General features: G+C 53.0%; 6 protein-coding genes across 19 annotated transcripts; 4 read left to right on the forward strand and 2 right to left on the reverse strand.

The window, feature by feature from the left end:
- The first annotated feature begins 23,248 nt into the window (after positions 1 to 23,248).
- KCNG2 (potassium voltage-gated channel modifier subfamily G member 2) lies at positions 23,249 to 90,464 on the forward strand. The gene is made up of 4 exons (XM_057698224.1): positions 23,249 to 23,296; positions 56,562 to 56,836; positions 59,911 to 60,507; positions 89,493 to 90,464. Exons 3-4 carry the CDS (start codon positions 59,947 to 59,949, stop codon positions 90,462 to 90,464), a joined length of 1,533 nt encoding a protein of 510 aa, XP_057554207.1. The 5' UTR covers positions 23,249 to 23,296; positions 56,562 to 56,836; positions 59,911 to 59,946.
- Positions 90,465 to 93,438: 2,974 nt separating this feature from the next.
- Positions 93,439 to 141,759, reverse strand: SLC66A2 (solute carrier family 66 member 2). Of its 3 annotated transcripts, XM_057698675.1 has the most exons (6): positions 141,620 to 141,759; positions 140,591 to 140,919; positions 135,332 to 135,465; positions 128,349 to 128,399; positions 107,210 to 107,426; positions 93,439 to 95,098 (listed from the first exon to the last, which is right to left on the reverse strand). In XM_057698675.1, exons 2-6 carry the CDS (start codon positions 140,791 to 140,793, stop codon positions 94,891 to 94,893), a joined length of 813 nt encoding a protein of 270 aa, XP_057554658.1. In that variant the 5' UTR covers positions 140,794 to 140,919; positions 141,620 to 141,759; the 3' UTR covers positions 93,439 to 94,890. The 3 variants fall into 3 exon arrangements, with proteins under 3 accessions (XP_057554658.1, XP_057554656.1, XP_057554657.1); XM_057698673.1 differs by lacking the exon at positions 128,349 to 128,399 and having other exon boundaries at positions 141,620 to 141,758; XM_057698674.1 differs by lacking the exons at positions 107,210 to 107,426; positions 128,349 to 128,399 and having other exon boundaries at positions 94,885 to 95,098.
- Positions 141,760 to 156,315: 14,556 nt separating this feature from the next.
- Positions 156,316 to 169,953, forward strand: HSBP1L1 (heat shock factor binding protein 1 like 1). 2 transcript variants are annotated; one of them, XM_057698652.1, is made up of 4 exons: positions 156,316 to 156,685; positions 158,270 to 158,336; positions 159,335 to 159,429; positions 168,405 to 169,953. In XM_057698652.1, the coding sequence occupies exons 1-4, from the start codon at positions 156,635 to 156,637 to the stop codon at positions 168,612 to 168,614; spliced, it is 423 nt and encodes a 140-aa protein (XP_057554635.1). In that variant the 5' UTR covers positions 156,316 to 156,634; the 3' UTR covers positions 168,615 to 169,953. The 2 variants fall into 2 exon arrangements, with proteins under 2 accessions (XP_057554635.1, XP_057554636.1); XM_057698653.1 differs by lacking the exon at positions 168,405 to 169,953 and adding an exon at positions 161,834 to 162,188 and having other exon boundaries at positions 156,323 to 156,685; positions 159,335 to 159,445.
- Positions 169,954 to 170,800: 847 nt separating this feature from the next.
- On the reverse strand, positions 170,801 to 184,280 carry TXNL4A (thioredoxin like 4A). Of its 6 annotated transcripts, none has more exons than XM_057698647.1 (5): positions 184,180 to 184,280; positions 182,966 to 183,212; positions 180,832 to 180,900; positions 175,135 to 175,238; positions 170,801 to 171,215 (listed from the first exon to the last, which is right to left on the reverse strand). In XM_057698647.1, exons 2-5 carry the CDS (start codon positions 183,194 to 183,196, stop codon positions 171,044 to 171,046), a joined length of 576 nt encoding a protein of 191 aa, XP_057554630.1. In that variant the 5' UTR covers positions 183,197 to 183,212; positions 184,180 to 184,280; the 3' UTR covers positions 170,801 to 171,043. The 6 variants fall into 6 exon arrangements, with proteins under 6 accessions (XP_057554630.1, XP_057554632.1, XP_057554633.1 ...); XM_057698649.1 differs by having other exon boundaries at positions 184,142 to 184,213; XM_057698650.1 differs by lacking the exon at positions 184,180 to 184,280 and adding an exon at positions 183,996 to 184,134.
- Positions 184,281 to 184,321: 41 nt separating this feature from the next.
- LOC130831984 (probable 2-ketogluconate reductase) lies at positions 184,322 to 204,912 on the forward strand. Of its 6 annotated transcripts, XM_057700509.1 has the most exons (7): positions 184,322 to 184,595; positions 188,450 to 188,590; positions 196,094 to 196,478; positions 197,272 to 197,443; positions 198,833 to 199,011; positions 200,442 to 200,538; positions 204,363 to 204,574. In XM_057700509.1, exons 3-7 carry the CDS (start codon positions 196,097 to 196,099, stop codon positions 204,517 to 204,519), a joined length of 987 nt encoding a protein of 328 aa, XP_057556492.1. In that variant the 5' UTR covers positions 184,322 to 184,595; positions 188,450 to 188,590; positions 196,094 to 196,096; the 3' UTR covers positions 204,520 to 204,574. The 6 variants fall into 6 exon arrangements, with proteins under 6 accessions (XP_057556492.1, XP_057556490.1, XP_057556495.1 ...); XM_057700507.1 differs by lacking the exon at positions 188,450 to 188,590 and having other exon boundaries at positions 204,363 to 204,912; XM_057700512.1 differs by lacking the exon at positions 188,450 to 188,590 and having other exon boundaries at positions 198,836 to 199,011.
- A 1,091-nt stretch (positions 204,913 to 206,003) lies between these two features.
- Positions 206,004 to 221,762, forward strand: RBFA (ribosome binding factor A). Its single transcript, XM_057699818.1, has 7 exons — positions 206,004 to 206,195; positions 208,694 to 208,736; positions 209,733 to 209,909; positions 210,496 to 210,608; positions 212,927 to 213,011; positions 219,824 to 219,897; positions 220,700 to 221,762. Exons 1-7 carry the CDS (start codon positions 206,068 to 206,070, stop codon positions 221,085 to 221,087), a joined length of 1,008 nt encoding a protein of 335 aa, XP_057555801.1. The 5' UTR covers positions 206,004 to 206,067; the 3' UTR covers positions 221,088 to 221,762.
- The last annotated feature ends 6,669 nt before the right edge of the window (positions 221,763 to 228,431 follow it).

Below are 228,431 nucleotides of genomic sequence, written 5' to 3' on the forward strand. Positions count from 1 at the left end.
CACGCAAAGACCGGCGTTATTTCTAACCATTAGGTTTATGGAAATTAGATCTAAGACACCCAAGGAAATCAAAGGCAATTCTGATCCTAGGAACTCTGTGCTGACAAGGCGTGAAGCTCGTCATCTACGGCGTTTCAGCCAGACCACATGCACACACGTGGCGCTGTCCCTGGGGTGGCGGGTCTCACCACAGGCCCCGTGTGCTCAGGTGGCTCCAGTAGGACCAGCCCGCTACCGTGACCTGAGACCCCGGGCGCTCACCTTAGGCCGAGGCACAGGGGCAGTGACGGTGCTGAGTTCCACGTCTTGCCTCCTCTGAGCCTCCTAGTCCTTCGTGTGCAGTCCCTCCAGGTGAGCTGCAGGTGGAGCAGCCCGAGCCAAGGACGTGCCTGTGACACCATGGTCCTGTCGTGGGGAGGAGGAGCCCTGGGCCTGGGCTGGCTGGGGTGTTAGCTAAACAACCGTTTGAAGCCTCGATTAGAGACTTCATTGTTGAATCACCAAGACGTAGCAGGTGTGCCTTCTTCAACTCTTATCTAGATCCGCAACACAGCAAACCTTTTTCTTTCCGTTTTCTGGGCTAGTTACTGGATTAAAAGTGAGTGTTAGGCTAAGGCTGTGCCCTCTTTACACTCTTCAGTTGCCAGTAACAGTCACAGCTTCAGTGGGCTTGTCTTCCCACATTGACTCACTTGTCTGAGACGTGAGGTGGAGCTTCAGGTACGGCTGGATCCAGGTGTTCACCAGACGCTCAGGTGTCATTGAGAACCTGAATCCTCTCCCTGGGGTTCGTCCTCTCTTTGATGGGCAGGTGCCGCCCACCCTCCTGATTTGGGGTGGGAGCTGGGGAGGCGGGAACCACAGTGCATACCGGATGGGTGCGGGCTGGCAGACGTCAAGTGTCCAGGCAGAGCCCCTGCCTGGTGTCCTCACTAAGGTAAGTGTACATCTGTGTACTTGGCCATCTCCACACAGCAGTGGTGAGGCCCCAGGACTTCCAGTCAGAACCAGTCCTGTGGAACAGAAGGGGAGACCCCTCTGATGGGTCTGTATCAGGACAGAAACAGTGAACCTGAATAACCGCAAGGTGTCCTGGCACAGCACAGCCTCTGGGGCGGATGCTCCTAAGAGGGTCTGGTGTTGGCTAGATGTCTCTTTGCAGCCTTGTTCTCAGTGGAGAGCGCTCGGGGGGCTGAGCCGTCCCGGGGTCGGGATCTTCACTCCGCAGCGGAGGAGCCGGCTCCCGGGAGAGCGGCAGGTGGCGCCCAAGGTCTCCAGGGCCCCTTCCGCCTCCTGTGGAGGTCGCTGGGGGACCTGTGCCCTGACTGCCAAGCAGAGAGAGATGCACTTAGGTCAGGGAAATGCTGGCTGATTTGTGCAACCCCTCCAGATGACATCTTTTCTGGAAATTTTAATGGGAAACTTGAACTTGCTTCCCTGAACATAAACCTCAGGCTTTATGCTTAAAACGGCTCTCTGGAAATTTGTGACCAGAAATTGGGAGAGAGAATCCCTTAGGTCCATGAGAAATCTTGTTTGCACAAGCAGATCATAAATTTAAGCCACTTACAAACACTCAAAAATCTGTAATACTGGAAATGTGATGAAATTTTCCCCTCTTCCTTGAGAAATGGAATGTTGAAATTTTGTGTAAACGTCGGTGGATCTTATGTCCCGTCTGAGTTTCTCACGTTAAGTCTTTAAAACAACCGTGACGCTGTGTGGCATGGGGGCACCTGCTGTGCGGGTCTGACCCGTCTGCAGGCCCACCCTGCTGGGAACCGGGTGTGCGGGTCCGGGGCCCCGGTGCTCCCTGTGGGACCCAGGCCGCCCCACACCAGCGGGAGCACGTGGAGGACGACCGGACTTGCCCACCTGTGTTCCAGGAGGGCCGGCTGCACAGTACCGGCGCTGTATTCTCAGTCAGAATCAGTTCAGCGTGGACTGCCAAGCGTGTGCGTGTGTGTGTGCGTGTGTACACACGGGTACGTGCGCACACACACGTTCAGAGCTGCAGAGCTGGCCTCTAAGTGAAGCTTTTCCGTTCTGAATATGCTGTCCAGGTAGACTTTCAGGTTCAAAAACGGAAACAAAAGACGCCCAGAGGTGTCAGTCACGTCCAGCGTTTACGGTCCTTTCCTGTGGTCATGTGCCTGACTTTTTAAAATTAATCTAATTGTGTCAACTTTTAACATAGACCATCAAAGATAAAGAAGAAAAATGGCTGTAGCCCTGCCACCACATTCGCATTTCAATGTGTTTTTTTTCTTATGCATATTGTTTTCATAGAATTTAGTCTTTAGAGCAGCTTAAGGCGAGAGCACGACTTAAGGGGAAGGTACGGAGGTTCCCTGTGCACCCCTGCCCCCACGTGGACGGCCTCCCCCGCCACCAACACCCACCAGACGGACGTTGTCACACCTGGTGGACCTGCACCCATACGTCATCACCCGCAGTCCACAGTTTGTGTTAAGATTCACTCTGGGTGTTGTACTGTCTGTGGGCTCGGACACGTGTAAAGAACGTATCCACCACTGTGGGGTCTCACAGAGTGTTTGCAAAGCCCTAAACGTCCTCTGTTCTCCCCCCGTCCCTCCCTCCCTCCCGCAGCCCCTGGCACCACTGATCTGCTCACTGTGTCCGGAGTTTTGTCTTTTCCAGGACGTCCTGTGATTGGACACACAGTGCCCAGCCTTTTCAGATTGACTTCTCCCACTCAGTAACACACGTCCACATCTCCTCCGTGTCTTTTCATCGTTGAAACCAACGTGCAAGGCAGGCTGCTGGAAGCTCCATGAGACAACCTGCTTCCTTCAAGAGATGATTTGCAAGAAAAGCACTAGAGATGGAGGGGAACCTATTGATGAAAGATGGAAGCATGTCCGCCAATCCCAACACGTGGGCGTGTTTGGATCCAAATTCACACAAACTGAGAGGACACACACACACACAGCGCAACAACAGGAACTTTAAACACGAACAGATACGTGAGATTAATGAATATCATGCACTTATTTTAGGTGAAGTGCAGCTCTTTTAGGAACCCCCTTTTTAAGAGAACATACCGAAATATTTATGATGAAATGACTCGTCTGGGGTTTGCTCCGGCACATACGAGGCACAGCGGGCAGGCTGAGGCTTGGAGGGGAGCAAGGTCCGCGTGATTTTCACCAGAAAAGCGCGCGTTCTGCCTACTTTGTGTGTCTAATAAAAGGTGACGACACCATGAATAAAGCCGGTCAGTCTGAGTTTTAAAGACGCGCAGAACAAGGCCAGCTGCTGCGTGAAGGGACGGTTCCGCTGGTCCCCACACCCCAGGCTGCAGACCCAGGCCCCAGGCGTCCCAGGGACCCCGGGTGGGCAGGCGGGCTGGCCCCCCTTGTCTGCTCTCCTCCCGTGGGGCCCCTGGGGCCCGAGGTCAGCAATGTCTGTGACCCACGCCGGACACGCTGTGGTGCTCGCTGAGTCCTGTAGCTCCTGTGAAGCCCCTGGACACACGCACACGTACGTGTGGGAGCACACGCGTGCACACATGCGTGTACGCACACGGCCCCGCCCCGGGCTGGCTGGTGCCTCGTCCACACAAGACAGTCTCCCGCGGGCTCGGCCCTCGGACAGCCGCGCCCACGCGTCCTGTCGCCGGCCAGGAGCCCTCCGTGTGGAGATGACGGCCCCTGAGGGTCTGGCCTTCAAGGCTGAGCTCTGAGCAGCAAGACAGGCTGACGAGGGCATCCTGTGACGTGTCGCCGGGGAGGCTGGACCGAGGTCCAGGGCACGTCCTGCGCAGCAGCTTCCTGCCTGCCGTCTCCCCGGAGACGGTGGTGCTCCGGAAAAGTCGGCCGGGATTGGAGGGTGGGGACGACCTGGCTTCCTGCCTGTGCTGCGGGGAGGGGAGCCTGGGGTCACGGTCAGGGCGGACCGGGGTCAGGACCCCCCCGGCGCGCACCACATGGGACAAGCGGCCCCCGATGGGCCGGGTCAGCCCTGCAGAGAGGGCCCCCCCATGAGGTCCAGGGGCCCCGACCGGCTCGTCCTGCGAGGGGCCACCCCACAGCCGGTCAGGGTCTCGGCCTCTCCCCCTCCCTCTGCAGACAGTCCTGGTCGCCCGGGAGACGCCGCGAGGCAGGTCCCGCCCAGCTTCATCTCTGGGGGTGGAGCCGCGTGGCCGGGCAGGCCTGGGGCGGCGGGGTGGGGGTCAGGACAGGAGAGGAGGGCACAGCCCGCACCCTCAGGACCAGGCCCTCCAGGGGCCACCCCGGCTGCTGGGGGCAGCTCGGCCTCCGACCCCCTGGAGGGTCCCGGGCTGCAGAGCCGGCAGCACCCCCTCCCCGCGGTGGAGCCCCCACGCCGGCCGGGGTTTCCGCGTGGACCCTGGGCGTGGCGCAGGCTCCTGACTCTGGGCTGAGGTTGGCACGTGGCCTCGGTTCCTCTCTGTCCCCACAGCAAAGAGCCACCAGCCTGGACCAGCACGGTGGGCACCGAACCCTGCTGTTCCCAGAGTCTCGCTCCGAGAGCGCGGATGTCCTGAGTTGTGTTCCCGGTCGGTGACGCCGGACGAGGGGGAGCCAGACCACAGCTGCTTTATCGTTCGAAACAGAGTGGAGCCTGGCCGAGGGGGGCGTTTGAAGCCGTGGGCCCCCAGGGGCGGAAGGACCCCAGCTCCCAGAAGCGACTCCACTTGGGCCCCGGGATGAGATGACGCGGGAGCCTCTGTCTGAGCCCCGAGTGCCGGGGGTGCCGGCCGGACCCCGGGCAGCGCCCAGTGACCTGTTCCAAATCCAACAGGTTCCCTGGAAGCAAACAGCATCCGTTACTCGCCCCTCCCCCCCCCCCCCCCCCGGTCTCCCAGCCCCTCCCCTCCCCCCGGGACTCTGTGCTGCCGCCGCGGGGACGTCTCGAGGACCCCGCAGGCGCAGTGGGTGCTACTGTCTGTCGAGTGAGTGATGGCAGCGACAGCAAGAATGGAGCCTCTGGCTTCGGGGAGGGTGTCGGCTGCGCCAGTGGGCCCCGGATGGCGCCTGTCGGGACCCTGGTGGCGGCCGAGCTCGTGCCCTTCCGACGGCGCACGTGAGGGTCTGCACACAGGACCCAGTGTGGGGAAAGGGTTTCCTGCTAAATAATCAGTGGCGGGACGGCAGGAACGGCAACGCTTGAAACGTCGCCGGCTTCGTGCCCTGACAGGCGCCTTCAGCACCGAGGAAATGATGTGTGACGTCATCTTTTCCTTTGCTGAGAAAGTCACTTGATGAAAATGCAGAGCCCGGGGAGACCAGCGCTCACCACGGCAGGTGTTTATCTTGACAAGCACTTCTGGCGAACGCGGTGTCACGGGCGGCTCACCCGTCCAGGTGTTACAACCTGCGCTTAGCGACTGGAGAGGAGACAGTCCCCCCCAGCTCCGCTGTCAGCACCCACACCCGGAGCGGCTACAGGGAGCGTCTCGGAGAGAGAGCAGACTCCCACCTGGGCCCCCAGAGCCGACGGCCCCGGGCAGTGCCAGGGCGCAACCTGCGGGGCTGAGAGCCTGGGAGGCCGGGCTGTGTTGGGCCCCACCCCCGACCTGAGCCCGTCGGGCAGGGGGCTGGGTCCCCAGGACCACCACCTGCCCCTGCTGTGCCCGCGCGACCCTGGGCTAACGCGACCCGTGGCCGTTTGTCACCGGGGTCGGCGGGTGGGAAGCTTGTGCCAGGAGCCCGGCCGCCTGAGCCCCTGGAGACACAGTCGTCCCCCAGGGTCCCCTCTCTGACCGAGTCTGGCCCAGCTCTGGCGTCTCCTCGGTCGTCAGGCCCCCTCGTGCCCTCCGGGTCCTCGGTCTTTGTCTGTCGCCACCCAGACCTTTCCACAGCGCGGCCAAGGGTTCCCAGGCGGCCCTTCAAGGTGGGCTTTCTTCGGGTCCCCGGGGCCATGGTGGGGGCCGGTCACCCTGTGTCAGGACTGCGGTCAGAGCAGCGGCCGCCGGCTTTCTGCTCCATTTCAAACTTGTTGGCGGGCGGGGGAGGTTTCTGAGACCTGTGGCGACTCTGCCCGTCATCAAGCTTCTGCACTGATGTCAGCCGCCGTGGGTGGCCTTGCAACCGTTGCTGCTGTGGTTTTTGCCAAATAGTGGAGCCCTTGAAGCACAGCCCGCTGTCCGGGGGCCTCTGGCAGCCGCGGGTCCTGAGGTCCCTGCCCACCCGAGGTCTGGGCGCACTCGGGGGATGCGGGGGAGACTCGGCTGCAGCCAGGCCGGTGGCAGTTACCCCCGCACCACACGGGCTGGAAAAAGACAGTGCTGGTCTCCGGCACCCAGGACATCCTCATAAATACTATCCAGGTGAATGAACGCGTGGTCATATTTGCTTTGAAAGGGGAAAACTAGAATGACACCTCCTAATATCTCAGCTACATAGAGGAGGTTTTAGATTCTTATTTGTTTTGGTTTTTTGTTAGTTTTTGTTAGTTTTGTTAGTTGTACCTTGGAGAGCAGCCTGGATGAAGAAGCTAGAGATACATCCCAAGGTTCCCTCAATGTCGGCCAGGCCCTCCGTCCCCACGGCGGGGTCCAGCTGTCAGGGCGGTGGGTGCCCGAGGGCCTCTAGAACCATCCACACCCGCTCTAGGCAGAAGGCAGGCTTGGCAGCTGCGAGGACCCCTCCCAGGTGATCAAACCAAAGACACCGTGATGCAAAAGTGCAGAGACATGTCCCACACGCCACCCCCCAAAGAAAGAAACCCCCCGTGATGTGACGCGTGGAGTCCTGAGAGATGCACCTTTGAGAATTCCAGGACATGCTCAGAAAGGAGAGGGCTCAGCGGTGAGGAAGATCTCCCCAGGGACAATGGCTAGAGTCGGGGGCCCCGGAACACCCAGAAAAGGAGGGATGCCAGCTTCGCGTTCACCTCCCAGTGGAGGAATCGGCACTGCGCGCCCTCGCTGCTGGGGGGTGGCCGGGGTCTGGCTTCTCCCCCACATCCCTTGAGGGCGAGACTAAAGTGGGTGGAAGGTGCTGAATGAGATTACAGTGGGATCAAAATCGGGGCCTACGAGGCCAAGGCACCTGAGGGCCTGACAACCAGCATGCCCAGTGGACGCCCCTCCACAAGGACAGACGCGGCGAGCTTGGAGTCTGGTCCCTGCACGGCCAGCTCTGAAAACGGGACCATCGAAGGAGTCACGAGAGGGACCCCAGAACTTCCAGAAGGCCCAGTGCCTGGTGACCAACACGACACCGCGTTGTCAAGCTTCTGACGCCTTCAGGCTGTGTGTCCTGAGGACGCACACATGTTCAGCTATGACAGAAAGAAAACCCAGGGAAGCCTGCATCCCAGAGGTCAGACCGCACGCTGACTGCTTCTCTGTCCTGACGGCCTGCTGCAGCGCCTCCCTTCCCCCGCCTGGTCCCTCCCCTCTCGCCCGACCTCTCCTCGGCACGGCCCACAGCAAACCTGCCGGGTGTGGTCCCCACCCCGCGAGACTCTCGTCACAGGCAGGGCCACGCCTCTGGAGGGACGCGTGATACCTGTGTGGGATCCAGGTGGGCCTGGAGCCCCCGTTTCTCCTAGAGTGATCTGGGGCCTCCGAGCCTCGTCTGGCCCCCTCTGCCTGCGCCCGGCGTCTGGGAGACCCGTTTGCTCATTTCACGAACCTGTTTCTGCTTCGCTTCCCCTGACAGTCACGCGGCTGCTCGCGGGGACGTCTTCCTCGTCAGCGTGACGCGGAGCCTGCGTTTTCTGGTTGAAGAGGCAGCTTTTATTGACCTCTGCCTTCTCTGCTCTGTGCGCCACAGGCGGGGTGGGACAGCCTGAGGGCCCGTGGACGCTGCGCGACCTGAGAGCAGCCTGTGCTCCGGAAACAGGGCCTCGGCCACCCAGCGATGCTCAGGGGAGAGCTTTACACAGAGCACACAAGGAGGGAGGAAAACCCGACACCTGGCCCTAGAAGCACCACCGCGACCTGATCTGAAGTAAAGTGAAGAGATAAAATATACAAAATACACTGGAGACAACACAATCAGTGTATCTATGATGTATTTATACATATGTAGGTATAACGCATTTAGCAGTAGTTTCATTTCTGCAACAGAAAACGTGTAAACATGAAACTCACGCGTGTATGAACTTCACTTTTGTTTGCATTTATTCCACCGTAAACACACACGTGCGTCTAGAGGAGAAGGGCGCCTGGCCCGGCCACACGCCGAGGCTGGGGAGGGGCTCTTGCTCCTCCTTCCAAGTCCACGAACCTTGTGAAGCGGCTCCTGGCCAGATCCTCTCGGCCGCGGAGTCACCCCACCGGCCCCGAGGGATGGGCAGGGGGCAACTGGGCCCTGAAAACGGGCACGAGTCTTGGCGCTGAGCTCTCTCTGATGCCTGTTTGCGGCAGCAGCCCTCACCGCATCCGTGAACGCCCGCAGCTCACGCCAACAGCATTCCCTTCGATACGCGTGTTGGGAGGTGCGTGCGAGCCCGCGAGGCCGAGCCGGTGACAGGACGGAGCAGCCCCTTCCTGCAGGGCTGCGCTCTTATTCATTTGTACGTTTAACACACACTTATCTGGGGCTGGTCAGTGTGCTCGGCACCGGACATACAGCCACAAAGCGAGGCAGGCTGTCTCCACGGGGGAAGTGGTCTAGCGGTCGTCCCTCAGCAGGCCGGGCCGGGCCGGGCGGAGGGTGAGGTGCGGCCCGTGGGGAGGGGCCCCGCCTGCCCGGGGGCGACGCGGGCCGTCTGCCAGCTCTGGTCGCCAGGGCCCTGCGGCCGCTGCTGGACAGGGCCAGCCCTCTGCGTCTTCTGGCGAAGCATCTCCTCCTAATCACGTCCAAGGAAAAGGTGCCCATGCGGAGCCCCCGGGCTGCTCCTGGTGACCAGGTCCGAGAGTCGCCACATCTCCCCGGAAGCAGGGTTCTCCACCCAGAGCGAGACCGTGGACAGACAGACGCCCCGTGCTGGGAATGCGTCAGGAGCCTCTGGGGCTGGTCGGTAGCGTCTGCCGCCTCCGTGCTGTAAACACAGCGCAGCAGTCAGGAACGGATGCGTTTTGCTCTGCGGTACATCATTCCGTGGTCAGTTCACGAGCGTTAGTTTTAATACGAGCACGGCTGCCCAGGCCGCCTGCCCTGGCCCTGCGCAAACGTTAAACAGCACAGGTTCTGCATCAGCCGTGTGCTGCTGCCTGCCTGGTGAGAGCGTCTCTGCTCTGCTGGTCCCTTTATGACCTCTCAAGAGTCTTCCTTCTTGTCATAGAATCAAATAAATGCAGAGCTGGGCAGACTTCAGAGACAGGGAGGCCCAGCCTCTGGACCTTGGTTGCACGCAGGCGACCGGCCTGGGACCTGGTGAATGGAGAGTCTAATCCACGGTGGGGGTGCGGCCTACGCCCCAAGCTCCAGCAGGCTCCGGGGTGCCCGTCCGCGGCCTCACAGCCAGGGCGATCCCCACCGCGTGCGGCCGGTCGCTGAGGCGCGCTAACTGCCTGCTTTCCTCTAACGTATCACAGATTTTCAGCTGTTTTCAGCACACTCACCTGCACACGCGCGCACACACACACTAAACCTCAAGAATGATGAGAAACCGCTCTGTCCGCAGAGCCCCGGGGAAACCTGGCCACGCAGTCACACACTGCGGGAGAGGCGGCCCCCCGCCTGCACACGCCCTCCAGGGTTTCACCCCCCAGAATGACCTGGGGAAACGCGGGGCTGCCGTCCTGCAGTCACACGCGGGCCTGAGTCGTGCTGGCCTGTCTGGACCCCCTGCTCCCAGGCGCCACGAGGCAAGAACCCGGCCGGCGGTTGACCAAACGGCAAGGGTCGCCCGGGCCGAGCACAGCACGGCGCGGCTTCAGGCGGGGCCTGCAGGCGTGTCCTCGGCCCCGGCCCCGCCGCGGCCGCCGACCCCTCCGGCCCAGGGGCCCTGAGCCCGGGGCCTCCCCGCTGAGCTCTCCTGCCTGCGTGTCCCCGAGCGCCGCGCCCGGGTCCGAGCTGAAGATTCCCGGGTGGCTGAGCTGCCCAACCGGGCTCTGCGGCCACTCCCGATGCAGCCCTGCGGCCGCACACTGTCCAGGACAAAGCGGGCTCCGTCCGCCGGCGAAGCCAAGACCACGCGCGCCCCCGACCCCGTCGCCTCCTTGGGGCACGCGGGCAGGACCGGCCGCGGACGGCCTCTGTCTCAGCATCTCGCTGGGGTCGGGAGCGACGCGTCCTCCTCCAGGAAAGCCTGCGCAGGCCCCTGGGCACGGGGACGCCCCCACCAGGCTCTAGCCGCGTAGGGGCGTGGACTGCTGGGCGCGTCTGCCGTTGCGATGGGCTGGTTGTATTTGGAAAGCGTAGAGGGTACAAGCCATCATGAGGCTCTTTCTCTGTGTATGTTCTGTGACATTCATCTCCTGCAAGACCTGCGATCGCTCTTGAACCGGTGGGCTGCTGCGTTTCCTCCTAAAATCTAAATGTTCAGCTTTATAACGTGGCCAGAGTCCAATCTGCCAAAAGAGAAGGATGTAAAGCTAACAGCATTTGGTGCTTTTTCTCCCAGAAGCACGTGTTTCTCTAATTGCTTGGCTGTCTTGCAGCCCGACGGGGCCGTTGGAGGAGGGCTGGGGGAGCCTCTTTGAGAAGCTGTGGGTATCTTTTTATTTCTGGTGCTGATCATCTCTGGCTCGTAGGTGTTGAGGGATGGGGAATTTTCCAGTCACTCCACGACAGACACAGGAAAATAAGGGCACGGGCTAACCATTCAGATACAAGGCCTCTGCCTTTCGAGCCTCTGCAGGGCCGTGATTGTCCCCGAATTGTGTTTCCAAAACTGTGGACCAGCCAAGGGTGGGATCCAGCACGGACGCCCCCGGTGCCGTGGACCCTGCAGGGGGGGGTCTGCCATTGAGCTGCTGCCTCAGTCCCAGCCCACAGCCCGGTGGGTCCTGGAAACGGCCTTTGAGAGAATAAACAAGGGGACAGATAAGTGTCCACGCCAATCTGAACAAAGCGACACTTTCCTAGCAGAGCCCGTGTCACAACGCCGTCCGCGCTGGACCGCCAGGTTCCGCGTCACTGGGGCCGCGTGGCTGTGGCGGGACGGGTGGCTGCTCCCTTCTCTTGGCCCCTTGGCGGTCGCTCCACCTGAGGGCGTGGTGGGAGCCTCGCCGCACCGCACTCAGGCCGGCGGGGGGGCCCGGGGCTCCGTCTCCGGTACCCGGGAGCTGCCGGCTGAGCCCAGGGCTGAGCCCGCCGCGAACGCCCTTGGCGGGAAGCGTCACTCGCCTGGCGCTTAGTGCCCGTCCACTCCGCCCGGAGCTGGAGGGGGTCGGGGCCCAGCTGAGAGCTGCTGGAAGCGCTGAGGGGGCTCCAAAGAGGTCTTTCCAAAAAGCGACGTCCTGCCAACACGTGTCATCTTGCTGTCAAACAAGTAAAACGTTCTACGCACAGCACACCTGCAACCAGCTCCCTGGCCTGTTACCCATTTCTCACGTCTGAGGATACGCGGGAACGTCTACCCCACTGGGGAGGAAGGGGGCGCGTGGGAGGAGCAATGTGAAGGGCAGTGAAAACAGCCCCCAACCAGCCGGAGGATGACGCCCCGCCAGCAGCAGAGCCCACGCACCGCGCGCCTGTTCCACGTGTGACATCACCTGGCTGATGACGTCACACTTGATGTCCCACAACAGCTGGCCCATCACCTGTCCCTTAGACCACCGGTCCAGCGGTCCCCAGAGCCACAGGGGGAGAGGTGACCTAGGTGCCTGAGTCACCCAGCCCCTCCTTTCCACGGGGGTCCCAGAGCCACCCCCACCGCTCTGTCCTGCAGACACGGCCTCCCCGATGGACACCACACTGCAGACGCCCAGGGCCCACTGGGCTGTCCTGTCATGTCAGAAGATGACCCTCTGGCCCTTCATCCAGACAGAGAGCCTGGCACTGGGTGTGCCCCGCAGGTTCCCTGGGGAGGAGCTGGGGGGAGGAAGCGGGCCGGGGCCAGCGGCCAGGGGGAGACCACCCTCAGGCTGGACGCGAGCGCACAGAAAGCTGTCGCCCGCGGGGCTGTGCTTTGTCCCGGAGGAGAGACACAGACACGGCAGCCGGGAAGCCTGTGGCAGAACCGGGGGTGGGGTGGGGCGCCCAGGCTTCGGGCTCCGCGCTCCGGCCCCCGGGAGGGGCAGCGTCACTGGCTGGAGTCTGCACGGCGACGGCACCCACACCTACACCTGGCTGGGCGGGGCGGCCCTCCCGGGCTGAGCTCTCCCCTGCAGACGCAGGAACGGCTCGCCACCAAGGAGCCCAGCCCAGAGAGGGTCGGGGCCTCGCGCTCTGCGCCCCAGCACCGTGACCGTGGGCGTCACACCCCCGCGACGTCCCCGCCGGCCGCCCAGCACCAGTGGGCCTGGGGTCGAGCCTGTGTCTCCTGCCCGCTGAGAACATTCTAGCAACTCTGCTTCCTGGGGCCGCCTGTAAAGAAAACGATAGTTTTTGTTTTGTGTTGTGTCCCGTGGGCTGTGCTTTCTCGGACTGAGAGCAGAGGTGGGGCGCGACCCCGGCCCCGCGGGCACCTGAGTTTCTGCGCAGCCTGGGCTGCTGAGCCGCGGAGGGACACACCCGCCCCGAGAGGGCGTCAAAACGCACCTTGTCGCCGTCTTCACTGTGCTTACACTTGCAGAGCCGGGTCCCAACTCACCAGGGCTTCTCCCTGCACGCTTTAGGGAAAAGGCCCCTCAGCCCTGGGACTGCAGGGCCCGGGCGACGCCTGTCGGGCGGCCAAGGGGCCCTGGCGTGGGGACCCTGTGCAGCAGCCGGAACACAGAGGCCGCGCGCCCGTCCACACCCTCATAGAGACCCTAAAAATGCCTGGTGCAGGGGAGCAAGGCCAGGCGGCCCAGTCCCACCCGAGGCCAAACGGCGTCCGAGGAGCATCTTCACGACAGGGACGCGTCTGACCCCGAAAGTGCCTGTCTCCTTGGACACCAGGAGGACACGGACGCAGGAGGAGCCCCGCTCGCGGCTTTCACTCCCCAGCGAGCTGTCGCCTCGTAACTGGGGCAGAGCCTGGGAGCGGCGCCACCGTGCTCCGTGTGGCTCAGACCCTCCTGAGCGTGTGAAGCAAGGGACACCGGACCGTCAGGAAGCATCAGGGAGCCTCGGGAAGATGTGGACGTGCAGGGCAAGGAGCATGCAGAAAATAGGCCAGCGCAGAGTCAGCAAAGTGGACGTGAGGGAGCGGGGGAGCCCGTGGCGGCTCCCGCCGCGTCACCTCCCCTCCCACCACGGCTCCCCAGAACGAGGCGGGCGCCAGCACTATGTCGCTGCCTGGGGACTCGAAGGCCCTCCGTGCGCTCCTCAGGGAACTTCCTGCCTGACCAGGGTCGGGGCAGCAGATGCCTTTCCCCAGCCTGGAGGAGAGACACTGAACCAGGACCTGAGTGTGACAAAGGGGAGGGTGTCCCGACGGCCTCAGTGCCTGCAGTCACACCTGTCTACCTGCCGTGTCACACCTGTCTACCTGCACCACAACACCTGACCACTGTCTGCAGGTCTGTCTCCCTCACAAGAGCACAAGCTCCTTGGTCACAGGAACCCTTTGCATCACCAGCGTCTGGCACAGACCCAGCACGGAGAGAGAAATTAAGGAACGTTCATAAATGACTGAGAAAAGATTATTTTACAAGAATAGAAAATTCAGCTAAGGGCGGTGTCCACACACACACCAACAGGCATGTCTACTGCGGGTCCCATGGTCAATGCCACAGGAAACGGCAGCCTCCCAGGGAAGGGATTCGCTGTTGGTCAAGGGCGTCCCCCCACACTGCGGGGCACGTTCACCCCGAGAAGCTCAGCGGCAGCTCCCGGAGGTTCCATGATCGCAGCTTCCCCGGCCTCGAGCTGACTGGACCCCGCAGCTTGGGAGCCAGAGGGAGGACTCGGGTGCTCTCACCCAGGGCCGCACAGGTGCGCAAGGAGCTGGCGGGTGCAGCTGGTGAAACACGGCAACAGAGATGGAATTGCTCAGCTTGAAGAAGGGAGAACACAGGCTGCACTTGTCACCCGGAGGATACCGACTCTTAGCTCCTGTAACTGAGGTCTGGGGCGCGGGAGGACGGCGGGGGGCCGTGAGCAGCCGGGCGGGCGCGGGGCCGTCCCTGACGTGGCCGCGCACCCTGCCCTGTGCGCCCCTGTGTTGATTTTATTCACTGCAACGAGCCGTCAGCCCAGAAACAATGAAAATAAGCCAGGGTTTGCCTTTCCTAGTCCTCTAAGTTGTATCTGAGACAACCGTAACCTTTCCTCACCTGTACACGAGAGCAGGCCCCGACGACCTCCGAGGTTAAGGCCAAGTGACGCGTCACCGATTCCCGCTCTGAAACAGCGATTCCTTTCTTGTTTCTACCAGAGAACCGGCGTGCGGACCCGGCACGCCACGAAGGCCCTCCCTGGGGACTCTTGGCGACAGCTGGCGCGCTTTGGTTAGACAAGGGGGCGGGCCCAGGCGTCGGGGGGTGGGGCGGCGGGCACGTGCAGAGGGAGCCAGGCCCCCGCCTGAAATGCCGGGAGTTGGGCCTCGGGACCCAGGCCCCGCGCCTCACCAGCCAGAGCCTCCTGGGGGTGCTGCCCGAGCCGTCCCTCCGCGGGCGGCCGCCAGGGGCCTCGGCTCGGGGCAGCCCCGCCGAGACGGACAGGGGGACCGTCCGCGGGCCCCAGGACGTCGCGCGGAGCCTCGGCTCAGGCCCGCGGCTGTGAGCAAGTGAGGTGCGGGGCTCGTGCCAGCCCGCTTACTTCCGCAGCAGACGTGCCCCGCGGAGGGGCCTCTGCGTGAATGAGCTGAAATCCGCCCCCATCGCAGCGCCCCAGGGGCGGGGAGCGTGCGGGCCGAGCCCACAGGTCTCTGACCCGAGGTCGGAGGCATGGTTCTCCACCAGAATTCGCTTCGCCTCCTCTTCCCTTTGCCATGTGAGGCGGTCGGAAACATGAGGTTTTCTCTGTGGAACTTTTCTTTGCTCAGTGGGTCTGTGGTTAGAAATAGCGCTTTTGATCCTCAGTTTTTACCACATTGTAAAAGAACGTGCCCTCAGCGCAGGGCTAGGCCTTCCCCGAGTAAACCCTCTCGGTGAATCTGCAGGTTTTCCAGGTTAAAGCACAGGCTTCTCGTGCTGAGGGAGGACCCGAGGCCGGGAGGACCCCCTGTGCTGTCCATTTCCCGGCCGTTTATGGCTATGAAAGTTACCCAGATTCTTGCTAGGAAATAAGGAAAATGCAGGAACGTCACACCAACCCACAAACTGGGACGCGGCCCCCGGCGCCTGTGCTTCCTTCCTCTCTTCTCTGCAGCCTTTGAACCAGCCCGGCCCGCCGCTGAAGCCACACGCCGCACCGCGTCGCACCCTGTCCCGACAGCGGGTGCCCTCAACCGCGAGCCGGGCTCCTCAGAACAACCTGAGCGTGACACGGAGTAAATTCCCACTTTCCAATGTTGTGACTGTGTCTCCTGTGGATGCTCTCAGAGCCGGCTTTCCCACCTCCGGGCTGTTTCCTTCAGAGGGGTTTTCAGAACAGGAAGGCTGGGCTGTTGGAAGATACCATCTCATCTCATAACGAAAAGCAGCGTCTTTTCGATTTGCATTCTTTATTTGTAAGTGAACTTAAACAGTTTTTCCAAATGTTTGTTGATAATTTTATTTTTTGTCACGTTCATTTTAGTCACTTGGGAAGGAGCCACTATTCTCAAAAAGCAAGCGAACGGAGCTAAAACATCCCCTGAGCCCTGAGCTGGCGGCGGGCCCAGCAGGGGAGGCAGCGCCTGGAGGTGTGGCGAGGCTGCGGGGACCTTGGTCACAGTCTCTACGTGACAGGGCTGCGCTGCGTCCCTCTGGCCCCCACCCCCACCCCTCCCGCACCTGCACAGAGGACCCAGCACGGGGAAGAGCCTCTGGAAGGGCTCTCTCTTCCCCGAAACCAGATGTGGCTTGAGGTCACCATCAAGCCGGTCTCAGGACTTTAGGGTCGGGACCTGCTACTTCTAGAAACTCGCACGAAAGATCTGTCTGTAAGTAACGTAGCCCCTCTGATGAACAGAGGGCTGGTTTACTGCTTTTCAGTGGGAAACTGGAGGTGAAGCGCCCCCACCTCGATCTCGGAGAAGCTGGGAGCCAAGGCTGCCAGCATCAGGGCCACGGCCGGTCCAGCCCGAGGCGGCGAGCAGCCCGGCCAGTCCATCAGATCAGTGCGGGGAAACCTCTCCAGACGGCTGGGGCTGTCCCTCGGGGCCACCTCCACCCAGCAACATCCGCCTGCCACGGAGGGAGGACAGACTGAGTTCTCCCCGAAGGCTGACCCCAACCTCGCTGGCCCTACAGCCCACAGCCCTGGTAGCCTCCACCCGTGTCCCCGATCCATCCTCCACGAGGCCACCGGGGGACCCAAAGCCAGCGGGGCAGAAGCAGCCTTTCCCCAGAAGCAGGGGAGCTCTGTCACCATCGGTCTGGCCCGTCTCTTCTCCTTACTGGGCTCACCTGGACCCGTCCTTCCAGAGGGCTCCTCCCATCTCAGCCGGGCCCAGACAGGAGGTCCACAGGGTGCGGGCGCCCAGGGGCCCGCCCACACCCGCCACTGGGGCAGCATCTCTGAGTCCCCGGCGGCTTCCTGCCCCGGGACAGGGACGCAGTGAGGAGGTGCGGGCGAGGGAGGGGTGCCGACACCAGGATGGAAGGAACCCCCGCACTTCCCATGGGTAGCACTGTCTGTTCCGTGAACACACCCACGCCTCACATGCCTCACACGTGCACACACACAGGGGCCGTCTGCCCAGGGCCCTCATCTTGTCTGACATTCCAAAGAGAGAGCGCGTGACCGGGCTCCTGGTCCCATAGGAAGGCAAAGAACCCCAGACGACTCCGCGCCGTTCGAAACCAGGGCAGGAGCTCCGCCCCGGCCCTGCAGCCGCTGTGGGCGTTTGTTCTCTTGCAGCAGATGCCGCAGATGGAAGTGTTGTCAGCACCGTGGGAACGCCTCGTAATGAGTATCAGGCCTCGTTATTCCGCAGCCAAGAACACCCCAGAGCCAGCCTGGGGGCACGGAACCTCCACCCTGCAGGGCCACGGCGCGCGAACAGTATTTAAGGCCAGACAGGCTGAGGCGCCCACCCTGGACGTCACGAGGATGCATGTGTCCACAGGAACTGTCACAAGGGTGAGAAGCTGGAAATTTATCCAGGAAACAAGCCCAACCAGCAGGCATTTCTGCCTGAAATACATCACGTTCTCACGAGCAAGGGTCTTGTCGTGCGTTGGGGGAGACAGAGCTGGGTTTTTTAAAGGCAGGTACAGGAAGACAGCGCAAGAGCACGTGAACGGCAGCCAGGCATCCGTAGGGGGCCGTGAGCTTCGTGGGCGAGGTCCCCGGCAGGTCTGACCTCGGCAGAGATGGCACCTGGACGCCTGGGCACCTGGACGCCTGGGTGGGCTCACGCTTCCAGGCAGGCGAGGGCCGCAGCCCTGAAGAAGGCTGGAATTTATGTGTTTACTTGCCTGGTTTTCAGTGAGGAAGCTCTAACCGCCCTCCCGGCAAGAAGGGGCAGCTAACTGGCCAGGGCGCGCGTGGGGGGCAGGGATGCGGCTCTGCTCCAGGCCGGGGCCTGACGGTGACGGTCACCCTCCTCTGAGGGCCGGAGGAGAGTGCGGTCCAGGGCGGCTGGGCTGTCCCTGCTCTGGCATCGGGGTTTGTTTTTGTCTTATCCATTCTGCTGACCCTTTTCCGCGTGTCTCCTGCACCACTCTTACGGCTGCTTGCAGGAAACCTTGGTCTTTCGTGCAATTCCTCGGATTCATTCACTGTTATTCGAGGAAGGCGCCTACCTCCCATTCAGGCCGCGGAGCGCCTGCTGTTTGTCACAGATTCATCCAGGATGGGTCTTTGTTCGACGGGGTTCTGTGTGAGTGCTGGGGCCGGGGGTCGACGGCGGCGTCTCCCCGTGCCTCTCTGTCTCTTCCTCGCAGCGGTCCCGGCCTCTGTGATCTGAGCCAACAGTGCTCTGCAGAGATGGGGGTGGGGGCGGCACAGCCGGCCTGTGTTTGGGGAGGAAGAATTTAAAGCTCATTTAAAGGCTGAGCCAAGACGGGAAAGCCCTGCGTGTCCGTGTTCAGGCTCTTCCCGTCCTGGTTTTGCTCTCTGAGACCCGCCTCGTAGCTTCGCACGGCAGTTTCTCGGCCGGGTTCCACGTGCCTCCCAGGCGCCCGGCACGCCCGGCTCCACGCAGCTGTGAACAAGGGTTTGCTGAACTGGATGGGGGGGGGGCAGGGGCCGGTGTGCGGCCTGTCCTGTGACACCTGAGTAGCGAAGGGCTCTGCCCGATTCTCAAAGGCAAGAGAAGTATTTCTCTTCGGAAAGTCACTGATGCCACAGAACTCAGGAGAAGGGCAGGTCCCAGGCAGCCTCACCCTCGCCCGGTGCTCTGTGCAGGCTCAGCAGTTCAAATAACTGAAAATGTCATTGCCTCAAATGTGAGGCCGCTTCCGAGAAGCGTGACACACGTGCACCTGAATGTTAAATCATAAACACAAAATCGGTAGCAGCAGCAAGACCCCTGCATCCCACTGCAGGTCTGGATCACACGACGGGTGACTCCTGGGGAGACCCTGCGGCTTCTGGGGTCCCATCCTCTCACAGCAGCAGGAGCCGTGCTGGGAAGGGTCACACGAAGCGCCCGATGGGGCGCAGACTCTGAACTGTACAGATAAAAAGCGGCACAGACAGGCCCGTGGCCTGGACGACACGTGCGTCTGCCCGTCAGGACCAGGGGAGGACCTGGTCCCGGGCGGGGCCTCGCTCCCCGGGTGCCGTGGGGTGACGAGAACTCACATGGGTGCGCCCCTGCCACCCCCGAAACCCCTGAGACAAGCTGGGCGCGTACGCGCGGCAAGAACCCACTGCAGGGTCCTGTCCTCAGAGTCCGCCCTAAAGGGGACACGTTTCAGAAGGACACCTGTTTCTTGAGGGAAACGCCGTCCTGTTCTCGAACCACAGGCGCGGGGAGAAGGCCAGGGCCTCCTGGATGACGCCCTGAAGGAGCTGCCTGCGTTTCAGCAGCAGCGGCCCTGCACGGAGCTCCAAGGAAGACGAGGACGTGGAGGAAGGGAAATGCAGGCAGGGGCGCGGGGACGGAGGACGAGAGGGGTGAACAAAGGAGGAGACCTGGGGACGCCCAGAGGCCGGGCCTCCGGTGAGGCACGCGATGCCTCAAAGCGGGAGGCCGGGTTGGATGCAGGAGCGTGACAGCCCCCGCGGCCTGGGGGTGGGAGCACAGATCCTGGGCGTCTGCGGGAGCTGCGACGCGATCGGAACACGAGAAACGCTGCAAACACCCCAGAGAAAGAAAAGTCAGAGAACAAGAAGGCAGGAGGAGAAATGCTTTCAAGTAGCAGCTGAGGTTACCGGGGAAAGGTGATTCAGAGCGGGAGAAGCACCGACAGGGAGAGGGTTGGTTCCCTCAGCGCTCAGAGGAGGAGGGCGACGCGTGTCAGAAAGAGACATGAACTAGGAGAGACAGCAGGAAAGAAAGGCAAGAACAGGCAGGTGAACAAGCGAAAGAATGCAAGTGTCTAAAAGGCCAACAGACTCCAGGAGCTCTGCTGAACGGAGATCTGAGCTCCTTGAACGCAGGAGGGACAGATGGACAGGCAGACAGAAAGCGGGTTCGGGGTGTCACCAGGGTCCGAGGTTCCTTATGAGGAGGTGAAAGTGCTCTGTCACTGAGGGTGATGGTTGTACAACCCTGTGGGCCTCCTAAGTCCACTAAGTCGCACGCTTTCAAGGGATGCCTTGTGTGGTATCTGAATTCTTTCTTAATAAAGCTGTTACCAAAAAAAGAGGAGGGAATGTATCAACTTATTTCAAAAAGGAGCCAATAAATGAAAATTCATGAAAATTATAGCTAAATATCTAGAAGAAAATTACTAATTTGGAAAATATTGGTAAATAACGTAATTGGACATGTACATTTGTAACAGTATCCACGTTCCTTCCTCACTTATACACTCACAGGAAACACTTTCCAAACACGCCCATGAGTGCCAAGTCCCATCTATGCTAAGGACAAGGAAGCAGAAATAAAACGCCCCTGCACAAGGGGCTTACTGCCTGCTAAGGGAGAGAGGTAAGTAAATGCATACACAAACTTTCTATTTCTTCAAAGAAATAATTTCAGTTACATTCACAGCAAGGATTTTCTGCTAATAACATACCAGTCAGTATTTACTAATATGCTATGATAGTCAAGAAAGTGGGTTAAGATATACCTATAAAGCTGCTTTGGCAGGAGTATTACATAATACTGGAAAACTGGAGAAAACATAGGTGTAAAACATTAGAGTTTCAGTTACAGTATGATAGCAGCCACAAGATGGAATCCTGTGTAATCTTTAAAATGATGTTGGAGCTAGGAAAACATTGAAGATGCTCACTTCCTATTAAACCCAGTGAAAATCCAGGCGCTATTATGATGTTATTTTTGTATAGAAACAAACAAAAATATATTCTTACATTAAATAAGTCCAAAATGTTTTGGTACCAAAATAAGTCCCAAATAGCAACAGCGATAAAGTTTGAATGATGGATATGGGAGGTACAGGGGTTTCTTATTTTCTCCTTTGTATTTTTCACAGAAGGATTTACTAATTTTCTACAATGAGGATGTATCACATTCAAGAAAACATTTTGTAAATGTTTGCTCCTTTCCTAAAACAGAAGCTACACACACACACAAAAATGCAAATGCATCAACCAGCAATGAATGTAATATTATTTAGAAAAAGCAACAATGAGTCTCCTGGGGCTGACAGTGCCATCTTCTGCAAACCTGCCCCTGGTTCCCCGTCCTGTGGACCGGCAGCGAATTTATAAAACACCAGCAGTGCCGGAGCCCTGGACACGTGGCCGCCAGAGGGTCAAACACCCACAACGTTAGTTCTTTACTCATGCTGCCTAACTGTGATTTCAACACGATTAGAAATACAGAGCGAAACATTCAGAAGTCCAGAAACAAAGCAATAAAAATAATAACAGGGGATGAGACACACATGAGGAAGGAAGTTAAGGGGCTTAGAGAGAAGAGAAGTTAAAAGGGAAGTCTGAGAATGGTCTGTTGCTCTCCGACACACTGAACTATCCGCTTGGTTGTAGGGAGAGGAGTTGGCGCACGTGGAGGGATGGCCACAGGGCACGTCTCATCTGCGGTGCCAGGCAGCCCTCGGGCAGAGGCGGGACGGCATGGCCTCTCCAAGGGCCCCTGGGCCTGGAGTTCAAAGTTCCTCAGTTTGCAGACGTGTTCAGCCCTCGGTTCCAACATTCCTGCCACGCTCTGTTGTTGCTGCTCTCGAAGCACCTGAAATAATGACGATAATGGGTTTGTTTGCTACTGCCCAGATGTGTCCTAGTATTACCTTGTTTAATCATCAAAACAGTAAAGGAGGTTCTACTGTTATTTCCATTTTATAGACAAGGAAACTGACGCACAGATAAGTGACTTGGCCAAAGATGCACTGACCGCTACTAAGTGATGGACCAGGATTTGCACCCTCTGCCAACAGGTTCACACTGCACTGTTCCTAAAACAAAGTGCTGATGGGTGTCCTTTTTTTTTTTTTTTTTCATTTTTGTAAAATTGGTAGACTTACCAATTCAGATGCCCGATGAGTTTTGTTTCTATTTCAGAAAGGCATTTGATTAAGTCTCCCAAAGAAAACAGAAAATGTGCGTTTCTAAAACAGTCTCGATGGGGGTAGAGCGTCCCTGGCACCACGAGCAGGTAAGTCGATTGTCGTCGGCACCAAACAGGCAGAGCTCAGTGGAGTCCCGGCCCCTGGGCGTTCTCCTCTCTGGAGAACGTTGAGTTACCACTTCTCCACCAGCTCTAGGTAAGGACAGAGCTAACATTCTGTATGATAAGATCGAGCTTCTGAAACACCTGACAGGCTCAGCAAAGAGGTTAGTAAAAGCTAGGAAACAAAATGGAATAAAAGATATACACTGCACCTAAATTTTAAAGAACCAAATAACTGAAAACCATAGATCAGGAGAAACTGAGAACAACTGCACCAGGTGAGGCTGGGGAGACGGAGAGATTTTCATGGACTAAAAACCCAGAGTTGAGTGAGAATGTGACATGGTGTCAGGAAAGGCTAGCAAGGGCTTCGTCTGGATGCACAGAGGTGCGGCGTCTGGAGAGGAGGGGATGGATGCACAGAGGTGCGGCGTCTGGAGAGGAGGGGATGGGCTCGTTCCACTCCGCACATCATGGCCACAATACAGGGTCTGAAGGGGCAGCCAAGGTGAAGCTGGGGCTGGAAATTTCCTCCCGTGAAGGGTAAGGGGCTGGCGAATATTTAGCCTGAGAAATCACACGTGCACACCCACACTCATACCTCTGTAACCCAGAGGCGGGGCACTGGCTGTGGAGCAGACAGTGAAGGGATTTCCCTGAGCTGGCCTTGTTCGCTCATGTGCTGTTTGGTGTCTCTCGGGGCTGGAGGGCTTCTGTGTTAAAGGGATGCTCCACCTAGCTCTGCCTCAGCAGTTACAATACCCACTCCCCAGGGGACAAATCTGCGCCCCCCCCCCCCCCATGCCGCTCAGCCTGCGAACAGATGGAGCTGCGGAGAACAGGGGACTGCCCGAGCCCAGAAGCCATCACTGCCTGTGGGAGAGGTGGCCTTTCGGGGACAGAGACGTGGCCGGGCCTCCCCAGCTTTGATAGTCAATGAGTGTTTCTATGAAGAAAAAACCTTCTTTCCAAGGTTTCGCAGTCCAGGCTCAAGCTGGAGAGAAACGGCTGCTTCACCAAATGCTCCTTCCCCAAAAGCAGCCCCTCACGGAGGCCCCGGGGGGCGGGCCCTGCAGGTGACCGGCCGACTCTCCAGACCCCACAGGGGCGGCGCGCACGTGGAGAGCCCTTCTTCTGCCCTGAGGGCCGCCTGCGCGCGCGGTGATGGGGGTGGGGGGCTCCGCCCGCTGCAGCCGCCGCCGCACGTGCGGGTGAGCGCGCGCCTGCCGCGTCCACGGGCCGGTGCGCAGAGCAGGGTCCGGCCCCGGGCGCCCCGAGAGCGCGCTCTGAGCGGACAGGTCCCGGGGCGCCCGGGGGTCCGCGCGCCCTGGGACCCGCGGCCGGGCGCGAGAGGGCGCCGCGCCACCGCGGCCGTGCGCATGGCCGGGGCCGGGCCGGGCCGGGCCGGGGGCGGCGCGCGGGGCGGCGCCGGACTCCGCGGGCTGCGGGCCCCAGAGCCGCCGCGCCCCGCCCCGAGGAGGCCGCCGGCCGGCGAGCGCAGCCGCCGCCCGCGGAGCCGGGCCCCGAGGTGAAGGGCGGCCGGGTGCGGCCGGGGGCGCGGGGGTGCCCACGGGAGGGTCCCCCCGCAGCAGCGGGGGCGGCAGGGCGCGGGGCTGCCCCGCGGAGGGCTCCGGGCAGGGGCGCGGGCCGCAGGCGCAGCAGGGTCTGCCCCGGGGTGGGGTCCCGAGGCCAGAGGGGCGACGGGGCGGGGGCGGCGAGGGGGAGGTCGACACTGGAGCGTCTACACCGTGCGATCCCCACGCAGGAGCGGGGGCGAGAGGGACGCGGGGGGCTCCCCCCGCGCGTCCGGTCGGGAGCAGGGCAAGGGGGGGCGCAGGCACCTGCCCCGGAGCGGCGGCGGCCCGGCGCGCGCAGTCGCCCCTCGGCGGGGGCCCAGGCGGCTCCAGCAGGCGCGCGGAAGCGCCCTCCCCCCACGCCCGGCCGCCGGAGCCCAGGGCGGGGCGGGGCCGGGTGCCGCCGCCAGCCCCCTGCCCGGCTCCGAGTCCCCGGGCGCGCCCGCGCCCCGCCGGGCAGCTGCGTGCGCTTTGCTGGAGGTCCGGGCGGCCGTGGCCGGAGCCTGCTTCCGTCGGATCTGCAGGAGCCCAGGTGAGAGGACGGAGGCGTGGGACAAAGCGGCATCCGCGGCCGGCGTGGGGGGGCGAGTGACCTAAGGGGGAGGTCAGGGCGGGGGCGCCCGAGTGGGATGACCGGGGACCCTCCCTGGCTGTTTGCGGGCGCCGCCGGCTCCGCGAAGAGGGCGCGGGACGTGGGCGAGCGCTCCGCGCGCGGGTGCTGTTTCCTTTCCCCCTCCCGCCGCCCCAGCCATGCAGAGGGGAACGTGGCCTTGTGTACACGGAGGTGCGCGCAGACGTAGCCTTACACACACACACACACACACACACACACACACGCACACGGACGCACGGCCGCCCTCCCAGCCCTGCCTTCTCCGGCCCGGGCGCGAGCCGGGGCGTGGACCTAAATCCAGGAGAGGGCACCCCGCTCGGGCAGCCTGGAATTCTCCTCACGAGGAGCCCAAGCGTTCCCTGCGCCCTCCCCTTCCGAGCGGAGCCCGGGGGCTCCCACACTCGCCCGCTGAGCCTAGATCGGACGCTGGGGCTGGGGGCGCAGAGAGCAGCCCGGGATGCGGACAGTGGCTCCGGAAATGAGGGCGGCCGGTGCTCGGGGGTCCCGGGCTTCGGCAGGGGTGACAAGGGCGTCCAGAAGGGCGAGCCCGGGCCTCTGCGCTCCCGAGTCCCCCGGGGGACCTGCCGCGTCCCTGCGCCACCACGTGTTTGCACTCCGGGGGTTTCAGGTGACGGGTGGAGCCCCTTCTTCCAGCGGACTCGTTTTCTGGTTTCTAGCTCTCCGGGCAGGGCTCTGATCGTGGGTTGTGACTCCTTTTGTCACCTTTGTCACCTTGTCCCAAACTCCAGCCCAGAGCTGGGCTTGGGCTGGGATGGATGCTACTTGGCCTTTGGAATTCCCTGCCTCCTCCCTCTCCTTGGAATGCAAAGACAGGGGTTTCCTGAGTCCTGTGCTCAAGGCCAAGGTGTGGAGCCACTGCTGTTCTAAGTGGATTTTGACTCGGTGCACGTGGCAGTGACTCTGCTGCGAGGTGGCCTCCGAGGAGGCGGCAGCGGCAGCTGGTGAGGGGTCAGTTAGGAGAACCCCCAGGGTCTTCCTGTCCACAGGAAGGGGTGGGAGCACAGAGGCTCTCCGTCTCTGCTGCGACATCCAGGGTGGGTCCCACAAACCCCGACAGACAGGTTTGCGAGGGCGCCCTCCTTCCCCCGCCCCTGCCGTCTAGGGTGGTGCAGGCCGCAGCCGGGCCCCCCGGCTTCACTGCAGCTGCGCCTCCCGTTTAGCTGATGGAGGCACTCGTTCTGGCTTCTCTTGACCCGAACTGAGGGGAGCATCGTGGCGCAGCTGGAGGCTGGATGCCCCTTGCTGTGGATCCCTGTTGTTTACCAGCCACACACACCCCGAGGATTACACAGTGTTGCCAGCGAGAGACTAGTGTATCTGCACCTTCATTGGGTTCAGGCTAGGAGCAAACTCTCAGATCCCTTCCAAGGCCAGTGCCAAAGTCTTCTGATCCTTTTTGTCTTACAATGTGTGTATTTCCTCTTTGCAAAAGTTTTTTTTTTAATACCTTGAGATTTCCATAATTTAAGGAAAAAATTGGGTGTTTTTGTAGGCATGGGAGAAAAGGAGGGACGCGCGTTCTTGGCTGGCACCAAGGCCTGTGCGCGCCAGATGCTCAGAAAATATGTGCTGGTTGATTCATTGTTTGAGTTTCATTAAGAGTTTCTACCCGGGTGTAGCTGGGAGCTGCATTGTTATAATTACAGGTGTGTGTGCTGTGGTTCATAGGTGGTGTGGAACACATGGGTTGGTAGGAAATGATAAAATGTGGGGTTTTGCCCTGGCAAAAGCGGGTGGGGTCTGCATCCCTGGAGGATTGGGCCGCCCGGGGTGCGGGCAGCACCACCCCTGCCCCCAGCTCTTCCACCCAGGCAGCAGGAGGGCAGGGCGGGCTGAGGGGCGCTTGGAGTCGGGGGGCCTCTCGGCTTCTGCAGCAGCTGGATGTGAGGGGCTGGGAGCGAAGGGGAGCAGGTGCGGCGGCACCAGACGTGTGGGCGCTGTGGGGGGGCTGAACGATGAGGATGGTGGGCTCTTCAGGCGCCCAGGGGCCCAGGGGGTCCGGGAGGAGCAGCCACGTGTATCTGAATATCTGAGCACCGTGTCTTGATGGGCCGCTTCACGAGGAATAGGGACATTTTAGGACGGAGACACGCAGCCCCCACTGCCTGCAAGGTCACTCAGGGTCAGATTGAATAGGGTGTCACTGCGCAACTCCAGGCCGAGGTGGAGGAGGGGGCAGGGCCGGAAGGGCGAGGTGAGAGCCACTCCCCTCCCCGCACCCTGGCGCCCCTCCCCCGCGGCACCACGATGGCTGGACCCTGCTGGTCAGGGCTCCGGCTCCAGCTCCACCGGCCTCTGGGTGGGTAATTAGTACGTACTTCACAGCTGAAAGGGGGTCCGCTTGGGCGTTGAAGAAACAGCCGTGTCTCTAGACTCTCCCAGCACCTCTCCGGAGAGCTTTGGCACGTCTCCGACGAGAAGAAGCAGACCAGACAGAGGCCAGCGCCCCGCTCCGCATCACGCCTGTGGGCACCTGCCAGGTACAAAGGGTTCCTCCGGGCCTCGTGCCATCCACGCACCCAAGGAAGAACGATGCGCGTTGCCCGGAGGGCAGACACGCGTCCGGGGCCTCCTCGGCGGACCGGCGGGGGGCAGATATTTCATCTGCTCTTTTATGTTTTCTGGTTCCTCCGGGTCGGAGGAGAGGCTGTGCTGAACCAAGCCAGCTCTCTGACTTCAGAGGAGAGACGTGTTCCGTAAAAGGGAGTCAGGGACACATTCACTCAGAGTGAAGCTCCCAGTATTTCAATTTGATTGTTTAGAAAAAAGACGAAATGAAATGTCACGTATAAGTAGGGCGGGAAGACCTTCACGTTGCTTTTCAAGTTAGTGAAGCTAAGAAGCAAGAGCAGACGGTGCACACACCAAGGGGCAGACGGGCCCCGGGCCCGGACCCCCGGCGCTGCGGCGGAGGGGCCCGGCTGGGCCACCGTGCTCCGCCCCCACCCCGGCCCCGCCCTGGACGGGCCCCTCGGTCCGGCGGTCCCCTCCCTTCCCTCCCCAGGCACCTGCCCAGCGAGCACCCGCCCTCCCGGCCACGCCGGCTCGTCCCCGTCCTCCGGTCCGCTTGGCCTTATTTTTGCAAAGGATTAGCCTCTTCTGGGGGGGAAGGCTGTGATCTCCGTGCTCCCGGCTCAGTTCTCACCGGCCTGCAGCCGCCCAGCCCCCGCAGGACTCGGGGAGGGTGCGCGCGCACGGAGGGTCTGCGTCCGGCTGGCGTGGCTTCCAGGGGCCTCTGCACCCGCAGCTGGGGGTCTCCGCGTGCATCCTCACCCCTCCCGTCAGCAGCGGGGGGGTTCGGCCTGGGGGTTGGGGTGGCCTGGGATTCGGAGTCTCAGCCGAAGTGCAGGTGATTCCCACCACGGGGATGGTGGGACACCGGCGTGTGGGTTGTGCCTGGCGTTTCTGCAGCAGGAGGAGAACAGAGAGTACCGGCATGTCACGCATTGTGGGTGCCGTTCTCTGTGTTCTGCATCACGACATTACGCGGGTTCAACACAATGGAAAGGCCCTGCCCGGACTGTGTGTCCAGAAGGTGGATGTCCCTTCTGAGCTGCGCGCAGCCGGACGTCCAAGCGGCCAGGCTCACAGCGGAGCCAGGGCAGCCTGGCCAGGGTGGAGGGGGCCCAGCCTGGGGCGGGGGGGGGGGGGGGGGGGGCTGTGCTGGCTCAGGCCCCGTCCCTTGCTAAGCAGGCACCTGCCGGGCTCCCTCGTCCCAGAGCCCCCCACCCACCCACCAACCCTCCCCCCAGCTCAGGTCCAAGCTCAAGGGTGCCTCTGCAGGCCCCTCGCGGCAGAGTCCCCGAGCGCTGTCTGAGCCACGACCTTGGGGCCAAGCAGATTTCGGATCATCTCCCTGAACAAACAGCAGCCAAACCCGGGTCTGGTGACAGCCAGGAAGAGGGTTCCCTTCCTTTCTGGGAGGTCGAGGAGCCGTGCAGATTAACATGGGAAAAACCGCATGACAAGTTTTAAATCCAAATGTTTTATTTAACCTCCTAGCAATTTATGCAATGGAGTGAAATGCTTCAGTGACATAAAATGCATTAAAAATGAATGCCTGTGGCTTCCTAGCGGGCGCAGTGGTTAAAAATCCACCTGCCAATGCAAGGGACACAGGTTCGATCCCTAGTCCAGGAAGATCCCACATGCCACGGAGCAACTAAGCTATTGAGCCTGCGCTTTAGAGCCTGTGAGCCACAGCTGTTGAGCCCGTGTGCCGTAACTACTGAGGCCCATGTGCCTAGAGCCTGTGCTCCGCAACAAGAGAAGCCACGGCAATGAGCAGCCCGCGCGCCACCACGAAGAGCAGCCCCCACTCACCACAACTAGAGAGAGCCCGCGCACAGCAAAAAAAGACCCAACACAGCCAATGAAATAAATAAATAAATTTGTTTTAAAAAAAAAAAGGAATGCCCGTTATGTAGATTAGCCGTTTAGCCACCGGAAGGGAAGAGTCTTCCTTCTCAGCCTCTGATGTTTGATTGTGACGCCCTAATGCGGGAGGCCCCTTTCTGGAGTATTTAGCTCGTTCGCAGTTACTTCAAGAAAACGACCATTTCTGACTGTGAACAAATTTCCTTGATATTTTTTTCCACCAAAAGAAAAAATAAAAGTCTTGTAGATGAGGATGGATAGGGAAAATATGTCACTGGCTTCTTTAACACTCACCAAATAGAGATAGAAAATTCTAGAGTCTCAAGAAAACACAGAGGTGAGGGCCACGCGCCCGATGAGCAAGGAGGGTTTATCTCCAGGAATCAGGACGCGATCGTCGCTTTTAACAGGAAACCTGCAACCGGGGGGTGCGGGTGCTTGGAGAACAAGAGCCTTCCGAGGGGCTGCCACCTGCGCACCGCGACGCCCCTGAGTCCGCGCCTTGTTCCCCGGGGGCGCCAGGTGCGTCCACCTGAGCAGAGCTGCAGCCAGACAGGCTGTTGGCAGGGAGGGGGTCACATCTGGTCTGACGCCCTTTGACGTGAACGTGAACAAAAAGAAGCCCGCGCTGAGCCCGAAGAACAAGGGGAAGGGATGTTTCCAGATACAACAAATGCAGTTAAAAATACCTGCCGTTGCTTTTCCTTCTCTACAAAAGAGGCACATTTTTGTCGTAGAAGAACTGGAAACAGAGAGGAGAGAGACGCGTAAGTAGGAAAAATCTTGCGTGATTCCACTACTGGAGGGAACGGCTACTGATTTATTAGGACATGCCCTTCTTCCATGGTTTATACACGAATCACCACCCACATTTGCACACACACACTCTCACATGAGCAGTTGGGATCATTTTATGTCTTCATATTTTCACTTGTTATATTGAATATTTTGGGGTGGATTTGTCAAAATCTGTCTTTCTTTCTGTTATTGGCCATGTGGGTTGTTCCTAATTTCTTAATATTCTATAATAGATAACTTTATAGATAAATCTTCAAAAAAACCCCTCTTCGTTTGGTTAAAATGCATGAGCTCTCAGGCTTCCGATACTCCGTGCCAGGTCGTCTCTCGGGAAAGTTATAAGCCCCCTCCGCATCCCCTTTACCCCACCATGTCTCCGGCTGGCGCCTTAATCTCTGCATTTCCAAAGCCAAGGTCTTCCTGTCAGAAGGTACCACGGGGTTGTTACAAAACACTCAGGCGGGACAACGTGTGACTTAGCACGTGTGCTGCCGGCAGGCTGGCCGCGCTCCTGGGCTCTTTGGCACACGTGTCCCCGCACGTCCTGCACCGGGACATGCCTGGTTTCCTGTGTGTGTTTTCGAGGTCACTGCGGCTGCAGTTGTCCTGCTTGTCCCCAGGAAAGTTGAACTTTTTCACCCGTCGCCCTTTCCTTCTGTCCTCTGTTTCTCTGTGGCAGCCTCGTTACTCCCCCGTTTGGCGCGTGCTTCTTCCCAGACCCCCGTTTGCCTCCACCACACGGCCGGGATTTGCCGCCAGCCCCGCAGTGGGGCAGCCGGCCGCGTGAGCACCGGCGCTGGGCCACTGTCCTCTGGCCGCAGGGCCCGGTGCTCGTTAGGTAAGCAGACGTCTCCGAGTGTTGACAGTGAGCTGGGCTCTGTGCTAAGCGTCATAAAGTAGATCCCCAGCCTCTAAACTCCGAGTCTCGTTGTGGAGGAGGAGGTGCATACAGGTATAGAAGGATGACGCACCTACACACGCGTGCACATCCACACACAGCCATGCACACGTGTGCACACACGCATGCACAAGCCTGGCAGACAGGGGCCACCCTCAGAGACGTCGCTGAGCCACGCCCCGTGAGCCACGGGGCCCGGAGACCCGGCGTGGAGCCCGTGGGTGAGGGGTCCCAGCTGGGTGATCTGTGTGTGGTTTTCTTGCTCACGACACATTCCTGATGTTGGTACGTGAGGTGGGGGTCAACGTAAGTGACTTTGAGCCCTGTCCCCACGGAGCAGCGTGAGGCTGTCTTCAGGACGCCCACCTGCCCTGGGGCTCACTCCTGTCCCCCCAGTACCCGTCCCCCATGTGCAAGGAGGCTGCCCAGTGAGGCCCTTCGTCCACGCTCAGTACGCGGCCTCTCGCTGCACCTGCCCTGCAGCCTGTGCGGTCCTGGGCCACGTGGGGCCTGCCCTCGGGCCTGGCTCGTCCTCTCTCATCACCAGGGCCCAGGGGAATGGGAATTATTCTGCCCTCCCCCCAACCCAACGTGCTGCCTAACTCAGCCTGGAGAGGAAGGACCCCGGAGTCGGCCATCTGTCCCCACGAAGGTTTGCGCCGTTCACGGCTGCAGGGAGGAGGCCTCGGCCCGCCGCTCTCCCACCACCCACCCTGTGATGGAACCCTACTGCCCCTTTGGGGGTGAGACCAGAATAAGGGCTTAAAAGCGTCATTTCAAGCAGATGAAGGCAAAGTTCATGGAGGACAAACAGGACCCTTGTCTCTTGTGGTGCAAGGGCATCCGTTTTCAGAACTGCTGTTGGCTCAGGGCCAGGGCTAGGAGTGACGGACTTGGAGTTCCGTGGTGTTTTCTCTCCGCACTGTCTCCGTGGGTCCAGGCTCCATGTACAGTCTCAGGGCCGAACTCCCTCAACTTTTTTCATGCTTAAATATTAGAATCGGCCCCAAACCTGGGCCACCTGAGACTCCCAGGTGTTTTGAGCTGGAAAGAGCTCCGGGAGACTCACCCTAAGGGTGAGAAAGCTGACCTGCTGCGGTCAGTCGCGGTCCTGGGCTCGGAACTTGACCTCTGGTCGGTGCCTGGGGTCTGCAGCCGGCAGGGCCTTGGAGGGTGTGTTTTGTGAGGTCTGTGCCCCCCGGGCCTTTTCGTCCTCACCGTCCACGTGACTCCTGTGTCTCGGGGCTCCGTCTGCCTGGCGGTGTCGTCCCCCAGATGTCCTCTCGATGGGACAGGGCCTGCCACGCACAGGGCCTCGCAGGCCCCGGGCTCACCACACAGAGGTCCTGGGGCGGGGCGTCCGCTCTGTTGGACGACGAGAAACGTCTGAGTGATAAGGTCAAGGCCACACGGCTCCTGCGTGAGGGACCGAGACTCAGGTTTTCTGACTCACAGTCCTTTCTGGCCTCCGCGGTGCGGAGGCCCCAGATCCGGGCTGGAGCCCACACTCGAGATCCTGGCGCCACCCCCAGCCCCACGCAGACGCCCCGGCACACAGGCAGCGGGTGGGACATCCCTGCCACCCCCCACTCACAGCAAGGCAGGCCCACTGACGACCCCTCCAGGCGGCACCACTCGGCGTCCCAGCCTAGAACAGAAGTGCCTTCACTTCTCCTAGGCAATGCCGACGGGAGTCTCGCCGGATGCCTTCTGACTTGGGGTCCCCCCAGGCTGTGGGATTTTACAGACGCTTCCTCCCTGCCTCCATTAGTCACTGCTGTGGTTTCCAGCTCCTCCTCCCGCATCACGGGTGCCAGCCTCCAGGGGCTGTGGAGCCACTGAGCTGGTAGCCAGTGTCCACGGCCACTCAGGCGCCTGCAGCTGGGTCCGCTCTGGTCCCACGCTGCTCACACGGCTGCCGTCCCTGTCCGTGGGGTGCAAACACCCCCCCATGGCCTTGCGGGGAGGAGAGCGTGTGGGGAGCACCGTCGGCACCCAGTGTGGAGCTTCTCAGGTGGAAAGGCCTTTCTTAGAGCAGAAGCTGATATTTCAAAAAGAGGAGGAACTTGGAAATAGTCTAAAAGAAAAAAATCAAAGTGAAGAAGGACAAAAGAGAGAAACTTAGACAGGAAGTGTTGGGAAAGAGACAAAAGAAGCTGGAAAAAGATGCCCCCATCAGGAAGGTGGCATTCGTGATGGGGCCAGGCTCTGCTGGGCACTAGGAGCGGCAGGGCGCCGAGCAGGGCGCATCCTGGAATTCTGGGGCAGCGCAGGCTGGCCAGGGCCCTGGGGCCGTGGCTCAACCAGCAAGGGGAGACTGACTGTGATCTCATCCAATACCAGGTGCTAAGTAGAGCATACATATTGAAACCAAACATTTTAAAACAAGCTAGAAAAATCCAGAAGTTACTATGTATGGTCTCTGGAGGGACAGGACTTTCCAATCTCAGAAGCCGTGGGTGATATCAGTCAGCAATGACTGTGTAACAAAAACAGACCACAACCTAAACAGTACTCAGAAGTTGGTTGTGTTTCTATACACTAGCAGTGAACAATCTGAAAAGGAAATCAAGAAAACAATTCCATTTATTTACAACAGCATCCAAAAGAATAAGATACTTAGGAATACGTTTAACCAAGGAAGTACAAGTCTCATACACTGAAAAATACAAAGCATTACTGAAAGAAATTAAAGACCGAAATAAATGAACAAAATGAACACATCTTGTGTTCATGGATTGGAAGGCTTAATATTATCAAAGTGTCAGTACTGCCCAAATTGCCCTACAGATTCAATTAAAACACAAGACCATTACATCACTTCAAAGAAAATTACTTAGGTATGAAAGATACAGAACACTTGCAGGGTCCATACACTGCAGATTATAAAATGCAGATGGAAGATGTCAGAGGAGTCCTGAATAGGGGAACGTCACACCTTGGTCACGAGGTGGAAGGCTCTGCCCGAGACAGTCGTCTGTTCTCCTCAGACTGATCTGTGGGGTTAGTACGATTTCTATCGAAATCCCAGCTAGAATGCTTGCAGACGTACAGCTTATTCTAAAATTCATACGGAAAGGCCTGGGGTCTCACATAGCTAAAAAAATCTTGAAAAAAAAGGGTAAAGTGGACAACTGCTCTAGCCAATATCAGCGCTCGCTCTGCAGCTGCAGCGATACGACAACGTGATGCACACGTCACACACACGGCAGAGGGTAGATGCGCAGAGCGCAGAGCGCGACAGTGGACCCGCGCAGGTTCACCTGATTTTCAACAAAGCTGCAAAGCCAGCTCAGTGGGGGAAGCTCAGCTGGTCATTTGTAGGACGAAAAAAGAACTCATCCATAACCGCACACCTTAGATAAAAATCAGCTCAAACACAGCATGGGACATCAGCCGTACTTCAATAAAATACACATTTTAAAAGTTAACTCAAAAATGGATCACAGACTTTATTTTTTTAAGAACTTTTATTGAGATATAATTGATATACAATAAACCGCATACATTTAAAGTGTACAATTTGATATTTTTTCTTATTAGTAATGTATATATGGCAATCCCACTCTCCCAATTCATCCCGCCCCAACCTCACCCCCGCTTTCCCCCCTTGGTGTCCCTATGTTTGTTCTCTACATCTGTGTCTCTATTTCTGCCTTGCAAACCGGTTGATACCATTTTTCTAGATTTCTTATATATGCGTTAATAAGACAATATTTGTTTTTCTCTTTCTGAGTTGCTTCACTCTGTCTGACAGTCTCTAGGTCCATCCAAAAATGGATCACAGACTTTGATGTAAAATGTAAGACTTTTAGAAAAAAACAGAAGAGAATCGTCTGGATTTAGGGTTAGGCAAAGAATCCTTAGACTAGACACCAAAGCGTGATCCGTAGAAGCAGACTTGACACGTCGGACCTCGTCGGCAGTAAACACTGCTTTTCCAAACACCCTTTGAAGAGCATGAAAGGAAAAGCTACAGAGTGGGAGACAACATATGCAAACCACACGTCCACTAAAGGACCCAAGTTTGTAATATATAAAGAATTCTCAAAACTCAATAGCCGACAACAACAAAAAACCCCAAAAATATCCAATTAAAAATGAGCACAGTCTATGAATAGCTATTTCACTGAAGAGGATATACAGATGGTAATAATCACATGAAAAGATGTTCAGCATCATTAGCTGTGAGAGAACTGTAAAGTAAAGCCACAGAGAGATATCACTACACACTTATCAAAATGACTAAAATAAGAAACATACACCAAATGCTGACAAGGATGTAGAGAAATGATCTCTCATGCATCGCTGGTGGGCATGTAAAGTGGCAAAATAGCTATGGAAATTCGTTTGGCAGTTTCTTATAAAATTGATTATGTAACTACAGTGTGACCCAGCAGTCGTACTCCTGGGCACTTATCCCAGAGAAATAACAACTTATGTCCACATGAATCCTGTACACGACTGTTTATAGCAGTTCTGTTTGTACGAGTCAAAAAGTGGACACAACCCAGATTCTTTCTATGGGTGAATGGTTAACTGTGGTCCGTCTGCACCGTGAAATACTACTTGTGATAAAACGGGTGAGCTGTTGATACACGCGGTAGTTTGGGTGAATCTACAGGGAATTTGCTGAGTAAAAACACTTTTACAATAAAAATCTATTTATGTGTTAGTAATATACTTTAAAATATATTTATATTGGAGGTAGGGAAAGCTTCTCAGAGAAAGTGACCCTAATATGCAAAAGGGTGTTCCCTGCAGCATTCGTGCGAGTGTCCAGCCGTAAGGTAGCATTAAAACAGTGTCCGGTGGCAGGGCAGCGCTGAGGGAGGTGGCAGCCCGTCCTCGGCGTGAGATCTCCGCAGTGTCCATCCACGTGCTCACAGGCAGTTAGAGGAGCTTAGGTAGGACTTTGAGTGGCGTCAAAGGACGGCCACCGTCATGTTTCCATGGGGCTCCCAGTGCCGACGTGGACATTTCCTTAGAGGCCACGGTGCCCACCGACGCTGCCTGTGCAGCCAGACCTCTGTGTGTAAGACTTGCTCAGCCTTCCTGTTTGCCTGTCGAGTTCACACGGGGAAGGAGAAAAGAGGAGAACTATGGCGTCTGAGGACACTTGAACTGGAGTGCTGCCCTGGGGGCTTTCTTGCCTCCCCTGCTGTGGATGTTTGTCCTGCAGGCGTCCATCCGTCCATCTCCCTCCCCGCCGTGCACCACACCCTCCTCACTGCTCACCGCAGCTGCCAGAAGCCAGCATGTGAACTCAGCCCACCGTGTACGAATACGCAAAGGAAGGGGTGGAAGACCCCCCGGTCCATGATGGTTGTCAGTGGTGATGGGATTAAAGGTACTTCTTCCTTCTATTTTATTGTACTGTCCAATTTTCTACTTTTCCCATGGCTTAGTTTTGTAATTGGAACATTACTTTTTATGAAGATGAATGTCTAAGATTCATGTATGCAGATTAATGTAGAGAAGAATAAGAAGCATCAGAACACATCCTTCTTGTGGTTGCAAAGAAAAGTGCTGCATCTGTGGTGCGAAGGCTCATCCCACGTCTTTCCGGCAAAACTCCTGCACCCAGCAGCTGACCAGTGACACCAGGGGCTTGTGCAGGATGGGTGCGGCACAGATGCCTCCCTCTTGGCTGGGAGCTGGGTCTCCGTGGGATAGTAGTGATCTGTTTGGGCTCAGTTAGCCCACTCGTCCCCTCGAAGCAGCTTGGCCGCGTGAGGGGTGCTGGGCCGGGGCTCCGGGGCCGGTGTGTTGTCTTGGGGACCCAGGAGGCTGGGAACCACGTACGTTCACATCCTCCCGTGTAAAGCTCGGAACCTCCTTAGGGTCCCGTGACGCTCGGGATGTCGCGTACCTGAGACGGGGCCTGACAGCCACGTGTGTCCCCCAGGAAGTGGCCGGCAGAAGGCCCAGTCCCAGGAGGGCTGCCAGGAAGCCGCTGGGATCAGGCCGTGGGCTCTTCCCTGACCGGAGGTTGGGGCGGGAGAGGGCCCCCCGGCCGCCTCCTGCCTGGGGCGGCCTACCCCGCCCCCGGGAAGACGCGGCCGCCGCTTGGCCGGGGTCCCCGTCAGGAGCGTGGGTGGCCGTGGACCCCCTTGTTCTCCCGCCCCAGGTCCATCGCGGCCCCCGTGGAGGCGCGGGTGGGGGGTCCTCCCCGGCGGGTGGCGTCTCAGGCCGCTGGCTTGCGTGGCTTTCTCCGCTGGGCTCCTCTGTTATTCACCCTGAATGCTTTCAAAAGAACAGGTGCTTGTGACCCGATCTCTGGTTAGTTATTTGAGCTGCAGGGGCCACGGAGCAGGGGCTGACGTGTGCACCTGTGGGTGACCCAACGTGAAAGCTCAGGCGCTGGACGGGAGCCCCAGCCGCGCAGCTCCCCGGGGGCCCGCGCGCGGCCTCGGCGGGAGCAGGAGTGTGGCGTGGGGAGGGGACACAGCTGGGAGAGGAAGCGGGGACCTCGGGGGGTGGGTGCCAGGAGGGGAGCCCAGCGGACCGGAGCGGGAGGCCCCGAGGCCCCCAGAACTGCCTCTCTTACCTCTGAATCAGGATCTCCCCCTGGGAGAAGCGGCACAGCCGCCCGCTGCGGTCCCGTGGGACGCCCTCGCCCCACAGACGCCCCCAGGGAGCAGACGGCGCCCCTAGGGAGGGGGGAGCCGTCAGTTTCTGGACAGCGGGCGTTTCCTGCGAATCTCGTGCGTCTCCCTGCGAACGTGAGCTGTGCACGGTCTTCTCCGGACGTCCTGAGCCAGTCTTCTGAGAGGGACGTGTTCACTGAGAAAAAGACTGGAAATAGGAACCTTGAGGAACCACCGCGTGTACCAAGAGGAAAGGACGAGATGCCACAGCCAGGGTTCCCTTAGGGACCGAGGTTCCATGGACAAATACACAGTGCTTTCTTCACAATCCCCATAATCTGAAAAACTAATCAGTGATAAAATCTAAGCAACTACAGGGCTTTGGAGAGTTTTTTTAATTGCAGTAAACTATACATAACATAAAATTTACCATTTTAACCATTTTTAAGTGTAGAGTTTAGTGGCATTCGATGCATTTGAATTCTTGTGCAACCAGCCCCATCCTCCATTTCCAGAACTTCCTCCCTTCCCCGTTGGAACCCTGTCCCTGTTCGGCACTCACCGCTCGCCTCCCCAGCCCCTGGCCCCATCCTGCTTCTGCCTGTGCGCGTGGCCCCTCCAGGGGCCTCACGGGGTATCTGCCCTCTTGCGGCGGCTCCTTGCACCCAGCACCGTGTTCTCAGGGTGGATCCACACGGTGGAAGAGTTCCTTTCCTTTGCGGCACGTACCACTGTAACGTCCCCGTGCCTGTGGCCACGCGCTGCTGAGGTGGGCCCTTGGGCTGCTTCCACTGCAGGCTGTTGTGAATCGTGTCGCTGTGAACACGGATGTTCCAGGGTCTGTTCCATCTGTGCTTTCAGTTCTTCTGGGTAGATACACAGACGTGCAATTACTGGACCATATGATGATTCTATTTTTAATTTTTTGAGGGACCACTACCGTTTTCCACAGTGCTTGTGCCATGTTATATTCCTGCCTCCAGTGCCCAAGGGTTCAAATGTCTCCACATCCTCCCCAACACGCCTTTTCTGTTTCTTTTTTTCTTATGATAGCCACCCTAATGGATGTGAAGGGGCACCTCATTGTGGTGTTGATTTTCATTTCTCTAATGATTAGTGTTGTTAGAGCATCTTTTCATGTGCTTATTGGCCACTTATATTTTTTCTTTAGAGAAATATCTATGCAAGTCCTTCGTCCATATTTGAAGTAGGTTTTTTCAGTTGTTGTGGAGTTGTAGGTGTTCTCCATATATTCTAGATACCAGTCCTTTATCAGGTATAAGGCTTGAAAGTCTTTTCTTCTTATCATCTGATCTGTGGGCTGTCTTCCCACTGTTGATAGCATTCTTTGGTGAACAAAATTAATGTTGTTGAAATCCAGTTAATCTACTTTTCCTTTTTTTACTTGTGCTTTTGGTGTCCCATCCAAGAAATCATTACCAAATCCAATGTCATGAGCTTGGTTCTATGTTTTCTTCTTCTTTTTTTTTTAAAATACATTTATTTATTTATTTATTTATTTTGGGCTGCATTGGGTCTTTGTTGCTATGCTTGGGCTTTCTCTAGTTGAGGCGAGTGGGGGCTACTCTTCATTGTGGTGCGAAGGCTTCTCATTGCAATGGCTTCTCTTGTTGTGGAGCATGGGCTCTAGGCACTCGGGCTTCAGTAGTTGTAGCACGGGGGCTCAGTAGTTATGGCTTGTGGGCTCTAGAGCGCAGGCTCAATAGTTGTGGCGCACGGGCTTAGTTGCTCTGCAGCATGTGGGAATCTTCTCAGACCAGGGCTCAAATCCATGTCCCCTTCATTGGCAGGTGGATTCTTAACCACTGTGCCACCAGGAAGCCACTTAACATTTTCTTCTAAGTTTTAGCTCTTATGTTTAGCTTTTTAATCCATTTTGAGCTAATTTTTTAATATGATGTATAAGGGTCCAACTTACTTTTTTTTTTTTTTTTTTGCATGTAGATATCCAGTTTTCCCAACACCATTTGTTGAAAAGACAGTCTTCCACGTTGAATGGTCTTGGCACTATTTAACCATGTATTCGAGGGTTTATTTCTGGGCTCTCCACTCCATTCTGTTGGTCATAAATCTGTCTTTATGCCAGTGACACACTGTTTTGTCTGCTACAGTTTTGTAGTAAGTTTTGAAGTCAGGAAGTGTGAGGCCTCCACCTTTGTTCTTTTTCAAGATTATTCTGTCTATTCCGGGGCCCTGACGTGCACGTGAGCTTCAGCATGGACTTTCCTGTCTCTGCAAAAACCTCACTGGGATGTTGACAGGAGTTGCACTGAATATGCAGATCGCTCTGGGTGGTGTGGACGTCCATCATAGTAAGTCTTTCAGTCCATGGACGTGGGATAGATTTCCAATTTTTTGTGTCTTTTTTCATTTCTTTTAACAACCTTTTGTAGTTCTCAGGGAACGGGCTTTCCCTCCTTGCTCAGGTGTGTCCCTAAGTATCTCGTACACGGGATTGCCTTATTTACAGCAGCCGGGCCTCGGCGCAGCCTAGCCTGTAAAGCGGGGGCCTCCCCCGCAGCCCTTTCGGGCGCTGTCGCCCGCCCCCGTCCCTGGCCGCCCCCCGCGTGGCCCCGCTGCCCAGCCTCCCTCCCGCTGCTTCTGCCTGGCGGTCCCCCGGGCTTTAACTGTGGGTGGAGTCCCCGCCCCCACGCCCGCACCCCCGCCTCTGGCCCAGCGTGTCCCCTGTGAACCCTGTCCAGTGAGGCGGGACCGTGACTGGGCACGTCCTTACCACTAATGCCTCTTGCCTCCGAGGGACTGACTTCCTGGAGGAGAAAATGTAACCCACGCACATTTCCCGGGAAGGGATCTCCCGTCCCTGACGAATGCCCGGTCCCTGCAGGAGCCTCATGGCTGGAACCCCGCTGAGGGGTGGGGAGGTGCACGGGGACTCCACGTGGCAGGGGACCCTCGTGACTCTGCAGGAACAGAGTGTCAGTCTTTACTTATTTTGACCCGTTTTTATCTGTAGCAGCTGTGGATAAAGGAGGAGGAGGAAAGGCTTCCCATTGCTGGCAGGAAGCAGCACGTCTTCTAAAAATGTTGTTTTCCGAAGCCTGAAGTCACAGCAGGCACCGCCCCCCCCAATCACTTAAGGGCTGCGAAGGCGTCTCCTCAGGGGTCCTAATTACGGAGAATGTGGAGCTGCTGTCAGAGCAGCGAAGGCATCGCCTCCGGAGACGTGAGATGCTGCACCAGCCCGGACCTGCAGAATCTCCGTGTCCCCAGAGAGAACCTCGCCCTGGAGACTCCGGAGGGCTGGGTGGGGGGCTCTGGGTGCCGCTTTCAGGGTGAGCTGCTCCCAGGTGGCAGAGCCAGGCGCCCGGCAGCCGGAGGTCTGGCCAGGCTGCTGGGATCACCCGTGACTCTGGGTCCTGCCTCTCGGAGCCCAGGGCCCAGCCCCGTGCCTGGCAGGCGAGCAGCTCAGGGAGCAAGTGTCGAATAAGAAACTGAGGCATCTGCAGATACTCAAGAGATGACAGACGCAAAATAAGAAGAGCAGAGAGGTCACAGCCACGGCAGAGGAGGGGGTGGGTGGGACCCCCTTGACTCGAGGCCAGTGAGGGGCGGCGGACACTCAGGGAGGCCAGCGGACAAGGCCACATGCCCACAGGACACCGGCCACGGGAGAAGCCCACAGAGGGACGCTGGGTGGGGTGATGCCCAGGACCCTGGGGACGACGGACAAGTGGGGCAGCTCTTCCGCCAGCACCACCTGGCTGTCCTGGGCACCTGCCCTGGGGCAGGACACTCGGCCTCACTGTCCCGGGAAGCTGGTGGCCGACTGGGTGCAGCTGGGGCTCAGGTCACAGCGTTGCTAGAGGATGGGGAGGGGCTCCTCCACACCCCACCCCCCACCCCATCACTCACGGATGTGGGTCCACACCCGGCACCACGCTGAGTGCACGGTCTGCACAGGCAAGGTGCAGCTGGCGACGGGTGTCGGCTCTGGCTGGGCTGCACTGGGGCCACGTCACCGGTCAGAGTTACGCGTCAGCTCAGGACTCGGTCAGGCCCACACGGCAGGCAGGCTAGACTGGAGGCTGCCCACCATGTGACCACTTTAAATTGCACCATTGCGGCCTTAACGACACTCACTGTGTTGTGTGACCGTCCCCACTATTTCCAGAATTTTTTCACCACCCCGAACAGACCCTGTGCCCATTGAGCAGTAACTCCCGATTTCCCCATCCTCTGGCCCCTGGTAACTTCTAATCTACTTTCTCTGTATACAGACTTACATCTTCTAGATATTCCATACCATACTGGTCCTTTTGTGTCTGGCTTATGTCACTGAAGACAGCAATTCCAGGACTCATCCTTGTTGCAGGTGGTGTCGGCCCCTCACGTCTCTGTGTGGCTTCAGCATCCCCTTGCGTGGATGGACCACGTTGTTCATTTGTTCCTCCGTGGAGGGTTGCCCCCCGCCTTTGCCTGTTGGGAACAAGGCCGCCGCGGACGCTGGCTGACCTGTAACTGTCGGATCCCCGCTTTCCGTTGTTTTGGTGTGTGCTTGGGGGTGGAATTGCCGGGTGGTATGGTGATTCCGTGTTTACTTTCTTGAGGAACCGTTGAACTGTTTTGCACCGTTTTACGTTCCCACCAGCGCTGTGTGGGGCCCCGCTTCTCCACATCCCAGCCAGCGCTTGCTGTTGTCTGTCTGACCAGAGTCACCCGTAGAATCTCACTGTGGGTTTGGCTTGTGTCTCCCCGGGGACTGATGATGTGTGGCATCTTTCCGTGTGCTTGTTGGCTGTTTGCCTTCTTTGGAGAAATTATTCAAGTCGTTTGCCCATTTTAAAATGGGTTGTTTCTCTTTTTGTTATTTAGTTGTAGGAGCTTTTTATATATTCTCAATATTAACCCCTGATCAGGTATGTGATTTGCAAATATTCTCTCCTGTTCTGTGGGTTGTCTTTTCACTCTGTTCACAGGGTCTTTCAATGCACAGAAGTCTAATTTTAATCAAGTCCAATTGATCTAGTTTAAAATTTTGTTCTGTATGTTTTTCTGTATCATATTCAAGCATTGCCAAATCCAAGGTCATGAAGATTTGACCCCACTCTTATTTAATTTTTATTGTTTTAGCACTTAAACTTAGATCACTACCCATTTTGAGTGAAGGGTTACATGTGGTGTGAGGTAGGGGTTCAAGTTCATCCTCTTGCACGGTCAGTGTTCCCCGCGCCATTTGTTGACAAGACTGTCCTTCCCACGCTGAGTGGACTTGGCACTCATGTCTCAATCGACTGACCGTGATCATGAGGCTTTGTTTCCGGGCCCTCAGTTATATCCACGTGCCAGGACCACACTCTTAGTTACTGCAGTTTTGTGCTGTGTTCTGAAATTGGAGACTGTGAGACTTCCAACTTCGCTCTTCTTTTGTAAGATCTGTTGGCTGTTCAGACTCTCTGGCATTCCGTGTGAATTTTAGGACAGCTTTTTCACTTCTGCAGAAAGCATTGTTAGGATTTCATAGGCCATCCTAGACGTGGGCTGAGTGTGCGTGGAGGTTTTGCCTTTGAGGAAATCCCAGCACTGTTATTTGGGGAGGGGGTGTGAAGGCTTCAGTGAAACTTGTCAAATTCAGACTCGAGGTGCTTTTCATTCCAGTGCCTCAGGGTTTAAACAGGAAAAGATTTCTTTTTTAAAAACTTTTTATTTGAACTATTTTAAACTTCTAGAAAAGCTGCAAAATTAGCACAGAGTTTTCCCCACCTAGCTTCCCCTCATGTTAAAATCTTCTGCAAAAACACAGTGAAACCAGGGAGTCACCTCTGGTCCTGCAGGGCGACCCGTTGTTCAGGCATCGCCAGTCCTCGCTTGTGCCCCGGGGCTCTCGGCTCCCACCCGAGTCTGCGAGTTTCTCCAGTTTTTCTTTGCCTCTCAGGTCGCTGACACCTCAGAAGGATGTCCTCAGCCTGTAAGAATTTACCAGCTTGACACGGCTTTTCACGCTCAGCTCTTCTGTCTCCTCACAGCCGGCTAGGACTGTTTCCCACGGCTTCTCAGGCAGTTCTGGTCCTCTTCCCGCCCCTCCTGTGAGGCTCCTACTGTTTTCTGTCCCACCTGGGTTTTGGTCTTTTGTGGCAGGTGAAGGGCAGTGGAGCGTGTGTTCCTCCCGCCTTCCTCTGCGCTGCCCAGCAGGGGACCAGTCCCTGTGGTGTCTGCTCATCCTTCCTCAGCGTCTCTGCACGGGCAGCAGAGCCCTGTGCGTTTCACATGCCTCTGTCTCACCCGGACTGTGCGTCTCCAGATGTGCCTTTTAACATTCACCCTGGACGGCATCACGCCGGCCGCAGACACCTTCGTCCTTCTTTTCGCAGCTGCTGGTCCCCCACCGCGTGGACCACCGTAGTTACTCGGTCACTCTGCTCTGTGTGGGCAGTTGGGTTGTTTCTGATATTTTGCAGAAACACTGAGGCCGAACTGGAGAGAGAATTTCTGGTGCAAGAGGTCTTCACGGGGAGGCAGTCGCTTCAGACGTGGGTTGAAGGCTTATTTCTGCAGAAAGTCAGCAGCGCGTCCTCTCCTGAGGGGTGCTGCTCCCTCTGGGAGAGGTCAGGGTGCACAGGCGCCCACTGCTGTCGCGGCTCCCTGGAGGAGGTGACAGCACCGTGGTGCCCGCAGCCCTGCGGCGGCTCACACGGAGGTCAGGTTACATACCACATTCTGTTGCAGAAGGTGTGGGAATGATTAATCTTGTTTAATAAAACTGACTTCAAAAAGAAGTTGCCAATTAGAATCGTCCTGACTGAAGAGTAAAAATTCAATTATCTGGAACCTGCTTTGTTGACTTCCTGCTCAGGTAGCTGAGACCTGCTGTTTGGGGCCTGCTAGGAGGCCGCCTGCCTTTATAGGGGTCACTGGGGGACTGCTGGTCTTTTACAGGCCTCCTCCTGGGGACCAGCCTGGGGACCCTCACTTAAGGCCCCAGAGAGTCCTGGGGCCCCAGAGCTGGAGTGGGGAGGGTCTGGGGGCCGGTCTGGGCCAGCCCTGTACCCTCCGACTGCAGCACCTCCTCTCAGGTGCCAGGGATACTGGTCCACACAGGGATGGGCAGGGGGGGCGGGGAGCGGCCGTGACCCACGAAAACTTCAAACCCCCTCCTCTCCGTCCACTGCAGTTTCAGTAGCCCGAGCTCTGGGGCCGGCGTCCAGGGCCAAGCCGAACCGGAGCCTCAGCCTCTTAGCTCGGGGAGCCCCCGGGGGCCCGGAGAAAGCTCAGGCCCCCAACAGCGGGATGGGGCCAGGGGGCTTGCTAGCCCAGGACGGCAGCTTTCAAACTTCTCAGTCTCGTTTAGGCCATCCGAGAGTTTCTATTACGCGGGTTGAGAAACTGACGGAGGGGAGAGGGGGAACAAGCCCGCGGTGCGCCCCAGGCCTGGAGGCCCGTGTCCGGAGAGACGGTCAGGATGGATTTGGGAAATGGCGGAGAGACAGAAATCCAGCGTGAAGCCCTCCCCCGGGGTGACGTTTCCTCCAAGCCGCAGGCCGGACGCCAGCTGTACGGGATGGGGCGACTCCCTTACCCCGGGCAGCTGCGAAGCCTCTAATGGCGTGGGCTGGATGGAAGCCTCTCTCCTCTGGGCTCCAGAAGAAGAAGCACCCACGTGAATAGCTATTTCAGAGAAAAAATGGATAGAAGACATTTGCATACAGATGTACTAATTATAATCCTCTCACCTACTTGTTGAAACAGAGTTAGCAGTTATGATTGTACCGGGACGTGATATGTTTCTTCAGACCCGTAGGCGCGTGGGCGCAGGGAGACGTACTTAAATCTCTGAGGAGTTCCCGTGAGGACCCAGAGACCCTGGCCTGGCTGTGGGGGACGGGCCCGGGCCGGCTCAGGAACGATTGTTCGCCCTGAGAATCGTGTAACAAAGGCCAGGGCCTGAGCGAGCCCAGAGGCTTGGGTCCCTTGGAGGGACCGTGGGGCACACACGGGTCAGCTGGGCCCCGGGCACCTGGGGTTGGTGGGCAGGTGGCCCGAGCCCCAGTGACCCCCGGGCTTCTGCCCCAGCGGCTCCTTGACCCGGGGGCAGCTCGCTTACAACGGGCGAGAGCACAGCTCAGAGGCGTCCAGGAGGACGTCGGGGCTGCAGGGGCAGCAGAGGAGCCCCAGGTGGGCGCAGAGAGGGGAGGGCTCCGGTGGGACGCCTTGACCGTCCCCCAAGTGCCCTGTGGGGCGGGGCCCAGGGCTGCGGGCGGCGTCCAGGAGGGAGGGCCAGAGGCGGGCTGTGCCGGGCGTCCTAGGGCCGGGGTGGGGGGCGGGGGTGCTTCCAGCTGTGAGCTGCTCCTCTGCTGATTGGAAGAGTCCGGGGGGCTTGGGAGAGGGGGTCATCGGGGAGGCGGGAGGAGGACACAGAACACGGACTGGCCTCTCTCTGAAGCAGGGGAGACCCGGTCAGGGCCCCGCGTTTGCACCTGGAGGGGACCGTTCTCACACTGACAGAGCGAAACCCCGAGGGTCCGTCTAGTTGGCTGATGGGAGACGGAGAGGAGACAGGAAAGGAACAAGTTCTGAGAAGCTATTATGCTTCCATGTGTCTCCTCAAAGCCCTGACCTCAGAGGTCTGCACACCTTGTAGGCGGGAGTGAGGAGCTGACGGGGGGTGTCAGTGAGCCGGTACCTGGAATAGACCCGAACGTTCCCCCCACCCCGGGGCCGTGGGGCCCTGGGACCACGGCAGATTTCAGGCCCACTGCGTATTTTATGAGGCAATGAACCGCGGTTCCCGGATTCTCTGAGAAGTCCGTGACCGACCGAGGTGCGGACGCGGCCCCTAGAGGAGGGCCGACCTGTCATTTCCAGGGTGGGAGAAGCACGGGTAGGCAGCCTGGGAGGCGGCGGCACTGAATGAGGGGCCCCTGGGACGAGCCCCGACTCGGGGAAGCCGGCCAAGGGTAAGCGGGTCCCGACGGGGCCCCACCGCCCACGGGGAGGACAGGGGCGTCGAATTAAACCGTTACCCAAAGCGTCTCAAGTGTGGATGCCTGAAAAAAACAGCGCGTTTCTCAGAGGTTACAGCACCACAGGGAGGAGGATAGAGCTTTGGGGAAGGAACCGGCAGGATGGACCGGCCGCTCGGACGCCTGGCCCCACAGGACAGCTCCCCAGAGCCTGAGGCCGCCCCGGGGAGGAGGGAGAGAGACAGAGGCAGAGCTGGGGTGAGAGACAGAGAGAGGTGGCCGTGAGGAGCTCTGAGCAGAGAGGCGTGGGCTGCTGGCAGAATGAAGAACTCGGGGCCCCCACAGCCTTTGTCCGCCGTCCCCTCCCGTCCTCGTCCCCTGGGCGCCCCAGGCTCCAGCCGACCTGCGTCTCCTAGGGCTGTCCCGCCCCAGAAGCATCAGGGAGGTGTCTGTTCTTAGAGGTTTCGTCCTGGGACCCGGACTGAACGTTGGGCCGGTGGTCGAGGGAGCTAAACCTCCAGGGTGGAGCTGCGTCCACCGCCCCCAGGTGTCCCTCAGCTGCCGGGTCTCTCTTCTCCTCTGGCTTCGCTGGCCGCTTTCCTCCTGCATCTTCCCGCTCCCTTTTACTTTTTCCCCCAAGAGCCAAGCTTTCCTTCTTTTCCACTCTTATCTGCTATTGATGGACCTTGTGTCTGGAAGAGGCCTGGGGTCATCTCATCACATCCCTTGAGACCCCGAGAGATTTTTAGGTAACTGGCCTGGGGCACCCACCGTGAGGCCTGGGTCCTCGGCTTCTGGCTCCGTCCCGGGTTTTCCCACCCACGTGCGGGAATCTCGCCACGCGCAGCGCCCGGCAGGTTACAGGATGTTCACACGTGTACGGGTGCTGTTTTCAAAGAAACATTGTCTTGGCATTGTCGCCTCATCGCCGCTCTGACGCCGACGTCTGAAGGCAGACGGCACGCCCCGGCCGCCGAGAGCTGGGACGGTCCCCTCCCCTGCTCCCCTGCCAGCCAGCACCTCCCCATCGGCGGGGAAGGTGGAAGCCTGGGAAGGATGTTGTGCCACTTTTCTCAGTGTTCCCCAAGCTCGTGAGGAATCGAGGCTCTCGGACCACCTGACCTCAGTCTCTCCTGCTGCCGCTGTCGTGGCCGTTGCGGTCGCTGGGAATTGCTGTTGTGATTCGCGTTTTCCTTTCAGCGCCCACGGTGTGAGTGGTGTTTGCAAAGTGAGAAATCAGTAACTCTGTTTATAGAACAGAACGCACACCTGTGGCCACAGTACTTTACAAGAAACAAACTTTCGCAGAACTCCCCAGGGCTGCACGAAGTGTGCGGCACAACTGAGTGAACGGTGGACACAGCAGCGTGTGGCGCACGTGGTCGAGACCAGGGTGGTCGGCTCTGTTTGACCAGGACTTCCCTGGTGGCGCAGTGGTTAAGAACCCGCCTGCCAATGCAGGGGACACGGGTTTGGTCCCTGCTCGGGAAGATCCCACATGCCTCGGAGCAAATAAACCCGTGCACCACAAGTACTGAGCCAGCATACCGCAACTACTGATCCTGTGCTTTAGAGCCCTCGAGCCGCAGCTACTGAAGCCCACGCGCCCAGAGCCCATGCTTTGCAGTGAGAGAAGCCACTGCAATGAGGAGCCCGCGCACCACAACGCAGACCCAACACAGCCAATAAATGAATAAATAAATTTATTAAAAACAAAGTTTGACCGAGTATCTGGGCAGCCACGGCCCAGCCGGATGGGCACAGCGTGGTCGTCAGTACCATTCCCGTGAGTGAGAGCGGAGGCTGCGCGCTGCTCGGCACCTGTTCTGTGAGGAGGAAACACGCACCATCAGGATCATGTTCTGTTGCTTCTAGTTGCGTTTTTTTTGTTTTTGTTTTTTCGCTTTTTAAGTGAAAATTTCAAACATACAGAAAAAATCTAAAGAGTAGTACAGTGAACACCTAGCCATCTGTATGGAAGTGTCTATGTACACATATGAAATGTATGAGCCATTCGGAAGGAGTTTACAGAAACCAAGACAATTATCCTTGAATAGTTAAGCATGCACCTCCTAAAACTAAGGTCATCCTCTTCCATAACCAAGCTGCATTTTAACACCTAAGAAAATGAACAATAATGAATATATCAGATCCAAATTCAGATTTCCCCAATTGTCCCCAAACTGTGCTTTGTAGGCCTTTTGGATAAAACCTTGTCAAGGTCTGTGCACTTCATTTGGGTATATCTCTTGATCTCCTTTACTCTCTCCTACCTTTTATTTTCCCTGGTCACTGATTCTAAAGACTCCAGGCCAGTTGTCTCCCCCGCCCCGCGTGTCCCCCTGGATGTGGAGACTCGGGTCTGGACGCCGACTGGAACTCGTCCTTGCCCAGGGCAGAGCTGGATGGCTGCCGGTGACCCCACCCGCTGCACCTTCATCCCAGCCTGGGCCCACGGCGCCCAGCTCAGCTGCGGGACTAGGGGTGGATGTAGGTCACACCCGTCGTGACGCTCGCCCCCTCTCGATGACCTGGAAGCCAGGACTGTGCAGATGGCGTTTTCCAACAGTAATGAGTGTTTTTTCTCTCTTTCTCTCTTTGGCACCATGTAGACTGTGTGTACCGTACACTCAAGGGCTTTACTTACCCATGTTTTAAGTCGCTATGAATTTGCACTTTCAAAGTCTACCCGAAGGAGCCCTTCTGTGCCGCCCGCAACCTTTCATACTGGAGCTTTGCTTGGCCTTCTGGCACAAGGTGTCTGGTCTCACTTTGGACCGGGCATCCCATCAGAAATGAGCTGCTTCTGGTGAGAAATTGTTCTTCAGTGGGAAGAAGTGGTCCTGGGTAGTGAAGTGCGATTGGAGTAGAAAGAGAAAGCATTCAGCTGTACGAACTGAGCGTCTCTGGGTGTGTTCGTGTCCACACTGTGAGCAGATCAGGTATTTCTTTCCTATTTATTCAGGAGAACTATCTGAGCTTAATAAGCACTTAGAGGTAAATTAACCCAGTCTAGGCTTGTTGATTTCAAATCCCCAAAAGGCAGAAGTTGAACAGAGGGTTTGAGCGAGACCTAGCACATTACTGCCACCGGGTACCGACCGGTACGAGGTAGGCAGCGGGTCTCACAGGCTGCTGGAACCGAGGCCGGACGCTCCCTCAGAACTGGCAGGAATGTAGGTGAAGATTGCTATTAAAATTCTGAGTCATCCTGGGGAGACTAGAGCCACGTTTAATGACTGCTATGCTAAGAATAATTTTAGAAAAAACATTTGTTTAGAAATCAGAGTCGATGGACACGCAGACGTCTGACTGTTCACATATTTATATTTAAACACAGGTTCCAAAAAATTTGGAAGATACTGAGTGGCCAGAACATGAAGACATTAGATGTCTTTTGTCATTTAAGTAAATTGGGTAAAATTTTTAGAGGAAAAAATTACATTGGTTTTGTTTCATTATAGCTTGTTTCCAGAGCAGGTAGAATTTCTTTAAAATGAGTCTATTATAAATCACAAGATTAGCAAACTTTTTATAGCTTGCTTTCAAAATCTTTGGGGGCATCCACGTCTGGGAAGACGGTGTAGACACTTTCCCTGCTGAGAACCTAAATCCCACTCCTCACACAAAAACTAAGTCAAAGTGGATCACGGACTGAAATGTACAACGTAAAACTATTAAGGTTAGAGAAATAAGGGTAGAAACTCTTTGTGATGGTGGATCAGGCACAACATTCTTGATACCAAAAAGCAGAGTCAGGGAGAAAAAGAAATGCAAGTTAGACTTTATCCAAAGTAAAAACTTTGCTCCGCTGGGTGTTTAACCCAGAGGGGGGAAAGCCTTCATGGAAATGTTTATAGCAGCTTTGCGCATAATAGCCAGATCCTAGAAGTAACCCAGCCGTCCTGCACCTTTGCGAGCAGTTGGACAGCTGAGGGCATCCACACTGTGACAGCTCGTGGGCTGAACTGTGGACACAGCAACAGCCCCGTGAATCTTCAGAGAGCTATGCTGAGCTAAATGAGCCGTCCTCAGAGATTACATAACAGTGTGGGTCCTTTTACATACCATTCTTGGGATGACAGGAGAACAGGGACAGAGAACAGAACCGTGGTGGCCGGGTTAGGTTGGGGGCGGGGCTGGGAGGGACGGAGGTGGGCCGGGGGGGCCCTGGTGGGGGTGGATGTTGTGTGTCTGGACCGTGTCAGTGTCAGCACCCTGCAGTTTTGCGAGATGCTACCACTGGACAAATTGGGTAAAGAAATCTCTACAATCTCAATGTTGAAAGTTTAATTTTAAAAGCTCTTCAAGGCAATTACATGCAGCTCGGCTGCATACGTCATGCTTTCTGCATGAGAGTTGTGTTTCCAAATGTCTATGTGTCTTACAGACTTGGAGATTATATGCAGTTCCCATAAATCATAACTGAAAAATAATCATCCGTCTTTCTGTCAACACAGCTAAGAATAGATCTAATCAGCACGTTTCAGTTCTGCTCATATATACACTTTAGAAGGCTTTTGTAATTTGTGTAACTTTGACATATAGAAAACAAACACATTTCAAAACAACATAGTTGAACACATTGGAATTTAACACTTGGAAAGAAACTAGAGGAATGATCCTAATAGTACATATCTTTACGAATGAAATTTCCTAAGAATCGTGTTTTATTTATAATTAGTTCTTTACCTTTGGCTCTTTGTTTTTAACCCATAGATGATTTTTTATTTTAATTTGTATGACGTTTGTCTTCGTAGGGCAATAAGAATTGAAAAACAAAAACGCAGTGGCTCACCAAGTATTCACTTGCGTCCTCTTTGCTGTCGGGAGGTTAGATGCATTTATTTTAAACTTGCTCGGCCACAGTCATGTGCTAGTTGCCTGGTTGGAGAAAAGCAATTCTCATTTCGATCGCTCGTTCCATGCTGTCACGTGGCCCACTTTACGTGTTCCTTCTTGTGCACCTGTGTCAACTCAGAGGTTAAGCGTTTCAGCTGTAGAGCAAAGTGAGCGCCTGGAAGAAAAGACCAGCGAGAGGCTGAAATGGTGTTTGAGGCAGGACCCAGTCACGGCCCCCTTTTCCCACAAACCATGGGGCGGCTGTGGTGAGAAGAGCAGAGAGTAGAGGTGGCATGTGAACCAAATTTATGAAGACTCAGAACCAGCGCGGAGGCAGGAAGCAATTTATCAAAGCCTTCAATCACTGGGTTAATCATCTGGCAACATTTACGTGTGAAATAGTTTTAGATCCTAGAGCCACTGCCTTTTAAGCTGAGATCAAATGCCCACCATCTGGCGGCAGCCCCCCAGCCCCCTGTGCCCTCGGGGCGCCTGTCCCCCGACCCCACGCCCCGGCCCCGCCAGCATCTGAGTCCTTCCTCTCCTTGCACGGCTGCTTTCACGAGCTCTCTTCTCAGGAAGTCCGGTGGGCCTGGGTCAGGGCGGCGTCTCTGCCCCCGGGCACCGCGACCTGGGCTGCAGACTCTCGGTGTCCGTCCTGCGCCCTGGAGGGTGCCGTCTGCTGACAGCCCACGTCCCGTGGTCAAGAGCCCTGGTCTGGTCTGGAGAGGCCCTGAGCGCTCTCACCTACGGCCGGGGCCGCGCTTCCTGGGCCTTTTGTGTGATGTCCTGGTGGCGGCGTGTACGTTAATCCCCCCAAAGCACGGAGCGCCTCATCGGGAAGGCGCCCCCAAAGTAGCGCACAGACACCCCGAGCGGGTGCGGCTCAGAGCTGCCGACGGGGTTAGGCCCCAGCCAGTGCACTTCACCGCGTTTACCAGAAGCCTTGGAGATCCCAGGCCAGGGGTCAGGGCAGAGGGGTTGGGAGAAAGGTGGGTCCCCTCTGGGGTCCAGATGCGGGCGTCCTCCCCATGGGGCGCACCCTCAAGGGGAGGGTGCCTCAGCTTCACTGGGCCACGTGCCAGCCGGGGTGCACCCAGGGCTCGTCATCCTGGGTCTGGCCTTGCTTGTAAAACACTCCAGGAAGGGGCGGGGTTACGTGCTCCGGAATCTACTGAGCTGGACCGGGGAGGGAGTGAAGGGCCAGCCCAGCTCGGAGGCCCAGTTTGGAGGTCAGGGTCCTCAGAACGCCCCGTGTGTGTGTGTGTGAGCGTGCGCGCGCACGAGCGTGTGTCCGGCTGACGTCGGCTGACGGCGGAGGGACGCCAGGGGTTCACGCCTGTGACGAGCCCTCCCACGGTGCTGTGACAGGACCTGGGTCCAGGCGCCTCCCCGTGGCCCCCGGAGCCCCGCCTCCAGCCCCCTCCCTGCACCAGCCGTGCTCTCCCGTCATCTCCCCAGAACCTCCAGTCCTTCTCCCCAGATGAGCGTGGATTTCAAGTGAGGAAATAAAGACCTTCGTCGCGTCCACAACGAGGCACCCTGGTTCCTGGGGGGCGCGCTGGAAACACGCTCGGGGCTTCTCTGGGGGCTGTCTTGTCTCCCACCACAAGCTCCCCCCGCAAGCCTTTCCCCCGGGCCTCCGTGGGCCCCTCCACTCGGCAGGGAGCGTCCCGAGTCCTGCTGTCATCGCGAAGAGCATGCGTCCCGCCTGGGAGATAAGCTGGGCAGCTGAGTTGCACAGAGGGTGGGAACTGGGCTTCGCAGGGCACACAGATGTCGAATCGAGAAGCAGCAGGGATTCCTGCGGAAGCCCCAGTCACGCGGCGAGGCTGTGCCATGAGATCCCCTTTCTCGCCGCGACGAGGAAAGAAGGTTCCATTCTTGAACGGCAGACCTGGTCCACGGGAGGCATTAAGTAATTGTCAGCTGAGTGGATGAAAGAGGGAATGAAAGTGTTGTTCACATTCTCTTAGACATTTTCCCGTGTCCATAAAGTTCCAGGAACCCCGGGCTCCAGACAGAGCTGGCCTCACACCCCCCGGGGCCCGAGCTCAGATTCCTCCAGAGCAGACTGTGAGACGGGACTCAGGAGCAAGCAGCCCACTTGGGAAGTGATCCCCGGAAAACCAGGCCAGGCATCGGGCGCGAGCAGGGAAGGGAACGCGGAGCGAGTCCGCGCTGAGGCCCCTGGCAGGGCCGGGGCAGCTGCCCCGAGGGGCGCGACGGCTCAGGCATCCCTGGCCTGCGCTGGGCAGGCAGGTGGACCCGGGGCCCGAGAAAGTCCCCGGCAAAGGGACGCAGGTGCTGACAGCTGGGGGTCCGCCGGCCTGTGCACAGGCCGGAGGGAGGCAGGGGCCACGGGGGGCGTGGGGCAGGGGGGTGCCGGGTGCCCAAGAGCACTGTTCCCTCGGCCCAGTTACAACCGGGGTCTCGCTTCAGGGCCCCCTTCTCCGGGTGTGTCTGTCACCTTCTTTGTGTGTGTGCAAGGAAAGAAATCTAGAGAAGAGCACGTCACTTCTCTCGGGGAGACCCAAAACTGCGTCTCTACGAAAGAGGTTTCAGTCCGTTCCAGTTCATGTTTTCAAGCCTAAATACAAATTGGTAAATTCAGTTACAGAATAAATATTTCCCCAATGGTGGGCTGGCCTTCTGATATTTGAGACCTCCTTCCTAATCTTGCGTGTTTCTTCCTCCTTGTCGTTTTCATTCACACACGCCCCTCTGGCCCCCCCGGAGATGCATCCCTAGCCCACGGTCCCCCTCCCACCTGCAGCTCCAGGGACCCGGGGACAAGGTGGGGGGAGGGGTGCCGGCCAGGGCAGAACCCAGCGGGCCCGCCTGCGACGGGCCGAGGCCTCCCTCTCCTCTGGCTGTGGCTGCCTCGGAGGCAGTGGACCAGGCCGCTGGCCCCTTCTGTGGGGACTGCTGAGTGTGTCCAGCCCCAGTTACAGGGGTCTGAGCTGAAAACAGCGCAGCCCAGGGACAGGGAGGGAAGCTGTGCCGGACGGCATCTTCCCCCAAAGCACCTACGAAGCCAGGTCCCACTGCACACGTGCCCTTTGGGGACGGACACCTCAGGTCTCCCCATAAAGCCCCAAACGTGGACTTGCCCAGTCCTGCTTGTCACTCTGAGCCTTTGCAGCCAGACGTCTTCCATCTTCACCACATTTTCTTCATTTGGTTTATTTTCACCTCTTCTTCTGCAATTCCTAGTACACAATCGATCATTTTGTTTTCTCCTCTGTATGTCGTTTTCTGTGATGTCTGTCTTCTGTTGACCCCTTTTGGAGGGTTCCTGGGAGAGAACTCCTGGACCTGACTGAACCTGACCTCAACCTGACCCCAACCTGACCTGACCTTAATCTGACCCCAACCTGGCCTCACCCTGACCATCTCTACTTTCAGTTTCATCCGTTCACCTCTGGAAACTGTTTCTTATTCAGACCCGCTTGGTCTTTGTGATAATGTCTTTCTTCCTCTGGGGTTTTTCATCCCTTCTGTGATGTCTTTAATAATATTTGATAATCCTGTCGTCTCAGGTTCTCAGGAGCCTGATCCTGTTATTCCTGAGTCTGCTGGTATTTGCTCAGGTGGGATTTTGCCTTGCGTGTTTTATAATCTCGGTTTGTAAATTCATCTTGGTTGCGGTTTCATCAGCGGGAAGCTATGGGGCTGGAGGGGCGGGCTCGGCCCTCCAGACCCGTGGTGCTGATGGCGTTGGGCTGGGTGTGCCCTTGTGCAGGGGCGTCCTGCACGTGCACTGTAGGGTTTCGTGGTGTCTCAGGCACCTTCCCACTGGTGCCAGTCGCACCCAGCCACGACCGCCAGACTGTCCCGGGCCTCACCAGGAGTGCCCCAGAGGATTGTGTGTTTCCGCGATACTGCCCACCTGAGACCACCATTCACAGGGGATAATGTCTTAGCTTTGAGTTTCAGAGACGAGACGTTTCAACCTCAAACCCCTTGTGCAGGTAGGCTTTTAGACACATATTCTCATTTTTAACCTATAGCCAGGCAGAGAAATCTTATCCTCCTATCCTGTAAGCAGATTTTTTCCTAGTTTACCCTTTCACTAGGGTGTAGGGACAAACGTCCCTGCTTCCTGTAGGATCAGTTCAAACCCTCCACCTCCTGCCATGATGGTGTACCAGTTCACTGTCAGAAATGAACCCATCCAAGACCCACATCTTTGCCAATAAAGTGTGTCATCAGACTGTCCACCTTACAGTGTGATACCTTGTGATAATTTGAGATGTTTATTTTTGCTATTTGGAATGAACTGGGGCATCTTTTCATATATTTAAAGGCCGTGTTTTCCCTTTACTGTAAACTGTGACATTTGCCCGTTTTTTTCTATTGAGCTCTCGGTCTTCTTAAAATCCACGGCACTTAAGTGCCTCTGTGCCCCATACGGTGGATGGGGATGTACTTCAGGGCTCTCGGCAGTGACTGTGAGTCTCGTAAGAGAAAACTTTACTTCACACTTAGCAACACGGAAGCTATGTTTGTGTTCATGCGTGTATGTTCCGTAAGAAGAAAATCCTTTACAGTGAGAGCTGCAGGGTCTGGCTGCTCACCCAGCTATTATGACAATCGGTCCTCCCTACCCGCAAAGACTCCGGGGCACACATTCGGTGTGGCTGCAACAGGAGTCAATTAACCTGTTCCACAGATTTATCACGTGGCTCCACGGGGACAGGAAGACATGGAGGAGCCCAGCTGAGCGCAGGCAAGGTGGGCGCTCTGGCTCAGGGTGCGTCTCTGCCGCTCGGGGTATTCCAGGCGGAGGCTGCTGTCCGTGCTGCTTCCGGAAGTGAAGGGAAGAGGACGTGAGGACACGTGGCACTTTCCCTCGGGCTCACCTCGGCCTCGGCCCAGAAACTTGCGGGTGGCACCTCCATTCCCTGAGTCTTCCCTGGACCCACAAGAGGCTCTGCCCATCCCTCCCAGAGGCCTCGCGTGGCTCCAGAGAGCCGCGCGCCTCCCGTGAGGCCCACGCAGGCCTGCCAGCTGCCTGGGCAGAGGCCGCGTCCCCCTCCGGGCTGCCTGGGAGGGCGGTCGGCTGGGAGCCCCCACGCATCCCTGGCGTGGAACTTGGAGCCTCGCGCCCCCGGGTCCTCGATGAGAGGCAGCAGCTCAGAAAACCTCTGCCACAAGTCTCCGCGACCTAAGCAACTGACGGCGCTTAAGGAAAGGAAGATCTTCCTCTGTCAGCACAGCCTCCCCAGACTCCCCCCAACCTCCTGCCCGGCCAGCGTGTCTGCGCAGACCCCGGGGCAGCCTCTCCTTCTCTGCACGGGGCTGGCCTTGTCCGCCTCCCCCCGCCGTGAGCTCCAGCATCACGTGTCCGGCCCCAGCAGGTGTCACGGACAGCTGCTGCATGAACATGCAGATCCCAGGGCATCAGCAACACGCCTGCGCCCTGACCGCCTGTCCCCTCCAATCCTGCAGTGGCCGGGCTGGGGCCAGGCAGCCCCGTGTCCACTGGTGCTTGACGACGTCCTCCCTCCCAGCCTTCGCTCTGGTTCCGACACCAAAGGCGGCTCTTCTTGTGGTCAGAAGAAACCCAGCTCCTCCTGGGCACGCGCTGAGAAGGGCCCGAGTGTGCTCTGGATGATACGTTTCGTTGGGGCTCTCTGCCCACCGCCCCTTCTACTGGATTTTCTCCCCCCCCCACAAATCTCAGGGCCAGGTGGGCATCAGGCTGCAGGCTGAACACCCCTTGGGTGACCCCGCTTCACGGTTCGTGAGTCGCCCTGGGGGTAGGTGTGCCTGGCAGTGGTCAGAGCATCAAACCCTCACAGCAATGAAAAGCCTGGATGGTGGCGGCTGAGACGGTGGTCCTCGCGCTTCTGGGCACTAAACGCGCTCACTGACGTGCAGAGAACTGGATGTCACCCAGGCCCACTCAGAAGGGTTTTCATTTTTTAAAAATTGAGATGAAATTCAGCTGACATAACGTTTACATTTCAACCCTTATGTGTACAACTCAGTAGGGCTAGTATTTTAACCCTCACCACCACCTGATTCCAGAGCACCCTCACGACCACGAAAAGAAACCCCGTAATGGTTCATCGGTCGCTCCCCAGCCCCTCCCCCAGCCCCTGGCAACAGCTAACCTCCCTTCTCTCTCTGCAGACGTGCTGCTCCGGACACCTTTCTGTCCGGCCTCTTCCACTTACGCCGTGCTTTCCAGGCCCATCCGTGCCGTGTGTTGTGTCAGTGCTTCGTTCCTTTTTGTGGCTGACTGTCCCAGTACGTAGAGGGGGCACAGTTGCTGGTCTGTCGGTCAGCTGATGGACAGTTGGGCTGTTCCCACGTGTCGGCTGCTGTAAATCGTGCTGCTGTGAATGTTCCTGTACACGCGTGAACCTACACTTGCATTCCTCGTGGAGTAACTGCTGGATCACGTGGTAAGTCTTTAACTTCTTGAGAACGGCCCCACTGTGGCCACCGCGGCTGCCAGCAGGGTACGGGGGTCCTGACCCCCTGCGCCCTCGCCAGCGCTCCCTTTCCCATCTGTCTGATCGTAGCCAAGCGTGCAGATGTAAAGCCACAACGCGTCGCTATGATTAGCGTTTTCCTGATGACCAGTGGCACTGAGCATCTTTTCAAGTGTTTATTAGCCATTTTTGTATCTTTTTTGGAGACGTCCTTCAAATCCTCTGCCCATGTTTTAACCGCTGTGAGTCGGGGCACCTGCAAGCCCAGCATGCCTGCCCCTCGCCGCCCCTCACCTCCTGCCTGTGCAGAGCCCGCAGGTCCCCGGGGTGGGGGCGGGGAGGGGGTGGGGCCCCAGGCACGCGAGCGGGAGTTTGCTGGAGCTTTTCCGACGTGCCTTCCCCCAGGCTTTCCGGGTGGTCTGCAGCTGCCTCGACAGTCATGAGAACCCATTGCCTGGGCGACCACTTCTGTGATTTCCACACCCTGCCCGGTGGCCGCGTCAGCCCTGGGGGAGCCCGCGTCAGGGGAGGCACAGGCCAGCCTTCTGACGGCCTTCAGGGGAGCCCCCAGAAGGGTCCAAATAGTTATGGTTCCTCCTGAATCGGGCCCACTCTCCTTTTCCAGTACCAGTCTTGGTATCAGGAACGCGGGCTGCCATCTTCAAGGCCAACACTGAGCTGGGAAGCAGGTTAAAATGCTAAGAGCTCACTGTTTTTTTTTTTTTTAGAGAACTTTCTTTATTTGGCTGTGTTGGGTCTTCACTGCTGTGGGCGGGCGTCCTGTAGTCACAGCGAGTGGGGGCTACTCTTCGTTGTGCTGTGGCTGGTGGGCTCTAGAGCACAGGCTCAGTAGTTGGGGCGCACGGGCTTCGTTGCTCTGTGGCATGTGGGATCTTCCTGCACCAGGGATCGAACCCGTGTCCCCTGCATTGGCAGGCGGATTCTTAACCACGGCGCCACCTAGAGCTCACTGTTGTCACCGAGACTCAGCTGTTTTTTCTCAAGTGTCCCCTGGTCGCTTCTACCCTTTGGTTAGTGCCCAGAGTTTCAAAAAAGTCGATTCTCATGGTTTTTACCAGTTTTCTCATTGCTGTAATAGAGGGCTATTTGGAGGTCCTTACTATGCAGTTTTCCAGTCAGTCAGAATTCTACGTGTACAGCCGGGAATACACTTGTTTTGCAGCGTCTCTTGAATTTTGGTGCCGTTGGCCCTCAGTCTACACTTTGGGAACAAAACGGGAACTGCGTCCCTCCCTTCCAGATGACTGCCCAGCTGATGCCCAAGACATACTCCCTGGTAAACGGGGCCTTTTGAGTTTATGCCCCTGGATTGGTCATTTGCCTGTTTGCTCTGCTCTGTCACTGTTGCAGAGAAGTGCCTGGTGCCATAGCGCTGACCCCACCGTGCTAACCAAGTCAAGCGGGGAGTGTCCTGGGCAGGATTTGGAGGCGGGACAGAACCCCCCTCCTGCGGTGTGGGAAAGAGCCCACAGGAGTCTGTGCGAAGGACACAGCCATCAGCGTTACTTCTGACTCTTTTCTGATGTGGTTCCTGAGTCAGGGACCCTGTTTCCAAACAGATACATAGATGTTAAGGGGTGACCCAGCACTGGGCAAAGGAAGGAATGTCACATGCAGTTGTGGGTAAATACACCACAAAACGTCCACATTCAGGCAAAGATGATTTTGTCTCAATAACATATTTTGTGACATGTCCTTTTAAGAAGTGCTGAGTAAGCCAACACATTTAGGAATTTTGGTTGCTGGTCTATGCACAAGCTGTGACGAGATACTCACGGAGAAGAAGAATATGGTTTCTTCTGCGAGTCCCTGGAACCCTGGTCATAGAAGAAGACAAGTAATCATTCACATAGGAAACTCACCTGCAGTCTTACCTCTGCCCAAGCATTCTTACGACGGCATCCACAATGGATGCCGAAGACCACATGCCCGCCCACTAGCGTGGGTGACCCACGTCCGTCGTATCTTAAAGGGGATCTGGGCTAGCGAGTCCCACACCACGAAAGATATTTCCCTCCCTTATGTGTTTGGAGCAGGGAACGTCATTAAGCTTTGGGGCCCCTTTGAGAATCGGAGAATCCTCTGTTAGAAAAATGTGCACACGCACACACATTTGCATCTAATTTTAGAAGGCTCACAGATCCCTGAAGAATTTCCATGGACAGCAAACAAAGAATCCCTGGTTTAGAGAACCAGGGTAGACAGAAGCACCATGAGTTTCTCTCCATCAGTGCCTCTCAACCCCAGCTGTGCAGCGGAATCATGTGGAAGATTTTAAAAAGCCAAACAAAATGGCTTTTATTAGGGACATTTTTAAACGTGCATAAAAGTAGAGAGAAAGCCTAAGGGAGCCCAGTGCTCCCACAGCCCGACTCTAGCAGCTGTGAAATGCAGGTGAGGTGTCCTGTCTGCACGCCACCTCCAGAAAGAGTTGCTGGATTAAGATCCAGACCTCTTTTCACACGAATACCTCACCGAAGACCTCTAAGGGACCGAAACCCCCCGTTCCCCACGCGTGCAATACTGGTCTCATGCCTTTAAAAAGGCCTTGAAATCATAGACAGTGCTGGGATTTTCTTACTTACTCTTAAATGCCTTTCATCGTTGGCTCCCTCTAACCCGGGTGCACACGGCGTGCACAGGCTGTTCTGGCCGCTTGGCGAACGCCTCTGGCGGGTCTGCGCCTCCGCAGCCCCCCGCCCCGGCCCCTCCGTGTTGGCGAGCGGGCAGCGCCGAGCTCTGGCCCGGCCGCCGTGCCCTGCGGCAGCATCTCCCGGGCGGCCTGCCCTCCCGCCTCGCTCCGCGCGCGTGCGGGCCGCGTCCCTAGGCGCGCGGGGTGCGCGGGGAAGCAGCGGGGGGGCGGGCTCCCGGGACCGCTGCCGGCGTCGGGGACGCAGGAGGCACGAAGCGGGCGGCCGGGCCGACGGAGCCCTGGGCTCGGCTCGGGTGGGCCCCCGGCTGGGTCCCCGGGTGGGCGGGGGCGCCCGGGGCCCCGGCCTGACGCGCGCCCCGTTCCTCCGCAGGCGCAGCCTCCCGACGCCGGCGCGGCGCCCGCGGCCATGGCGCGCGCGCGGCACGTCATCATCAACGTAGGCGGCTGCCGCGTGCGCCTGGCCTGGGCCGCGCTGGCCCGCTGTCCGCTCGCGCGCCTCGCACGCCTGCGCGCCTGCCGCGGCCGCGACGAGCTGCTGCGCGTGTGCGACGACTACGACGTGGGCCGCGACGAGTTCTTCTTCGACCGCAGCCCCGGCGCCTTCCGCGCCATCGTGGCGCTGCTGCGCGCCCGGAAGCTGCGGCTGCTGCGCGGCGCCTGCGCGCTGGCCTTCCGCGAGGAACTGGCCTACTGGGGCCTCGACGAGGCGCGCCTGGAGCGCTGCTGCCTGCGCCGCCTGCGCCGCCGCGAGGAGGAGGCGGCCGAGGCGCGCGCCGGGCCGCCCGGGAGCCCCGCCGGCGCCCCGGGGCCCGGCGGCGGGCGGCGGCGCCTGCGCGACGTGGTGGACGACCCGCGCTCGGGCCCGGCCGGCAAGCTCTTCGCCTGCGTGTCCGTGGCCTTCGTGGCCGTGACGGCGGTCGGCCTCTGCCTCAGCACCATGCCGGACATCCGCGCCGAGGAGGAGCGGGTGAGCGCGCGCCGGGAACGGGGCCGGAGCGGGCGGCCGGGCGGGGCGGGGCTTGGGGGCGGCTGGGACGGAGCCGGGCCGGGGCCCAGGAGTGGACTCGAGCGGGGCCTGCAGGCAGCCGGGCCGGGGGGGTGGGCGCCCCTTCCCCGCTGGCGGTGGCGACTGCAGGCCCCGGGGCCCCCTGCGCCCGCTCTGGGCGGGCTCCCCCCGAGCGATGCCCTGGCTCGGCTGACCCGCGCGGAGGCTCCAAATTCCAGCCAGTGTCAAGGACTCAGCAAGGCTGCGGGTCAGCGGCCGCCTCTCCCACCGCCAGGCCCTGAAGCTTGGGCGGTGTGGAGCGGAGATGCCCCGACGAGAGAGTGTTGTGCTGGAGCTCAGGTCGCGTCCTCCTGGACCAGAGGCACGGCACTGCTGAATTCTTCCAGGTGCCCGGCTCGGGCACACCCAGGCCCGGCTCTGTGGAGGCGCTGGGGCTCGTTTCTGAGCCAGCGGTAGACTCCCTGCCCTCTCTGTTGTCCTGTGAGGATGCGGGCAGAAGTGCCATCCTCGGTTAGGGGGTCGCCCAAAACTTAGAGGTGTCTGCGCGACACGCACACCGCGGGTGTCTCGGACGTGTCTGGGGAGGCCGAGTGTGTGTGGTCTGTGTTGCGGTTGGAGAGGAGGTGCTGCCGCAGTTGAAGGGTGTGGCCGCGTGCTGCCCTCGAAGCGTCCCCTGCGTTTTCTCACAGCGCGGCAGGGGTGTTCTGCCTGCCCCTCCCCAGCTCCAGCTCCCAGGGGTGGGCAGGGGCTCAGACCCGAGGCCCCCCGGCCCACCGGCAGAGCAGGGCAGAGCTCACGCTGGCCCCTCGGTGAGAGCCCCTCCCCGGTCGGGGGCTGTGCCCGGCTCTCCCGGTGCGGTCGGCTCGTTGTTCAGAGACACAGAGCTCCGTGCTCCGCGAACGTTAGCTGTGAGCAGGCTTGACCCGGAGCCTGGTGACCCTGACTGCAGATGAAAGTCAAACGTAAATTTTAGGAAATTGCTTTGGCTTCCTTTATTGTTTGGGTGTCTGAGTCCTTAGCTGTCATTTCCAGTTGTCTTAACTAGGCTCCAGTTTGGGATTCCACTTCTAAAGACACTGGACGTGTTTGGACTTTCTAAGGAGCAATAACTCCATACAGTCTGAGGAGGGGAGTCATTTACACAAGAATCAGGGAACAGAAGTGAGGGCTGCATCAACCAATGACAGCATCCCTGGAGGGCAAGCCGGCCCTGAGAACCCTCTAGGTCCCCATGTCACCCACCACTCACATCTGTCACCCACCTCGTCCCCGTCTCCAGAAACATCACTTCGCACCACCCACACGCTGTCTCACCAAACCCGTCACCAGGTTGGGAAGTAAGGGCCCCAGTGTTGGTGAGCACGTGGTGGGTGTGTCCACGTGCGTGTGAGGGGCACTTACAAAGCCCCTGGCCCACGGCACACAGTAGGTGCCAAATAACAGTAGGTGTGGTCACTGCCACAGGAAGGAAAAGGTTTTACGTTTCATCAGCTCTTTGTGGGGTAAAGTAGACATAAGATTCACCATCTTGTCCGTCTTTACGTGCAGCTCAGTGGCATTGAGTACGCTCACAGTGTTGCGCAACCATCACTACCCTAGAAATCTTTCATCTTCCCAAACTTGCACACTAGCTCCCCAGCCCCTGGAACCTACCCTGTACCTTCTGCCTCTCTGAATTCAACTACTTTAGGGACTCATTTAAGTGGAATCACAGAGGCAGTGTCTTTTTGTGACTGTCCCGTTTTCCTGAGCACAGCGTGCTCCAGGTTCATCCGTGCTGTAGCAGGTGTCGGGCGACTTCCTTTTTGGGGCTGAACAGCATCCCTTGTAGGTACCGCCTCACCGTGCCACGCATCATCTGTCCTTGCACACTTGGGTTCACTTCCTCCTTTTGCTGTTGTGCAAAGCGCTGCTGTGGGCACGTGTGCAAACGCCTGGCGCGTCCCTGCCCTCGGTTCTTTGGGGCTTATCCCAGGGCTGGACGAGCCGGATTCTGTGGGGATTCTGTGTTTACCTTTTCAAGGAGCCTCCCTGCTGCCTCCCCCGCAACTGTGCCCTTGACGCTCTTACCACGGAAGTTTCCTGGCACGAGGCATCAGGGGTGGAGGGCAGAGAAGGGAAAACCTTGGAATCTTTCATCATCTTCTTCTTTGTTGGGGTTTTTCCAGTAGAATTTCACTTGAAAGTCACAGGGCTAAGGTATTATCTGTATGTGATCTCTGATTTTAATTAAGTGGCTAAATAATTTCTTTGTAAGATTTCAAGTCTCTTGAAGGCTCCAGAACGTGTCCCCTGAGAGGCGCAGCTCTGACAGTCCTGTGGGCCTGAGGACCTCGTCCTCCAGCAGCGACAAGCAGAGATGCTTCCCCAGCACACCCACGTTCTGGTGGACACTTCAGTTAAACATACCCCGTTTCTTCCCGAAAACAGTCTTGGGGAGCAGGGAGTGTCCCGAAGAACCAGGGCTGAGCTGGGGCGGCTCCCTGTCAGTCTGTCTGGTGACTGTCTCGTCATCTCCGGCAGCATTTGCATCGGTGGTTATCTTTGTGTGCTGGTGCAGAGAAGCACAGAGGCAGATAAAGGATTATTATCCTCCATCGTTCAGGGAATCAGAGGAGAGTGGCTGCGTGGTTCCTGCTGCTGAGTCACAAAACGCCCCCTGGAGCGAGCAGAGCCCCTGCTGGGCTGGGAGGAGGCCCCACCGCACCGAGATCCCGGCCACCCTAGAGCCAGCACAGGGACCATCTCCCCCCGCCTCGGTCTCGGCCCCGGGACAGGCCCCGCAGCCGCACACCCAGGTCCCATCCGGCTGGTGACTTGGCCTCAGCCCCACGGTGGCTGTAGGAGCGGGGCAGGGTCCCTGGCGCTCCCTGAGACCGTGCAGGTGCCCGTGTGCTTGTGGGCGGACTTCCTTGCCGTCTGCCCTCCCCCAGAATCCAGGCTCTCTCTGTCCAGGGCTACCCCTGTGTCCCCTCAGTGCCCGGCAGGTCCCTGTGCCTGGTGGTGGCTCCGTCCAGAATTTGCTGCCACACATGGTCACCGAGGGAGAGCCGGTCTCTGCTTGTCACTGTTTACAGGAAGAGCGCTGGTAAAAGCACACCTGCGGGACAGACCTCCAGGGGGTCATGCTGAGTGAGACAAGCCACCGGACAGGACAGTCGGACAAATCCTGTCTGCTTCCACGCGTGGGAGGCCCTCAGAGCCCCCAGGGCCACGGAGCCAGAGCTGGTCGGGCTGGGCTGGGGCTGCAGGGCCCGCAGGGCCCACAGGGCGCAGACGTCCCGGGTCAAAGCAGCCAGGGCTCCGATGCGTCCGCCCGCCTCACGAGGTCCCGAGGACCCTCGGCCAGGAGTGTCCAGGTCCCCTCCCCACACCGAGCGGGAGCCGGGGGCCCACGCTGAGCAGAGCCAGGGGTGGCAGCCGCAGGAAGGCCGTGGGGCCTGCAGCGCCCCCCCCCCCCCCCCCCCCGCCCCGCCGCCTCCTGACCCTCCCGCCAAGATGCAGGGGGTGGGGGGCCCGGGCAGAGCCATCTCCCCGACTCTGTGTTCCCTCCTTGTCCAGGTCGGCAAGGTGGGGGCCGTGACCCCAGCGGCTGCGCGTCCCCAGGCGGGTCTGCGGGGTGGCGAGGGCTGGGCTCGGCCTTGGCGTGGACCCCACACGACCCCCAGGGCCCCTCCTCTGGCTCCTGCTGTTGCAAAGGCGACAGGGCGAGTGGTTAGGCCTGGTTTCGGGGGAGCCGTTCACGGGGGGGCCTTCGTGAGCCCGGCTCCCACGCGGACCTGCACGAGTCCCCTGCTGCTGTGAGGGAGACTGCCACCAGCTGCCTCTGGAAGCAGCACGTTTCTGCCCTCGTGGTCCTGGTGGGACCCGGGCGGCGTGTCCAGGGCTGCTTCCTGCGGAGGCTCCGGGGACCGCTCCCTTGTCCCACGGCCCCTCCCCCACTACCCTGGTTCTCCCCTCCCACCACCGTCCCCCCTTGTGACGGGCTGTAAGGACCCTGTGATGACACCGCCCGTGACCAGGACGCTCCCGGCTCCAGCCTCCCACCTCCCGTCCTCCCACCCCGCAGCCCCATCTGCCATCGGAGGCAATACAGCCGTGGGTCCCAGGACCAAGACGTGGACGTCTTCCAGGCGTTACGTGGCCGACCCCGTGTCCCCAGGTCCCCATCCAGGTCGGGGCTGTGCCAGCGCTGCCCGTGGAGCTGCCTCCCTCCGGCACGCAGCTCTCAGCCAGGACCCCGTCCAGCCCTCGGCCGTGCCGTGTGGACACCTGTCTGCACCCTTCCGTGCCGTGTTCACCACCTCCAGCGCGGCAGATGTAAGACGTCTGTCTTCTCAGTCAGGCTGCCCCCTCTTCTAGAGGGTGTGAAGCCCTGGGTGACATCAGCGTTGTCCATGGCAGTCTCCAGACCCAGATGCTGGTTTCACTTCGGAGATGAAGACGGGTGTTTGCAGGCGGGGAGCTGGCTGGCGGGAGGGAGGGAGAGCCGCCGCTCGCAAGACCTGCGGCGCACACGCCCACCCTGAGCTCTCAGCCCAGCACCCGCCACGTGCCGCCTGCAGCGCTTCAGAGCGTTGCTGTGGCCTCTCAGGCATTTCACGGGTCAAGAGCACGAGGGAAAGGACCAGGGGCCGCCCCAGGGCCCCGACCCGCTGCACCCGGCGTCCCCCCGGCTGAGCGAGGTCCTGGGGGCTGTGGCTGCTCCTGCCTCCGCCTGCAGGATCTGGGGGGACGGGAGGGTGTGCACGCAGGACCCACTCCCCCTTGTCCCGGGAGGTCCCCACCGGGAGTGGGCTCAGTGCCCAGTGTCTGGTCCACGGGGGGACCGTCCACCCAGGAAAGAAAGGCTCCCCGGCGTCCAGCGGGTCTCGTGACCGGCCCAGGGCTGCGCGCTCTGCAGTCCCGGCGTGTCTGCAGAGACGAGGACGAGTGACACCGGCCCCCTCAACGCCACGGGGCGTCACCCTGACCCTGGAGGTGCACGCGGAAGCAACGTGCTGCCTGGTTCCTGGGAGAGGCGGTCGTGGCGGTAGCCACCCCACGTGCCCACCCGCTCATCACCGGGTGGGACAGTCTCCCCTTGGCACACGAGCAGATATGTTAACGCCAGGTGCAGAGAGGGAGCGGGAGGGGTCTGTGCCCCGCACCAGGCGAGGCGGAGGCCGGGTGGCCCGCGCTGAAGGGACACAGCCCGGCTGCTGCGGCCGGGGAGGCGGCTCCTGCTCCAGGGCTGACCCGGCCGCCCGCCCGCCCGCCGCGGTGGGCGCCCCCAGCCCCGCCCCGTCCCGCTGCCTCGGGGTCTCCAGGGCCTCTGGCCTCACTCCTAGGGCGTCGCAGGCTCTGTGAAGGCGACAGAGCATTTTTCTAGCCTCCCCACCCCAGCCCTGCCCGCCGTCGGGCAGCACCAGGCACAGCCAGAGCACACGATTCCTGTAGGATGGGCGATGACCCTGGAAGGTGTGTCCAGCGTGGTTAGGTGACCGAGGGGCCCTCCTGGTGCTGGACGTTGCCCCACGGAACCTGCCCAGCGATCAGATGCTGAGGACAGGCCTTTGGAACCGCTGGGAGGATGGGACAGAAGCGTTTGTTCCAGCAAACAACTCCCAGATTGCTTCGTGCGGTGGCGGCCGGGCGTTGCCTGGAGACGGTGCTGAGCCCCGCGGGCGGCGAGCGGCGGGACAGGCGGTACACTCCGGCCGGGGGGGCGCAGCCCGTCCTCACGGAGGCTGTGCTCAGAGCTCGCGCTTCCTTTCCGTGGAGGCTGGTGTTTGGCTTGCGAGTCGATTTTTTCCTTTGAGCTCATATGATTAAATCAAACCCCACATAATGAGTTATGGATTTCATGACTGGGGCGTCAAGTGTTGAATTCCCTGAGACACTTGGCAGCAGCCTCGGAAGCGGGTGGCAGAGCTCCTGCGGCGTGTGGGCAGACACACGTCGAGGTTGCCAGCGTGGGGCTGGGGCGAGAGCTTGGCTGCTCCCGAGCTGTCAGTCAGGCTTCCCCGGAGAAGCCACCAGAAGCAACCCAGGGGGCTGTCTCTCCTCGATTCTGCTTCGTGGGACGCTTGGCCCACCGCGGCCTGGGGGGCGGGGTCACAGGCTCGCACTTGGGAGGCTCTGCCTCCGATGACTCCATCTGCCGTCTTCCCCGCCCCGCCCCCCGGCCTGGCTCGGATGAGGTCAGGACTTAGACTCTGGAGTTGATGCTGCAGTGACGTAGACGTTGGCGGCTGTTGGGTGGAACGCATGGGAGAAGGACGTGAACTTGGAGGGGACAGGATGCTTCCGTGGGAACGTCGTGTCCCCAGCATTCACACGCTGAATCCTAACCCCAGTGTGTCGGGGGCCTCTGGGGTGACAGGGTCATGAGGGTGGAGCCCTGTGGTGAGACCAGCGTCCCTGCAACAGCGACCGCAGAGCTCCCCCACCCCTGTGTCCACACGAGGCACAGTGCATCCCTGAACCGGGGGCGGGTCCTCTCCGGATGCCGCGTCCGCCTGGACCCCAGGCGTCTGGCTCCAGAGCGTGAGGGATGAACGTCCGTTGTTTCAGCCCCGACGGCAGCTCAGAGGAACTGAGCCGGTGGCAGGGGGCAAGGGGGTCCCCTCACAGGAACCTGGCCCCTGTCCAACTCTGACAGAGCACCTCCTGCCCATGAGGGCGGGAGAAAGCTGCACGCAGGCCGCGGCCGCTGGGCCAGACTGCGGGTTCTCCCACCAGCATCTGCTGGGCCCCGGGGCCGGCACGTGACCTCCACTTCGTCCCAGGAGGCGCTGGTCCCCACCCAGCAGGGGCAGGCAGCTTCCCTGTGGCTCTCTGCGTTGCGTTGTCACGTGCACGTGAACAGGCTGGCGGTGCTGTCCTGACCCGGTGCCCACAGGGCCCTGTGCAGTGAAAGGAGGAAGGAAGGACAGAACCAGCCAGCAGCCTCTGCTAGCACAGCCCCCCCGAGGCTGCAGGGAGGGCTCCCGTGGCCCCAGCACCCTCAGGGACTGAGCCGGGAACAGAGGCTCCAGGACCCCTAAAAATGGATGACGGGTTTGGCTGGTTTCTTTTCTTGTTTGCAGAGAAACTTGGTGGCAGATACTCCACTGCGGCAGAGCCTCGGCTGGGAGCCAGACCCTCCTGGTTCAGGGCCTCACCCTGGTCATCGTTCTTGTCTGTTCGATGAGGGCGACGCCTCCAGGGCTGCTGAGAATGGCGCGGTGTCGGCCCCTGCCCCCGACGCGTCCCTCCTCCAAGTCCCCCCCCTCACTGTGCCCCCACCACACCCCCCGGAAGTGTAGCCCCAGGCCCCTAGCCGTCACTGGCTGCCACGCTGGAGGGATCGCTGCCTGTTTGAGACAGAGCCGCTGTGCCAGGGATAAGCACGGCACTCAGGACACTTTCCTCTACTCTCCACGAAATTTGGCAGGAAAAATAGGGGAGTTTTGGTTTGGATTTGTGCTGTAGTCTGAGGGAAGAAAAACGTGTGCTCAAATGCTTAGAACAGAAGATACAAGATTTTTTTTTTAGACAATTTTGTAGAGCAGTTTAAAGTGCACAGCGACGTTGAGAGGAACGTACAGAGGTTTCCCGTAGGCCCCGACAGCCCCCGGCCGCGTGCACAGCCTCCGTCAGCAGCGTCCCCAGAGCGTGGACGTTTGTTACAAGTGATGAACCTACATCACACATCACAGTCGCCCAGAGCCCAGAGTTTACGTCAGGGCTCACTCTGGGTGCTGCACCTTCTGTGGGTCCGGACAGGTGTAAATCAACACGGGTCCACGTAGGAGCATCACGCAGAAGAGCGTCACTGCCCTGAGGATCCTCTGTGCGCCCCCCATTCGTCCCTCCCTCGCCTTCCCCGGGCCCTGGCACCACTGATCTTTTTACTTTCTCCATAGTTTTGCCTTTTCCAGAGTGTCCTGTCGTTGAAATCCTCTTCAGATCAGCTTCTTTGACTTAGTAATACACAATGAAGGTTTCTCCATGGTTTTTTCACAGCCCCATAGCTCATTTCTTTTCGGTCTTGGGTAATAGTCCATTGTCTGAATGTACCATCGTTTATTTATCCATCACTGAAGGACCGAAGGACATCTTTGGTTGCTTCCAGGTAGCAGTTATGACTTAAGCTGCGATAAGCATCTCTGTGCTGGTTTTTGTGTGAACGTAAGTTTTCATTTCCTTTCGATAAATACCAAGGAGTGTGATTGCTGGATCGTCTGGTAAAAGTGTGTTTAGTTTTTTAAGAAAGCACCAAACCGTCTTGCAAAGGGGCTGCACCATCTACGTCCCCATCGGCGCGTGAGCGTCCCTGTTGCTCCACAGTCTCCCCAGCGCCTCGTGTTGCCGGCGTCCTGGAGTCTGGCCGTCCTCAGAGCTGTGCTGCTGTGTCTCAGTGTTGCTTCTCCTCACGTTTCCCTGGTGACCTACGTGGAGCATCTTTTCATTGCTTGTTTGCCATCTCTATGTCGTCTTTTCTGCCACACTTACTGTGAGAACTTCATCGAGCTCCTGGCAGTACATCTCACCGTATTGAGGGCCTCCCGTGACAGGGTCCCCTGGAGCTTGTAACTCTCAGACTCGGTCACACTGTGCCTCCAGCAAGTGAAAATCACAGCTCGGGTTTTCCTACCCGACACGGTTCCCACGGGGCTTTGAGCCTCTGCCCAGGACGCCTCACTCCCTGCGTTCACCCATCTGTCTCTCCAATCTTGGGGCTGTGGTTTGCCCTGCAAACTCACATCTCTTATGGACCCAAGAAGAGTCGTTGACTTTTCAGTCTGTTCAGAGTTTTAGCTGTTGTTCAGAGGGCGTGGTGACTGCAGAGCTCCTGACGTGCAGAGCTGGAAACTGGCCCCAAGATTCTCCTTGTCATAATCTAGCCAAGGTCTTTGGTTCACCTTCTCTGTCACCAGAAGAGGCAAAACTGGGTGTTGGTTAAGTTCTCAGACTTAAATGTAGACCAGACCAGGGCTCCCACCCCAGCTCTTGTACCGACTGCTGAGGACCAGACAACACTTCTGTCTCCTTTCTGAGCCAGAGCGTCCTTGCCTGTAACATGCAGATACTTCAGAGCTGCTGAGGTTAAATTGAATAATGCTTGGAAACGGCTTTGGACGGTGCTTTGCACACAGAATTAGGTGACAGCTTTTACTCTTTTGCATACGAGATGCTAAAGCACACGCGGGCCGCAGGGTGGGCGGTGGCGAGCAGGCTGCCTCCAGGCGCTGGCTCTCCTCCTCCAGGCGCTGGGTTCTGTGAGCACCCTGGGAGTTGCTGGGCCGCAGGGGAGTGGAGGGGAAGCCTGTCCGGAGGGGCCGCTGGGGAGTCAGGCGGCCGGCCCCGGCGTGGCCGTCGGCAGGTGCCTCGTCGCACCCGGGACGTGACCCAGCCGTGGTGGAAGCCTCCGCAGAGGCGGGCCAGGTGGCCGGGAAGCCGCTGTGAGCAGCCCTCCTGTTGCTTCCCCGCCCCCCCCTCGGTGCCACCAGGGGTCCCTGCGCCCCGAGTTCGCGCTGACCCCCTCTAGCCTCCAGGGGAGAGACTGGCCACTGCCCTCGGCTTCAGGAACCTTCCCGGGCTCAGCTGCCTCTCTGGGGAGGCCTGAGTCCTGCTCTCCTGACCCAGCCACCTTGATCAGGCCCTCGGACGGTCACTCACGCCGGGACAGCGGGGAGGGGTGGCCAGGTGGCAGCAGCCAGAGGAGAAAGTGCTGGAGCCCAGCAGGCCTCCCTGAGCCCGACCCCCCAGGCCCTCCCCTCCCCGGGCCCCACGTCCTGGGCAGCCCTGATGCGGGCGGTGACGAGCGTATGCTGGGCTGCGAAGGCTTGAAGGGGGAGGACGGGCGTGGCCTGTGTTCCTGCTGCTGCGGGAGGACCCGCGCCCACCTCCTCCGCGGCGGGCGGCGCTGGGGCAGCTGTGAGAACGCTGAGCACTGAGTGGGGACTGGGGGCCTTTCCATGTGCACATGAGGCCGTGGCCTCAGCACTTCCCTCACGGTGTTGAAGTGTTTTGCTTTATAAGCTGCACGGTTTTCAGCGGGGGGTTGGGAGGTTTTTTTCAGGGCTTTCTCTAGTTGTGGCTAGCAGAGGCTACTCTTCACTGCGGAGCACAGGCTCTAGGTGTGCGGGCTCAGTAGTTGCGGCTCGTGGGCTTCAGTAGTTGTGGCACACGGGCTTAGTTGCTCCATGGCATGTGGGATCTTCCCAGACCAGGGATCAGACCCGTGTCCCCTGCACTGGCAGGCAGGTTCTTAACTACTGTGCCCCCAGGGAGGTCCCCATAAGCTGCGTGTTTAAGGCAGCAAAGCTCATCTGGCATCAGCCAGTTAAGGGAACAGACCTGAGCATTCAGGTGATTTGCGGTCACTTACGCCAGAAATATTAAGCCACTTGGTTTCCGTAGCAGTAGCATCTAAGCAGTCCTGTTATTTTGTAATTTGAAGCGTTGTTTCCAGCCCTCCCTGTCACGAGCCCTACTGGGATGAACACTTGCTCACAGATCTTCCGCAGCTCGACCAGTAGGTCCTTGGCTGTACCCGTCCGGGGGGCTGCAGCCCACACCCCGATGCTGCTCCCAAGGAGGCCTGGGGATTCCTTCGTGGGCTCCAGTCCCTGGACCCTGGGCCCGACCAGTGCTGGGGGACCTGATAACAATTTGTCTGGCTCTTTAAAAAAGCCATTTCGTGGCTTTTTAAATTTGCATTCAGTCACTACGAGGCTAATGTCTTTTCACGTCTTCACCTCCTTTGTTCTAAGACGTTTTCCTTCTTCGTCCACCTGCCTTGGGTTGTTTGTTCTTGATCCTGTGTGTGCGTTGTGGACGTTTCCCCAGTGCGGTCACACACGCATCTACTGCTCCCCTCCGGCCGGGGTCCCCCCAGCCTCCTCCCTCCAGCCGTCCCTGCCCGCCTGCCTCTCCGTCCTTTGCCCCAAGGATGTCCGTTCGGCGCTGGCCACGGCCCTGGGTCCCACAGAAAACCTGCACTGGTCCTGCGGGTCCGCAGCGCGCTGGCTGGGGGCGTGGCCCTGGTGCGCAAGGCCCCCGCCCCAGGCCCCCTGCGTCTGTGCGCTCGGCTGCCGGGTGACTGCTGACGCAGTCCGCGGGGAGGGCCGTTTTCCTGGAAAGGTCAGCCCCTGCTGAACCCAGTCAGAAAGCGGCACAGAAGCCGGGCCGCCGGGGCCCTTCCGGGTCAGCACCAGGAGCCGCCTCCCGCCGGGTCCCGGGAGCCAGAAGCGCTGCAGGACCCGCAGCCCTGCTCGCGACATCTCTGCCCTCTCGGAGGGACCACGACGGAAACCGAGCAGCCAGGAAGGTGCAGTTAGGTAGCTGCTGCCAGAGGTTCTAAGGCGAAGGCACACACCCGTGCGTCGGTGCGTCACGTGGACAGGTGGGACCAAGCCCGGCGCAGGACAGGGAGGAGAAAGCACGCCCTTTTCCCCTGGGAAAAGCACACCCACTGCCGCAGGAGGGCTTCCCTAGGAGCAAGGACTGAAAGTGGTGGACAGATGAAGAGCAGTGGCTGCAAACTTTGTACCATTGTCTGTGACTCAGAATTCAGGTTTGTGTTGGGGACTGTTCTCTCCTGAGGTGGACGCCCTCTTCTCTAGTCCGTGGGGGCGTCTCCATCTGTCTCATCTTGTTCGTCTGTGTCTGTCTGTGGCTCACGAGGGTTGCTCCCCCAAAGACAGCAGGGCCCTGGGGGCAGGACACCCAGGGCTCATACTCAGCGAGCTGGCTGAGAGGATGCGTGAAGTCCTGCAGCTCAGAGATGCTCGCAGCTGTGAGTACCAAGGGGTCCCACTGCTCGGGGCACTGCAGTGTGAGATGCTGGCGGCCGCGGTTCTGTCTGCTTCTTGAACCCCTTCACGTTCAGGCCAGCGCAGTGCTCCCAGGAGGGACCCGCGGACGTCAGGTGGGCCCCGCTGGACGGCAGGCTCATTCCAGCCAGGCAGAGAGTGGAGTACTTCATAGCCGAGGTGTCTTCATTTCTTTCCATGTGACCCCACAGAACGAGTTCACGGGGTGTTGACAGGAAAGTGGATTGACTGAGTACATTCAGTATTTCTAGTAAATGACTGTTTGATCTTTTTAAACAATTTGTTCTCTTAAGTGGATTTAATATTCCTTCTCCTGATTATCTATTTGCACTGCAAGAACCTTTTACCATAGATAACTGGAAAAAATAAACCTCAAATCAGTTCAAAGTCCAACTATTACAAATTTGTAGTTAGTGAAATGAGTTAATAAATATTTTCCTTTAGGTACTTATGCAAGGCAGAGAGAAAATCTGCACACAGAGTTGTTCACGAATGACTAGATAACTCCGTGAGGACACAGCGCTCACCCTCCGCCACGTCTGGTCTGTGGCAAGGGGCCCCCGCTGCGGACGACGGCTCAGCTCGGCCGTCTTGCCGGACACGAGGTCCACGGTGGGTTGATGGAGGGGTGAGAATTAGCGTCCGGAACACACATGTGAGCACTGTGGGTCTAGCTACCCCCTAGATAAACACAGGGGGCCTGCCCGCCGCGGGGTCTTTGGTGAAACCCTCCCTGGGGTCGGATCCCGCAGGCCAGGCTGAGCTCAGTGCTGCGCTTGTGGTTACGCGTCCACGGCCCCCGCCCCCGGCTCCTCTCCTCGTCCTCACACTTGAGTTTATCTACAAAGAATAACGGCGCGCCGTCTAAGAGGGTCCACAGGCTCCTTGGCAGCACGAATGCCTCTGACATGTTGATGCTCTGAAGTGAGAACCGAGCGGGGGTGGAAGTGCAGCCGGGCCAGGCCTCTCCTGACCCCCCACCCCTACCCCGCCAGGCCACTGGCTGCCCCTCAGCCTCTGTTGCTGACGAAACCCGGCCCAGGGCAGCTGTTTATTTTCACTAGAAAATCAGAGCGGGGTTGGTGTGGAGAACGGTTCCGAAACCACTGTGTTTCAGAAGCCCCTGGTGTGGAGCCAGCCTGACCTTCCCCTGTGCCCGTGCCACCCCGATGGTGCCACCTCCAGCCCCCTGCCCACCAGGAGCCCTGAGCCTGGGAGCGGGTTTGGGGTGCAGCCCGTGGAGGGTGCGGGAGAACCTGCCGTGGACCGGCCGTCCCCAGCCCCCTTCCCGGGGTGCCCTCAGCCACCCCTCCCCACCCGCCGTCGCCCGGAAGGTCCTTCGCTGGAGGAGCTTCCTCCTGACAGGGAGAGTCCCACCTGCCAGCATCGGGGCCCTGACGAGGCCGCCGCCCACCTCCTTACCTGCGAAGACCGGTGGCTGACGGCCCGCAGTGCGGGCAGCTTCCAGACGGCACCTCGGCCCTTGGAGGAGGAGAGGCCTGTCCAGAAAGGAAGCCCGCAGCCCGGAAAGACAAAGCTGGAGCTTGGAGGAAACAGAAAAGCCCAGGGAGCCTCACTGGTACCCACGGAGGCCCGAGGGGAAGGGCCACGTCCAAAGAGCGGCCCTGAGATGGGATCGCAGCGCCTGGTTGGAAGGGTTGGCACTCGTCTGGGGGGCAGTTGGAGACGGGTGGAGAGGTGGGCGGAGGCAAGGAGTTGGGAGGTTGAGGCGGCAGGGAAACGCTCGCCAGGAGGAGTTGAGGCTGAGCGGACGGAGAGGAGGACTCGAGGACCCTCAGTGTCTGAGACAGGAGGGCCCGGGGCCCGGGCTGACCAGCCCCAAGAAAACACCAGAAAACTTACGTGAGAGAGGGAGTTGTGGCGGGTGGACGGTCCCCATGGCGCTGGACTGAGGAGGGGGGACCTTGGGGCGGACCTCTGGGTGGCCCTCGGGATGGAAGGCCTGGGAGGCTCTGCTGGCCATGTTCGGGTTCCAACCTCTGCCGACCACACGGGTTCCTTCGGTTTGGAAACGTACTGACTTAGATTTAAGCACTTTCCACGTCAGTGTTAACCTTCACCAGCAACACCGAAAGCCTGGACATGACGGGGCAGCCCTCAGACTTCCGAGTGGGCGTGGACTTTCTGCCTATCACCCACATCAGGCCGCGGCGGTCAGTCACGGAGGCAGAGTGAGGGCTCGCTAGACATGCAGAGGCTCAGAAATGTACCTGCGTGCACCTCCTTGTAGGAGACTACCAGGGGATACACTCTAGCAGAATAATGGAGTAAACCGAAAAGGAGACACCGTGTATCAGACGTGAGGAGCCCCAGCCAGAGAGAGCCGAGAGCCGCCCCGCACCACAGCCTGCAGCCAGGGGGCCAAGGCACCAGGCAGGGGACAGGTCTTGGGAGGGAAACAGAACCATCTGACAGGTTTTATTTATTTATTATTTATAATAAATTTACTTATTTTTTATTTATTGGCTGTGTTGGGTCTTCGTTGCTGTGCGTGGGCTTTCTCTAGTTGTGGAGAGCGGGGGCTGCTCTTCATTGCAATGTGTGGGCTTCTTATTGTGGTGGCTTCTCTTGTGGATCACGGGCTCTAGGCACACAGGCTTCAGTTGCAGCATGTGGGCTCAGTAGTTGTGGCACACGGGCTTAGTTGCTCCGCGGCATGTGGGATCTTCCCGAACCAGGGATTGAACCCGTGTCCCCTGCATTGGCAGGTGGATTCTTAACCACTGTGCCACCAGGGAAGCCCTGATGTGTTTTAAATTTGGAAAAATGACACCATGATTTATAGCAAGCTAAGCAACTTTAGAACAGGGCCATAAAACTTGAGGGAAAAACAGAACATTTTATGAGGGAAAAAAAAATGCAATGCAGTGTGTAACCCACAGCCTGGCTTGGCAGTGAAGCACTTCCATGTTATCTTTTTTTTTAAAGGACTTTTATTGAGATATAATTGACATACAATAAACTGCATATATTTAAAGTGTACAATTTGATGTCTTTTTTCTTATTAGTAATGTATATATGGCAATCCCAATCTCCCAATTCACCCGCCCCCACTTCCCCCCCCTTGGTGTCCATATGTTTGTTCTACATCTGTGTCTCTAGTTCTGCCTTGCAAACTGGTTGATCTATATCATTTTTCTAGATTCCGCATATATGTGTTAATATACAATATTTGTTTTTCTCTTTCTGTATGACAGTCTCTAGGTTCATCCATGTCTCTACAAATGTCCCAATTTCATTCCTTTTTATGGCTGAGTAATATTCCATTGTATATATGCACCACATCTTCTTTATCCATTCATCTGTTGTTGGGCATTTAGGTTGCTTCCATGTCCTGGCTATTGTAAATAGTGCTGCAGTGAACATTGGAGTGCATGTGTCTTTTTGAATTATGGTGTTCTCTGGGTATATGCCCAGGAGTGGGATTGCTGGGTCATATGGTAGTTCCATTTTTAGTTTTTTAAGGAACCTCCATACTGTTCTCCATAGTGGCTGTATCAGCTTACATTCCCACCAACAGTGCAAGAGGCTTCCCTTTTCTCCACACCCTTTCCAGCATTTATTGTTTGTAGATTTTCTGATGATGCCCATTCTAACCACTGTGAGGTGATACCTCATTGTAGTTTTTATTTGCATTTCTCTAATAATTAGTGACGTTGAGCAGCTTTTCACGTGCCTCTTGGCCATCTGTATGTCTTCTTTGGAGAAATGTCTATTTAGGTCTTCTGCCCGTTTTTTGATTGGGTTGTTTGTTTGTTTTTTGATATTGAGCTGGATGAACTGTTTATATATTTTGGAGATTAATCCTTTGTCTGTTGATTCATTTGCAAAGATTTTCTCCCACTCTGAGGGTTGTCTTTTCGTCTTGTTTATAGTTTCCTTTGCTGTGCAGAAGCTTTGAAGTTTCACTAGGTCCCACTTATTTATTTTTGTTTTTATCTTCATTACTCTAGGAGGTGGGTCCAAAAAGATCTTGCTGTGATTTATGTAAAAGAGTGTTCTTCCTGTGTTTTCATCTAAGAGTTTTATACTGTCTGGCCTTACATTTAGGTCTTTAATCCATTTTGAGTTTATTTTTGTGTATGGTGTTAAAGAGTGTTCTAATTTCATTCTTTTACATGTAGCTGTCCAGTTTTCCCAGTACCACTTATTGAAGAGGCTGCCTTTTCTCCATTGTATATCCTTGCCTCCTTTGTCCTAGATTAGTTGACCATAGTTTATCTCTGGGCTTTCTGTCCTATTCCATTGATCTATATTTCTGTTTTTGTGCCAGTACCATACTGTCTTGATTACTGTAGCTTTGTAGTATAGTCTGAAGTCAGGGAGTCTGATTCCTCCAGCTCCTTTTTTTTTTTTTTTTTTTTCCCCTCAAGATTGTTTTGGTTATTCAGGGTCTTTTGTGTCTCCATACAAATTTTAGGATTTTTTTTTGTTCTAGTTCTGTAAAAAATGCCACTGGTAATTTGATAGGGATTGCATTGAATCTGTAGATTGCTTTGGGTAGTATAGATATTTTCACAATGTTGATTCTTCCAGTCCAAGAACATGGTATATCTCTCCATCTGTTTGTGTCATCTTTGATTTCTTTCATTAGTGTCTTATAGTTTTCTGAGTAAAGGTCTTTTACCTCCTTAGTTAGGTTTATTCCTAGGTATTTTATTCTTTTTGTTGCAATGGTGAATGGGATTGTTTCCTTAATTTCTCTTTCTGATCTTTTGTTATTAGTGTATAGGAATGCAAGAGATTTCTGTGTGTTAATTTTGTATCCTGCAACTTTACCAAATTCATTGATTAGCTCAAGTAGTTTTCTGGTGGCATCTTTAGGATTTTCTGTGTATAGTATCATGTCATCTGCAAACAGTGACAGTTTTAATTCTTTTCCAATTTGGATTCCTTTTATTGCTTTTTCTTCTCTGATTGCTGTAGCAAGGACTTCCAAAACTATGTTGAATAGTAGTGGTGAGAGTGGACATCCTTGTCTTTTTCCTGATCTTAGAGGGAATGCTTCCAGTTTTTCACCATTGAGAATGATGTTTGCAAATTAAAAAATAAAAACAAAGTAGCCTATAAAACAGTAGTGTTAGACATCAAAAAAGAAAGAAAGAAAGAAAAGAAAGAGAGAGAGAAAGAAAGAAAGAAAGAAAGAAAGAAAGAAAGAAGAGAAAAGAAAAGAAAGAAAGGAAGAAAGAAAGGAAGGAAGGGAAGGAAGGAAGGAAGGGAGGAAGGAAGAAAGAAAGAAAGATGTTTGTGGTGGGTTTGTTGTATATGGCCTTTATTATGTTGAAGTAGGTTCCTTCTGTGCCCACTTTCTGGAGAGTTTTTATCATAAATGGGTATTGAATTTTGTCAAAAGCTTTTTCTGCAACTATTGAGAAGATCATATGGTTTTTATTCTTCAATTTGTCAGTATGGTGTGTCACATTGATTGATTTGCATATATTGAAGAATCCTTGCATCCCTGGGAGAAACTGTACTTGATCATGGTGTGTGATCCTTTTAATGTGCTGTTGAATTCTTTTTGTTAGAATTTTTTTGAGGATTTTTGCATCTAAATTCATCTGTGATATTGGTCTGTAATTTTCTTTTTTTGTAGTATCTTTGTCTGGTTTTGGTATCAGGATGATGATGGCCTCATAGAATGAGTTTGCGAGTGTTCCTTCCTCTGCAATTTTTTGGAAGAGTTTGAGAAGGATGGATGTTAGCTCTTCTCTAAATGTTTGATAGAATTCACCTGTGAAACCATCTGGTCCTGGACTTTTGTTTGTTGGAAGATTTTTAATCACAGTTTCAGTTTCAGTGCTTGTGATTGGTCTGTTCGTATTTTCTATTTCTTCCTGGTTGTCTTGGAAGGTTATACCTTTCTAAGAATCTGTCCATTTCATCCAGGTTGTCCATTTTATTGGCATATAGTTGCTTGTAGTAATCTCTTAGGATGCTTTTTAATTCTGCGGTGTCCGTTGTAACCTCTCCTGTTTCATTTCTAATTTTATTGATTTGACTTCTCTCCCTCTTTGTCTTGATGAGTCTGGCTAAAGGTTTATCAATTTTGTTTATCTTCTCAAAGAACCAGCTTTTAGTTTTATTGGTTTTTGCTATTGTTTTCTTTGTTTCTATTTATTTATTTCTGCTCAGATTTTTATGATTTCTTTCCTTCTACTAACTTTAGGTTTTGTTTGTTCTTCTTTCTCTAGTTTCTTTAGGTGTAAGGTTAGATTGTTTATTTGGGATTTTTCTTGTTTCTTGAGGTAGGATTGTATTGCTATAAATTTTCCTCTTAGAACTGCTTTTGCTGCATCCCACAGGTTTTGGATCATTGTGTTTTCATTGTCATTTGTCTCTAGGTATTTTTTGGTTTCCTCTTTGATTTCTCCAGTGACCTCTTGGTTATTTAGTAGCATATTGTTTAGCCTCCCTGTGTTTGTGTTTTTTATAGTTTTTTTCCTGTAATTGATTTCTGATCTCATAGCATTATGGTCAGAAAAGATGCTTGATACAATTTCAATTTTCTTAAATTTACCAAGGCTTGATTTATGACCCAAAATGTGATCTATCCTGGAGAATGTCCCACGTACACTTGAGAAGAAAGTGTAATCTTCTATTTTCGGATGGAATGCCCTGTAAGTATCGATTAAATCTATCTGGTCTATTGTGTCATTTAAAGCTTGTGTTTCCTTACTAATTTTCTGTCTGGATGATCTGTCCATTGGTATAAGTGGGGTGTTAAAATCCCCCACTATTATTGTGTTACTGTCGATTTCCTCTTTTGTAGTTGTGAGCATTTGCCTTATGTATTGAAGTGCTCATATATTGGGTGCATATATATTTATAATTGTTATATCTTCTTGGTTGATCCCTTGATCATTATGTTGTCCTTTCTTGTCTCTTGCAACATTCTTTATTTTAAAGTCTATTTTATCTGATATGAGTATTGTTACTCCAGCTTTCTTTGATTTCCATTTGCATGGAGTGACTTTTCCATCCCCTCACTTTCAGTCTGTATGTGTCCCTAGGTCTGAAATGGGTCTCCATGTTATCTTAATAACTACAGATTTTACCTCAAAACGTGATATGACTATTTCTGGAGGAGAGAGATCATGGATGTAGTGGGCATGGTGTAAGAAAACCAAATCCTCAGCTACACAAAGTCATAGAAATGTATAAAGTTAATACATCAGTAAATAGCCAGGTAAGCACATTATTTAAAAGTATGGAAGTAACTATCAAAAGGAATAGTTGAAAATTGTTGCCCCTGGGAGATAAGAGTTGGGGTAGGAATACTGTTTTTTTCCTTTATAACTCCAGCTAGTTTTTTAAAAATTACATGCATTTATTTCTTTTGTAAAACAAAAATTAAATTACAAACATGTTCAATCACCAAAACTCACTCAAGAAGGACTAGATAACCTGAAAAACCTATGCTTGTTACAGAAATTTAATTCATAGTTTAAAGCCTTCCAAAAAGAAAACCCAGTCCAAGATGGTTTCACTGGTGAATTCTACCAAAAGTTTAAGGAAGAATTGTTACCAATTCTAGAGAATCTCTTCCAGAAAATAGAAGAGAACACTCCCAATATTATCCTGGCACCAAACAAGACAGACACTAGGAAAGAAGAAAAGACACAGACCAGTGTCTCACATGCACATAGATGCAAAACTCCAACAAAATGTTAATAAAGTATGGAATGTGTAAAAAAGGTAACACATCATGACTAAGTGGAGTTTTCCAGGAAAGCAAGCCTGGTTCAACTTTTGAAAATCAACGTGATTCATAATATTAACATAGCAAAGAAGAAAAGCCATCTGGTCATCTCAGTAGACGTCGAGAAAGCATTTGACAAGATTCAATATCCATTCACATTTCAAACAAAAACATTCAGCAGTCTAGAAATAGAAGGGAATGTCTTTAATCTGATGGAGAACACCTATTTAAAAAGCCTACAGCTGATGACATATGTAATGATGAAAGATCAATGACAATGCTGTCTCCCTGCCATTGGGAATAAATCCTACTCAGCATCGTTCTAGAAGTCCTACCCTGTGCAAGGAAGCAAAAAAACAAGTGTATGATGGGAAAGGAAGCATTAAAACTAGGAACACCAAAAAAATCCCAACAAGTCCACAAAAAAAGCTTGTAGAATGAATGAGTGCACTTACAGGGGGGCAGCACCCACTTAGGTATTTACCCAAGAGAAATGAAAGTGTGTCTCCACACACGGATCTGTGCACGAACGTCACACCAGCTGCTTGCAACAGCCCCAGACAGGAAAGCACCACCATGCACACCCACGGAGGAAGGGGGAACTGGCGCATCCACGCAACAAGCCAGTCAGCAATGGAGAGCAGAGCTGCACGGGTCTCGGCATACAGTGTGGAAAAAGCAGGCTCGAAAGGCTACACACAGCGTGCGTTCATTTATGAGGCGTTCTGGAAGAGGCGGAGGGATCCGTGGTTCCAGGTTGGGCAGGGACTGTCTGGCTGTAAAGAGGCAGCACGGGGGCCTTGGGGATGGTGGCGGTGACTACATGGCTCTACCCCAGCCCCGTAGGACTGTGTATCCTTCCACATAAGCCTGTGGGCACGTGTCTGACAGTCCCTGAGAACCCACTCCCCAAACTGGATTTCCAGGTCCAAGGGTACACACCCTGTGAAGGCTTTTAAAATGTATTTGTGAGGCATTTGTACCAATTTATACCGTGCCCAGTGTTCTGGGCCCCACCCGGAACCAGCCTGGGCCTCCGGATGCTTGGCCTGGGGCAGTGGCCTGGCGGCCCTGGCCGGGGGGCGGGGGGTAAAATTGTGGCGCTTCTGAGGGGAGCAGCTCAGCAGTTTCTGAGAAACAGGACGGTGTTCTCGTCTGACAGCCGGAGGCCGTCACGGCCCTAGAGAAACGCTAGCAGTCTCGTCTGGTTGGCTTTTTGGTGACAGTGGCTGATGGCATTTACGTAAGGTTCGCAGGCAGACACGAATTCTTTTATTTATTTATTTATTTATTTTTATTTGCTGTGTTGGGTCTTTTTTTGCTGTGTGTGGGCTTTCTTTTAGTTGTGGTGAGTGGGGGCTCCTCATTGCTGTGGCTTCTCTTGTTGCGGAGCACGGACTCTAGGCGTGTGGGCTTCAGTCGTTGCAGCACATGGGCTCAGTAGTTGTGGCTCATGGGCTCTAAAGCGCAGGCTCAGTAGTTGTGGCGCACGGGCTTCGTTGCTCCGCGGCATGTGGGATCTTCCCGGACCAGGGCTCAAACCCGTGTCCCCTGCACTGGCAGGCGGATTCTTAACCACTGCGCCACCTAGGAAGCCCCAGGCACGGATTCTGATGCGTAGCTTCGAGATGCCTGGATGTGTGGGGACGTGGATGGTGTGGCCGCACAGCCCACGGCCCCAGGCCCATGTCTGCAGTCAGCTCAGACTTGACACTGCGGTGACGGAGCTGCTTCCTTGGGGGCAGCTGGCCTTTGGTTCTTGAGCCACAGATAACTGAAGGCTGCCCAGTTACTATTCTAGAAGGACAGCAAACTGAAGGAGAGGGAAGGGACCCCGCGCCCCGGGGACGCCTGCTGGCACATCTCGCACAGGCTCCCAGGCTGCCGCCGAGATCCCGGCCGGCTCAGGGATGGGGGGTGGCGTCCTGCAGCCTTTCCCCAGGAAGGGAAGTCTCCCGCGGGACCAGACAGGACGCCGTTCCCCCGGGGGAGGTGACGGAGCCTCGTGGGGGCCCTGGGGGAGCCCATGAAGGGCGCCGGTGCAGGTCTGTGGGGTGGGAGGTGCAGCCTGGGCCGAATTCCCTGCCCCAGTCCTGCTGCCACCCCGGCCCCACAGCCGTGCTTCTGGCCTCCTGCCCTAGAGGACGACCAGGCCACCCCAGGATTCTGCAGCTGTCAAGGCCAGGCCCGGGCCACCCTCACCTCCCTGTCTCTTCTCCCCACTCCTCAGGAACCCCCCTTGCCCGTGGGGGCCTTTTCCAGAGGCTTCCCTCCCACAGCCACAGCCCGGCTCTTGCATCCTGGTGAGAGCCCACCGCGCCTGGTTCCAGTGAGTGGAGAGCCTGTGACTGTCCTGCTCGGTGCAGCGCGCGGAGCCCAGGGGTCCCTCACGGCAGACGCGCCCGCCCTCAGCTCCCTGCACCCACAGGCGGCTGGAGGTGGAGGGGCCCGGAGGGGGTCGGGGCTCCAGCATGATGGCTGGAGAAAGGGGGCTCTGGGTGCTGAGGTCCCCTCGTCGCTACTGTGTTTCCTCCACGGAGCCGTGCTTGTGATTCTGAAGGGGGGGCCCTCGTCTGGGCCCTGGGCTCCTCCGTCCATCTGAGTGGCTGCGGCACGTTCCAGGCCGTCCTCCTGGGGTCCGAGGTGTCCCTGCAGTTCTCACGGGAACACCCTGGGGAACACGACGTGCGGCGTGGGGGCGAGCGAGACAGCCGCCACCCGCTGGGAAACTGACGCGGGGGTCCCCCACTGCCCCCGAGCACCTCAGGCTTTGGGGTCCTCTCCCCCTCCCTCCAGAAGTGACCGCCCTGCAGTCTCCATGTCCTGCCCAAGCCCCCGAGACCAGAGCCCCCTCCCCGCCGACAGCAGGCGGGCGGCAGCCGTCCGCGGACGCCCCGTCCAGCCCCGATGGTCGGTCCTCTGGGGGGAGCAGAGTGGCAGGAGACGCAGACGAAGGGGCCCCCCCCTCGAGTGGGGCAGGCAGAGCGGGGAAGGCCCACCTGGCTCGGGCGGGGGCGGTGTCGCTCCGAGGCCCGCGCACAGCCGCCCTGGCCGCGCCTCCATCTCTGTGGCCTGATTACCGGTGTCGGTGAAAACGCGGGCGGGGGGGCCTTCCGAACTGGGTGAGCCAGCAGAACACGGGTTTACCGCTGAGCCGGTGTCAGCCCGATGGGCCAGCTGTGTCAGATCGTGATAAATCAGGGTCGTTTTCTGGGCTGAAAGTTCCGGAGATGGCGCCCTCCAGGTAACCTCCTGGCTGGTCCTGAAGGGTGCAGGGGGAGGCTTCGAAGTCGCGCCTCTTCCCGGGCTCACCAGGCGGACCTGCCTCCAGGCAGGGGCACTGGGGTCCCTCCTTGAGCCCGGGGCGAGGGGCTGCCTCCCCGACCCCCACCCAGAGGTGCCCGGGGTCTTTCTCCCTCCTCCGTGCCCCCCGCACACGCGACCGCAGCGCACCTGAAGGGGGCTTTCGGCGGCACTTGGTGGACAGCTGCGGGGGGGCCCAGAGGAGGGGGCGCCGTGTGGGGTGTCCCTGGGGCTGTGGGTCGCGGGCCCCCCAAGCACCCCTTGGGCTGAGGTCCCCAGACTCCTTCTAAACACGTGAGGGAGGCCGGGCCTGGTGCTGTGCCCGGCTCCACCCTCCCCTCCCCCTTCCTCCTGCCCAGGGTTTCTAACCCCGTCATCCCCCACGGCCCCAGCTGCTTCTTTCCACCTAAATCCAGTCTTCCTGGCGCTGCTGTGTCCTAAGGCCCCAGGCCCGGCAGGGTGCCCCACGGGCTCCTGTCCAGGGCCCGTGCCCGGTGGTCAGAGGCCTGGGGCATCAGCACGGCGCAGGGGGTCCTTTGACCTCTCAGAGCCTGACGCGGGCGTCCCCCAGACTCCCCCCTGCCCCCCACTGCTCAGGAACGGACTCAGCGCGTCCACCCTCGCGCCCCACGCGCGGATCCGAAACCAAGACGGGGTGGGAGCCGCCATCGTCTCTGTTCGAGGATGGACCTGCCCAGGGGTGTTCAGGAGTTGATCCTAAAGCTGTGAGCTGCCCGGGGCCCCCCCTCACGTCCGGGGCCCCTTCCAGCCCGAGGGAGGAACCCAGATAGCAGCCCAGGTCCCCGGCGCGAGGACGACGCCTCCTTGTGTACGACAGTGGGACCGGGCCACGGGGCAGGGTGAGTCGTGCACGTACGCAGCTCTCTAAGACGCGGTGGAGAAGTGTTCCGGGTGTTATTGCAGGAAAGAAGCAAGGAGTAGGTACGCCACAGCACCTCAGCATCGTGACACGTGTGTGCACATGCGGAGAGAAAAGCCTGCTCTCGTGGCTGCCCTGGCCTCCGGGAAGCCCACAGCTGTGCCTCAGTTTCTTCATCTAGAGGACAGAGGCTAGAAAGGGCTTCCTGGGCACGTGGGGGAGGAAGCCCGTGGTCGGTTTTTCCGGGTGCAGGACCGGCGGGGTGACGGAGGTGGAGGCCGAGGCGCTGGGCTCTGACAGCTCGTGGCCGCAGACGCCAGGCTCTGCTCACACACGTCAGTCGCCCGGGACGCTGGGCGGCTGGCTCAGGAGGTGCTGGCGGGAGAGCTCCGCGGGAGCCCGGGCGCCCAGCTTCCCTGGGCCGGGGACAGGCTGGCGTCTGGCTCGGGGAGCAGCCCTGCGGGGGCCGCCCCGCTCTGCCCTCCGGGCGCCGGGGCCCGCAGACGTCTCCCGAGCCACGACCCGGGCCCTGCCGCGTGGGGAGGGAAGGTCACCACCTCTTGCCGGGCAGGGCTTCAGAGGGACACGGGCCAGGCGGGGGGACGGTGCGAGGCCCCGGGTCCCCCCACCGCCGGCGGGAGCCGGGCCGAGGCTGAGAGCAGAGCGCGTGAGGGGCGTCTGCGGAGTCCGGTGTGTCCTTCCGCGCGTTCCTCCTGTTCCTCCACAGTGACGGGGGCGACCTGGGGAGGGGACGTGGGCTGGCCGGGGGCTCGGCGGCAGCTGGGGGGTGTGCACGCCCCCCGGCTCCTGCTCCAGCAGCAGATGCCTCTGGACAGCCCTGCGCACGGAGCCCCGACGGCGCGGTCCCCGCTCAGCCTCCGCACCCAGCCAGGCACACGCTCTGCGATGAGCTAATACGTCTTTTTTATAAATAGCTTTGCTGGTATATAATGCACACGCTGTACAGTGTGCCCAGTTCGGGTGTCCGGTTCAGCGGGTTTCCGTGTACGCGCGGGTTGCACGGCCATCACCACCGTCTGATGTTGGAGCATTTCTGTCTCTCGGGAGACCCGGCGCCTCGCGGGCCCGCCCGCCTGGGGGAGCTGCAGGGCCGCGGGGGAGCGTCTGAGGGAGAGCCGGCCCTGCTCCGCAGGGATGCCGCGTGTGGCCGGCGGCCGCGAGGCCCGTGCCTCCAGCGCGTCGGCGGCCCTTTCCTTCTGGCCGCCTGGTGGGTGTGAAGGGGGACCTTCGAGTGGGTCTGACCTGCGTTTCCCTGAGGACTAACGGGGTTGCGCTGCTTCTTTCGAGAAAGGTCTGTTCAGATCCCGCGTCCACTTCTTACACTGGGCTGTCTTTTGACTGTTGAGTGGTGGGGACTCCGTGCTCTCCGTACCGGTGCCTCACCATACCCGACATGCGTGTGTAGTCACCCGTCCCGCGGCCCGTCTCCTGCTCTCCAGACGCGCTGTACCGGGCTGCCGGGGCTGCCGGGCAAAGTGCCACGGGTTGTGTGACGTCACAGAAATTCTTCTCACAGTCCCAGGGGCGGAAGTCTGAGATCCAGGTGTTGACAGGTTGGTTTCTCCTGAGATCTCTCCCCTTGGTCTGTAGACAACTGTCTCCTCCCTGTGTCCTCACGTGGCCCTACCTCTGTGTGGGGGGGGGTGTGTCCTAACCCCCTTTTTTTTTTGTGTGTGTGTGTTTACAAGCATAGTATTTTATTATATTTTTTATTTTTTTATTTTTTATTTTTTTAAGCTCTTTATTGGAATATAATTGCTTTCCACTCTTGTACCAGCTTTTGAGGCACACCAACGTGAACCAGCTGTATTTATACACATATCCCCATATCCCCTCCCTCCCGTGACTCCCCCCCACCCTCCCTGTCCCGGTCCTCTAAGGCATCCCCCATCATCGCGTGGATCTCCCTTTGTGACACAGCAACGTCCCACGAGCTATCTGTTTTATAGTTGGTCGTGTATCTATGTCTATGCTCCTCTCTCACGTCGTCCCAGCTTCCCCTTCGCCCCCCGCCCCCCAACCCTGTGTCCCCCAATCCATTCTCTGCATCTGCATCCTTGTTCTTAACCTGTCACTGCGAACCCCCTCTTCTTATAAGGACACCAGTCCTATTGGAGTAGGGCCCACCCCACAGGACCTCATTGTGCCTTCGTTAGCTCTTTAAAGACCCCGTCTCCCAAAAGCCACCTCAGAGGGACTGGGAGTCAGGGCTTGAACCGATGGATTTTGAAGAGCGACTCAGGCCGTAACAGTGTCCTCTGAAGCACTTATGTTTTAAATTTAAGGTTTTTTTTTTAATGTATTTATTTATCTCATTGGCTGTGTTGGGTCTTTTTTGCTGTGCGCAGGCTTTCTTTAGTTGCAGTGAGTGGGGGCTCCTCTTCATTGTGGTGCGCGGGCTCCTCGTTGCTGTGGCTTCTCTTGTTGCGGAGCATGGGCTCTAGGCGTGTGGGCTTCCGTCGTTGCAGCACATGGGCTCAATCGTTGTGGCTCACGGGCCCTAAAGCGCAGGCTCAGTAGGTGTGGCACACGGGCTTCGTTTCTCTGCGGCATGTGGGATTTTCCTGGAGCAGGGATCGAACCTGTGTCCCCTGCATTGGCAGGCGAATTCTTCACTGCTGCGCCACCTAGGAAGCTCCTAAATTTAAGTTTAATGTATCTCTTTTATCTTGTTTGCTCCTGCTTTTGGTATGACATCTAAGAAGATTCTGGGATCACTGGTGTTCAGCCTGAAGACCTTGCTTTAGAGTTCTTTATCTGGGCAAGTTTTTACTTCACCTCCATTTTTCAGCATTGCTGGCTGTAGGACACGCCGGGAGGCAGGTGTTTTCTGAGCACTTTGAGCACGTTGCCCGCTGCTTTCTGCTGAGATGTTGGCCTGTTCATCTCCCGGGAGTGACCTCTCAGGTGACCCGTCGCTGTCTCTGCTGCTCCCAAGGTGTCCTCTTTGTCTTTGGCACTCAGTATTTTTCCTGGGATGGCTCTTCCCTGCTGGAGCTCAGTGAGCTTCCTGGGTGTGTAGGTCACTGTTTTTCAATAGACTTGGGAAGTTTTCAGCCCGGGTTTCTCAAACACTCTTCTCCTCCTCTCTTCTCCCCCTCCTGCTGGCATTTGGATTCCACAGTGCCAGCACAATCTGTCTGTCCCTCTGTTCTCAGCCCGTGTAATCGCCACTGATCTGTCTTCAAGTTCACCCAACCCTTTCTTCTGAGAGTTCAAATCCACTGCTGAGCTCCTGTGGTGAACTTTTGTTCCTGTACTTTTCAACTTCAAAATTTCCACTTGGTTCTTTTCCAGTTTTTCCTTATTGATGTTCTCCACCTGATACATAGGATTGTCATCATAACTTCCATTACTTCTTTTATTTTTATTTTTTTAAATTTATTTATTTATTTTTGGCAGTGTTGGGTCTTCATTGCTGCGCACAGCCTTTCTCCAGCTGCAGGCAGCGGGGGCTACTCTTCATTGTGGTGTGCAGGCTTCTCATTGTGGTGGCTTCTCTTGTTGCGGAGCACAGGTTCTAGGCTCAGTAGTTGTGGCTCGTGGGCTCTAGGCATGCAGGCTCAGTAGTTGTGGCGCATGGGCTTCATTGCTCTGCAGCATGTGGAATCTTCCCAGACCAGGGCTCAAATCCGTGTCCGCTGCATTGGCAGGTGGATTCTTAACCACTGTGCCACCAGGGAAGTCCCCCATTACTTCTTTAATCACGTTTTCCATAGTGCTGTGAACATATTTATAATGGCAGTTTTGAAACTTTTTGTTGAATCTGACATTTGATCACTCTCATAGGATGTTTTTGTTGACTGATTTTTTTTTTCTGATGTATGGGTCATACTTTACTGTTTCTTTGCCTGTCCTATGATTTTTTTATTAAAAAGTGGACATTTTAGATGATACAATTTAGGAACCCTGGCTATTGCCCTCCCTGGCCCCCCAATTCAGGGCATGTTACTATTATTGCTTGTTTGTTCCGTGATGGTTGAATTGTTTTAGTGAAGTCTGTTCTTGCCCTGCCCCTACCACACACACACACACACCCCTACACACCAACGCACACTCCACACACACACAGAGTTCAGCCCTTGCCTCCTGGCACCCAGTCACTCTGGGAAGACGCTGGTTTTGGTAGGACTTGGGTCTCTTTGACCCAAACTTTGAAACTCCTGTAATTGCCGGCTGATTGCTCTGTTGTCTTCAACTGCCCTTGGGCATAAATTCCTCTAGAAGCCAGTCCAACCACGTGTGGCTCTTCGGATGGAACAGCTTCTGAGGTCAGTGCTGGCGTTTGTTCTGAGCCCGGGAGGGCTCCTCTGGTTCTGTACCCCAGTTCTCCCCTGCACACTGGCCACCCACAGCCTCAGCTGTGTCTTCGTGAGATCCGGGAACGTCCTCCTGTTCCCTTCACTACAACCTCCGCGGCTCGAGAGCCCCCTGGGGTTTGAACGTCACCACTTGCTGTTGCAAACGAAGTCCGTTCCTCTGGGAAGTGATGGGGGCGTCTCTCTTACAGCCGGCCTCTCCCCCCACACAACACCTCTGTGCCGGGGCAGGCTCCTTCCTTGGTGACCCCCATTCTCGGAGTGCTCTGAGAGAGAGGAGGAGCCAGCAGGCTGGGGTCCTCCCCGCCGCCTCTGCTGGCCGGAACCACCCTCACAAGCCAGGGCCAGGGCGACGGGGGTCCCAGAGTTCTCCAGGTAGAGCCTCCATTCCACTGCACGAGCTGGGGCTGGGCCGGAGCAGGTGCCCCTCTCCTCAGCCGCACTCCCCGGGGACTTAGCCCGCCGCGAACAAGGAGCCCCGAGTTGGTGGTGGCAGCCTCTGGAGCGGAGCCCCTCCTCGCTGAGCTGGGATGCTGGGGAAAGAGTTCAGATGCCAAAGACTCTCCTTTTTAAACCAATATCCATAGATTTTCTTGCATAGGTGTTTCACTCGCTGTTGTCCTCAGGACTGTTTCCAGAGGCTTTACGTGGTTGTTGTTGTTTTTAACGATTTTCTCCAGTTTTACTGGGAAGCTGGTCAGCTGAGCTCCGCTTGCTCTCCTGCGGGAAGCCAACCTCCTAGTAAATTATTTTTTTAACAGGCATTGGGCCCTTTTTGTTCACAACCCTTGCCCCTGCAGTGGCACGGGTGCACGGGGGGCATCTGGAGGAAGGGCAGCCTGGGAGGGACAGGCTTCCCTGCCCCCAACACGTGTCCCTTTCTCCCCCCCCCCCCCAAGGGCGAGTGCTCCCCCAAGTGCCGAAACCTGTTTGTGCTGGAGACCGTGTGCGTGGCCTGGTTCTCCTTCGAGCTCCTGCTGCGCTCGCTGCAGGCCGAGAGCAAGTGCGCCTTCCTGCGGACGCCGCTCAACATCATCGACATCCTGGCCATCCTGCCCTTCTACGTGTCGCTGCTCGTGGGCCTGGCCGCGCGGCGCGGCGCGGCCGGCAGCAAGCTGCTGGAGCGCGCGGGGCGGCTGCTGCGCCTGCTGCGCGCGCTGCGCGTGCTCTACCTGGTGCGCCTGGCGCGCCACTCGCTGGGGCTGCGCTCGCTCGGCCTGACCGTGCGCCGCTGCGCGCGCGAGTTCGGGCTGCTGCTGCTCTTCCTCTGCGTGGCCATGGCCCTCTTCGCGCCGCTGGTGCACCTGGCCGAGCGCGAGCTGGGCGCGCGCCGCGACTTCTCCAGCGTGCCGGCCAGCTACTGGTGGGCGGTCATCTCCATGACCACCGTGGGCTACGGCGACATGGTGCCGCGCAGCCTCCCCGGGCAGGTGGTGGCGCTCAGCAGCATCCTCAGCGGCATCCTGCTCATGGCCTTCCCGGCCACCTCCATCTTCCACACCTTCTCGCGCTCCTACTCGGAGCTCAAGGAGCAGCAGCGGCGCGCCGCCCGCCGCGAGCCCGCCCTGCGCGAGGACAGCACGCGCTCCGCTTCCGCCTCCGCCTCCGCCACGGAGGACGGCGGCTCGCGGGGCCCTGACGGCGCCGGCCCGGCCGGAGACGCCGCGGACGGGCCGTGGGTGCAGGGGGGGCCGCCCCGAGCCGGCGGGGACGCAGCGCCCGGCACAGGGGCTGCTTCTCCGGAGCTCCAGGGCCAGAGCGGCGTCCTCGCCTCCCGCCGCGCACGCAGGGGACGGGCCCCGCTGCCTTCGCCGTGCATGTCGCTCCACCCGCACAGCCCAGAGCTGGGCCCGGGGCTGACCCTGGCCTGACTCGGGGGGTCAGAGTCGTCTTGTGCTTTGAGTAAAGAGCTGACTCCTAGGAGCACCACTAGCCTGAGCTCTGCTTTCTTTTTATGTCTCTGGAGGTTGAGGCGATGGCCGGCTGAAAATACACTCAACAGTCCCAGGAGTTCCAAGCCTGTAGCAGATACCAGAAGGCCACCCTTGTCCCCAGGCCTCACCCTGACCTTCCCCTCCTCTTCACTAGTGGGGTCCAGTGGGGGTGGGGTACGGGGGGGGCAGCCCCAGGGGAGCAGTGGGGCAGAGGGGGCCGTCCCTTCCTGCTCCTGCCTTGTCACCCGCAGTGGGCCACGCCCCATCGGAGGGCGTCTTCCCATCACACCTGCACAGCCCCCATCCTTGCCAAGTCACAGGGACAGACGTGTGCCACTGACACCTACAGCCCACCCAGCTCCTTTGGGGGGGGTCCCATGCCTGACTTCCGACGTCCCTTCCCTGGCACTAGCCCCGTGGGGGGATCTTCCTCACCTGTTCTCCCCCATGTCAGCCGGCCCCACAGCCTCCCCTGGGGCACCTCACCACCCCCTCCCCCGCCGCGGGTGTGCAGCTGCTGGAAGCCGGTGGTGACTGAGCTGCTGCTTCTCTGGAGATCAGAGGCATCGCACTGACACCACGCTCCCCGTCCAGCACGGCTGGTCCTCCGGGGGGAAACTGCTTCCTCCTGTGCAGCGGCTCACCGGTCATCCCTCCAAGGGTTCAGTCCGCGGTGGAGTGAGCCCGGGAAGCTGTCCGCCGTCCTCGCCCCGCCACCCTCGCTGCAGTGGCTCTGAGGGCACCCAGGACCCCTGCAAGACCAGAGGCCACCTCAGGTCACAGGAAGGGGTGCCCGTCGGCCATCCTGCTGAGAGCCGCGGGTGTGCAGGGAGGGGGCAGGTGGGCCACCAGCCCCTGGCTCTCCTGTTCCTTCTCCCCCGCTCCCACCCTGACTGCCCACACGGTCCCTCGGGCTGGGCTCTAGCAGGCTCCGCTGGCTGTGGCCTCAGCTGCCCATCGGGGTCAGGGAGCCAGGAATTGGCCAGGTCTCCGCCAGCCTGCTCCCTCACACACACCAAGGAAACGCAGACTGGAGATACTCCCTGTGGGACAGGTGTGTGTGATTCCTGGAAGACATGGTGCTGCCATCACTGCTTCCTTGGCCACCTGCTGAAAACGCTGCAAAGCACTGGAGGAGGAGGAGCGTGAGCGTGAGTGTGGAAATGCAGTCGTTCTAACCCCCCCCCAAATGCTGTGCAGAGAGCGACCGTCAGTTCCCACCCACTCACGACGCGCTGACCGGGGGCCCTGGGTTGTGGCCGCTCCGGCCCCCAAACCAGGGGGCCGAGCGGGCCGGGCACACGCCTCTGGGCCTCAGCTTCCCCACCGGTGAAACCACTGGTCCCAAAGAAGCGTCTGGCTCCACAGCCCCAAGACGCAGGATCCTGGTCCCCACCAGAGCCCTCTGGTTCACCCGAAAATGTCTGTACAGCGTGTAAGAGGGTGACATTCCAGGAACCAGCCAACAGCCCCCGTACCCGCGGGGCTGCTTTCTGCACATGCCGTATGTTCTCCCACGGGCCCCGACTGGCCCTGCCCCCACCCCCAGCTGACCCGTGTGCGCTCCTGGGGGGCCCGGGGGCCCCTCGGACTGAACAGGGCAGCTCCAGAGCTGCGTGTGCTCCACGGTCAATCCTGAGGCTCTGAAAACCCCACATCTGCTGCCCAAATGGGCCCCATTCCTGTAGCCCGTGTCTCGGGAGAAGTGTGCCCCACCCCCACGCCCCACATGCTACTTCCTGGCCAGCTGGATCCCCGGGGGGGGGGGGGGGCCGTGGGGGCAAGAGCAGCTCGAGAGCTGTGGGCCGGCGAGAGCCCTGTCTGCAGGCCTTCGTCTGCTGGGGTGACCTCTGTCGCTCCCCCGGAGGCTGGGGCGGCAGCACCGTTTTGCTCCCATTTCCAAAGGGCTACCCTGGTCGAGAGGAGGCGCTGTAAAAATAAACAGCACATTTGGGGTTCGGGGGAAAAGCGACCTTCACGTGTCGTTTTGACACGAAGCCCCACTTCTGTCCAGAGCATGGGGGGGGGGCCACAGCCACCTTGGCCAGGGGAGCAGCTGCATCTGCGGAACAGCTTCCTCTGCGGTCTCTGACGGTGGCACCCGGGCGTGCTCCTCGGAGGAACACAGCAGCCTTTCTGTGCCACTGCTCTGCTCAGCAGTGACGTCCCCGCAAAGCCACCTTCGTGTATTTTTGTTCTTTTTACTGTTTAAACGTGTACTGCATTATGTTTTAATTAAAAGTTATTTTCAGTTAACACGTATCAGAAGGAAAATGAAAATCCACCCCCGGAGCAGGACCCTGTCCTGCGTGACTCAGGACGTGGGCTCCAGGGGCCACGCTGGGGCTCCCCGCTGCCGCGCGGCCACGCAGCATCACTGCCATGGTCGGCTCTGGGGCCACGCTCACACCCGGACGCTCCAGAGCCGGCGCTCCAGGCCGGGCTGACTCGTGGGACAATCTAAAATATATCACTTTCGTGTATTTTGAATGCGTTGGTTTTTCTGGTTTCGCCCCCAGCATAAATACTGTCCATGAAAAAGAAAAAAAAAAGCTCAGTACAAACGGTTGCAACCCTACTTGCTATACAGAATTATCGGTTTTCCTTGAAACACTTCTTTGGCCTTTAAAGGGACAGTCCCCAACCTTCTGAGACATTCTGTTGTCAAGGGAACTGTGTGAATGGTGGGGACCAAGGTGCTGCCTCCTCTGGCCCGGCCCTGCTGGCACAGGGTGGCCGGTCACTGTCCTGGGGGGCCTGAGGGAGCAGCCCCGGCCTCACAGGGGCCAGACCCACACCCCAGCCCTGGACGTGGGGCTGGCCTTCCCTGGGGACCCCTGAGGGGGATGAGGACGGACCCGCGCCTTTGCTCTGCCCTGGGCCCTGCTCCACCCCCACTCACAAGGCCACACTGGATCCACGAGCCGTTTATTGAATGAAAGTCACCCTGACAGAACTGCCAGTGCTCCCCCACAGGTCACCGCTGCAACCGCGATGTTTCAATTTGGAGGCAATGACTGCTACAGACATTTCCCTTCGTTTTTTAAAAATAAACATTTCCAAAGCATCTTGCAAGCCAGAGGACTAGGCAGGATCCTCAAACATTCAGGAGTTTTTGAGGAAAACCCAGGAGCAGGAAACAGCTTCACGTGCCTTCCACCAGCCACGGCAGACGCCGGCGCTTTGGCCCAGCCCCAGGGAGTGTGGAGAGTGCAGAGCCGCCCCTCCTCCCCGCGGAAGGGCACGGCCTGTAGGAGCGCTGCGGTGGCCACCAAAACACCCTGTGGGGCCTGGAGCTGACGCGGGGCTGCTGGGCACAGCTGAGGTGCTCGTGTAAACTGCAGGAGACCGACGGCAGAGCAGTGGCCCCACCGCTGCCAGGCGCAGCAGACGCGGAGGGCCGCCCGGAAGGGGGACGCTGCCTCGCTGACCCCTGCCCTGACCCGCAGGCGCCTCCAGGCCTGGAAGACGGACACCTAAGGCCACGTCTGCGAGCACACGATTCCCAGAGGGAAGGGACGCCTGTGGGGATGGCCCTCTGCGGAGATGGCCAGCGGGTCTGCCCAGCCCTGGAGCCTGGCTCTCGGCCTTCCTGGGTGCCCCCGGGGGCTGTTGCACCGGCCAGGCCCCGCTCCCTACACCCCAGGGCTCACGCTGGCCAGACCCCAGCCGCACGCCATGGCTCCACAGCAGCCTTGCCCAGGAGGGGCCGTGAAGCAGCAAGGCCACTGGTGCCCTGGAAAGGTCCCCTCCGAGGGTGAGGCAACCACAGCCCCATGGTGCCTCAGCACCTTGTCCCCACGTACCCCAGGCCCGACCCTGCCATGCGTCACCCCAGCCAGTCTGAGACGGCAGGATCCGAGGACCGGGGGGTCAGGCTCTCCGGGTGCCGCTTCTCACTACTGCCCTCCGCGCCCCCGTCTCCGGGCTCCCCGGCCCAGCTGCAGGCCCCCTGGGCCCACCAGCCACGTCAGGGCCACAGGGGCTGAGAAGGGGAGGTTTCCTGAGGTCCTCAGTCCTGCGGGGCCCAGGGCCGCCTCCTCCTGGGCTGTGAACGTGACCCTACCTCCATCCAGCGGTGTTTCGAGCCGAAGTGGGAGAGGAGACCTGCTTTCTGTCCCCTGGAGAACAATGGCAGCCCAGCCCAGGGGGGGAAAACCTGCTCGCATGAGTCCTGGGTGACAGAACACAGCATCACGGCACCTGGGCCCCCGCAACCCCGAGAGCCACGGAGGCTGAAAGAGACCCCAGTGGCAGGGACCCTGTCTTGGGGCCACAATGCCCATTGCCCCACATGGGGAAGACAAGCGGCCAGGCCAGAGCCCACAGCCAGAGGCCCTGCGTCCCCACCCTCCTGGCTGCCTCAGAGGGCCTTGGTGCTGGCAGGGTGCACTGTGTGGGGGGCTGGCTTCAGGGGGCGGTGGGTGAACAAGTAGGCCTGCCCCAGGATGGCCAGGTCCACCAGCACCTGCAGCAGCCCACACACTGAGAACTGCAGGGGCGCGCCGTTCAGCAGGAAGTAGGCTGTCTTGAAGGTGTCGCCGCTTGTCCACATGAGGACCATCTTGATGCTGCAGAGACACAAATGGCAGTGAGGGGTCACAGATCAGGAGTCGGGGTCACTAACCAGGGGTCAGGGACGATAATCCAGGGGTCAGGGTCATAATCCAGGGGTCGGGGCCATAAACCAGGGGCTCAGGGGCCATACCAGCCCTGGCCCACCCTCCCATCCCTCCTGTCCTGGCCACGAAGCCACCATGTGCATGACCACAGGGACAGGAAGGCCCTTTGGCAGAAGCAGCCTCAGCTCCCCAGGGCAGGGGAGGGGCTGGCACAGGGGCCGAGCCCACACGGCCTCACAAATGTCCCATCCTTCCCAGCTGCAGGCACTGCAGGTGCACGGCCCTCGGGAGACACACGGTGGCCTCAGGTGGGAGAGGGAAGACTGCCACCTCCTCACGGTTGGGTTGGGGTTAGGGTTAGGGTTAGGCTGACCCCGAAGCACGAGAAGTGGCCTGGAAGGGGTGGCCCTCTCCCCGCAGCCTGCATCCAGGGGTGCTGAGCGAGAAACCAAAGGCTGCTAGGCGACGTGGGTGATACAGGCTGTGCCAGGGAATGCCCTCTGGGCCAGGCCCTTGCTCAGAATACAGTCTGAGGGTGACTCCATTTCTGGGCATCGGTGCCACCCCCACGTCTCAGATTGGTCCGTGTGGCACAGAGGGACCCGTGTCATCTATCGATCACATCTGCACACCTCTCCGCATGCAGCCTCTAATGCCGGGCCTGCCAGGTAATGAGCACCAGCACCAGCATGTTTTCCTGCATAAAATGTTTAAATCAGACCCATTTCCACAGCAGGCAAACCTTCTATGGCTCAATGAACCACAGTTTGTGGGGGGAGCTGCCTGTCGCAGGGAGGAGGCGAGAACCTCAGGGACAGGATGTAGCTCTGAGCTGCAGACACCAGGCGGGGCGCCGACGGTGGCCTGGGCAGGGAGGGCACTCTGCACTCCTGAGGTGGCCCCTCCACCCTGGGGCTGGGAGGCCTCTGACCCCAGGTCGGCTCTTATCAGTAAGACCAGGCAAGGAGCCCATGGCCTGCGCTCAGTGCAGGGATGTCCACGTCCCTGCTTTGCCCACTAGAGCATCAAACGAACCACGCAGAACCAGGACAGGAAGTGGACAGCCCCCTTGACCTTCACCCACGACCCCTGGAGGCGTCCATGATCCTTACTCAGGAGAAGGACTCGGCCTTCAGAGGCACAGAGGCCGGGCCTTGGTGTCTGAACAGCCCAGCGCATCTCACCTGGCGTGTCATGTTGGCTCACACAGTGTTTAGAGACTTCTGTTTTTAATTAGCTGATAACTAACTATGCATTTAAAATCCAGATGATTATATATAATCAGTCCTTTTTCTCTGGCTGCTTTTGACTTTTACTTGACGTTGGTGTTTAGCGGTTTGACTGTGACAGGACACGTGTGTGCGACTCACTGCATACCTTCCATCTACACGTCAACCTTGCATCAAATCTGCAACGTCTGCAGCCATTATTTCTTCAACATTCTTTTCTGCACCACTCTTTCTCCTCTCCTGTGGTGCTGCCCCTGAGTCTATTCTCTTTTTTTCCCTCCGATTTTTTTTTCTATTGTTCAGAATGGATGATTTTTATTGATTTTCTAGTTCATGGATTCAACCTCTGTCATTTCCATTCTACTACTGAACTAATGAAGTATATTTTTTATTTAGCTACTGTATTTTTCAATTCAAAATTTTCTAATTGGTTTTTTTTATAGCTTTTATTTCTCTCCTGAGATGGTCTATCTCTGCATTGATTTAAAGAGTGTCTGCTACTGCTCCTTAGAGCGTAGTTATACTAGTGCCTTTAAAATCTGATAATTCCAGTATCTGCGTCACTTTGGTTGACTGTCTTCCGATTCTTTGTTGTCTGCTGATTGTCTTTCCTTTTGAGAGCTGTTGAGATTTTCCTACTCTTCGTGGTGAGTAATTTTGGTTCATATCCTGGATGTTTTTAACATTATGTAAGGAGACTTTGTCTTGCTTCGATCCTGTGGAGAATGTTGTTTCTTATGTTCTACCAGGGAACTGACATGGTTAAGTTCAAGCTGCAAGCTCTGCCTAGTTTTCAGGGGCTGCAGCTCAATTCAGTTCGGTTTTCAAAACCACTGGGGTGCTACTAGGGTCTGCGCTGTGCAGGCAGCCCTCGGTGGCCCGGCTGGGACCTGGGACGTGGGTGGTGGTCTGCCCCACAGGTCCTGGAGGGGACCCCTTCCCACTCCTCAGACCAGGAGGAGCAGCTTCTCTCAGACCTTTCCACCGAGTGCACCGTTCTGGACCTGGGGCTGTGCTGGAGTCCAGGCTGGCAGGTGTTGAGAAACAAAGCACCTCATGTCATCCACACTTCCTTCCCGCAACCCGCCGGCTCCAGCACAGAGCTGCGCCGTCCGTCCTGTCCGGCTTTGTAGCTGCACCCAGCGGAAGAGAGAGGCCCAATGTGAAAAAGACCCGAGATTGGTAGCATTCCATCACTGGCCCCCCCATGCCCTGCTCCAAGTTTTTCTGGCCTTTGCTGACTGGTCCCTGTGACCTCTGACCTCGTGAGCCCTGGAGGACAGCTGAGGAGGCAGGGAGAGTACCGCTGCTGTCAGCTCTCCTACGCAGCACCTGTCGCCTCCAAGCTGTGCCTCTCTCTCCATCTGAATCCTGTGCTGTGGTGCACCACCTCGGAATTCTAGCGTGAAGCAGTGGTGTGATAAATGGCCTGCAGGTGACTCTGTGTCGCAGCCCAGGACACAGGGGACTGGACAGGGGCCATCCTCAGCGGTGCCTGGAAAGAGCTGCAGGCGGCCGCACCAGCGCTGCCCAGGAGCCGCTCGGGGCAACCAGCACACGACACAACGGGGAAACGCACCAGAGTGACAGAAGGTGTGATCACGTCCGCAGCGGCGGCAGGAGCGGTGTGCGCGGGGCACTGGGCACCCGTGGGCCTGCGGCACCAGGAGGCTGCAGGCATCTGGGCAGACCAGAGCCAGGACGCACCCATCTGAGCCGCCGAGATGCCCGGCCTGCCAGCGAGGCTGCTCACAGCTCTCCACAGCTCGGAGCACTTCCATGGCAAAGGGAAACCCACACCCACAGAGAAAGCATCTCAAGGAGAGGCTCCAACAAGCAGCTGTGATTTCTGCAAAAGGCCACGAAGACAGGAAGAGAACCACCGAGTCATAAAAGAGTCTAGTTCCATTTTACAGAATTATGAGCTAAGACAGTCTCCCCCAGAGATACCTGAACTTAATAGGAGACCCAGAGACCCTCCCGCCAAAAACAAACCACACACGGCGGCCTGCGCAGGGCCCCTTTTATGGAGGAGAGGCTGAGGCACAGAGAGGTTGGGTGACTCACCCAAGGGCACAGAGCAAGTGCCTTGCGTGGTGGGGAGGGCTGGGGAGGGGGCGGCAGAAGGCATCGCGGGAGCCTGTCCCGGCCTGTGTCCCTCTGGGCCCTGAAGGCACAGGTGCCCGGGCGATGATGACCTGGCGAGCGGAGACATGAGGTCATCGGGGAGCGCTGGGCTCTGCCTGACGCACAGGAACATTTTTAGCTGCCCAGAGGCCTCCGCCGGCCTCAGCCCTCATCGACTCTCGCCCCGGGGCAGGAGTCTGGCAGCCCTCCAAGGCCCCACGACCAGCCTCGTGCGTCGAGGGCTCAGAGCAGATATTAACCAAGCTGCTCCCGCCCAGTCCCCGCAGCAGCCAGCAGCCTGAGCGACGTGAGCCCTCGCGCGGGCGTGGGGCGCTCTGGACACACACGCTCATGTCTGGCACCCTCTGGTCACCCAGACCCCGCGGTGCCCTGTGGACACGTGCCGGAGCCCAGGCCCAGTCTCCCCACACGGGTGTTCCGTCCTCCTTCACCCTCGGCAGCAGTCGGGCGGGGCAAGCCCCGAGGCCTGGCCACCACGGGCCGGCAGGCAGGGACACCCCTGTGGACACCAAGTCCGGAAGGCGCCGGCTGCACGCAGCTGGGTCTCCAGGAAGACCCCTCCCGGACAGAGGACTCAGCCAGCCCAGGGCTCCCGCAATGCTGGCGACACGGGGCGCGGGGCACAGAGAAGCTTGCAGAAGCCGGTCTGGGCGGCAGGGAGACTGTCCCCAGGCTGCACTCTTCCAGCTCAGAGGGGGCCCGAGAGCTGGGTCCCTTTTCCTAGGTCCCTCCGCAGCCCCAGCTGCTGCCTCCCGTGCCTGGCCCTCTCCACCCCCCGGGCTCCCGTCACCTCACTCTTGGCTCCAGGACCTTCCCTCCCAACCGGAGCAGACAGAGCACTAGTCCTAAAATACCTCTCACCTCATCGCCACCCTGCCCAGCGTCCGGAAAGCCTGCCCCCGGCCCGTGCCGCTGAGGTGAGAGCCTCACTCCCGCGCCTCCCCGCCTGCCCACCTACCCAAAGCTCCCAGAATTCAAGACCTACCAGAACACATCCCCCAGGAGCAGGTCTTTGTGACCATGGATCCCAAGAAACAATCGTTTCTTGGGTGTGACATCAAAAGCATAGCAATTTTTTAAGATACAATGGACTTCATCAAAATTCAAATCTTTTGTGCTGCAATGTGAAAAGACAGCATACAACGGGAGAAGACATTTGCAAATCATGTATCTGATAAGAATATTTAAAGACCTCTACAACTCAATAATAAAAGACAAACCACCAAATCTTTAAATGGGCAGAGAATCTGAACAGACCTTTCTCTAAAGAAGATACACAAATGGCTAATAATCACAGGAAAAGGTGTTGGATGTCATTAGTCACCAGGGAAATGCAAATCAAAGCCACAGGAGACCCACTTCAAACCCACGAGGACGGCTACCATCAAAAGGTCAGGTGGTAACAAGTCTTAGTGAAGAAGTGTGGAAAGGCCAGAACCCCCGAACACCCCTGGCAGGAACATAAAATGATGCAGCCACCAAGTCAGCAATTCCCCTCTTAAGTGTATTCCAAGATGAAGGACGCAGAAGCTGGTACACAAATGTTCACAGCAGTGCCGTTCGCAACAGCCAAAAAGATGCTGAACGATGCAGATGTCCACCAACCGAAGAGATAAAGAAAACCTGATCTATCCGTACAGTGAAATATCATCCATCCTTAGAAAAGACAGACACGGACAGATCGTATGCGGGCAGACCTGGGGAACATTATGCAGGGCGAAGACAGCAAAGAGTTGCGTATCGTACGATTCCATTTACGGGACGTGTCCAGAGCAGACAGAGCTGCAGAGACAGAAAGCAGACCAGTGGTTGCCTGGGCCTGGCGGTGGCGAGGTGGGGCACATGGGGAGTGATTACTAAGGGTGAGGCTGCTTTTCAGGTGACGCGCGTCCTAAAATTAGTTTGTGATGATGGCTGCACAACCCTGTGAATGTACTAAAATCCAGTGAATTGAGTACTTTAAATGGCACTGGTGTGATGTTACATCTCAAGAAGTTATTTTTTAAAAAGTCCCAGGGCTTTAGTGGAGTTCTAATTCCAGCCCTCCTCAGCTACTGACTGGACCTTGGGTGCGGCGTGTGCACGTGTGCACCGTGGCAGAGGGGTGCGTGCGCAGGCCCGCACGTGCGCTTCACCACACGCATCACGCGCGGCATCCTCCACTCACACGCTGACGGGCTGGTTAGGTGTCAAGGACGGCAGAGAGGAAGAGGCGTGGGGGGCCGAGAAGCGATGTACACGCGGCCCCCACAAGAGACGCCCCCGACTGCCGAGCAGGTGAGGCTCCAGGCGCCAGGGCAACTGCAGAGCCAGCCCAGGCGGACGCTTCCCGCTGCTGCCATCAAGGCAGGACGTGTCCCCGCGGGGACGCGGCAGCAGCCCGGCAGTTTCAGGCTCTGCCCACCTCTGCCGCTGCACCTCAGCGTGCTCCCCGCACGAGGGCGGCCACGGGTGCCCCCCACACCCTCCCCCCGCGGCCCCTGCACACCCCGCGCGTCCCGCCTGGCCCTCCCCCGCCCGGATGGTAACCGCGTCCACTGCTGGTTTTCCCGCACAGTTGACCCCCTCTTCCCGTCCCACCTGCCCCCAGGCTCTCCAGGAATTATTCGCTGGGAGACATCTTCCAATCCAGCAAACTGTGGAGGAAGGAGGAGGGCACTGTGCTCACAGTCTGCCTTGCAGGGCTGCCGTGCCAACGAGTGACGTTAGTTCCGAAGCTGCGGCACCTCCTATTACTGGTTCGGATGCAGCAATCACCTAACGTCTCGTGCAGGGAAATCATTCAAAAGCCTCTCTCGCATTTCCTCCAGGAAGCGCACCCGCGCGAACAAGAGTGTGAGTATACGTGTGAGTGTGTGTACGTGTCCGTGTGCGCACGTGTGTGCACATTTGTGAGTGTGTGCATCTGTGCACGTGTGTACACGTGTGCGTGTGAGCTGCGTATACACCTGTGTGTGTACATTTCCACGGGCAGGACCTTCCACGGAGGTCCACCGGGACACGGATTAAGTTGGTCCTTCCCTTCTTACACCTCCTGACGGTCTTCTGTCTAAAGCAAGCTGAGGCTGAGTGTCCAGCAGCGGGTCTGAGGTGGCCTTGACAGCAGGGCTTCGCGAATCCCAAATCCCAGCAGGTCCGGGGCTGCTCCACTGTGAGGGGGAAGCAGCCACAGAAACCTCCCCGTGGGCTCCCTGGACGGCTGCCCCAGGGTGCGACGGGTCAGGCCTCATGGAGCAGCTGCTGGGCAGTGGGGACGGAGGGGCAGGGGCAGCCCTGAAACCGAGTCCCGAGTCCAGGCCGGGGCACAGGAAAGGGAGGGATGCCTCTGGTCCTCTGCTCGGGATGGGAGGAGCCAACCTCAGGAGGCTCCTGCGTCCAGGGCGCGTGGGGCCGACCACGCAGCTGGCTGGGCCTCCCTGTGTCGGGGCACGTTCTGGTCCGAACCTGGGCTGAGCCGGCACACAGGGAGCCCCGCTGTCCCTCTTCCAGGTGGGAGGTGGCAGGCGCCAGGGGTGCTGCCTTCACAGCGCCACCCTCCTCACTCTTGCCCAGGAGCCCGCGATCCGCCCCACCCTGCAGGAATCAGGCGAACGCGCGACAGGCTGAACGCGGGGTTGGGGGGACCACGCTCGCCACAGCTCAGGCTCCAGTGGGTACCTTGGCTCCCTGGACACACGCCCGCATCACACCGGCCCCGGCGGCTCAGGGAAGAGTCGGACACAGGTCAGACCCGCCCGGCCTGCACGGGGACACTTGGAGTCTCAGTTTCAGGATCGTGGAGTTGGATCTCCTGACCTCTGTCAGCCAAGCTGTTCTGGGTGGTGAGAACACTGCACGGAGCAAGGAGAGAAGGTCCCGGCCTGGGGACAAAGTAACAGTCGAGACAGACAGGCTCTGGCAGGACTGGAGCGGAGACCGCGGTGGGGAGGAGGGAAGACCCAGCAGAGGGACACGCAGAGGCCCAGGGGCCCGTGAGCAGCGCTGGGAGACGCCAACGCCGGGGGCGCGTCGTTCATGCATCTGGTTCAGATCGAATCCATCACTGCGTGAAAATTCCTTCACACAGTTTCTTACACAGGATTCATTAAAGAAGAACAACTTACACAGGAAACAAAACTGTACCCAGGCTCCACCCTGCACTCACTCTCTCTCCGAGCACCCAGTCTGTGCTCACCTGCTAAGAAAAAGGGTGTTTGTTGGTCCTTTAAATGCACACAGAGCAAAGTCACCTCCCCACTAACTCCAGCTCCATCCCCAGGAGCACGACACCCTCCCTGAGCCACCCACCCTGAGCCGAGAGCCCGTGGCCCTCCCATGACCTCCGTCACCCGCACGGCCCGCCGGCAGCAGGGTGCAGGCAGCGGCAGCGCAGGGTGGCCCCCCAGGCACCACCCATGCAGAGGGCAGGACCTCGGGCTCAGGGCCCCGGTGGCCCTCAGGGGCCCGGCCCTGCAGACCCACCCACGGAGCCCTGCCCAGGCGTCCTGTGGCCCACTGAAGACGACGACAATGCTGAGCAAGCACCTAACCTAACGTCGCCTCCACCCAGAGCCCGGTCTCTGTGCCGGCGTAACAGTTATTAGGTTCGTCTTAGCAAGGATGAGCGAGCTCTTGAGAGGACCCTGCACGCGAAGCTGACTGAATTAGTGGCGTGTGTCCGTGACAGAGGCCAGCCCCTGCCTGCTGGCTCCAGGCCACGCGTGGGGCCTGCTGGTTGGCAAGGTGGGGGTCTTCATCCCCCCATGGCCAGGGCCCTCCTGCACCTGCCAGGCCTTCTTGCCAAACGCGCTCACAGCACTGACTGCAGTCCCCTTCTCCATCTGCCTCCCCGGAGGGAAACTCCTCCTTGGCCTTCTGCCTCCTTTACCAGCGCCCACCGAGGAAGCAGGTGGATGGTGGCAGGGGAAGGGGGCACTGGGGCACAGGGGCCTGCAGCCACCGAGGGCTGACGACCACGTGCATCCTTCACGCCCTTCAGTCACGATCTCAGTAGCATGTGCACCTCCCAACCCTCACACAGTTCCCTGGGCTGCTTCTTTTCAAGTCAAATGCTCCAGATGCCACAGCCTTCTGCACATCCTGTCACTCCTGTGGTCACCCCCCTGAGATAGGAAGCAGGATGGCCACGCCCACGGCTGCGCTTCTGCAGAGCACACAGACCTCCGTGGTCCGGTCAGGCATCTTTCCAACACCGCCTTTGCTGGATGAGTCACTGCAGCCCTGCCAGGGACGCAATACCCATTGGGCCTTTTGCGACTTTTGCTGTTACGCACAAATTCTCCAAGAATTAGCCCAATCAGCTAGGTATCCACACTGGTACATTTTCAACATTCATACATGCTTCCCCAAGTGTTCTCCTATTTTCGGAAAGTGATTTAGAGAATCGACTATTTTAGTCCTTCATGAGTTCATTCAATAAATATTTACTGAAGTGAACTGCTGTAATTTTCCAAACACGTTGTCAGATGTTGGGGACAGAAATGAATAGCATACAGTCCTTGCCTCCAAGGCTGTCATTCAAGCAGATGAGCCGGGCAAGATAAGGCATCAGCGCACCACTGTTAATGGCAAGGATCTTTCTGGAGAAACATGGAGACTGTGGTCAAAGAAAAGGAGGATGAGAAGGTCAGGCTGAAATCTGCAGTCATGTGTTCTGTACTCAAGATAAGAGTATCACACACAAAAACAAAGGGTTAGTTAAAACCAGGTGCAACACAAACTTCAACTTCTTGGAAGACAGAACCATTTCCTGTTCCTCCACTAAAGGCCCTGGACATTACAACATAAACACACACGAGACTCTCAAAGGTGAGAGAAGGCCACGTGAATCCCAGACGTTGAGCTGAAGAAGCAGGAAATGCCAAAAGGCCCCCCAAACAGGCTGCTCTCTGCACAAAAGACCAGGAAGGGCACAGCCTGGCAAAACAGGCAACTTATAGACAATAACTGCTCTACTCCAAACAAACAAAAGAGAAAAAACAATAGCCGCCCCCCACCAACTGTGACAGCAGAGGAGGGTGGAAACCCTAGACTTTTACTCTTGCCAGGTGCTCCAAGCCCACCACCAGCATAGTGTCAGGAAAGCTAGCTAAAACCAAAGGTCCAAGTAAGACTCAGAGTCTTATAACATGAAATATCCAGGTTTAAACTGAAAATCATCTGTCATATCAAGAACCAAAAAGATCTCAAATGGAATGAAAAAAGTTTAGATGCCAAAACTGTGAGAAAAACCAAAGATTTTAAAACAGCCACTTGAAAACTGTTTCAATGAGCAATTATGAATATGCTTGAAACAAAAGAAAAAATAAAGTCTCAGCAAAGAAACTAAAAGCTTCACAAAAGAAACAAAAGATATAAAGAAGAACTAACCATTCTACTGTACTGAAAAATACAATAACTAACAAGAAACAGTCAATGAATGCGCTCAGAGCACAGTGGTTGGAACACTGGAAAGAACCAGTGAACCACAACAAAAAAAGAAAGGATCTTAACAAAAGAAACAGAGCAAATGACCGAAGAGTCGTATCATCAGAGTCCCAGAAGAGGAGTAAGGGGCAGGACTGAAAAAGTACTCAAAGATATAATGGCTGAAAACGTTCCCAAATTAGCAAGAAATATAACCCTAGGAATTCAAGGCACTGAGTGAATCCCAAGTAGGACAAATCCACACCAAGACACACATCACAGTCAAACCTCTAAAAACTAAAGACAAAGAAAAAATAATCTCAAAAACAGCCAGAGCTATCGTATATTAATGCATACATGTGGAATCTAGAAAAATGGTACAGATCAACAGGTTTGCAGAAATAGAGACACAGATGTAGAGAACACACACAGGGACACCAAGGGGGGAAAGTGGTGTGGGTTGGGGTGAGATGAATTGGGAGACTGGGATTGCCATATATACATTACTAATAAGAAAAAAAAATCACATTGTCCATTTTAAATATACACAGCTTAAGGTATGTTAATTATATCTCAATAAAAGTTCTAAAACAAACAAACAAACAAACAAAAAACAATACAGCCAGAGCAAAATAACACCTTCCTTATAGGGGAAAACAATTAAAATGACAGTGGGCTTCTCATCAGAAGCCACAGAGGCCAGAAGGAAGTGGTACATTTTTCAAGGGCTAAAAAAAGAGAACTATCAACCCAGAATCCTATATCAGCAAAAATACCCTTCAGAGACGAAAGGCATATCAAGATTCTCTCAGATGAAGGAAAAGTGAAAAAAATCTGCCACCACCTGAAATACTCTTAAAGGCTGGTTATAGGAATTTATCAAAACAGGAAAAAAAAAAAAAAAAAGAAGGAATCTTGAAATAGCAGGAAGGAAGAAAGAATACCATATGCAAAAATAAGGGCAAATACAATAGACCTTCCTATTCCTCTTCATTTTTGTGCATTATGTTGATTGAAGCAAAAATTATAACATTATGTGATGTGGTTCTACATAGGAACAGAGGAAATATTTAAGAAAATTATAAGTGGAAGGAAACATTACATATATAAAATACACTATATTAAATATATCATAAAAGGAGATAAAGTTTCTACACTTCATACAAATTGGTAAAATGATGACAATTACTACAAGTTATGTATACATAGTGTACTACTCAGACACGTCACTAAGAAAATCTATACAGAGAGATAGCCACTCAAAAACACTATCGACAACTACTCATTAAACACTAATTCGCCACCCTCCCCTCCTCCTAGCCCCTGGCCACCACCATGCTACTTTCTGTCTATGAATCTGATGGCTCTAAAGTACCTCACATAAGTGGAACCACACAGTACTTGTCCTTTCGTGACTGGCTTATTTCACGGAGTGTCATGCCCTCAAGACTCCACGCTGTAGCCCGCGTCAGAATTTCCTTCCCTGTTGAGGCTGAATAACGTTCCACTGTACGGACAGACCACACTGTGCTTATCCACGCAGCCACCGATGGACACGTGGGTTGCTTCCATGCTTTATCTGTTACGAATAACGCTGTACATGGGTGTACAACATCTGCTCAAGACTCTGCTTTCAATTCTCTTGGTCATATGCCCAGAAGTAGACTTGCTGGGTCACATCCTAATTCTGTTCTCAATATTCTGAGGAAACACCACACTGTTTTCCACAGCAGCTGCACCATCTTGCATTCCCACCCACAGAATGCAGGAACTCCAATTTCTGCATGTCCTCACCAACACTTGCTGCCCTGTGCTTTCCCGACAGGCGCCATCCAGAGGGGTGAGAGGGGGCACCTCACTGCAGTTTTCATTGTACGGGCCTTTCACCTCCTTGGTTACGTTAATTCCTAAGGCTTTTATACTTTCTGATGTTATTGTAAATGGAACTGTGCCTGAGGGACACGGGGTGCCCGAGACCTGCTCTTGGTGGTGCTGAGGGCAGGAAGCTGCTGTGTCATTTCCTACACCAACGGGCTTGAACCTTCTGCCTTCTGGAGACATCTGTGGACCCCGCCTCCTGTCTGCGGCCCGCAGTGAGCTGCTTCACAGGAGGGTCTCGGCTTCCCCCACCTGTCACACGCGAACACACGTGCTTGCACAGCAAGAGGTCATGAGATCAGTGTGCTAACCCGAAACTGCTCTTAAACTGGCAGTTTTCCAAGCAGAATTGAAAACCAAGCAGCCAGATCCGAACATCTGATTTTTGCCGTGCCCGTACCTCATGCCCTCCGTGGACTGGTGCCGGTGGTTGCGGTAGAGCTGTGGCACGCCCAGCATGGCCTCAGTCAGCACGGCCAGGAAGCCCAGGGTCTCCACGAAAAGGGCCGAGTCGATGGACAGGTAGGTGACGTAGCCCGCCACGCCGGTGAAGGCCAGGACACACTGCACGTAGTCCCCAAAGCTGCTCCAGTGCCAGAAGTGGTGAGGGTCGAAGTCTAGGGCAAAACGGAGAGAGACGTGAACTAGGTGTGCAGGCCAAGGTCAGTGTGAGAAGGACATGACTGAGAGAGGAGGTCAAGGTCAGTGTGAGGAGGATGTGACCTGAGAGAGGAGGTCAAGGTCAGTGTGAAGAGGACATGACTGAGACAGGAGGTCAAGGTCAGTGTGAGGTGGATGTGACCTGAAAAGAAGGTCAGTGTGAGGAGGACGTGACTGAGAGAGGAGGTCAAGGTCAGTGTGAGGAGGATGTGACCTGAGAGAGGAGGTCAAGGTCAGTGTGAAGAGGACGTGACTGAGAAAGGAGGTCAAGGTCAGTGTGAGGAGGATGTGACCTGAGAGAGAAGGTCAAGGTCAGTGTGAGGTGGATGTGACCTGAGAGAGAAGGTCAAGGTCAGTGTGAAGAGGACATGACTGAGAAAGGAGGTCAAGGTCAGTGTGAGGAGGATGTGACCTGAGAGAGAAGGTCAAGGTCAGTGTGAAGAGGACGTGACTGAGAAAGGAGGTCAAGGTCAGTGTGAGGTGGATGTGACCTGAGAGAGAAGGTCAGTGTGAGGAGGACGTGACTGAGAGAGGAGGTCAAGGTCAGTGTGAGGAGGATGTGACCTGAGAGAGGAGGTCAAGGTCAGTGTGAGGAGGATGTAACCTGAGAGAAGATCAAGGTCAGTGTGAGGAGGATGTGACCTGAGAGAGGAGGTCAAGGTCAGTGTGAAGAGGACGTGACTGAGAAAGGAGGTCAAGGTCAGTGTGAGGAGGATGTGACCTGAGAAGGTCAAGGTCAGTGTGAGGAGGACGTGACTGAGAAAGGAGGTCAAGGTCAGTGTGAAGAGGACGTGACTGAGAAAGAAGGTCAAGGTCAGTGTGAGGAGGACGTCAACTGTGGGCTCCATCGGCCTCCATCAAGGCACCTTGATACAGATATTAACTCTACATAAAAGATGCTAAAATCCTTAAATTCTTCCTAAAATAGTGCTGATAGTGTAGCGCAGGATGACACCAGAGCCTCTGGAACTCTCTCCTGGTTAGAATCCCCATTCTTACCCTCTACAAGTTTGGATTAACCTGGTTTCTCCATTTTTTCAGATGTAATAGAAGAATAATAGTCCCTACCTCCTAGGGTTGTTTCACTGGTTAAATGAGTTAATCTTATGAATCTCTCAAAAGTACCCAGCCCGTGCTAAGGGCCCAGTAAAGGTACAGAGCATCGCTACACGCGTAGCTGATATGATGTTATTCCTTGCTGACAGCCGTGTCCTGCTGAAACCAAATTCACAGGCACTCACACAAATGAGCAAATCACATGAGGTTCATGGGCTGGCAGAGGCCCGCAGGGGTCCTGGGAACAGAGGTGGTGGCCGGGAGTGTCACGGAATGGGGGAGGGAGCAGGGAGGGCACCGTGTACTGGGCACGGCCCAGTCCTCAGACTGGCAGGTCCAGAGCCCGGCCCCCCTTTGGGAAAAGGCCCAGCGAGGGCTGCAGGTGTGGGCCAGGCCACCAAGAGTCAGAGCTAGCTGTCCAGGGGGCCGTGAAGAACCACGGGGGAGGGTCCGGGCTGCACCATACATCCTGTCCCCCCACATCCAGATCCCCCACTACCCCACCCAAGTGAGGATGCTGTGACATCAAAGCTGGGAACAGGGAGGCCAGACAGGGGGGCCGGAGGAGGACCAGACAGGGCCTGCGGCTCCGAGATCCCCTCCCAGAGGATCTCAGGATCCTGAACCTGGCTGCAGCATGGGGGCCTGAGTGTTTGGGGATGGGGGGGGGCAGGATATGGAGCTGGGGGCCCATGTATCCCTGCCAGAGGGCCCAAGAGGTGCGGCAAGAGAGGACTCTTGGGCCTGCTGCGTGAGCTCCCATCTTTGTGCCCGAGGAGTGAGCACAGTCAGGGCTGAGAGCTCGGGCAGGACAGGACGGCTGAGGACACCAGGTGAGGGTGCGGGGACTTCAGAAAGCTGGGCCTGCGGTCCATCGGTCAGAAGCCTTTCCATTTTAGGTTCTCAAGGAGCAAGTCAATTGGCAAAAGACTATCAGAAAATCCTTGCTAAAAAGTTTGAGAAAAGACCGAGGTTGGGCCCCTACTTTCATGTACAAAAATTAACTCAAAATGGATCAAAGACAAACATATTAGATAAAACTAGAAAACTCTTTGAAGAAAATATAGGGAGAAAGCATCATGACATTGAATTTGTTATTGACTTCTTAGCTATGATAACAAAAGCACAGGCAACAATGAAAAAATAGATAAATTGAACTGCATCAAAATTTTACACTTCTGTGCTTCTTAGGGAAAAAGCTCCTTGATATTGGTCTCGGCAACAATATTTTGGATATGATTCCAAAAGCACAAGCTACAAAAGCAAAAATAAACAAGTGCAATTACATGCAACTGAAAAGCTTCCGCAACTCACAGATGTAGAGAAGAAATGAGCAGTTACGGGTGGGGCGGGGTCAACACAGGGGTGGGGGGGTGAGAGGTTCAAACCACTGGGTGCGAGGCCAGCTACAAGGATGTACTGTACAACACAGGGAACACAGCCAGCACTTCACAAACGGCGTGCAACCGTTAAAATCTGTATGAAAAGAGAAAGAAGGAAAAAGCTTCTGCGGAGCAGAAGAAACAATCGGCAACACAAAAAGGCAACCTACGGAATGGGAGGAAAGATTTACTGTCTTATAAGGGCCAATATCCAAAATATACACAGAACTCATGCAACTCAACAGCAAAAAACAAACAACCCCATTAGAAATGGGCAGAGGACTTGAATAAACGTTTTTCCGAAGAAGACACACAAGTGGCCCACAGGTACATGGAAAGACGTCCATCACTAATCATCAGGGAAATGCAAATCAAAACCACGATGAGATGTCGCCTCACACCTGTGAGAATGGCTGTCATCAAAAAGCCAAGCAATAACAAGTGCTGGCGAGGATGTGGGGAAGAGGGAACCCTCATGCACTGCTGGTGGGAATGGAAATGGGTGCAGCTGCTGTGGAGAACAGGATGGCAGTTTCTCAAAAAATTAAACACAGAATCACCATATGATCCAGCAATTCCACTTCTGGGCATACACCCAAAAGAACTGAAAACAGGTACTTGAACAGATATTTGTACACCCAGTCCTGAGGCTACTGGACGTGAGCTCAAGCTTGGACAGAAGAACGGTACCCAGAGAGGAGCCGCACCAGAGTCACGGCATCTCCCCCCCGCCTTCCCCAGGGAGGGTCAGACCTGGGGCTTCACCTTGGCTCCAGGGAGGCCACAGGGGGCCCGCGTGGCCACCTCCGACTTCTTGCTAGTTCCCTTCTGGCCATCGTGGGCCCCCGGTCTGCTGGTCCACATCCTGCTGCATCACAGGCAGGTTCTGTGTCACAGGCAGGTTTGTTTAGCGAAACAAACCATCCGCACAAATGCCAGGAACGAGGCGCAGCAGAGGTCACAGGTCACCCGCGGGTGCTCGGTGGAGCCAGCATCCCGTCAAGCCCCTCCACGCGCTGACGCTGAGGAGAGGACCCCTGCCTGCGTTCACCACGATGGACTAGCAGGAGGAACGCGAGCACTGAAAAGTGGAGTCAAAATGAGGGCGAGGCGGGCACCCGTGGGGGCGCGGACGTGCCCCAGAGCCCAGCCACCACACGGCAAAGAGCTCGGTTATGTGCTGCCATTTGCAAAACACCTGATTGTATTAAGCCTGCAAAAGCATCTATGTTTACACCAAAAACCACAGAATTGCATTTTATGTAATTAAACTCATTTGTGGCAGAACGTACAGACTCCTAGATACATTTTTAAAGAACTCCTTTTGAAAGCACTACGAATAGACAGAGGAGCCTTGGCCCAGCACAACAGACGGAGCGGCCTCCCAGCAGCCCGGCACCAACCAGGGGCCCTGGGCAGGCGAGCCGGGCCAAGCACGGGAGGAAACCCGAGCCAGCAGGATGCACGGCACGCGCCAGCAACCAGGAGACGCTCGGGAAACGGCCCCCTCCGAAGGGTTAGAGCCAAGTAGTTCCCTTCAAGAACCCAAGAGGCGCGGACCTTTTTACCGCGACTCACAGCGAAGACCTGTGGTAATGAGTGTAATCCCTGCCCTGCAGGTTTATAAAACTTCAGCCACGTGGGTCAGAGTCCAAATCTAAACAGAGCTCCGGCATCACAGTTCTCCAATTATCACCCGACAGCTCCCTCCCCTGAGCACCGGCCGCCGTGGTGGTGACGGCGGTGCGGGCCGCCCACCACAGCCACTGCCACCGCTGCGATGTCCCACCTCAGCAAACCCGACTCCAGCCTGGGACCGGCATCCGCCTCCTGCTTCCCTGCGTGAGGACCACACACGGGAACCAGTCAGCAGCAAAGGCAAGTGGGTGAGCGGAGCGGGTGGTGCAGCGGAGCGGGTGGTGCAGCGGAGCGCCCGGCGGGGCAGGTGGGGACAGGAGGGGACGTGGAGCGGCCCAGCAGCGTCACCAGGTCCTGGTCTGAGCGGGGGAGGCTCAGAAACAAAAAGTTGTGCAACTTGCTTACAGTTCTACAGTTAGGAAGAGGCAGGACCAAATAAACATGTTTCGAATGAGTAACTCAAGGGTGTGTCCTCGAAAGGTCCTCACAACTGCAACAAGAAGTCATCATCGATAAGCATGTAGGACGATAAGCTCCAGGACAAGGAGCAAAGCTGCCCACTTCCAACAGCACTGTCCACCTCAGAGAGCAAGACCCAAGAGGTCAGTGCCTCTAAGCTCACCGCTGCACACTGACCGGTGCACGGTGACTGCCACACAGTGTGACCGCTGCACGGTGACTGCTGCACAGTGTGACCGCTGCACGGTGATTGCTGCACGGTGACCATTGCACAGTGTGACCGCTGCACGGTGTGACCGCTGCACGGTGACTGCCACACAGTGTGACCGCTGCACAGTGACCGCTGCATGGTGACTGCTGCATGGTGACCACTGCACAGTGTGACCGCTGCACGGTGACCGCTGCACAGTGTGACCGCTGCACAGTGACCGCTGCACAGTGTGACCGCTGCACGGTGACCGCTGCACAGTGTGACCGCCGCACAGTGTGACCGCTGCACGGTGACTGCCGCACAGTGTGACCGCTGCACGGTGACCACTGCACGGTGACCGCTGCACGGTGTGACCACTGCACAGTGTGACCGCTGCACGGTGACCGCTGCATGGTGACCGTTGCACAATGTGACCGCTGCACGGTGACTGCTGCACGGTGTGACCACTGCACAGTGACTGCTGCACGGTGTGACCACTGCACAGTGTGACCGCTGCACAGTGACCGCTGCATGGTGACCGTTGCACAGTGTGACCGCTGCACGGTGACTGCTGCACGGTGTGACCACTGCACAGTGACTGCTGCACGGTGTGACCACTGCACAGTGTGACCACTGCACAGTGACTGCTGCACGGTGACCGCTGCACAGTGTGACTGCTGCATAGTGACCGCTGCATGGTGACAGCTGCACAGTGTGACGACTGCACAGTGTGACCGCTGAACGGTGACCGCTGCACAACCTCTGGGGGGTGAGGACGAAGCTCCCTGAGGACGGGAAAGGGCAGGAGGACGTGTGACTCGGAGGAGGTGGGATTGGAGCTGGTCAGCGGGAGAAAGGGGACCCATCACAATCGATGCCACTTCCCAAAAGTCTGTCTCTGCCCATATCACAGGCAGGGGAACAGTCTCTTTCAGGACCTGGTTGATGGCCGTTTTCAAGAAATTCCAAGAAAAACGCGTCAGCACCAGAGCACCCAGCCCTTTCCAAGGTGATACAGCAGCGAATCACCAGAAGCAGAAAAAAGAACCCTCATGTGCATTTTAACAATACTTATCACATATGAGACGAAAGAGGAAGGCAAAGTGTGATGAGATCAGGAAGACGGAGAGCCCCACAGATGACCAGCTATGTTTCCATGGCAACGGTGTGGCTCGATGCCTGTGGGCTTCAGACGCAGTCCGCTGTCCCTCTCTATGGCCTCCAGAAACTGAACTGGAATGTCCAACCCCATCCAAGCTCACTCGGGCTACAACGTTCACTGAACATCAAGGCACAGGGTCTTCCTGAAACATAAGCACTGGTGAGCTAAGCACACCCGAAGCCACCTCAATTCACACATTTACCACAAACGGAGCCATCGGAGGGGAGCCCCCCAGAGCAGCAGAGGGACCACGGGTGCCCCCGACGGGGAGGGTGTGTGGCCTCTCTGGGACACTCACAGTGGCAACTCCCACCCAAAACAAAGGAGCAGAGGGAACAATCCACCGCGGTCACCACTCCTCTGAGAAGAAAGGTTAACCATCCTCCACTCTGGCAAATTCCACGCTGCAGGACAGGAACTAAAACCCATATTAGCTGGGCATTTACCCCTAAGCGGCTAGGAGTGCTCAGAGGACCACAAAGGCCAGAAACATGAACACTGAGCTGCTGCTACTTCTCTTTCCAGCCAACATGGAGCAAAGGACCAGATTTATTCTCCCAAACAACCAAAACACGGTCAACATATATGGAATTTTGAACAAAAAAATGGGCAAAATATATCTTTGCAAGACCCTGGACATTAGGCAGTGAAGGACAGTGATTTCTGAGATGGGAAACAGGTACAGGAAGCCCCAAACTGTCCCAGGCTGTACCTTGAGAGTTCCCAAAATATGGGCTAGGAAGTGGGACCCCCAAGGCAGACAGCCTGAGTGAAGGAGCTGATTTGGGGGATGAACAGGTGGAGTCTGCAGTCAGAAAGCTGGAGGGAGGGCTGCACAGGGGGCTGAAGGCCTGCAGAAGAGCCCTCAAGGACTCGGCTGAGCACCGACCAGCGACAGAACCAAGAGGATTTAAATTGGCAGCCCCTCCCCCAGGCAGCCTAGGAAACCTCCAAATGCAGGACGTCAGGCACAGCACAGGGGCGACCTGCCTCAGCAGGAGGGAACACTGAGCCCAGACTGGGCACTGCTCTGCTTCCACCAAACTAATCTTAAAAGCGAGATCTAAAAAGATCAAACTGTTTCTGAGTTACTTAACTGCATCCTAGAACAAAGCTCAAGAATATTTATAAGCCCACAAAAATATCCATCACTCAGCCAAGTCAAATTCACCATGTCTGATATCCAATCAAAAATGACCACTGGAAACAGTAACTAAGTGGCTGAATATATATGATTTTTTTCTTATTTAGATCTTATTAATAATAAGTAACTATTTAAACAAAATAAGAACAACGTAGCATGGGGTTTTAGCACATGTGAAGTTAACCATACGACAACAATTACACTAAGGTAGCAGGGGATAAACAAAAGCATGCTTTTCCCCTAAGATCAGGAGTAAATCAAGTATGTTCACTATTACCACTTCCAATCCACAGGGTGCTAGAGGTGCTGTCCAGAGCAATCAGGCAAGAAAAAGAAAGAAAAGGCATCCAGGTAGGAAAGGAAGAAGTAAAACCACCTCTATTTGCAGATGACATGATCTTATTTATTAAATATCTAAGGAACCCACTGAAATGCACTGGAATGAATAAATGAGTTCAGCAAGGCTGCAGGCTATCAGATCAATATACAAAAGTCAATTGCATTTCTACATACTAGCAATGAACAATCAGAAATTGAGATTTAAAAAAACAATACCATGCATGATACCAGAAAAAATATGAAATGCTTAGGGATAAATCTGACAATGAATAAGATGGGTGCACTGAAAACTACAAAATACTGCTGAGGGAAATTAAAGAAGACACAGATAAGCGGAGAGCTACACAGCGTTTCTGGGCTGGGAGTCTCAATGCTGTTGAGTTGGCGTCTTCAAGGCCATCCCCAGGTCCAATGATCTTTCAGGAGGACTCACCCAGCATGTCACCACAGTCACAGCAGTGATTATTACACCACAGGATACAAAGCAAAATCAACAAAGGGAAAAGCAGATGGGGTGGTGTCCAGAGGACTCCAGGTGCTGGCTTCCAGGGGCCTCTCCCAGGGCCCTCCCTCAGACGAGCTTGATTCCTCCAGCAACAGACGACAGCCAGCGAAGCTCACTAAGGACTCAGTTCCCAGAGTTTTTATTGAGGGCTGGTCACACAGACACCCTCTGCCTAGCACACACCAAGACCCCAGACTTCCAGAAGGAAAGCAGGTGTCCAGACAGTTGAAGCACAGAGAACCCCTCTCATCAGTTCTGGGAATGATGGGAAGTCTCCCAAAATCCAAGTTCCCAGACATCAGCCAGAGGCCACCTTGGCAAGCGGCCCTTTCTAAGGACAGCCATCCCAGGCCTGCTGTGTTACCACTTTCTGCACAATCATAAAGATGTCAATTCTCCCCAAATTCATAATCCCAACCAAAATCCTAGCATGCTTTTTGTAGAAAATGACACATTGATTCCAAAATTCATATAGAAATACAAAGCATGCAGAACAGAGAACAAAGTTGGAGGACGAACTAACACTATCTGATTGAAAGACTTAGTACCAAGCTACCGCAATTAGGACAGTGTGGTGTTGGTACAGGAATCGAGAAATAGAACAGAGTCCACAAATGGACCCACACACACAGGCAGCTGATTTTTGACAAAGATGCAAAGGTGATTCAGTGGGAAAAAAGACAGTCTTTGGACATCTATTGCAAAAACAATAAAGCTGGAGCCATACCTCACACCATAAACAAAAATTAACTCACAGACAATCAGATCCAAGATCTAAACGTAAAACCTAAAACTGCAAAACCACCAGGAAAAAAAATGGGGAGAAACCTTTGTGGCCTTGAGTTTGACAGAGATGCCTTAGATCTGACACCAAAAGCACAATCAATAAAAGAACAAACTGACAAACTGAGCTTCATAAAAATTAAAAACTTCTACTTGTCAAAAGAAACTACTAAAAAAATGAAAAGAGAAACCACAGACTGGGAGAAAATACTGCAAAGTATGTATCTGATAAAAGGACCTGTATCCAAAATATTAAAAACTCAGAACTCAATAAGAACAATTTTTAAATTGACAGAAGATTTGGCTATTTCACCAATGAAAATCTAAGGATGACAAACATGCACATGAAAAGATGCTCAACATCATTAGTGAAATGTAAATTAAGACAACAATGAAATGCCACCACATACCTATCTGAATGGCTAAAAATTTCTAAAAAGGTCCACACAAAGAATTGATGAGGATGCAAAGCAACTGGAATTCACACACTGCTGGCTGGAATGCAAGATGGTACAGCACTTTTGAAAGACAGTGCAACAGTTTCTTAAAAAATTAAACACAGACTTACCATATGATCCAGCCAGTCCACTCCTAGGTATACACCCAAGAGAAAAGAAAGCACATGTTCATATAAAGACCTGTACGCGAGGGTTCATTCACAGCAGTTTTATTTGTAACATTCAAAAACTGGAAATGACCCAAATATCCATCAACCAGTTAATAAACAGACTGATTGTAGTATAACCATATAACTCAACAATAGAAAGGAATGAACTATTGATACCCCTCTACAACCTGGACAAATTTCAAAACAATTATGCTAAGTGAAAGAAACCAGGCAAAACAGTACATACTGTATGGTTCCAGTTCTGTCAGATTCTAGTAAATGCAAATGAATGTCTAGTGACAGAAAGCAGATTAGTGCTTGGGGTGGGGGAGGGGTCGCAAAGAGGACTATTTGGGGGGTGACGGGCACGTTCATTGTCCTAATGTGGATGAAGGTTGTGTACACTTGTCCAAACTGGCCAACACTGCACCCTTAAGTGTGCTCATCGTGTGCCCGATCAGACCTCAATAAAGCTGCTGAGAGAAAACAGAGCCGCTGAAAGGGGGTCCGAGGGGCGAGCCACACAGCGGGGGGACAGGCCCTCCGCCTCGTGGCCAAGTGTCCAGAGCTGCAGCTGGGGTCGATGAGAACCAGTGCAGTGTTACCTGCTGCTTCGCGTGCACAAGGGAGGAAGTCTGCTTCCCAGTTCAGAAGGTAACACCAAGGCCCCTTCCGGGTCCCAGACTGACTGTGACCGTCACGCGTGCTCCCTCAGATGCCAGGAGGGGTCTGTGCATCCCCACACAAAGGAACTGCCCGTGTCCAGACCCCACCCAGCAGGCCCCACCGACCCCCTCGAGGGCCTCCTCACACCACGACCCCGCCCTCAGCCACCTCCCAGACAGGCTTCCTCCAGATCTCACAGCCAAGAGAGAACAGAGCTGCACCCGACCACCCCTCTGCCTTCTGGAGTCGCCAGAAGTTAAGGAAACCCTCAGGGGACGTGCTCTCAGCACATCCTCAGTGCAACAGCCGAGGACCAGGCAACCCCAGAAGGCAGTGCCCAGAGGGTTCCTGAGGACCTGATTCCTCCAACCACAGGCGGTTATGCAGAGGCCAGGAGAGGAAGCATGAGGGCTGCAGCGGGGAAGACACACACATCCCTGGTCACCTGCCGAGATGGCAGGGCCAAGAAAAACCCTGAAAGACATTAAATCATAACAATCTACAAAACAAGCATCACTTACTACTCTTGGGAGAGGTGAGGAAACAAACATTCCTTTTGAATATATATGATTTACAACAATAAGAAGACAAATAACCCAATTAAAAAATGGCAAAGGACACAAATAGACATTCCTCCAAAGACACACAAATGGCCAACAAACTCATGAAAAGATGCTCAACATCATTAATTGTAAGGCGAACACAAGTTAAAACCAATGACGTATCACTTCACAGTTACCATGATGGCAAAAATAAAGAAACACAAACACTTTGGTGAGGATATGAAGAAATCGGAAACTTCACACACAGCTGGTGGGAATGTAAAATGGTGCAGTCACCTTGAAAAGTAGTCTGGCAGTTCCTCAAACGATTGAACATGGAGTTACCACACAGCGCAGCAATTCTACTCCTACAAAAATGCCCCCAAAGAATTGAAAACATATGTCCACATGAAAACTTTCCGTGAATATTCACAGCAGAGCTACTCATAACAGCCAAAATGTAGAAACAACCCAAATATTACTCAGACTTAAAAAGGAATGAAGTACTGACATCTGCTACAGCCTGGATGAATCTTGATCATATTATGCTCAGTGAAAGAATTCAGACACAGAAGGCACATACTGTATTATTCCTGTATAGGAAGTGTCCAAACTAGACAAAACAGAGACAGAAAGTAGGTTAGTGGTTGCCAGGGCCTGGGGTGAGGACATGGGCGGTATGGGGTCTCTTTTAGGATACTGGAGGTGTTCTGTAATTAGACAGTGGTGACAACTGCACAACACTGTAAATGTGCTAAAAACCAGTGGATTGCATACTTTCGAAGGTTAAAATGGATTACTTTGTGTGACTTGTATATCAACTTTACTATTTTTCAAGGTAAATTTTATGGTATGTAAATTATATCTCAAAAATAAGTTTTAATGTATAATAAACTTTTTCATATATATGACTTGCTTTTCATAGAGAGATACAAAGATAAATATCTAGTTTAGTAAATATATTTTTTTAATGCTTAAGTTAAAAATAATTACTTTAAACTTCAAGTTTTAGGTGCTGTCATTTGAATTCTGGACAACTTAAAATACATTTAGCGACCCATCTACCCATCAACTGTAACTGATGTGTTGCAATGAATTAAATCAAGCCATAGGGAGAAGAAGTAGGAATTATATAAGGAAAAATGTCAGCTGAAGGTAACACTGGGTAGATATAGAAAGCATGAAATGAGATTTGCAGAATTTAGTCAGAAAAAGTGGAACAAAGAAGACGCTTCATAAAAAGTACATGTGTCATCAGACGAGACCGAACTTTTTTTTCTGCTTCTTTAGGGACTCCTATGTCAGAAGATTTTTTCATTAATACTTTTAAAAATAAGCTAAGAAAGAAAAGAGGTCTGGATTCCGTCCCGCAAACGCTGGTGCTAGGCCAGGCACAGCGGAGGGCGGGCACCTCCACTCCTCGAAAGGAGCCGCAGCTTTCTGCCCTGGGCCCGGGCCCCGCTCTGCCCAGGAGTGTCGGGTGCGGGTGCGAGCGGACGGTGCTCGGAGGACAGGAACACGCAGGAACACGCCGCGAGGATGCCCGAGCGCCCGAGGTGGCAGCAGACATGACACCCTCTCGCCGTTTCCCCAGCAAGCCCGAACTCAGGCAGGATGTGCCTCCTCCCAGGATGCGGTTTCCAGACAGGGGCCCCCAAAGGCAAGACGTGCAAACAAGGCAGGCAGAGCTGGAGGGAGGCTCCCAGGACGGGCCGTGCACTCGGCGGCCCACGGGCCCCGCCGTCTCCCGCGACGGGCACGCGAGGGGCACGCGGTCTCCCGCGAGGGGCACACAGCGGCCGCCGGCCCGGGCCCTGCCCCCGGGCGCTGTCCGGAGGCCATGCCCCTAGGCGGGCCTCTCCTAGGTAAACTGCGCCTCCACGGAGGTGACGCTGAAAACCACGCGAAGCCCCCACCCGTCTTCTCGGTTCTCTCAAACCGTGAGGCCACATTTGAAAGAGAGAAGAGGTTTCTGGGGACGGTGTGGGCGCTGCCCTGCGGCCCGGACGCCTGGGCCCGGCCGGCAGCAGCGCCGGACTCCGAGGCCCATGTGCTGCCACCGGACTCTTCCTTTGGGTCTGGTCCCCACCTTGCCGCCTCCCGCCTCCCCGGCACGCCCGCCCCGCCCCGCCCCGCCCCCGGCCCCCTCCCTGCCCCCAGCCCCGCCCCCGGGCACGCCCCCGTCCCGCGGCCGCCGTGGGGGCGGGGCCGGCACCAGCCCCGCCCACGGGGGGGGGGACTCGGCCGTCCCTCCCCTTGAGGCCGAGGGGAACCGCGGACAGCTCGGCTCCGCCTCCGCGAGCGCGCTCCATCCAGGCCTCGCGGCCCGCGCGCGCCCCCGTGTGGCCTGCGACACGCGAGCCCGCGCGGGGCCCGCCCGCTCCGGCCACGGCCCGTGGGGACAGCGGCGCGAGCCCCGGCGCGGGAGCCTCCACAGCCGGGGCTTCCCCACGCGCCCCGCCCCGGGGGCGAGACCAGCCTGGGGCGGCCCGGTTCTCAGAAGACCTCCGCGATGCAGCCGCCCCGGGCGGGCCCAGCGAGGGCCGCCGTGGGCTGAGCTGGCGCGGGACGGGCCCCTACGTGGGACAGGACACCCCGATCCCCGGTGGTGGCAGCTCCCTCTCAGTACGGAGCGTCCCTTCTGGGGGGGAGGGCGACAGCTTCTGCCGGGGCCCCCGCCGCCGTGGCCGGGACCGCACGCTCCGGTGGTGGCTGTGGCTCGAGGTGACGGGACGGGAGGGGCCCTGTCCCAGCACGTGAGCCCAGCCTGCCTCCCGGAATGCACACCTCATCCTAGAGCCTGGGGAAGCAGAGAGGAGCTCACCGCAAGCAGCCGCAGCCGCCCCGGCTCCGCCCCGCCCCGCCCCGCCGCCCCACGTCTCAGCGGTCCCGTGGGGGCGGCTCCCATGCCCACGTTGAACCTACGCTCAGGCGCGACCCAAAGGCTACCCCACAGGGGAGCGCGGCAGCAGGAAATAACTCAAGCTCACATCTCCAGGGACACGACAGCCCCGGGTGCATGGGAGGTAAGAGAGCCCTGGAGGGCGGGAGATGTCCCATCAGACCCTCCGGGGCGCAGGGAGGGCCCAACCAAACAACTCCCCCCTTCTGAGCCGTGCACACTGGAGGGTCTGTGCAGGGGAGCAGCAGTGGGGAGAAGTGACCGTGTCCACGTGGAGAGAAGAGCGTGACACCAGAGAGAAGGCTGGAGGCCGGCAAACGCTCTCCTGCTGCCAGGACCCTGCCAACCCCAAAGCCACAACCGGGGAAAGCTTCAGCAGTGAGGAACTAAAGCAAAAACGGTCCAAACCCCAGATCCCACCCCGGCAACACGGACAACAGGTCTCCCACCAGGGAGTCAGCTCCACCCCAGGGGCTGGGGCTGACTCGCGTCGGGCGCCAAGACGTGACCAAGGCTGGGGGCACCTGTGCTCTGAGTGTGTCATACACACCCGATCTCAAAGGCTCGATGAGGGGAAAAAAACAGAACATATGCTATTGATAACTGCTACAGTGGTTACATGCTGAAATTATATTTTGGTTAAAAAGCATATTGTTAACATTAATTTTGCGCATTTCTTTCTACCTAATGTGAAACTAGGAAATTTCACCCACCAGGCTGCGTTCTGGCTGGTGCCGCGTTTCCACAGGGCAGCGCTGTCCAGCATCTGATGTGGCCCAGGCCAGCCCGGCCCAGGCTTGTCTGCCCCACCACGGCTCGCTGCCCTGATGGGCCCGGGCCGGACGCAGCTTCAGAGAAAAATCAGCGGAGCCTGGTGCTTCCCAGGCTCATGGCTAGACACGCAAACGCCCCGGGGAACAGCTGGTCTGGAATCGTCCACAGGACCTGCTCCTGGCTGGAGGGGCTTGAAGACACCTAAACGCAAGGCTGTCACGAGGGATCCTGCCCCAGCTACCGAGAAAGCTGGTGGAGCCGCAGGGAGCATCCGCGTTGCTAGGCAGTCGGTGTCCTCGGGCATGAGTTGGAGACCTACCCTCAACACTCAGAAGGAACCCTGTGGTGCACCCACATCAGCTTTGTGGTTGTTTCCCACCCCCCCACCCCCCAAATATTTTTAATATTTGAAAATCGACTCTCCAAGAAAACGAACCAAACCAAACTTCCATCCCTTCAAAGTCCTGGTTCAAACTGAAACCTGGCTCTTAACCCCACTTCTGTCTCATTCACCTGTTTACGTGACTCTGAGGTGCTCACGGGGTCCTGGGACACAGCCCTGACCTCCAGTCCCACATCCCGGGCTCACCCTCCAGCAATGAAAGACAGTGAGCACGGGGAACACAGGGCTATCTGAGAAAGCCCAGGGCAGGGCCCGGCTGGGCTCCAGGTAGAAGCTGACCTGGAGGGAAGCCCACCCAGGTGCAGACCCTTGCCAGCGCCCATCTTTACTTCATCCAAATGACCAGGGACAAATGATACAGGACTCGGAGAGCCAGCGATCTGGCTGCACGAGGATAAATGCCCTCTTGGCCTTCAGAGCCTGGTCCACGTCACGAACCCACCTTTAACCCCATGTGCCCCCAACACCACCCTCACCCAAAGCAGGCAGGCCACGGCCCAGAGGCCCAGAGACCCAGCCAAATGCCCTGCCGACCCCCTAGCCGGCCCGGACTGACCACTGAGAAGGGACACGACCCCTCATTCACCCAGGCAGGTGAGCGCACGGCGCCCCGCGCTGCCCTGAGCAGGGTCAGCCTCGTCCTGCGTTTCGGTCAGTTGGCCTTTCTGGCTCCGCTGTTGCAGGAGGCTTTTCCTCACATTCCCATCACACCTCCAGGCCCCTCTGCTAGTTTCTGCTCAGTGGGGTGCCCCAAAACAGACAATGAGAGAGGCCAGAAGCTGAGGGCCTGTGTTCCCTGCTCTGCCGCTCTGCCCCGCGAGCTGGTCACTGGCTGACTGAACCAGCTCTGTGCTGAATCATGGGATCCACACGCATGTACCCAGCTGAACGAGCACCAGAAAAGCACTGGCCCAGACAGACTAGGAGAAACAGATTTCCCCAAATCAAAATAGCACCTTTACAGTTTTAAGGCTACTTCTAAAAACTGTATGGAGGACGTGGCCTTCCGCTCAAGGGAACCTTCCAGAGCACCCACTTGACAGTAAAACCACCGAGAATGCTCAAGTCCCCTGAGTCTACTCATCAGTAAGTAAAAACAGAAAAGGCAGTTGCCTTCCTGGCCCAAAACACCCTCTGTAACTCAGCCAGCAGGGCTGCAGTCGGGTGAAAAGCAGCTGAGGGGACAGGCACGTGAGGCTCTCCGCAGACCCTCTCCCAGCAAAGCAACCTCACTGCTGTGCATTACAAAAAACGACCATTTAAAGTCTCTAGAAAGTGTCCTACAGGCACACAACAAAGGAGAAACATCTATTTAGGAACAGAGCCCTGAAACATGGCCTACTTCCTCCCACACCCCGGAGTGTGGTGACAGCACCCGCACAGGCAGGGGGCAGCCCGGACGGGCCCCGGCCCAGCTCCTAGCGCAGCGATGCTTCCCCCCAGCAGCAGGCAGAGAACACCCTTCCTGCCTCCGTGTGCTCATCGGTGCAGGCTCCTCCCTGGAGGGGAAGCCGGGAAGACCGGGGGCTGCAAGCCCCAGCGCCTGCACTGAGAGCAGTGGTGTCACCCCAAGAAGGGCCACTGCTGCCCGGCCTCCAGCTCCAGCGCACGGGTTCAGAGGTGCTGCCCTGGACGTCGGGGTGTAAGAACACAGTGCTCCAAACAAAGCTCTCCCCAGAGGGGTACCTTGCTTGGAACAGAGCTTGGGCAGGTTCAAGCCTAAGGGCACAGACAAAAACAACAGGCAGCCTGGTGGAGAGGCAACTGAGAGGGGAGCTGGCGGCTCCATGATAGCGACGGGGAAACAGACCCAAGGTTTATCACAGAGACGGCAAGAGCAGCCCTCCCAGACGCGGCAACTGCCAAAGACTGGCCTCAGGCCACCCCTGCCTGACTTTAACTGGATAAGACCTTAGAGCCCTGCATGGCCCAGGCCACTGCCAAAACCAACAGAGCAATCAGTGGTGGCAGACCCCCCAGAATCTTAATGGGGGGCCAAGTGGAGTCAAAGACAGCTGGTCCACAGCCAGCGTGGCAGTGGGGGGAGGGGAGATTCCAAGAGGGCACCCAGCAAACCAAGTCACTAAATGCACAGACATGCAAACAAGCCCCAAACCAGGGCAGGGTCAGTATCCAGAGCTGCTACAATATTTTACCTAAAACAGCCAGTTTTCAACAAAATAGGTATGAAAAGTGGCCCATACACCGACGACGGAAACAGATTGCTTTTGAAGGGACAAAACCACTGGGCTTAGCAGAAAAGACTGCAAAGGCCTAAAGGAAACCATACATAAAGCACTAAAGGGGGTGTGCTGACAACGTCTCACCAAATAGAGAATATCAATAAAGAGGTAGAAATTATTTTTAAAAAGCCACATGCAAATCCTGGAGTCGCAAAGTCCAGTAGCTGAGGTAAAACAATGCACTATAGGGGCTCAACAAAGAGCTGAGCCGGCAGAAGACTCCGCAAACCCGAAGACAGATCGATAAAGACTATGCATCTGAAGAGCAAGAAAACGGAACGCAGCCCCAAAGAGACGTGGATCGGTAGTCCGTGCACCTGCCCGTGCGTGATGGGTGCCCTGGGGGGAGGAAAACAGCCTAAGCAGTCAGGACCAAAAGTGTCCCAGACGTGATGGAGACATCAGTCTACACACCCGAGAAGCTGAACAAATTCCACAAAGGGTGTGTACAAAGAGACCTGCACCCTCACACATCACAGTCTAGATGCTGGGTGCCAAAGAGAAAGACAAACTCCTGAAATTGGCAAGCGAGAGAATTCCCTGGCGGTCCAGTGGTTAGGACTCCACGTTTTCACTGCCCAGGGCCTGGGTTCGATCCCTGATCAGGGAACTAAGATTCTGTAAGCGGAGTGGCATGGCTACCCTCCCCCCCACCAGAAAAAAGGAAGAGAAAAAAGAAATCAGCAAAAGAAAATGAGGAACATATTCGAAATGCAGCAAAGAAACTGTCAACCAAGATTCTTACATTCAGCAAAACGTTTTTTGTTTTTTTTGGCCGTGCTGCATGGCTTGTGGGATCTTAGTTCCCCCACCAGGGACTGAACCTGGGCCCCAGGCCCTTGCAGTGTGAGTGCAGAGTTCTAACCACTGGACAACCAGGGAATTCCCACAAATTTTTTTTTTAAAACAAGGGCAAAATAAAGACATTTCCAGATAAAAAAGACCTGGGAGAATTTCTTGTCAGCACACCCATCCTACAGGGAATACAAAACATAAGTTCTTCACGCTGAAAGAAAGGGACGCCAGGCAATAATTAGAATCCACTTGAGAAAAACAAAAGTGTAGGTGAAGGTAATTACGTAGGTAATTATAAAAGACAGTATAAGTGCATATTTCTTCTCCTCTCTGAACTGAACTGATTAAAAAATTAAGTTAGTATAAATCTAAAGCAGATTCTGGTAAGATGCATATCATAAGCCTCAGAGCAACCACCAAGAAAATAACATAATATGTGATATAGTATAGTATTATATATATACGTGTGTGTGTATAGATATATAATTAAGGCTCATGAAAGCAATTAAAATACTACACTAGAAAATGTTCACTTAATACAAAAGAAAGTAAAGAAGGAACAGCTGGGGGTTAGGGTAGACATGAGAATAGAAAACAAAAAGTGAAATGGCAGGTGTAAATCCAAACATATCACAATAACATTAAATGTGAATGAATTAAACAATCCATCAAAGGGCAGAACTGCCAGAATGAATTTTTTTTAAAGATCCACTCTATGCTGTCTACAGGAGACATACTTTAGATCCAAAGATACAAATCAGTCAAAAGTAAAATGGAAAAAGATACACCAAACAATCAGCAATCACAGGAGATCTGCAGCAGCTACGCTACTACCAGAAAAAAACAGACTTTAAAACCAAAAAATTACCAGAAATAAAGGAAATTTTTATAATGATAAAAGGGCCAATCTATCAGTAAGATAAAACTATAAACATATGCACCTAACAACAGTGCCCCAAAATATAAAACTGACAAAATGAAAACTGACAGAAGTAAAAAGAGAAACAAATAATTCAGAGGAAGTTGGAGATTTCAATACACAGGTTTAGTGATGGACGGAACCAGACAGAGGAATAAGGGGAGAGGAGACCTGACTGCACTACGGACCCTAACAGACCCCCTCCACCTCCACCCGGCAACAGCAGAATATACGTCGTCCTCAAGTGCACGTGGAACGTTCTCCAGGAGAGACCATCGGCCAGGCCATCAAACAAGCCTCAATTTAAAAGGACTGGAATAATACAAACCATGTTCTCTAATTACAGTGAACTAAATTAAAAATCAATAACAGGAGGAAATGTGAGGGAGTCATGAATATGTGGGAATTAAACAACAAACTCATAAATAACAAATGAATCAAAGAAGAAATCCTGAAGGAAATTTTAAAATATCTTGAGACCAATGCAAACAAAAACACAACATACCAAAACTTATAGGATCCAGCTAATGCATTCCTTACAAGGAAATTATGGCTGTAAATGCTATATTTAAAAAGAAGACCAGGGCTTCCCTGGCAGTGCAGTGGTTAAGAATCTGCCTGCCAATGCAGGGGACACGGGTTCCATCCCTGGTCCGGGAAGATCCCACATGCCTTGGAGCAACTAAGCCCCTGCGCCACAACTCCTGAGCCTGTGCTCTAGAGCCCACGAGACACAACTACTGAACCCCATGCACCTAGAGCCCGTGCTCCGCAACAAGAGAAGCCTCTGCAATGAGAAGCCTGTGAACCACAACGAAGAGTAGCCCCCACTCACTACAACTAGAGAAAGCCCACACGCGGCAATGAAGACCCAAGACAGCCAATAACTAAATAATAAATTTACTTAAAAAACAAAAAACAAAAAAAACAGCTTCCCACAAATGCCCAGGCCCAGGTGGTTTCACTGGATAATTCTACCAAACATTTAAAAGAACTGATAAACTTGCAACAAGTAGTAAGTAAGCCCCACAGATCTAACGCACAGTATAGCAGATACAGGGATACAGACAACAACACTGTATTATAGCCATCAAACGTGCTAAGAAACTGAAAGTAATTATTCCAACCACTAAAAATAAAAAGATAATTACATAACATGATAGAAGCACGCATTATCACTACGTGGCTATCACATCACATCACAGTATATAAATGCAACAAGCTAACATGCTGTACACCTTTAACTTAATGTTACATGTCAAATGTATTTCAATTAAAACGTTTTTAATTAATAAAGAATTGATAGCAATCCTTCACAAATTCTTAAAAAAAGAGAATAGAAGAGGAAGGAACGCTTCCCATTCCCAACTTACTTTATAAGGCCAGTTCTATCCTAATACTAAAATCAGTCACCACAAAAAGAAGGGAAAAAAAAGACCAATATTTCTTAGGAATATGGACACAAAAATTCTCAACCTAATACTAACAGAATCCAGCAACTTATAAAAAGGCTTATACATCATGATCAGATGAGATTTACCCCAAGAATGTAAGGTTGGTTCAGCATAAAAAAATCCATCAACGTAACACACTGTAATAGTAGAATAACGGATAAAAACCATACGATCATCTTAACAGACAGGAAAAGCATTTCACAAATTTAACTATCCTTTCATGATGAAAAAACTCAACAAGCTCAGAGCAGAAGTGCACTTGCTTAACCTGAAGAAGGGCACCTCTATAAAATCCATAGCTAACACTGTATCTAATGGTCAAAGACTACATGCCCTCTTACTACCATCAGGAACAGGACAAACGCATCTACCCCCCCACCTCCAGCCAGGCTAATTAGGCAAGAAAAAGAAATAAAAAGCATCAAGATTGGAGAAGAAGGAGTAAAACTATCTCCATCTGCAGATGACATAATCTTGCATATAGAAAATCCTCAAATAAACACTAAAAAGCTATTAGAACAAATGAGTTCAGCAAAGTTCCAGGACACAAGATCAATATGTGAAAATCAATTTTATTTCTACAAAGTAACAACGACCAAAAGTGAAATTAAGAAAACAATTCCATTTATCAGAGAATCAAAAGGATAAAATACTTTGGAATAAATTTAACAAAAGAATTCCAAAATTTGTGTTCTAATAATTTCTCTTTCTTTCCACTTTTCTGTGTCCCTCCCTTCCTCTCCCCCGCACCTCCCCACACACGCAGAAGATGGGCAGGTTCCTAGGAGCTACTTCATGCTTGAACGCAGCAGGCCATGGCTGGCTAGACAGAGGGGAGTGGAGACGGAGAGGGCGGAGCTGCAGCAGAGGAAGCAGCCCGGCGTTCTGGGGGAGGCTCATGCAGTGTGGTACACACCCAGATACGACCGCCTGGGGGGGGCTCTGATTTCATCTTTATTATCTGCAGCTACATTTAAAAAGAGAGAGAAAAAAAAACAGAAAAGAAGAAGAGACAAAAACAGACTGGTTTTAACACTGGTGAGTCCTTACTGCCTTTCTTAAAAAAAAAAAGAAAGAAAAGAAAAAATAATGGAACAGGAAGACCACAGCTTTTGGTTTCTGTGCGTTAGGAAATCCACTTTTTGAACCATTTTTCTGCAAACGTACCCTCCTCCAAAACAAGTGCTTGGGACAGAGGGAAAAAATGAAAAGTCACCACATTTTCACTTAATTTCTAAGGTCAGAGGTGCTGACAGAGATATAGCAGATCCTGCTTCCACTTTCCCCTGAGAACTCATCTGACCGCAAGCCCTGGTCGCAAGATCGTCGTCCCAGGGTCCAACCTCTCCAGAAGGTTGTTCCACAGAGCTGTTTTCAGAGGACACTCAACGGAACACGCGCTGTAAACAGAGGGCTAGCTCAGCACGTGAACGTGACCACCCTTGGACCTCACACCCAGTCAGGGAGCAGGTCTGGCAGCTGCCTCCGCTGCGGCCCAGGAAGGGTCACCTGACCCAGACGGGCCAGTCTGATTGCCAGGCACCCTGCCCGCCCCCAGCACCCCAACCCTCACCTGAGACCTCCCTAGTCTGGGCCACCCCAGGACAACCCTAACCCTAACCCTAAATGACCTACTGACCGGAGGCCCTGAAGACAGCCAGAGTACCTCCAGGTGGGTTCCACCTGCAGGCGGGGTCTGGGATGGAGAGTGGTTAAAGAGAAGAGTCACTGAGGTCAGAAAGCAGAGGCAGGATCAAAGGTCATGTGTCACCTGCCCCAGGCAATACAGACTCTACCCCAAAATGGAAATTTTGCAAGTAATCAGCTAAAAGCAAACACCAGACGTGCTGCTAGGCCAGGGGACAGCTGATGCCGCTTCAGGAGGAGCTGGAGGGTGGGGGGGAGTGGTTTATAAACCAACAGAAACTAAGGTCTCCTCTCCTCACCCCGCCTCCCTCCCCAACACCCTCTCCTGGTGTTTCTGGGTTCTGACTCCCCAGAGTTGGTCAGATTCTCTCAGCTTTTCGCTTCTGTTTCTTTGATTCAGACCAATTTTACCATTCACGGGCACCTCTTCTGAAGAGCAAAGTCCCAAAAGAGAGGGGGGGGGGAGGCTGCAGGAGAGATTGCTCAGTTCAGCTACTTGTGCAACTCAGATGCAAGCAGTTCCCCTTCTCTTCTCTGGGCTTGGCCACGCTAAGCTGACAAGCAGAGCTGTGCACGTGCAGAACCACTGGGCGTGGCTGCGAGACACCCGGGAGCACTAGGGTGCAGAGCTGGGGGCCAGCGGGACACGAGCACTGGGGGGTGGCGAGCCGCAGGCTGCGTAGGTCGGTTCAGGGTGGGACGGTCACGTCCCTGTGCCCAGTGCCGAGCCCCCTGAGGTTCCTCAGCTGGAAACCGACGAGATGGGATCCACGTTTCACAAAGACACCTTTGTGCAGGACAGGTGCAGGAAAGCGGGCTCTGAAGCTGAGAGACACTAGAAATTTCAACAACCGTGTGCTTCCACAGTTCTGCACTGAGGACACACTCCGGGCCAGGCACTAAGGTTCAAAAACAACCACACTGTCCTCAGAACCTCCCCTCCCCCCACCAGGAGGCGGGTCTTTGCCCCCTTGACTACATGGGAGCCCAAGACTGCAGGTCTGCAGAAGCGATGTTGTGCGATTTCCAAGACTAGATCTTCAAAGAGATACAGCATCTACCCGGTTCTCCCCTAGAAACCCAGAGCCATGCTGTGACGAAGCCTGGACCACATGAGGAGGCCACAGGGGGACGGTCCAGCAGAGCCCGGCTGGGGTCCGGCCAATGGCCAGCACCAACACAGACACATGAACGAGTGAGAGAGAGAGAGAGAGAAACAGAGCAGGAGAAAGAGACAGAGAGAGAGACAGAGACAGAGAGAGAAAGGGAGGAAGGAGAGAGGGAAGAGGGAGAGAACGAATGAGCCGGTGAGAACGGAGCCCACGCCAACAGCCCAAACTTCTGAGTCTGGAGCAAAAATGTCCTTTCAAGTCACCAAGTTTTGGGGTCACTTGTTGAGCAGCCACAGAGACAGGAACCAGAGATGACAAGGCAGCAGTTCCAGCAGAGCTGAGACAGGAGGGAGGCTGGCTGGCAGACAAGAGGCAGACCCTCAGCTGCCCTGGGGGCTTTGGTCCTGGCATCCTCTGAGACTCACTGCTGCGGTGGGGGGACCAGGAGGAGTATGACCACGGTGGTCTGGGCCACACGGGAACAGGAGACCCTCAGCGTTGGGCAGGATGGCCTGTGGAGGGACACCTCCTGGGGCAGGGGTTCCTCAGCTTTCATTCTCGGGACGGTATGTGACCCTCCCCACCCAAAATGTTTTCGCAGCTTTACTGAGCTACAGCTACACACCACAGGAAATTCACGCTTCTAACGGTGCTGACTACACTCCCAGCGCTGTGCAACCACTGTGGTACAGAGTTTTCGAACGTTCATCACCTCCCCAGGAAACCTGTCCCCTTCAGCCATCATCACACCCCCCCCCCCAGCCAATTCCATGCCAGTGTTGAGACTGGGGCACATCTGAGGTGAACTCTCCCCTGAATCTGGCTGGCGGCACACCGTCCGGAGGCACTATTCCTAGTGCCTGTACAACACGCGGTCTGGCGGGAGGAGCGCGTGGCCCTGAGCACCCCCGAGAAAACAACTTCTCAGCAGCCTGGCTGTTGGCGCAGCCTCGGGATGGAACCTGCTGGAGGCCGTGAGGGAGGCACGTGTCAGAGAGGCGATGTTCTGATATTCTTGGGGCCCTGAGCTGCGGCGAGAAGATCAGAGCCGACCAGGGCCCCATGAAGGGTCAGCCTGGGAGGGGCCCTCCGTCTACAGGGAAACCTCCCCGCTCCGTCCGTGGGAAAAGCCACAAACAACCCTGACCCAAGAGCCGTCCCAGGACCCAGACTGGGGCCTCCGAGGCCACGTCCAGACAAGGCTCCTCAGAGACCTGGCTGATGGCAAGTCTGGGACGGGAACATGGCTGGGGAGCTCAGAGTATCTTGTCACACCGGGTCCACGGTCCACAGGACCAGAGGTCAAGAGCCGACAGCAGGGGCTCCCACGGGCCAGAGGGGGCTGACGGGGTCACACCACGTGGAACACAGGACAACGTAAAAACAAACGTGCTCGCTGCTGCGACATGCTGGGAGCCAGTTCTGAAAAGTGGCAAATCTAGAGCAAGCAACAGGGCTCACCTGCCTCGCCCATAAGTCACGGCAAATCTAGAGCAAGCAACAGGGCTCACCTGCCTCTCCCATAAGTCATGGCAAACCTAGAAAACCAGCCGGTGCTCACCTGCCTCTCCCATAAGTCACGGCAAATCTAGACAAACCAGCTGGCCCTCACCTGCCTCTCCCATAAGTCACAGCAAATCTAGACAAACCAGCTGGCCCTCACCTGCCTCTCCCATAAGTCACAGCAAATCTAGACAAACCAGCTGGCGCTCACCTGCCTCGCCCATAAGTCACGGCAAATCTAGAGCAAGCAACAGGGCTCACCTGCCTCTCCCATAAGTCATGGCAAATCTAGACAAACCAGCTGGCCCTCACCTGCCTCTCCCATAAGCCACACCGCGGGAGACCGAGCGGCGAGTACGGGGAAGTTTCTCTACAGAAGCAGAGACGACAGAGCATCGGCGCTGGGTGGCCCGGAAGTGACTACCAGGACTGGGCCCGGGGCCCCCACGGCTGCCACCACCCAGAGGGGCCAGCTGACAGCCGTGCCTCCTGGAAGAAGAACACAACTGTCTTGCAAAGACAAAGGGCCAAACCTGCATCCAAGTATCTTGTAAAATGTTCTTTACAGGGCATTCCGGACAGACCTGGTTCAACAGGCTGATTCTGTCCAGATCCTGCAGGCCTGACTCACTCCGGGCGCTGCTGCTGGTGCACTGACCCCCGCCTGGTGCGTAGCGCACGGCTCAGAGCAAACCACCCAGTTTCAACACCGGATAAGTTCCAAGGACAACGGGGAGTTTGGGAGAACCTATGGATTTAAAAGAGAAATCAACAACAACAAAAAGACACCACCCAATCCCAGTGTGTGGCCTGTAACTGGACCCTGGTGTAAGGAAATGAGCTGCCAGAAAGTCAGGAAAGGGAAGAGGCAGCTGGAAACACACACAGATGGTGGTTTCCTGACAAGGAACCACTGACTTCTCATGGGTGAGGATTTCTGAAAGTCTCACCTTCTAGAGATATGTTACAGACTGTCTACAAATCGGCTACATCTGGGATTTGCTTCAGAAACTGCAGGAAGCGGATGGGAACAGGGTCTGGGACACTGTGGAGACAGCTGTGGTCCCACGAGGGGCTCCACTGTGCTCCCCTCCCTACTTCTACACGTTCAAAATTCTCCACAGTAAGAAGGGAACAAGGGAAAACACAGCACTTTGGAGCCAGACACCACACTTCACTCGCAGTTCACAGTGGCACAGCAGGCACCTATTGGTGTCTCCAGCCAACTTCCCCCTGCACACGCCGTCTCCGTGGGTGCCACTCCACCTGGCACAGCACGAGGGGACCCGCACCCCCGGCCCCACCTCCACTGCACACAAGGGCATGGGAGAGCTTCCAGTGGGATGAGAGGTTTTAAAATGTTTGATCCTAACTTTGAAAATGATCCCAATTTTGTGGTAGAAGACTGAAAAAGAAAAAAGAAGACACTGGGAAAAGAGACCAAGATGCTCACAGCAGTCACCTCTGGGTGGTAGGACGGAAGGCTCTTCCCTCTTACTTTATACCCAGTCCTCCCCCAACGTCTGCAGTGAGCGCATGCTGCTCTTCAGAGAACAAATCAGGTATTTAGTTTTCTAACGAACCCGCTTTTCCTCCTTAACATCATCTCTTTCTTTAATCTTCACTTTCAAGTTGAATTAGTGACCTTCAACACGGAAACCCTCTATAAAGGATAGCTGGAAAACAGTTCCGCTTCTCTTTGGGCTGCCTGACCGCCCTACAAGAACCGTGACCCAGGGCTACTCAGACTCTCCTCGGAGTTACCCTAACGTGCACGGTCCGTTCCCCAGGAAGTCTGCCTTCCGAGCCCTCGGCTGACACGTCCAGGAAACGGAAGCTGGCCACCTGCCACGGAGGGGGGTCACGGTACAGCGGCCCACGGGCTCTCAGAGCTTCCTGGCCTGAACTGCTTGGCTTTTTCACAGCCCACCCGCCCACGTCTGATAAATGAGAGGAAATAAACCCACACATTCATGAAAAGCTTTCCTTAGGAGGATGCTGGGAACTGTGTATCTCATAAACAGTAGACACGGACACATGTAAATCTGATCTGGATTCAAGTGTTGAATTCTCAAACTCTCAGCCAGTGTGGGTGGCGGTTAGAGGACTCGCCCTGGGGGCTGCAGGAGGGGGGCCACGGGCCAGGAGGCACAGCCCCCCGTCCTCCACCAGAGCCACTGGTGTCCACCAGCAGACCGGCCATCCCTGTGAGCTGCCGTCAAAGGTTAAACATTAAACTCTAAGTCCGCTGCGTGACCCGGAGGCCCCCACACCCGCTGTGCCTGGCATCCTGCATCTTCACGGCCCACAGACGTTTCAGACATGGTCGGGAGCCTGGGCTTCCGCTGCAGAGCACCTAAGCAGACAGGGCACCGTGTGTCCTCTCCAGGTCTTCGCCCCCGCTCTGGGTGAGGGTCAGCACCACGGACCACCCCACGTGGCCCGCCCCACAGTCGGCCGTGAGATGCCACACCATTAAAGGAGGTTCAGAGGCGCACAGAGCGCAGAGGGCAGGGGCAGCAGCTGCTTGCGCAGAAAGCCCTCGACTCAGGACACGGAGAGCCAGCTCCTCCCCTCCTAAGGGATCCAAGATCCTGCCTTCTAGGCAAGATCAGCAGTGCCGTCAGCACCACCTGTGGTGCGCCGTCCCGAATCACAGCTGGGGGGCGGCCCGGGCGGGGCGAGAAAGCAGACGCCCCAGGGGCAGACAGCGGTGGCCGTCTTCACAGTCCACGTGACACCACTCGAGCCAGGCCCCCATGGGACGAGCCAGGCCCTCATCGGAGCTGGTGGCGGACCCGTTTCCTGCAGAGACTGAAATCGGCATACGCTCATCTCAGGTGAAAAACAGAAGCTACACAAGAGAAAAGGATTCGCTCAAAGGAAAAGAAAATAACCATCAGGGAAAAAGTAGCAGGGCAAGACCTCAAGCCTGCAGGAGTTCCAAAACGAAACACACTCCGGAGAAAACACTTCTGTAAGCAACAGCTGAGACTGAACGCACATTTTCAGACAAAATCAAAGGGAAAGCTGTCTTAGATTTAGCAATTAGAAAAACCAGACGTACGGCATCAACCCTCCTGCACAGAGAAGCCCACCAGCCCGCGTGGTCAAACACAGACCATCCACTCCAAAGAAGCCTTTTCAAAGGAAAAGGCAAAACCCGGAGCGGCATCTTCTACCTTCTGAGCCACCAAAAAGCGGCGTGCGCTAAGCGTGGGACCCGCCTGCCCCTCCAAGGCCCACCGAGCACGACGTCGGGTGAATGTTTAACCGGGTGCGTGAGGGAGACCCCGGCTGACTCGGCCACGCGGAAAGGCAGCGGCGGCGCGGCTGCGTTTGGCACACAAGCCGCGCACAAGGTCAGAGCAAGAACCGCCTCCACGGGACGCATCCGTCCGCGGCCTCATCAAGCCAGCCGCGGGCCCGCAGGACCGCACGCCTGCCCGACGGCGCGCCCAGCGTGAGGACGGCCACGGCGAGGGACACGTGGAGGGCGGCGCGACCCTCGCCGGAGCTCCGGTCCCACACGACCCCACGCGACTCGGTCACTCCGCCGACCGAACACACGGCGCCGTGACCGCCGCCGGAGCCCGCCGGCGACCCCCGAGCCGCCCGCCCCCCGCCCGGCACCCACCTGCGAAGGCGCGGCGCTTCAGGCTCAGCTCGCCGGCGGCGCGGACGCGGGTGCAGAGCCGCAGCATCAGCAGCATGGCCAGGATCATGACGGCGCTCTGCCAGAGCAGCGGCGCCTCGAAGCGCCTCCCGAACCTGCGGGGGGAGAGGCCGTCAGGGGGCGCGGCCCCGGGCTCCGCGGGGCGCCCACACCCCAGCCGCGGCGGCGCTTCCCCGCGGGGCCCTCCGCTCCACCGCGCGGCCAGGCGGCCACGCGCCCCGCCGCCGAGGCCGGGCCGCCGCCGGGGGAGAAGGCCAGGCTCCGGGCCACCTGCGTCCCCAGGACGCGCTCCGCAGTCCGGGGACCGACCGCAGGCCGCCTCCTGCCTGCCGGCCGTGGGGCCCCCAGGCCAGCGCAGCCCGCCGTGCGCGCGGAGCGGCGGGCGGCTGGGGCACCCGCGCCTCCCCGGAGGCCCCCTCCCGGCCGACCCCAGGCCCTCCCGCCTGACGCGGGCCCGGCCGACCCTCACTGAGGCCGCCAGGGCCACGCTCCTCTCCCAGCCCCACCCCGCCAGCGCTCCCAGCCAGGCCTTCCTGCTGACGTGCTTCCTGCGTGTTCAGCATTTTACCAGCTCCGCCAAAACTGCCTGGAGGCCGAGCCACGATCCAGTGACCGGCGTCGGCTGGGCCCCGGGCCCCAGGGGCTGATCACAGCCCTGCCCTCCACGCACCAGCCAGGGGTCTCAAGCGTGGCTGCCAGAATCCCAGGACGAGGACATTCCATCCGAGCCCACTGCCAGCCCGCAGAACTCTCTCCTCTCAGGGGGCCTGGGCGCAGTGCCCTTCAAGCCCAGGCCCCCGTGCTAGCCTGGCAGGGGCGTCCCAGACCTGAGCTGGTGGCCAACAGGTCAAAGGCGGGAGGTCCTGAATGGCAGTCTGCTCTCCAGCTTCTCCTGGAAACCAGGAGACACAGAGACAAGGGCCCAGCCCCCTCCCCGGCCTCTGTCTCACACCCGCTCCTCCAAGGAGATGGGCACTAAGAGCTGGCTCCCGGGACCACGCTGCCTCCTTGGCCCACCACCTCCAGGCTTCGTCTCTTCCGTAAGGTGCGGACACTACCCCTATGGCTGTTTGAGGACACGTCTACCAGTCCTGGGAACGAGCCCCCCGGCTGCCGGGCTGACCCTGGGCCTGGCTTATCCACAGGTGATCCCGAGGAGGAGATGGAGAAGGCTGTGTGTCAGGCTGGGGAGACGGGAGCAGGTGGGTGTCACGGTAAATAAGTCCAGAGATTCCCACATCGAGCTCATTTCCAGTTAGTTATAAGGCTGGAGATGTGGCATTTGGCCATTATGTAATAAATGCCACTCCCATCTTTTTAACTGTTCAACAGAAACAATGAGTGACTAGAAAAACTGTCGGGAAAAAAATGAAGGTGTGTGCTTCCCCTTATACCACACGCCAAAAATCAAGTCTAGGTAAATTCAATATTTAGAGTGAAGAATGAGACACTTACAGTGAAGTAAGGGCGGCAGTGGTAAACATTTAACTGCTTTCGGGGTGAAGACAGGCTAGACAAGACACAGAATGTCAAAAAGCACAACTTTCCACAAAAGATATACAAGGCACAAAACAAATAAGAAACAAAGTTCAACATCGTTAGCAATTTTTAAAAGCTAATTAAAATAGAAAGACTATTTTTTACTTATCAAGTTAAACTTCTTCCTTTAATGGGAATAGTCTGTGCTGACTTGGGTGTCACAGAGCACTGTCTCCTCTCCTGCCCGAGAGTGTGGCTGCCACAGCCTCGTCTGCTGCAAACGATGGGACAGCCCAGCAGACAAGCGTGGGGCCTGCTACTCAGAGAAGCCGGTCTACGCACGGTCCCCCTGGGGAACAGCACACATGTCTTGCTCCCAGGGAGACACACACTGCAGAGAACGTGCAATGTTTCACCAAGTTTGAGCAAAAGCTTCCACAAGGAACACCTTCCACGCGTCTTCAAAGTAGCGAGAAAAGCTCCAGTGGAAGAGAAGCTGTGTATCTACTTCCCTGCACCCTGACTGGCTGCCAGAGTAGCACACTGTCACTCTCCCTCTGATACAGGGTCACCACATCTCGGATACAATTTTACCACATCTCCAATACAATGTCACCACATCTCTGGTACAGTGTTACCATCTCTCTGATGAGACAGGGATGAGGGAGAACCAGCTCCACAAGCGCACCGGGCCCTGGGCCAGAAGGGCCCTGCAGCATCGGCCCTGCGCCCGGGCCCCGCCCTCCCCTCCTTCTTTACAAAATCACTCAGCCCTTCTGGCTTCTGACACCACAGAGGCCAAATCCTGTACATCAGCATTTTGTATGACCTGCTGAATGCTGGTTCTGCAGAAGGATGGGAAGAATTGTATGAAATAAAGGCATTAGAGGGCTTCCCTGGTGGTGCAGTGGCTAAGAATCTGCCTGCCAACACAGGGGACACGGGTTCGAGCCCTGGTCCGGGAAGATCCCACATGCTGTGGAGCAACCAAGCCCGTGCACCACAACTACTGAGCCTGTGCCCTAGAGCCCGTGAGCCACCACTACTGAAGCCCTCGAGCCCAGAGCCCGTGCTCTGCAACAAGAGAAGCCACCGCAATGGGAAGTCTGTGCACCGCAACAAAGAGTAGTCCAGTCTCCACAACTAGAGAAAGGCTGTGCACGGCAACGAAGACCCAACACAGCCAAAAAATAAATTAAAATAAATAAAAATTTTAAAAAGTAAATAAAAATAAAGGCATTAGAGTTCTGTGAGCTTCAGAAACGTGGGGTTTATATAGTTTGGTCAGCCCCCTTTACCACCACCCCCCGCCCCTGCAGGACTGCAGAGCCGCTCACACGCCTCACACCACAAATGTCCCCGGTGGGGAGGAAGGGGCTTCCCAGAAGGAGGAGTTCTGAGGACTGCATTCCCGGCCAGCTTTGGGAAACGTAGGCTTCGTTCCCTCTAAGTCCATCACTGTTCTCAGCCCACCTGGAGCCCAGTGCAGCCCCCAGCCTGTGCCCTCCCCCTCCCCACCAGCCATAACCCATATATATATGTCTGGTGTGTTCCATACAGCACTGCTGCTAAAGCGTTAACCCTGTAGCAACGGCCCAGTGTCTGGCTCATGGGAAACCCTCAAAAACCTATTAACTCAAATGGGCTGCTAACCTATGAAGCCTGGAGGGGACCCAGGAGTGGGGGCTTTGGAGGCTCCAGGGAAAGGAAGGAAAGGGGGCACAGACATCGCCCTCAAGCAGTGGGACCTCAGGACCAGGTGGGCAGAGAAGCACATACTTGTTACAAGTCACAGACGGAGCCCAGCCTGTCTGCCGGGCTTCACTGCGTGAACTACAAAGTACTGCCAGGTGTGAAATACAGGGACAGCACATCCCCAGGTCAGAGGGACCCTGGAGGAGAGACCAGCGCCCTCTGCCAGCCCTCCCTTCTTCCCATAGGATCCCACAGTCTTCTGGAATCCTGGCTGAAGGCAGCCCTGTGTGTTCACTCGGCAGCCACTGAACCCCTGAAGGGACCCAGGACAGCTCAGGCAGTCAGATGTGCAGAAATAGACTCGCCAGTGGACAAAGTTCAGAATCCCACCAAAGACTCTTTCTCAAAGGCTCAGGCCCTGCCGTGGAGAAAGAACTCCCAGAACACGTGACATGCCAGTTAAACCCAGAAACACAGTTAAATCAAAAACTGGTTTAATTTCTGATTTCTCCAAACCAGATATTTAGACGTACATTAAATATTCTATTTTCTTTTTGCAACTTTCAATGATAAACACTTGGGGCGGGTGGGAGGAGACCTCTCAGAGGAACTGTGTTCCCTGTAAGGAAAGGCAACCTCAGGCAACCCTCCTCCACGGCTCGGAGAGAACCTGCCACCGCCGTGAGGAAATGCTGCTGCCCAACCTCACGCCCGAGCCCAGGCTGGCAGTTCCGGGGGCCACACCAGGGTGCTCATGGGTGACAGCAGGGTCACACACAGCACAGTTACAGTTTGGGACCCGGACCTAGCGATGGGCAGCTGAGCGAGCGAAGGGGAGAGCCTTGCTGCAGGGGGCGAGCGCGCCCCTCAGCCAGACGGAAAGGAGGAGTCTGCAAAATGCAGTTTTTCAACTTGTGCTAAACAAGTTAAAAAATAAGCGCCCTCCGACCCCTCCTTCAGAAGCAGACGGGCCTGGAGACAGGGCTCACAGTGTGACAAATTCCTCTGGGAGAAGGGGAAACCCCAGACTGAGCAAAAAAATGGTGAGAGTGACCAAGGGCCGCCCGGGGCCTGGTGGACAGAAGATGAAGGAGCAGAGAACTCCCGGACGCAGGGCACTCACAGCCCGATGACCGATGAGGGGACACCGGCCACAACTATGGAATGGCCCAGTGCGACAGGCGAGTTTCTTTCATGTAAATCGTACCTTAGTAAGACTGACTTAAGATCAATTAACAGGAAAGCAAGATTACTCCAATAGTGACCAAAAGTCAAAAAGAGGAGGCAGAGCAGCGCTCTGGACACCAGCTGCCCGGTCCTAAGCTGTCCTCTGTGCTGACAGAGGGGCCTGGGACCATCTAGAAGGAAGGAAAGTTCCAGGCTTTTTTGGCCTTAGAACAAGACTGCAAGACCTCTTTTTCATTTCCTCTGAAAATGTACCCTCCCAATTATGTCTGGTTTCAACTGTTAAAATTAACTTCCAGTTCCTTATCAGAATGCAAATGACGGTAAGAGGAAATTGGGCTGGGAGGAGCCAAAAAAAAAAGTCTCTTACATTAAATATTATCCAGCAAGCTGACTTACTACTAAAAAACAACATCCCTCACACACAGCAGGGAAGGCAGGAAGGGACGGCCCCTCAAGGCAGACGGCCCCTGTCCCTCCTGTGCGGCTCAGACAGCCCCTCCTGAGAGGCTTTACTGGCCAGTGGTCTGTCCTTCCCACGCTGACCACCTCTGTTACTGGTATTCATTAATTCGCTTCGTTTTCTCTCCACCACTTCCAAACCTCAGGCAAATTCCTGAGGGCAGGGACCCAGGCCTAGGACGCAGCCCCACAGAGAAAGCCCTGGCAAGCACCCGATGAACGTAGGAGCCACACGAAATGAAGACGCAGAGCTGAGACTGTGAGAGTCTCCACTGCAGCCCCACCATTCTCCCTGGGAGACAGTCTCGTGCATTTCACTCCGGCCCCCCGGCCTCACGCAGAAAAGGAGAAAACCGTCCCTCTGGGAGCGCCCCCACAGTAAGGAAGCCCTCAACCTACCAGAAGAGTATCCGTAAGATGTTGGCCACCAGGAGCACCAGACACACGTAGGTGGAGAAGCCCTCGGCATTCTGCGTCCTCCGGATGTCCCTGTACTGCGGGATGTACGGCACCACCCCTCCGAAGACCATGGCCCCGGCGGCCCCCCAGGAAACCAGCCGGTGCAGCGGGACCAAAAGCCAGTCCAAGCCTTCTGCCTCCATCCCGGACGGCGCGGCGACCCGCCGGCAGGCGGACGTCCCCCCGACCGCGCCCTCCGCGCTCTCGGGCTGCTGGCACGCGCGCCGTCACCTGCCGCGGCGGCCCTGGGCCATCCTCCGCCGCGGGGCCTGGCGAGAGAGGGACAGCGGTGACGCGCCCGGGCCGAGCCCCCTCGCCGGGCGGGGGCCGCGCTCCGCCGGGCGCACCTCCGGGCAGGGCCGGGGCCCGACCCCTCCTCCGGGAAGCCGGCCGGGCGCGGGCTTGCAGGCCCGGGAGGGATGCGGGGGGCTTGGTCCCGGGGCCGGGGGGCTCGGTCCCGGGGGGATGCGGGGCGCTCGCTCTCGGGGGCGGGGGGCTCGGTCCCGGGGGGATGCGGGGCGCTCGCTCTCGGGGGCGGGGGGCTCGGTCCCGGGGGGATGCGGGGGGCTCGGTCCCGGGGCCGGGGGGCTGGGTCCCGGGGGGATGCGGGGGGCTCGGTCCCGGGGGGATGCGAGGGGCTCGCTCCCGGGGCCGGGGGGCTCGATCCCGGGAGGAGGGGACCCGGTCCCGGGGGGAGGGGACTCGGTCCCGGGGGGATGCGAGGGGCTCGCTCCCGGGGCCGGGGGGCTCGATCCCGGGAGGAGGGGACCCGGTCCCGGGGGGATGCGGGGGGCTCGGCCCCGGGGGGAGGGGGCCCGGTCCCGGGGAAGGGGGTCGCACAGCCCAGGGAGGGTCGGAAGGGGGGAGGAGGGGGAGGGGACACGCCGCCCGGGGGGCCCGGCCCGGGGGGGGAGCTCAGCCCAGCGCGGCCCCCGCGTCCACGCGCTCCGCGGACCCCACCCCGCTCACCCGCGCGGCCGCTCCCCGCCGTGCGTCCGCCCGCCGTCCGTCCGTCCGTCTGTCCGAGAGCCGGGCCCCGCCTCGACGTGACGTCACGATGCGTGGCCCCGCCCACGCCGGGCGGCGGGACGGGCGCCGCTGGGTCCTAGAGCGCGCCGGCGGCCGGGGAGGTGGCGGCCGGACCCCGGACGTGGCCCGGCGTCGGGGGCACGGCCAGGGCGCTCGGCCCGCCCAGTGGGCCCTGCTCGGCGGGCCCCCCAGCCTGGGTCAGGAAATAGCTGCCCGGCGGGGCCACTCCTTCTGGGCCAGGTGCCCGTGTGGACCCGGCTCCATCTCGCCCGCCGCGACTGGCCGCGTAGACGAGGCTCGCCGCCAACGAGAGCGGAGGACCGGATCCCGTCGCCGCCCCGCGGGTCAGCGCGAGGCCTGGGGACGCCCGCCTCGTGCGGACGGCGAGGGTCCCGGTGGGGCGACGGCCCCCTGTGCGGACCCGGGCGGCGTCTGAGCGCCCCGTGATTCCTGGGGTCCTTCCACCCGTCATTGCCTGCCCGGGCCTGTGGGGCCCCCCATCCTGACCTGGGGGTCCCTGAGGAGCCTGACCTAGAGCAAGTCCCACACGAGCCTGGCGATAGCATGGCTCCTGGTGAAACAACGGGTTGCTCTCATCCTCTCCGGCCTCGGAGGCCAGTGTATTTCTGAGTATCCACCAGAAACCGCCAAAAACACAGCACCAGGAAAGCACAGGAAATAAAACATGGGCGCAGAAGGACGTCCTGGAGACGCTGGGAGAGGAAAAGCACGTGCTGCTCCTTGGCCAGGTCCTCCCCCAAGCTTCAGCGCCGCCAGAATATTCTGTCCTCTTTATTGTGGAGGTTGGGGTAGGGAATACAGGCTTCCCTCCCGACTCACTGGAGCATCTGAGGCCACGGCGTCTGGCCCTGTTTGTCCTGGAGTACATGGGCAAACTGGCGCCAGCCCAGAGCCAGCGGCGGTTCTGGGTCCGTCAGCTGTGCCAGGTGGAACACGTACACCAGCCAGTGCCTGCAGAGTCCAGCTAAGTGGATACAATCTTGCATTCTTGACCCAATACTTTGCCCCACAGAAGTGGCTTGTAATCCTTTTGAGCACCGCCTGTCTCGAATCAGAGGGCTACCCGCTGGTCCAGAACCATACGTCAGGAAGAAGAAAGAGCTCATCTCGGCTGCTGCATGTTCCCTGGCTTCCTGTGCTCCCAAACAAAGGAAGCCCACCGAGCTGTGGGAGACCAAAAAATGATACCCACAACTATCACATCCTAGTTCCTGGAGCCTGAGAATGTTGCCTTATATGAAAAGAAAAAAATTGCAGATGTGATTAAGTTAAGGATCTTGAGGGGGGATTATCCTGATTATCCAGGTGGCCCTGCATGCCCACCTGGAGCAGAAGGAGGCAGAAGGAGACTCAGGCACAAGAGGCCGTGTTAGCATGGAGCGGAGAGAGAAGTGAAAATGTGGCCTTGAAGGGTGGAATGATGCAGCCAAGGGATGCCGGTAGCCACCAGCGGTGGGAAGAGGCACAAAGAGAACTTTCCCAGGAGCCTCTGGAAGGAACACGCCCCTGCCAACACATTGATTTTGGCCCAGTTAAACTGATTCCAGACTTTTGGCTTCCAAAAGTGAGAGAATAAATTTCTGCAGTTTTATGCCTCCCAACTTGTGGTAATTTGTCACAGCAACCACTGGAAACTAATACAGAGTCCTTAAAGTGAAGGAGAAACACTTTCTCAGAAAAAAATGAAACTGAGGAAATTTATTGCCAGCAGCAGACCAACCCTGTAAGAAATATTAAAATAAGTTATTTAGTCAGAAGGAAAATTGGATCTCCAGAAAGAAAGGAAAAGCCTCAGAGAAGGACTAAATGAAGGTAAATCTTTAAAGCAATCAAGTAACAGTGTATTGGGTGATTACAGCACATGGATAAACTAAATGAATGACAAGGGGCATACAGGAGGAACTGTGGATGTTCTCACATAAGACACCAGCACTACACATAAAGCAGCATATGTTATTTGAAGGTAAAATTCCATAATCTTAAAATATATATTGTAAACCCTAGGGCAACCACTAAAAAAGTGTTTTTAAAGCATACACCAAGAGATGAGGTAAAAATGCAATCATATGAAATGAACAGTTAAAACCAGAGAAGGTGTATAAAAACAGATGATTGAACTTGGTGTACCCCCCCAAAAAATAATAAATAAATAAATAAAATGAAAAAAAAAAAAAAAAAACCCAGAGAAGGCAGAAAATGAGGAGGAAAAAGGAAACAAAGAATATATGCAATGAATAGAAAACAGTTATAAAGGGGTAAATTTTAATCCAACTGTATGAATCATCACTTTAGATGTGAGTGGTCTAAATACACCAATTAAAAGGCAGAGATTGTCAGACTGGACAAAGTTCAGAAATAAGCCTCTGCAAGTGCCGCTGTCCCTGGGGTATTTGGTGGCCTGTGCAGCAGAAACACAGGGGAGAGGACCACACAGGCCGCCGAGCAAATGGGTGACTGGCTCTGTGCAGCAGAAACGCAGGGGAGAGGACCACAGGAGCCGCCGAGCAAATGGGTGACTGGCTGTCGCAGGTCATGACTCTGGCCCTTCGCCCCAAGGGAACTGCGTCTATACTGCAAAGAAGGTGGCGCATCCACCAGACCGTGTAGTAACTTATTCACAGGTGTAAGTACGCACACAGGAAGCAAGTCTGAACAGATAGAGCCCCAATTCTTAATACTTGTCTCTGATGTGACTATACCTTTCTGTGTGGCTTAAATGTTTTATAATGAGTATACATGACTTTTTTTTATAGGCAATTTAATTTATTTATTTATTGGCACAACGCAGCATGCGGGATCTTAGTTCCCCAACCAGGAGTCAAATCCATGCTCCCTGCAGTGGAAGTGCGGAGTCGCAACCTCTGGACCTGCAGGGAGTCCCGTCATGGCTTTTCTAATTGAGAAAACCACACGGCTGCACTTTACCAGAAGAAAAGGCAAGTTTCTGCATGGCTGCCTCTCCCCATAAATGAAAGGCCACGTCCCATGCTTGGGTTGTGTGGCATCTGAACATGTCCCCCGTTCGTCCCTGAGCCAAGCTCATGCCTCTTCTTGGACACTGGAGCTGGGATGGATGGGTTCCAGGTGTGAACTCTTACTTTCTCCTCAGTTCACAGGTGCTATTTTTGGAACTGGTTGAGAATATGGAAATGGCACCAAAAAGGTAAACTCTCACTGAAGTCACTGGGCCCGCCAGGCTGAGGGCTTGTGCTGAGCTCCATGACGAGGACCCCTGGGCTGAGCGTCACCTGAGGGTCCATGCTTCCCCGTCGGAGATGTGCTTACAGGTTGTTTCTGAGAGCTTGATTCTGCCTCTGAATGTAGACAAAATAGAATCCGGGACTGTGAACAAAGCACCCAGCTGAGGTTTGTTAGAAGGCTGCAGAGCTGGACAGTTGGGAAGAGCAGACCTGGGGCACCACGGACCTGGCCTTGGCCTCCGCCTGCCCGATGTCTGTTTTCATGTATCTTGAGCTCACACCTTTGCCATGTGTGGCTGGGCTCACTGCTGGCCCCCCGTTCCTCCCCTTGCCTTGGCGCAGCCATGTGGCTGACCTCTGGCCAGTGCCATGGGTGGAAGTGCCTGGTCCCCGGCCTCCATCCCACCCTCCTCGCTCACCCTCTGCTGCTGGCCAGGTGCAAACAAGGTGGTAGAGAGCTCCGCTGGGATATGGCCCAGTTCCTGCCTGCCAGCCTCGGGCTGTGAACCAATGCGAATGTCACTGGGCTCAACCACTGGAACTGGTTCGTTACAGAGGAGCACACGTCCCCTAACATGCACACAAATTCTGAAATGCCCGCAACTTTAGCCCTTCCCAGACGGCATCTAACAACACTCCACCACACCACCCACATCAGCCCACTTCTAACTTTCCAAACTGATACCTGCGTTGTTCCCACGCAGCGGAGCCGCCGCGAGCCCGCCCGAGTTACCACTCAGCCCCGCGAGGAGCCAGCGGCAGACGTAAACGGCGCTTCTCATTGACTCAACCTTCATTGAAAGCACAGCGGCTCTGCAGTTGCTCCGTAACAATGGTTCTGAAGGTGAAGGGCACCTGCAGAGACCACCGGACGGTGCTCCGGCCCCTGCACCCACCGTACGTCCCATCTCCACAGGCCTTGGCACAGGCCATCACCCTAGCGGCCTTCTCTGGCCTCTACTAGACTCAGCTCAGTCCCTGGATGTCTTCGAAGGTCAAGGATATGACCACCCTTCTCGGCACTGCCCCGCCTTCCAGAGCCTCATGCTTGAGGGCCCCCACCGCAGCCTTTGGGCGGGAAGGTCCATGCAAGCCGACGGACTGCTGGCACCTGACGTGAGAACACTGTCACCACTGTAGATTTTAAATGGCAAACTCACAAAAGTAAGACAAAAGGACAACAAATCGGAGAAGATATTTTCTAAAGCAGGAAAGGAAAGATGTGCAGCCTGAGAGGCGTCCCGTTCTGCTCCCGCCGTGACGTCAGCAGGCAGCAGAAACACCAGAGACCAAACGGGGGCGACAGCCTGCGCACGGAGGTGGGACGCCACCTGGGCAAGGGGGACGGAGGGCAACTTCTGGGCACCAAGCCGCAGGGCAAACCCCCAGCTTGCGAGGCCGGAGGCAGGAGAGTTTGGAACTCGTTAGGGCCTCATCAGCCCCCGAGAGGAGAACAGGCAACAAGAGCGCGGGGGCTGGTGTCGGAGACTCTCAGGATGGAGAGCGGAATAGTGCGGGGGCGGGGCGGGGGGGTTCGTGAAGTGCCTGGGCGCTTGGCACCCTCACCGCCTTCTCAGCAATCAACTGCTTTGGCGCTTTTCTTCTGGGAACGTCGCTTTCCAGAAAGTACGAAAGATGCCCGTGAGCGCACAGCAGCGTGTCATAAGGTTTTGGATATCTTCCGAGAAATAGGCGCAGTCCTTCAAACTTGCCGGATGATGGTGGCGCTGTGCACTGAACATAAGTGGACACATAAGCAAAAGTGCCTGGGAAACTGGATGGACCTACACTCTGCGGTTCAGCCAGTAGCACTGGGGCAGCGATGTCCGTCCCCCTGGTTAAGTGAGCCGTCCTTGGGGGAGGCCAGGAGTGTGTACAGAACACTCTGCTCTCTGAAAAAGAAGCTGGGCTTGGGGATAAAACTGCGGTTTGAAGAAACTAAGCAAAATGCTGGTGGGAAATCTGCTGGTAGGTTGACTAGAGGAAAGCCAGAGAGCTACGGAACTATTACAAGTTTTATCAAGGAATGACTTTGTAGAACATCCGGAGAGAAAAATAGTCCACAGTGAAACTAAACGGAGTAAAGAAAAGATGACGCCTAAACTTGATCCAGTCTAAAAAGAAAAGACCAGAATGAGCCGTCCAGGTGTGAGCAACGCGCAGGGCTCGCAGGACGGAGGGACGCACGTCAGAAGTCTCAAAAGACCCAGAAAAAGGTTTTGCTTATTTCAAACACTGACATGGACGTGCTGTGCAGTGGTCATCCAGCAGACGGGCTGGCAGATGAGCACAGGCAAGGTGAGAGCAGGCATGTGAAGGCGCCCAGTGCTCAAAATGCTTTGTTCATAGTTGGAATAGAAACCATTTCAAATCCAAACCAGGTAATTAGATCTCGGCTACCCACGAAATGAAAAAGCAAAAGTAAAGCAGTTGGAACATGACTTTTGTTTGCTGTGTTTGGCTAAAAATCCACTGAAAAATGAATGCAAGATCTTGTAGCAAAAAAAAAAAAAAGCAGTGGTTTGCAACAAACTCTAATAGCAGAAGTACATGACTCTGCAAAGGGGACTGACTCAGGAGGAGAAAGAATGCGCACAGGGCTGGAGGCTCAGCAGCGGGAGAGGTGCGAGCTGGCAGCAGAGACTCCAGAAAAGGAGGCAGAACCCTGAGGCAGCATCGCCTGTGAAATTCCAGGTTCCTGTTCTGGGAGGGAAGGCCCCCTGACAACAGCGTTCGCCCTGGCACAGGGGTTTGTCCCCGACAACAGGGTTCACCCCTGACTCATTCAGCAAAACGCAGTCTTGCTGGAAAGACGATGCAGCATGAAGGCTTGAGGTGCGAATTACTACAAGGCACCTGGGAACAGCAGCGCTTACTCTGCAGCGCGGAGTCGGGTGCACACGGCAAACACCCCCACACCACACACGCACCACACACGCACCACACACACACCACACACGCACCACACACGCACCACACACGCACCACACACGCACCACACACGCACCACACACGAACGGTTCCCCATCACCAGACGCTTTTGTGAACCTTCCTCTTTTTTTTTTTTTAATCGAGGCAAAATTCCTGTAACACAAAATTAGCCCTGATAAATGAACAATTCAGTGGCATATGGTACATTCACACGGTTGTGGGAGCACCATTTCCGTCTGGTTCTGGAATATTTTCATCCCCACATAAAACCTCACACCTCTTAGGCAGTTTCTCCCCAATCCCCCTCCCTCCAGCCCTGGAAACCACCAATCTGCTCTCTGTCTTTATGCATTTACGTGTCCGGGACATTCCAGAAAGTGGAGTCACACGACGTCCGCCTCTGTCTGCTGCTCCCGTCAGCGTCGCCGTGTTCACCCCAGGGCAGCAGGGGTGCAGGACACTCACCCCCTCCGGGGCCCCACTGAGCCTCGCTCCGCTGCCTGCGGGCCTACTTTTCAGATGATGAATAACATGCTCGCTGGAGCAACAGAAAAGCTTCAGGCAACTTAAATTTCCTGTCATTCACGTTTCCTCAATGTAAGGAGGAAAGCTTAAGGCTGTGACCTGACCAGTAGCAAAAAGCACAACTTTTTATTTGAGAAGTCATACAGTAAAGGGAAGATAAACTGTACTGAACAGAAATTGTAAATGCAAAGTGTATGCTACCTTGCTTCCAGTCATCCAGAGGCTCTTTCTTCTTGTTCTCACCTGTTACTTTCCTCCCCCCCCCCGCCCCCACCTTGCCTGAGAGTTTCCTGGGCTCCCCAGCTCCCACTGGGACTGGGACAAGCACCCCTAGCCTCCCCAGAGAGCTGACCATTTTTGCCCCCAGTTCTCTAAAGCTCACACAACCGTTACCTTGACTTCCCTCAGTAAGATTGTGACGTGATAGGGAATTCCCTGGGGGTCCAGTGGTTAGGACTCAGAGCTTTCACGACCAAGGGGCCCGGGTTTGAGCCCTGGTCTGGAAACAAGCTCCTGCAAGCCACGTGGCGTGGCCAAAAGAAAACAAAAATGAAAGGTTTGTGATGTGATCAATGGTTCACCTGGGAAAGAAGCAGCTTAATTTTTAACTCAGACTTTGGGTTTTGTTCCCAGGGACAGGTGCCCATGGACAGGCTGAGGAGTACCTGTGACTGCCAAGATGGGGGTGGGGTGCGGGTAGCCAAGAGCCAGCTCTCAGCCTCGGAGTTTCTACCTTTCAGGGACGGAGAGCAAGACACTGATTCTTCTTAAGTGGAAAAAGCAGAGCTGATTTTATTTTTACTCTGCGAAGAAATCCACTTCTTTATTGTGTATTTTCCTTGGGGTGGCTTCTGAGAGGAGCTGGTGGGGTGTTGGGAACACCGGCCCTGGCCCTGCCCAATGCAGAATAACAACCAGATACGGCTGTCAGAGCAAGCGTTGGGACAACTTTGGAAGTCAGTATTTAAAGACGTTTATAGCCTTGGAGAGGATTCTGGGATGATGGTGGCGCTCGAGGCACCAGGAGTGGCCCCCCACCGGGACACCTGCAGGGACACAATCTGTCTGAGGTAACGGTTAGGGGAAACACAGACTGAAACCGCCCACCCTGCCCAGGCAGACAGTAAAATGTGCATGAGTTATTTTACGACAGGAAATCCTGGTAAGGAACACGGAACTAACCAGAAGAATAGACACGCCAGTCCACATGTCCTGCCAACCTCCCAGACTCCTCCTCGCTGGAATCCATCTTGGCTGAGAGATGCGCACGCCACCGGAAAGGACCCTGAGTCAGAATGATGGGCCAGAGACAACCCGGAAACGGATCCCATCCCCATAAAACCCAAGACGGCGAGCCCCGTAGCAGAGCAGGTCTCCTGCGCTCCCTTACCTCTTGCTCGCCACCCGGACGCCCCTCCTCCATAAGGGCTCCTGCTCTGTCAGCACATGTGTCTCCTTAGACAATTCATTTCCCAGTGTCAGACAAGAGCCCACCCTTGGGCCCTGGAAGGGGTCCCCCGTCCTGCAACATAAGTAGGACTCCGGAGCTGGTGAAGGCTTGCAAGTTCCAGGGGAAGAGCTGGACGGCTGCTGCAGTCAACTTTGGTGACTCTCAGGCCTTAGCATGGTCACACCTTCCCGTCCCCCGCTCAGCCACACGGCAGGAGGCCACACACGTGTTTCTGGAGCGGCGTGCAGGAGCCAGGGTGGACCAAAAGGACCCTGTCCTCCAGTATCAGGAATCTGTGCCCGGATGCTGCTTCTGATGGCAGAGGTGCAGCCAAAGAGGCAGGTGGCCACACCTCCCCCCACTGCTGTAAACCCCTCCCCCACCAAGGGTAAGTGACTTCTGGGGACTTAAAGGGCAAGTGCTCTTTTATCCCCGTTCATTTTTCTCTTTCTCCCCCTTTGGGAGCGAGGCATTGAAGACTAGGACATTCAAAAACAACTGCAGATACAGGAAGAAACAGAAAATGATGGCACCTGGCCAAGGAAAGGCCCAGACAAGACCTAAGAAGACGTGAAGTTTTCACCTCAGGCTGATCCTCCGCTCAGACAGCCTACAACAGTAAAAGAACACAAACAATAACAAAAACCAGTAGATCTTGAGGAAGGGGGAGGATCTGATTTCCAGAGCTACCACATTATTAGAGTCAAATGTCCAGTTTTCAACAACAACAAAATAAAAATCACAAAGAAACAGGAGAGTATGACCTGCTCAAAGGGAACAATTAATTCACAGAAACTGGCCCTAAAAAGACCTGATGACAGAGCTACTAGATGAAGACTTTAAAGCAACTGCCTTGGACTTCCCTGGCGGCGCAGTGGTTAAGAATCCGCCTGCCGATGCAGGGGACACGGGTTCGAGCCCTGGTCCGGGAAGATCCCACATTCCGCGGAGCAACCAAGCCCGTGAGCCACAACTAGCGAGCCCGCGTGCCAGAACTACTGAAGCCCTCGGGCCTAGAGTCTGAGTTCCGCAAGAGAAGCCACGACAATGAGAAGCCCGGGCACCACAACGAAGAGCAGCCCCCGCTCACCGTGACTAGAGGAAGCCCGCGCACAGTAATGCAGACCCAACGCAGCCAAAAATAAATTAACTAATTTAATTTAAAAAAAAAACAAAAACAACTGCCTTAAAGATGCTCAAAGAACTAAAGGAACATACAGAGAAAGTCAAGAAAACAGTGTGTGAACAAAATGGAACTATCAGTAACATGGATAACATGGGAGAAAACCTAAAAGAAACCAAAAAGAAATAATGGAGTTGAAAAGTACAGAAGCTGAAATGAAAAATTCACTAGAGAAATCAAAGGCAGATTTGAGCAAGCAGAAGAAAGAATCTTTTGAAAATCTATCTTGTTTCAAGTTCTAAACAGCTGGTCGTAGGACATTGGTCTGTGTCCAGATTTGAGACAATGAAGGCCCTTTCTGCCTTTTGGGAAGTTTAAACCAGTTCCTCCTTTTCTGTTTTCCTAAGCCTGTTCATTCTGGGGTTTTGACCACTTGTTCACACGCCGAAACCCCTGGAGGGCTTTAAAACCACAAATGCCAGGGCCTCCAGAGTGCTGACAACTGTTACAGAGCTGAGTCTGCACAGCGTCCTGGCGTGGGTCCATCGTGAAGCCAGGTTTGAGAGCCACAGTTTTAAAATTCACAGCTAATACAGGAAGTCCTCATGACTCAGGATAATTGCTTCCGGGAAGGGCCAATTACTATAAACAGGGCCAGAATTGCATAATAAATACTTAGTGGGTTAAAAAATAGTTGATTATGTTGCATTAAAAATAAAAGCTAAAATTATGAAAATATTGCAACAATTTTAGAATCAGTAAAAGGAAGCAAAAATTTTTATGCTCAAGCCTGTCCAAATCAGTACCCTGAAAGAACCCTTCTTTTCTTACAGAATTTTTAAGAATTTCAAACATACATAAAAGTAGAGATTGTAGAACAGTGAACTCCAGGTATCCATCACCCAACATCTGTAACTATAAAGGAGCTCTTTTAACGAATGTAAAATAAAAAACAGCACAGTCTAATCGGCAGCATTTCTCCCTTTCTTGGTAATAATGGTGCATCTTAAAATCAGCAGCGTCTTAGATTTAAGGCCTTAGAAATGAAGCCCTTCACATGGAATCGGAGGGGCATCTGGGCACTTCCACTGGCTTCACTCTTCACGGAATAGAACTTCCTCTCACATTCGGTCGCACTGTAATGGTCTCATCTATCAAAGTTAAAAGTTTAATATTCTGGTTTAAAGTTTTGTTTCATGTTTAGCTGCTGTTCTTGTGGTCTGTGTCTTTGATTCCATCATGTACTTCTTACACAGACTCTATTTTCTTCCCCAACCTATCTTTGCCCCAGTGAAACATCATCTAATTTCCGCAGCTTCGCTGTACACTTGAATACTCTCCTACGGCAGATTTGCAAGATCAGTTGCATTAGAGAATTCTTCCCCTGAACCTAGTTCCTGAAATTCAATATCCTTAACAAGATGAGTTTTTGTTGAGTGATTCTCGCTTCCATATTAATGAATTTGTCTCCCACAGATGCAGAACTAAGAATTAGAAAGTGGTGAAAAACCACTCAGGTGCTAGATGTAGAATGACAGCTCCTATTTCTCCAGTAGAGATTGGGTTTTCAGGGTTATCAGAGAGTTTTTGAGTAGGTTTCAACTGAGAGATTACAGTTGAGAAAGATAGAACATATACTAAAAAACACAAAGGGGGGACTTCCTAGGTGGCGCAGTCGTTAAGAATCCGCCTGCCAATGCAGGAGACACGGGTTCGAACCCTGCTCTGGGAAGATTCCACATGCCGTGGAGCAACTAAGCCCGTGAGCCACAACTATTGAGACCATGTGTCGTAACTACTGAAGCCCACACGCCTGGAGCCCGTGCTCCACAACAACAGAAGCCACTACAATGAGGAGCCTGTGCACCACAATGAAGAGTAGCTCCTGATCTCAGCAACTAGAGAAAGCCTGTGTGCAGCATCAAAGACCCAACGCAGCCAGTAAATAAAAAAATAAATAAATACATTTATTAAACAAACAAACAAAAAAACACAAAGGGGGAGGGAAAGGGAGTCACGGGTTTCCTAGGTCCTGGAATTCTTAGCCTAGGGTTTGAAGCTGGGATGATGTACTTAAAAAAATATATATATAGTGGTAGAATATACATAACAACAAATTTAACATTTAACTTTTTTTAGTGAAGTACAGTTGATTTCCAATATTGCATTAGTTTCAGGTGTAATTTTAACCATTTTTAAGTGTACAGTTCAGTAGCATTAAGTACATTCACACTGCTGTGCAACCATCACCACCATGCCTCTTCAGAATTTTTCTTCTTTCCAAACCAGAACTCTGCGCCCATTAAACACTAATGCACACGGCCTCCCCCCAGCCCCTGGCCCCCACCGTCTGCCTTCTGTCTCTGTGGATTTGGCGGCTCTGGGAGCCTCATATAAGTGGAGTCATACAATATTGATCTCTTTTATGACTACTTATTTCACTTAGCATAATGTCCTCAAGGCTCATCCATTTTGCAGCATGTGTCAGAATTTCCTTCCTTTTTAAGAAAAACTTATATGTATATGACATTTTATTTATCCATTCACTCATCCATTGATAGACACGGGTTGCTTCCTCGTTTTGGCTATTGTGAATAGCGCTGCTATAAACATGGTATACAAATACTTGTTCAAGTCCCTGTTTTCACTTCTTTGGAGTTTATGCCCAGAAGTGGAATTGATTCATATGGTAACTCTGTGTTTGGTTTTCGGAGGAATTGCTGTACCATCCTGCTTTCCGCTCTGAGGGAGCCCGCCAGGCTTCAGAATGACAGGCGTTCCTAAGCCATCTCCACAGATCCACTCGGGGGGACCCCTGTCATCTGCCACGACCTCCAGCCACTTTGGTCTGGGGCCTGGGGCTTTGTTTCCACAGGTGACTCTATCTCCCCAGCAGCCTGCTGTGCACATCTGATGCTAATCACCCTGGTCAGACTGTTCTGGAAGCTTGAACTGGAAGGAACTCAGGCCAGGCGGTGGCCACACAGAGAGGCCCCTCTGGGGAAGGGGCAGCTCTCGTGGCTCTTTTTAGCATCTTGCCACACAAAAAGTGGCAAGATGGCCGTGCTTTTTAAAAGTTACTGTATTTCTCCAAAGAAGACATGCAGATGGCCAACAGACACATGAAAAGAGGCTCAGCATTGCTAATGATAGAGAAATGCAAATCGAAACCACAATGAGGTGTCACCTCACACCATCTACAAATAATACATGCTGGAGAGGGTGTGGAGAAAAGGGAACCCTCCTACAGTGTTGGCAGGAATGTAAATGGGTGCAGCCACTATGGAGAACAGTATGGAGGGTCCTTAGAAAAAACTGAAAATAGATCCAGCAATCCCACTCCTGGGCATATATCCAGAGAAGGTGAAAATTTGAAAAGATACATGCACCTCCATGTTCATAACAGCACTATTTACAACAGCCAAGACATGAAAACGACCTAAGTGTCCATCAACAGACGACTGGTTTAAGAAAATGTGGGATCTTTATAGAGAGATATAGAGATATAGATATAATGGAATATTACGCAGCCATAAAAAGAGTGAAATATTGTCATCTGCAACAACATGGATAGACCTAGAGATGATCCTACTAAGCGAAGTAAGTCAGACAGAGACAAATATTATAATCCATCATTTATATGTGGAATCTAAAAAATAATACAAATGAATGTATACACAAAACAGAAACAGACTCACAGACATAGAAAACAAACTTGTTACCAAAAAGGAAAGGGGAGGAGGGATAAATTAGGGGTTTGGGATTAGCAGATATAAACCACAATATATAAAATAGATAAGCAACAAGGATTTACTGTATAACACAGGGAACTATGAATCTTCTGAATATATATATATATATATATATATATATATCTGAAGCCTTTTGCTGTATACCTGAAAACACAATATTGTAAATCAACTATACTTCAATAAAAAAGTTATTCTTTTAATAGCTCTGCTGAGATGTAATTCACATACATATGAGATACAATCCACCCATTTAAGTGTACAATTCAATGATTTTAGTATATTCACAGGGTTGTGCAACAGTCACCACAATTTGAACTTAGGATATTTTTGCCCCCCAAGGAGAAACCCCCTAACGACAGCGTACTCTCCCCTCACTCTCCACTTCCGTCTCCATGGACTTGCCAATCCGGGCACGTCATGTGAGTGGAGTCCAACCGTGTGTCCTCTTGTGACTTGCTTCTCTCACGGAGCACCACCCAGTGACGCCACGTGTCCATCCACGGTCCATCCCAAGGTCCCTCAGCGTCGTGTCACGTGTCAGGCCTTCATTCCTTCTTATGCCTGAATTATATTCCACCTTGAGGGGGACGACCTTTTGTTTATCCATTCGTCTGCTGATGGACATTTGGGTTGTTCCTACTTTCAGACTATTGTTAACAGTCCCACTATAAACGTCTGTGAGCACGTGTTTGTGTGGACACATGCGGTCATCTCCCTTGAGTACACACCTAGACGTGGAACTGAGGTTCTACGGTAACTTTAAACATTCGGGGACCTGCCAGACTGGCTGCCCCAGCAGTGTGTGACGTGCCCACGTTGCCACACCCTGGTCCACACGTGCTATTCTCTTTTGATTCCAGCCATCACGGTGCGTGTGAAGTGGGTGTCATGGTGATGTTGGTCTGCATTCTCCTGATGACTAAAGATGTGGCGTTTCCTCGCACGCAAGGCTGTGTCTCACACACGTTCAGCAGCCCAGGGTCCCCGTGGTCACTCAGCTAGGCCCCCAGGATGTTGGGGGAACCCAGACAGACACAGCCCTGCCTCACAGAGGGGCACAGACATGTAAACAAAGCAGGTGTTTGCTAAGAACAGGGTCCTGGGACCTCACCGTAAAGTGCCCCACCAGCCACCATCCAGGCAGGCCTGAAGGGCACCAGAGGCAGGGAACGTGGCCGTGAGGTCTTCCTTCCGGATAGTCAATAAAATCAGAGCAGAGATGCGAGTGTGGAGGCCTGTTGGGGGTTGGTCACGGAACGTAACGGTCCTTCATCTTAAAGCTGAGGCACACATGGCTGAGACTCAGAAAGAGGCAGAGGCCCCCGGGTGGATGACAACCGGGCCCAGGACGGCGGTGCGAATTTGGGCTGGCGGGGGGGGGGGGGGGGGGGTGCAGGCGCCATGCCCGCCCCCACCCTCACCCCCCACCCCCTCCCAGCCTCCGCGGTCCCCCCATGAGAGAGGTGACAGCCCTGCAAAACCACGACGGGACATCGTGGAAGGGCGAGTGCCAGGGGCTGGGGGCTGGGGGCTCGGTGTCTCGGAGGCGGAGCTTGGGTTTGCGATCCGAAAGCTGCGAGGAGGCGGTGGCGGTGGCACCGCAGCGTGAAGGGACCTGATGCCCGCACGCTGTGCACGCGCACGCGGTGAAAAGGCAACTTGTCTGCTGCGGGCTCTTCGCCACAGGGAGAAGGACAAGGTCGCGCTCGCTCCGGCCTCTGACGCAGGGAAAAGCAAGCAAACAGCGTAGCTGGGATCGGCTGGTCGCGCGACATCCCGCCCCGCCCAGGACCCGCCCGCGGCCGCTCGGCCCGGTTCGGGAGCGCAGCGCGGCTCCCGGATTCGCCCTCGCGGCCCGGGCTGCGCCGCCGGGAGCCTCAGGCGGCGGAGCGCAGCCGACAGCGCCACCGGCCCCGGGACCAGCCGCCCCGCCTGGACCCCCGGGGCCCCCGCATGGACGCGCGGGAGCCCGAAGCCCCCAGCGGGCGCGCGCTGCGGGATGCGGTGAGTGGGGACCCCGCCCGCACCGAGCATCCCTCCCGGGCGGGCGCGCGCTGCCGGGGCCTGGACCCTCCACCCACCCCCTTACCGCCCACCCCCGGCCCGGGGCGGCGGGGCCCACGGTGCTGCGTCCCCTTTGCCGAAGGAGCCGCAGCGCCAGAGAGCGGACCACCAGGGATAAGGACTGAGCAGTCTGTCTCGTTAAAAAGAGTGGGTTAGGGGTACATCCTTGAATCCACGTTTTCCTGCCCTGATTGAAGGGGGCGTGCCTGGCAGAGGGCCTTCACGCAGGAGAGCGCACTCCGGGTGAAGATCCGCCTCCGTATTCTCGGCTCTAACATGCAGATGATACGCGGGTGCGAGGAGCGAGTCACACCGCAGATCCTATGAGAGTTCAGTCTGCAAACTGTAAGGCAACATACAGTGCCGCCTGCCAGCAGTCACGATAGGTGATGTTTTGGCGTGGCCTGGGGAACAACTTCTGCAATCCCGGTCCCAGCTCCCAAGGACCCACCGTGTGTAGTTCTGGTGATTGTCTCAGGCCGTGGTAAGACTTCTTTGAGAAATCCAAGGTTCATAAGACTTTCTCTTACGTTATCCTCTACACATCTGATAGTTTCTTGCTTATATGTAAGTGTACGATCATTTTGAGTTAATTCTTGTGAATGGTGTGAGGTAAGGGTCAGGCCTGCTTGTTTAGTTAGTTATGCACTTGCCTATCACTGTTCCAGCACTGGTGGTTGAATAGATCTTCCTTCCCCTCTGAGTGGGAAGGCCTTAGCACCTTGTCAGGAATCAACAAACCTATGGTGCAGCCACTATGGAAAACCTGTGGAGGTTCCTCAGGAAACTAAAAATAGAATTATCATATGATCCAGCAATCCCACTCCTGGGAAGATACCTAGACAAAACTATAATTCAAAAAGGTACACGCACCCCCTATGTTCACAGCAGCTTTGTTCACAACAGCCAAGACATGGGGACAACCTAAATGTCCATCGGCAGATGAATGGATAAGGAGGATGTGGTACATGTGTACAATGGAATACTACTCAGCCATAACAGAGAATGAAATAAGGCCACTTGCAGCAACATGGATGGACCTAGAGATTATCATACTAAGGGAAGTAAGTCAGAGAAAGACAAATATCACGATATCACATACGTAGAATCTAAAATATGACACAAATGAACATGTCTACAAAACACAAACAGACTCACAGACATAGAGAACAGACTTGTGGTTGCCAGAGGGGGAGGGGGAGGGATGGAGTGGGAATTTGGGGTTGGTAGATGCAAACTATTACATTTAGAATGGGTAAACAAGGTCCTACTGTATAGCACAGGGAACTATATTCAGTATGCTGTGATAAAGCATAATCGAAAAGAATATAAAGACTGTATATGTGTATAACTGAGTCACTTTGCTGTACAGCAGAGATTGGCACAACATTGTAAATCAACTATACTTCAATTTTTAAAATATTAGCTTAAAAAAAAACCAGCTGTATATATGGATGTCCCCTTCCACGGTCTCTGCATCACAAGTAAATACATATTCACTTGTCCTTTGGTTCATTTTTTCAGGCAGAAAATCTATTTCAGGAACTTCAAGAACATTTTCAAGCTCTGACTGCAACCCTAAACCTCAGAAATATCCTTTTCTATCTCATAACAAATACTGCAATGCTTTTGGACTATTGAGCTGTCATGGACTATCGTGTTGTTTTCTGCTATTAGTGGACAATTGTTGACCTAGGACTTCTTGGTGTTTACGTCTGTGCCTTTACATGGCATCCTGATGTATTAATTACTACTCATAGGTAATTACTTCCTGCTTGACCAGCAATACAGGGCATTTCGTAAGGCAAGGATAAAACACAAAGACACACGTACAATACCTATGACCCAACGGGGCTTTTCCAGCAAGCTCTACATAAGTCTGGGTAATCTGCTCAATAGTATTGATACCCCCCCAGTCAGAACCCTGCACACGTATGGGAAGGTCTCCTTACCTTGTTTTATTTTGTAACTTCAGCAGCTCCCTGTTTGGTAAGACATGGATTCAAACAGAGTTAGGTATAATGTTTGTTTCTGGTTTAAGAAAATCCAGAAAAGGGGACACTTGCTCTAAGACTTGCCCAAGTGAACTCACTTCACACAATTAAACTCCTGCCTTAAAATGTGTGCAAATTGTTTGCAGAGGCAACCCTTTACTTACAACATTTGATCCTGTAGATGAGTTCCCACAGGGAAAAGAAGATTCTTAAACATGATAAAATTAAATAGTAGGAAAGAAAAGTTTTAAACAGTTAATTTTCACTGCATTTACATACCGATTAGCGTTTGGTTAAAACGGTTAAACATACCAGACAACCTCATATCCCTGAATCCATGTCCGTGGAAAGGGAGCCAGGTTTTCAGAACTGGGCTCACAGTGCAAAGATTAAAGACACAAACAAGCCCTCAGGGATGTGGTTAATGTGCACTGACTGAAGTTGTTAGGACATGTCTGCTGCCTTTGATTCCCTCATTTTAAACGCACTGCAGGGCGTTTTCATCAGCCCCGGGGGGGATGCAGTTTGATGCAGAGTCTTTGAGGGACCGAGGTAGGTGCCTGAATTCTGTGAGCTGTTCTCCGTAACTTTGTACTGGAAGAAATGGGAGGTCGCATTGAGGACTTGCAGAAGAATGTGAACGACTTGATGGTGCAAGCTGGGATTGAAAGTTCTGCTCAAGAACAAACGGTGAGGCCTTATTAAGGTACTAACATGTTCACCTTTTTCATACCTTCTGCTTCCATCTTGAAACATTTAATCTCATATTTGCTCACTAAGGTAACTGCTGCTTCTGCACTATATGAAAAACCTTCAGGAATAATAAAAAAATCACAAGTGCTAAATAGAACAGAAACACTTTGTCATTGTTCCTTTAAAAGTGCACATTTTAAAGGAAAAACTATTATTTAAAAATTGGATTTTGTTAAAGTACTTTTCACCCTCATCCCTCAAATTAGTCTTCAATCAAAACACAAGTCACGATGAATGAGAGGTTGGGGTCGATGACTAGCGGCTTCTGTTTGAGACAAAACCTTCGTGGGAACCACGTAAAGAAGACACATGTGCGTTAGGCTCTCACCCATTTGATGAGTGTTTCCTGAGGATCCCACCCCGCCTACCAGAATGCAAACACTTCTTTTCCAGTAGAATTTTGCACTTCATCTTTTTTTTTTAGCATTTTGTTGATATTTTTAATTTTTTATTTTATTTTTTATTGAAGTTTTTATTGTAGTTGATACACAATATTATGTTACAGGCGTACAATGTAGTGATTCACAATTTTTTTTTAATTTATTTTTTCTTTTGGGGGGTACACCAGGTTCAATCATCTGTTGTGATTCACAATTTTTAAATGTTATACTTCATTTATACTTACTGTAAAATAGTGGCCCTGTTCCCCATGTTGTACAATGTATCCTTCTAGCTTATTTTGTACATAATAGTTTGTTCCTCTTAATCCCCTACCCCTAAGTGCCTCTCCCCCTTCCCTCTCCCCACTGGTAACCACTAGTTTGTTCTCCATATCTGTGAGTCTATTTATTTTTTTGTTATATTCACTAGTTTGTTGTATTTTTTAGATTTCCCACATAAAAGTGAGATCATATGGTATTTGTCTTTCTCTGACTTATTTCACTTAGCATAATGCCCTCCAAGTCCATCCATGTTGTTGCAAATGGCAAAATTTCATTTTTTATGGCCAAGTAGTATTCCATTGTATACATGTACCACATCTTCTTTGTCCATCATCTGTTGATGGACAATTGGGTTGCTTCCATATCTGGGCAATTGTAAATAATGCTGCAATGAACATTGGGGTGCATGTATCTTTTCAAATTAGTGTTTTTGGTTTTTTCTGCACTTCATCTTGAAGATGCCGATAAATGCTTGGCTTGGACTGAATGTGTATCTGTGTGACACATGAAGATACTCAAGCACATTTCACTAACATAATATTCTGATTCTTTGGGCACGTTCTAATTTTAGTTGAACAATTAGGTGCCGTTGTTGTCCTTGTTTTCTCATTTCTCTGTCACTTGTTATCCCAAGTCAGCTGGCAGATCATGTGTGCTTAACCTGCTGAATCAGAGTGAGTTCACCTGGCAGTGACTTATTTATAAATTTCTATATCTGCTGTTCTGGTAGAAAATGTATTGGAATCTGTGTCCTGCATACGCAAGCTGCAGAACTTGGGAAGGACGCTCCAGTTCTGTCTGCAGGATGAATACTTAGCTCTACCCAGGGGGGCCTGTGTCAGATGAGCCCACCTGCTCTGAAGCCTTGTCCTCATCTCCACCCTCCGGGTGCCGAGGACCAAGCTCTGAAGGGCACCGAGTCCATGCTGGCCACACTGCCAGGATGCAGATGGCAGCCAGTAACTTAGTTCCTTCCTGTCATCACCCAGGTGGCTGTTTTAAATTTGGTCAAAATCCACCATATATTAGGCATCAAATTAAACTGGTGAGTAGGTATCAACACTTCACTTGTTTGATGGCATATACAGCCATTATTTAAAGCAGCATGAGAGAAGGCCAGATGTCTAAAAGTGTGTTTAAAAGCTGTTAATGCCTTTTAAATTAAAAGAAGGACCTGAATAACTCTAAATCTGTTTGGCTAAATCTGTGCTTGTTGGTTTTGCTGTGTTAGGAGTTTCTAATGCAGGGCTTGTGCCCTAAACGTGTGTTCCTGCTGTGGGGAGGGGAGTCCATGACCCCCAGATGGTGAAAGCTACTGTCCCATGTTCTGACGGATCTGGGCTGCTGGGCCCCCTCCTGCTGTGGGGAAGCAGAGAGGCTGTTGTTGGAGGAGAACTTCCCCACGCTGTTGATAGCAAGGAACACGTTTTGTCACTGGAAGAGCACATGCTGTTTAATTCACCTTAAGTTGTGGATCCACACAGACTCCAACTGACTAAAACGAAAATCACTTAACATTTAGGTTTTTCTATATACCAAATTTTTCCTTATACAAAACTCTTCTAGTAATTACAGGAAAGTAAGATAATTTTATTGATAGCTTTGGATTCCAGCTTACTTAACTGCACAATAATTGGTATATAAATCAACCATTACTTCTTTCAATTTTTTTCTTACAGACTTGAAACCAGTAGACCAGTCATCTGAAAATGTGAAAAAGTGAAAACTGTACTTTTTGAGTAATAATCTACATAACACGAGTTCTTATTTTTAGTATTTAAGAATTCATTTTACTAAAATAAAAGGTTAAAAAAACAAGGCAATGCAGTAAGAATGTAATTAACAAGGTGATGAACCACTTAAAGATGGCTGTGAAATAGCAGAACACTTTCAATGTGTACCTAATATTTGTAAATCATGGAGGAAAAGCATGAGCTGTATTAGGTCAATTTTTTTCCCCAGAATTAAGATCTATACAGATCTTTCTTAAAAATATCATAAGCAGCTTTCTGACAGAAGTTGCTTTTATTTATTTACTTAGGCTGCTGCAGCATGTGGAAACTTAGTTCCCTGACCAGGGATGGAACCCACGACCCCTGCATTGGAAGCACGGAGTCTTAACCGCTGGACCACCAGAGAAGTCCCAGAAGTTGCTTTTTTAATAACTGCATTCCAATTCCAGTCACAGTTTGGGGGGAGATTTGGTTTAATCTGCCCAGGCCAAGCAGATTCTGATGGTATGTTCTCCAAACCAAAGGAAAACCAAAGAAACAGGTGACGTAGGAGCTCCATGATTGCTTCCTGGGCCACCCTCACCTGCTTCACCACCCGTGGAGGCAGTTACCAGGGAGATGCACAAAGATTGCATCTAAACTTATTTTGTCAGTTAGAGATGCTTTCAAATAATTGTCCAATTCACCTATCTCTGAGCAGAAGTTAAAAAAAAAAAAAAAAAGAGCTATGATCACCTAAAAAGGGGTCAGTTGTAAGCTCTCATTGTAAAAAATAACATTATTCCTGAATATAAAATGTCATACTCCTTATACAAAAGTCAAAAATCACTCATAATTGTACAATTTAGAGTTAACTGCTGTCAATACTTTTTTCTATGTAGGCAATTTTATGTAGTTGGTCATAGTGTTTATAATCTAATACCCTGTTCTCATATCATGAACACGTTCCCCACGTGAAAGTTTCATACACACTTTCTTATGTGACTAATATTCTATTATGTGGCTGAAATAATTTAACCATCCCCTTAATTATTTCTTGGACTTTGAGGTCTTCTATCACTTTCTTGTTATTATAAATAATGCTTTAATGGGCACTGTTATCCACAGGTTCTCTGCACATTTCACTGGCGCTAGAAGTATGACCACAGGCTAAGCACACTGCAGAATGCACCTAAGAATGGAAGGGTCATTTTATACCCCCGACAGTGATACAAACCCAAAGTTTAAACCCAAAGTTTTAAAACTGCATCATTTAAATGTAGTATTCTTGTTGCTTTAAAAACACGATATTTCCAATTGATTATGTGAGAAATCTCAAAGCATCTTACCTGTAATTATAATTTTAGCAAAAACGAGGGCAGGTACTTGAATTAAAGTAAACCAAACAGGTTTGCGTCTTCATTGATAATACAGGACACAATTTAAAGTCCAGTATTTTTAAGAAATTAAATAAGTAGAAAAGAAAGCTTCTGTTAGTTATTAACTACAATAAAAACATTGATATTGTCAAAATATACTAACTTCTTTCTAAAGAAAGTTCCAAGCTGATCCCGTTTTATTGGATCAGCTTGGAACTCATTTAACCATTTAACATCTCAATTATTCACTCAAACCACAGACATTTACCTTTAAAGAGATTATTTGGCATTTTATAATATCATGCCTGTTTCAATATCTTCATAATGTTTTTTATAAAGAATTGCTATTTTCCAGCACCCTATTACATATATTTAAAGGGAATCAGAATGTTTTCATAAGGAAAAGAGGAAAAGTAATAGATGAATTTACATGTGCTTAAATACTCATTCTAATATAAACTGGATTAACAAAACTTTAGTAGAAAGGAGTTTATTCATTGAATACTTAAGTAAAATGGAGTTACTTCAATATCAAATCCTATATTCATGTATCTGTAATTTAAAACTCACTTAACACAAAGTTATGAAGCTTATGAAAACATAAAGCTTGACAATAAAGAGTTGAATCTATAAGGTAGAAGTTCTGGGTGCAGTTATCTGAAGTTTTAAATTCTCACATTTCACTTCCTTTTTTACAATTGCCCAATCTATCACCGTAGATTTTTTTTTTTTTCTTGGCTGTGTTGGGTCTTTTTTGCTGTGCGCGGGCTTTCTTTTAGTTGTGGTGAGTGGGGGCTACTCTTGGTTGTGGTGTGCAGGCTCCTCATTGCCATGGCTTCTCTTGTTGCAGAGCACGGGCTCTAGGCGCGTGGGCTTCAGTAGTTGCAGCACATGGGCTCAATAGTTGTGGCTCACAGGCTCTAAAGTGCAGGCTCAATAATTGTGGTGCATGGGCTTAGTTGCTCCACAGCATGTGGGATCTTCCTGGAGCAGGGATCAAACCCGTGTCCTCTGCATTGGCAGGCGAATTCTTAACCACCGCACCACCTAGGAAGCCCTATCACCATAGGTTTTTTTTTCCCCCCCTCAGGCCAGTAATAATCCATGATTTTAATCAACGTGACCTTTTTTTTTTTTTTTTTTAGTACTTTTATTGAGATACAGTTAACAGACAATAAACAGCATATATTTAGAGTGTACAATTTGGTATCCCAATCTCCCAATTCACCCGCCCCCAACCCTCCCCGCTTTCCCCACTTGGTGTCCATATGTTTGTTCTCTACATCTGTCTCTATTTCTGCCTTGCATTTCCTCTTTCATAGTTGTTAGCATTTGCCTTATGTATTGAGGTGCTCCTATATTGGGTGCATATGTATTTATAATTATCTCCTCTTCTTGGATGGATCCCTTGATCTTTATGTAATGTCCTTTCTTGTCTCTTGTAACATTTTTTATTTTAAAGTCTATTCTATCTGATGTGACTATGGCTACTCCAGCTTTCTTTTGATTTCCATTTGCATGGAATATCTTTTTCCATCCCCTCACTTTCCATCTGTATGTGTGCCTTGGTCTGAAGTGGGTCTCTTGTAGACAGCATATATATGGGTCTTGTTTTTGTATCCATTCAGCCAGTCTGTGTCTTTTGGTTGGTGCATTTAGTCCATTTACATTCAAGGTAATTATCGATATGTATGTTCCTATTACCATTTTCTTAATTGTTTTGTTGTTGTTTTTGTAGGTCCTTTTCTTCTCTTATGTTTCCCGCCTAGAGACGTTCCTTTAGCATTTGTTGTAGGACTGGTTTGGTGGTGCTGAATTCTCTTAGCTGTTGCTTGTCTGTAAGGCTTTTGATTTCTCTGTCGAATCTGAAAGAGATCCTTGCTGGGTAGAGTATTCTTGGTTGTAGGTTCTTCCCTTTCATCACTTGAAATATATCATGCCATTCCCTTCTGGCTTGCAGAGTTTCTGCTGAGAAATCAGCTGTTACCCTTATGGGAGTTCCCTTGTATGTTATTTGTCGTTTTTCCCTTGTTGCTTTTAATAACATTTCTCTGTCTTTAATTTTTGTCATTTGGACTACTGTATGTCTTGGCGTGTTTCTCCTTGGGTTTATCCTGCGTGGGACTCTCTGCACTTCCTGGACTTGAGTAGCTATTTCCTTTCCCATGTTAGGGAAGTTTTCAACTATAATCTCTTCCAATATTTTCTCGAGTCCTTTCTCTCTCTATTCTCCTTCTGGGACCCCTAAAATGCGAATGTTGGTGCGTTTAACATTGTCCCAGAGGTCTCTTAGGCTGTCTTCAGTTCTTTTCATTCTTTTTTCCTTATTCTTTTCTGCATCAGTGATTTTCACCATTCTGTCTTCCAGCTCACTTGTTCGCCCTTCTGCCTCAGTTAATCTGCTGTTGGCTCCTTCTAGTGTATTTTTCATTTCAGTTATTGTGTTGCATAGCTCTGTTTGTTTGCTCTTTTCTAGGTCTTTGGTAAACTTTTCAATCTTTGCATCCAGTCTTTTTTCAAAGTCCTGGATCATCTTCACCATCATTATTCTGAATTCTTTTTCTGGAAGGGTGCCTATCTCCTCTTCATTGAGTTGTTTTTCTGGGTTTTTATCCTGTCCCTTCATCTGGTACAAAGTCCTCTGCTTTTTCATTTTCTCTCTCTTTCTATGGCTGTGGTTTTCCGTTCCACAAGACGAAATACTGCTGACCCTGCTTGATCCTGCTGTCTGCCCTCTTGTGGAGGAAGGTATCTAGGAGGCTCATGCGTGCTTCCTGATGGGAGGGACGGATGGCCTATCACCATAGATTTTTAACTCTCTCCACAAATCTCCTTTCAGCCCCTTCACGCTGGGGCAAGAGAGATCTTTTCAGAACTGAAATTCCATCACCTTACATCTCCTTCCCCAGGCAAAGCCTCTGCAGCTGCCAGCTCCCCACCCCAAGCATGCTGCACTCTCCCTCCTAGGCGAGCCTGACTCCCTCCCACAGGGCGCCTGGTTCCTGAGGTCCCTTCTGGGATGGAGTTATACACACACACACACACACACACTCACACACTCACACACACACACACACGTGCGTGCGTGCGCACCTAGTTAGCATTTTTTTTTTCTGATCTCAGCTTGAAAATAATTTCCTCAGAGATCCTTTCCTTGACCGCCTGTCTGGGTCTGATGGAATTTTATAGGATCTCTCACTGATGATCACAGCGGTCATTTTTTTGAGAGTTTCAAAATACTTTGCAATCTTTTTATGATGCTTTTTTGTCCATGGAGATGTGTGAGAGCTTGACCACTTTTTGAACAAGAAAACCAGAGGCCAGAGGGAGGGCTGGGCCCAGCAGCAGTAACTGGAGAAGACTGGCGTGATGTGGCCCCAGAGCGTGGGGGGCCATGCTGAGCTCCTGAGGGCAATACTCTTTGTACAACCTTTGATGATAAATGTAAAAACGCCATAAGAGAATGCTAGGATCAGATGCATTTTTAAAGCCATTAATAAAAACGATGTAGGAAAAACTATGTAAGGGACTTCCCTGGTGGCATAGTGGTTAAGAATCCGCTTGCCAATGCAGGGGACACGGGTTTGATCCCTGGTCCGGGAAGATCCCACATGCCACAGAGCAACGAAGCCCGTGTGCCACAACTACTGAGCCTACGCTCTGGCGCCCATGAGCCACAACTACGGACGCCCCGCCTACAGGCCATGCTCCATAACAAGAGAAGCCACCGCAATGAGAAGCCCGCACACCACGACAAAGCTCCTGCTTGCTGCAACTAGAGAATACCCTCGCACAACAATGAAGACCTAACGTGGCCAATCAATCAATCAATAAATTTATTTAAAAAAAGAAAAACTATTCAAAATGATACCCACTTAACACATGTCCTCCAAAAGGTCCTGGTCTGATTTTCAAGACCTCAGACTTTTCCAAGAAATCTGGGGAGGTCACAAATACATCCTGCCTTTTAACTGAGCAACTCAAGAAACCAAACTTTGTGTGGTTTTTGGAAACATCCATGATGTGGTTTTCTAGGGTAATTGTAGATGGTAGATGCTTTGATTCTGTTGGTGCCCAGAGCTCCTCACCTCTTACGGGCTCAGTGCAAGCAGAATAGGGCCGTCTAGCCTATAGACCTTTGGACGCCTACATAACAGCCTACTGTAAACACAGGAGGCTGCTGATTTGTTTTACTGTTTTCGATCTTTTTTTGAATGTCTTAAAACTATGTAAATGACATCACCCATAGTACCCTTCTGTACCTAGTTTTTTCATTCAGTAGTTTGAGATTCGCCTGTGTTGATATGTGTAGGTCTAGATCAACGTAACTAACTGCAGTGTAACAGTCCTTGGACTATTTGCCATGTTTCCAAATAATGCTGCACTAAATACTCTTGTATGTCTCCTGTGTGTATGTCAGTCTCTCTAGTGTACCTGTTAATTTACTACATTTCTGAATATATTCTGTGCCTCCTAGGCTGGTTGCCTCTGTGTCAGCTGCCATGTCTAATTCCTGGACTTTGCATAAAAGCCATCCTGGGAAGGTTGGGAAACAGGAGTCACTGATGCCCAGAGAACCAGGGGTATCAGCATATTCTCTCTACTAGTTAACTTCAACTTGATTAAAGCTACATTCGCAGCAGTGGGGCAAGGTTTTGAAGTGCTACAGATCTGGGTTTTATATTCATGTCCTCTGCAACTAGTTGTAACTTTGGGCAATCTATGCTTTAGTTTCCTTCTCTGCAAACTATCTACTTGGCAGGTGCTTGGAAGGATTTGAGAAAATGGCTTATAAGTTACTTGGTTCAGGGTGAGATAGATAGTACAGTAATAAGATATAAGCTTATTATGATAATTATAAGCTTATTACAATAAGATATAAACTTGGAATGAAGAGGCCAAATCATTGTAAATTCAATATTGCAGTTACAAAGCACCAGGGAAAAGGTAGTTATAAAAGTCAAATGTGAATGAACTTATTACAACTTGTAAAGAAAACAATCTTACAATAAATATACAGTAAATTTACAAATCTGAACTGTAATTTTTTTGCTTATTTTTTTAAGTTAATAAAGCTTTATCAATAAGAGGTATAATTCACATGCCATACAATTCACCAATTAAAATATACAATTCACTGGTTTTTTATATATTCACAGAAATGCACCTCACCACAATCAACTCTGGAATATTTTCATCATCTCAAGAAGAAACCCTCGACCCATCAGCTATCACTGCCCAATTTCCCCGTCTCCCGTCTTAAGCAACCACGCATCTACTTTCTGTCTCTGTGGATCTGTCTGTTCTGGGCATTTCCTGTAAGTGAGATCACACACCCCACAGCAGCCAGCTTCTTCCACTTAGGCTAATGCTGTCAAGTGTGGCGCCTACGTCAGTACTGCATTCCTTCTCACGACCAAGTGATATTCCATCGCAGGGGTGTGCCCCGTTGTCCTCACCCCCTGGCGGTTGATGGACATTTACACTGTTTGCCCTCTTTGGCTCTCATGAATAAGGCTGCCATAAATGCTCGTGTCCAACTTTTTGTGTGGACCTACACGTTCGATTCTCTGAGGTATACACCTAGGAGTGACACCGATGGGTCAAATGGTAATTCTACTTTTTGAGGAACTGCCAAATTGTTTTCCGAAGTGACTATACTACTTTCCCTTCCCACCAGCAGTGTGTGAGGGTCCCACTTCTCCACATCCTTGTCAACACTTGTAATAACTGACCTTTGAATCTATTCACACCCATTCCAGTGGGTGTGAGGCGTCATCTGGTTTTGATTTGCAATCCCTTGGTGACTAATGACAGAGAACATCTTTTCAGGTGATTTCTGGCCACATCTTTTGTTTTGTCTTGTCAGAAGTATGTTATTGGGCTTCTCTGGTGGTGCAGTGGTTAAGAATCTGCCTGCCAATGCAGGGGACACGGGTTCAAGCCCTGATCCGGGAAGATCCCACATGCTGCGCAGTAACTAAGGCTGTGCACCACAACTACTGAGCCTGTGCTCTAGAGCCCACAAGACACAACTACTGAAGCCCACGTGCCACAAATACTGAAGCCCACACACCTAGAGCCCGTGCTCCACAAGAGAAACCACCGCAATGAGAAGCCTGTGCACCACAACAAAGAGTAGCCCCCGCTCACCACAACTACAAAAGTCCGTGCACAGCAACGAAGACCCACAGCCAATAAATAAATAAATGAATGAATAAACAAATACATTTATTTTTTTAAAAGGTACATTATTGAATGTCTTTTATATGCCGGGTACTTGGGGTCATACTGATTTTCTTTGGTATTATACTATTTTGTAAATGGGAAAATTAAAGCTGGAGATATTAAACTACAGATTTGCATTTGAATTTTATATCCATTTAAAAGTACACTCCTTTGTGTGAGTGTGGGGACTTTTTTTTTGTCTTTGATTTCATTCTTTGGTACGTACTCCTCATGTTTCAACAACACGTCACTCTGATGAGGCAGTAAGTGTTTTCACAGCACGGAGGGCCTACCAGGCACTGTTCTAACGGATCCCCATGGAGCACGTGTCAGACAGCAGACACCATCATCCCCTTCCCACAGGACAAAACGGAGCTCGGGAGCCACTCGCCCAAGGTCCTCAGTAATGACAGAGCCTGGCTGTGAACACAGGCGGGGGCTCCAGGGTGTGCCCCACACATGGACCCGTGCTGCCTCCACACCGTGCCCACTCTTCCACTTCAGTCTGCGTGCCCTGAGGTGCGGCCAACAAGCAACGTGCCGCCAGGAGGAGAGATTTAGAGGAGAAACCTGAGACTGTGATGAGGAAACTAGCTACACAGATCGAAGAGTCGCGGTTTCTACAGAAAATACACTGCATTTAAGTACATTAGGTGCACTCTTAGGAGGAATGAGAAACAGCCCTCACTCTTTATACTTAGAGGGAAGGCTCCAAAAATCATTATTTTATTGCACTGTTTTTATAACCAGAAGAATAAAAGACAGTCTTTTCCCTAAGTGTGTATTCTTCCTGAACTCAAGCCTTTGGTTCTGTTGTGGGTGGAACTGTGCCCCTGGAAAATTCCTATGCTGGGCGTCCTCGGCCCAGGACCTCAGAACATGCCCTTCTGGGAGACAGGGCTGTTGCGGATGTAATTAGCCGAGATGAGTCACGCCTGGAACAGGGTGGCCTCACCCAGTGGGGACATTTGGACGCAGACACGCCCACGGGGGAACACCAGTGAAGACAGAGGCTGGGACTGGGGGGGAAGCACCACCAGCCGAAAGACACCAAAGACGCCAGAAACCCCCAGAGCCGACAGAGGCGGGGAGCAGACTCCCCGTCAGGCCCCCGAGGACCAGCCCTGCCGACACCCGCACCCGACCCCAGCCTCCAGAACTGTGTCAAGTCACCAGTGTGAGGTCCCTAATTACAGCAGACCCAGACACTCACTGACAAGTGTGCAAAACGCAGCGGCCCCGCACATGAACCCCACTCAACGGTAAAGAGTTAATTCTTGACTACCAAAATCACTGATCTACACACTGTTTCCTAATAAATAAACGATTTTGACTGTTCCCATCACTGTGTATTTTATTTCAGCTAGATATTTACAGATATTTGCTGATACAAAAATACGAGACCAGATGGACTGAAAGTCGAGGCAGTGACACTCACACTGCAAACCCCTCCAGCTCCTTGAGCTGTGTGTACTTTGCCAAACGCTTTCTCAAAGGCTTTAAATAGCTGAGAACACCTCCTGTGAGGACGACTCCCCGGCACCCGAATGCACCAGGACCGGGCGAGGGCTCAGTATCTGTACTTGGTGGAGTAGTCCTTTGGAGACACGACCAGGCCGCGGCCCTTCCGGGCGCCCCGGTACACCGTCTCGATGATGTCGATCATCTCCTGCTTGTCTTCCATGGCCCAGTTGATCTTGTTGTTGTTCCCGGTGCCCAGGTCGATCATGATGTGCTTGTTCCTGCAGGAGGGAAGGGGGTCAGTGCTCATAAAAATCCTCCTGAAAAAGAATCCTGTGCAAAACATGCTCACGTCTCCCACCGCTACAGGCTCCTGTTACACACACACAATCAAGAAGACCCACCACAGCTCAGCGGAGGCCTGGAAAGCCACCTAAATGCTGTTTAAACAAACACACAGCTCCTTCCACATGCCCTGTACTCCCTGAGGACAAGTAACCTACAGGGCAATCAAGGGTCAAAGGACACAGCTTCAGTCACCTGGGAAGACAAACTGCTTTCCAGAGGGTTGTATTAATTTACCTGAAAAAAGCAACGTATGAGTCTGTCACACTGTTCCTGTGAGCACTTAGTGTAAATTTTATTGAAAGCCCTACTGATTGTGAAATGAATATATTTTGCATTTCTACGATTCTTCATAGACTGATCTTTCAAGAGGCCACTTGTTAAAATGAATTTATATACGCACTTTATAAAATAAAGATATTAACCCTTGTTGTACCGGCTGCACTAATTTTTATCAAGTAACTTCGTTGCTACAAGGTGTACATCCAGCTCCCGGCTGCTATTCCATGGTATGTGCTCCATCCTGAGGTCACAGCGTGGTCTCCTTTCGGCCAGGGGAAGCTTTCAAAAGGCAAATTTGATGTTACTCTCTTGCTGCAAACACTCACTTCCAGGAACCTTCCAGGTCCGCACGCTGGCCCAGGAATCCGAGCATCTGGACCCTGCCCTGCTCTCCCCTCAGCACCTGCCACTCCCCACCCCTCACCTGTCTGTCCTCCCTCCTCCTTGCAGGTCCCCAAATGTGCAAGCTGTCCTGCCCTGTGCCCCTGCCTGCGCTTGCCCCCGTCGGGATGCACGTAGCTCACGCCAAACTTAACTAGCAGCCTTTAAGCACTCCCCGCAGCCCTATTACATTCAACCTTTGTGCCTCTGTAAGCACCTGTTGCGATACTCTGATTTATAGGAAAAATATACCCTTGGTCACTCAGAAAATTATGTTTCTAATATGTCTGGTCTTCATCCACAGTTCCTGACTCACAGCCGCCAAAACCTTTGGAATTTCCTGCAATAAGAGTGATGGGATATTTGGACTCTAGTCCTCAGTTCCTGAAGACACTTCAGGACCATAAGGGTGGAACAGGAGACTTGTTATCCACACACACCCTTTCTGTCACGAGTGAGTTTATGTTAATGAGGGTGACTTCTATATCCCACCAGCAGGGTGCCCGAGAATTGCCTGTTGGTGCAGGGAAGCGCGCACACACACACCTGCTGGAACTGGGCCTGGGAGCCCTTATCACCTGCTCTCTTGCATCTCCCTGGCTCCCTGTGCTAATTTACTCAGCTGTTGCCATCAGATTATGGTGTGATAGCAGCAGGAACCCTGTCTTATCTGACAATGTCCTAGCATTAGACTTAAAACCTAGCAGGACTCTATATGTATATTTGGTGAATAAGTTAATTAAAATATTGTTACTATTTGTCTTAGGATTCTGAGTTGCAGAAACAGTAGGTTTTGTCTCCATTTCTGAGTACAGCATCAGTCCTAAAATATCAGAATACACAGTCGGCCCCAGCACCATCTGACTCCTTTCCACAACCTCCTTCCCATCAGAGCACCTCCTGCCCCCTAGAGGTTGGCCACACGCAGTGGGAGGCAGGATCCAAGATGGTACCCATGATTCCCACCAGGAGAATTTTGGGAGAATTTTGAGAAGTGTGACAGAAGAGGCCAAGATTGCCTTAAACAGCCTGTTAATAGAAATATGGACTTAGAATGAGGGGGATGCATTCCGGAGGGTGTAGGGAAAGGGGTCCTTGTTGCACACTGGCGGAATGTCTGTGACACTTGTAAGTGATGAACGTGTATACCAGCTGAGGACACATAAGCAAAGTCCTGAAGGCGCTGCCTGGTTTCCTGCTGCTCACAGTACAAGAGAGACAAACTGGTGTAAGACCTGTTAACCAAAAAGATTTCTCAGCCTCTCCAGATGGCAAAAGATGCCGAAATCCAGAAACAGCTGCTGAACTCTCAACAAAGAGGCCACACCACCTTCTGCGGAAACCTAGAAAAGACCTAAAAGTCAGAATGTTCAGTCACAGGACAGGATCTTCCCCCAGGAAGCAGCTGTCGGGCAGAGGGCATCCCTGGTGCCCAGGACAGAAGCCCTACTTGCTCAGGCTGAGAGGGACACGCACACCGTGAGAGGAGCTCATCAACCCCAAAACGCTGCTAGCAGGAAGCAGGCTGAAAGGGGAACCTGATGCAAATGCCCTTCAGGAACAAGGCAGAAAACACTGGCTAGCAGCCTCCCAGGGGCAGGCATTGCCTCAGAGCCCCTCCTCCTGATGCCCCCGGTGAGGCCAGACTATTTCCCGTGCCTCCCCGCACTGCGTGCTGGAGAGGGGCCACAGACCAGGAGCAGCGTCCAGGAGCTGTGCCTAACAGGTTGCCCGAGAAGCCTCACCCACAACCCACTTCTGCGTGTGGGAGGGACAAGAACTTTGGGAGCCGCAGGGCAGACCGCAGCAGGCGACGTCCCCAAACAGCCGCTGCGAGCTCCTGCCCTATGCCCTGGGACTGTGCTGGGACGAGACGCCATGGGACCAGTGACAGCACACTGCACAGGGAATGCTGCAGCTGTCCCTGAGCTTGCGCATCAGCTGATTTTAAAAACAGGAGATTCTCCTGGACTCCTGGGTGAGTCTAACGCAATCATACGTGCCCTCTGAGAGCAGAACGGAAGTTGGAGCAGCTGTATGAAAAGGACTCTACTCACTGCTCAGGACTTCAAAGACAGAGGGGCCTCTAGGAACAGAGAGGGGCCCCAGCGGAAACAGACCTCAGACCCATGACCACCAGGAACTGGTTTCAGCCAACAGTCCCCATGAGCCAAGTGGATTCTTCCCTGACTGACTGACTAGGTGAGAGCCCAGCCCGTGACTCTGGCCTCACGAGACCCGAGACAGAACCCACTGAGCCTGCCTGGACCCTGACCTGCAAGCCTGGAGCTCATCAATGGTGTTTTCAGCCAGCAAGTTTGTTACACAGAATAGAAAGCGAATACACACCCGCACACTCCACCCAAACATCCCCACCCACCAGGGAGCTCTGCTACTAGAGCAGGGCTTAATGTTTATATTGCTACTAACTAACTTCTGTAGTAACAACACACAGTAAGAAATTTTGACAAGTAAAAGCAGTGTCAAATGCTGATTTCTTTCCAAATTAAATCACAACAGAATTTTTTTTCACTCATGATGTTGCTTGTTACATAAATACCATCAAACGTACTTGTGTCTGCATCAGACTGCGTACCTAACCAGCAGCCACCCTGCGTCATCCTTTCATGCAAAGCCTGTAAATTGGGTACGAATTGATTTAAGGTGATTAGGGAAATTCCATTACTTGAGCCAATGACTGATTGACTAAGGTCCACAAGAGAATTTTTCAGCTGATAGATTTTTTTTACAAGGTTTGTATTTATAAGCAAAGTAATTAAGTATAGGTTTTCCTCTTGGATATGACAAAAAGATGCTAAAAGTGAGGTATTTTATTGATATATTTAAAAAGAGAGGTATTTTAAACACATTTTTCATCAACAGATTAAATTTAAAGGCACCTTAAATGTCAATAAAAGTATCCTCCATTTAATTACACTTCACCTAGGTTCCTGGGCAGTTATTTCAAAAGGGTAATTCGTCACTGAGTGAACGCTGTAACTGCAATTGTTGTTTTGAAAGTTACTTAAAAGATCACACTGACTGCCCTCTCCCCTGGTGATGCAAACTGTACTATGACATAACTGCAAAACTGACTTCCTTCTAAGTAAAAGAATCTAAAGAGCTCTTGATTGCATTAAACTTCCAGACTATCTATTCATATTCAATTTAAACAACTTTAAGATAACATACCTGAAGAAAAACATGACAGTACACGGATCGTATAACTCATACATTTTGTTGAAGTCAGGTACTTCTGTAATATCCACAAGATAAATAACTGCAAAATTTTTAACCTAAAAGTAAAGGAGATTGGGGGGAAAAACTAAAATAACAAATCAAATTTTTATTGTGTAAAAGCACATTAAAAAACAAAAACAAAAGAATTTGTGTACAACAGGACAATTTTCAAATGAGCTCTGCAACATCTTTCCCCAGTAGAGCTGCCATGTGGGAAATTATTTCCACAGGATAAGGGTCCTGAGCACCTATACTAACATCTAACGTTTTCCAGAACAGTATGTTATGAGAATCCCACAGGAGATATCCACAGATACGTTATTCACACAGATCTAATCTATACGACTTTTCCAATTTGTACATTTACATATACTTAATTACATGGGTTAAACAGCTGTTTTAAAACATGCCTTTGGGCTTCAGCCACGTACTTCCCTCTTATTTAAGTCTGACACTTGCACATGCTAATGGCCTAACACCCCAAAACATCATTGTCGGTAACAAATGTTCTTTAGTTTCTTCCTTAATTGCAAGTTCATCAGAGAACATTTAGAAAACCCAGAAAACCATAAATAAAATTACTTCCAATCCCAACACCCAGAGTTAACTGCAGAGGATATATTTTTGCTATATTATTTCCTATTTTTTCTGCTACACAAGTTTATACTGTTTTAACAAAATGTGATCATACAGTGATCCCACTGCATTTACCCTGCTTTCATTATGAGCATCCTCTTCGGTAAACTGTACATGTTACATAAGAGAAAAAAACACAATTTTGTGGCTACATAATAGACGATCAAATAGCTATGACATTATTTTACCATTCTTCAGTTATTTTCTTTGATTTTTCATGAACATAAGATTTTCATTAATATCAATTATTCACATATGAACATTATTACCCTTAAATTCATATACGTACTTCATTATTTCCTAAAGATAAATACCTAAAATAGAATCTTTAGAACAAAAGACATGACATTTCAAAGGCTCCTTATAAATACTGTCTCAGTGCCTTTTTGGAAAGCTTATACCAGTTTATATTATGGGTTGAATTATGTCTTTTTACTCCACGAGAAGATATACTAAAGTCCTGACCCCAAGTATTCAGAATGTGGCCTGATCTGGAAACAGGGTGCTGCGGAGGTCATCAGTGAAGGTCAAACGAGGTCACACTGGAGTCGGACCCCTAATCCAATGTGACTGGTGTTCCTATAGGAAAAGGGCCATGTGAAAACACACCGAGGGAGAAGCCACCTGAACACGGAGGATTGGAGTGATGCACCCACAGCCAAGGAGCGCCACAGATCGTGGAAGACGCAGGAGCTGAAAGAGACAGGGAGGGGTTCTCCCTCAAGGGCTCAGAGGGAGCACGGCCCTGCTGACACCTTGATTTCAGACTTCTGACCTCCAGACTGTGTGACAGTAAATTTCGGTTGTTTAAACCCACCCAGTTTGTGGTGCTTTGGTATGGTAGCTCCAGGAAATTCACAGAAAATGCACAACATTTCTTTGTATAAAACGAACTCTACAAACCTAACTCTAATTTACAGATGAAAAATATGGTACTTGGGATTTGCTTTAAATACTGCAGCACAAAAAATGTTTGAGGGGCTAAATGGTACAAGACTGACAAAATATTGGTAACTGGGTTAGGTACAGAGGAGTTCACTATGCTCTGCTCTCTACTTTTGGGAATATTAAGAAATATTTAATGGGGAAATTTAAACCACCACCACCCAGAAAAAGGAGGGAAGGAAGGTTACACTTAAGGAGCGCTCCATCTGCTGGCAGACTTCGGTGCTGAGGTAGGGGAAGAAAATGAGTCTCTGCCAGCCACCCCCACGTCCCCCTTTTCCTGGTGAAAGGAGAGAACACACCTGCAGACGGTGGAGAGAGCGAGCGGAGCACCACATGTTCACGCGGTCACAGTGGACACGGGTGAGAGCAGCCACACGCTCCTCCGCAAGACTGTTTCCTGGCAACAGGCACCCTGATGGTTTTTAAGGTTCTGCCCACAACTAATTTCACTAAGCAGAGGTATTTTATTTCTTACCACATAATAAAACAAAGAAACTACAATTACAAAGACAGATATTAACATCATAGTAGAACGCCCCCCCCATACACACCCCTGCCTCCTAAAGCATAAAATGACAAGCCAACAAAAGCCCCAGACACCTCTCAAGCCAACAAAATCCAACTGACTCTGGTTCCTAGAACCTCCAGATCTCCAAGTTAAAGCAGAAACTGACCTGAGAAACCACATTCTCTTAGAAGTTATTAGAATGTATCTCAGCTAGTTCATGTATGAGGACATTCAACTATCCCAACTCAATGATGTCATGCAATTTTCACACTGGTTTTTCTGTGAAACTTTTTAAAAAGGCCTTATTTTCTTTTGCCTTCAATGATGAGTAAGAAAACATAGCTCATTCAGAAGTAAGAAACAACTGACACTACAGGACCTCATTCTCTCTTCCCTCCCCATAAATCGCATCATGGTAGACAGGAAGCCTCACAAGGGCAGGAACCACATCACTGTCTTTTCTGATGCGTCCTCAGTGCCAAACAGGACCTGACACACACGAGTATTAATAAATATTAGTTGAATGAATGAACTTTAGAAATAAACTTATATTTTAAAAACTCAGGAAACGTATAATTGTCACTCTGGACTTAATGACCTAATCTTGAGTTCAAACAGACCTGCGTTAAGAGACGGTCTAGTCCCACTTCTTCCTTAGAGGAGGTGCCCTGACAGGTCCTCAGGCCCTGCAGCTCTGGGAGGACAAGCCCCACAGCACCACTTGCGCTCTCTTTAATTCTGTGACCCTCCCAGCTTCTCTCCTCTGGAAGAGCTTCTCCTAAAGCGGGATACACAGATTCTGTCATGATGCCTTCTAAACGGGCTGAACTATTTCTCCTGATTATTTCATACCCATTAATGAATCTGCAGTTAAGTATAACCCTTGTGTATTTTTTATATATACACAAGGGTTTTATTTTATATAAAACTGAAATAAGCTAGGTGCCTATGATCTTTTCTCCATTTAAAAAATGTTCATTTTGAAAACACAGAAATGGAATGGAAACATCATTGCTTTGTTTCCAGCCCACTATTTTTAAAACAAGTTATATAATTTAAAAATATATGAGAGGGGCTTCCTAGGTGGCGCAGTGGTTGAGAATCCGCCTGCCAATGCAGGGGACGCAGGTTCAGTCCCTCCTCCAGGAAGATCCCACATGCCGCGGAGCAACTAAGCCCGTGTGCCACAACTACTGAGCCTGCGCTTTAGAGCCCGTGAGCCACAACTACTGAGCCCATGTGCTGCAACTACTGAAGCCCACGCGCCTAGAGCCCGTGCTGCGCAGCAAGAGAAGCCATGGCAATGAGGAGCCCGTGCACCACAACGAAGAGTAGCCCCCGCTCACCACAATTAAAAAGAAAGCCTGTGCACAGCAAAAAAGACCCAACACAGCCAATAAAATAAATAAATAAATTAATTAATTAATTTTAGAAAAAAGCGTATGACATTCAGGGAATTCCCTGTGGTCCAGTGGTTAGGACTCAGCGCTTTCGTTGCTGGGGCCTGGGTTCAATCCCTAGTTGGGGAACTAAGATCCTGCAAGCTGCACAGGCTGCACCCCCCCCAGCAAAATATATGACAGACTAATAAAATCAACAGTATGTAAGTGTTTTAAAATGAAAAGTAGGGACTTTCATGGTGGCGCAGTGGTTAAGAATCTGCCTGCCAATGCAGGGGACACGGGTTCAATCCCTGGTCCAGGAAGATCCCACATGTTGCGGAGCAACTAAGCCTGTGCGCCACAACTACTGAGCCCATGTGCCACAACTACTGAAGCCTGCAGGCCTAGAGCCCAAGCTCCACAACAAAAGAAGCCACAGCAATGAGAAGCCTGCGCACTGCAACAAAAAGTAATCCCCGAAAAAAAAAAAAAAAAAAGTAATCCCTGCTCGCCACAACTAGAGAAAGCCTTTGCACAGCAATGAAGACCCAACACAGCCAAAAAAAAGAAAAAAAAAAAAGTAAATGTTTCCCTTTCCCCAGCACATGCATGCTTGTTGAGAAAACTGCATATTTTCTGCTTTTCTCCAGCTAGTATCATAAACCAATGTTTCTCTGTGTTATTAAATAAAGCTCTTAGAAAATCATTTTTAATGCTCAATAACATCCCATCCAGTGGAGGAGATGTTCCACGTCAAATCCCAATTCTCCACTTCTGAGCTGGGACAAACTACTTGGTGGCACTTGCCTCAGGGAGCTGTCATGAGGACCACACAGGAAGCCAGTTTCCCATGTGTCATCGTGCCTGGCCCATGTGCTCGAACACCGGAGACTGCAGTCATTACCATGTTCTCCTTTCATTAAGCATCATGGTTATTTCCAGTTTTGCTAGCAATTATAGCAAGTCTCACGGAGCCTAAGGTATGGGTGTTCTTAACACTCTTCACACGATGCCAAGTTGCTCGCTAAAAGGGTAACAGTTTTACTCCTACCTGAACATTATACTGACTTTCGCCATACCCTAACAGTTAAACCTTTGATATATCTAGAAAATGACAGCATACTATTTTAATGTGTGCTTCTTTGAAGTTTATTCAACCATTGGAATTTCTTCTTTTCCAAGCTCTGTGCCTATGTATCCAGAGGAGTCTTACCTTTTCAAATGGGGCTTTAAATTGGCGTGCAGGAGTCTACAGTGTCTACAACCCTATTTGCAGTAATCTTGACCGGTTGTTGAATAGTATTTTTTAAAATCAAGAACCATATGTACAAATTTCCCTTCTATCATCAACCTGTTTTCTAATATATGTTCTTCTGATTGTCTAAAATAGTAAACATCCTTCTGAGCCCTGCGGCCACAATTTTACAAGCAGGCTGCTTCCTCAGCAAGTCAGTTGTCCCGCGTGCTGCTACCTGCCCCCAGGTTAACGTAGCTCGGGCATATCACTAGGACTGGAGGCCGCTGGTGTTGTCAACCACCCTCCACTTTCAAAGCCATCACAAAACTGCATGACCACTTCATTTTCTCAAACTACTATTTGCCCTGATTGGCTGTTGGTTCCTTTGAGATTCCTCATTTGGGCATAAATTTCTGCTGGCTCAACCTCCTATGTCATGCTTAAGAATAACACCCTGAAGTCATTCCTAAAATAGTTCCATGAATACATTTACCTTATATACAATCTTATTAGATCGTATGACTATGAGATAGTATCACTGAGGTTTTGCATATTTTAAACTCTATTTGTATAAGCTTCTTAAACAGACAAAAATTAAACATCCCATTTATTCTTACACATAACGGGATTTACTAACAGTGAGCTATGACAAAGTGCATTCCTACAAAACGGCAAGACAGCTCAGAAGTACACAAAACAGTCTCACTTCAAAGCTGTGCATAAAATCAACCACTAAACAGGAAACTTTATTTTGATGATCATTCTACCAGACTCCAGACATCTGCAAAATCTTTAAACATATCTCTGTTTTCAGTACAGCTCAAAGCTAATCCAGCATGAGGTGGGGGCTGGAGCTGCTGAAGCAGTGAGTCAATAAACCACATTTCAGGAGAAAGAGTGTCATCAAGTCCAGCCTCAAGATTGGAACTTTTACTCACTTTAAACAGCTGGGGTATCCAAACAGGGCTCGTAACAAGGTGAGGAAGATCCCCCATTATCTGCCATTTCTGCAGAGGGAGATAGACAGTTAAATTGTTCTTTATACTAAAACCTTATATTTCAAAAATTCCTGCTGAGCTTCCCCAAAAAGGGCTTCCAGATTATAAACTCATATTTTGCCCTTATACTAAGTAGAAAATAAAACATTAATAGTCTTGTAATGCATTTCAAGTTGCATTTTGAAAACTATACTATAATATAGTATTGAAAGTTTATTAAAATAGAAATCCAAGTATTAGACAAAAGAAAAGGAATAACTTAAAAGACCAAAGAAAAGTACTCAAAGTGAGCCCAATTAAACTGTTCTTACCAACAGGTTCAAGACCAAAGAGAGGAGGTCCGGTAGTACTATAGTGATTTGGTCTCTGACATATATAGGGATGAGAAAAGAACAATTCCGTGAAAATCCCTAAAAACTTACAGTGACACAAAATCTGTCTCCTAGCTAAGAGTATCTTGCTGAGTTTTGCTCAGATATGAAGAGTAAACAACCCTGACGCCTCTGCCATCCTAGCTTCCTGCTGAGGCAACGGGGTCTGGACATCACCTGGTGCTTATGCGCCACCTGCAAGGCAGAATCCAGAACACACACCTAAGTTACTTCGGCGTAAACACAGCAGTGAGTAACTTATTGGAATAGTGCCTTCATCTATCTTCACTGAATTCTGCAGCTCTGCCCTTGACCACTGTAGCTTAAGCCATGTGGAGACAACCCGGGCACCACCACATTGCTATCCTTTGACCCTTGTGGGAGGAGCCCCATGTGAGAACCCTGCTCTCCTCAGTTCTCCAGGCACCTCCTCAAGCTCCCTCAATGTCTTGGTGCCCAAGAGGAAGAGAAGGAATGGCTATAATCACAGCACTCCTACGCTGGCCCTGACCTCGCTGAAGGTTTTCTGAAAGTCACGGTCAGAATTCCCAGGGGAAATTCTTTAAGAAGCCGTTTCTGGACCTTGCCCCAGACCTGCAGAATCAGAATCTCTGAGACGCACTTTGTTAAGTATTCCAAGCGACACTCACGCTGACAGACACAGAAGGATGGTCCCTAATGTTCACAAGCCCACCCCCACCCCCCTTTATTCTGCCTGTCTTACCAAACAGGAGATAATGAAAACTACCAATGGCAGGTCAAACACGTTTTCCTTTCCTAAATCCAAAATATATCCTATACCTGTTACTCTCTACTCAGAAGAGTTATTTTAACCCAGCCCATATTAGCATATCCTGCTCCTGTGAAAGAAAAAGATGGCTTCGACATTTCCCTTACTTTTACTCTTCATTAAATTGAATAACCTCTCAAATTATTATGGAATATTAATAAGTTAAATATTTTGTTAACACCCTAACATATCTGCCTTTTGCCCTATCGCTACACCTGTAAAAATCTCAATCAAAGTTATGTTAAAATCCCCATGAGACAATTACAGAAAAAGAATTAAGCCTTGGTTATTCAGCAGTGCCCTACAATTGCACTTTACTGTCAGCAAAGGCCACAGACAACCTGGTGTACTGAATTTAAGAATTAGGAAAACAACAAGTACGAGCTCTAACAAGTACAGCTGTACATTCTCCCAATGTTTCCTGCATCTGAGTCACTCTAAGCTATAAACCAAGTCATTTACAAAGGGCGCGGTGGGCTAAAGAACCCACCCAAAGAAAAAGAATGGGATTTACTGTGCTATCAACTTAAACGTTCTGTTTTATAAATACAACAGATAAACATGGTCCCAAAAAAAAGACAATCCTTTTAAACTAAGTTATTCAAAGTAAGCTCCTATGCTCCTGCCAAAGTCTGCAAATGTGTTTTGCTCCTGGCATTACTGATGTAAACTTTCGAAAACACCCTATCCGTTAAAACCCCCATAAGGTAATAGGAATTATTAACTTCCTTAGGGAGAAAGATCATGAACCGCTTAAAAATTTGAAAATCTATGGAAACTTCTCCCAGAAAAGGAATAAACTACCCCAACCAATTTCAGGAAGCCCATCCTCACATCCCAAGGTCAGACTGTGCGTTTGCGAACCCTACTGCTTCTCTTTAACCGGGGAACGTGCTGCACTTTTAAATCTTACCGGCAAAGCAAAAGCAATCCAACACGACGAAAGGACCGAACCGGCGCCGGGACGCGTTGTGAGGCGGGGCTGTGTTACCTTTTCAGCTATGCTGTACAGAACCTCGTCCATCTTCATACAAGTAGGGTCCCAGTCGTGTCCAAACCGAATGACGACCACGCGGTCTTCTTCCGAAAGGATGGCCTGATCCACCTGCCAGCCATTGTGCAGGTGCGGTAGCATGTACGACATCTCGGGGCCGACAGGTCTGCGGGAGGTAACCACCGGCCAGCTCCTCCCAGCTCCACCGCGGAACCGCCAGCCCGCGGGGCCCCCATCCCACAGAGCCTCACCCCACGGGGCCTCCATCCCACAGAGCCTCACCCCAGGGGGCCTCACCCCACGGGGCCTCCATCCCACAGAACCTCACCCCGTGGGGCCTCCATCCCACAGAGCCTCCCCCCAGGGGGCCTCCATCCCACAGAGCCTCCCCCCACGGGGCCTCCATCCCACAGAGCCTCCCCCCACGGGGCCTCCATCCCACAGAGCCTCCCCCCACGGGGCCTCCATCCCACAGAGCCTCCCCCCACGGGGCCTCCATCCCACAGAGCCTCCATCCCACAGAGCCTCCCCCCACGGGGCCTCCATCCCACAGAGCCTCCCCCCACGGGGCCTCCATCCCACAGAGCCTCACCCCACGGGGCCTCCATCCCACAGAGCCTCCATCCCACAGAGCCTCCCCCCACAGGGCCTCCATCCCACAGAGCCTCCCCCCACGGGGCCTCCATCCCACAGAGCCTCCCCCCACGGGGCCTCCATCCCACAGAGCCTCACCCCACGGGGCCTCCATCCCACAGAGCCTCACCCCACGGGGCCTCCATCCCACAGAGCCTCCATCCCACAGAGCCTCCCCCCACGGGGCCTCCATCCCACAGAGCCTCCCCCCACGGGGCCTCCATCCCACAGAGCCTCCCCCCACGGGGCCCCCATCCCACAGAGCCTCACCCCACGAGGCCTCACCCCACAGGGCCTCCATCCCACAGAGCCTCACCCCACGTGGCCCCCACCCCGCGGGTAGTCGGTGCACTGCCGGGAGGGCCAGGCCTGCGTCCACCACGTCCCAACCCAGATCCCACCACCGGAACGCCTCCGCCCCGCGGCCCAGAACCCAGGGCGAAGGGACCCTCGAGTTCTTACACCCGCGCCTCACTCGCCGCCCCCGGCCCCGCACGCACCGCTGCCCACACTAGGCCCTCCCGCGCAGCGGTCCTTCCGGGCGTGGACGCGCGCCCGCAGTGCGTGTGTGCCGGCGAGTGCGTGCGCGCGCCCGCCGTGCGAGTGCGCCGGCGGGTGCGCGCGCGCGCCCGGGACGGGGCCGCGGAGCGGGACGCGGCTGGGCGGTCCGCACCGCGAGCGTCTCGGGGACCGTCTGGCTGGGCGGGGCTGCTTCGGACCTGATCCTCTCAGGTCAGCGCGTCGGAGGCCGAGCTCGCGCGGCGCCGCCGGGACCCGGGGGTGGACGGAGAGGGTGGCATCGCTGAAGAAGGGCTCGACCCGTTTACTCCCGAATGAATCACGTTGGCTCAGGCTTTCCAGACGTGAATTTAGTGGCTTTGCTTGTCAAAAGCAGTTTGTTAACAGCAGAGTACTGGTAAGACTCAAATGCCTCCAAGTAATTTATTGAAATTAGTATTTCTAAACATTTTTTACTGTAGTGAACTATACGTAATATAAAAGTTACAGTTTTAGCCATAGTGGCATTTAGCACGTTCACGTTATTGTGCGGCCATCCCCGCCCCAGATGCTTGTTCTGTTGTAAAGCTCCGTTGAGGTATTATTCACCTACCACGAAGTGACGCGTCCATTTAACAGAAGATGGTTTTTCACAGAGCTGTGGAACGCTAACATCTGACTGTGGGGATTTTTCATCGCCCAAAATCCTGTGCTCCTTAGCAGTCAGTCCCACATCCCTCTCCTCCCTTTGGCTTTTGGCAACTGCCAATCTATCCTGGACATTTCCTGTAAACGGAAACATAATATGTAGTCTTTTGTGACTGACTGCCACTTAGCATGATGCTCTCAAGGTTCCCCCACACTGTAGCAGGCGTGGACACCGCTGACCCTTGCACAGCAGGGGCTTGAGTTTATGCGTACTGCGTGATCTGCCCTTGCTTAGAATCTGCAGGTGGGGAACCGTTGATAGGAAGGGCCAACTGTAAAATGATGTGTGGAGTTTTGACTTCACAGAGGGTCGTCATTAAAAGGTCAACTGTACTTAGTTCCTTTTTGTTGCTGATTAGTCTGTTGTTTGGATATATTGCATTTTATCTGTCCATCAGTTAATTGACATCAGGGTTGTTCCCGCTTTTTGGCTGTTATGAACATTTGTGTACAAGTTTTTGCATGGATTTAAGTCATAATTTCTCTTGGGTATATGCAAATAGGGCAGCTGAATCATATGATAATTATGTTTAATGTTTCGAGAAATTGCCCAACTGTTTTTAAAAGTGGCTATACCATTTTACATTTCCAACAGCAATGTGGTGGCGTTAGATTTCTCCACATCTTTGTCTACTCTTGTTATTTGTGTGTTTCTGTTTTTGGTTTTTTAGAATGATATCCTGGTAGTTGCGAAGTGATGTCTTATATTCGTTTAGTTGCATTTCCCTAGTGGTTAGTGATATAGAGCATCTTTTAATGTACTTATTGGTTATTTGGAGAAATGTCTATTCATCTCCTTTGGCCACTTAAAAATTGATTAGCTGTCTTTTTATTATTGAGTTGTAAGAGTTCTTTATATATTCCAGATAGAAATCCCTCATCAGATCTATGATATGAAAATATTTGCTCACATTTTGTGAATTGACTTTTCACTTTTTATTGGTATCATTTGCGGCATAAAACTTTTAAATTTTGATTAAGTCCAGTGTATCTATTTTTCCCTTTGTTGCTTGTGCTTTTGGTGTCATATCTAAGAAACCACTGCCTAAGTCAAGATCATGAATATTTACTCCTCTTTTCTCCTTAGAGTTTTAAAGTTTTAACTCTTGCTTTTAGGTCTATGATCATTTTGAATAAATTTTCATGTATGGTGTTAGGTAGGTGTCCAACTCTATTCTTTTGGTTTTTTGTTTTGGTCGTGCTGCATGGCTTGTGGGATTTTAGTTTCCCCACAAGGGACTGACAACTTTGTTCTTTTGTATGTGGATATCCAGGTGTCCCAGCACCATTATTGGAAAGACTTTTCTTTCCCTATCAAATTGCCTTGGTACCCTTGTTGAAAATCAACTGACTTTAAATATAAGGATTTATTTCTGTAGTCTCAACTCAGTTTCATTGATCTGTGTGTCTGGCCTTATGTCAGTACCACACTGTCTTGATTAGTGTAGCTTTGTAATAAGTTTTGAAATCAGGATGTGTAAGTCCTCTGACTTTGTTCCTTGTCCAGATTGGTTTGGCCATTCTGGGTCCCTTGCATTTCCATACGATCTTTAGGATTAGTTTGTCAATTTCTGTTAAAAAAAAAAAAGCATGTGAGATTTTGATAGGAATTGTGTTGAATCTGTACACCAATTTAGGGAGTATTGCCATCTTAACAATATTAAGTCTTCCAATCCATGGATATGGGCTGTCTTTCCATTTATCTAGGCCTTCTTTAATTTTTATGACTTTTATAGTTTCTGGTATTCATGTCCTGCATTTCTTATTAATTTTATTCATAAATATTTTATTCCTTTTGATGCTATTTAAATGGAATTATTATTTTAAATATTTTTAGATTATTCATAATCAGTGTATAGAAATAGAATAGACTTTTTCACTTGTTTTTATTTTGTTATTTCTTCCAGTTTTATTAAGATATAATTGACATACAGCCTTGTATAAGTTTAAGGTGTACAGCATAATGCTTTATTTATGTACATCATGATATAATTATCACAGTAAGTTTAGTGAGCATCCATTATCTCATATAGATACAAAATAAAAGAAAAAGAAAAAATATTTTTTCCATGAGATGAGAATTCTTAGGATTTACACTCTTAACAGCTTTCATATGTAATATACAGCAGTGTTAATTATATTAATCATGCTATACATTACTTCTCTAGTACTTATTTGTCTTATAACTGGAAGTTTGTACCTTTTGACCATCTTCTTACAATTCCCCCTCCCCCAACCCCCCACCACTGATAACCACAAATCCTATCTCTTTTTCCCTGAATTTTTTTGTTTGTTTTTTGAAATAATTGACCTACAACACTATGTTAGTTCCTGGTGCACACATAGTGATTTGATATTTCTATACATCACAAAATACAGTTGATTTTTGTATAATGATCTTGTATTCTGCAACCCTGCTGAATCATTTATTATTTTGAATAGTTTTTTAGTGGATTCCTTGGAATTTTCTATGTATAAGATCATGTCATCTGCAAACAGGGACAATTTACTTCTTCCCTTCCAATCTGGATGCTTTCTGTTTTTTTCCTTCTCTGACTGCCCTGGCTAAAACATTCAGTACAATGTTGAACAGAAGTGGCAGGAGCAGAAATTTTGTCTTGTTCCTGATCCTGGGGGGGAAGCATTCAGACTTTCACTATTAAGTATGATGTTTGCTGTGGGTTTTTCACAAATGCCCTTTATGAGGTTAAGGAAATTCTCTTCTATTCCTACTTTGTTGAGTGTTTTTTGTTTGTTTGTTTGTTTAATCATGAAAGGTTGTTAGGTTTTGTCAAATGCTTTTTCTAATGCATCTGTTGAGATGATCATGTGAGTTTTGTCCTTTATTCTCTTAATATGGTGTACTACATTGACTTTTGTATGTTAAACCAACCTTGCATTCCTAGGATAAATCCTACTTGGTCACAGTAATTTTTCAGAATATGTTGCTGGATTTGGTTTGCTAGTATTTTATTGAAGCTTTTGTGTCTGTAACTTAAAAGGGATATTGGTCTGTAGTTCTCTTTTGGTATCTTTGTCTGATTTTGGTAATAATGGCCTCATAGAATGAGTTGAAGAGTCACCAGTCCAGCCAAGAAAAATCAATTATTTGACCAAGTCTCCCCATTTCTCCTTCCATTTCCTCAAAAAGTATCTGATCATTCAGAAAAAGGGAATAAATAGGCAAAATCATCTCTGAGTTAATCAAACTTACTGAATTACATTTTGTCTTTAGAAATTGAATTCTTCATTAAAAAATGACTAAACATAAGCATTAAATAATGCAGTCTGGAATTCTCAAGTAAGAGCAAGACACGTGTTTGTGGGAGAAGATGTCCCTGTGTCTCCTAACTGAGAAAGGATACACATGTCCAAACAGAGTGCCCATTCCTGCAGAGCAATTGGCTTGAGTTAAGTTGAAAACAAGGCAATTTGACCGAACTAATTGTTACTAATAAAAAAATCACTGGAGAGCCTTATTACTCTGTTAGAGGGATTTGCAAATGTTTTAAATCAAATATAAGACAATGTTAAAGTGAGACTTTCCTTTCTCTCAAATTTCAGCAGAGGCCCCACGTTGAAGATAAATGATTTAAAATGCCATATTCCAAATAAAGAAACTAGACCAGCTTTTTCCAGATTTTGCAGAGGAAAGAATAGTTTACACACTCTTTGTCCATCACTCTTGAGGATATAGAAAAGGAGGTAAGAAAATGTGTTGGGGAAAAATTGTGACATAATTTCTTTGGAGAAAGTTATAGAGTACTGTATAGTCCCATTCTCATTCTCTTCTCTTGGAAAGAGAGGGATGCTTCCATCCTGCCTCAAGCCAAGCGAAGGAGTTCTAAAAGAACCCCTCACTTTGGGTGGGAAGTGGTCAGGAGGCAAAAAACCCTGTCACCCAGGACTGTATGCTTAGCTGAAGAAATTTCTACATCCAGGCCTGATAAAGAGACCAGAGTTGAGCTCTTGGGAGAAACCCTCAAATTTATACAGTATGCTCTTTTTGAAAGTGGCCAGTGCTCAACCTTTCTTACCCTAAGAGCAATGCAAATATCCAGCTGCAAAAAAAAATAGATAAACTGAGGTGTACTTATTGATATTATTAGCTGTAAAGATGAATGACTAAACCTCCATATATAAACAGGGATGAATCTCACCTACTGACAAGCTTAGAAAAAAAGCAGGTTACTACATAAGGTAAAATTCCATAACATAAAATGCAGACAATATGTTATGTAGGCAGATTTTATATCTATCGATCTATATCATAAAATTCAAGATAGGAGTTACATCTGGAGCAGCAGGGAGTGGCACAGGGAAATTCAAAAGTAATGGTAATGGTACATTTCTTAAGTTTGGTGGTACACAACCAGGGGCTTATTTTATTGCTGTTTTCATAACATGCATATTTTATAATATTGTGTATTTATAACATGTATTTAATTTAAAAGTTAAGGCAAGTTTTATCAAATTCTAATTTTTGCCGTTATATTTACTTCCAACTGAACACAGCAGGGATTCTGGCAATTTGTGAATTCTTCTTGCTGGACCAAATTCAGTAGAGCCCTCTGGGTGCGTAGTTGGTTGGTAATAAAACTCCAAATAATCTTTTGTGACTACAGGTAGTATTCATTTTTGCAAGGCGATGCTTTCTCAAGAGCTTTTTTATGATCTTGAGATAGAATAGTAAAACTCTATGTCCTCTTTCAGTCTAGACTTTCCAGACAGTTCTAAGAAGCTTTCCTCCCTTACTTGTATTTTACTTATTCTTTAGTTATTCAACAAATATTTATTGAGCATGTACATGTCGCAGACAGGATATCACATGCTGTATCAAGAAAAAGAGCAATAACAAGACTGAGTCCCTGCCCTCACGGAGTATAGTCTAGCAGAAGGCCTGACATTACACAGATTATACACTGAATTTGGATTCACAACAGAGTCCTAAAAGTAAAGAGTTTAGGGTATTAAGAGAACATTTAGCAGGAACACACTGAGTTTAAGGAGTTCAGGAAAGGCTTAAGGATGTGATGCTTAAATGGGGACCTGCAAGATGACTGAGAACTATGGGAAGATCTGGGGTCGAGTCCAGGCAGTCAGAGAACAAGTCCAGGGCCAGGAGCATGGCAGTTTGGGGCAATGTGCAGCTGAAATGACCAGAGCACACAAGTGGTTTGCTGGGTGAACAGGCCAGGGACAGATAATGGGACCTCTGTGCTTAAGATTTTGGACTTTGGGCTTCCTAGGTGGCGCAGTGATTAAGAATCCACCTGCCAATGCAGGGGACACGGGTTCGATCCCTGCTCCGGGAAGATCCCACATGCCGCGGAGCAACTAAGCCCGTGAGCCACAATTAAAAAAAAAAACAAAAAAGAAAAAAAAACATTTTGGACTTTACCATATGAACAAGGCGAACTGCCATAGGGCTTTACGCTGAGGATTAACATGTCAGATTTCTATGTCCTTCTGGCATCTGGGCTGCCACGTACAGGAGAAAGGAGTGCAAAGGGAGTACTGTGAGAGGGGAGATGGGAGCCTAGCATCAGGGTAATGGAAGCTGTTGGCTTGAGAGGTCTGCCAGAGACGAGTTCTGGGCTGGAGATAAAAATTTGAGAGCCATTAGAGTAGAAGGCAGGGAGGGAAGCCAGGACACTGGATGAAACACTCATCACTGTTTCCTAAAGAAGACTAAAATGATCCATTACTTGTTCTTAGTAATACCATTTAGTCATTTTAAAGAAGATAATACCACAGATCTCCCCAGATAGTATTATTTTTGACTAGGTGAGTAAACACATGAGTTGATTTTTAATTTACTTGGTGGGGGGGAGATGAGTAACAACACAGGTGGTGTGTGACTATGAAAAGTGGCTGACTCGGTGACGTACTGACCCAGAGCGGTGGGGACACAGGAGAACCCTGGCAGGTGGCTTGGAGCAGGGCCCGGGCGGCGCCGCAAGGCAGGAGGCCTCTTCCGGGGGGCAGGCGGTCGGGATCGCAGAGAAGCCAGCGAGGCGCCAGCGAGCGGACCCTGCCCGACAGTGCGCATCCCCGTGACGGCCGACTGCTCTACCAGTAAAATGGGTTCAGTCGGGAACGGAGAAAACTGCAGTTTAAAACTCACACTCTAGGGCCACCCACAGGCCAGGCCAGAGAAGAGAGGAGAGGAAACGCTCACGGAGGAGAAGGGAGGTCGGGCGTGGCTGCGTGTTACAAACGAGGGCCCGCGGGCGCGTCCCTGCCGCGGGCCGGGCTGCTCCGAGGCCGAGGCCTCCGCCCCGCAGGTAGCGAGGCTTCTTCCTGCTGGGCCTCCGGTCCGCGGGCAGTGGGCCCAGGGCGGCCCCTCCGGCCCCCCGGCTCCATCGTAAGTCAGGTTCCTGGGTTTTAATGTTCACACGCCCCACGCTAAGGCGGGCCAGCAACCCTTCCCACCACACAGGGCCCACACGCCAGCACCCAGACCCGGCTCCTGGGGGAGGCTCCACCCCAGGCCCTCCCGCCAGGGGCGGGGCCGCGGGAACCGGCCCCCTCGGGCGGCCTCTCGCACGCGCGCTCCCGGCGAAGGTGTGGGCGCGGCCTAGCTGCATGGGGCGGGGCTAGCAGACGAGGCTGGAGCTGTGAGGCTCGGGGCGTGGCCGGGAGGTGTGGTCGGCGGGCTTGGGGCGTGGCCTGAGGGCTTGGGGCGTGGCCGGGAGGTGTGGTCGGCGGGTTTAGGGGTGTGGTCGGCGGGCTTGGGGGCGGGGCTGGGGCGGGTTCCGGCGGGGCGGGGCGGAGGACTCGGGTGGGGGCGTTGCGCTCTTCGACCTCGCGGTTTCTCGGTCCAGGTCTTGCCTGGGAGGCTGGGTCCGCGGCTGCGTCTTTTAAGTCTGGGGTCTTCTGAAAAGGTAGACGTGCCCCCTCGGATGTCGCGTTGTGCGCGGGAGACGGGGCCGACCGACTGACCTCGGACTTCACCGGGGGCCGGTGGGCAGCATTGGAACCCTAAAACCCTGACGAGTTTAATAAGGAAAATCCAACTTTGCTATTTACACCTGCCTTGTTCTAGAGAAGCCTTAGGCGGCTTCAGAGACTCTGCGAGAATCTAAAGTTCATTTTGGACAAGTACTTACTGTTTCCTAAGCTCCAGGCAGTGGCAGATTAAGCTTTAAATGAGTAAGATTCGTGTACCCACATCAGATTTTATAGTTTACTTCCCTACGTGAATCCAGTGTTGTTGTTGTCTTTTTTTAATCTTGTCTTTTCTTTAATGTTTAGCAAGCCCTGACAAACCATTTCTGAAGAGGGAAGCAACTGTTTTTGCTGAGACTCATTGTGTCGGTATTGGTTTTAAATTACATTGGATTTGTTGATACCTGGTGACTGGAGAAACCTCACATAAAAGATGTAAACAGTGCAGTTTTCATTAAGCCAGAACTAGCAAACACACCCTCAAGGATATGCCCTTTGGTACATCTTAATCTTCTGGGTCCCCTTACCTAGTCACGCGTGAGTAGATTGTTTTCCAGCAAATCCAGAATATCAAGCTAAGGATGATTTAAAAGGCAGAGGGGCTAACCATTGCATCAGCCACCCCTCGTTGTGGAGCATTCTTTTTTTTCCAGGCAGTTTTCTGAGCCTCTTTGGAGCAGAATCTGGGCTGGGGATCTGTAGAGGACAGAGAACAAACAACTTTGATTTTATACCCTTGGAGAAGGCAGAGGACTGCTTGGTGGGTGAAATGAGGATAGACTTTGAAAGGGATTGGAGAGAGGATAAGAGGACCAAGTGGCAGGGAGAGAAAAGTCAGTGGGCGCCAGTTTGAAGCAAGTCTTGGCACATTGGGAATGTGAGGATGATAGGGGTGGGGTGAGGGTGATAGAGGTGGGGAATTGGACTTACCTCTCAAATATTTTTTTAAAATTGATTTATTGATTTATTTATTGGCTGCGTTGGGTCTCCGTTGCTGCGCGTGGGCTTTCTGTAGTTGTGGCGAGCAGAGGCTACTCTGTGTTGGGGTGTGCGGGCTTCTCATTGCGGCAGCTTCTTTCGTTGTGGAGCATGGGTTCTAGGTGCTTGGGCTTCAGTAGTTGTGGCATGCGGGCTCAGTAGTTGCTCCACAGCATGTGGGATCTTCCCAGACCTGTGTCTCCTGCATTGGCAGGCAGATTCTTAACCACTATGCCACTAGGGAAGTCCCTCACCTCTCAAATGTTAAGAAAGGAAGCTTCATGAGGAAATAGGATTTTAAGAAATGTTACTGTGTTGTATGAATTCAGTCTCCCTCTTTGGTGTAAGTTTGGTGTTCCTAGGCACTTGGGTTAAAACATCAGTAACTCCCATTCATTGAAGGCTTGCAGTTGGTTCTCTGGGCTCTGAATGTTCTCTTTCACTGTCAGGGCCACCATGCAAGGCTGTCTGTTCCCCTCACTACGCTGGAGGATAGCAAGTTTCAGAGAGAAGCACAGCCAGGCACAGCCGCCTGTACCCAATGCCCAGCTCCTCGTTTGCTTTTGGTCCTGGTTTGTCCTCTCTCCTGCCCTCACCCCGTCTTTGTTTCTTTCTTTCTGTCCCATAAACTAAAACATATTTTTATTGGTTGCAGTTGCTTTTTATTTTAATTTTTGCTTTTTAAGTTAAAAATATCTTCCTTACTCTCCTGCCCCTGCCCCCCTGCCCTCACCCCTTTTGTGGTTCGAGTTCATTCTCTCTGTACTTATGTTACCCTAGCGCTCCTCCTGCCCCGTCCTCCTCTGAGCCCAGAGTCCAGCTGAGCAGTCGCAGCCACTGGTCACGGGTCTGCATGCCTCCCTCTGTACCTCCCTCTTGTGAGTGCTGTACAAATGTCAGTCTTACCTTCTTTTGAAAGAAGAGGTTGGAAGTTTATTCTACTTTATTTTTCTTGCTGGGTCTCAATTTTACAGGGACTTTAAAAGAAGAAAATCCTGAATTGAGAGCCTTGGGTCTGGTGAAAGCAATTTCAATAAAGTAAATAGATATTCTTTTATTTTTTAATTAAGCAATCATTTTGCAAGGAGAAAATAATTTTTAATCTATGTTAGCATTTCAAATTAAACAGCGTAAGGAGAATGCACATAGCAGTTAGAAAACGTACGTCTGAACTATCACTCTGCTAACCAAGAACATAGCTGTAAAATTCTCTGTTTTTCCAAATTCCACTCCTGGGTTTATCTTTTGACTTAGACAAAATGCATGTGTCTAAAAATACACCTACTTTGGGGTGAGTTCCTTTGTGGTCAGAATGTTCCCAACCTAACCATCGTGTTAATCCTGTGTATCCAAGCACACCTGCCAGAGGCACATCCACTTAGCTTTATGCAGAAATTTGGGGAGGAGAATGAAATGTGATCTTAGGGTGCAACTATGAAACACTAGCTGTTGGTATCACTCCAGTTTCACCAAGAGCGCAGGAAGCCTGGGAGACCCTTGATTAGCTGCAGAGCTGTGCCAGAGCCAAGTGCTCGTCTTTCAGCCCTTCCCACCCCCCTGAGCCCAGGAATCAGCACCAGCAGCAAACAGGGCTTGTGCCCCCTTCTCAGGAGTCATTGGTGGAGGGTCCCACTTCCTGTCTTGTGCTCCTTTGCTGGACTCTTGGCTGTGAGTGGAGCTGGTCAGAGGCTGGTGCTTGTGAAAGGAATTATAGAGCAAGAGACAGAGCCCAGGGACTGAGTGAGCTCCTGAGTCTGCCTGGTGCTCCCACCCCTGCTATGTCTGTCTCTCCCTCTTCACATTTGGAGCAGCCACGAGGCACTTGGAGCACCTGGGATCTTTTCCGTGGACAGCGCTGACCTCACGGTGTGATGCGTGTGTCCTTGCTCCACAGCCAACGGCACAGCAGTCAGGGATTGAGCCTCCCGTCTGTGAAAGGAAACTCAATCTTATCTTGAATGAAGCTCTTTTAATTTTTTTTACTGGAAGTCCAAAGAGTAAACACAAATTGCTTTTTAGCCCATTATGCTCTGAGCTTTGAACACACTTTAAACATTTTTAGCTGTTTGTGACCCAAAGATAAAATGCATTCACTAGCCTCAGCTCTTGAAATCAACTGGTTTTCTTTTTGGAAGAAAGTTATAAAATGTTAAAAATATATCTTATTTTTAATTGGGAACAAAAAACATAAAACATTAATTCATCTGACAGACAATAATAAATACCTTTTACTTTCACAGTAAAAATGGTCAGTTTTATTAGTATTTACCACATACCTAACAAATTATCCTAAATTTTAGTGGGTGAAAAAAAAACCAAATCTCTTTCATCCCCTATGTCTTCAGGTTGGGAAACCAGGAGTGGCTTCCCTGGGTGGTTCTGGCTCAGGGTCTCTTGGGCAGTTCGAGTCAAGGCTTTGGCCTGGACTGTGGCCATCCCAAGGCTCCCCAGGCCTTTGGCCGGCCCCTCACGTTCTGCCTCTCACTCACCTGGGCCTCGGCACAGGGCTGACTCCCCGAATGGCCCTGGCCTCCCCTGGGGAGAGGGGGGGAGCAGGAGAGAGCAGTGACCCCCTTTAACTTCTGCTGCATTCTCTTCACCAGAAGCACATTCCAGGGTGGGGGTCGCACGAAGGTGTGATCACCAGGAGCGGTTATTGGAGGGAGGCCCGGAGGCTGCCACTGTAACTGTGTCCAGGTTCGCTCTGCTTTGCCGCAGGACAGGCCAATGAATCTGAGACAAGGTGTTCAGCCAAGGAATACTTTATTTGGAAAGCCGGCAGACCGAGAAGATGGCAGACTAGTGTCTGCAAAAAAACCATCTTATCGAGGTCTGGATGGCAGTTTCCTTTATATTATCAGAGGGGAGGGGTGGGCAGTAAAGTTACCAGGGTTATCAGTCTTGCAGAACATCTCCAGGATGACTAGCTTCCGGGAAAGGATGTGTTAATTTCTTCTTTCCTGCAGTCATTCACATGTGGCTAGGGTTCCCTGAGTCAGTCCATAATGTATAATTATAATAATAAAAGTAACAAAAAGCAAAGCCGAAGGGCAGTAATGAAGACCCATGTCAGATGGGGAGGCCATGATGGGGCCATGATGGTGGCATTGGTACCTTCAGAGTCCAGGTCTGTTGCGTTTCAGGAATTTATCCAGGAAATAAAATGAATTCCAGCCTTGTTGTGATTTAGAAAATCTACAGGGCAGTAGAAGAGCATGTGGGTCGTTCTCTTGAAGACCCTCTTCTTTGACAGTAGCAGTTGCGTGTGTCTTTCTGCAGGCCATGGGCGATCAGGACCTACCTGGCGTTTTGGTGTCTGGACTTGAAGGACCTCATGGTATATGTGAAGATCATGCTGGAGACCTGCAGAAACACTTTAATCTCATTACCATGCAAGAATTTTTGGAAAATAAAGCACAACTGGGTCCAAAGATCCAAGCTGTGTACATCTGGGGCGGAATGCCGGCCATTAGCCAGGAGCTGCTGCGCGGCCTGCCCTCCTTGAAGATCGTTGCCAGCGCAGGGGCGGGTCTGGACCACCTGGACCTGGGGCTCATTGCCAGCTTTGGTGTGAAGGTGGCCAACACGCCACACGCCATTTCCAGCCCCACAGCAGACCTGGGGATGGCCTTGCTGCTGGCCGCAGCTCGCAGAGTCGTAGAAGGTAGACAACCAGGAGATGCTGGTTTTCCAGAGATCAGGTGACAGATACTTAGTATCACACCCGATAAAGCCCTGATCTCTTCACACTGCCTCCGGAACTTCGTTGCCCTGGGTTGGAGCCACTCTCGGTTGTTGCAGCCTAGTCAGGGCCTGGCTCAGCACCCGGGCACGTGCAGTCCGTGTGGTCTGTCTGACGCACTGTTTTCTCCTCCACCAAATTCCCCTTACGATGCGACGGGGGTACCTGTGTGTGTGAAGTGGTTTCAGTGCTGCTGTGGGAATGCCCTCGGGGTAATTCATTAGCCAGTCAGCACGCTGCCCCAGTGAGCACGCTGTCCGCAGGTGAGCCGGCGGACCCCACCCCTCCACGCTCTGGGCATCGCCGGGAGGGGCAGTGCAGCGGTGCAGCACTTGGCCGTCATCCCGCTGGAGCTCTGGGGTGAAGGGGCTTGAGGAAGGAGGAGGTAGGAACCAGGCTGGTGCTGTTTCTGACAGCTGGTTCACACAGGCACGCCCGCACTCACACAGGCACACACAGACACGCCTGCACAGTCACACGCGTGCACACACATACCGACACACACCAAAACCAACAAATTTTAATCAGAAATCCTCCGTTAATGTGAAAAGTTGCTGTTTTAAAGCGTTCTGCTTGGGGACTGGGTTTCTTGAGAGGAAACTGCCCTGTTCCTGTCATCCTGTCTAACCTTCCTCCTGTGAGGCAGCCTGGTGAGGGTGGTGGGGACTCTGTGCGGTGCCGTCCACTCGGCCACTGTGCGCCTCGTTTACTTTAGGTCATCAGCTGGCTGTTTCGCCACGTACAGAGAACTTTTCTACGAACTGGATGGGTCAAGACGTGACCAGGGCCACTCTGGGAATTGTCGGCATGGGCAACGTTGGCTATAAGATCGCTCAGCGGGCCAGAGCGTTTGAAATGAGGATTCTCTATCACAATAGGAAACGCAGGTGAAATTCAGCAAATGGACTTGAAATTAACTGAACAGAACTTATACCATCACTGCCTTAAATAGGGCTTGAATATATTATTCCTCCACTTTTCATGTGATTCCCTATTCCGTCTCTCCAAAAAGTAGGACTGATGATCAAGGAAGGGATGGTGGTATTTTTGTGATTACCTAGATAGGTGGCAGATAATCTCTTCATTGAAAAAATTTCACCAAAGGAAAAAGAGATTTTGGCTCACCTACAGTTGCACTCTTTTTGATCAGGGGAGATGCTGTCTGCACCTTAACACGTAACACGCGGGTGTGCACTGCCCCCACAGCATTCAGCCCAGCACCCTGTCCTGCTGCTTCTGTCTCAAAACAACCCTCAGACCTGCCTGTTCACTCTCAGTTCACGGATGCCAGCTGCCACCGGCCTAGGCCCGGCCTTTCTCACTTGGATACAGTCCGCTGGGGCTGCTCTCTGCTCTTGAACGCCAGCCCCTTCTGCAGACCAGCCAGATGATGGCGCTGTTCACAGCCTCGCAGTGGCTTCCGTTGCCATGGAATAGATTTCCACTCCCGAGGCAGGGTGAGCCGGGAGACCTTGCATCAGGACTGCCCCCTTTGCAGTCGCCGTGTTGCACGGTGGACAGTGGCGAGGCTTCGGCAGCTGTCACAGCTCCCGGTGCGGTGAGGGCCGACGCAGAGGCCGGAGTCCTCCCAGGACAAGGCATGTGATGTGGGCAGGGCCTTGGCCATTCCTCTTTCCTCCAGGCGGCCCGCTGACCAAGGCACGTAGAAGGAATTCATATAGTTCTGTATCCCATATCTGTAGGGCAGTAGTGGCTACCAGGGACACTGTAATCTCTTGGGGCTTGGAATTTCTGTTGAAAACTCAGCTGCCTGGGGTGCCCCGAGCAGGAGTTAGGATTGGCCCAAAACAGAGCACACGACCCTGCCTGCACCTGATCCTTGGGTCCTTGCTCTCTGTTGAACAGATGGCACTCCCAGGCTCGCTCCCATTTTGTTGTTTTTCTCTGGAAATTCTGATGTGTTTGCCCATTTTCAGCAATGCTGGGCATCACGTCTGACCCTGCTGGGCTTGTACCAGACTCGGGGCTCAAAGAGGAGTGAGAGCAAGCTCTTGACCTCAAAGGCTCGCAGTCTGGTGTGAACCGCGCCCCCCCCCCCCCCCACACACACACACAGGGCTCAGAGCATCGAGAGGTGCCCACGGGGTTTCCACAGGTGAGCCCTGGCCTCAGGGTCCAGCTGCCTCGACCCACATGGGGGTCTGGCCCAGTGGAGGACAGACTGAGTCTGTGCCTCCATCAGAAGCTCCTTCCTAGGGCACCTGGATGAATTTCTAACTACAGAATGTGGTTTTTCTCTCTCGTTCCCTTCATAGAAGATCGGAGGAGGAGGACGCTGTCGGGGCCGCTTACTGTGAGAGGCTGGAAGACCTGCTTCAGCGATCTGACTTTGTGATGTTGGCCATGAGGCTGACGCCCCAGACCCAGGGCCTGATCGGGAGGCGGGAGCTGAGTCTGATGAAGCCCACCGCCATTCTCGTCAACATCGGCAGAGGTACTGGCTCCACTGCTGCGTGGAGGCTGGGGGCTGTGCAGGAGGCCCCCGCCCCCGCCCCGGGCCATTCTCTTAGCGTTTCCAGCCAACCTTAGCCCTGAATGCTCTGAAAAGTCCACTGGTGGGTGGTGAGTGAAATGGCTTTTATTTTCTATTAGAAATATTTCAGATTTTTGTCTTCACATCATTTTGAACCTCAAATGAGTAGCAAAAAGAATGAGAGTAGTACCCTGTGGGGGTTTCAGGTCCAAGTGTGGGCATCTCCTTGGGTAGGGGCATCACAGTCCAACCTTCCGGGTATAATCAAGCAATTGATGGGGATGAATTTTCTGAGCCTCACTTTTAACTTCATGTTAGTTTATTTGGTTGGTTATTTGACATTTATGTAGAGCTTTCTGTGTTTGCGCACAGGAGGCAGTAGGCCCCCGTGCTATAACCAAATTTTCTGGTCAGTGCGCTGTTTGCAAAGAAGAAAGACGGAGTCCTTGACGCTGGGGGTGGCAGCACACCTGAGGGTCGGTGCTGGCATCAAACACGCAGGCGGGCTTACCTTTGGGGTCAGGGACTGGAGGACACGTGAGACCTGGCACTACCAGCAGCCACTTGTGCCTCTCATCTGTAAAATGAGGAAAACAGTGCTTGCCTTGAAACCCCAGAGGGCCAAGCTAGAATGCTTGAAGATTCTCTGAAAATTCAGGCCCTGTAGATGAGCAGAAAGGACCTGCTCATTATGTGCTTTTGGTAATGTCAGAGGTCAGTGACAAAGTAAAGATTCTGGAAAAACAAAACACCCCAGGAATGGGGATGGGACTAGGTTTCTCCACCAGAAGCACAGGCAGGCTGGATGCTGTGTCTAGACCAGTAGGGCAGCTCGGCCTGCCAGCTGGAAGGGGGCTCCTTGCAGGTCTCTGCTGGAAGGGAAGGGTTTCCTTCTCAGCTGCTGCTGCTCAAGCAGGCCCTGCTACGTTGTATTTGAAATGCAGTTATGGGTCATGTTTGTGGCTATTTGGTTTTTTAGGTGTGTGTATAAAACTACTGCCTGGGGGCTGTTTTCTGGAACCCCATGGTGGTTTTGGAAGGTGGTACAGTGAAGTGGCAGGGCCCAGGCTCAGGGTCAGACAGACCTGGGCTCAGATCTGGGTGGATGCTTTAGAAGCATGTGACTTTGGCTGAGCATGTAATCTACCAGCCTCACGGGTAAAGTGAGTATTGACTTTTGCTGGGTAAGTGGAGGGACAGCGTCCGTGAAGGGTTTAGTGCACTGCCTGGCACGTGGCAAGCTCTCAGTGTCCGAGAACGAATTGGCAGAATGGTCATGTGCTCTTTGTCAAACCTCTGACAAGATCAACATGTGTTTGAACAGTAGCGAGTGTTACCAGAGTGCACTGCCTAACTGCGGGGCCTACAGTGGAGGGGTCTTATCCACCCAGGTCTGTTAGTTGATCAAGACGCCCTGGTGGAAGCCCTTCAGACCGGGGTCATTAATGCGGCCGCGCTGGACGTGACGTACCCAGAACCCCTGCCCAGGTAAGGAAGCGGACAGGATTTCTGGATCCACGTGGGGCAGTCCTCGGACAACTGCTGCTTTTGGCTTTTGCAGCCGTGTTGAGCGACATGGTGCAATCATGTAAGGTCTTGGCCTTGGAGGGCCTGACTCACTGGTTCTGCAGTGGGTCAGGCCTCTGCCTCAACAGTGGCACCGCCAGGGTGCCCAGGGCCCAGACCCTGCGGACAGACACTGCACAGAATAGTCTTTCTCATATCGAGTCAAATAGTCCTCCCTTTACCCACTGACCCTGGTGTGCCTTCTGGAGCATCAAAGGTTATTATTCTTTTTACAAATCTTCATGTATTTTAAGACAACCACTGCATTTCATCTTAGTCTTTTTTTTTTTTTTTTTTTTTGGAGGCTAAATATCTTCATATCTTTCAAGTGTAGCTTAAGTGATGTCATTTCCAGACCCCTGCCTCTGAGCACTCTGGATTTTAGTCCTTTGAAAACGTGCTCCTGAGAATGGCACACAGCATGCACGTCAGGGCCTGATCACCATAAACTGCACAAGGCTGTGTTAGCAGCACCTGTCCTTGAAGCCTCACTGCACCTTGTTTTTAGTCAGCTGCAACTGAAATTGTTATTCTCTCAATTGCTTATGTGTGGAATTTTACATTTATTTGTATTTTATTTCATTTGCTTGTGTGTTTTGACCCAGTGATCCAGCCTGTTGGGACTGGAGTCCTGATTCTGTCATTTATTTTGAATATTGATGCTGTCATTCATTAAACCAGCTATTCCTAACTTTGATTCCTCCAACTTTGATTTCTACCCAGTAAGCAAATAACTGTCAGGTGAATGTTTGACATTATGACCAAATTTAATACCTAAGTTTATCGAGATTGGACATAGAACTTACAGACATTTCTGAGAAAAACAATAATTTATTCAGAACAGAGTTTCTCAAAATGTCATGTGGAGAATTTCAGGGGGTCTGTGATTTTTTTTTTCCTTTTTAAAGATCTAATTGGCTTTATTTAATAATTCTTGAATCAGGTAGCATCCTACCTAGCAAGTAGAGAGGAGCTTCCAAGTAAAAACTATTTTCATGACATTGTAAGATGATATTTCCACTCATGTTTCTCACAAGTGTATGTGGAGTCTTCCAGAGACTTAAGGACATGTCGATGACATCATCACTCTGACAGCTAATGAAATGTGTGCTTCTGTATGACTGTATTAAATTTTTTTCAGTTTTAACTTCTAATACAATAAATACTGATAGACATAACCCTCATAAACACATGTTCTTTGGGGTTCTCAATTTTTAAGAGTGTAAAGACCAAATGAGAGAGCCACTAATCTAGAACAAAAAATAATTTTAGACAGTTGCCAACTTACTCAAAAACAGAAGTCATGTGATCACCCCTGCTACCTAGCCTGCTAAAATGAGCTTTTACTCACGAGTCACAGGGCAAATACCACGGTTATAACTCAAAGCTTAGTTTATCCCAATAGGTGATGCACTCCCAGTGTCCCACGTGATACCATTTTTGTAGCCAAAAGCTTTGACAATTATTTTATGAATAAGTTAAATATTTAAATACCCATATTAATTTCTAACCTGTATATTTATGAGATATGTTTGAGTTTTCCTCTTGGCTTTTCAGGTTTTGATGCTTCTTACTGTGAAAAATTAATTTAAAAAGTAGGAAATCTGTGATTATTTAGTCATACTACATGAGTATTCTTTGCTTTAGAAAAGGATTTACTACGGATTATTTTACAAAGAAAAAATTCATTTGCCAGTAGTGCCAGGCGTCCCCAACATCACCTTCAGCCTTAATGATTTCCTAGAAAGACTCGCAGAACTCAGAAAAGCTTTTATACTCACAGTTACAGTTTATTACAGTGAAAAGATATAGTTTAAAATCAGCAAAGCCAGAAAACTCATAGGGTGTAGTCCAGTAGAACCAGGCTTGAACTTCCACTTGTCCTCCCAGTGGAGTTGTGTGGACGGTGTGTACCACCTCCAGCACTGCTGTGTGACAACACACGGGAACTACTTCCAGCCAGGGACGCTCATGCAAGCCTTGGTATCAGGAAGTCGGTCGTATAGGCGTGGAGTGCCCACATGTCTGACACTGGCTTCTTAGTCTCCAGCCCCTGCAGAGGTCAAACTGATACAGATTGGCCCAGAGCTCTAGGCGAACAAAAACAGGCATTCACCACAAATTAAATAACAAGCATAAACTATCTGACTTTGCTCAAGGCCCCACGTATAAGACAGTCTTACCGCGCAGCACAGCTCAAGGGCTCACAGGTCATCTTCCAGAGGCCAGTCAAAGGCCAGTCCTTTGTTTGGAATGTACAGTGTTCAGGATCCCCGAGCCTGCTTGTTGAGTTCTTTACTACATAGGCCACCCCCTGGCCTTGGCCTAGGCTGTCTCAGCGAGATGATATTTACTGGAGTATCTACACTTATTACAGTATTTTTATGATAGATACAGCAACAGTATCAATGTGACTACGCCTAACATTTGGAGGAGCCAGTGTGGGGCAGGGACAGACATAAAGCAACAACTCACCGACTGTATTTTTGTACCAGTTTGATTACGCATCCCCCCCAACCCCCTGATCTACCACTATTTATACGTTATGATGAATTTGTGTAGCACTGTTTCGTATACAGGTTGGCTGATACTTAGCTGAATCTGGTATTTCCTTAGGCCGTCATTTCCCACAGGTCATCAACATCAGAATCAACATCTGACTGACACACACGAGGTGCTTACCTCTTACCAACAGTGCCAGCGTCACATCACCCTGCAGTGTCGTCATAGTACAGCGCGGTCGCATACAGCGAACCCATAACAAACGCCTTCTCAGCCGAACTGTCTCTTGCCTATACACCCGATGTTATCATGGGCAGGTGTTGGAACAGTTGGCTGTGATTCAGTTCTTTCTGGGTTCCAAGTCAGTTGGGACAAAGCCAGTCACCCTGTCTCAGTTCGCACCCTTGTACTGTTTTCCATTGTGTGCTGTTCTAGAGCAGGGCCCATCTCCTTCATGAGGGAGGATGAGTGTTTCTCAGAAGAGTTCCTCCCCCTGCTGATGGTACCACAGGATATGCCTTACCTCAGTCATTCCTGGAGGTGAGGGCAGTCGTGCTGCATTGCTGTGAACTACAGGTGCCCCCAGAAAATGTCCACATGTTTGGGGGTCCATAAGATTCCGAAGGGTGTGCCCCTAGAGCCTCGTAGCTGTGATGGCGGATCACTGCCACTTGGCTACTTTGGTGCCTGTATTACAATAGTCAAGATGCCCTGTTGGGCCAGGTGACAACACTTTCCAAATCCTGGGTGCTATTATCATCCAGCATCATGCTTGACCCACTTCACTAAAACCTCATCATCCTTCCAGGCTGACTCCCATCCTTTGCCTTCTTCCTGGAAGACAGCTGCCTCTAATCTGTTAATTTTAGTTACTAAATCTTTGCCCTCTGAATGCCATTCCCATTAAAGGCACATTTAGCGTCTCCCATGATGTCTGGATCAGCATCTATCTCCCCAAGGCCATTTCTTGTCTTGTGGGTCAGTGTCACTTAAGCCATCATGCATGTTGTGCAATTGTGAACTAATGGCCTGGGTGCAGTTAGGATACGTATTTTACACCCAGAAATGCTGGGTCACCCAAACCGGGGTTAGACGGGCAGTGGTCACACCTAGGTGTCATTAAGAGTACGCCCTAAGGCTCCCACAGCCTTCTCCATCTCAGGGTGGGGGATATGAAACCAGAATATGACATTGAAGAAACCAAACGACTCTGAATAGTTTTCCTCAATTAATCTGTATTTCAGAGATCATCCTTTGTTGCAGTTGAAGAACGTCACTCTGACACCTCACATTGGAAGTGCAACTCATCAAGCAAGACGACAGATGATGGAAAATTTGGTTGAAAGTATCCTGGCTTCTTTCAATGGCCTTCCTGTTCCTAATGAAGTGCTACTTAAATGATCTATGTGGGCTGAGCATTCAGTGGCACGAAAACGTGGCAGATTAAATGGGCAAAAAAACCCTTATTTTGTGTACTGTATGTTAAGAGTCCATTATATAGATTGAATTAATACCACTTAGAGGAAACCTTTAAGGAATAGTAAGAATAGTGACCATTTGTTGAGAGTTTGATAAATGCTTTCCTTACACGTTCATGTCATCCTCAAGGCAGCTGTGTGAGGGAAGTTCTATCGTTATCATTCCTGATGACACTGAGCACAGAGAGCTACGCGTCCGCAGTCCAGAAGCCTGCACTAAGTCCGTGGGTTTCCCCGTGAACTACGCTGCTTCAAGCCTGATGAATTCTGATGGTTTCCTGGATGACAGAGTCCCCCTGGTACTCCAATCACTGTTCATTCGTGTCCGTCATTCAAAAAAGGGACTGTGAGCACCCTGTAGGCGTCAAGTCCTGCTGGAAGTGCCGGGGCTGCTACAGGAAGGAAAGCCCCCGCCCTCACGGCGTCTACTCACTAACGGGAAGGAGGCCGAGCGGGCCCGCGAGCCCGCGACGGGCGCGGGGGAGGCAGGCAGGGAGAGCGCCCGCTAGGACGTCGTCCGGGGCGGCGCTGCCTCCTGCCCGGAGTGGCCGCGAAGCCTGGGGAGGCGGCGGCACGGGAAGCGGGCACACGACCGGGCAGCGTGACGAGGCGCCCGCTCCAGCCCCTCCGAGCGGCGTGCCCGCGGGGGCTCCGCCCCAGGACGCGCGCACTGCCCCGAGGCCTCTCGCCTCCCCTTCGCGTCCCGTCCTGCGGCGGGAAGGCTGGCGCGCACCCCTCTCCGCGGGCTTCGTGCGTCTGCACAAAGCGTACTCCTCGTCCGCGACCCCAGCACCCGGGAAGCGCGAGCGCTCCACCAGCACCGAGGGCCGCCCGGCCCTGCCCTCGGCGGACTCCGGCGGAGCCCGGCTCGCCGGGGGAGGGGCGCGTCGCCCGGTCCGCTCCGCAATCACGTCATCAGGCCCCGCTCCCCGCCGCGCGTCGTCGGGCCCCGCCCACAGAGGGCAGCGGGCCCCGCCCATGCCGCGCCGTCGCCCCGCCCCTCCGCTTCACGTCCCGCCTACCTGTCCTCCTGACCCCGCCTCGTCCTCTCGGCCCGCCCATCGTCTCGGCGACTTCGCACGTCGCTTAGCCTTACGTCACCGCGAGCCGCCTCACGTCGTTCCGTTTGCACGTCTTCCCGCCCCACGTCCCCTCGCGTCGCCCGGCTCCTTGTCCCCGCTTCGCGTCTCCCCGCCCACGCCGCCCTGTCAACGTCGCCCCGCCCCCCGTCGCCCCCGCCCACGCTGCCCCGGCCCTGTCGCCCCCGCCCACGCCGTCCCGTCAACGTCGCCCCGCCCACGCAGTTCCGTCAACGCCCCCGCGCCCCGTCGCCCCGCCCACGCTGCCCCGTCAACGTCGCCCCGCCCCCCGTCGCCCTGCCCGCGCCGCGCAGTCAACGTCGCCCCGCCCCACGTCTCGCCGCCATCGTCGCCCGGCCCCGCGTGAGGCGGCCTGCTGCAGCTCGGCGGACATGTGGGCGGCTCTCCGCGGGCTGTGGGGGCTCCACGCGGGGCTCCTTCTGGGCGGCGCCCGAGGCCTGCACAGCTCGCCGGTCTTCTGCGGCAAGAACCTACTCAAGAAGTTTGCTGCGAAAACCAAGTACTGTTCCCCGAGCAGGGGTGGGGGTCCCGCGGGGGGGTTCCGCGGGCCGGGCCGCGCCGCCTGCACCTGGCCTGCAGCCCGGGCTTGCGGCCGGGTCGGTGAGCGCGGCCTCCGCCTTCTAGGCGAGCGGTTGCTGAGGGATCCGCAGCGAGCCCACCTCTCACGCGGGGCGTGTGCGCGTTTTCCCAGCCGGCCTGTTGTGTTGTGTTTTCGCACAGTTAGGATGCTGACGTTCCGCGTGTCCTGAAAGCTAACAGTACGTCCCAAATTTATGAAGCAGAGTGCTGCACGCGCTTACCGTCCACTCTGGGTCCGAGGTTCCGGATCCTCCGACCCAGCCAACCTTGGACTGAAAATGTTCGGAGGAAATTCCAGGAAGATCTAAAACACAAAACCTGAACTTGCCTTGCTGGCAGCTATCTGCGCGGCATCGAGTAACCTCAGGGTGATTTAATGTATCCGGGAGGATGTGCGGAGGTTATATGCGAATACGGCGCGTTGAGCATCCTCGAATTTTGGTATCTTTGGGGTCTTGGAACCAATTCCCCGCAGATACCGAGGGATGATGATTCTTGTTACTAGAAGCGTTTTTCAGGAGAGTAGTTTCATCTCGTAAAGAGGGAAAGAAGAAAGATATGTAAGAATTTCCTTTCTATATTAGTGCTTTCTCTGTGGGGTTAATCTGTCAGGATAGGTTTTTTATGAGAGATAAGTATAATGAAATGTTGATTTATGTATCATTTTAATTCTGTTGTAGATATGTGTGTGTATTATATGTTTTTGTTTTAATAGAGTTTTTAAAGAATTTTAGGTTTACTGAAGGATTGGTGAGGATGAGTCCAGTTCCCATATAAACAAGCGTGGCACACGGGTTACAAGTGGTGCACTAGCATTGCTACATTATTAACCAAAGGCCTTGCTTTGTTCCCGGTTCCTTAGTTTTCCCCACTGTCTTTTTTCTGTTCCAGGATCCCATCCAGGGACCACATCACATTTAGTCATTGTCTTTTTAGGCTCCTCTTGACTGTGGCAGCTTCTCACACTGCCCCTGTTTTGATGATCTCCACAGTTTGAGGAGCACTGGTTAGATATTTTGTAGGATACCTGTTTGTTGGGATTAGTGTGATATTCTTCTCTTGCCTACACTGGGGTTTTGGTCTGGGGGGAGGAAGAGCACAGATGTAGTGCCGCTTCCATCACATCGGACGCGTGCTCCCAGCATGGTGTGTTGCTGTTGCTGTTGGTCTTCATTACTGACTGGAGGTCATTTTTGTCAGGTTTATCCACTATAACGTTACACCACCCCCAAATTCTGTAGTGGCTTCTTTGGGGGGAGTCGCCGTGTGCAGCTCACCCCTAAGGAGTGGGGAGTTATGCTCATGAATTATTTGAAATTTTACGTGGGAGATGTGTCTCTTCTCCGTTTCTTAATGCCTGTCAGGATGGACTCACGGGTTATAATCCAGTGCTGCTTAATTTTGTTCAAAATTATTCCAGCTTTGACCCCTGGGAGCTCTTTCAGGTGTATCCCTTTGACACACCCCGTAGTTATGGGGTTTTGAAATAGTTTTTAAATTAAAAAAACTTTTCAGCACATCCTTCTTTTCTGGCACTATAAGATGCCTCAGCCCTAGAATCAGCCATCTCTCCAAGGAGCTCTGGTTCCTTTATTGGAAACTGGTATCAGAAACCACGATCTGAGAGTTTAGTATGTTGATTGCTACTGGGGTGTCTGTCTTTTAGGCCTTTTCAGCTGACAAAGAAAAAACATAATGTGTTTATGTTAAGCCCTGTGTACATGCTTATCTATCAGTGTTTCTGCATGTCACCACCTGTAGCTATAGTAAGTGGCGCTTGAGTTCATGTTGCTCTCCAGCTCTCATCCGCTAGCTCACCGGTCACTCTCCCTTCCCTTGCTTGTCCACAACAGTGGGGAGCCTGGCTCCACCACCTGCCTTCTCTTTCTTTAGCTGTTCAACCCCAGCATTGATGTGTGGCAGTATGAGTCATTAACCTTGCTCTGGGAAGCAGTTTGGTAGCTGTATTTTTAAGATCCTCTTTCTCTACCTTGGGGACTAGAAGTAGACTTTAGATAAAAGTTGTGAGCTTGAATTTAAAACTGTCTTCTGCGACTGAGCTTTGCCTGTTCCACTAACCCAGGTAGGTGGCGGGTGGAGGCGCCAGGCTTCGGCTGCCTCAGAGGGCAGAACACTAACCCAACCATGGCAGGCCTGTGGCGCTCACCCCAATGAAAGCAATTCCAACCTTAAAAAAAATAAAAATAAATCTGTCTTCTGTCTCTCCTCTACAACCCATGCTCCTGTCACTTGGATATCCAAAGTTAAGAATTAAGTTACTCTAGTAACTTAATTTCTATGTTCAGGTTTAACCCCTTAGGAACAGTTGTGGTATCCGAACCTGGAGTTAGTTTTTGTAACTGTTTCTTACTTGATTTGCCATCAGTATTCAGCATAGTTCTTGTTTCCTCCCTATAGGAAGAAGTTTTGGTATGAAGGTCCTTCCTTGGGCTCTCACTTGGTAAGTATAGAGTAGCGACGGTGAGCCACTTTAGAATAATCTCGATGGGCATGAGGCTCCAAAAGGCGGCAGCTCTCCAGCTGGCAGCCCTTCCATTTCAGTGCTGGGGGGGACAGGGTCTCTGGGGCGGGGCTAGATACACTGGTGACACAGGATTTTGGCCTTTAAAAAAAATTACACTAGGGGACTTCCCCAGTGGTCCAGTGGTTAAGACTCTGCACTTCCACTGCAGGGGCACGGGTTTGATCCCTGGTTGGGGAACTGAGATCCCACATGCCTTGCAGTGTGGCTGGAAAAAAAAAGAAAAAAAAATTACACTAAAGTTTTCCAGACTGTCACATCTGTTATCAAATTCTAATATGGTAATGTCTATTCAGTTTCTGTGTGTGTGTGTATAACACAGATATGTGTGGATATACAGGCATACCTTGTTTTATTGCATTTCCCAGGTTCTGAGTTTTTTACAGATAGAAGGTTTATGGCAACCCTGCATTAGCAGGTGATGGCTAGCATTTTTTAGCAATAAAGTATTTTTAATTAAGGTATGCTTGTTGTTTTTAGATATATTGCTGTTACACACTTAATAGACTGCAGCATAGTGTAAACATACCTTCTCTGTGCACTGAGATATTGTGATGGTCTGGAACAAACCTGCTGTATCTCCAAAACGTATCTGTACTATAAAAGCTTAAGTAGTAAATGGTTCTTGATAGAAAAAAATACACTGTATATACTAGAAACAACTGAATTGTACTTTTTAAGAGGGAGACTTTTATGGTATATGGATTATATTTCAATAAAAATTTTTTTGGAAAAAATATATACTTGGCAGTTCTTTTAATCTTGAAGGAATGCTAGGTAAGATCTAGAAGGGTCTATAAAATAAACTGTATGTTCATGAAAGCTAAGATGGCCAGGAATGACCTTTGTTATCAGTTCGTACGAATTTGTGTACAGCTGTAATGTTGGCCTTTGTGTCTGCCTTTCTTCATGGAGACTCACAAGCCATCACAGTTGGAATTCCTAGTGAAGAGCACCTCCAAGAGAACCAGGAAGGAAGACCATGTGCGCCTGAGGGCCCTGAATGGCCTTCTCTACAAAGCGCTGACGGATCTGCTGGGCACGCCCGAAGTGAGCCAGGAGCTCTATGACCTGAATGTGGAGCTCTCCAAGGTAGACCTCGGGGCCAAGGAGGGACGGCAGGCCTCATGCATCTGTGCCTTGCCTAAAGGTTCGAAAAGGCAGAAGGGATGCTCAGTGCGGCCGTCTAGGTGTTAAGGAGAGGAAGGTGCTTGTGGGGTGCAAAAACAGAGGTCTGTCTGTGCACAGGTGGGGTCTTTGCCCAGACAGCCCCGAGGGTGCTCAGAGTCCAGCACGGGATGCGACGGGGTGTGTGACGGTCTGGGGGTCAGGTGGGTGGTGGATGCCTCTGCCTTCACCTTGGTGTAAAGACAAGGGAGGCAGCGTCTGCGCTCTGCCCTCAAAGTGGAGTGGGTTCAGCCAGAGGAGGACGAGGAGGGGCAGCGGCGGAGGCGTTCCTGTGGGGGCTGAGGCTGGGGTCGGGTCAGGGGAGGTCAGGTGTCCACCTTGCCCGGCAGTGTGCTTGGGGCGGCGGGTAGCCCTGGCGCTGGGGCACTAGCTCTGGCAGCGGGTGCCCGAAGCCAGGACTGCCTGTGAGTTAGCGTTTCTCTCCTGACGCGCTCTGTCCGAGGAGCGTCCCGGTGAGCTGAGAGTGATTTGGGGCGGGGTGGGGGCTCAGGTCTCTCTGACTTCAGACTTCTCTGCCTGCCGCGTGTTCTGGAGGGCGACCCTCTCGGAGGTGCAGAACACAAACACGGAGGCCGTCCTGCGGAGGAGCGCTGCGCACATGAGGTGAGCCTCTCCTTGACCCTGCCTTCCAGCCGATTTTGTTCACTGTTTTTGCTTTTAAGGAAAACTTGGGAAGCATGTTCCTGAATTTCACAGCAGAATTTATGTCTTCATCTATGCCATAATTTAGGTCAGTGGTTCTCAAAGTGTGGTCCTGGGTCCACAGGGACCCCTGAACTCCTGTGTAGGGGGAGGGTCGTGAGGTTAGAGCTGTTTTCACAAAGAGGTGTGGTTTTCCTTTCTCACCATGTTGATGTTTGCACTGAAGCCACGGTGGTGAAACTGCTGGCCCAGATGTCCTGGTGGCCATTGAAACTTCAGCACGTGCTCGCCGCGATAAACTTCAGTTTTGTTTAAGGGTGTCTTTGATGAACGTCGCGACGCTTGGGCACATCTGTGTAGTACCTGTGGTGGGAAGTGTGCGTGACGCTCTTGACGGTTGCCTTGGAAACACTGCCATTGCTCATTGTGACCCAAGATAAACACTCACCGGAAAGAGCAAGGGAACCAGCTATGCTTCTTCAGGTGTGGGTATTAGACAGGCATTTTCTCCAAAGTGAGAAAAGTGAACCTGTCACTTGAGGAAACAACTGACCATATTTGTTACCAGTGATAAAATTCAAGCTTTCAGTGCAAATCAGAATTCTAGAAAATTTGTATCCACCACTTTGAGTTTGACAGCTTTGCTGTACATGAGACCCTTATTGATGAGATTGGAGGTGATGTGTTGTAAAATACGTCATCATGTTGAAAATATGCATTACTTGGTGAATCAGTATTTTCTAAAATACCAGTGCACGAGGTTACAAAATCACACACGGGGAAAGATCACGTCAAAGGACAAGAGGTCCAACGGATTTTAATGTACAGAGAATGACATGTTCATTAACCTGGTTTCAGATGCCACACTGCAGCCTTTAATGAAGTACAGTTTGTTGAGTTTTTGTGTAGCATCAAAGAAAATCTACACTTTTCTGAAGGGCTGTTCATGTACTCTTTCCTTTTCAGTTACAGACCTGTGTGAGGCCCGATTTTCTTCTATTTTGAACAAAATAACAGCAGATTGAATGCAGACACAGAGTTGAGAATCCAGCTGTGTTCCATTATGCTAGCTGTTAAATTTGCAACTACGTAAGGAATGCCACTCTTCTCAGTAATTTTTTTTAAAACATAGTAATTATTTTAAGTGAATTAATACATATTTTTACATTTTTCAGCTTTAATTTCTAGTATGGTAAATACTGATAGATGTAACCCACATAAACAAAAGATCTTTGGTGTCCTCACTAATTTTTAAGAGTATAAAGGGGGTCCTGAGTTCAAAGATTTTGAGAACCACTGAGATGGGAGATAGTAAAGAAGTTACTCAGTTTTCTCCTCAGTCTTAAAAATGCAGAAACCCGGCTGACCAGCACGCAGAACTGGAGCTCCGCCTTCCTGCCTCCCTGCCTCCCTCTTCTTTCTCCCTGTCCTTCCTGCCTCTCCGCTGTTCCTTTTAGGAGGAGGGGGTAGATGTTGAGAATTCAGATGTCAGAACTGGCATTTTCATGCACATCTACTTCAGCTCTCCTGCATCCATCACAGTGATCCTAAGAGTCTCTAAAGTTGTGTATCAAAGAATGGTCAGTTAATCTCATTTTTTACATCTAACAGAAACAAGAAGATGAGAGATTTCCAACAAGTGTTGAGATAACAGCTTTGTTTTCTGATTAGTTTTTAGGTAATCAGAAAATTCAGTTGAACAGAATGTCACTTTTCCCAACTCTTTTGATCACCAAGGTTTAGTGTAATGGTTTTCCCATAACTACATACCAAGACCTGTCACTGAGCAGATGTGCTGTGTGTCATGGCAGTGTTTTCACTGGATCCCCGGGGCCCCTGGGTCCATACATATCGCCTGACTGGGTAATAAGAAGGTCATTTCTGCGTCTGACGTCGGGGTAGCAGCAGGCTGGCCGCCACACTCTTGTGGCGCTGTCTCTGTTGAGTGCTGGTCGAATGGAGGCACAGAGCCCTGGCAGGTTGTTGGTGCCCCAACCATGAAGCCCAAGGCCCCAGTGATGCCCAGGAGGGCGTTCAGGTTCACATCCGGCTGTAAGAGTCTCAAAAGTTGCATTAAGAGAATTAAAAACAACTGTGGTGATGCATTTTGTATCCCTGATGAAGTGTGGCAATTGGCTAAGGGAGACTTTTCATCTTTGAGCAGTATGATAAGCAAAGCTCATGCCTCGCCTCTTCATGAGATGACTTTTCTGTTTCTGGCACTGTCACCCCTCCACCAAATGTCACCTGCGGCTGCACCAATCTCATTCTCTCTCCAGGCACATTTTGATGTCCCAGCAGACCCTGAGGAACATGCCACCAATAGTGTTTGTTCGGGACAGAAAAAACGCAGCTATGGTGGAGGTAAGGCTTTTACATAATTACCTTTTTTTTTTTTTAATTTTTAAATTTTTATTTTTGGCTGCGTTGGGTCTTCGTTGCTGCGCGCAGGCTTTCTCTAGCTGCAGCAGGCAGGGGCTACTCTTCATGGCGGTAACTCGCTTCTCATTGTGGTGGCTTCTCGTTGCAGAGCTCGAGCTCTAGGCGTGCGGGCTTCGGTAGTTGTAACACGTGGGCTTTAGAGCACAGGCTCAGCAGTTGTGGTGCAACGGGCCTACTTGCTCTGCAGCATTTGGGATCTTTCCGGACCAGAGCTTGAACCCATGTTCCCTGCATTGGCAGGCAGATTCTTAACCAGTGTGTCACCAAGGGAAGTCCCTGTATGGGTAAGATTTAAAATTTTATTTTTAAATATTCGAAAGATAACATATACAGTTTTTAAAAGGTCATACTTAGAAGGGTACAAGTGAAAAGTAAGGCTCATATACCCCTGTTCTCAGCCCTGTTCCCCGGAGGTAACCACTTTGTATGGCTTTAATTTTTTTAATGCTTATCGGTGTAAGTGTAACTCGTAAACCGACTCCCTCCCTCTCTCAGTTTGTAAACCTGAAGCACAGTGCACCCTCCTGTGCTTGCCCCCTTCCTACACTTCCCTAGATTTCATCTGTGTGTGGTTACTTCACACCATTAAGGCTGACGCGTGGTTCTGTCGTGTAACTGTAATTGTTCATAGTTATTTCCCTTGTTTCAGGTATAAGTTGATTATAAAGGTTAAAAAACTGTTAAAATATACATATATTTTAATCTGGGTGGTGGTTACTTCGTGGTTATTAAGGTGTGTTATGCCCTTAAAAAGCTCATCTGGAAAAACAGCAGCATTTACAGGGTTATGACTAGGTGGCTGTTAGTCACTGTACAACTAGGTCGTGTTTAGATCCACAGAGGAAAAAAAAATCTAATTTTTTTTCCCTTTTGTTATTATACAAGCAATACCGAAAACATTATACGGATAATAACCTTGATAGATGTGTGATTTCCTAGCTAGAAAGGGGAAGAGGAGTGAAGTTGCAGTGCCGGGTTACAGCTCAAGTCGCATTTTGGTCACAGGCGTGCTGTGCACATCCTCAGCAGGAACCCCCGGACACAGCTGGGGGTCTGGCAGGAGGAGCACTCTGCTCTTACTGCACCGCGACTCGTCACTCTCTCCGTGGAGGAAGAATTCAGAGCTGCACGTTCCCACCTGGCTGTGTGGGTTCCTTTCCAGAAACAGTCATTGGAGGGAGGGAGGGAGGGAGGGGCATGCACGCTTGAGGGTTTCTGGGAGGGCCTTATTCCGGAGGTTGTGCTGTTGGGTGTATGCTTTGGAGGCCGTTTCAGGCCTGTCTAGTGTCTGTCCTACCATGTGTGCCCAGGGGAGGTGGTCACGGGTCGGACATGTGCCGCATGGTGACGGTGGGTCCTGCACGTGCTCAGAGCGCAGCTGTTGACCTGCAGGCCACGGGAGGTCAGGCCTCAGCTGGCCCCTCATTGTCCTGTAGTTTCTGTCTCACTGTAGTTAGAAGTAAAGGCTGGACCAGAGGGGGTTTCTGATTTGGACAGGTGATCATTTGAGGGCATGGTCATTGCTTCCCTTGGTGTAAGTCAGGGCAGTGTTTTTCAAACACTATGTACTTCTTTTTTAAAAAAACTTTTATTGAGATACAGTTAACAGACAATAAACAACATATATTTAGAGTGTACCGTTTGGTATCCCAATCTCCCAATTAATTCCCCCCCAACCCTCCCCACTTTCCCCACTTGGTGTCCATGTGTTTCTTCTCTACACCTGTGTCTCTATTTCTGCCTTGCATTTCCTCTTTCATAGTTGTTAGCATTTGCCTTATGTATTGAGGTGCTCCTATATTGGGAGCATATATATTTATAATTGTTATCTCCTCTTCTTGGATGGATCCCTTGATCTTTATGTAATGTCCTTTCTTGTCTCTTGTAACATTTTTTATTTTAAAGTCTATTTTATCTGATATGAGTATCGCCACTCCAGCTTTCTTTTGATTTCCATTTGCATGGAATATCTTTTTCCATCCCCTAACTTTCCGTCTGTATGTGTCCCTAGGTCTGAAGTGGGTCTCTTGTAGACAGCATATATATGGGTCTTGTTTTTGTTTCCATTCAGACAGTCTGTGTCTTCTGGTTGGTGCATTTAGTCCATTTACATTCAAGGTGATTATCAATATGTATGTTCCTATTACCATTTTCTGAATTGTTTTGTTTTTGTTTTTGTAGGTCCTTTTCTTCTCTTATGTTTCCCTCTTAGAGACGTTCCTTTAGCATATGTTGTAGGACTGGTTTGGTGGTGCTGAATTCTCTTAGCTGTTGTTTGTCTGTAAGGCTTTTGATTTCTCTGTCGAATCTGAATGAGATCCTTGCTGGGTAGAGTATTCTGGGTTGTAGGTGCTTCCCTTCGTCACTTGAAATATATCATGCCACTCCCTTCTGGCTTGCAGAGTTTCTGCTGAGAAATCAGCTGTTACCCTTATGGGAGTTCCCTTGTATGTTATTTGTCTTTTTTCCCTTGTTGCTTTTAATAACTTTTCTCTGTCTTTAATTTTTGTCATTTGGACTACTGTATGTCTTGGCTTGTTTCTTCTTGGGTTTATCCTGCCTGGGACTCTGCGCTTCCTGGACTTGGGTAGCTATTTCCTTTCCCATGTTAGGGAAGTTTTCAACTATAATCTCTTCCAATATTTTCTCGAGTCCTTTCTCTCTCTCTTCTCCTTCTGGGACCCCTATAATGCGAATGTTGGTGCATTTAACGTTGTCCCAGAGGTGTCTTAGGCTGTCTTCAGTTCTTTTCATTCTTTTTTCTTTATTCCTTTCCGCATCAGTGATGATCACCATTCTGTCTTCCAGGTCACTTATTTGCCCTTCTGCCTCAGTTAATCTGCTGTTGGTTCCTTGTAGTGTATTTTTCATTTCAGTTATTGTGTTGCATATCTCTGTTTGTTTGCTCTTTAATTCTTCTAGGTCTTTGGGAAACTTTTCAATCTTTGCATCCAGTCTTTTTTCAAAGTCCTGGATCATCTTCACCATCATTATTCTGAATTCTTTTTCTGGAAGTGTGCCTATCTCCTCTTCATTTAGTTGTTTTTCTGGGGCTTTATCCTGTCCCTTCATCTGGTACAAAGTCCTCTGCTTTTTCATTTTCTCTGTCTTTCTGTGGCTGTGGTTTTCAGTTCCACAAGATGAAATATTGCTGTTACTGCTTGATCCTGCTGTCTGCCCTCTTGTGGAGGAAGCTGTCTAGGAGGTTGGTGGGTGCTTCCTGATGGGAGGGACTGATGGTGGGTTGGGCTGGGTGGGTGGAGCTCAGTAAGACTTTAATCCAATTTGGTGGGTGGAGCTTAGTAAAACTTTAATCTGCTTGTCTGCCAATGGGTGGGGCTGTGTTCCCACTCTGTTGGTCCTTTGGCCTGAAGCCACCTAGCACTGGAGCCCACAGGCTCTTTGGTGGAGCTAATGGTGGACTCTGGAAGAGCTCACACCAATGAGCACCTCCCAGATCCCCTGCCACCAGTGCCCCGTCTCCTTGGTGAGCCACAGCTGCCCCCCACCTCTGCAGACAACCTTCCAACACCAGCAGGTAGGTCTGGTTCAGTCTCCTGTGGGGTCACTGCTCCTTCCCCCTGGGTCCTGGTGAGCACACTTTTTTGTGTGCCCTCCAAGAGTGGAGGCTCCGTTTCCCCCAGTCCTCTGGAGGTCCTGCAGTCAAATCCCGTTGGCCTTCAGAGTCTGATTCTCTGCAGATTCCTCCTCCCGTTGCTGGACCGCCAGGTTAGGAAGCCTGACGTGGGGCTCAGAACCCTCACTTTAGTGGGTGGACTTCTGCGGTATAACTGTTCTCCAGCTTGTGAGTCACCCACCCAGCATTTATGGGATTTGATTTTAACGTGATTGCACCCCTCCTACCGTCTCATTGCGGCTTCTCCTTTGTCTCTGGATGTGGGGTGTCTTTTTTGGTGAGCTCCAGTGTCTTTCTGTCGATGATTGTTCAGCAGTTAGTTGTAATTCTGGTGCTCTTGCGAGAGGGAGTGAGCGCACGTCCTCCTACTCCACCATCTTGGTCCTATCTGTATGTTCTTAATAGATTTAAAGTCAGCCATTGATAAAGCAGCTTGGATAGAGACAGAAATTTGGAATTGGGAGTTCTGGATGAAACTTTGAGTCTTCTATCAGTCAGTTTATTTCTGTTTTATATTGCTTGCACCAAAAATCAGGTAGTTGCAACTGCTAACAGCTGTTACCAGTTTCAACAGCTTACTTTGCATTCTCAGGCTAGTATTCAGGTCACCGGTCTGGACATTTGAAGGAGGACTAGTAATAAGCTCTGTACAAACGGAACCCTGAGTAATTCAGCAGTGTCGATGGTACTGCCAGTAAACACGCTCAGAGGTGCTCAGCACCACTGGTCATCAGGAGAGCAAAAATGAAAACCAGCGCGCCCCTCTCCATAACGGCTTACCTTACAGGAGTGAGGGTGCAGGGGGTGAGGTGCAACGGGTACGGCCGTGCTATCGGGAGAGGGCAGGGCCCCTGTGGAGACTGGCTGTCCCCACAGAAGCTGAGTCTGTGACCCGCGAGCCCTTACAGCACCCATGGAAGTGGGTGTGAGCGTCAGGGACGTGCCTGGGAGCGTGGCACAGGGTTTTTTCGGGTGCAGGTAGCAGGATGGACAGACATGCTCTGGAACAGTTACCTGACCCTCGCCTCCCACCTGACGCAGAGCTGGCGGAAAGGCCAACTTCTCTGTGCTTCTGTTTATAAAAAGTTCAGAGACAAGTGTGACTAATCTTTGGTGATGGAAGTAAAAGTAATGGCTGTTGTGGAGCTGCATGAGCAGGAGGGGTCCGAAGGAGGCTTCCTCAGAAGCTTCATCTTCTCAATGTTGAGGAAGGGGCAGTGTCCACAGGTGTGTTCAGTTTGTGGCATGGCATTGAGCTACACTTAATGATTTGTGTCCTTTTCTCATAATTTTACACATCAGTCAAGAGGTTTTTAAAATGTTGATTTTTATTTTAACTATAAAGGAAAAAATTTTTTATCTGAATTTGTAAGGAAAATGCATAAACTCTGACACCCGTATGGTGATCCATGTCCACTTGTCTCCCTGCTGACCGTCAGGCGTCAGGCAGCCGGTGCCCACCAGGCAGGAGCACCCGCTGCACGTGGTCTGGCCGGCACCGTCTGAGCTCAGCTGCTGCTCTGATCCCTCCCACACGGGGTGGTAACCTGGTGGTCTGTGTTAATGTGCTAGAATTTGAGGTTGTGTTTGAATTTGGTTCTTTGTTAAAACTGATTAAAAGAAGCCTTATTGAGGCCTAATTTATATATGATAAGATGTACCCCCTCTGACACGTGTACCTGTGTGTCATCGCCACCCCTGCTCACCCCAGTGGGTACGCCCTACCACTCGTCTGATTTCAGTCACCATAGATTAGCTTTGCCTGGTGAGATTTCTGTAATTTCACATAAATAGAATCAGGATGTTGTCTTTTGCGTCTGGCTTTGCTAAGCACAGTGTTCTGAAGATTTCTTCATGTTGTTTCGTGTGTAAGTGGTTCCTTTTTGTTCGTAAGTAGCACCCATCATACGACTGTACTGCAGTTTACTTACCAGTCACCTTGCGATAGACAGTTGTCTTTTTTCTCAGTTTTTGTAAAGAGTGAAGCACTGTGAGCATCTATGTACAGATTTTTGTGGATGTATGTTTTGTTTCATTTAAGTCAGTTCCTAGGAGTACCAGGTGTAGGTTTAACTTTCAGAAAACTGCCAGGCTGCTGTAGCACGGCCGTGCTGTCTGCATGCCCGCTGTCGTGCCAGAGTCCTGCTGATGGGCGTCCTCGCCGACCCCCGGGGTCGCGTTTGGTGATTAAACGTGCCTTTTCTTGCTGACTGCTTTATTATTGAGCATCTTTTCATGTGCCTACTGGTCCTTCCTCCTTTTGTGGATCAATTCACGTCTTTGGCCCGTTTTTAACAAGGTCTGCTTCTTATTGAGTTGTGCAGGGTCATTGTCTATCGGGTACGCGTCTGCTGGCAGAAGTGTGCATGGTGAATATTTCCTCCCAATTTTAACTTTGGAGGCTTCCTGATATTCTCTCTGGATGGTTTGTCTCCAGTTCTGCTGCTCCTCACCTTTGTAGCTTTGTTGGTGTGTCACTGGTTGGTGATGATACTTTAGTCCTGCGTGTGACGGGGCCCAGTTTTGGACCAGGCTCCTTTGGGCTTACACTGAAGCAGGAGGTCGGGTCTCAGTGCATGGTCCCAGTAGGCTGACCCGGCGGCAGTCAGAACAGGCACGGGATGTGGAGAGGCCCGCAGTGGGCCCTGCTGAGGAGCAGGGCTCACCTCCCGTGTGGGCCCCTCAGCCCCCTCGGAGCTGGAGTCACGTGCCGGACTCTGCGACTCTCATGTTGCCACGCTGGGAGGTTTTGTCCCCCAAGCAAATCTGTGGCAAAATTGAAGCATTTTATAAAACTTTATTAGAAACCAGCAAGTGTTAGTAACTCAACTAATAATTCACTGCTTTCTTTGTAAATTTGACTAGTACAAGTTTTAAGTGCAGCTTTAAAAAAGCCCCAGTTCATTATGAGAGAAAGTGTGACAGTGGGTGTGGGCAGCGCCACCGGAAGGAGTGATGTCAAGCGGGGTCGAGGCCTGTGGTTGAGCTGGCACTGGGCACCGGGCACCGGGCAGTGGGACGCTCGCGCTCAGCCGGTGTGCGGCAGGCGGTGGAGAGGCGTGGCTTGCCAATCACCCTCTGTCTCTTCCTTTTTTAGGTTGATCGGTTACTGGCAATTGCTGATTTTGGACCCCCAGACGAAAAAGACTTTGTGCAAAATGATTTCAGGTGGTACGTGTGGACATACATTTTTGATTCAGGCAGACACCCAGGTGTGGACTTCCTGGTTTCTACAGCAGCTACACAGTCCTACCTGCTCCCTGCCAGGTGTTGGGGGTGGGGGGTGGCGCGTGGTGGGCCCTGCTTTCTGCCCTCGGGTCTTGCCCTGGGGCACAGCCCTGTGTCAGCATTCGTGCCTCGGGGGTCCACCCAGAAGTGCCGGGGCCTGGACTCTGAGTGCTGGCGGTAGCGGCTCATCCTCTCCTTCCCTCGGCACAATTGTATTGCGGGCCTGCCCCCTGGCAGGCCCTGTTCTAGCACTTAGAGAACATCTGTGAATAAACAGCAGTGTCCTTGGAGCCAGCGTTTTGCTGGGAAACAGTAAACATCAGGGTAGGCCTCTGAGAAGGTGACTCCAGATCAGAGTTAGAGGTGTGATGTGGCCAGATTTGAATTTCGAAAGGGTTCTTTGGTTTTGCTCTCAGAGTGGACTCTTCTCTGTTGGTGCATCCGGTAACCCGCGCGACAGACCTGAAGAGCCCCCCGCCCGTACTTCTGTTTAACTGGCCCAGCTCACTAGCCACGTTTAAGTGGGGAGAAAATAAAAATGCTGCATCAGAAGTACGCTGGCCTGAGCCACGCACAGGCTGCAGGGGTGCTGGCCGAGAAGTTCTGGACTGGAGAACGCCTGAGCAAACCCCCTTTCTTCTGACCTGTCTCCACAGTTACCCTTAGAGAGATGTTAGGACAGTGTGTGAGTAAGTGGCTGTAGGAAGTATGGTGTGTGGTGTGAATGTCCTCTTCTCCCCTCCAGCGACCCTGAGGCCCTGGATACTGTGTTGCCGTGCGACACCCTGGGCCCTGCTGCTCCCTCGAGTCTGTGTGGGATTGACCACGAGGTGCTCAACAAGCAGATCCTGGAGTACAAGAGGAGGAGAGGGAAAGGGCACGGGAGCGAGGGCCCAGGGTGGCCAGAGCACGCGGCTGAGCTGACGAAGCAGATGAGGAAGAGCAAGGCCAAGCCCTGCAAGGACCGTGACCTCTCTCCCAAGGACTACCTGTCAGGGGTGGGGAGTGACGAGCCCCCGGGCAATGGAGGGGCCCTGCCTGAGGAGCACACCCCGGGGTACACGTGGGGGCTCCAGGAAGCCGGGCAGGAGCCGGAGGCAGAGCGGAGGGATCACGAGGGGCGTGGAGCCTGACCTGACCCCTGCGAGCACACGGAGAGGACCTTGCTTGGAGACATGCCAGCCGGTGCCGGTGCCTCCCAGGGCGCCCATGTGCAGGTACAGGCTGTGCTGCAGTGGGAGGGGCGAGGCCTGTGGAAGGGGTGTGGACACCTCTTCGGGCGATGGCGGTGGTGTAGGGTCCGTCCTCCTTATTTGGGATTCCACATTTGCACGTTCGCCTGCTCACTAGAGAGTTCCTCCATGGCCCCCAGGTCCATGCTTGTGCTTTTGTGGTCATTCTCGGACATGCGCAGACAGGTGGGCTCTTGAGTGCTGTGATGCACGTGTGACCTCACGTCCACATGAGGCGCTGCTCTGGCTACTTCTCCCATCTTGGGCTGTAAACGGCTGTCCTGTCTGCGGCTGGGTTAGCACCGCTTTCGTGCCTTTCGATGGAGATTCCATTCATGGCGCTGAAGTGCTGTCTAGTTTTCCTAAGTGCAGGAGGCTGTGATGTGTCTTCTAGAGAAAGCACGTGTGTTAGGAAATAAAGCATTTAAGTCCAACACAGAGAAACGTTGTCCTGGGCTTGGCGCATCTCCATTTTGTAAGTACCGTCAACCTTGAAATGCTGAAAGTGCTCCTAACAGTTCAGATAATTGGAGAAAGGTACACTGCTTAAGATAAAGCAAGGAAACCTGTAACACGGATTTTCAGGGAGTGTGATTTCCCTTCTTGTAAACTGTCTGGGGAAGGAAAGCATTGTCCTTACCTCTGCAACAGTGGCAAGCCCTAAATGCCACTTTCCTTGTCAGCACCTGGGACCAGGTGCAGCGCCCCAGCGGGGATGTGGCACCAAGAAGTCCATCTTTGCTGGGACAGCGGCCCCCACTGGAAGGACAGCATCACGGGACACGGGCCAACCACTAGCTGCTCGGGGCGCGTTGCGCTTTGGTGCTTGTGTGATCCCACCTGGAAGGGTACACATAGCCTGTGGGGGCTGTTTCCTGCAGGGGTGTGGGTTTTTACACAGCCTCTGAGCAGAGAAGAAACGTCCAGAGGGAAGATTGACCTGTATTAAGGTGTGCACAGGACCTGTTCTAATCAGGTGTGGTAAGATGACAGACTTGGAGACTGCGGCCTCGGAAGAGCTCTTGACTCACAGTTGCCAGGATGGGGGGCACAGCACGCTGCACGGGGCCCCGCGGAGAAGCGCCAGTGCTGGTCAGGAGGCAGAGGGAGAGGAGGAGGCGTGGCCGAACCCATCTTGTGGCTCCCGGAAGAGGAATGGGTGAGGGGGGTGAGCAGGTTTGAGCCCTTTTGGCAGGCTCTGGGCTCTAGGGCTGGCTCGAAGTTGTCCACGGCCTGGCCCTGGGTGCCTTGGGACAGAGGATGCACTGGCCTGGGACAGTCAGAGCTGGCAGCGGTGGTCGGGGAGCACCCTGGCTTGGGTGGTTTGAGTATGAAGGGCATGCTCACGGGAGTCACCTGCTGTCTCTCGGAGTTAGCCAGCTTGGGAAGGGGTCTCTCCCCAGCCCACAAGGCCCCCAAGATGTCAAAACACCATAAATACAGAAAATAAAAACCATGGTTAATAGCCGACAGCGCTGAGCAGGCTTCTCCACTGACTGACTGTGGGTCTGCACTGCAGAACGTGCCCAGATGCCAATCCCAAGGGGTGAGGGTGGTGGCTAGGCACCAGTCACGGCCAGAGGCGGGTGAGCCCCCCAGCCCCATGTGTGTCCAAGAGGCGGGGATGGTAGGAGAGGCTGGTGCGCGATGCCAGCTTGCCCTTCTCTTTCCCGCCTGTGGTGCAGCCTAAGCTCTCTGAGAAGTTAAACGGCAGGAACAAGAGTTTCTTCTCAGACCCAGGATTTTTTGTTTTGCTCCATAATCTTACAAGGAGGAGTTAAGAGGATTTGTAAGGGTATGTGAAACACCAGGTAGGGACTTCCCTGGTGGTGCAGTGGTTGAGAGTTCACCTGCCAGGGCAGGGGACGTGGGTTTGAGCCCTGGTCCCAGAGGATTCCACATGCCGTGGAACAGCTAAGCCCTCAAGCCACAACTACTGAAGCTTGCGCGTCTAGAGCCCATGCTCCTCGAGAGAAGCCCAAGCACCGCAGCGAGGAGTAGCCCCCGCTCTCTGCAACTAGAGAAAGCCCACGCAGCAACAAAGACCCAACACAGCCAATGAAATAAGTTTATTAAAAAAAAAAGAAACACCACGTAATAACATAAGTAAAGCCACAAAAAGGGGCCAGGCGTCAGACAGATGGTGTAAAAGGAAGGGAGCCTGGAACATGATCCTGGATGTTCTCCACGGACAGGCCTGGGAAAGATCCGTCAGGTCCCATGAAGGACTTCTCTGTTTCATTTCCAAGCCTCCCTTCCCAGCATGTCTCGATTGCAGCCCTCAAGCCCCACATGTTCATACGATGCCTTGCCTTCCTGGATGCCCCCTGGGTGTTTCTGGTGCTCCTGTCTTGCCAGGCTCAGCACCCACATGTGCCCTCAAGAGGCTGAAGAAATGATGTCTCAGTTCTTCATGAAAGCTCATGGCACTGCAGTAGCATTCGCGCCAAAGAAACAGTGTGTCTTCTGCTTCCATTGGGTGGAACTCCTGCTTTGCGGTGGTAAGAGCCCCAAACTGGCCAAGAGCAGCAGGATGGCAGCAGAGTTCCAGCTTTCCTAGATCTCGGGGCATCTTCCTTTTTTAATCCCCCCCAACACACACACACACACACACACACACACACACACACACACACACTGCCGTGTCGTTAGTGCAAGAGTCTTGGTAGCCTTCCCTGCCACTGGGCCTTGGTTTCTAAAACTTTGAACCTTGGTGAGACAGAGTGAGACAAGGGTTGGGAGTGGGGTGGATGGAATCTTGCTGCTTTCCGTCCTAGAACAGGAACCATGCAGACGGGCCCATCTCCTTCCAGATTTTGGCCATGCAAGGTGTCAGGAGTGACTCTCCGTTCCCCAGGTGCAGAGGGCAGATGGGAGGTACTGTCACATTCCCCTAGGGATGGGTGCTCCCAGTGCCCACAGACTCGCTGCTAGAGACATCCAAGCAGCAGCAGCTGTACTCAGCTTCTTTCCCTGAGAACGCCTCAGCTCTGTCTCACCAGGCACTTCACTGGACACGCTGTGTGGGAAGCGGTTCTGAGTCAGCCTTACAGCATCTCGCTTTACCTCCGTGAAAGGCACACCGGTAGTCAGACCAGTGTTAGGAGACCTCCCTTCCCTTCACAGCTCAGGAATCTTTGGTGGAAGGTGGATGTGGGACGTCTCATTGTGCCACGTAATCCAAGGTGACGCGCAGTCACCTGCACAGCTACTGCTGAGATCAGAACCCTAGTGTTCCTGGCAAGTGGGGAAGCAGTCTAGTTTACATCTGTTTTTTAAAACGAGGTGTTCAGCAACTGAAGGAAAAAATCGTAGCCTACAGTAGTTCCTTTAGCTCTGGATGACAGTTCCCAGGTTTATAGAATGTAGGTCCCTGCAACACCGTTTTCTGTACGTGTTTTCCAGTTCGCTTATGCGTAGCACCTCTCAACATGGAGCATGACATCATTAGGTACAGCTTTTTAAAGTAGGCTGTTCTGGAAAGTTTGTATAGAGGGAACTCTAAAATGTCCAATAAAACCTTGTCACTCAGCCCCAAACATCAGATTCACCTCTGTGCCTCCATTCTGCATGCAGATGGCTTGTGCGCTAGCTTTGGAGGACTGCTTGATACAGGTTCTGCAGAAATGAGTCAGCAAGATGCAATGGGGAGAGATGCCCCTGCAGCTGGCACACGTTCTGGGGGGCATCTGTGTTGTGTCGGCTGGTCCTTCCACTTGGATAAATTGAAATCTTGATGTCAGTCCCTGCTCAGACCCATGACTTGCAAATTGGCTTGTGGGCTGCATGCCTGCGTCACACATTATTGGGATCGAGAAGGTTCGTGAGGAGTCAGCTGTCCCCATCTGGCTCCCATGCTCAACTACTGGATCTTCAAAGCAGATTTTATCAAAGATACATTAATCTTGGCCACAAAGCCAAGAATAATTGTGTATGAGTGTATTTTAGTGACCAGAAGAGAAAAAGCGGAGGAAGAACCATTGAAAAATGACAACAGATTCATTGCAAAATCTTGCCTGAATTCTATCTCTATAACTATTAGAGCCTGGCAATGTAGTATATATAACAGAGCACTGTACCCTAACTTTTCCCCCCAAAAATGAAGAGCCAGGAACACTTCCCAACTTATTCTAGAAGGCCAGTATAACCCCAATACCAAAGCCACACAAAGACACTACAAAGTAAGAAAAGACCAATATCCTTTATGAACATTGATGTAAAAATACTCAACAAAATACTAGCAAACAAGATTCAGCAGCATATTAAAAGGATTATACACCATGACCAAGTGGGATATATTCCTAGAATTCGAAAGCTCAACACAGGAAAGTCGATCAGTGTTACATGCCACATCCACAAAATGATGGGAAGAACCATTGATCATCACAAATGATGCAGAAAAAGACCTGTGACAAAATTCAACACCCTTCTCTGCAAAAACACTCAACAAGATAGGAATAGAAGGAGACTACCTTAATATTTATAATAAAATCTATGTATGAGAAACCCACAGCAAACATAATAATGGTGAAAGACTAAAAGCTTTTCCTCTAAGGTCAGGACAAGACAAAGATGTGTGCCTGCTTTCATCATTTCTATTCAACATGGTAGTGAAAGTTCCAGCCAGAGCAATTAGGCAAGAAAAAGAAATAAAAGGCCTCCAAATTAGAAAGGAAAAAGTAAACTGATCTCTTTGCAGATGATATGGTCTTATGTGTAGAATATCTTAAAGATACCATGCACAAAAGAGTTGTTAGATCTAATAAATGAATTCTGCAAAGTAGCAGGATTGAAAGTCAACACACAAAAAGCAGTTGCATTTCTATACATGAGCAATGAATGATCTGAAAACGGTATTACAGGGAATTCCCTGGCGGTCTAGTGGCTAGGACTTGGTGCTTTCACTGCTGGGGCTTGGGTTCAATCCCTGGTTGGGGAACAAAGATCCCACAAGCTGTGTGGCATGGCCAAAACCAAAAACATATTACAGGGCTTCCCTGGTGGCGTAGTGGTTAAGAATCCGCCTGCCAATGCAGGGGACGCAGGTTCGATCCCTGCTCCGGGAAGATCCCACATGCCACAGAGCAACTAAGCCCATGTGCCACAACTGAGCCCAGGTGCCACAACTGCTGAAGCCCGCATGCCTAGAGCCCGAGCTCCTCAACAAGAGAAGCCACCGCAATAAGAAGCCTGTGCGCCACAATGAAGAGTAGCCTCTGCTTGCTGCAGCTAGAGAAAGCCTGTGCAGCAACGAAGACCCAACACAGCCAACAAATAAATTTTTTAAAAAGTCACTGAAACCATGTACAAAGTTTATGTTAAAAAAAATATTACAATAATAATTACATTTACAATAGCCCCCAAAAGAATAAACTACTTAGGAATTAACAAAGGAGAAAGACTAGTACAATGAAAACTACAAAACATGCTGAAAGAAATTAAAGAAGACATAAATAAGTGGAAACATCCTGTGTTCACTGAAAGTTATTAAAACAGTGCAATCCCTATCAAAATTCTGATGATTGTTTTTTCAGAAATTGTAAAACATCCTAAATTTCATAAGGAATCTCAAGGGATCCTGAATAGCCAACACAATCCTGAAAAAGAAGAACAAAACTGGATGACTTTCACTTCCCAATTTCAAAACTTACTACAAAAACTATAGTAATCAAAACAGGGCCCTACTGGGACTTCCCTGGTGGTCCAGTGGTTAAGAATCCGCCTTCCAATGAAGGGGACGCAGGTTCAATCCCTGGTCGGGGAACTAAGATCCCACATGCTGCGGGGCAACTACGCCTGCGTGCCTCAACTAGGGAGCCCGAAAACTACAGAGCCCATGCACTCTGGAGCCCAAACACCACAACTAGAGAGAAGCCCAAGCTCCGCAACGAAGACCCAACACAGCCAAAAATAAAACCTAAAGACAAAAAAAAAAACCCCAAATAGGGTGCTACTGGCTTAAAGACAGACATATAGATAAGTGGAATAGAATAGAGAGCCCAGGAATGAACCCTCACATATATGGCCAGATGATTTTTGACAAAGGTGCCAAAATCATTCAATGGGGAAAGGAGAGTCTTTTCAATAAACGATGCTGAGAAAGCTAGATATCCACATGCAAAAGTATGAAATTGCACCTTTACCTAACACCAAATACAAAAATTGACTTAAAATGTATCAAAGACCTCAGTGTAAAACACTATAGGAACCCTGGCAGTCCAGTGTTAGGACTCTGTGCTTTCACTGCCAAGGGTGCAGGTTCGATCCCTGGTTGGGGAACTAGGATCCTGCAAACCTCAAGGCACAGCCAAAAAAAAAAGAAAACAAAGACTTAACACTAAAACTCTTAAAAGAAAACATAGGACTAAAGCTTCAGAACATTGAATTTGGCAGTGATTTCTTGGATATGACACAAAAGGCGCCAGCAACAAAAGAAAAAATAGGGACTTCCCTGGCAGTCCAGTGGCAATGCTTAAGATTCCACACTTTCAACTGTAGAGGGAACTAGGATCCCACATGCTGTGCAGTGTGGCCAAAAAAAAAAAAAAGAAAAAAGACAAATTGGACTTCATGAAAATCTTAAAATTTTGTGCAGAGACACTATCAATAAAAAGGCAATCCTTTTATGGTAGATTATATTTGTAAATCATGTATCTGATAAGAAATTAATATCTAGAATATATAAAGAATGCCTACAACTCAATGACAACAACAACAAAATTTAAAAACAGGCAAAGGACACGAATAGAAATCCTTCCATACAATGGAATACTCTTCAAGCCTTAAAAGGGAAGGGGACGTGGCAGTATGCTACAGCACCGATGAATCTTGGTAGTTGTGGCAGCTGACATCCCCCACGCTCCGACCAAGGGCAGTCCCAGGTGTTCCTTACAGCAGCCCTAGGGTGCAGGCGCTGGCGGCCCCACGCGCCAGAGGAAGCGATGTAGCTCTGGGTGGCTCAGTAACTCAGAGCAGTACCTCTGCTAGTACCTGGCAGGCCTGGACTGTCCACCGTCAACTGAAGCCCCCTTGTTCCTGGCGGGCTTCTTGGGGTTGAGGCATCACTGCATGTGGGAGTCATGGGGCCCCTCTCCTCCTCGCCAGCCAGAACCCTACCCGGGCAGCATGTGTTCCATGCTCTTCGTCCCAGCACTGGGTTTAGACATGGACACGTGGCCAGTGAGAAGTGGGGGCCACAAGGAGACCGCCCCTTTTCCTGCCCCTGGACCCTGTGGCAGAGATGTG

Source organism: Hippopotamus amphibius, chromosome 11 (genome assembly GCF_030028045.1).
Source record: "Hippopotamus amphibius kiboko isolate mHipAmp2 chromosome 11, mHipAmp2.hap2, whole genome shotgun sequence".
Taxonomy (NCBI): Eukaryota; Metazoa; Chordata; class Mammalia; order Artiodactyla; family Hippopotamidae; genus Hippopotamus; species Hippopotamus amphibius.

Excerpts from the sequence above, each read along its gene's own strand:
- LOC130831984 (XM_057700507.1), top strand. The coding sequence starts at position 196,097 with ATGGGCGATCAGGACCTACCTGGCGTTTTGGTGTCTGGACTTGAAGGA. Across the intron at positions 196,479-197,271 it reads AGCTCGCAGAGTCGTAGAAG|GTCATCAGCTGGCTGTTTCG; the intron begins GTAGACAACCAG and ends CGTTTACTTTAG. Across the intron at positions 199,012-200,441 it reads TCTCGTCAACATCGGCAGAG|GTCTGTTAGTTGATCAAGAC; the intron begins GTACTGGCTCCA and ends TTATCCACCCAG.
- KCNG2 (XM_057698224.1), top strand. The coding sequence starts at position 59,947 with ATGGCGCGCGCGCGGCACGTCATCATCAACGTAGGCGGCTGCCGCGTG. Across the intron at positions 60,508-89,492 it reads TCCGCGCCGAGGAGGAGCGG|GGCGAGTGCTCCCCCAAGTG; the intron begins GTGAGCGCGCGC and ends CCCCCCCCCAAG.
- SLC66A2 (XM_057698675.1), bottom strand. The coding sequence starts at position 140,793 with ATGGAGGCAGAAGGCTTGGACTGGCTTTTGGTCCCGCTGCACCGGCTG. Across the intron at positions 135,466-140,590 it reads ATCTTACGGATACTCTTCTG|GTTCGGGAGGCGCTTCGAGG; the intron begins GTAGGTTGAGGG and ends CTCCCCCCGCAG. Across the intron at positions 95,099-107,209 it reads CAGTCCACGGAGGGCATGAG|CATCAAGATGGTCCTCATGT; the intron begins GTACGGGCACGG and ends GTGTCTCTGCAG.
- HSBP1L1 (XM_057698652.1), top strand. The coding sequence starts at position 156,635 with ATGGACGCGCGGGAGCCCGAAGCCCCCAGCGGGCGCGCGCTGCGGGAT. Across the intron at positions 156,686-158,269 it reads GGCGCGCGCTGCGGGATGCG|GCAGAAAATCTATTTCAGGA; the intron begins GTGAGTGGGGAC and ends TCATTTTTTCAG. Across the intron at positions 158,337-159,334 it reads TGCAACCCTAAACCTCAGAA|TGGAAGAAATGGGAGGTCGC; the intron begins ATATCCTTTTCT and ends GTAACTTTGTAC.
- RBFA (XM_057699818.1), top strand. The coding sequence starts at position 206,068 with ATGTGGGCGGCTCTCCGCGGGCTGTGGGGGCTCCACGCGGGGCTCCTT. Across the intron at positions 208,737-209,732 it reads CTTCCTTGGGCTCTCACTTG|ACTCACAAGCCATCACAGTT; the intron begins GTAAGTATAGAG and ends TTCTTCATGGAG. Across the intron at positions 219,898-220,699 it reads GTGCAAAATGATTTCAGGTG|CGACCCTGAGGCCCTGGATA; the intron begins GTACGTGTGGAC and ends TCTCCCCTCCAG.
- TXNL4A (XM_057698647.1), bottom strand. The coding sequence starts at position 183,196 with ATGTCGTACATGCTACCGCACCTGCACAATGGCTGGCAGGTGGATCAG. Across the intron at positions 175,239-180,831 it reads GGATACCCCAGCTGTTTAAA|GTTAAAAATTTTGCAGTTAT; the intron begins GTGAGTAAAAGT and ends CTTTACTTTTAG. Across the intron at positions 171,216-175,134 it reads ACTGTCATGTTTTTCTTCAG|GAACAAGCACATCATGATCG; the intron begins GTATGTTATCTT and ends TCCCTCCTGCAG.